Consider the following 247,653-nt stretch of genomic DNA (forward strand, 5'->3'; position numbering starts at 1 on the left):
ACACGATCACAGGCACTGTCCCCTGCAGCCCTGTCCCGCCACAGGGACCGGCCCCCGCTGACCTGACCCGCTCACTGGGACAGGTCCCCGCCCTGATCCCCTGGCAGGGACTAGTCCCCGCAGCCCTGACCCGCTCACTGGGACAGGTCCCCGCAGCCCTGACCGGCTCACAGGGACTGGTCCCCGCAGCCCTGACCGGATCACAGGGACTGGTACCCGCAGCCCTCACCCGCTCACATGGACTGGCCCCCGCAGCCATGACCCGATCACAGGGACTGGCCCCCGCAGCCCTGACCCGCTTACAGGGACTGGCCCCCGCAGCCCTGTCCCGCTGACATTAACTGGCCCCCGCAGCCCTGTCCCGCCACAGGGACTGGCCCCCGCAGCCCTGACCCGCTCACAGGGACTGGCCCCCGCAGCCCTGACCCTCTGACAGCTATTTGCCACCGCTGCCCTGACCCACTCACCGGGACTGTCCCCCGCAACCCTGACCCGCTGACAGGGACTGTCCCCCGCAGCCCTGACCCGCTGACAGGGACTGTCCCCCGCAGCCCTGACCCGCTCACAGGGACTGGCCCCCGCAGCCCTGGCCCGCTCACAGGGACTGGCCCCCGCAGCCCTGGCCCGCTCACAGGGACTGGCCCCCGCAGCCCTGGCCCGCTCACAGGGACTGGCCCCCGCAGCCCTGGCCCGCTCACAGGGTCTGGCCCCCGCAGCCCTGGCCCGCTCACAGGGACTGGCCCCCGCAGCCCTGGCCCGCTCACATGGACTGGCCCCCGCAGCCCTGGCCCGCTCACATGGACTGGCCCCCGCAGCCATGACCCGATCACAGGGACTGGCCCCCGCAGCCCTGACCCGCTTACAGGGACTGGCCCCCGCAGCCCTGTCCCGCTCACAGGGACTGGTCCCCGCAGCCCTGACCCTCTGACAGGGACTGGTCCCCGCAGCCCTGACCCGCTCACAGGGACAGGTCCCCCCAGCCCTGTCCCGCTCACAGGGACTGGTCCCCGCAGCCCTGAATGGCTCACAGGGACTGGTCCCCGCAGCCCTGACCCGCTCACAGGGACTGGTCCCCGCAGCCCTGACCCGCTCACAGGGATTGGTTCCCGCAGCCCTGACCCGCTCACAGGGACTGGCCCCCGCAGCCCTGACCCCCTGACAGCTATTTGCCACCGCAGCCCTGACCCGCTAACAGGGACTGTCCCCCGCCGCCCTGACCCGCTCACAGGGACTGGCCCCCGCAGCCCTGACCCGCTAACAGGGACTGCCCCCCGCCGCCCTGACCCGCTCACAGGGACTGGCCCCCGCAGCCCTGACCCGCTAACAGGGACTGTCCCCCGCAGCCCTGACCCGCTCACAGCGACTGGCCCCCGCAGCCATGACCCGCTCCCAGGGACTGGCCCCCGCAGCCCTGACCCGCTCACAGGGACTGGTCTCCGCAGCCCTGACCCCCTGACAGGGACTGGTCCCCGCAGCCCTGACCCCCTGACAGGGACTGGTCCCCGCAGCCCTGACCCGCTCACAGGGACTGGTCCCCGCAGCCCTGACCCGCTCACAGGGACTTGTCCCCGCAGCCCTGACCGGCTCACAGTGACTGGTCCCAGCCGCCCTGACCCGCTCACAGGGACTGGCCCCCGGAGCCCTGACCCGCTCCCAGGGACTGGTCCCCGCAGCCCTGACCCGCTCACAGGGACTGGTCCCCGCAGCCCTGACCCCCTGACAGGGACTGGTCACCGCAGCCCTGACCCGCTCACAGGGACTGGTCCCCGCAGCCTTGACCGGCTCACAGGGACTGGACCCCGCAGCCCTGACCGGCTCACAGGGACTGGTCCCCGCAGACCTGACCGGCTCACAGGGACTGGTCCCCGCAGCCCTGACCCGCTCACAGGGACTGGTCCCCGCAGCCCTGACCCCCTGACAGGGACTGGTCCCCGCAGCCCTGACCCCCTGACAGCTATTTGCGACCGCAACCCTCACCCCCTCACAGGGACTGGCCCCCGCCGCCATGACACGATCACAGGCACTGTCCCCCGCAGCCCTGTTCCGCTGACATGGACTGGCCCCCGCAGCCCTGTCCCGCTCACAGGGACTGTCCCCCGCAGCCCTGACCCGCTCACAGGGACTGTCCCCCGCAGCCCAGACCCGCTCACAGGGACTGTCCCCCGCAGCCCTGACCCGCTCACAAGGACTGTCCCCCGCAGCCCTGACCCGCTCACAGGGACTGTCCCCCGCAGCCCTGACCGGCTCACAGGGACTGTCCCCCGCAGCCCTGACCCGCTCACAGGGACTGTCCCCCGCAGCCCTGACCCGCTCACAGGGACTGGCCCCCGCAGCCCTGACCCGCTCACAGTCACTGGCCCCCGCACAGGCACTGGCCCCCACAGGCCTGGCCCGCTCACAGGCACTGGCCCCCGCAGCCCTGACCCGCTCACAGGCACTGGCCCCCGCAGCCCTGACCAGCTCACAGGGACTGGCCCCCGCAGCCATGACCCGATCACAGGGAATGGCCCCCGCAGCCCTTACCCGCTCACAGGGACTGGTCCCCGCAGCCATGACCCGCTCACAGCGACAGGTCACCGCGGCCCTGTCCCGCTCACAGGGACTGGTCCCCGCGGCCCTGACTGGCTCACAGGGACTGGTCCCCGCAGCCCTGACCGGCTCACAGGGACTATTCCCCGCAGCCCTGACCGGCTCACAGGGACAGGTCTCCGCAGCCCTGACCCCCTGACAGGGACTGGTCCCCGCAGCCCTGACCCCCTGGCAGGGACTGGTCCCCGCAGCCCTGACCCGCTCACAGGGACTGGTCCCCGCCGCCCTGACCCGCTCACAGGGACTTGTCCCCGCAGCCCTGACCGGCTCACAGTGACTGGTCCCCGCCGCCCTGACCCGCTCACAGGGACTGGCCCCCGCAGCCCTGACCCGCTCCCAGGGACTGGTCCCCGCAGCCCTGACCCCCTGACAGGGACTGGTCATCGCAGCCCTGAGCCGCTCACAGGGACTGGTCCCCGCAGCCTTGACCGGCTCACAGGGACTGGACCCCGCAGCCCTGACCGGCTCACAGGGACTGGTCCCCGCAGCCCTGACCCGCTCACAGGCACTGGCCCCCGCAGCCCTGACCCGCTCACAGAGACTGGCCCCCGCAGCCCTGACCCGATCACAGGGACTGGCCCCCGCAGCCCTGACCCTCTGACCGCTATTTGCCACCGCAGCCCTGACCTGCTGACAGGGAGTGTCCCCCCCAGCCCTGACCCGCTGACAGGGACTGTCCCCCGCAGCCCTGACCCGCTCACTGGGACTGGCCCCCGCAGCCCTGACCCGCTCACAGGGACTGGTCCCCGCAGACCTGATCCCCTGGCAGGGACTGGTCCCCGCAGCCCTGACCCGCTCACTGGGACAGGTCCCCGCAGCCCTGACCGGCTCACAGGGACTGGTCCCCGCAGCCCTGACCGGCTCACAGGGACTGGTACCCGCAGCCCTGACCCGCTCACAGCGACTGGTCCCCGCAGCCCTGACCGGCTCACAGGGACTGGTCCCCGCAGCCCAGGCCGGCTCACAGGGACTTGTCCCCGCAGCCCTGACCCGCTCACAGGGATTGGTTCCCGCTGCCCTGACCCGCTCAAAGGGACTGGCCCCCGCAGCCCTGACCCCCTGAGAGCTATTCGCCACAGCAGCCCTGACCCGCTAACAGGGACTGTCCCCCGCAGCCCTGACCCGATCACAAGGACTGGCCCCCGCAGCCCTGACCCGCTTACAGGGACTGGTCCCCGCAGCCCTGACCCGCTCACAGGGACTGGTCCCCGCAGCCCTGACCCTCTGACAGGGACCGGTCCCCGCAGCCCTGACCCGCTCACAGGGACAGGTCCCCCCAGCCCTGTCCCGCTCACAGGGACTGGTCCCCACAGCCCTGACTGGCTCACAGGGACTGGTCCCCGCAGCCCTGACCGGCTAACAGGGACTGGTCCCCGCAGCCCTGACCGGCTCACAGGGAGAGGTCCCCCCAGCCCTGTCCCGCTCACAGGGACTGGTCCCCACAGCCCTGACCGGCTCACAGGGACTGGTCCCCGCAGCCCTGACCGGCTCACAGGGACTGGTCCCCGCAGCCCTGACCGGCTCACAGGGACTGGTCCCCGCAGCCCTGACCCGCTCACAGGGACTGGTCCCCGCAGCCCTGACCCGCTCACAGGGACTGGTCCCCGCAGCCCTGACCCGCTCACAGGGATTGGTTCCCGCAGCCCTGACCCGCTCACAGGGACTGGCCCCCGCAGCCCTGACCCCCTGACAGCTATTTGCCACCGCAGCCCTGACCCGCTAACAGGGACTGTCCCCCGCCGCCCTGACCCGCTCACAGGGACTGGCTCCCGCAGCCCTGACCCGCTAACAGGGACTGTCCCCCGCAGCCCTGACCCGCTCACAGCGACTGGCCCCCGCAGCCATGACCCGCTCACAGGGACTGGCCCCCGCAGCCCTGACCCGCTCACAGGGACTGGTCTACGCAGCCCTGACCCCCTGACAGGGACTGGTCCCCGCAGCCCTGACCCCCTGACAGGGACTGGTCCCCGCAGCCCTGACCCGCTCACAGGGACTGGTCCCCGCCGCCCTGACCCGCTCACAGGGACTTGTCCCCGCAGCCCTGACCGTCTCACAGTGACTGGTCCCCGCCGCCCTGACCCGCTCACAGGGACTGGCCCCCGCAGCCCTGACCCGCTCCCAGGGACTGGTCCCCGCAGCCCTGACCCCCTGACAGGGACTGGTCACCGCAGCCCTGACCCGCTCACAGGGACTGGTCCCCGCAGCCTTGACCGGCTCACAGGGACTGGACCCCGCAGCCCTGACCGGCTCACAGGGACTGGTCCCCGCAGCCCTGACCGGCTCACAGGGACTGGTCCCCGCAGCCCTGACCCGCTCACAGGGACTGGGCCATGCAGCCCTGACCCCCTGACAGGGACTGGTCCCCGCAGCCCTGACCCCCTGACAGCTATTTGCGACCGCAACCCTCACCCCCTCACAGGGACTGGCCCCCGCAGCCATGACACGATCACAGGCACTGTCCCCCGCAGCCCTGTCCCGCTGACATGGACTGGCCCCCGCAGCCCTGTCCCGCTCGCAGGGACTTTCCCCCGCAGCCCTGACCCGCTCACAGGGACTGTCCCCCGCAGCCCTGACCCGCTCACAGGGACTGTCCCCCGCAGCCCTGACCCGCTCACAGGGACTGTCCCCCGCAGCCCTGACCGGCTCACAGGGACTTTCCCCCGCAGCCCTGACCCACTCACAGGGACTGTCCCCCGCAGCCAAGACCCGCTCACAGGGACTGGCCCCCGCAGCCCTGACCCGCTCACAGCGACTGGCCCCCGCAGCCCTGACCCGCTCCCAGGGACAGGTCCCCGCAGCCCTGACCCCCTGACAGGGACTGGTCACCGCAGCCCTGACCCGCTCCCAGGGACTGGTCCCCGCAGCCCTGACCCCCTGACAGGGACTGGTCACCGCAGCCCTGACCCCCTGACAGGGACTGGTCACCGCAGCCCTGACCCGCTCCCAGGGACTGGTCCCCGCAGCCCTGACCCCCTGACAGGGACTGGCCCCCGCAGCCCTGACCCGCTCACAGGGACTGGCCCCCGCAGCCCTGACCCGATCACAGGGACTGGCCCCCGCAGCCCTGACCCTCTGACCGCTATTTGCCACCGCAGCCCTGACCTGCTGACAGGGAGTGTCCCCCCCAGCCATGACCCGCTGACAGGGACTGTCCCCCGCAGCCCTGACCCGCTCACTGGGACTGGCCCCCGCAGCCCTGACCCGCTCACAGGGACTGGTCCCCGCAGACCTGATCCCCTGGCAGGGACTGGTCCCCGCAGCCCTGACCCGCTCACTGGGACAGGTCCCCGCAGCCCTGACCGGCTCACAGGGACTGGTCCCCGCAGCCCTGACCGGCTCACAGGGACTGGTACCCGCAGCCCTGACCCGCTCACAGCGACTGGTCCCCGCAGCCCTGACCGGCTCACAGGGACTGGGCCCCGCAGCCCAGGCCGGCTCACAGGGACTTGTCCCCGCAGCCCTGACCCGCTCACAGGGATTGGTTCCCGCTGCCCTGACCCGCTCAAAGGGACTGGCCCCCGCAGCCCTGACCCCCTGAGAGCTATTCGCCACAGCAGCCCTGACCCGCTAACAGGGACTGTCCCCCGCAGCCCTGACCCAATCACAAGGACTGGCCCCCGCAGCCCTGACCCGCTTACAGGGACTGGTCCCCGCAGCCCTGACCCGCTCACAGGGACTGGTCCCCGCAGCCCTGACCGGCTCACAGGGACTGGTACCCGCAGCCCTGACCCGCTCACAGGGACTGGTCCCCGCAGCCCTGACCGGCTCACAGGGACTTGTCCCCGCAGCCCATGCCGGCTCACAGGGACTTGTCCCCGCAGCCCTGACCCGCTCACAGGGATTGGTTCCCGCTGCCCTGACCCGCTCACAGGGACTGGCCCCCGCAGCCCTGACCCCCTGAGAGCTATTCGCCACCGCAGCCCTGACCCGCTAACAGGGACTGTCCCCCGCAGCCCTGACCCGCTCACAGGGACTGGCCCCCGCACCCCTGACCCGCTCACAGGGACTTGCCCCCGCAGCCCTGACCTGCTCACAGGGACTGGTCCCCGCAGCCCTGACCCGCTCACAGGGACTGGCCCCCGCAGCCCTGACCGGCTCACAGGGACTGTCCCCCGCAGATCTGACCTGCTCACAGTGCCTGGTCCCCGCAGCCCTGGCCGGCTCACAGGGACTGGTCCCCGCAGCCCTGACCCGCTCACAGGGACTGGTCCCCGCAGCCCTGACCCCCTGACAGGGACTGGCCCCCGCAGCCCTGACCCGCTCACAGGGACTGGTCTCCGCAGCCCTGACCCCCTGACAGGGACTGGTCCCCGCAGCCCTGACCCGCTCACAGGGACTGGTCCCCGCAGCCCTGACCCGCTCACAGGGACTTCTCCCCGCAGCCCTGACCGGCTCACAGTGACTTGTCACCGCCGCCCTGACCCGCTCACAGGGACTGGTCCCCGCAGCCCTGACCCGCTCACAGGGACTGGCCCCCGCAGCCCTGACCCCCTGACAGCTATTTGCCACCGCAGCCCTCACCCGCTCACAGGGACTGGCCCCCGCAGCCCTGTCCCGCTGCCATGGACTGGCCCCCGCAGCCCTGTCCCGCCACTGGGACATACCCCCGCAGGCCTGACCCGCTCACAGGGACTGGCCCGCGCAGCCCTGACCCGCTCACAGGGACTGGTCCCCGCAGCCCTGAACCCCTGACAGGGACTGGTCCCCGCAGCCCTGACCCGCTCACAGGGACTGGTTCCCGCAGCCCTGACCCGCTCACAGGGAATGGTCCCCGCAGCCCATACCGGCTCACAGGGACTGGTCCCCGCAGCCCTGACCGGCTCACAGGGACTGGTCCCCGCAGCCCTGACCGGCTCACAGGGACTGGTCCCCGCAGCCCTGACCCGCTCACAGGGACTGGTCCCTGCAGCCCTGACCCGCTCACAGGGACTGGTCCCCGCAGCCCTGACCCGCTCCCAGCGACTGGCCCCCGCAGCCCTGACCCCCTGACAGCTATTTGCCACCGCAGCCATCACCCGCTCACAGGGACTGGCCCCCGCAGCCATGACACGATCACAGGCACTGTCCCCCGCAGCCCTGTCCCGCTGACATGGACTGGCCCCGGCAGCCCTGTCCCGCTCACAGGGACTTTCCCCCGCAGCCCTGTCCCGCTCACAGGGACTTTCCCCCGCAGCCCTGACCCGCTCACAGGGACTGTCCCCCGCAGCCCTGACCCGCTCACAGGGACTGTCCCCCGCAGCCCTGACCCGCTCACAGGGACTGTCCCCCGCAGCCCTGACCCGCTCACAGGGACTGTCCCCCGCAGCCCTGACCCGCTCACAGGGACTGTCCCCCGCAGCCCTGACCTGCTCACAGGGACTGTCCCCCGCAGCCCTGACCGGCTCACAGGGACTTTCCCCTGCAGCCCTGACCCACTCACAGGGACTGTCCCCCGCAGCCCTGACCCGCTCACAGGGACTGGCCCCCGCAGCCCTGACCCGCTCACAGTCACTGGCCCCCGCAGCCCTGGAGCGCGCACTGGCACTGGCCCCCGCAGGCCTGGCCCGCTCACAGGCACTGGCCCCCGCAGCCCTGACCCGCTCACAGGCACTGGCCCCCGCAGCCCTGACCAGCTCACAGGGACTGGCCCCCGCAGCCATGACCCGATCACAGGGACTGGCCCCCGCAGCCCTTACCCGCTCACTGGGACTGGCCCCCGCAGCCCTGACCCTCTGACAGGGACTGGTCCCCGCAGCCCTGACCCTCTGACAGGGACTGGTCCCCGCAGCCATGACCCGGTCACAGCGACAGGTCGCCGCAGCCCTGTCCCGCTCACAGGGACTGGTCCCCGCGGCCCTGACTGGCTCACAGGGACTGGTCCCCGCAGCCCTGACCGGCTCACAGGGACTATTCCCCGCAGCCCTGACCGGCTCACAGGGACAGGTCCCCGCAGCCCTGACCCGCTCACAGGGACTGGTCCCCGCAGCCCTGACCCGCTCACAGGCACTGGCCCCCGCAGCCCTGACCCGCTCACAGGGACTGGCCCTGGCAGCCCTGACCCGATCACAGGCACTGGCCCCCGCAGCCCTGACCCGCTCACAGGGACTGGCTCCCGCAGCCCTGACCCCCTGACAGCTATTTGCCACCGCAGCCATCACCCGCTCACAGGGACTGGCCCCCGCAGCCATGACACGATCACAGGCACTGTCCCCCGCAGCCCTGTCCCGCTGCCATGGACTGGCCCCCGCAGCCCTGTCCCGCCACTGGGACTGGCCCCCGCAGCCCTGACCCGCTCACAGGGACTGGCCCCCGCAGCCCTGACCCGCTCACAGGGACTGGTCTCCGCAGCCCTGACCCCCTGACAGGGACTGGTCCCCGCAGCCCTGACCCGCTCACAGGGACTTGTCCCCGCAGCCCTGACCGGCTCACAGTGACTGGTCCCCGCCGCCCTGACCCGCTCACAGGGACTGGTCCCCGCAGCCCTGACCCGCTCACAGGGACTGGCCCACGCAGCTCTGACCCCCTGACAGCTATTTGCCACCGCAGCCCTCACCCGCTCACAGGGACTGGCCCCCGCAGCCATGACACGATCACAGGCACTGTCCCCCGCAGCCCTGTCCCGCTGCCATGGACTGGCCCCCGCAGCCCTGTCCCGCCACTGGGACATACCCCCGCAGGCCTGACCCGCTCACAGGGACTGGCCCGCGCAGCCCTGCCCGCTCACAGGGACTGGCCCCGCAGCCCTGACCCTCTGACAGCTATTTCCCACCGCAGCCCTGACCCGCTCAAGGGACTGGCCCCCGCAGCCCTGACCCGCTCACAGGGACTGGCCCCCGCAGCCCTGACCCGCTCACAGGGACTGGCCCCCGCAGCCCTGACCCGCTCACAGGGACTGGTCCCCGCAGCCCTGAACCCCTGACAGGGACTGGTCCCCGCAGCCCTGACCCGCTCACAGGGACTGGTTCCCGCAGCCCTGACTTGCTCACAGGGACAGGTCCCCGCAGCCCATACCGGCTCACAGGGACTGGTCCCCGCAGCCCTGACCGGCTCACAGGGTCAGGTCCCCGCAGCCCTGACCCGCTCACAGGGACTGGTCCCCGCAGCCCTGACCCGCTCACAGGCACTGGCCCCCGCAGCCCTGACCCGCTCACAGGGACTGGCCCCCGCAGCCCTGACCCGATCACAGGGACTGGCCCCCGCAGCCCTGACCCTCTGACCGCTATTTGCCACCGCAGCCCTGACCTGCTGACAGGGAGTGTCCCCCCCAGATCTGACCCGCTGACAAGGACTGTCCCCCGCAGCCCTGACCCGCTCACAGGGACAGGCCCCCGCAGCCCTGACCCGCTCACAGGGACTGGTCCCCGCAGACCTGATCCCCTGGCAGGGACTGGTCCCAACAGCCCTGACCCGCTCACTGGGACAGGTCCCCGCAGCCCTGACCCGCTCACAGGGACTGGTACCCGCAGCCCTGACCCGCTCACAGGGACTGGTCCCCGCAGCCCTGACCGGCTCACAGGGACTGGTCCCCGCAGCCCTGACCGGCTCACAGGGACTGGTACCCGCAGCCCTGACCCGCTCACAGGGACTGGTCCCCGCAGCCCTGACCGGCTCACAGGGACTGGTCCCCGCAGCCCATGCCGGCTCACAGGGACTTGTCCCCGCAGCCCTGACCCGCTCACAGGGATTGGTTCCCGCTGCCCTGACCCGCTCACAGGGACTGGCCCCCGCAGCCCTTACCCCCTGAGAGCTATTCGCCACCGCAGCCCTGACCCGCTAACAGGGACTGTCCCCCGCAGCCCTGACCCGCTCCCAGGGACTGGCCCCCGCACCGCTGACCCGCTCACAGGGACTTGCCCCCGCAGCCCTGACCTGCTCACAGGGACTGGTCCCCGCAGCCCTGACCCGCTCACAGGGACTGGCCCCCGCAGCCCTGACCGGCTCACAGGGACTGTCCCCCGCAGATCTGACCTGCTCACAGTGCCTGGTCCCCGCAGCCCTGGCCGGCTCACAGGGACTGGTCCCCGCAGCCCTGACCCGCTCACAGGGACTGGTCCCCGCAGCCCTGACCCCCTGACAGGGACTGGCCCCCGCAGCCCTGACCCGCTCACAGGGACTGGTCTCCCCAGCCCTGACCCCCTGACAGGGACTGGTCCCCGCAGCACTGACCCGCTCACAGGGACTGGTCCCCGCAGCCCTGACCCACTCACAGGGACTTGTCCCCGCAGCCCTGACCGGCTCACAGTGACTGGTCACCGCCGCCCTGACCCGCTCACAGGGACTGGTCCCCGCAGCCCTGACCCGCTCACAGGGACTGGCTCCCGCAGCCCTGACCCCCTGACAGCTATTTGCCACCGCAGCCCTCACCCGCTCACAGGTACTGGCCCCCGCAGCCATGACACGATCACAGGCACTGTCCCCCGCAGCCCTGTCCCGCTGCCATGGACTGGCCCCCGCAGCCCTGTCCCGCCACTGGGACTGGCCCCCGCAGCCCTGACCCGCTCACAGGGACTGGCCCCCGCAGCCCTGACCCGCTCACAGGGACTGGTCTCCGCAGCCCTGACCCCCTGACAGGGACTGGTCCCCGCAGCCCTGACCCGCTCACAGGGACTGGTCCCCGCAGCCCTGACCCGCTCACAGGGACTTGTCCCCGCAGCCCTGACCGGCTCACAGTGACTGGTCCCCACCGCCCTGACCCGCTCACATAGACTGGTCCCCGCAGCCCTGACCCGCTCACAGGGACTGGCCCCCGCAGCCCTGACCCCCTGACAGCTATTTGCCACAGCAGCCCTCACCCGCTCACAGGGACTGGCCCCCGCAGCCATGACACGATCACAGGCACTGTCCCCCGCAGCCCTGTCCCGCTGCCATGGACTGGCCCCCGCAGCCCTGTCCCGCCACTGGGACATACCCCCGCAGGCCTGACCCGCTCACAGGGACTGGCCCGCGCAGCCCTGACCCGCTCACAGGGACTGGTCCCCGCAGCCCTGAACCCCTGACAGGGACTGGTCCCCGCAGCCCTGACCCGCTCACAGGGACTGGTTCCCGCAGCCCTGACCCGCTCACAGGGACTGGTCCCCGCAGCCCATACCGGCTCACAGGGACTGGTCCCCGCAGCCCTGACCGGCTCACAGGGACTGGTCCCCGCAGCCCTGACCGGCTCACAGGGACTGGTCCCCGCAGCCCTGACCCGCTCACAGGGACTGGTCCCTGCAGCCCTGACCCGCTCACAGGGACTGGTCCCCGCAGCCCTGACCCGCTCCCAGCGACTGGCCCCCGCAGCCCTGACCCCCTGACAGCTATTTGCCACCGCAGCCATCACCCGCTCACAGGGACTGGCCCCCGCAGCCATGACACGATCACAGGCACTGTCCCCCGCAGTCCTGTCCCGCTGACATGGACTGGCCCCGGCAGCCCTGTCCCGCCACAGGGAATGGCCCCCGCAGCCCTGACCCGATCACAGGGACTGTCCCCCGCAGCCCTGACCCGCTCACAGGGACTGGCCCCCGCAGCCCTGACCCGCTCACAGGGACTGGCCCCCGCAGCCCTGACCCGCTCACAGGGACTGGTCCCCACAGCCCTGACCCCCTGACAGGGACTGGTCCCCGCAGCCCTGCCCGCTCACAGGGACTGGCCCGCGCAGGCCTGCCCGCTCACAGGGACTGGCCCCGCAGCCCTGACCCTCTGACAGCTATTTGCCACCGCAGCCCTGACCCGCTCACTGGGACTGGCCCCCGCAGCCCTGACCCGCTCACAGGGACTGGCCCCCGCAGCCCTGACCCGCTCACAGGGACTGGCCCCCGCAGCCCTGACCCGCTCACAGGGACTGGTCCCCGCAGCCCTGACCCCCTGACAGGGACTGGTCCCCGCGGCCCTGACCCGCTCACAGGGACTGGTTCCCGCAGCCCTGACCCGCTCACAGGGACTGGTCCCCGCAGCCCTGACCGGCTCACAGGGATTGGTCCCCGCAGCCCTGACCGGCTCAAAGGGACTGGTCCCCGCAGCCCTGACCGGCTCACAGGGACTGGTCCCCGCAGCCCTGACCCGCAAACAGGGATTGGCCCTGCAGCCCTGACCCGCTCACAGGGCCTGGTCCCTGCAGCCCTGACCCACTCCCAGGGACTGGCCCCCGCAGCCCTGACCCCCTGACAGCTATTTGCCCCCGCAGCCCTGACCCGCTCACAGGGACTGGTCCCCGCAAGCCCTGACCCCCTGACAGGGACTGGTCCCCGCAGCCCTGACCCGCTCACAGGGACTGCTTCCCGCAGCCCTGACCCGCTCACAGGAACTGGTCCCCGCAGCCCTGACCGGCTCACAGGGACTGGTTCCCGCGGCCATGACACGATCACAGGCACTGTCCCCCGCAGCCCTGTCCCGCTGACATGGACTGGCCCCCGCAGCCCTGTCCCGCCACAGGGACTGGCCCCCGCAGCCCTGACCCGATCACAGGGACTGGCCCCCGCAGCCCTGACCCTCTGACCGCTATTTGCCACCGCAGCCCTGACCCGCTGACAGGGACTGTCCCCCCCAGCCCTGACCCGCTGACAGGGACTGTCCCCCGCAGCCCTGACCCGCTCACAGGGACTGGCCCCCGCAGCCCTGACCCGCTCACAGGGACAGGTCCCCGCAGCCCTGATCCCCTGGCAGGGTCTGGTCCCCGCAGCCCTGACCCGCTCACTGGGACAGGTCCCCGCAGCCCTGACCGGCTCACAGGGACTGGTCCCCGCAGCCCTGACCGGCTCACAGGGACTGGTACACGCAGCCCTGACCCGCTCACAGGGACTGGCCCCCGCTGCCCTGACCCGCTCCCAGGGACTGGCCCCCGCTGCCCTGACCCGCTCACAGGGACTGGCCCCCGCAGCCATGACACGATCACAGGCACTGTCCCCCTCAGCCCTGTCCCGCTGACATGGACTGGCCCCCGCAGCCCTGTCCCGCTCACAGGGACTGGACCCCGCAGCCCTGACCCTCTGACAGCTATTTGCCACCGCTGCCCTGACCCACTCACCGGGACTGTCCCCCGCAACCCTGACCCGCTGACAGGGACTGTCCCCCGCAGCCCTGACCCGCTGACAGGGACTGGCCCCCGCAGCCCTGACCGGCTCACAGGGACTGGCCCCCGCAGCCCTGACCGGCTCACAGGGACTGGCCCCCGCAGCCCTGACCCGCTCACAGGGACTGGTCCCCGCAGCCCTGACCCCCTGGCAGGGACTTGTCCCCGCTGCCCTGACCCGCTCACAGGGACTGGTCCCCGCAGCCCTGACCCGCTCACAGGGACTGGCCCCCGCAGCCCTGACCGGCTCACAGGGACTGGTCCCCGCAGCCCTGACCGGCTCACAGGGTCTGGTCCCCGCAGCCCTGACCGGCTCACAGGGACTGGTCCCCTCAGCCCTGACCCGCTCACAGCGACTGGTCCCCGCAGCCCTGACCCGCTCACAGGGACTGGCCCCCGCAGCCCTGACCCCCTGACAGCTATTTGCCACCACAGCCCTCACCCGCTGACATGGACTGGCCCCCGCAGCCCTGTCCCGCCACAGGGACTGGCCCCCGCAGCCCTGGCCCGCTCACAGGGACTGGCCCCCGCAGCCCTGGCCCGCAACCAGGGACTGGCCCCCGCAGCCCTGGCCCGCAACCAGGGACTGGCCCCCGCAGCCCTCACCCGCTCACAGGGACTGGCCCCCGCAGCCATGACACGATCACAGGGACTGGCCCCCGCAGCCCTGACCCTCTGACCGCTATTTGCCACCGCAGCCCTGACCCGCTGACAGGGACTGTCCCCCCCAGCCCTGACCCGCTGACAGGGACTGTCCCCCGCAGCCCTGACCCGCTCACAGGGACTGGCCCCCGCAGCCCTGACCCGCTCACAGGGACAGGTCCCCGCAGCCCTGATCCCCTGGCAGGGTCTGGTCCCCGCAGCCCTGACCCGCTCACTGGGACAGGTCCCCGCAGCCCTGACCGGCTCACAGGGACTGGTCCCCGCAGCCCTGACCGGCTCACAGGGACTGGTACACGCAGCCCTGACCCGCTCACAGGGACTGGCCCCCGCTGCCCTGACCCGCTCCCAGGGACTGGCCCCCGCTGCCCTGACCCGCTCACAGGGACTGGCCCCCGCAGCCATGACATGATCACAGGCACTGTCCCCCTCAGCCCTGTCCCGCTGACATGGACTGGCCCCCGCAGCCCTGTCCCGCCACAGGGACTGGCCCCCGCAGCCCTGACCCGCTCACAGGGACTGGCCCCCGCAGCCCTGACCCTCTGACAGCTATTTGCCACCGCTGCCCTGACCCACTCACCGGGACTGTCCCCCGCAACCCTGACCCGCTGACAGGGACTGTCCCCCGCAGCCCTGACCCGCTCACAGGGACTGGCCCCCGCAGCCCTGACCGGCTCACAGGGACTGGCCCCCGCAGCCCTGACCCGCTCACAGGGACTGGTCCCCGCAGCCCTGACCCCCTGGCAGGGACTTGTCCCCGCTGCCCTGACCCGCTCACAGGGACTGGTCCCCGCAGCCCTGACCGGCTCACAGGGACTGGTCCCCGCAGCCCTGACCGGCTCACAGGGACTGGTCCCCGCAGCCCTGACCGGCTCACAGGGACTGGTCCCCGCAGCCCTGACCCGCTCACAGCGACTGGTCCCCGCAGCCCTGACCCGCTCACAGGGACTGGCCCCCGCAGCCCTGACCCCCTGACAGCTATTTGCCACCACAGCCCTCACCCGCTGACATGGACTGGCCCCCGCAGCCCTGTCCCGCCACAGGGACTGGCCCCCGCAGCCCTGGCCCGCTCACAGGGACTGGCCCCCGCAGCCCTGGCCCGCAACCAGGGACTGGCCCCCCGCAGCCCTGGCCCGCAACCAGGGACTGGCCCCCGCAGCCCTCACCCGCTCACAGGGACTGGCCCCCGCAGCCATGACACGATCACAGGCACTGTCCCCTGCAGCCCTGTCCCACCACAGGGACCGGCCCCCGCAGACCTGACCCGCTCACAGGGACTGGCCCGCGCAGCCCTGCCCGCTCACAGGGACTGGCCCCCGCAGCCCTGACCCGCTCACAGGTATCTTCCCCCGCTGCCCTGTCCCGCTGACAGCTTTTTGCCCCCGCAGCCCTCACCCGCTCACAGGGAATGGCCCCCACAGCCCCGTCCCGCTCACTGGGACTGGCCCCCGCAGCCCTGACCCGCTCACAGGGACTGGCCCCCGCAGCCCTGACCCGCTCACAGGGACTTGCCCCCGCAGCCCTGACCCGCTCACAGGGACTGGTCCCCGCAGCCCATACCGGCTCACAGGGACTGGTCCCCGCAGCCCTGACCGGCTCACAGGGACTGGTCCCCGCATCCCTGACCGGCTCACAGGGACTGGTCCCCGCAGCCCTGACCCGCTCACAGGGACTGGTCCCTGCAGCCCTGACCCGCTCACAGGGACTGGTCCCCGCAGCCCTGACCCGCTCCCAGCGACTGGCCCCCGCAGCCCTGACCCCCTGACAGCTATTTGCCACCGCAGCCATCACCCGCTCACAGGGACTGGCCCCCGCAGCCATAACACGATCACAGGCACTGTCCCCCGCAGTCCTGTCCCGCTGACATGGACTGGCCCCGGCAGCCCTGTCCCGCCACAGGGAATGGCCCCCGCAGCCCTGACCCGATCACAGGGACTGTCCCCCGCAGCCCTGACCCGCTCACAGGGACTGGCCCCCGCAGCCATGACCCGCTCACAGGGACTGGCCCCCGCAGCCCTGACCCGCTCACAGGGACTGGTCCCCACAGCCCTGACCCCCTGACAGGGACTGGTCCCCGCAGCCCTGCCCGCTCACAGGGACTGGCCCGCGCAGGCCTGCCCGCTCACAGGGACTGGCCCCGCAGCCCTGACCCTCTGACAGCTATTTGCCACCGCAGCCCTGACCCGCTCACTGGGACTGGCCCCCGCAGCCCTGACCCGCTCACAGGGACTGGCCCCCGCAGCCCTGACCCGCTCACAGGGACTGGCCCCCGCAGCCCTGACCCGCTCACAGGGACTGGTCCCCGCAGCCCTGACCCCCTGACAGGGACTGGTCCCCGCGGCCCTGACCCGCTCACAGGGACTGGTTCCCGCAGCCCTGACCCGCTCACAGGGACTGGTCCCCGCAGCCCTGACCTGTTCACAGGGACTGGTCCCCGCAGCCCTGACCGGCTCAAAGGGACTGGTCCCCGCAGCCCTGACCGGCTCACAGGGACTGGTCCCCGCAGCCCTGACCCGCAAACAGGGATTGGCCCTGCAGCCCTGACCCGCTCACAGGGCCTGGTCCCTGCAGCCCTGACCCACTCCCAGGGACTGGCCCCCGCAGCCCTGACCCCCTGACAGCTATTTGCCCCCGCAGCCCTGACCCGCTCACAGGGACTGGTCCCCGCAAGCCCTGACCCCCTGACAGGGACTGGTCCCCGCAGCCCTGACCCGCTCACAGGGACTGCTTCCCGCAGCCCTGACCCGCTCACAGGAACTGGTCCCCGCAGCCCTGACCGGCTCACAGGGACTGGTTCCCGCGGCCATGACACGATCACAGGCACTGTCCCCCGCAGCCCTGTCCCGCTGACATGGACTGGCCCCCGCAGCCCTGACCCGATCACAGGGACTGGCCCCCGCAGCCCTGACCCTCTGACCGCTATTTGCCACCGCAGCCCTGACCCGCTGACAGGGACTGTCCCCCCCAGCCCTGACCCGCTGACAGGGACTGTCCCCCGCAGCCCTGACCCGCTCACAGGGACTGGCCCCCGCAGCCCTGACCCGCTCACAGGGACAGGTCCCCGCAGCCCTGATCCCCTGGCAGGGTCTGGTCCCCGCAGCCCTGACCCGCTCACTGGGACAGGTCCCCGCAGCCCTGACCGGCTCACAGAGACTGGTCCCCGCTGCCCTGACCGGCTCACAGGGACTGGTACACGCAGCCCTGACCCGCTCACAGGGACTGGCCCCCGCTGCCCTGACCCGCTCCCAGGGACTGGCCCCCGCTGCCCTGACCCGCTCACAGGGACTGGCCCCCGCAGCCATGACACGATCACAGGCACTGTCCCCCTCAGCCCTGTCCCGCTGACATGGACTGGCCCCCGCAGCCCTGTCCCGCTCACAGGGACTGGACCCCGCAGCCCTGACCCTCTGACAGCTATTTGCCACCGCTGCCCTGACCCACTCACCGGGACTGTCCCCCGCAACCCTGACCCGCTGACAGGGACTGTCCCCCGCAGCCCTGACCCGCTGACAGGGACTGGCCCCCGCAGCCCTGACCGGCTCACAGGGACTGGCCCCCGCAGCCCTGACCGGCTCACAGGGACTGGCCCCCGCAGCCCTGACCCGCTCACAGGGACTGGTCCCCGCAGCCCTGACCCCCTGGCAGGGACTTGTCCCCGCTGCCCTGACCCGCTCACAGGGACTGGTCCCCGCAGCCCTGACCCGCTCACAGGGACTGGCCCCCGCAGCCCTGACCGGCTCACAGGGACTGGTCCCCGCAGCCCTGACCGGCTCACAGGGTCTGGTCCCCGCAGCCCTGACCGGCTCACAGGGACTGGTCCCCTCAGCCCTGACCCGCTCACAGCGACTGGTCCCCGCAGCCCTGACCCGCTCACAGGGACTGGCCCCCGCAGCCCTGACCCCCTGACAGCTATTTGCCACCACAGCCCTCACCCGCTGACATGGACTGGCCCCCGCAGCCCTGTCCCGCCACAGGGACTGGCCCCCGCAGCCCTGGCCCGCTCACAGGGACTGGCCCCCGCAGCCCTGGCCCGCAACCAGGGACTGGCCCCCGCAGCCCTGGCCCGCAACCAGGGACTGGCCCCCGCAGCCCTCACCCGCTCACAGGGACTGGCCCCCGCAGCCATGACACGATCACAGGGACTGGCCCCCGCAGCCCTGACCCTCTGACCGCTATTTGCCACCGCAGCCCTGACCCGCTGACAGGGACTGTCCCCCCCAGCCCTGACCCGCTGACAGGGACTGTCCCCCGCAGCCCTGACCCGCTCACAGGGACTGGCCCCCGCAGCCCTGACCCGCTCACAGGGACAGGTCCCCGCAGCCCTGATCCCCTGGCAGGGTCTGGTCCCCGCAGCCCTGACCCGCTCACTGGGACAGGTCCCCGCAGCCCTGACCGGCTCACAGGGACTGGTCCCCGCAGCCCTGACCGGCTCACAGGGACTGGTACACGCAGCCCTGACCCGCTCACAGGGACTGGCCCCCGCTGCCCTGACCCGCTCCCAGGGACTGGCCCCCGCTGCCCTGACCCGCTCACAGGGACTGGCCCCCGCAGCCATGACATGATCACAGGCACTGTCCCCCTCAGCCCTGTCCCGCTGACATGGACTGGCCCCCGCAGCCCTGTCCCGCCACAGGGACTGGCCCCCGCAGCCCTGACCCGCTCACAGGGACTGGCCCCCGCAGCCCTGACCCTCTGACAGCTATTTGCCACCGCTGCCCTGACCCACTCACCGGGACTGTCCCCCGCAACCCTGACCCGCTGACAGGGACTGTCCCCCGCAGCCCTGACCCGCTCACAGGGACTGGCCCCCGCAGCCCTGACCGGCTCACAGGGACTGGCCCCCGCAGCCCTGACCCGCTCACAGGGACTGGTCCCCGCAGCCCTGACCCCCTGGCAGGGACTTGTCCCCGCTGCCCTGACCCGCTCACAGGGACTGGTCCCCGCAGCCCTGACCGGCTCACAGGGACTGGTCCCCGCAGCCCTGACCGGCTCACAGGGACTGGTCCCCGCAGCCCTGACCGGCTCACAGGGACTGGTCCCCGCAGCCCTGACCCGCTCACAGCGACTGGTCCCCGCAGCCCTGACCCGCTCACAGGGACTGGCCCCCGCAGCCCTGACCCCCTGACAGCTATTTGCCACCACAGCCCTCACCCGCTGACATGGACTGGCCCCCGCAGCCCTGTCCCGCCACAGGGACTGGCCCCCGCAGCCCTGGCCCGCTCACAGGGACTGGCCCCCGCAGCCCTGGCCCGCAACCAGGGACTGGCCCCCCGCAGCCCTGGCCCGCAACCAGGGACTGGCCCCCGCAGCCCTCACCCGCTCACAGGGACTGGCCCCCGCAGCCATGACACGATCACAGGCACTGTCCCCTGCAGCCCTGTCCCACCACAGGGACCGGCCCCCGCAGACCTGACCCGCTCACAGGGACTGGCCCGCGCAGCCCTGCCCGCTCACAGGGACTGGCCCCCGCAGCCCTGACCCGCTCACAGGTATCTTCCCCCGCTGCCCTGTCCCGCTGACAGCTTTTTGCCCCCGCAGCCCTCACCCGCTCACAGGGAATGGCCCCCACAGCCCCGTCCCGCTCACTGGGACTGGCCCCCGCAGCCCTGACCCGCTCACAGGGACTGGCCCCCGCAGCCCTGACCCGCTCACAGGGACTTGCCCCCGCAGCCCTGACCCGCTCACAGGGACTGGTCCCCGCAGCCCATACCGGCTCACAGGGACTGGTCCCCGCAGCCCTGACCGGCTCACAGGGACTGGTCCCCGCATCCCTGACCGGCTCACAGGGACTGGTCCCCGCAGCCCTGACCCGCTCACAGGGACTGGTCCCTGCAGCCCTGACCCGCTCACAGGGACTGGTCCCCGCAGCCCTGACCCGCTCCCAGCGACTGGCCCCCGCAGCCCTGACCCCCTGACAGCTATTTGCCACCGCAGCCATCACCCGCTCACAGGGACTGGCCCCCGCAGCCATGACACGATCACAGGCACTGTCCCCCGCAGTCCTGTCCCGCTGACATGGACTGGCCCCGGCAGCCCTGTCCCGCCACAGGGAATGGCCCCCGCAGCCCTGACCCGATCACAGGGACTGTCCCCCGCAGCCCTGACCCGCTCACAGGGACTGGCCCCCGCAGCCATGACCCGCTCACAGGGACTGGCCCCCGCAGCCCTGACCCGCTCACAGGGACTGGTCCCCACAGCCCTGACCCCCTGACAGGGACTGGTCCCCGCAGCCCTGCCCGCTCACAGGGACTGGCCCGCGCAGGCCTGCCCGCTCACAGGGACTGGCCCCGCAGCCCTGACCCTCTGACAGCTATTTGCCACCGCAGCCCTGACCCGCTCACTGGGACTGGCCCCCGCAGCCCTGACCCGCTCACAGGGACTGGCCCCCGCAGCCCTGACCCGCTCACAGGGACTGGCCCCCGCAGCCCTGACCCGCTCACAGGGACTGGTCCCCGCAGCCCTGACCCCCTGACAGGGACTGGTCCCCGCGGCCCTGACCCGCTCACAGGGACTGGTTCCCGCAGCCCTGACCCGCTCACAGGGACTGGTCCCCGCAGCCCTGACCTGTTCACAGGGACTGGTCCCCGCAGCCCTGACCGGCTCAAAGGGACTGGTCCCCGCAGCCCTGACCGGCTCACAGGGACTGGTCCCCGCAGCCCTGACCCGCAAACAGGGATTGGCCCTGCAGCCCTGACCCGCTCACAGGGCCTGGTCCCTGCAGCCCTGACCCACTCCCAGGGACTGGCCCCCGCAGCCCTGACCCCCTGACAGCTATTTGCCCCCGCAGCCCTGACCCGCTCACAGGGACTGGTCCCCGCAAGCCCTGACCCCCTGACAGGGACTGGTCCCCGCAGCCCTGACCCGCTCACAGGGACTGCTTCCCGCAGCCCTGACCCGCTCACAGGAACTGGTCCCCGCAGCCCTGACCGGCTCACAGGGACTGGTTCCCGCGGCCATGACACGATCACAGGCACTGTCCCCCGCAGCCCTGTCCCGCTGACATGGACTGGCCCCCGCAGCCCTGACCCGATCACAGGGACTGGCCCCCGCAGCCCTGACCCTCTGACCGCTATTTGCCACCGCAGCCCTGACCCGCTGACAGGGACTGTCCCCCCCAGCCCTGACCCGCTGACAGGGACTGTCCCCCGCAGCCCTGACCCGCTCACAGGGACTGGCCCCCGCAGCCCTGACCCGCTCACAGGGACAGGTCCCCGCAGCCCTGATCCCCTGGCAGGGTCTGGTCCCCGCAGCCCTGACCCGCTCACTGGGACAGGTCCCCGCAGCCCTGACCGGCTCACAGAGACTGGTCCCCGCTGCCCTGACCGGCTCACAGGGACTGGTACACGCAGCCCTGACCCGCTCACAGGGACTGGCCCCCGCTGCCCTGACCCGCTCCCAGGGACTGGCCCCCGCTGCCCTGACCCGCTCACAGGGACTGGCCCCCGCAGCCATGACACGATCACAGGCACTGTCCCCCTCAGCCCTGTCCCGCTGACATGGACTGGCCCCCGCAGCCCTGTCCCGCTCACAGGGACTGGACCCCGCAGCCCTGACCCTCTGACAGCTATATGCCACCGCTGCCCTGACCCACTCACCGGGACTGTCCCCCGCAACCCTGACCCGCTGACAGGGACTGTCCCCCGCAGCCCTGACCCGCTCACAGGGACTGGCCCCCGCAGCCCTGACCGGCTCACAGGGACTGGCCCCCGCAGCCCTGACCGGCTCACAGGGACTGGCCCCCGCAGCCCTGACCCGCTCACAGGGACTGGTCCCCGCAGCCCTGACCCCCTGGCAGGGACTTGTCCCCGCTGCCCTGACCCGCTCACAGGGACTGGTCCCCGCAGCCCTGACCCGCTCACAGGGACTGGTCCCCGCAGCCCTGACCGGCTCACAGGGACTGGTCCCCGCAGCCCTGACCGGCTCACAGGGTCTGGTCCCCGCAGCCCTGACCGGCTCACAGGGACTGGTCCCCGCAGCCCTGACCCGCTCACAGCGACTGGTCCCCGCAGCCCTGACCCGCTCACAGGGACTGGCCCCCGCAGCCCTGACCCCCTGACAGCTATTTGCCACCACAGCCCTCACCCGCTGACATGGACTGGCCCCCGCAGCCCTGTCCCGCCACAGGGACTGGCCCCCGCAGCCCTGGCCCGCTCACAGGGACTGGCCCCCGCAGCCCTGGCCCGCAACCAGGGACTGGCCCCCGCAGCCCTGGCCCGCAACCAGGGACTGGCCCCCGCAGCCCTCACCCGCTCACAGGGACTGGCCCCCGCAGCCATGACACGATCACAGGGACTGGCCCCCGCAGCCCTGACCCTCTGACCGCTATTTGCCACCGCAGCCCTGACCCGCTGACAGGGACTGTCCCCCCCAGCCCTGACCCGCTGACAGGGACTGTCCCCCGCAGCCCTGACCCGCTCACAGGGACTGGCCCCCGCAGCCCTGACCCGCTCACAGGGACAGGTCCCCGCAGCCCTGATCCCCTGGCAGGGTCTGGTCCCCGCAGCCCTGACCCGCTCACTGGGACAGGTCCCCGCAGCCCTGACCGGCTCACAGGGACTGGTCCCCGCAGCCCTGACCGGCTCACAGGGACTGGTACACGCAGCCCTGACCCGCTCACAGGGACTGGCCCCCGCTGCCCTGACCCGCTCCCAGGGACTGGCCCCCGCTGCCCTGACCCGCTCACAGGGACTGGCCCCCGCAGCCATGACACGATCACAGGCACTGTCCCCCTCAGCCCTGTCCCGCTGACATGGACTGGCCCCCGCAGCCCTGTCCCGCCACAGGGACTGGCCCCCGCAGCCCTGACCCGCTCACAGGGACTGGCCCCCGCAGCCCTGACCCTCTGACAGCTATTTGCCACCGCTGCCCTGACCCACTCACCGGGACTGTCCCCCGCAACCCTGACCCGCTGACAGGGACTGTCCCCCGCAGCCCTGACCCGCTCACAGGGACTGGCCCCCGCAGCCCTGACCGGCTCACAGGGACTGGCCCCCGCAGCCCTGACCCGCTCACAGGGACTGGTCCCCGCAGCCCTGACCCCCTGGCAGGGACTTGTCCCCGCTGCCCTGACCCGCTCACAGGGACTGGTCCCCGCAGCCCTGACCGGCTCACAGGGACTGGTCCCCGCAGCCCTGACCGGCTCACAGGGACTGGTCCCCGCAGCCCTGGCCGGCTCACAGGGACTGGTCCCCGCAGCCCTGACCCGCTCACAGCGACTGGTCCCCGCAGCCCTGACCCGCTCACAGGGACTGGCCCCCGCAGCCCTGACCCCCTGACAGCTATTTGCCACCACAGCCCTCACCCGCTGACATGGACTGGCCCCCGCAGCCCTGTCCCGCCACAGGGACTGGCCCCCGCAGCCCTGGCCCGCTCACAGGGACTGGCCCCCGCAGCCCTGGCCCGCAACCAGGGACTGGCCCCCCGCAGCCCTGGCCCGCAACCAGGGACTGGCCCCCGCAGCCCTCACCCGCTCACAGGGACTGGCCCCCGCAGCCATGACACGATCACAGGCACTGTCCCCTGCAGCCCTGTCCCACCACAGGGACCGGCCCCCGCAGACCTGACCCGCTCACAGGGACTGGCCCGCGCAGCCCTGCCCGCTCACAGGGACTGGCCCCCGCAGCCCTGACCCGCTCACAGGTATCTTCCCCCGCTGCCCTGTCCCGCTGACAGCTTTTTGCCCCCGCAGCCCTCACCCGCTCACAGGGAATGGCCCCCACAGCCCCGTCCCGCTGACAGCTATTTGCCACCGCAGCCCTGACCCGCTCACTGGGACTGGCCCCCGCAGCCCTGACCCGCTCACAGGGACTGGCCCCCGCAGCCCTGACCCGCTCACAGGGACTTGCCCCCGCAGCCCTGACCCGCTCACAGGGACTGGTCCCCGCAGCCCTGACCCCCTGACAGGGACTGGTCCCCGCGGCCCTGACCCGCTCACAGGGACTGTTTCCCGCAGCCCTGACCCGCTCACAGGGACTGGTCCCCGCAGCCCTGACCGGCTCACAGGGACTGGTCCCCGCAGCCCTGACCGGCTCACAGGGACTGGTCCCCGCAGCCCTGACCGGCTCACAGGGACTGGTCCCCGCAGCCCTGACCCGCTCACAGGGACTGGTCCCTGCAGCCCTGACCCGCTCACAGGGCCTGGTCCCCGCAGCCCTGACCCGCTCCCAGGGACTGGCCCCCGCAGCCCTGACCCCCTGACAGCTATTTGCCCCCGCAGCCCTGACCCGCTCACAGGGACTGGTCCCCGCAAGCCCTGACCCCCTGACAGGGACTGGTCCCCGCAGCCCTAACCCGCTCACAGGGACTGCTTCCCGCAGCCCTGACCCGCTCACAGGAACTGGTCCCCGCAGCCCTGACCGGCTCACAGGGACTGGTTCCCGCGGCCATGACACGATCACAGGGACTGGTCCCCGCAGCCCTGACCCCCTGGCAGGGACTGGTCCCCGCTGCCCTGACCCGCTCACAGGGACTGGCCCCCGCAGCCCTGACCCGCTCACAGGGACTGGTCCCCGCAGCCCTGACCCCCTGGCAGGGACTGGTCCCCGCTGCCCTGACCCGCTCACAGGGACTGGTCCCCGCAGCCCTGACCCGCTCACAGGGACTGGTCCCCGCAGCCCTGACCGGCTCACAGGGACTGGTCCCCGCAGCCCTGACCGGCTCACAGGGACTGGTCCCCGCAGCCCTGACCGGCTCACAGGAACTGGTCCCCGCAGCCCTGACCCGCTCACAGCGACTGGTCCCCGCAGCCCTGACCCGCTCACAGGGACTGGCCCCCGCAGCCCTGACCCCCTGACAGCTATTTGCCACCACAGCCCTCACCCGCTGACATGGACTGGCCCCCGCAGCCCTGTCCCGCCACAGGGACTGGCCCCCGCAGCCCTGGCCCGCTCACAGGGACTGGCCCCCGCAGCCCTGGCCCGCTACCAGGGACTCGCCCCCGCAGCCCTGACCCGCTCACAGGGACTGGCCCCCGCAGCCCTCACCCGCTCACAGGGACTGGCCCCCGCAGCCATGACACGATCACAGGCACTGTCCCCTGCAGCCCTGTCCCGCCACAGGGACCGGCCCCCGCAGACCTGACCCGCTCACAGGGACTGGCCCGCGCAGCCCTGCCCGCTCACAAGTACTGGCCCCCGCAGCCCTGACCCGCTTACAGGTATCTTCCCCCGCTGCCCTGTCCCGCTGACAGCTTTTTGCCCCCGCAGCCCTCACCCGCTCACAGGGAATGGCCCCCACAGCCCTGTCCCGCTGACAGCTATTTGCCCCCGCAGCCCTCACCCGCTCACAGGTACTGGCCCCCGCAGCCCTGACCCGCTCACAGGGACTGGCCCCCGCAGCCCTGGTCCGCTCACAGGGACTGGCCCCCGCAGCGCTGGCCCGCTCACAGGGACTGGCCCCCGCAGCCCTGGCCCGCTCACAGAGACAGGCCCCCGCAGCCCTGGCCCGCTCACAGGGACTGGCCCCCGCAGCCCTGGCCCGCTCACAGGGACTGGCCCCCGCAGCCCTGGCCCGCTCACAGGGACTGGCCCCCGCAGCCATGACCCGATCACAGGGACTGGCCCCCGCAGCCCTGACCCGCTTACAGGGACTGGCCCCCGCAACCCTGACCCGCTCACAGGGACTGGCCCCCGCAGCCCTGTCCCGCTCACAGGGACTGGTCCCCGCAGCCCTGACCCTCTGACAGGGACTGGTCCCCGCAGCCCTGACCCGCTCACAGGGACAGGTCCCCCCAGCCCTGTCCCGATCACAGGGACTGGTCCCCGCAGCCCTGACCGGCTCAAAGGGACTGGCCCCCGCAGCCCTCACCGGCTCACAGGGACTGGTCCCCGCAGCCCAGGCCGGCTCACAGGGACTTGTCCCCGCAGCCCTGACCCGCTCACAGGGAATGGTTCCCGCAGCCCTGACCCGCTCACGGGGACTGGCCCCCGCAGCCCTGACCCCCTGAGAGCTATTCGCCACCGCAGCCCTGACCCGCTAACAGGGACTGTCCCCCGCAGCCCTGACCCGCTCACAGGGACTGGCCCCCGCAGCCCTGACCCGCTCACAGGGACTTGCACCCGCAGCCCTGACCTGCTCACAGGGACTGGTCCCCGCAGCCCTGACCCCCTGACAGCTATTTGCGACCGCAGCCCTCACCCCCTCACAGGGACTCGCCCCCGCAGCCATGACACGATCACAGGCACTGTACCCCGCAGCCCTGTCCCGCTGACATGGACTGGCCCCCGCAGCCCTGTCCCGCCACAGGGACTGGCCCCCGCAGCCCTGACCCGATCACAGGGACTGGCCCCCGCAGCCCTGACCCTCTGACCGCGATTTGCCACCGCAGCCCTGACCCGCTGACAGGGACTGGCCCCGCCAGCCCTGACCCGCTCACAGGGACTGCCCCCCGCAGCCCTGACCCGCTCACAGGGACTGGTCCCCGCAGCCCTGATCCCCTGGCAGGGACTGGTCCCCGCAGCCCTGACCCGCTCACAGGGACAGGTCCCCGCAGCCCTGACCGGCTCACAAGGACTGGTCCCCGCAGCCCTGACCGGCTCACAGGGACTGGTACCCGCAGCCCTGACCCGCTCACAGGGACTGGCCCCCGCTGCCCTGACCCCCTGACAGCTATTTGCCACCGCAGCCCTCACCCGCTCACACGGACTGGCCCCCGCAGCCATGACACGATCACAGGCACTGTCCCCCGCAGCCCTGTCCCGCTGACATGGACTGGCCCCCGCAGCCCTGTCCCGCCACAGGGACTGGCCCCCGCAGCCCTGACCCGCTCATGGGACTGGCCCCCGCAGCCCTGACCCTCTGACAGCTATTTGCCACCGCTGCCCTGACCCACTCACCGGGACTGTCCCCCGCAACCCTGACCCGCTGACAGGGACTGTCCCCAGCAGCCCTGACCCGCCACAGGGACTGGCCCCCGCAGCCCTGACCCGCTCACAGGGACTGGCCCCCGCGGCCCTGACCCGCTCACAGGGACTGGTCCCCGCAGCCCTGACCCCCTGGCAGGGACTGGTCCCCGCTGCCCTGACCGGCTCACAGGGACTGGTCCCCGCAGCCCTGACCCGCTCACAGGGACTGGTCCCCTCAGCCCTGACCGGCACACAGGGACTGGTCCCCGCAGCCCTGACCGGCTCACAGGGACTGGTCCCCGCAGCCCTGACCCTCTCACAGGGACTGGTCCCCGCAGCCCTGACCCGCTCACAGCGACTGGTCCCCGCAGCCCTGACCCGCTCACAGGGACTGGCCCCCGCAGCCCTGACCCCCTGACAGCTATTTGCCACCGCAGCCCTCACCCGCTGACATGGACTGGCCCCCGCAGCCCTGTCCCGCCACAGGGACTGGCCCCCGCAGCCCTGGCCCGCTCACAGGGACTGGCCCCCGCAGCCCTGGCCCGCTCACAGGGACTGGCCCCCGCAGCCCTGACCCGATCAGAGGGACTGGCCCCCGCAGCCCTCACCCGCTCACAGGGACTGGCCCCCGCAGCCCTGGCCCGCTCACAGGGACTGGCCCCCGCAGCCCTGGCCCGCTCACAAGGACTGGCCCCCGCAGCCCTGGCCCGCTCACAGGTACTGGCCCCCGCAGCCGTGGCCCGCTCACAGGGACTGGCCCCCGCAGCAATGACCCGATCACAGGGACTGGCCCCCGCAGCCCTGACCCGCTTACAGGGACTGGCCCCCGCAGCCCTGACCCGCTCACAGGGACTGGCCCCCGCAGCCCTGACCCGCTCACAGGGACTGGCCCCCGCAGCCCTGACCCGCTCACAGGGACTGGTCCCCGCAGCCCTGACCCTCTGACTGGTCCCCGCAGCCCTGACCCGCTCACAGGGACAGGTCCCCCCAGCCCTGTCCCGCTCACAGGCACTGGTCCCCGCAGCCCTGACCGGCTCACAGGGACTGGTCCCCGCAGCCCTGACCGGCTCACAGGGCCTGGCCCCCGCAGCCCTGGCCCGCTCACAGGGACTGGCCCCCGCAGCCCTGGCCCGCTCACAGGGACTGGCCCCCGCAGCCATGACCCGATCACAGGGACTGGCCCCCGCAGCCCTGACCCGCTCACAGGGACTGCCCCCCGCAGCCCTGACCCGCTCACAGGGACTGGTCCCCGCAGCCCTGACCGGCTCACAGGGACTGGTCCCCGCAGCCCAGGCCGGCTCACAGGGGCTTGTCCCCGCAGCCCTGACCCGCTCACAGGGATTGGTCCCCGCAGCCCTGACCGGCTCACAGGGACTGGTCCCCGCAGCCCTGACCCGCTCACAGGGATTGGTTCCCGCAGCCCTGACCCGCTCACAGGGACTGGCCCCCGCAGCCCTGACCCCCTGAGAGCTATTCGCCACCGCAGCCCTGACCCGCTAACAGGGACTGTCCCCCGCAGCCCTGACCCCCTGAGAGCTATTCGCCACCGCAGCCCTGACCCGCTAACAGGGACTGTCCCCCGCAGCACTGACCCGCTCACAGGGACTGGACCCCGCAGCCCTGACCCGCTCACAGGGACTTGCCCCCGCAGCCCTGACCTGCTCACAGGGACTGGTCCCCGCAGCCCTGACCCCCTGACAGGGACTGGTCCCCGCAGCCCTTACCCGCTCACTGGGACTGGTCCCCGCAGCCCTGACCGGCTCACAGGGACTGTCCCCCGCAGCCCTGACCGGCTCACAGTGACTGGTCCCCGCAGCCCTGGCCGGCTCACAGGGACTGGTCCCCGCAGCCCTGACCCGCTCACAGCGACTGGACCCGCAGCCCTGACCCCCTGACAGGGACTGGTCCCCGCAGCCCTGACCCCCTGACAGCTATATGCGACCGCAGCCCTCACCCCCTCACAGGGACTCGCCCCCGCAGCCATGACACGATCACAGGCACTGTCCCCCGCAGCCCTGTCCCGCTCACAGGCACTGGTCCCCCGCAGCCCTGACCCTCTGACCGCTATTTGCCACCGCAGCCCTGACCCGCTGACAGGGACTGTCCCCCCCAGCCCTGACCCGCTCACAGGGACTGGCCCCCGCAGCCCTGACCCGCTCACAGGGACTGGCCCCCGCAGCCCTGGCCCGCTCACAGGGACTGGTCCCCGCAGCCATGACACGATCACAGGCACTGTCCCCCGCAGCCCTGTCCCGCTGACATGGACTGGCCCCCGCAGCCCTGTCCCGCCACAGGGACTGGCCCCCGCAGCCCTGACCCGCTCACAGGGACTGGCCCCCGCAGCCCTGACCCTCTGACAGCTATTTGCCACCGCTGCCCTGACCCCCTCACCGGGACTGTCCCCCGCAACCATGACCCGCTGACAGGGACTGTCCCCCGCAGCCCTGATCCGCTCACAGGGACTGGCCCCCGCAGCCCTGATCCGCTCACAGGGACTGGCCCCCGCAGCCCTGACCCGCTCACAGGGACTGGTCCCCGCAGCCCTGACCCCCTGGCAGGGACTGGTCCCCGCAGCCCTGACCCGCTCACAGGGACTGGTCCCCGCAGCCCTGTCCGGCTCACAGGGACTGGTCCCCGCAGCCCTGACCTGCTCACAGGGACTGGTCCCCGCAGCCCTGACCGGCTCACAGGTACTGGCCCCCGCAGCCCTGACCCGCTCACAGGTACTGGCCCCCGCAGCCCTGACCCGCTCACAGGGACTGGCCCCCGCAGCCCTGGCCCGCTCACAGGGACTGGCCCCCGCAGCCATGACCCGATCACAGGGACTGGCCCCCGCAGCCCTGACCCGCTTACAGGGACTGGCCTTCCGCAGCCCTGACCCGCTCACAGGGACTGGCCCCCGCAGCCCTGACCCGCTCACAGGGACTGGTCCCCGCAGCCCTGACCCTCTGACAGGGACTGGTCCCCGCAGCCCTGACCCGCTCACAGGGACAGGTCCCCCAGCCCTGTCCCGCTCACAGGGACTGGTCCCCGCAGCCCTGACCGGCTCACAGGGACTGGTCCCCGCAGCCCTGACCGGCTCACAGGGACTGGTCCCCGCAGCCCAGGCCGGCTCACAGGGACTTGTCCCCGCAGCCCTGACCCGCTCACAGGGATTGGTTCCCACAGCCCTGACCCGCTCACAGGGACTGGCCCCCGCAGCCCTGACCCCCTGAGAGCTATTCGTCACCGCAGCCCTGACCCGCTAACAGGGACTGTCCCCCGCAGCCCTGACCCGCTCACAGGGACTGGCCCCCGCAGCCCTGACCCGCTCACTGGGACTGGTCCAAGCAGCCCTGACCGGCTCACAGGGACTGTCCCCCGCTGCCCTGACCGGCTCACAGTGACTGGTCCCCGCAGCCCTGACCCGCTCACAGGGACTGGCCCCCGCAGCCCTGATCCGCTCACAGGGACTGGTCCCCGCAGCCCTGACCCCCTGGCAGGGACTGGTCCCCGCTGCCCTGACCCGCTCACAGGGACTGGTCCCCGCAGCCCTGACCCGCTCACAGGGACTTGCCCCCGCAGCCCTGACCTGCTCACAGGGACTGGTCCCCGCAGCCCTGACCCCCTGACAGGGACTGGTCCCCGCAGCCCTGACCCGCTCACTGGGACTGGTCCCCGCAGCCCTGACCGGCTCACAGGGACTGTCCCCCGCAGCCCTGACCGGCTCACAGTGACTGGTCCCCGCAGCCCTGGCCGGCTCACAGGGACTGGTCCCCGCAGCCCTGACCCGCTCACAGGGACTGGACCCGCAGCCCTGACCCCCTGACAGGGACTGGTCCCCGCAGCCCTGACCCCCTGACAGCTATATGCGACCGCAGCCCTCACCCCCTCACAGGGACTCGCCCCCGCAGCCATGACACGATCACAGTCACTGTCCCCCGCAGCCCTGTCCCGCTCACAGGCACTGGTCCCCCGCAGCCCTGACCCTCTGACCGCTATTTGCCACCGCAGCCCTGACCCGCTGACAGGGACTGTCCCCCCCAGCCCTGACCCGCTCACAGGGACTGGCCCCCGCAGCCCTGACCCGCTCACAGGGACTGGTCCCCGCAGCCATGACACGATCACAGGCACTGTCCCCCGCAGCCCAGTCCCGCTGACATGGACTGGCCCCCGCAGCCCTGTCCCGCCACAGGGACTGGCCCCCGCAGCCCTGACCCGCTCACAGGGACTGGCCCCCGCAGCCCTGACCCTCTGACAGCTATTTGCCACCGCTGCCCAAACCCCCTCACCGGGACTGTCCCCCGCAACCATGACCCGCTGACAGGGACTGTCCCCCGCAGCCCTGATCCGCTCACAGGGACTGGCCCCCGCAACCCTGATCCGCTCACAAGGACTGGCCCCCGCAGCCCTGACCCGCTCACAGGGACTGGTCCCCGCAGCCCTGACCCCCTGGCAGGGACTGGTCCCCGCAGCCCTGACCCGCTCACAGGGACTGGTCCCCGCAGCCCTGTCCGGCTCACAGGGACTGGTCCCCGCAGCCCTGACCGGCTCACAGGGTCTGGTCCCCGCAGCCCTGACCGGCTCACAGGGACTGGTCCCCGCAGCCCTGACCCGCTCACAGGTACTGGCCCCCGCAGCCCTGACCCGCTCACAGGGACTGGCCCCCGCAGCCCTGGCCCGCTCACAGGGACTGGTCCCCGCAGCCATGACACGATCACAGGCACTGTCCCCCGCAGCCCAGTCCCGCTGACATGGACTGGCCCCCGCAGCCCTGTCCCGCCACAGGGACTGGCCCCCGCAGCCCTGACCCGCTCACAGGGACTGGCCCCCGCAGCCCTGACCCTCTGACAGCTATTTGCCACCGCTGCCCTGACCCCCTCACCGGGACTGTCCCCCGCAACCATGACCCGCTGACAGGGACTGTCCCCCGCAGCCCTGATCCGCTCACAGGGACTGGCCCCCGCAACCCTGATCCGCTCACAAGGACTGGCCCCCGCAGCCCTGGCCCGCTCACAGGGACTGGTCCCCGCAGCCCTGACCCCCTGGCAGGGACTGGTCCCCGCAGCCCTGACCCGCTCACAGGGACTGGTCCCCGCAGCCCTGTCCGGCTCACAGGGACTGGTCCCCGCAGCCCTGACCGGCTCACAGGGTCTGGTCCCCGCAGCCCTGACCGGCTCACAGGGACTGGTCCCCGCAGCCCAGACCCGCTCACAGGTACTGGCCCCCGCAGCCCTGAACCGCTCACAGGGACTGGCCCCCGCAGCCCTGGCCCGCTCACAGGGACTGGCCCCCGCAGCCCTGACCCGCTTACAGGGACTGGCCTTCCGCAGCCCTGACCCGCTCACAGGGACTGGCCCCCGCAGCCCTGACCCGCTCACAGGGACTGGTCCCCGCAGCCCTGACCCTCTGACAGGGACTGGTCCCCGCAGCCCTGACCCGCTCACAGGGACAGGTCCCCCCAGCCCTGTCCCGCTCACAGGGACTGGTCCCCGCAGCCCTGACCGGCTCACAGGGACAGGTCCCCGCAGCCCTGACCGGCTCACAGGGACTGGTCCCCGCAGCCCAGGCCGGCCCACAGGGACTTGTCCCCGCAGCCCTGACCCGCTCACAGGGATTGGTTCCCGCAGCCCTGACCCGCTCACAGGGACTGGTCCCCGCAGCCCTGACCCGCTCACTGGGACTGGTCCCCGCAGCCCTGACCGGCTCACAGGGACTGTCCCCCGCAGCCCTGACCGGCTCACAGTGACTGGTCCCCGCAGCCCTGACCCGCTCACAGGGACTGGCCCCCGCAGCCCTGTCCCGCTCACAGGGACTGGCCCCCGCAGCCCTGACCCGCTCACAGGGACTGGTCCCCGCAGCCCTGACCCCCTGGCAGGGACTGGTCCCCGCTGCCCTGACCCGCTCACAGGGACTGGTCCCCGCAGCCCTGACCCGCTCACAGGGACTTGCCCCCGCAGCCCTGACCCGCTCACAGGGACTGGCCCCCGCAGCCCTGATCCGCTCACAGGGACTGGCCCCCGCAGCCCTGATCCGCTCACAGGGACTGGTCCCCACAGCCCTGACCCCCTGGCAGGGACTGGTCCCCGCAGCCCTGACCCGCTCACAGGGACTGGTCCCCGCAACCCTGTCCGGCTCACAGGGACTGGTCCCCGCAGCCCTGACCGGCTCACAGGGACTGGTCCCCGCAGCCCTGACCGGCTCACAGGGACTGGTCCCCGCAGCCCTGACCCGCTCACAGGTACTGGCCCCCGCAGCCCTGACCCGCTCACAGGGACTAGCCCCCGCAGCCCTGGCCCGCTCACAGGGACTGGCCCCCGCAGCCATGACCCGATCACAGGGACTGGCCCCCGCAGCCCTGACCCGCTTACAGGGACTGGCCTTCCGCAGCCCTGACCCGCTCACAGGGACTGGCCCCCGCAGCCCTGACCCGCTCACAGGCACTGTCCCCCGCAGCCCTGTCCCGCCAAAGGGACTGGTCCCCGCAGCCCTGACCCGCTCACAGGCACTGGCCCCCGCAGCCCTGACCCTCTGACCGCTATTTGCCACCGCAGCCCTGACCCGCTGACAGGGACTGTCCCCCGCAGCCCTGACCCGCTTACAGGGACTGGCCTTCCGCAGCCCTGACCCGCTCACAGGGACTGGCCCCCGCAGCCCTGACCCGCTCACAGGGACTGGTCCCCGCAGCCCTGACCCTCTGACAGGGACTGGTCCCCGCAGCCCTGACCCGCTCACAGGGACAGGTCCCCCCAGCCCTGTCCCGCTCACAGGGTCTGGTCCCCGCAGCCCTGACCGGCTCACAGGGACTGGTCCCCGCAGCCCTGACCGGCTCACAGGGACTGGTCCCCGCAGCCCAGGCCGGCTCACAGGGACTTGTCCCCGCAGCCCTGACCCGCTCACAGGGATTGGTTCCCGCAGCCCTGACCCGCTCACAGGGACTGGCCCCCGCAGCCCTGACCCCCTGAGAGCTATTCGTCACCGCAGCCCTGACCCGCTAAGAGGGACTGTCCCCCGCAGCCCTGACCCGCTCACAGGGACTGGCCCCCGCAGCCCTGACCCGCTCACAGGGACTTGCCCCCGCAGCCCTGACCTGCTCACAGGGACTGGTCCCCGCAGCCCTGACCCGCTCACTGGGACTGGTCCCCGCAGCCCTGACCGGCTCACAGGGACTGGACCCCGCAGCCCTGACCGGCTCACAGTGACTGGTCCCCGCAGCCCTGACCCGCTCACAGGGACTGTCCCCCGCAGCCCTGACCCGCTCACAGGGACTGGTCCCCGCAGCCCTGACCCCCTGGCAGGGACTGGTCCCCGCTGCCCTGACCCGCTCACAGGGACTGGTCACCGCAGCCCTGACCCACTCACAGGGACTGGTCCCCGCAGCCCTGACCGGCTCACAGGGACTGGTCCCCGCAGCCCTGACCGGCTCACAGGGACTGGTCCCCGCAGCCCTGACCGGCTCACAGGGACTGGTCCCCGCAGCCCTGACCCGCTCACAGGGACTGGTCCCCGCAGCCCTGACCCGCTCACAGCGACTGGTCCCCGCAGCCCTGACCCGCTCACAGGGACTGGCCCCCGCAGCCCTGACCCCCTGACAGCTATTTGCCACCGCAGCCCTCACCCGCTGACATGGACTGGCCCCCGCAGCCCTGTCCCGCTCACAGGGACTGGCCCTCGCAGCCCTGGCCCGCTCACATGGACTGGCCCCCGCAGCCCTGGCCCGCTCCCAGCGACTGGCCCCCGCATCCCTGACCCGCTCACAGGGACTGGCCCCCGCAGCCCTCACCCGCTCACAGGGACTGGCCCCCGCAGCCATGACACGATCACAGGCACTGACCCCTGCAGCCCTGTCCCGCCACATTGACCGGCCCCTGCAGACCTGACCCGCTCACAGGGACTGGCCCGCGCAGCCCTGCCCGCTCACAGGGACTGGCCCCCGCAGCCCTGACCAGCTCACAGGTATCTTCCCCCGCTGCCCTGTCCCGCTGACAGCTTTTTGCCACCGCAGCCGTCACCCGCTCACAGGGAATGGCCCCCGCAGCCCCGTCCCACTGACAGCTATTTGCCACTGCAGCCCTGACCCGCTCACAGGTACTGTCCCCCGCAGCCCTGACCGGCTCACAGTGACTGGTCCCCGCAGCCCTGGCCGGCTCACAGGGACTGGTCCCCGCAGCCCTGACCCGCTCACAGGGACTGGTCCCCGCAGCCCTGACCCCCTGACAGGGACTGGTCCCCACAGCCCTGACCCCCTGACAGCTATTTGCGACCGCAGCCCTCACCCCCTCACAGGGACTCGCCCCCGCAGCCATGACACGATCACAGGCACTGTCCCCCGCAGCCCTGTCCCGCCAAAGGGACTGGCCCCCGCAGCCCTGACCCGCTCACAGGCACTGGCCCCCGCAGCCCTGACCCTCTGACCGCTATTTGCCACCGCAGCCCTGACCCGCTGACAGGGACTGCCCCCCCCAGCCCTGTCCCGCCACAGGGACTGTCCCCCGCAGCCCTGGCCCGCTCACAGGCACTGGCCCGCGCAGCCCTGCCCGCTCACAGGGACAGGACCCCGCAGCCCTGACCCGGTCACAGGAATCTTCCCCCGCTGCCCTGTCCCGCTGACAGCTATTTGCCACCGCAGCCCTCACCCGCTCACAGGGAATGGCCCCCGCAGCCCCGTCCCGCTGACAGCTATTTGCCACCGCAGCCCTCACCCGCTCACAGGGACTGGCCCCCGCAGCCATGACACGATCACAGGGACTGGTCCCCGCAGCCCTGACCGGCTCACAGGGACTGGTCCCCTCAGCCCTGACCCGCTCACAGGGACTGGTCCCCGCAGCCCTGACCCGCTCACAGGGACTGGTCCCCGCAGCACTGACCCGCTCACAGGGACTGGTCCCCGCAGCCCTGACCCGCTCACAGGGACTTGCCCCCGCAGCCCTGACCCCCTGACAGTTATTTGCCACCGCAGCCCTCACCCGCTCACAGGGACTGGCCCCCGCAGCCATGACACGATCACAGGGACTGGCCCCCGCAGCCCTGTCCCGCTGACATGGACTGGCCCCCGCAGCCCTGACCCTCTGACAGCTATTTGCCACCGCAGCCCTGACCCGCTAACATGGACTGTCCCCCGCAGCCCTGACCCGCTCACAGGGACTGGCCCCCGCAGCCCTGACCCGCTCACAGGGTCTGGCCCCCGCAGCCCTGACCCGCTCACAGTGACTGGCCCCCGCAGCCATGACACGATCACAGGCACTGTCCCCTGCAGCCCTGTCCCGCTGACCTGGACTGGCCCCCGCAGCCCTGTCCCGACACAGGGACTGGCCCCCGCAGCCCTGGCCCGCTCACAGGCACTGGCCCGCGCAGCCCTGCCCGCTCACAGGGACAGGCCCCCGCAGCCCTGACCCGGTCACAGGTATCTTCCCCCGCTGCCCTGTCCCGCTGACAGCTATTTGCCACCGCAGCCCTCACCCGCTCACAGGGAATGGCCCCCGCAGCCCAGTCCCGCTGACAGCTATTTGCCACCGCAGCCCTCACCCGCTCACAGGGACTGGCCCCCGCAGCCATGACACGATCACAGGGACTGGTCCCCGCAGCCCTGCCCGGCTCACAGGGACTGGTCCCCGCAGCCCTGACCAGCTCACAGGGACTGGTCCCCGCAGCCCTGACCCGCTCACAGGGACTGGTCCCCGCAGCACTGACCCGCTCACAGGGACTGGTCCCCGCAGCCCTGACCCGCTCACAGGGACTTGCCCCCGCAGCCCTGACCCCCTGACAGTTATTTGCCACCGCAGCCCTCACCCGCTCACAGGGACTGGCCCCCGCAGCCATGACACGATCACAGGCACTGTCCCCCGCAGCCCTGTCCCGCTGACATGGACTGGCCCCCGCAGCCCTGACCCTCTGACAGCTATTTGTCACCGCAGCCCTGACCCGCTAACATGGACTGTCCCCCGCAGCCCTGACCCGCTCACAGGGACTGGCCCCCGCAGCCCTGACCCCCTGACAGCTATTTGCGACCGCAGCCCTCCCCCCCTCACAGGGACGCGCCCCCGCAGCCATGACACGATCACAGGCACTGTCCCCCGCAGCCCTGTCCCGCCAAAGGGACTGGCCCCCCAGCCCTGACCCGCTCACAGGCACTGGCCCCCGCAGCCCTGACCCTCTGACCGCTATTTGCCACCGCAGCCCTGACCCGCTGACAGGGACTGTCCCCCGCAGCCCTGACCCGCTTACAGGGACTGGCCTTCCGCAGCCCTGACCCGCTCACAGGGACTGGCCCCCGCAGCCCTGACCGCTCACAGGGACTGGTCCCCGCAGCCCTGACCCTCTGACAGGGACTGGTCCCCGCAGCCCTGTCCCGCTCACAGGGACAGGTCCCCCCAGCCCTGTCCCGCTCACAGGGACTGGTCCCCACAGCCCTGACCGGCTCACAGGGACTGGTCCCCGCAGCCCTGACCGGCTCACAGGGACTGGTCCCCGCAGCCCAGGCCGGCTCACAGGGACTTGTCCCCGCAGCCCTGACCCGCTCACAGGGATTGGTTCCTGCAGCCCTGACCCGCTGACAGGGACTGGCCCCCGCAGCCCTGACCCCCTGAGAGCTATTCGTCACCGCAGCCCTGACCCGCTAACAGGGACTGTCCCCCGCAGCCCTGACCCGCTCACAGGGACTGGCCCCCGCAGCCCTGACCCGCTCACAGGGACTTGCCCCCGCAGCCCTGACCTGCTCACAGGGACTGGTCCCCGCAGCCCTGACCCGCTCACTGGGACTGGTCCCCGCAGCCCTGACCGGCTCACAGGGACTGTCCCCCGCAGTCCTGACCGGCTCACAGTGACTGGTCCCCGCAGCCCTGACCCGCTCACAGGGACTGGCCCCCGCAGCCCTGACCCGCTCACAGGGACTGGTCCCCGCAGCCCTGACCCCCTGGCAGGGACTGGTCCCCGCTGCCCTGACCCGCTCACAGGGACTGGTCCCCGCAGCCCTGACCCAGTCACAGGGACTGGTCCCCGCAGCCCTGACCGGCTCACAGGGACTGGTCCCCGCAGCCCTGACCGGCTCACAGGGACTGGTCCCCGCAGCCCTGACCCGCTCACAGGGACTGGTCCCCGCAGCCCTGACCCGCTCACAGCGACTGGTCCCCGCAGCCCTGACCCGCTCACAGGGACTGGCCCCCGCAGCCCTGACCCCCTGACAGCTATTTGCCACCGCAGCCCTCACCCGCTGACATGGACTGGCCCCCGCAGCCCTGTCCCGCCTCAGGGACTGGCCCCCGCAGCCCTGGCCCGCTCACAGGGACTGGCCCCCGCAGCCCTGGCCCGCTCCCAGGGACTGGCCCCCGCATCCCTGACCCGCTCACAGGGACTGGCCCCCGCAGCCCTCACCCGCTCACAGGGACTGGCCCCCGCAGCCATGACACGATCACAGGCACTGACCCCTGCAGCCCTGTCCCGCCACAGGGACCGGCCCCCGCAGACCTGACCCGCTCACAGGGACTGGTCCGCGCAGCCCTGCCCGCTCACAGGGACTGGCCCCCGCAGCCCTGACCCGCTCACAGGTATCTTCCCCCGCTGCCCTGTCCCGCTGACAGCTTTTTGCCACCGCAGCCCTCACCCGCTCACAGGGAATGGCCCCCGCAGCCCCGTCCCACTGACAGCTATTTGCCACCGGAGCCCTGACCCGCTCACAGGTACTGTCCCCCGCAGCCCTGACCGGCTCACAGTGACTGGTCCCCGCAGCCCTGACCCGCTCACAGGGACTGGTCCCCGCAGCCCTCACCCCCTGACAGGGACTGGTCCCCGCAGCCCTGACCCCCTGACAGCTATTTGCGACCGCAGCCCTCACCCCCTCACAGGTACTCGCCCCCGCAGCCATGACACGATCACAGGCACTGTCCCCCGCAGCCCTGTCCCGCCAAAGGGACTGGCCCCCGCAGCCCTGACCCGCTCACAGGCACTGGCCCCCGCAGCCCTGACCCTCTGACCGCTATTTGCCACCGCAGCCCTGACCCGCTGACAGGGACTGTCCCCCCTAGCCCTGACCCGCTCACAGGGACTGGCCCCCGCAACCCTGACCCGCTCACAGGGACTGGCCCCCGGAGCCCTGGCCCGCTCACAGGGACTGGTCCCCGCAGCCCTGACCCCCTGGCAGGGACTGGTCCCCGCAGCCCTGACCCGCTCACAGGGACTGGTCCCCGCAGCCCTGACCGGCTCACAGGGACTGGTCCCCGCAGCCCTGACCGGCTCACAGGGACTGGTCCCCGCAGCCCTGACCCGCTCACAGGGACTGGTCCCTGCAGCCCTGACCCGCTCACAGCGTTTGGTCCCCGCAGCCCTGACCCGCTCACAGGGACTGGCCCCCGCAGCCCTGACCCCCTGACAGCTATTTGCGAACGCAGCCCTCACCCCCTCACAGGGACTGGCCCCCGCAGCCATGACACGATCACAGGCACTGTCCCCCGCAGCCCTGTCCCGCTGACATGGACTGGCCCCCGCAGCCCTGTCCCGCCACAGGGACTGGCCCCCGCTGCCCAGTCCCGCTGACAGCTATTTGCCACCGCAGCCCTGACCCGCTCACAGGGACTGTCCCCCGCAGCCCTGACCCGCTCACGGGGACTGTCCCCCGCAGCCCTGACCCGCTCACAGGGTCTGTCCCCCGGAGCCCTGACCCGCTCACAGGGACTGGCCCCCGCAGCCCTGACCCGCTCACAGGGACTGGTCCCTGCTGCCCTGACCCCCTGACAGGGACTGGTCCCCGCAGCCCTGACCCGCTCACGGGGACTGGTCCCCGCAGCCCTGACCCGCTCACAGGGACTGTTCCCCGCAGCCCTAACCCGCTCACAGGGACTGGTCCCCGCAGCCCTGACCCGCTCACAGGGACTGGTCCCCGCAGCACTGACCCGCTCACAGGGACTGGTCCCCGCAGCCCTGACCCGCTCACAGGGACTTGCCCCCGCAGCCCTGACCCCCTGACAGTTATTTGCCACCGCAGCCCTCACCCGCTCACAGGGACTGGCCCCCGCAGCCATGACACGATCACAGGCACTGTCCCCCGCAGCCCTGTCCCGCTGACATGGACTGGCCCCCGCAGCCCTGACCCTCTGACAGCTATTTGCCACCGCAGCCCTGACCCGCTAACATGGACGGTCCCCCGCAGCCGTGACCCGCTCACAGGGACTGGCCCCCGCAGCCCTGACCCGCTCACAGGGTCTGGCCCCCGCAGCCCTGACCCGCTCACAGTGACTGGCCCCCGCAGCCCTCACCCGCTCACAGGGACTGGCCCCCGCAGCCATGACACGATCACAGGCACTGTCCCCTGCAGCCCTGTCCCGCTGACCTGGACTGGCCCCCGGAGCCCTGTCCCGCCACAGGGACTGGCCCCCGCAGCCCTGGCCCGCTCACAGGCACTGGCCCGCGCAGCCCTGCCCGCTCACAGGGACAGGCCCCCGCAGCCCTGACCCGGTCACAGGAATCTTCCCCCGCTGCCCTGTCCCACTGACAGCTATTTGCCACCGCAGCCCTCACCCGCTCACAGGGAATGGCCCCCGCAGCCCCGCCCCGCTGACAGCTATTTGCCACCGCAGCCCTCACCCGCTCACAGGGACTGGCCCCCGCAGCCATGACACGATCACAGGGACTGGTCCCCGCAGCCCTGCCCGGCTCACAGGGACTGGTCCCCGCAGCCCTGACCCGCTCACAGGGACTGGTCCCCGCAGCACTGACCCGCTCACAGGGACTGGTCCCCGCAGCCCTGACCCGCTCACAGGGACTGGTCCCCGCAGCCCTGACCCGCTCACAGGGACTGGTCCCCGCAGCACTGACCCGCTCACAGGGACTGGTCCCCGCAGCCCTGACCCGCTCACAGGGACTTGCCCCCGCAGCCCTGACCCCCTGACAGTTATTTGCCACCGCAGCCCTCACCCGCTCACAGGGACTGGCCCCCGCAGCCATGACACGATTACAGGCACTTTCCCCCGCAGCCCTGTCCCGCTGACATGGACTGGCCCCCGCAGCCCTGACCCGCTAACATGGACTGTCCCCTGCAGCCCTGACCCGCTCACAGGGATTGGCCCCCGCAGCCCTGACCCGCTCACAGGGTCTGGCCCCCGCAGCCCTGACCCGCTCACAGTGACTGGCCCCCGCAGCCCTCACCCGCTCACAGGGACTGGCCCCCGCAGCCATGACACGATCACAGGCACTGTCCCCTGCAGCCCTGTCCCGCTGACCTGGACTGGCCCCCGCAGCCCTGTCCCGCCACAGGGACTGGCCCCCGCAGCCCTGGCCCGCTCTCAGGCACTGGCCCGCGCAGCCCTGCCCGCTCACAGGGACAGGCCCCCGCAGCCCTGACCCGGTCACAGGTATCTTCCCCCGCTGCCCTGTCCCACTGACAGCTATTTGCCACCGCAGCCCTCACCCGCTCACAGGGAATGGCCCCCGCAGCCCCGTCCCGCTGACAGCTATTTGCCACCGCAGCCCTCACCCGCTCACAGGGACTGGCCCCCGCAGCCATGACACGATCACAGGGACTGGTCCCCGCAGCCCTGCCCGGCTCACAGGGACTGGTCCCCGCAGCCCTGACCCGCTCACAGGGACTGGTCCCCGCAGCCCTGACCCCCTGACAGGGACTGGTCCCCGCAGCCCTGACCCGCTCACAGGGACTGGTCCCCGCAGCCCTCACCCCCTCACAGGGACTGGCCCCCGCAGCCATGACACGATCACAGGCACTGTCCCCCGCAGCCCTGTCCCGCTGACATGGACTGGCCCCCGCAGCCCTGTCCCGCCACAGGGACTGACCCCCGCTGCCCAGTCCCACTGACAACTATTTGCCACCACAGCCCTGACCCGCTCACAGGTACTGTCCCCCGCAGCCCTGACCCGCTCACAGGGGCTGTCCCCCGCAGCCCTGACCCGCTCACAGGGACTGGCCCCCGCAGCCCTGACCCGCTCACAGGGACTGGTCCCCACAGCCCTGACCCCCTGAAAGCGACTGGGCCCCGCTGCCCTGACCCGCTCACAGGGACTGGTCCCCGCAGCCCTGACCCGCTCACAGGGACTGGTCCCCGCAGCCCTGACCCGCTCACAGGGACTGGTCCCCGCAGCCCTGACCCGCTCACAGGGACTGGTCCCCGCAGCCCTGACCCGCTCACAGGGACTTGCCCCCGCAGCCCTGACCCCCTGACAGTTATTTGCCACCGCAGCCCTCACCCGCTCACAGGGACTGGCCCCCGCAGCCATGACACGATCACAGGCACTGTCCCCCGCAGCCCTGTCCCGCTGACATGGACTGGCCCCCGCAGCCCCGTCCCACTGACAGCTATTTGCCACCGGAGCCCTGACCCGCTCACAGGTACTGTCCCCCGCAGCCCTGACCGGCTCACAGTGACTGGTCCCCGCAGCCCTGACCCGCTCACAGGGACTGGTCCCCGCAGCCCTCACCCCCTGACAGGGACTGGTCCCCGCAGCCCTGACCCCCTGACAGCTATTTGCGACCGCAGCCCTCACCCCCTCACAGGTACTCGCCCCCGCAGCCATGACACGATCACAGGCACTGTCCCCCGCAGCCCTGTCCCGCCAAAGGGACTGGCCCCCGCAGCCCTGACCCGCTCACAGGCACTGGCCCCCGCAGCCCTGACCCTCTGACCGCTATTTGCCACCGCAGCCCTGACCCGCTGACAGGGACTGTCCCCCCTAGCCCTGACCCGCTCACAGGGACTGGCCCCCGCAACCCTGACCCGCTCACAGGGACTGGCCCCCGGAGCCCTGGCCCGCTCACAGGGACTGGTCCCCGCAGCCCTGACCCCCTGGCAGGGACTGGTCCCCGCTGCCCTGACCCGCTCACAGGGACTGGTCCCCGCAGCCCTGACCGGCTCACAGGGACTGGTCCCCGCAGCCCTGACCGGCTCACAGGGACTGGTCCCCGCAGCCCTGACCCGCTCACAGGGACTGGTCCCTGCAGCCCTGACCCGCTCACAGCGTTTGGTCCCCGCAGCCCTGACCCGCTCACGGGGACTGTCCCCCGCAGCCCTGACCCGCTCACAGGGTCTGTCCCCCGGAGCCCTGACCCGCTCACAGGGACTGGCCCCCGCAGCCCTGACCCGCTCACAGGGACTGGTCCCTGCTGCCCTGACCCCCTGACAGGGACTGGTCCCCGCAGCCCTGACCCGCTCACGGGGACTGGTCCCCGCAGCCCTGACCCGCTCACAGGGACTGTTCCCCGCAGCCCTAACCCGCTCACAGGGACTGGTCCCCGCAGCCCTGACCCGCTCACAGGGACTGGTCCCCGCAGCACTGACCCGCTCACAGGGACTGGTCCCCGCAGCCCTGACCCGCTCACAGGGACTTGCCCCCGCAGCCCTGACCCCCTGACAGTTATTTGCCACCGCAGCCCTCACCCGCTCACAGGGACTGGCCCCCGCAGCCATGACACGATCACAGGCACTGTCCCCCGCAGCCCTGTCCCGCTGACATGGACTGGCCCCCGCAGCCCTGACCCTCTGACAGCTATTTGCCACCGCAGCCCTGACCCGCTAACATGGACGGTCCCCCGCAGCCGTGACCCGCTCACAGGGACTGGCCCCCGCAGCCCTGACCCGCTCACAGGGTCTGGCCCCCGCAGCCCTGACCCGCTCACAGTGACTGGCCCCCGCAGCCCTCACCCGCTCACAGGGACTGGCCCCCGCAGCCATGACACGATCACAGGCACTGTCCCCTGCAGCCCTGTCCCGCTGACCTGGACTGGCCCCCGGAGCCCTGTCCCGCCACAGGGACTGGCCCCCGCAGCCCTGGCCCGCTCACAGGCACTGGCCCGCGCAGCCCTGCCCGCTCACAGGGACAGGCCCCCGCAGCCCTGACCCGGTCACAGGAATCTTCCCCCGCTGCCCTGTCCCACTGACAGCTATTTGCCACCGCAGCCCTCACCCGCTCACAGGGAATGGCCCCCGCAGCCCCGCCCCGCTGACAGCTATTTGCCACCGCAGCCCTCACCCGCTCACAGGGACTGGCCCCCGCAGCCATGACACGATCACAGGGACTGGTCCCCGCAGCCCTGCCCGGCTCACAGGGACTGGTCCCCGCAGCCCTGACCCGCTCACAGGGACTGGTCCCCGCAGCACTGACCCGCTCACAGGGACTGGTCCCCGCAGCCCTGACCCGCTCACAGGGACTGGTCCCCGCAGCCCTGACCCGCTCACAGGGACTGGTCCCCGCAGCACTGACCCGCTCACAGGGACTGGTCCCCGCAGCCCTGACCCGCTCACAGGGACTTGCCCCCGCAGCCCTGACCCCCTGACAGTTATTTGCCACCGCAGCCCTCACCCGCTCACAGGGACTGGCCCCCGCAGCCATGACACGATTACAGGCACTTTCCCCCGCAGCCCTGTCCCGCTGACATGGACTGGCCCCCGCAGCCCTGACCCGCTAACATGGACTGTCCCCTGCAGCCCTGACCCGCTCACAGGGATTGGCCCCCGCAGCCCTGACCCGCTCACAGGGTCTGGCCCCCGCAGCCCTGACCCGCTCACAGTGACTGGCCCCCGCAGCCCTCACCCGCTCACAGGGACTGGCCCCCGCAGCCATGACACGATCACAGGCACTGTCCCCTGCAGCCCTGTCCCGCTGACCTGGACTGGCCCCCGCAGCCCTGTCCCGCCACAGGGACTGGCCCCCGCAGCCCTGGCCCGCTCTCAGGCACTGGCCCGCGCAGCCCTGCCCGCTCACAGGGACAGGCCCCCGCAGCCCTGACCCGGTCACAGGTATCTTCCCCCGCTGCCCTGTCCCACTGACAGCTATTTGCCACCGCAGCCCTCACCCGCTCACAGGGAATGGCCCCCGCAGCCCCGCCCCGCTGACAGCTATTTGCCACCGCAGCCCTCACCCGCTCACAGGGACTGGCCGCCGCAGCCATGACACGATCACAGGGACTGGTCCCCGCAGCCCTGCCCGGCTCACAGGGACTGGTCCCCGCAGCCCTGACCCGCTCACAGGGACTGGTCCCCGCAGCCCTGACCCCCTGACAGGGACTGGTCCCCGCAGCCCTGACCCGCTCACAGGGACTGGTCCCCGCAGCCCTCACCCCCTCACAGGGACTGGCCCCCGCAGCCATGACACGATCACAGGCACTGTCCCCCGCAGCCCTGTCCCGCTGACATGGACTGGCCCCCGCAGCCCTGTCCCGCCACAGGGACTGACCCCCGCTGCCCAGTCCCGCTGACAACTATTTGCCACCACAGCCCTGACCCGCTCACAGGGACTGTCCCCCGCAGCCCTGACCCGCTCACAGGGGCTGTCCCCCGCAGCCCTGACCCGCTCACAGGGACTGGCCCCCGCAGCCCTGACCCGCTCACAGGGACTGGTCCCCACAGCCCTGACCCCCTGAAAGCGACTGGGCCCCGCTGCCCTGACCCGCTCACAGGGACTGGTCCCCGCAGCCCTGACCCGCTCACAGGGACTGGTCCCCGCAGCCCTGACCCGCTCACAGGGACTGGTCCCCGCAGCCCTGACCCGCTCACAGGGACTGGTCCCCGCAGCCCTGACCCGCTCACAGGAACTGGTCCCCGCAGCACTGACCCGCTCACAGGGACTGGTCCCCGCAGCCCTGACCCGCTCACAGGGACTTGCCCCCGCAGCCCTGACCCCCTGACAGTTATTTGCCACCGCAGCCCTCACCCGCTCACAGGGACTGGCCCCCGCAGCCATGACACGATCACAGGCACTGTCCCCCGCAGCCCTGTCCCGCTGACATGGACTGGCCCCCGCAGCCCTGACCCCCTGACAGTTATTTGCCACCGCAGCCCTCACCCGCTCACAGGGACTGGCCCCTGCAGCCCTGGCCCGCTCACAGGGAGTGGCCCCCGCAGCCCTGGCCCGCTCACAGGGACTCGCCCCCGCAGCCCTGACCCGCTCACAGGGACTCGCCCCCGCAGCCCTCACCCGCTCACAGCGACTTGCCCCCGCAGCCATGACACGATCACAGGCACTGTCCCCTGCAGCCCTGTCCCGCTGACCTGGACTGGCCCCCGCAGCCCTGTCCCGCCACAGGGACTGGCCCCCGCAGCCCTGACCCGCTCACAGGGACTGGCCCGCGCAGCCCTGCCCGCTCACAGGGACTGGCCCCCGCAGCCCTGACCCGCTCACAGGTATCTTCCCCCGCTGCCCTGTCCCGCTGACAGCTATTTGCCACCGCAGTCCTCACCCGCTCACAGGGAATGGCCCCCGCAGCCGCGTCCCGCTGACAGGTATTTGCCACCGCAGCCCTGACCCGCTCAAAGGGACTGGCCCCCGCAGCCCTGACCCGCTCACAGGGACTGGCCCCCGCAGCCCTGGCCCGCTCACAGGGACTGGCCCCCGCAGCCCTGGCCCGCTCACAGGGACTGGCCCCCGCAGCCCTGCCCGCCACAGGGACTGGCCCCCGCTGCCCAGTCCCGCTGACAACTATTTGCCACCACAGCCCTGACCCGCTCACAGGGACTGTTCCCCGCAGCCCTGACCCGCTCACAGGGACTGTCCCCCGCAGCCCTGACCCGCTCACAGGGACTGGCCCCCGCAGCCCTGACCCGCTCACAGGGACTGGTCCCCACAGCCCTGACCCCCTGACAGCGACTGGGCCCCGCAGCCCTGACCCGCTCACAGGGACTGGTCCCCGCAGCCCTGACCCGCTCACAGGGACTGGTCCCCGCAGCCCTGACCCGCTCACAGGGTCTGGTCCCCGCAGCCCTGACCCGCTCACAGGGACTGGTCCCCACAGCCCTGACCCGCTCACAGGGACTTGCCCCCGCAGCCCTGACCCCCTGACAGTTATTTGCCACCGCAGCCCTCACCCGCTCACAGGGACTGGCCCCCGCAGCCATGACACGATCACAGGCACTGTCCCCCGCAGCCCTGTCCCGCTGACATGGACTGGCCCCTGCAGCCCTGACCCTCTGACAGCTATTTGCCACGGCAGCCCTGACCCGCTAACAGGGACTGGCCCCCGCAGCCCTGACCCGCTCACAGGGACTTGCCCGCGCAGCCCTAACCCGCTCACAGGGTCTGGCCCCCGCAGCCCTGGCCCGCTCACAGGGACTGGCCCCCGCAGCCCTGACCCGCTCACAGGGACTGGCCCCCGCAGCCCTGGCCCGCTCACAGGGACTGGCCCCCGCAGCCCTGGCCCGCTCACAGGGACTGGCCCCCGCAGCCCTGACCCGCTCACAGGGACTGGCCCCCGCAGCCCTGGCCCGCTCACAGGGACTGGCCCCCGCAGCCCTGGCCCGCTCACAGGGACTGGCCCCCGCAGCCCTGACCCGCTCACAGGGACTGGCCCGCGCAGCCCTGCCCGCTCACAGGGAGAGACCCCCGCAGCCCTGACCCGGTCACAGGTATCTTCCCCCGCTGCCCTGACCCGCTGACAGCTATTTGCCACCGCAGCCCTCACCCGCTCACAGGGAATGTCCCCCGCAGCCCCGTCCCGCTGACAGCTATTTGCCACCGCAGCCCTCACCCGCTCACAGGGACTGGCCCCCGCAGCCATGACACGATCACAGGGACTGGTCCCCGCAGTTCTGACCGGCTCACAGGGACTGGTACCCGCAGCCCTGACCCGCTCACAGGGACTGGTCCCCGCAGCCCTGACCCCCTGACAGGGACTGGTCCCCGCAGCCCTGACCCGCTCACAGGGACTGGTCCCCGCAGCCCTCACCCCCTCACAGGGACTGGCCCCCGCAGCCATGACACGATCACAGGCACTGTCCCCCGCAGCCCTGTCCCGCTGACATGGACTGGCCCCCGCAGCCCTGTCCCGCCACAGGGACTGGCCCCCGCTGCCCAGTCCCGCTGACAACTATTTGCCACCACAGCCCTGACCCGCTCACAGGGACTGTTCCCCGCAGCCCTGACCCGCTCACAGGGACTGTCCCCCGCAGCCCTGACCTGCTCACAGGGACTGGCCCCCGCAGCCCTGACCCGCTCACAGGGACTGGTCCCCGCAGCCCTGACCCGCTCACAGGGACTGTTCCCCGCAGCCCTTACCCGCTCACAGGGACTGGTCCCCGCAGCCCTGACCCGCTCACAGGGTCTGGTCCCCGCAGCACTGACCCGCTCACAGGGACTGGTCCCCGCAGCCCTGACCCGCTCACAGGGACTTGCCCCCGCAGCCCTGACCCCCTGACAGTTATTTGCCACCGCAGCCCTCACCCGCTCACAGGGACTGGCCCCCGCAGCCATGACACGATCACAGGCACTGTCCCCCGCAGCCCTGTCCCGCTGACATGGACTGGCCCCCGCAGCCCTGACCCTCTGACAGCTATTTGCCACCGCAGCCCTGACCCGCTAACATGGACTGTCCCCCGCAGCCCTGACCCGCTCACAGGGACTGGCCCCCGCAGCCCTGACCCGCTCACAGGGTCTGGCCCCCGCAGCCCTGACCCGCTCACAGTGACTGGCCCCCGCAGCCCTCACCCGCTCACAGGGACTGGCCCCCGCAGCCATGACACGATCACAGGCACTGTCCCCTGCAGCCCTGTCCCGCTGACCTGGACTGGCCCCCGGAGCCCTGTCCCGCCACAGGGACTGGCCCCCGCAGCCCTGGCCCGCTCACAGGCACTGGCCCGCGCAGCCCTGCCCGCTCACAGGGACAGGCCCCCGCAGCCCTGACCCGGTCACAGGAATCTTCCCCCGCTGCCCTGTCCCACTGACAGCTATTTGCCACCGCAGCCCTCACCCGCTCACAGGGAATGGCCCCCGCAGCCCCGTCCCGCTGACAGCTATTTGCCACCGCAGCCCTCACCCGCTCACAGGGACTGGCCCCCGCAGCCATGACCCGCTCACAGGGACTGGTCCCCGCAGCCCTCACCCGCTCACAGGGACTGGTCCCCGCAGCCCTGACCCGCTCACAGGAACTGGTCCCCGCAGCACTGACCCGCTCACAGGGACTGGTCCCCGCAGCCCTGACCCGCTCACAGGGACTTGCCCCCGCAGCCCTGACCCCCTGACAGTTATTTGCCACCGCAGCCCTCACCCGCTCACAGGGACTGGCCCCCGCAGCCATGACACGATCACAGGCACTGTCCCCCGCAGCCCTGTCCCGCTGACATGGACTGGCCCCCGCAGCCCTGACCCCCTGACAGTTATTTGCCACCGCAGCCCTCACCCGCTCACAGGGACTGGCCCCTGCAGCCCTGGCCCGCTCACAGGGAGTGGCCCCCGCAGCCCTGGCCCGCTCACAGGGACTCGCCCCCGCAGCCCTGACCCGCTCACAGGGACTGGCCCCCGCAGCCCTCACCCGCTCACAGGGACTTGCCCCCGCAGCCATGACACGATCACAGGCACTGTCCCCTGCAGCCCTGTCCCGCTGACCTGGACTGGCCCCCGCAGCCCTGTCCCGCCACAGGGACTGGCCCCCGCAGCCCTGACCCGCTCACAGGGACTGGCCCGCGCAGCCCTGCCCGCTCACAGGGACTGGCCCCCGCAGCCCTGACCCGCTCACAGGTATCTTCCCCCGCTGCCCTGTCCCGCTGACAGCTATTTGCCACCGCAGTCCTCACCCGCTCACAGGGAATGGCCCCCGCAGCCGCGTCCCGCTGACAGCTATTTGCCACCGCAGCCCTGACCCGCTCAAAGGGACTGGCCCCCGCAGCCCTGACCCGCTCACAGGGACTGGCCCCCGCAGCCCTGGCCCGCTCACAGGGACTGGCCCCCGCAGCCCTGGCCCGGTCACAGGGACTGGCCCCGCAGCCCTGGCCCGCTCACAGCGACTTGCCCCCGCAGCCCTGGCCCGCTCACAGGGACTGGCCCCCGCAGCCCAGGCCCGCTCACAGGGACTGGCCCCCGCAGCCCTGACCCCCTGACTGCTATTTGCCACTGCAGCCCTCACCCGCTCACAGGGACTGGCCCCCGCAGCCATGACACGATCACAGGCACTGTCCCCTGCAGCCCTGTCCCGCTGACCTGGACTGGCCCCCGCAGCCCTGTCCCGCCACAGGGACTGGCCCCCGCAGCCCTGGCCCGCTCACAGGCACTGGCCCGCGCAGCCCTGCCCGCTCACAGGGACTGGTCCCCGCAGCCCTGACCCGCTCACAGGGACTGGTCCCCGCAGCCCTGACCCCCTGACAGGGACTGGTCCCCGCAGCCCTGACCCGCTCACAGGGACTGGTCCCCGCAGCCCTCACCCCCTCACAGGGACTGGCCCCCGCAGCCATGACACGATCACAGGCACTGTCCCCCGCAGCCCTGTCCCGCTGACATGGACTGGCCCCCGCAGCCCTGCCCGCCACAGGGACTGGCCCCCGCTGCCCAGTCCCGCTGACAACTATTTGCCACCACAGCCCTGACCCGCTCACAGGGACTGTTCCCCGCAGCCCTGACCCGCTCACAGGGACTGTCCCCCGCAGCCCTGACCCGCTCACAGGGACTGGCCCCCGCAGCCCTGACCCGCTCACAGGGACTGGTCCCCACAGCCCTGACCCCCTGACAGCGACTGGTCCCCGCAGCCCTGACCCGCTCACAGGGACTGGTCCCCGCAGCCCTGACCCGCTCACAGGGACTGGTCCCCGCAGCCCTGACCCGCTCACAGGGACTGGTCCCCGCAGCCCTGACCCGCTCACAGGGACTGGTCCCCACAGCCCTGACCCGCTCACAGGGACTTGCCCCCGCAGCCCTGACCCCCTGACAGTTATTTGCCACCGCAGCCCTCACCCGCTCACAGGGACTGGCCCCCGCAGCCATGACACGATCTCAGGCACTGTCCCCCGCAGCCCTGTCCCGCTGACATGGACTGGCCCCCGCAGCCCTGACCCTCTGACAGCTATTTGCCACGGCAGCCCTGACCCGCTAACAGGGACTGGCCCCCGCAGCCCTGACCCGCTCACAGGGACTGGCCCGCGCAGCCCTGACCCGCTCACAGGGTCTGGCCCCCGCAGCCCTGGCCCGCTCACAGGGACTGGCCCCCGCAGCCCTGACCCGCTCACAGGGACTGGCCCCCGCAGCCCTGGCCCGCTCACAGGGACTGGCCCCCGCGGCCCTGGCCCGCTCACAGGGACTGGCCCCCGCAGCCCTGACCCGCTCACAGGGACTGGCCCCCGCAGCCCTGGCCCGCTCACAGGGACTGGCCCCCGCAGCCCTGGCCCGCTCACAGGGACTGGCCCCCGCAGCCCTGACCCGCTCACAGGGACTGGCCCGCGCAGCCCTGCCCGCTCACAGGGACAGGCCCCCGCAGCCCTGACCCGGTCACAGGTATCTTCCCCCGCTGCCCTGACCCGCTGACAGCTATTTGCCACCGCAGCCCTCACCCGCTCACAGGGAATGGCCCCCGCAGCCCTGTCCCGCTGACAGCTATTTGCCACCGCAGCCCTCACCCGCTCACAGGGACTGGCCCCCGCAGCCATGACACGATCACAGGGACTGGTCCCCGCAGTTCTGACCGGCTCACAGGGACTGGTCCCCGCAGCCCTGACCCGCTCACAGGGACTGGTCCCGCAGCCCTGACCCCATGACAGGGACTGGTCCCCGCAGCCCTGACCCGCTCACAGGGACTGGTCCCCGCAGCCCTCACCCCCTCACAGGGACTGGCCCCCGCAGCCATGACACGATCACAGGCACTGTCCCCCGCAGCCCTGTCCCGCTGACATGGACTGGCCCCCGCAGCCCTGTCCCGCCACAGGGACTGGCCCCCGCTGCCCAGTCCCGCTGACAACTATTTGCCACCACAGCCCTGACCCGCTCACAGGGACTGTTCCCCGCAGCCCTGACCCGCTCACAGGGACTGTCCCCCGCAGCCCTGACCTGCTCACAGGGACTGGCCCCCGCAGCCCTGTCCCGCCACAGGGACTGGCCCCCGCTGCCCAGTCCCGCTGACAACTATTTGCCACCACAGCCCTGACCCGCTCACAGGGACTGTTCCCCGCAGCCCTGACCCGCTCACAGGGACTGTCCCCCGCAGCCCTGACCTGCTCACAGGGACTGGCCCCCGCAGCCCTGACCTGCTCACAGGGACTGGCCCCCGCAGCCCTGACCCGCTCACAGGGACTGGTCCCCACAGCCCTGACCCCCTGACAGCGACTGGGCCCCGCAGCCCTGACCCGCTCACAGGGACCGGTCCCCGCAGCCCTGACCCGCTCACAGGGACTGGTCCCCGCAGCCCTGACCCGCTCACAGGGACTGGTCCCCGCAGCCCTGACCCGCTCACAGGGACTGGTCCCCACAGCCCTGACCCGCTCACAGGGACTTGCCCCCGCAGCCCTGACCCCCTGACAGTTATTTGCCACCGCAGCCCTCACCCGCTCACAGGGACTGGCCCCCGCAGCCATGACACGATCACAGGCACTGTCCCCCGCAGCCCTGTCCCGCTGACATGGACTGGCCCCCGCAGCCCTGACCCTCTGACAGCTATTTGCCACGGCAGCACTGACCCGCTAACAGGGACTGGCCCCCGCAGCCCTGACCCGCTCACAGGGACTGGCCCGCGCAGCCCAGACCCGCTCACAGGGACTGGCCCCCGCAGCCCTGACCGGCTCACAGGGACTGGCCCCCGCAGCCCTGGCCCGCTCAGAGGGACTGGCCCCCGCAGCCCTGACCCGCTCACAGGGACTGGCCCCCGCAGCCCTGGCCCGCTCACAGGGACTGGCCCCCGCAGCCCTGACCCGCTCACAGGGACTGGCCCCCGCAGCCCTCACCCGCTCACAGGGACTTGCCCCCACAGCCATGACACGATCACAGGCACTGTCCCCTGCAGCCCTGTCCCGCTGACCTGGACTGGCCCCCGCAGCCCTGTCCCGCCACAGGGACTGGCCCCCGCAGCCCTGACGCGCTCACAGGGACTGGCCCGCGCAGCCCTGCCCGCTCACAGGGACTGGCCCCCGCAGCCCTGACCCGCTCACAGGTATCTTCCCCCGCTGCCCTGTCCCGCTGACAGCTATTTGCCACCGCAGTCCTCACCCGCTCACAGGGAATGGCCCCCGCACCCGCGTCCCGCTGACAGCTATTTGCCACAGCAGCCCTGACCCGCTCAAAGGGACTGGCCCCCGCAGCCCTGACCCGCTCACAGGGACTGGCCCCCGCAGCCCTGGCCCGCTCACAGGGACTGGCCCCCGCAGCCCTGGCCCGCTCACAGGGACTGGCCCCCGCAGCCCTGGCCCGCTCACAGGGACTGGCCCCCGCAGCCCAGGCCCGCTCACAGGTATCTTCCCCCGCTGCCCTGTCCCGCTGACAGCTATTTGCCACCGCAGTGCTCACCCGCTCACAGGGACTGGCCCCCGCAGCCATGACACGATCACAGGGACTGGTCCCGGCAGCCCTCACCGGCTCACAGGGACTGGTCCCCGCAGCCCTGGCCCGCTCACAGGGACTGGCCCGCGCAGCCCTGCCCGCTCACAGGGACTGGCCCCCGCAGCCCTGACCCGCTCACAGGTATCTTCCCCCGCTGCCCTGTCCCGCTGACAGCTATTTGCCACCGCAGTCCTCACCCGCTCACAGGGACTGGCCCCCGCAGCCGCGTCCCGCTGTCAGCTATTTGCCACCGCAGCCCTGACCCGCTCACAGGGACTGGCCCCCGCAGCCCTGGCCCGCTCACAGGGACTGGCCCCCGCAGCCCTGGCCCGCTCACAGGGACTTGCCCCCGCAGCCCTGGCCCGCTCACAGGGACTGGCCCCCGCAGCCCAGGCCCGCTCACAGGGACTGGCCCCCGCAGCCCTGACCCCCTGACTGCTATTTGCCACTGCAGCCCTCACCCGCTCACAGGGACTGGCCCCCGCAGCCATGACACGATCACAGGGACTGGTCCCGGCAGCCCTGACCCGCTCACAGGGACTGGTCCCCGCAGCCCTGGCCCGCTCACAGGGACTGGCCCCCGCAGCCCTGGCCCGCTCACAGGGACTGGCCCCCGCAGCCCTGGCCCGCTCACAGGGACTGGCCCCTGCAGCCCTGGCCCGCTCACAGGGACTGGCCCCCGCAGCCATGACCCGATCACAGGGACTGGCCCCCGCAGTCCTGACCCGCTTAGAGGGACTGGCCCCCGCAGCCCTGACCCACTCACAGGGACTTGCCCCCGCAGCCCTGACCCGCTCACAGGGACTGGTCGCCGCAGCCCTGACCGGCTCACAGGGACTTGTCCCCGCAGCCCTGACCCGCTCACAGGGACTGGTCCCTGCAGCCCTGACCCGCTCACAGCGACTGGCCCCCGCAGCCCTGACCCGCTCACAGGGACTGGCCCCCGCAGCCCTGACCCCCTGACTGCTATTTGCCACTGCAGCCCTCACCCGCTCACAGGGACAGGCCCCTGCAGCCATGACACGATCACAGGGACTGGTCCCGGCAGCCCTGACCGGCTCACAGGGACTGGTCCCCGCAGCCCTGACCCGCTCACAGGGACTGGTCCCCGCAGCCCTGATACCCTGACAGGGACTGGTCCCCGCAGACCTGACCCCCTGACAGCTATTTGCGACCGCAGCCCTCACCCCCTCAGAGGGACTGGCCCCCGCAGCCATGACACGATCACAGGCAATGTCCCCCGCAGCCCTGTCCCGCTGACATGGACTGGCCCCCGCAGCCCTGTCCCGCCACAGGGACTGGCCCCCGCTGCCCAGTCCCGCTGACAGCTATTTGCCACCGCAGCCCTGACCCGCTCACAGGGACTCTCCCCCGCAGCTTTGACTCGCTCACAGGAACTGTCCCCCGCAGCCCTGACCCGCTCACAGGGACTGGCCCCCGCAGCCCTGACCCGCTGACAGGGACTTGTCCCCGCAGCCCTGACCACCTGACAGGAACTGTTCCCCGCAGCCAGAACCCGCTCACAGGGACTGGTCCCCGCAGCCCTGACCCGCTCACAGGGACTGGTCCCCGCAGCCCTGACCCGCTCACAGGGAATGGTCCCCGCAGCCCTGACCCGCTCACAGGGACTGGTCCCCGCAGCCCTGACCCGCTCACAGGGACTGGTCCCCGCAGCACTGACCCGCTCACAGCGATTGGTCCCCGCAGCCCTGACCCGCTCACAGGGACTTGCCCCCGCAGCCCTGACCCCCTGACGGTTATTTGCCACCGCAGCCCTCACCCGCTCACAGGGACTGGCCCCCGCAGCCATGACATGATCACAGGCACTGTCCACCGCAGCCCTGTCCCGCTGAAATCGACATGGCCCCGCAGCCCTGACCCTCTGACAGCTATTTGCCACCGCAGCCCTGACCCGCTAACAGGGACTGTCCCCCGCAGCCCTGACCTGCTCACAGGGACTGGCCCCCGCAGCCCTGACCCGCTCACAGGGACCGGCCCCCGCAGCCCTGACCCACTCACAGGGACTGGTCCCCGCAGCACTGACCCCCTGGTAGGGACTGGTCCCCGCAGCCCTGACCCGCTCACAGGGACTGGTCCCCGCAGCCCTGACCCGCTCACAGGGACTGGTCCCCACAGCCCTGACCCGCTCACAGGGAATGGTCCCCGCAGCCCTGACCCGCTCACACGGACTGGCCCCTGCAGCCCTGACCCGCTCACAGGGACTGGTCCCCGCAGCCCTGACCCGCTCGCAGGGACTGGCCCCCGCAGCCCTGACCCGCTCACAGGGACTGGTCCCCGCAGCCCTGACCCGCTCGCAGGGACTGGTCCCCGCAGCCCTGACCCGCTCACAGGGACTGGTCCCCGCAGCCCTGACCCGCTCACAGGGACTGGTCCCCGCAGCCCTGACCCGCTCACAGGGACTGGTCCCCGCAGCCCTGACCCGCTCACAGGGACTGGTCCCCGCAGCCCTGACCCGCTCACAGGGACTGGTCCCCGCAGCCCTGACCCGCTCACAGGGACTGGTCCCCGCAGCCCTGACCCGCTCACAGGGACTTGCCCCTGCAGCCCTGACATGATCACAGGCACTGTCCACCGCAGCCCTGTCCCGCTGACATCGACTGGGCCCCGCAGCCCTGACCCTCTGACAGCTATTTGCCACCGCAGCCCTGACCCGCTAACAGGGACTGTCCCCCGCAGCCCTGACCTGCTCACAGGGACTGCCCCCGCAGCCCTGACCCGCTCACAGGGACCGGCCCCCGCAGCCCTGACCCACTCACCAATGACTGGTCCCCGCAGCACTGACCCCCTGGTAGGGACTGGTCCCCGCAGCCCTGACCCGCTCACAGGGACTGGTCCCCGCAGCCCTGACCCGCTCACAGGGACTGGTCCCCGCAGCCCTGACCCGCTCACAGGGACTGGTCCCCGCAGCCCTTACCCGCTCACAGGGACTGGTCCCCGCAGCCCTGACCCGCTCACAGGGACTGTCCCCCGCAGCCCTGTCCCGCTGCCATGGACTGGCCGCCGCAGCCCTGTCCCGCCACTGGGACTGGCCCCTGCAGCCCTGACCCGCTCACAGGGACTGGCCCGCGCAGCCCTGCCCGCTCACAGGGACTGGCCCCGCAGCCCTGACCCTCTGACAGCTATTTGCCACCGCAGCCCTGACCCGCTAACAGGGACTGTCCCCCGCAGCCCTGACCCGCTCACAGGGACTGGCCCCCGCAGCCCTGACCCGCTCACAGGGACTGGCCCCCGCAGCCCTGACCGGCTCACAGGGACTGGTCCCCGCAGCCCTGACACCCTGACAGGGACTGGTCCCCGCAGCCCTGACCTGCTCACAGGGACTGGTCCCCGCAGCCCTTACCCGCTCACAGGGACTGGTCCCCGCAGCCCTGACCCGCTCACAGGGACTGTCCCCCGCAGCCCTGACCCCCTGACAGCTATTTGCCACCGCAGCCCTCACCCGCTCACAGGGACTGGCCCCCGCAGCCATGACACGATCACAGGCACTGTCCCCCGCAGCCCTGTCCCGCTGCCATGGACTGGCCCCCGCAGCCCTGTCCCGCCACTGGGACTGGCCCCCGCAGCCCTGACCCGCTCACAGGAAATGGCCCGCGCAGCCCTGCCCGCTGATAGGGACTGGCCCCCGCAGCCCTGACCCGCTGACAGGGACTGGTCCCCGCAGCCCTGACCACCTGACAGGGACTGGGCCCCGCAGCCCTGACCCGCTAACAGGGACTGGTCCCCGCAGCCCTGACCCGCTCACAGGGACTGGTCCCCGCAGCCCTGACCCGCTCACAGGGACTGGCCCCCGCAGCCCTGACCCGCTCACAGGGACTGGTCCCCGCAGCCCTGACCCGCTCACAGGGACTGGCCCCCGCAGCCCTGACCCGCTCACAGGGACTGGTCCCCGCAGCCCTGACCCGCTCACAGGGACTGGTCCCCGCAGCCCTGACCCGCTCACAGGGACTGGTCCCCGCAGCCCTGACCCGCTCACAGGGACTGGTCCCCGCAGCCCTGACCCGCTCACAGGGACTGGTCCCCGCAGCCCTGACCCGCTCACAGGGACTTGCCCCTGCAGCCCTGACATGATCACAGGCACTGTCCACCGCAGCCCTGTCCCGCTGACATCGACTGGGCCCCGCAGCCCTGACCCTCTGACAGCTATTTGCCACCGCAGCCCTGACCCGCTAACAGGGACTGTCCCCCGCAGCCCTGACCTGCTCACAGGGACTGCCCCCGCAGCCCTGACCCGCTCACAGGGACCGGCCCCCGCAGCCCTGACCCACTCACCAGTGACTGGTCCCCGCAGCACTGACCCCCTGGTAGGGACTGGTCCCCGCAGCCCTGACCCGCTCACAGGGACTGGTCCCCGCAGCCCTGACCCGCTCACAGGGACTGGTCCCCGCAGCCCTGACCCGCTCACAGGGACTGGTCCCCGCAGCCCTTACCCGCTCACAGGGACTGGTCCCCGCAGCCCTTACCCGCTCACAGGGACTGGTCCCCGCAGCCCTGACCCGCTCACAGGGACTGTCCCCCGCAGCCCTGACCCCCTGACAGCTACTTACCACCGCAGCCCTCACCCACTCACAGGGACTGGCCCCCGCAGCCATGACACGTTCACAGGCACTGTCCCCCGCAGCCCTGTCCCGCTGCCATGGACTGTCCCCCGCAGCCCTGTCCCGCCACTGGGACTGGCCCCCGCAGCCCTGACCCGCTCACAGGTACTGGCCCGTGCAGCCATGCCCGCTGACAGGGACTGGCCCCCGCAGCCCTGACCCGCTCACAGGGACTGGTCCCCGCAGCCCTGACCACCTGACAGGGACTGGTCCCCGCAGCCCTGACCCGCTCAAAGGGACTGGTCCCCGCAGCCCTGACCCGCTCACAGGGACTGGTCCCCGCAGCCCTGACCCGCTCACAGGGACTGGTCCCCGCAGCCCTGACCCGCTCACAGTGACTGGTCCCCGCAGCACTGACCCGCTCACAGCGACTGGTCCCCGCAGCCCTGACCCGCTCACAGGGACTTGCCCCCTGACATGATCACAGGCACTGTCCACCGCAGCCCTGCCCCGCTGACATCGACTGGGCCCCGCAGCCCTGACCCTCTGACAGCTATTTGCCACCGCAGCCCTGACCCGCTAACAGGGACTGTTCCCCGCAGCCCTGACCTGCTCACAGGGACTGGCCCCCGCAGCCCTGACCCGCTCACAGGGACCGGCCCCCGCAGCCCTGACCCACTCACAGGGACTGGTCCCCGCAGCACTGACCCCCTGGTAGGGACTGGTCCCCGCAGCCCTGACCTGCTCACAGGGACTGGTCCCCGCAGCCCTGACCCGCTCACAGGGACTGGTCCCCGCAGCCCTGACCCGCTTACAGGGACTGGTCCCCGCAGCCCTTACCCGCTCACAGGGACTGGTCCCCGCAGCCCTGACCCGCTCACAGGGACTGTCCCCCACAGCCCTGTCCCGCTGCCATGGACTGGCCGCCGCAGCCCTGTCCCGCCACTGGGACTGGCCCCTGCAGCCCTGACCCGCTCACAGGGACTGGCCCGCGCAGCCCTGCCCGCTCACAGGGTCTGGCCCCGCAGCCCTGACCCTCTGACAGCTATTTGCCACCGCAGCCCTGACCCGCTAACAGGGACTGTCCCCCGCAGCCCTGACCCGCTCACAGGGACTGGCCCCCGCAGCCCTGACCGGCTCACAGGGACTGGTCCCCGCAGCCCTGACACCCTGACAGGGACTTGTCCCCGCAGCCCTGACCCGCTCACAGGGACTGGTCCCCGCAGCCCTGACCCGCTCACAGGGACTGGCCCGCGCACCCCTGCCCGCTCACAGGGACTGGCCCCGCAGCCCTGACCCTCTGACAGCTATTTGCCACCGCAGCCCTGACCCGCTCACAGGGACTGTCCCCCGCAGCCCTGACCCGCTCACAGGGACAGGCCCCCGCAGCCCTGACCCCCTGACAGCTACTTACCACCGCAGCCCTCACCCACTCACAGGGACTGGCCCCCGCAGCCATGACACGTTCACAGGCACTGTCCCCCGCAGCCCTGTCCCGCTGCCATGGACTGTCCCCCGCAGCCCTGTCCCGCCACTGGGACTGGCCCCCGCAGCCCTGACCCGCTCACAGGTACTGGCCCCCGCAGCCCTGACCCGCTCACAGGTACTGGCCCGCGCAGCCCTGACCCGCTGACAGGGACTGGTCCCCGCAGCCCTGACCACCTGACAGGGACTGGTCCCCGCAGCCCTGACCCGCTAACAGGGACTGGTCCCCGCAGCCCTGACCCGCTCACAGGGACTGGTCCCCGCAGCCCTGACCCGCTCACAGGGACTGGTCCCCGCAGCCCTGACCCGCTCACAGTGACTGGTCCCCGCAGCACTGACCCGCTCACAGCGACTGGTCCCCGCAGCCCTGACCCGCTCACAGGGACTTGCCCCCTGACATGATCACAGGCACTGTCCACCGCAGCCCTGCCCCGCTGACATCGACTGGGCCCCGCAGCCCTGACCCTCTGACAGCTATTTGCCACCGCAGCCCTGACCCGCTAACAGGGACTGTCCCCCGCAGCCCTGACCTGCTCACAGGGACTGGCCCCCGCAGGCCTGACCCGCTCACAGGGACCGGCCCCCGCAGCCCTGACCCATTCACAGGGACTGGTCCCCGCAGCACTGACCCCCTGGTAGGGACTGGTCCCCGCAGCCCTGACCTGCTCACAGGGACTGGTCCCCGCAGCCCTGACCCGCTCACAGGGACTGGTCCCCGCAGCCCTGACCCGCTCACAGGGACTGGTCCCCGCAGCCCTGACCCGCTCACAGGGACTGGTCCCCGCAGCCCTGACCCGCTCACAGGGACTGGTCCCCGCAGCCCTGACCCGCTCACAGTGACTGGTCCCCGCAGCACTGACCCGCTCACAGCGACTGGTCCCCGCAGCCCTGACCCGCTCACAGGGACTTGCCCCCTGACATGATCACAGGCACTGTCCACCGCAGCCCTGCCCCGCTGACATCGACTGGGCCCCGCAGCCCTGACCCTCTGACAGCTATTTGCCACCGCAGCCCTGACCCGCTAACAGGGACTGTCCCCCGCAGCCCTGACCTGCTCACAGGGACTGTCCCCCGCAGCCCTGACCCGCTGACAGCTATTTGCCACCGCAGCCCTCACCCGCTCACAGGGACTGGCCCCCGCAGCCATGACACGATCACAGGCACTGTCCCCCGCAGCCCTGTCCCGCTGCCATGGACTGGCCCCCGCAGCCCTGTCCCGCCACTGGGACTGGCCCCCGCAGCCCTGACCCGCTCACAGGAAATGGCCCGCGCAGCCCTGCCCGCTGACAGGGACTGGCCCCCGCAGCCCTGACCCGCTGACAGGGACTGGTCCCCGCAGCCCTGACCACCTGACATGGACTGGTCCCCGCAGCCCTGACCCGCTCACAGGGACTGGTCCCCGCAGCCCTGACCCGCTCACAGGGACTGGACCCCGCAGCCCTGACCCGCTCACAGGGACTGGTCCCCGCAGCCCTCACCCGCTCACAGGGACTGGCCCCCGCAGCCATGACATGATCACAGGCACTGTCCACCGCAGCCCTGACCCGCTCACAGGGACTGGTCCCCGCAGCACTGACCCCCTGGTAGGGACTGGTCCCCGCAGCCCTGACCCGCTCACAGGGACTGGTCCCCGCAGCCCTGACCCGCTCACAGGGACTGGTCCCCGCAGCCCTGACCCGCTCACAGGGTCTGTCCCCCGCCGCCCTGACCCGCTCACAGGGACTGTCCCCCGCAGCCCTGACCCGCTCACAGGCACTGGCCCCCGCAGCCCTGACCCGCTCACAGGGACTGGTCCCCGCAGCACTGACCCCCTGGTAGGGACTGGTCCCCGCAGCCCTGACCCGCTCACAGGGACTGGCCCCCGCAGCCATGACGTGATCACAGGCACTGTCCACCGCAGCCCTGACCTGCTCACAGGGACTGGTCCCCGCAGCACTGACCCCCTGGTAGGGACTGGTCCCCGCAGCCCTGACCCACTGACGGTTATTTGCCACCGCAGCCCTCACCCGCTCACAGGGACTGGCCCCCGCAGCCATGACATGATCACAGGCACTGTCCACCGCAGCCCTGACCCGCTCACAGGGACTGGTCCCCGCAGCACTGACCCCCTGGTAGGGACTGGTCCCCGCAGCCCTGACCCGCTCACAGGGACTGGTCCCCGCAGCCCTGACCCGCTCACAGGGACTGGTCCCCGCAGCCCTGACCCGCTCACAGGGACTGGTCCCCGCAGCCCTGACCCGCTCACAGGGACTGTTCCCCGCAGCCCTGACCCGCTCACAGGGACTGGCCCCCGCAGCCCTGACCCCCTGACAGCTATTTGCCACCGCAGCCCTCACCCGCTCACAGGGACTGTCCCCCGCAGCCCTGTCCCGCTGCCATGGACTGGCCGCCGCAGCCCTGTCCCGCCACAGGGACTGGCCCCTGCAGCCCTGACCCGCTCACAGGGACTGGCCCGCGCAGCCCTGCCCGCTCACAGGGACTGGCCCCGCAGCCCTGACCCTCTGACAGCTATTTGCCACCGCAGCCCTGACCCGCTAACAGGGACTGTCCCCCGCACCCCTGACCCGCTCACAGGGACTGGCCCCCGCAGCCCTGACCCGCTCACAGGGACTGGCCCCCGCAGCCCTGACCGGCTCACAGGGACTGGTCCCCGCAGCCCTGACACCCTGACAGGGACTTGTCCCCGCAGCCCTGACCCGCTCACAGGGACTGGTCCCCGCAGCCCTGACCCGCTCACAGGGACTGGCCCGCGCACCCCTGCCCGCTCACAGGGACTGGCCCCGCAGCCCTGACCCTCTGACAGCTATTTGCCACCGCAGCCCTGACCCGCTCACAGGGACTGTCCCCCGCAGCCCTGACCCGCTCACAGGGACTGGCCCCCGCAGCCCTGACCCCCTGACAGCTACTTACCACCGCAGCCCTCACCCACTCACAGGGACTGGCCCCCGCAGCCATGACACGTTCACAGGCACTGTCCCCCGCAGCCCTGTCCCGCTGCCATGGACTGTCCCCCGCAGCCCTGTCCCGCCACTGGGACTGGCCCCCGCAGCCCTGACCCGCTCACAGGTACTGGCCCGCGCAGCCCAGCCCGCTGACAGGGACTGGCCCCCGCAGCCCTGACCCGCTGACAGGGACTGGTCCCCGCAGCCCTGACCACCTGACAGGGACTGGTCCCCGCAGCCCTGACCCGCTAACAGGGACTGGTCCCCGCAGCCCTGACCCGCTCACAGGGACTGGTCCCCGCAGCCCTGTCCCGCTGACACCGATTTGCCACCTCGGCCCTGACCCCGCTCAGAGGGAATTTCCCCCGCAGCCCTGACCCGCTCACAGGGTCTGTCCCCCGCCGCCCTGACCCGCTCACAGGGACTGTCCCCCGCAGCCCTGACCCGCTCACAGGCACTGGCCCCCGCAGCCCTGACCCGCTCACAGGGACTGGTCCCCGCAGCACTGACCCCCTGGTAGGGACTGGTCCCCGCAGCCCTGACCCGCTCACAGGGACTGGCCCCCGCAGCCATGACGTGATCACAGGCACTGTCCACCGCAGCCCTGACCCGCTCACAGGGACTGGTCCCCGCAGCACTGACCCCCTGGTAGGGACTGGTCCCCGCAGCCCTGACCCACTGACGGTTATTTGCCACCGCAGCCCTCACCCGCTCACAGGGACTGGCCCCCGCAGCCATGACATGATCACAGGCACTGTCCACTGCAGCCCTGACCCGCTCACAGGGACTGGTCCCCGCAGCACTGACCCCCTGGTAGGGACTGGTCCCCGCAGCCCTGACCCGCTCACAGGGACTGGTCCCCGCAGCCCTGACCCGCTCACAGGGACTGGTCCCCGCAGCCCTGTCCCGCTGACACCGATTTGCCACCTCGGCCCTGACCCCGCTCAGAGGGAATTTCCCCCGCAGCCCTGACCCGCTCACAGGGTCTGTCCCCCGCCGCCCTGACCCGCTCACAGGGACTGTCCCCCGCAGCCCTGACCCGCTCACAGGCACTGGCCCCCGCAGCCCTGACCCGCTCACAGGGACTGGTCCCCGCAGCACTGACCCCCTGGTAGGGACTGGTCCCCGCAGCCCTGACCCGCTCACAGGGACTGGCCCCCGCAGCCATGACGTGATCACAGGCACTGTCCACCGCAGCCCTGACCCGCTCACAGGGACTGGTCCCCGCAGCACTGACCCCCTGGTAGGGACTGGTCCCCGCAGCCCTGACCCACTGACGGTTATTTGCCACCGCAGCCCTCACCCGCTCACAGGGACTGGCCCCCGCAGCCATGACATGATCACAGGCACTGTCCACTGCAGCCCTGACCCGCTCTCAGGGACTGGTCCCCGCAGCACTGACCCCCTGGTAGGGACTGGTCCCCGCAGCCCTGACCCGCTCACAGGGACTGGTCCCCGCAGCCCTGACCCGCTCACAGGGACTGGTCCCCGCAGCCCTGACCCGCTCACAGGGACTGGTCCCCGCAGCCCTGACCCGCTCACAGGGACTGTTCCCCGCAGCCCTGACACGCTCACAGGGACTGGTCCCTGCAGCCCTGACCCGCTCACAGGGACTGGCCCCCGCAGCCCTGACCCCCTGACAGCTATTTGCCACCGCAGCCCTCACCCGCTCACAGGGACTGTCCCCCGCAGCCCTGTCCCGCTGCCATGGACTGGCCGCCGCAGCCCTGTCCCGCCACTGGGACTGGCCCCTGCAGCCCTGACCCGCTCACAGGGACTGGCCCGCGCAGCCCTGCCCGCTCACAGGGACTGGCCCCGCAGCCCTGACCCTCTGACAGCTATTTGCCACCGCAGCCCTGACCCGCTAACAGGGACTGTCCCCCGCAGCCCTGACCCGCTCACAGGGACTGGCCCCCGCAGCCCTGACCCGCTCACAGGGACTGGCCCCCGCAGCCCTGACCGGCTCACAGTGACTGGTCCCCGCAGCCCTGACACCCTGACAGGGACTTGTTCCCGCAGCCCTGACCCGCTCACAGGGACTGGTCCCCGCAGCCCTGACCCGCTCACAGGGACTGGCCCGCGCACCCCTGCCCGCTCACAGGGACTGGCCCCGCAGCCCTGACCCTCTGACAGCTATTTGCCACCGCAGCCCTGACCCGCTAACAGGGACTGTCCCCCGCAGCCCTGACCCGCTCACAGGGACTGGCCCCCGCAGCCCTGACCCGCTCACAGGGACTGGCCCCCGCAGCCCTGACCGGCTCACAGGGACAGGTCCCCGCAGCCCTGACACCCTGACAGGGACTGGTCCCCGCAGCCCTGACCCGCTCACAGGGACTGGTCCCTGCAGCCCTGACCCGCTCACAGGGACTGTCCCCCGCAGCCCTGACCCCCTGACAGCTATTTGCCACCGCAGCCCTCACCCGCTCACAGGGACTGGCCCCCGCAGCCATGACACGATCACAGGCACTGTCCCCCGCAGCCCTGTGCCGCTGCCATGGACTGGCCCCCGCAGCCCTGTCCCGCCACTGGGACTGGCCCCCGCAGCCCTGACCCGCTCACAGGGACTGGCGCGCGCACCCCTGCCCGCTCACAGGGACTGGCCCCCGCAGCCCTGACCCGCTGACATGGACTCGTCCCCGCAGCCCTGACCACCTGACAGGGACTGGACCCCGCAGCCCTGACCCGCTCACAGGGACTGGTCCCCGCAGCCCTGACCCGCTCAGAGGGACTGGTCCCCGCAGCCCTGACCCGCTCACAGGGACTGGTCCCCGCAGCCCTGACCCGCTCACAGGGACTGGTCCCCGCATCCCTGACCCGCTCACAGGCACTGTTCCCCGCAGCACTGACCCGCTCACAGCGACTGGTCCCCGCAGCCCTGACCCGCTCACAGGGACTTGCCCCCGCAGCCCTGACCCCCTGACGGTTATTTGCCACCGCAGCCCTCACCCGCTCACAGGGACTTGCCCCCGCAGCCATGACATGATCACAGGCACTGTCCACCGCAGCCCTGTCCCGCTGACATGGACTGGGCCCCGCAGCCCTGACCCTCTGACAGCTATTTGCCACCGCAGCCCTGACCCGCTAACAGGGACTGTCCCCCGCAGCCCTGACCCGCTCACAGGGACTGGCCCCGCAGCCCTGACCCGCTCACAGGGACTGGCCCCCGCAGCCCTGACCCGCTCACAGGGACTGGTCCCCGCAGCACTGACCCCCTGGTTGGGACTGGTCCCCGCAGCCCTGACCCGCTCACAGGGACTGGTCCCCGCAGCCCTGACCCGCTCACAGGGACTGGTCCCCGCAGCCCTGACCCGCTCACAGGGACTGGTCCCCGCAGCCCTTACCCGCTCACAGGGACTGGTCCCCGCAACCCTGACCCGCTCACAGGGACTGGCCCCCGCAGCCCTGACCCCCTGACAGCTATTTGCCACCGCAGCCCTCACCCGCTCAAAGGGACTGTCCCCCGCAGCCCTGTCCCGCTGCCATGGACTGGCCCCCGCAGCCCTGTCCCGCCACTGGGACTGGCCCCCGCAGCCCTGACCCGCTCACAGGGACTTGCCCGCGCAGCCCTGCCCGCTCACAGGGACTGGCCCCGCAGCCCTGACCCTCTGACAGCTATTTGCCACCGCAGCCCTGACCCGCTAACAGGGACTGTCCCCCGCAGCCCTGACCCGCTCACAGGGACTGGCCCCCGCAGCCCTGACCCGCTCACAGGGACTGGCCCCCGCAGCCCTGACCGGCTGACAGGGACTGGTCCCCGCAGCCCTGACCCGCTCACAGGGACTGGCCCGCGCACCCCTGCCCACTCACATGGACTGGCCCCGCAGCCCTGACCCTCTGACAGCTATTTGCCACCGCAGCCCTGACCCGCTAACAGGGACTGTCCCCCGCAGCCCTGACCCGCTCACAGGGACTGTCCCCCGCAGCCCTGACCCGCTCACAGGGACTGTCCTCCGCAGCCCTGACCCGCTCACAGGGACTGGCCCCCGCAGCCCTGACCCGCTCACAGGGACTTGTCGCCGCAGCCCTGACCCCCTGACAGGGACTGGTCCCCGCAGCCCTGACCCGCTCACAGGGACTGGTCCCCGCAGCCCTGACCCGCTCACAGGGACTGGTCCCCGCAGCCCTGACCCGCTCACAGGGACTGGTCCCCGCAGCCCTGACCTGCTCACAGGGACTGGCCCCCGCAGCCCTGACCGTCTGACCGCTATTTGCCACCGCAGCCCTGACCCGCTCACAGGGACTGGCCCCCGCAGCCCTGACCCGCTCACAGGGACTGGTCCCCTCAGCCCTGACCCCCTGGCAGGGACTGCTCCCCGCAGCCCTGACCCGCTCACAGGGACTGGTCCCCGCAGCCCTGACCGGCTCACAGGGACTGGTCCCCGCAGCCCTGACCGGCTCACAGGGACTGGTCCCCGCAGCCCTGACCCGCTCACAGCGACTGGTCCCCGCAGCCCTGACCCGCTCACAGCGACTGGTCCCCGCAGCCCTGACCCGCTCACAGGGACTGGCCCCCGCAGCCCTGCCCCGCTCACAGGGACTGGCCCCCGCAGCCCTGACCCGCTCACAGGGACTGGCCCCCGCAGCCATGACACGATCACAGGCACTGTTCCCCACAGCCCTGTCCCGCTGACATGGACTGGCCCCCGCAGCCCTGGCCCGCTCCCAGGGACTGGCCCCCGCAGCCCTGGCCCGCTCCCAGGGACTGGCCCCCGCAGCCCTGTCCCGCCACAGGGACCGGTCCCCGCAGCCCTGACCCGCTCACAGGGACTGGCCCGCGCAGCCCAGCCCGCTCACAGGGACTGGCCCCCGCGGCCCTGACCCGCTCACAGGTATCTTCCCCCGCTGCCCTGTCCCGCTGACAGCTATTTGCCACCGCAGCCCTCACCCGCTCACAGGGAATGGCCCCCGCAGCCCCGTCCCGCTGACAGGGACTGTCCCCCGCAGCCCTGACCCGCTCACAGTGACTGGCCCCCGCAGCCCTGACCCGCTCAAATGGACTGGCCCCCGCAGCCCTACCCGCTCACAGGGACTGGTCCCCGCAGCCCTGACCCCCTGACAGGCACTGGTGCCCGCAGCCCTGACCCGCTCACAGGGACTTGTCCCCGCAGCCCTGACTCGCTCACAGGGACTGGTCCCCGCAGCCCTGACCCGCTCACAGGGACTGGTCCCCGCAGCCCTGTCCCGCTGACATGGACTGGCCCCCGCTGCCCTGTCCCGCCACTGGGTCTGGCCCCCGCAGCCCTGACCCGCTCACAGGGACTGGCCCGCGCAGCCCTGCCCGCTCACAGGGACTGGCCCCGCAGCCCTGACCCTCTGACAGATATTTGCCACCGCAGCCGTGACCCGCTAACAGGGACTGTCCCCCGCAGCCCTGACCCGCTCACAGGGACTGGCCCCCGCAGCCCTGACCCGCTCACAGGGACTGGCCCCCGCAGCCCTGACCCGCTCACAGGGACTGGTCCCCGCAGCCCTGACCCCCTGACAGGGACTGTCCCCGCATCCCTGACCCGCTCACAGGGACTGGTCCCCGCAGCCCTGACCCGCTCACAGGGACTGGTCCCCGCAGCCCTGACCGGCTCACTGGGACTGGTCCCCGCATCCCTGACCGGCTCACAGGGACTGGCCCCCGCAGCCCTGACCCGCTCACAGGGACTGGTCCCCGCTGCCCTGACCCGCTCACAGCGACTGGTCCCCGCAGCCCTGACCCGCTCACAGGGACTGGCCCCCGCAGCCCTTCCCCGCTCACAGGGACTGGTCCCCGCAGCCCTGACCCGCTCACAGGGACTGGCCCCCGCAGCCATGACACGATCACAGGCACTGTCCCCCACAGCCCTGTCCCGCTGACATGGACTGGCCCCCGCAGCCCTGTCCCGCCACAGGGATTGGCCCCCGCAGCCCTGGCCCGCTCACAGGGACTGGCCCCCGCAGCCCTGGCCCGCTCCCAGGGACTGGCCCCCGCAGCCCTGTCCCGCCACAGGGACTGGTCCCCGCAGCCCTGACCCGCTCACAGGGACTGGCCCGCGCAGCCTTGCCCGCTCACAGGGACTGGCACCCGCAGCCCTGACCCGCTCACAGGTATCTTCCCCCTCTGCCCCGTCCCGCTGACAGCTATTTGCCACCGCAGCCCTGACCCGCTCACAGGGACTGGCCCCCGCAGCCCTGACCCGCTCACAGGGACTGGCCCCCGCAGCCCTTGCCCGCTCACAGGGACTGGCCCCCGCAGCCCTGGCCCACTCACAGGGACTTGTCCCCGCAGCCCTGACTCGCTCACAGGGACTGGTCCCCGCAGCCCTGACCCGCTCACAGGGACTGGTCCCCGCAGCCCTGTCCCGCTGACATGGACTGGCCCCCGCTGCCCTGTCCCGCCACTGGGTCAGGCCCCCGCAGCCCTGACCCGCTCACAGGGACTGGCCCGCGCAGCCCTGCCCGCTCACAGGGACTGGCCCCGCAGCCCTGACCCTCTGACAGCTATTTGCCACCGCAGCCGTGACCCGCTAACAGGGACTGTCCCCCGCAGCCCTGACCCGCTCACAGGGACTGGCCCCCGCAGCCCTGACCCGCTCACAGGGACTGGCCCCTGCAGCCCTGACCCGCTCACAGGGACTGGTCCCCGCAGCCCTGACCCCCTGACAGGGACTGGTCCCCGCTCACAGGGACTGGTCCCCGCAGCCCTGACCCGCTCACAGGGACTGGTCCCCGCAGCCCAGACCGGCTCACTGGGACTGGTCCCCGCATCCCTGACCGACTCACAGGGACTGGTCCCCGCAGCCCTGACCGGCTCACAGGGACTGGTCCCCGCAGCCCTGACCCGCTCACAGGGACTGGTACCCGCAGCCCTGACCCGCTCACAGGGACTGGCCCCCGCAGCCCTGACCCCCTGACAGCTATTTGCCACCGCAGCCCTCACCCGCTCACGGGGACTGGCCCCCGCAGCCATGACACGATCACAGGCACTGTCCCCCGCAGCCCTGTCCCGCTGACATGGACTGGCCCCCGCAGCTCTGTCCCGCCACAGGGACTGGCCCCCGCAGCCCTGTCCCGCCACAGGGACTGGCCCCCGCAGCCCTGAGCCGCTCACAGGGACTGGCCCCCGCAGCCCTGACCCTCTCACAGGGACTGGCCCCCGCAGCCCTGACCCGCTGACAGGGACTGTCCCCCGCAGCCCTGACCCGCTCACAGGGACTGTCCCCCCCAGCCCTGACCCGCTCACAGGGACTGGTCCCCGCAACCCTGACCCGCTCACAGGGACTGGTCCCCGCAGCCCTGTCCCGCTCACGGGGACGGGCCCCCGCAGCCCTGTCCCGCTCACGGGGACGGGCCCCCGCAGCCCTGTCCCGCTCACGGGGACGGGCCCCCGCAGCCCTGTCCCGCTCACGGGGACGGGCCCCCGCAGCCCTGTCCCGCTCACGGGGACGGGCCCCCGCAGCCCTGTCCCGCTCCCAGGGACTGGCCCCCGCAGCCCTGACCCCCTGACAGCTATTTGCCACCGCAGCCCTCACCCGCTCACAGGGTCTGGCCCCCGTAGCCATGACACGATCACAGGCACTGTCCCCTGCGGCCCTGTCGCCCTGACCTGGACTGGCCCCCGCAGCCCTGTCCCGCCACAGGGACTGGCCCCCGCAGCCCTGACCCGCTCACAGGGACTGGCCCGCGCAGCCCTGCCCGCTCACAGGGACTGGCCCCCGCAGCCCTGACCCACTCACAGGTATCTTCCCCTGCTGCCCAGTCCCGCTGACAGCTATTTGCCACCGCAGCCCTCACCCGCTCACAGGGAATGGCCCCCGCAGCCCCGTCCCGCTGACAGCTATTTGCCACCGCCGCCCTCACCCGCTCACAGGGACTGGCCCCCGCAGCCCTCGCCCGCTCACAGGTACTGTCCCCCGCAGCCCTGTCCCGCTGACAGCTATTTGCCACCGCAGCCCTCACCCGCTCACTGGGAATGGCCCCCGCAGCCCCGTCCCGCTGACAGCTCTTTGCCACCGCAGCCCTTGCCCGCTCACAGGGACTGGCCCCCGCAGCCCTGTCCCGCTGACATGGACTGGCCCCCGCAGCCTTGTCACGCTGACATGGACTGGCCCCCGCAGCCCTGGCCCGCTCACAGGGACTGGCCCCCGCAGCCCTGGCCCGCTCACAGGGACTGGCCCCCGCAGCCCTGGCCCGCTCACAGGGACTGGCCCCCGCGGCCCTGGCCCACTCACAGGGACTGGCCCCCGCGGCCCTGGCCCCCTGACAGCTATTTGCCACCGCAGCCCTCACCCGCTCACAGAGAATGGCCCCCGCAGCCCCGTCCCGCTGACAGCTATTTGCCCCCGCAGCCCTCGCCCGCTCACAGGGAATGGCCCCCGCAGCCCCGTCCTGCTGACAGCTATTTGCCACGGCAGCCCTCGCCCGCTCACAGGGACTGGCCCCCGCAGCCCTCGCCCGCTCACAGGGACTGGCCCCCGCAGCCCTGTCCCGCTGACATGGACTGGCCCCCGCAGCCCTGTCCCGCTGACAGGGACTGGCCCCCGCAGCCCTGGCCCCCTGACAGATATTTGCCACCGCAGCCCTCACCCGCTCACAGGGAATGGCCCCCACATCCCCGTCCCGCTGACAGCTATTTGCCACGGCAGCCCTCGCCCGCTCACAGGGACTGGCCCCCGCAGCCCCGTCCCGCTGACAGCTATTTGCCACCGCAGCCCTCGCCCGCTCACAGGGACTGGCCCCCGCAGCCCTTTCCCGTTCACAGGGACTTGCCCCCTGCAGCCCTGACGTGCTCTCAGCGACTTTGCCCCCGCAGCCCTGACTTGCTCACAGGGACTTTGCCCCCTGCAGCCCTGACGTGCTCACAGCGACTTTGCCCCCTGCAGCCCTGACGTGCTCACAGCGACTTTGCCCCCGCAGCCCTGAGATGCTCACAGGGACTGGCCCCCGCACTCCTGACCCACTAACAGCGACTTGCCCCCGCTGTCTCGACCCGCTCACAGCGACTTGCCTCCTCTGTCCTGACCTGGTCACAGCGACTGGCTCCTGCAGTCCTGACCCACTCTCTACCACCCCACCCTCCTCCTCCTCCCCACCCACCCTCCTCCTTCTCCCCCCCGACACTCTTCCTCCATCCCCCCCTACACTCCTCTTCCTTACCCCCCCAACACCCCCTTCCTTCCACCCCCGCACCCTTCTCCTCCTTCCACCCCCCCACTCTCCTCCTCCTTCTACCCCCCCACTCTCCTCCTCCTTCCACCCCCCCACTCTCCTCCTCCTTCCACCCCCCACCCTCTTTCTCCTTCCACCCCCTATCCTCCCCCTCCTTCCACCCCCCCGCCCTCCTCTTCCTTCCACCCCCCAACCTCCTCTTCCTTTCCCCACCACCCTCCTCCACAACCTCCTTTGCCCCCACCCTCCCCCCACCCCCCTCGTTTCTCCCCCCAACCCCCCTCGTTTCTCCCCCCAACCCCCCTCGTTTCTCCCCCCAACCCTCCTCCTTTCTCCCCCCAAACCCCCTCCTTTCCCCCCCAACCCCCCTTTCCCCGACCACCCTCCTCCTTCCCCCCACCCTCCTCCTCCTTCCACCCCCTACCCTCATCCTCCTTCCACCCCCTACCCTCCTCCTCCTTCCACCCCCTACCCCCCTCCTCCTTCCACCCCCTACCCCACTCCTCCTTCCACCCCCTACCCTCCTCCTTCTCCTCCCCACCCTCCTCCTCCTCCCCACCCTCCTCCTCCCCACCCTCCTCCTCCTCCTTTCCTCCAACCCTCCTCCTTCCCCCCACCACCCTCCTCATTCCCCCCCCACCCTCCTCCTCCTCCTTTCCCCCCAACCCTCCTCCTTCCCCCTACCACCCTCCTCCTTCCACCTCCTACCCTCCTCCTCATTCCCCCCCCACCCTCCTTCTCCCCCAACCCTCCTCTTGCTCCTCCTTTGTTATCACGGAGTAGGAGGAGGGTGGGGTGGAAGGAGGAGGAGTGGGCTGGGTGGCAATGGAGGAGTTGAGGAGGAGGAGGAGGAGGAGAGATCAGGGGAACTGCAGACGCTGGACAATCCACGTGAACAAACTGTGGAGCTGGATGAACAGAGCAGGCCAAGCAGCATCTCAGGAGCAAAAAGCTGACGTTTCGGGCCCAGACCCTTCATCGGAGATGGGGATGGGGAGAGGGAACTGGAATAAATAGGGAGAGAGGGAGAGGCGGACCGAAGGAGGAGAGAAAACAAGATGGGTAGAGAGGAGAGTATAGGTGAGGTCGGGAGAGGATAGGTCAGTCCAGGGAAGATGGATAGGTCAAGGAGGCAGGATGAGGTCGAGGTAGGAAATGGAGGTGTGGCTTGAGGTGGGACAGAGGGATGGGTGAGAGGAAGAAGAGATGCAGTGGGGGGAGGGGACGAGCTGAGCTGGTTTTGGGATGCAGTGTGGGGAGGGGATGAGCTGAGCTGGTTTTGGGATCCAGTGGGGGAAGGGGAGATTTTGAAGCTTGTTTTCTCTCCATCTTGGGTCCGCCTCCCCCTCTCGCCCTATTTATTCCAGTTCCCCCACCCCATCCCCGTCTGTGATACAGGGTCTGGGCCCGAAACGTCAGCTTTTCTGCTCCTGAGATGCTGCTTGGCCTGTTGTGTTCATCCAGCTCCACACTTTGTTAAGATAATAAAATGAGAGGCTGGATGAACACAGCAGGCCAAGCAGCATCTCAGGAGCACAAAAGCTGACGTTTCGGGCCTAGACCCTTCATCAGAGAGGGGGATGGGGGGAGAGAACTGGAATAAATAGGGAGAGAGGGGGAGGCGGACCGAAGATGGAGAGTAAAGAAGATAGGTGGAGAGAGTGTAGGTGGGGAGGTAGGGAGGGGACAGGTCAGTCCAGGGAAGACGGACAGGTCAAGGAGGTGGGATGAGGTTAGTAGGTAGCTGGGGGTGCGGCTTGGGGTGGGAGGAAGGGATGGGTGAGAGGAAGAACCGGTTAGGGAGGCAGAGACAGGTTGGACTGGTTTTGGGATGCAGTGGGTGGGGGGGAAGAGTTGGGCTGGTTGTGTGGTGCAGTGGGGGGAGGGGATGAACTGGGCTGGTTTAGGGATGCAGTAGGGGAAGGGGAGATTTTGAAACTGGTGAAGTCCACATTGATACCATATGGCTGCAGGGTTCCCAGGCGGAATATGAGTTGCTGTTCCTGCAACCTTCGGGTGGCATCATTGTGGCAGTGCAGGAGGCCCATGATGGACATGTCATCAAGAGAATGGGAGGGGGAGTGGAAATGGTTTGCGACTGGGAGGTGCAGTTGTTTGTTGCGAACTGAGCGGAGGTGTTCTGCAAAGCGGTCCCCAAGCCTCCGCTTGGTTTCCCCAATGTAGAGGAAGCCGCACCGGGTACAGTGGATGCAGTATACCACATTGGCAGATGTGCAGGTGAACCTATATCACAAACCATATCACAAACAGCAGAAATCACATCGATGCGGAACACCACTCGTCACTGAACTGCAGCCAGAAAAACAGCTTTCCACCACTGAGACGGCAAGAACTGCAGATGCTGGAATCAGAGTTAACCAAGTGTGGAGCTGGAGGAACGCAGCAGGTCAGGCAGCATCAGAGGAACAGGAAAGCTGACATTGTTGATGCTGCCTGGCCTGCTGTGTTCCTCCAGCCCTATACTGTGTTCTCTTTGTTCGCCTTCCACCGCTACCGTCTGCCTTATATGGGCAGGCCAAGTCACCACGGATCTCATGGATCTTAATCTTCTGGATGAGCATACCATGAGGGACCTTATTGAAAACGTTCGTAAAATCCATGTATATGTTATCAACTGTTCTACCCGAATTGATCACCCTTGTCACCTCCTTGAAAACTTCAACTGACTTGGTAAGACATAACCTGCCTCGCATAATACCATGCTGGCTGTCCCTTATTAGCCCATACTTTTGAGACATGAGACACTCACCAGTCTGTAGTTTCCTGGAAAGTCCCTGTTTTCCTGCTTGAACAGAGGAATGACTTTATCCACTCACCAGTCTCCGCAACCCCTCCAGTGCCTGGCAAGGATATCAGATCCTGTTGAAAGTGGTGTGTTGATGCATTTGTGTCATGATTGTGTTTTGTTTCAGCCCTAACATTGAAAGCAGTGTAAGAATGTCTTTGTGCAGCAGGCGAGGTGTGATGAGACTGAGCCTTCATACAATTGCAAGATGTTGAAAATTTGCCATTATTTATGAAAACAGTGATAAATTTCCATGATCAACATTTCTGTTACACTGCAATGATTATCCCGTGGCATGTAAAATGAGAAAGATACGATAAAATGAGACTGGGTCATATGCAGGGAGAATGTTTGCCTTTCATGTCTATCGAAGGAGTGAAATATTTCCATGAATCTAAAAGTCACTTTTCCGTTCATTGAAGGACACAATCATCGCCTTGGAAGCTTCATCACGATACTACTTTGCATTTCTGAAGAGGGAAGAAGAAATCAACATGCAAATTCAATTCCATGGTTTTGGAAGTCCCATTGAGAACACGATTCATTTGCGCCGGCATAATGCTCTGACCGAGAAAGAATTGAAGGTGAGTTTGTAGTTTAGAAGATCGCAGCAATTTATGCATCAACTTCTTCATCGATAATGTTCCATTGCTTTCAAACTGCATTTTCCACTCTGCGAGATAATAACTGTTAGAACAAGCAACAGGATCGGTAGATGGTCTATGGGGGATGCAATGTTACAAAACCCAATCCATTCAACAACATATTTCAGATATGTCAACAAATTAAATATTCCAGCACAGGATAAAACAAGGAAGATGAGAGTGAGGAGGCAATAGCTCTGATGACAAAAGAACAGAAATTTACCTTTATCCATTCGAGCAAAAAAGCAGGCACGCAAATAAATAATCATCTAACAATGCACATGTGCAACGGAGACTACAGGGGGACTAAAAATGCCGAATTGTTGTCATGCGTATTGCTGAAAGGATGATTGAAACAGAATCTGTGGTAAATTTGAAGAAATACAGATGATGCATCTCAGGATGTTGGAGGAAGAACATTTATGGACTGAGGCAAATTGTATTTCCCTTTTCAGGAGTTATTAGGTTCATAATGAATTGAAACACTTCCTTCTGTGCTGAAAGCTTTAGTTTAGTTGCAGCTGGATGACAATTTCTGTTCCTGGTAGTATTTAGCAAACTGTTAAAAGTGAATGTCACTGCACAGAATTCCAAACATGACTCCAATCAGTAGAGAAAATATCCAAGGGGTGTGATGAGTTGTATCCTCTCATGTTGAACAGCGCAGCTTCAGATACAATGGAGGCACTGATGATAATGTTCCAAGAATCCTTAGATTGTGGAAAATTCTCAGAGGATTGAAAGATGGTGAACATAACACCATTATTACAAAGATACTTTGACAAAATAGTAAGCAAGTATTGCCAATTTAGGTCAACCTGGGTAGATGTTCATGCCGGCAATGAAAGATGAAATAACAGGGTACTGAGTGTGCTATAACATCCGACAGAGTGAACATCCTTTCATAACGGGGAAATAATACTTGACAAACTTGCTACAGTGCTTTGAGAAGGAAACAAACATTACTGATGAAGGACCACCAGTTGATGTCGTACATTGAGATTTCAACAAAGCATTTGATAAGGTACAGCTCGTAAGGTGTCTCGAAGGAAAAGAGCCCGTGTGTTCAAGGGTAGTATGTTCGGATGGACAGAGGACTGCATCGTTAATAGAAGTAGAGTTGTAGCAGCAAGATGGTAACTTAAAAGTCATGTACGGCCACAGAGCGAATGCTGCGGAGGCCGTACACCTCATGTTGACTGGGTTGATTTCGGAAATGGCGTAGGGGATTGCTATGCTTAGGAAAGTTGGGCAGGCAGGGACTACGTTCATTGGCGTTTATAAGATTGAAAACAATCTTATTTTTTCAACATGTAAGATTCTTAAGAGGCTTGATAGTGTATATCCGTAGAGATTACTCCCATTTGTGAAAGATTTTATGACCAGAGGCCACATTTTCAAATTGGTTGCCCATTAATTCAGGGAAGAATTACTTCTTTCAGGTTGTAGCAATTTATTGAACACTTTAGCCAAGAAGGTTTTAGAGGTAATGCCATTAATCATATGCTAGGCTGTAACGGCCAGGTTAATTTTTAAATCAAGAAACAATGATAATGAGAAAAGGGTCTCGGCCTGAAACGTCAGCTTTTGTGCTCCTGAGATGCTGCTTGGCCTGCTGTGTTCATCCAGCTTCACACTTTGTTATCTTGGATTCTCCAGCATCTGCAGTTCCCATTATCAGTGATAATGAGAAAAGGGTAGTCTTTACAGTGGAAGATACTTCAAGGATCCCCTTATTACTAAAGAAAACAGGGAGGAATTAAACACATCACTACCACACCATCAGTACCATGAGAGAAGTAGCAGTCGACAATCTCATGGAGTGAAAGCAGATTAGACTCTTTGCCGTGATGGTTTACTTTCTAATATTCTAAACAATGAGCTTCAGAGTCGGTGTATGCATTGATTGTAATTTCCCAAAAAGGTTTAGATTCCAGAGAAGCATCTGAGGGCTGGAAAACTGCCGATGTGACATCCCTGTTTAAAAAGGAGAGAGGCAAAAAGAAGATAACTACAACCGAACCAGCCTAACATCTATTGTTGGTAATATGTGGCAATCAACTATGAAGAAAATAGTAGCAGAACATTTGGAAAATCAGAATCTAATCAAACAGAATCACCATAGCCTGATGAAAGAGAAATTATGTCTGGCTAATTTGTTTGGGTTTTTGGAGGAAGTTTTGGGAGGAGAATTAATAGAGGAAAACCAGTAAATGTGTTGTGTTTGGACTTGGAGAAAGCATTGAGAATGTACTCAAAAGTAATAAGCTAAGAGCTGAGGTTTTGAAGGTAGTATATTGCTATGGATCAGTATGCTCTGCACGTTCTGGAAGGAGACATGACATCTCGAGTGAAATGCACCAAGTGAATATATATTTTGGGGAACTTGGTGGCAATGCGGTAAGTCAGTGCAGAGGGTAAGAGGTGCCATTTGCTTGCTTTTTTTGCCTGATAGTTGGTAAGCATTTTTTTTGAGACAGGGTGAATTGAAGCCAGAATCAGGGACCGAGAGGGTGAACCAGTTTCATTGGTTGGTGATCGCTCCTGGTTTAAGAATCTATTATCGGTAGCTTTCAGATTGAAAGTAAATCGGAGAAATATTTCCAGGCTACAAACTAAAAGACCAGAATGTTTTCAAATCAAATTAAGATCGAAGTAATTGAAATGGAGATGCCAGGCCAGATGATGATTTGTACCTACATGACGGGCGAGTGGTCAGGCCCCATACTCCAGCTTAGGGTTGATGAACTGGAATGTCAGTTTTTACCAATCAACAAATCATGTGGGGGACAGTTACTGGGGAATGCTGTGCTTCAGGAGGCAGTCACACACCTTAGATTAACTCGCTGAAACTTGGTCAGTGGCCAATGACAAAGAACAGGGCAGGTGGAAGGATTCAGGATGTAGTGCAGAAGGAACCTTGGCCTTTGATCTTATCTAACAGGTTTGAGATTCTTTCTTCGTGTGTGGATGAGAGTGCAGGGTACAGGGAAGATGAGTAAACTGACTGTAGCACTGTGGTACAGGGGGACATTGAAGCGGGAATAAAAAGTGAAATCTAGTTATAATCAGAGGTAGTATAGTTAGGGGAATGAACACTGTTCGTTGTGACCAGGATCGAGAGTCTCGAAAGCAGTGTTGCCTGCCTGGTGCCCAGGTTCAGGATATTCCATCTCGGCTACAAAGGAACTTGAAGTGGGAGGAGTAGAAATCCAGCTATCATGGTCCACACAGGTACCATTGATATGGAAGAAAGAGGAAAGAGGTTCTCCTGAGGGATTATGAGCACCGAGGTGTTGAGGTGAGAAAGCAGAACCAGAATGGTAATAATCTCTGGATTATTATCTGAGCAATTTGGCACGGTGTGAACATAATTATAGATGTACATTGTTCAAATGGTGGCATGGCAGAAATGTGTTTGAATTCATGGGACATTGGCATCGGTATGGGGAAGGAGGGAGTTGTTCTGGTGTTCTCGGCTCGACGAGAATCATATTGGGATAAGTCTCCTGGCAAAATACAGACCTAGGCCTGGGGCTAGGGCGTTAAAATAAAAAGTGTGGAGTGGGTGAGCTCAGTTGCATGGAAAATTGTGGAAAAAGTTAGAAGCTGGTAAGTGCTCAGCAAAGTTTCCAGAGCAAGTAATAGGACAAAAAGTATGGAAATGGTCAGGAGTCTCACTTCAGCTGCAGCAGATAAGAAGGGTGGCTGTAAATGCCAGACTGAAGATCTTGTATTGAATTGCAGGGAGTGTATGAAACAAAGTGAATGAGTTTGTGGTGCAGATTGAAATTGACAGATACATCACTCTGGGTATCACAGAGAGGTGGTTGTTAGGGGATAAGTGTTGGGAACGAAATAGCCAATGATTCATGTCCGATAGAAAGAACAGGCAAATGGACAGAGATAACAAAGTGTGGAGCTGGATGAGCACAGCAGGCCAAGCAGCATCTCAGGAGCGTAAAAGCTGACGTTTTGTGCCGAGACCCTTCTACTTCTGTGTGTTCATCCTGCTGTGTTCATCCAGATCCACACTTTGTTATCTTGGATTCTGAAGCATCTGCAGTTCCTATTATCTCCGATACAAATGGACAGAGATGCCAGGGTTGGCTTGTCAGTAAGAAATGAGGTCGCGCTGAAGGAACCACAGCTCTTGTGCTTGTTTATTAATGACTTGGAGGAAAGAGGTGCATGTGCTGTGGCGAAATTTGTTGATGACTGAAAAAATATTTAGAAAGACAAGGCATGGCCCAGAAACAGAGATTTACCAGGATGTTACTTGGATCAGCATGTATTAGCTATAAGCAGGGTTTGGTGGAAATGCTGTGTCATGATACATGTAATGAGATCAACCATGATCTCACCGAATGATGGAGGAATATTCAATGGGCCAAATGACTTTTTTTGTGAGTCTTCTTGTTTGACAATGCATTCATGAAGGTGTTTTTTTTTCTCTCTTGGATAAGATGTGAAAATGAAATGTATACGAGATAATGGGAACTGCAGATGCTGGAGAATCCAAGACAACAAAATGTGAGGCTGGATGAACACAGCAGGCCAAGCAGCATCTCAGGAGCACAAAAGTGCTCCTGAGATGCTGCTTGGCCTGCTGTGTTCATCCAGCCTCACATTTTGTTGTCATGAAATGTATACACTTCCTTTTCATCTGGGAATAAATAATTGTTCTGAACGATTTCCATTGACTAATAGCAATCTGACAAGCTTCGCAATGTAAAGAGATTTTTAGCTTCTTTTTAATTGTAAAGGTATTCTTTGGAATTAATTTGGCATATATTATTTGCATCTCAGGAAGTATGTTCATCACTGCATCTCAAAAAGTGCTCTGTTGTATGACAGCAGCTTTTTAAAGCTCACTTCAATGGTTGTGATTTTGAGTTGCCATAACACACATTAAATTACACTGTTGGCCAATCTGTCCATGATTATTTCATTATGTTATGCTTCAAACAGACAAGGAAATATTGGTGATGCAATGAAGTGGTTGACTCTCAAATATAATTGCTGTTATAGTTTCCACTTGGAAGAAAGATTCACATCAAATTGACTGGTCAAGGAAATGGGACACTGACTGTGAGTACTTTGAATGTTCGAGTTATTCCTAAAATGAAAGTTATGACCTTGATGATTTCTCTTTCATGCAGATATGAAGAGACTCTTTTAAAATATCCTCTCGGTTAGTGGTTCAGGCATAAAAGTGCAATATGTATATTTATGTATATACATGTACATGCGTCATCTGAAAAGATAATGAGGAAAAATCACTTGTGACAAGGTGAGAATGAGTTATCCAGATAGTAAGAACTGCCAATGTTGGTGTCTGAGATAACACATTGTGGAGCTGGAGGAACACAGCAGGGCAGGCAGCATCAGAGGCTCAAGAAAGTTGGGGTTTTGGGTCAGGACCCTTCCTGAGAAATGGAGGGTGGAAGGGAGCTCAGAAACAAATAGTGTGGAGGGGGAGGAGGTGGTAGGGAAGGTAGGTGGGATGGTGATAAGTGAGTACTATCCAGATTGGAACAGATTTTCCCCAGGGGGTATTGAGTACGAATTCCAAATCACTCTCAAAATCTTAGTGACTGTTAACATTGATGTTTTTTGTCTGTGTGTTTCAGTAATTGCATGACAGTTGAATGGTTCGTTGAGAGTGAGGAACCTATGGACTCTCACACACCAAGATGGAATTTAGTTTGAAGAGTGACTTCAAAATAGTTGCTTGCTTTTAAAATCTTGACCGTTTTTGCTGTCCAGTTGAATGAATTTAGCTTCATACTGCTTCAATAGGAATTAGTGTTTAATAGGAACATATTTGTGAAACTTACAGTTCCGTAAGTTTTAGCATAAACTGGTGCAGCCTTTCGGTGCTTGCAAAAAGGCTCACCTCTCCATTAATACCGAAGGAAAATTGGAGTTTAAAAGTAAGTTCACCCGCTGTCAGGGAATGAAATGTTAATGTTGACTCGAACATAATTTTTAAAAAAGTCATATCTTTGTGTAACACTGAACTCAAATTAAAATTTGGATATGCTAGTTTTACAGATGGTTGGATATTGAATTCATTTTAAATGAGGGTGAAGATCACTTTAAATCCAGCATATTTGTGAAGAAAAGAAATAGCATGTCAAATAAAATTAACTGCATGACTCTTCATAGCCCTATCTGTAGAATTTCATTCTGAACTGTGAGACAGTTGTGACCCCATACTACCTCAGTGCTCATGGCAAGAGTAAGACTCCTGTTTGACGTGCTGTGCACTGCATGGAATGGCGGCAACATCAGATTCATTGATGCTTGAGAATCAAAAGAATATGACGATAAGATTTAAAATCAAAATCTCATTGAACACTTCAAGGAATGTATTACAGGAAGAGGGGGAAAGCATGTATGACTAATAGAAGGTGGTGGCGCAGATCACATAGACCTGTGTGCTAAAACTTATCACAAATTTCACATTGAATGGAACAGTTTAAACAGGCTGGAGGAAGCAGACATGCCAGCCCAAACTTTTTCAATTTGAGCATTCTGTTCATAAACATCAGCAAAATTGTTGGAAACATGTTTATTCTTTCTCTTTTATTGCACAGAACCATACGATTGGACTGTTTTGATGAGAAATTTAAAGATTACGTGTCCCATCCGTTTGACTCACCGTTTGGTACCACAGGTTGGTACGATCTTCGTTCGAGAAGGAAAGGGGATGTTCCAGATACAGAAAATCGTCAAACCATTTACTACAAAGTCCGTTTCTGATTAGTATTAATTAATGCAGTTAACATTTTTAGCTCGACATGATTGCACAATCGAGTCAATAAGAAAATTCCATCTGATATTCCACATAAATTTTAAGTGGATATTAAAGCAGCTCATTTCTTTTTCATGCCGTCTGCTGCTTTGAAGAATGGTTGTCTTATTGTCGAAATGTTTAGCTTTGACTCCATGGCTTCTTCCATTAGCTCACATTGAAACACATGTTTCTTCAGCCAAAAATGCACGTTTACCCGGTGTTGACTAACCTTCCCCTGAAATCCCCTGCGGTCGCTCCCCTGAAAAACAACTATACCGTTTTGGATACTGTTCCGGGGGACGACTTACCAGGGGTATGCAGTAGGGTGCAGGTCTCTGGCACAGAGTCTGTCCCTCTTGCACAGAAGGGAAGCGGGGATAGGAAGAGAGTGATAGTCATTGGGGACTCAATAGTGAGAGGGACTGATAGAAGATTTGCCGGGAACGAAAGAGACTCACGATTGGTGTGTTGCCTACCAGGTGCCAGGGTCTCTGATGTCTCGGATCGTCTCTTTCGGGTCACGAGGGGAGAGGGTGACCAGCCCCAAGTCGTGGTCCACATAGGCACCAACGGCATATGTAGAAAGAGGGATAGGGATGTCAGGCAGGATTTGAGGGAGCTAGGGTGGAAGCCGAGAGCTAGAACAAACAGAGTGGTCATCTCTGGTTTGTCACCCGTACCACATGATAACGAGGCAAAGAACAGGGAGAGATTTCAGCTGAAGACGTGGCTGCAGGGATGGTGCAGGTGGGAGGGCTTCAGGTACATGGATAATTGGGGCTCATTCTGGGGAAGGTGGTACCTGTACAAACAGGACGGTCTCCACTTGAATGAGAGGGGCACGAATATCCTGGGTGGGAAATTGGCTAGTGCCATTCGGGTGGATTTAAACGAGCTCAGAAGGGGGATGGGAAACTGAGGTGTAGTCCTCGTACACAGGAGGATGAGCGTAGGGAGGACATGGTCAGGACCTCACTGTCACAGAAGTGTGCTGGCAGACAGCAAGCTGGATTGAAGTTTGACGACTTTAATGCCGGGAGTATCCGGAATAATGTAGGTGAGCTTGCAGCTTGGATAGGTACCTGGGACTTCGATGTTGTGGCCATTTCGGAGGCATGGATAGAGCAGGGTCAGGAATGGATGTTGCAGGTTCTCGGGTTTAGATCTTTCATTAAGGTCTGGGAAGGTGGAAAAAGAGGGGGAGGTGTGGCTTTGTTGGTCAAGGACAGCATAACGGCGGCTGAAAGAACCTTTGAGGACTCATCCACTGAGGTGGTATGGGCTGAGGTTGCCAAGGAAGGTTTGTTGACTGAGTCAGTGTGGGTGTAAGTTCGGAACAGCAAGGCAGCAGTCACTTCACTGGGGGTTTTCTACAGACCCCAAATAGCAGTTGGGAGATCGAAGAACTCATTGGCCGGCAGATTGTTGAAAAGTGCAAACGTATCAGGGTTGTTGTTATGGGTGACTTCAACTTTCCCAATATAGATTGAAACTTCCTGAGTGCAGATGGTTTGGATGGAGCCGTTTTTGTCAGGTGTGTTCAGGAGGGTTTCCTGACTCAGTATGTGGACAGGCCAATGAAGCGGGAGGCCATTTTGGATTTGGTGCTCGGCGATGAGCCAGGACAGGTGTCAGATCTTGTGGTGGGAGAAGACTTTGGCGACAGTGACCGCAAGAGCCTCCCATTTACCATAGCCATGGAAAGGGAAAGGAGCAGTTACCAGGGGAAGATATTTCACTGGGGTCAACGAAACTATGATGCTATCAGACAGGAGTTGGGAAGTACAGATTGGGAGCAATTGTTCCACAGAAAGGGCGCAGCAGACATGTGGAGGCTGTTCAAGGAGCAGTTGTTGCGAGTGATGTATAAATTTGTTCCTCTGAGACCGGTAAGAAGGGGTAAGATTAAGGAGCCTTGGATGACGGGTACAGAGGTGCTTCTTGTCAAAAAGAAAAGGCAGCGTACGTAAGGTGGAGGAAGTGAGGGTCTGGCACAGCTTTAGAGTATTACAGGCCTGCTCGGAAGGAGCTCAAAAGATATTGCCTGTGCAATTGTTACCTGTTACAACCTTTGCGTCCACGCTTGCTCATTCAATGGTGTCAAGATGCCAGCAGTGCATGTACCTTCTCCATCCCCCAATGCCGTCAGCTCACACAAGACATAGTCCTTACTTAAAATCTTCTGATCAACCAAAGTTCATTGTAATGGACATTTTAGTTATCTGTCATGAAACGAAAACTGATTCTGACTGGCATGACCTGCAGTACAAATGAATATAATCTGCGAAATGAGATTTCTTATGGGCTTGCAGCCGCGACAAATAATTGCTTTTCAAAGACGTTGCATACATACATTTTTTTCTCCTATCACCTTAGATTATTTTTTTGTTTATGCATGTTGTGTGGGTTTCCAGTCAGGCCCATAAACACAGGTTGATGCCGTCACTGTTACAACACGGTATTGAAGGAGAATTTGTGATCTTTGGTGTTTCATTCCAGTGTCTGAAGGAGTGCACCATCACGCCACTTCAGAGCACTACTGGCGACGAATTGTTGCAAGTTTTCAAGTGTTACCGATTGTCACATAAAATATGGCCTTTTTGTTGTTGCACTATTCATCTTACCTGCACCATATCTCGTGTTTAGGCTTGGAAACTATTTCAAGTTTTTTGATTTACTTGTTCAAAATCATTTATGATTGTTGTCATGATATCTACAATATGTTATTTTGATTGGACATAGAGGATTGGATCTGTCTTAATGGAAATAATGTATGCGCTTATAAAAGCCCTTCTGGGCAAGGTAGTTGCTCAGTGGTTAGAGCTGCTCATGCACTGGGGAGCCAATTGAGATTCCAGTCTTGGGTAAATATCTGTGTGGAATTGACACGTCCTCCCCGCGTCTGCGAGGGGTTTCTGCCAGGTGCTGCAGTTTCCTCCCATTGTTCAAAGATGTGCAGGTCCTTATATGTGATTTGTGAAGCATTTCTTAAATGTTTCAATCCTGCCAGCATCCAGTGCCTTGGACAAAATAACTGGAGATGAATAAAAGATACTGTGCCTTTTGTCACCATTTCCTGCTGGATTTTCATCAATCCTGCTTTATATCGGTGACAACTTCCATGACCTTTTTTGATGCTATGTCTGAATTGACAGTCTAGTTCCAAATATTTGTTGTGCAGTATTTCAAGGTCTCTGTTACAGCATACCCATGAATGTCCACTTCAAAAGATACTTCCATATCATAGAATCCCTACGGTGTGGAAACAAGCCCCTTTTGACCCAAGAGGTCCACAGCCACCTTCCAAAGAGCATCTCACCCTGACTCATCCCCCAACCCTTTCCTCAGTAACCCTACATTTCCCATGACTAACACACCTAATCTACACATCCCTAAACACAATGGGCAAGTTTGGCATGGCCCAGACACCTAGCCTGCACATCTTTGGACTGTGGGAGGAAACCAGAGCACCCAGCAGGAACCCGTGCAGGCTTGGGCAGAATGTACAAACTCCGCATAGAAAATCGTCCAACGGTGGGATCGAACCTGGGTCCCTGGCGCTGTGAGTCAGCAGTGCTAACCACTGAGCCACCGTGCTGCCCTTGGAGTTAGACAGAGCTTGCTTGTTCCTGGGTGGCCTCAAACTGCCAACCTCCACTTCGTGGCAAAAGTGCTGACCAACTGCACTCATCTTCACTGGTTTTTGCTTTTTATCATTGAATTCAATCCTTCAAACTCTATGATAAATATTTAAATTTCCATTGATATGTGAGGGTTGTTTTTAGTACGCAGTATTGGTTTATTATGTTTCATTGGTACATAATGAATATTGTATGTGTATGCAAATGGGCAAGTTGGTAATGATGCAGTCCACAGACCTGGAGGATAATAACACTGTCCTTCAATCGCCCACGATGCCCTCTGCAAATTGGTAGAAAACAAAAATTTCTATAAAATTCATCTCTCCTCCCGTCAGTCGATCAAAATTAATTCAGGATTTTGTACAGGCCAATAACCGTAAGATTACACGAGCCTAAACAAAATTACTGGCTCATATTAGTTCAGTAAAGTGAAAGGGCAACAATAGAGGTAGTAGGAACTGCAGATGCTGGAGAATCTGAGATAAGAAGGTGTAAAGCTGGATGAACACAGCAGGCCAAGCAGTATCATTCGGCTCTACACCTTGTTATCTCAGATTCTCCAGCGCCAATTTTCTGAAGCAGGGTCTCGTCCCGAAACATCAGCTTTCTTGCTTCTCTGATGCTGCTTGACCTGCTGTGTTCATCCAGCTCTCCACCTTGGGCAACAATAGAGTATGCTTTAAGTCACTAGGTATGTTACGTGGGTTTGTCTTCCTTAGGGTGGAGTTAGTGGAACCGAAAAAGATGTCTCCCTCACAGCGTTTGTGACAAAAGAATTGCATCGTTCCTTGGCGGCCTTTCAACAGAAGAATATTCAGAGATTTCACGAGTGGTAAGAATGTAACTTCTTTTACTTCTCTTTTTCTCACTTTTTCCAACAATTGGAAAATAGATTTTAGAAATAACATTGAGCTGATGAAGTGTGAAAAGAAGAATAATTCCAAGCAGTGGTGGGAGTTGGTCAGTGAGGTGGGAGGAGTGGATAGGTGGGAGAGAAGGCGGACAGGTCATGGAGGCGGGGATGAGGGGAGGAACTAGTCTTGGGATGAGGTTGGCGGGTGGGGAGATTTTGAGGGTGGCCAAGTCCACATTGAGGCTGTTGAGTTGGAAGCTCCCGAGGCGGAATATGAGGTGCTGCTCCTCCAGTTTCTGGGTGGTTTGGTTGTGACACTGGAAGAGGCCCAGGATGGACATGTCATTCAGGGAGTGGGAGGGGGAGTTGAAGTGATGCAATGATTTGGACATGAAAATAGAAGGTGTGGTTAGTAAGTTTCCCAATGATTGAAGGTGTAGTAGCCAGCCAAGAAGGTCACCTCAGAATACAATGGGACATTGACAAGGGCCAATAAACTGAGGAATGGCAGGTGGTGTTGAGGTTAGACAAATGTGAGGTGCTACATTTTGGAAAGGCAAATCAGGGCAGCACGCTGGAGTGCAGTTTCGTAGTTCCATCAAAGTACAGCCACCGGTAGAAAGGATATGAAGGAGACATTTGGTGTGCTCGCCTTTATCGGTCAGTGCATTGAGTATAGGAGTTGGGAGATCACTTAGCAGCCATGTAGGACGTTGGTTCGGCTGCTTTTGGAATACTGCAATCGATTTTGGTCTCCTTGCGAGAGGAAGGATGTCGGCGCAACATTGAGGGCCGAAGGGCCTGTTCTGCGCTGTATTGTTGTATGTTGTAAACTTGAAAGGGTTCAGAGAAGCTCTAAAAGGATGTTACCAGCATCGGAGGTTGGAGGTATACCGTGGGATTGAACAGGCAGCTATTTCTTGGAACTTTGGAGTTCAGGGCTGACCATATAGAAGTTTATACAATTACGAGGGACGTGGATAGAGCGAACAGCCAAGATCTTTTCCCCGGATTGCTGGAAGCCAAAACTGGAGGGAATAGGTTAAAAATGAGAGAGGGAAGATTTAAAATGGACCGGATTTTTTTCATAGTGGTGCATGTATGGAGTGAGCTGCCAGAGGAAGTGATGGAGGCTTGTACATTTAAAAGGCATGTGGATGGGTATATGAATAGGCTGGGTTGAGAGGAATATGGGCCAAATGCTGGCAAATGGGACTAAATTAATTTAGGATATCTGGTCAACATAGACAAATTGGGCCAAAGGATCTGTTTCCCGACTGTACATCTCTGTGATTCTAAGTGTCTTTTTTCTTAACCACGTGGCCCATAATTAGAAAAACGTGAATCAGGATTTGGGAATGTGACAATTCTAATTGGATCTGTTTGATGAAATTAACTCTGTAGGTAATGGTGGTTAATTTATGATTCGTCAAATTTGAGTTTATTGCAGCGTCCTATCGAATAGAGGAGACACATGTAATCAAAATTGAAAATCAAAACTTGGTAAAATTTTGCATTGGAAATACATGACCAACCATTGGAGGAGATTCATGACCATTGCATTCAAGTGAGAACAACAAATGTGATTCAGTGACTCAGTGAAACGGGATGCAGTGACTCAGTGAAATTGGATGCAGTGACTGAGTGAAATAGGATGCAGTGACTGAGTGAAGTGGGATGCAGTGACTGAGGGTAATGGGATGCAGTGACTGAGGGTAATGGGATGCAGTGACTGAGGACAATGGGATGCAGTGACTGAGGGTGATGTGATGCAGTGACTGAGTGAAATGGGATGCAGTGACTGAGGGAAATGGGATGCAGTGACTGGGAAATGGGATGCAGTGATTGATGGAAATGGGACGCAGTGACTGAGGGTAATGGGATGCAGTGACTGAGGGAAATGGGATGCAGTGACTGAGGGAAATGGGATGCAGTGACTGAGAGAAATGAGATGCCGAGACTGAGTGAACTGGGATGCAGTGACTGATGGAAATGGTATGCAGTGTCTGTTGGAAATGGGATCCTGCGACTGAAGGTAATGGGATGCAGTGACTGAGGGTAATGGGATGCAGTGACTGAGGGTAATGGGATGCAGTGACTGAGTGAAATGGGATGCAGTGACTGAGGGTAATGGGATGCAGTGACTGAGTGAAATGGGATGCAGTGACTGAGGGGAATCGGATGCAGTGAATGAGGACAATGGGATGCAGTGACTGAGGACAATCGGATGCAGTGACTGAGGGCAATGGGATGCAGTGACTGAGTGAAATGGGATTGCCGTGACTGTGGAAAGGAGATGCAGTGACTGAGGAAATGGGACACAGTGACAGATGGAAATGGGATGCCCTGACTGAGTGTAAAGTGAAGCATTGAGTGAAACGGGATGCAGTGGCTGTGTGAAATGGGATGCACTGGCTGTGTGAACTGGGATGCAGTGGCTGTGTGAACTGGGATGCAGTGACTGTGTGAAAGGAGATGCAGTGTCTGTTTGAAATGGGATGCTGTGACTCAAGTGAATGGGATGCCGTGACTGTGGGGAATGGGATGCAGTGACTGAGATAAATGGGATGCAGTGACTGAGATAAATGGGATGCAGTGACTGATGGAAATGGGATGCAGTGAATGTGGGAAATGGGATTCAGTGACTGTGGGGAATGGGATGCAGTGTCTGTTTGAAATGGGATGCAGTAATTGGTGGAAATGGGATGCAGTGACTGAGGGAAATGGGATGCAGTGACTGTGTCAAATGGATGCAGTGACTGAGTGTAATGGGATGCAGTGACTGATCAAAATGGGATGCAGTGACTGACAGTAATTGGATGGAGTGACGGACGGTAATGGGATGCAGTGACTGAGGGAAACGGGACGCGGTGTCAGAGTGAAATAGGATGCAGTCAATGAGTGAAATGGCCTGCAGTGATTGAGTGAAGTGGGATGCAGTGACTGAGTTAAATGTGATGCAGAGGCTGAATGAAATGGGATGCAGTGACTGCTTGAAATGGGATGCAGTGACTGCTTGAAATGGGATGCAGTGACTGAGTGAAATGGGCTGCTGTGACTGAGTGAAATGGGCTGCTGTGACTGAGCGTAATGGGATCCAGTGACTGAGGGAAATGAGATGCAGTGTCTGTTTGAAATGGGATCCTGCGACTGAAGTTAATGGGATGCAGTGACTGAGTGAAATGGGATGCAGTGACTGTGTCAAATGGATGCAGTGACTGAGTGTAATGGGATGCAGTGACTGATCAAAATGGGATGCAGTGACTGACAGTAATTGGATGGAGTGACGGACGGTAATGGGATGCAGTGACTGAGGGAAACGGGACGCGGTGTCAGAGTGAAATAGGATGCAGTCAATGAGTGAAATGGCCTGCAGTGATTGAGTGAAGTGGGATGCAGTGACTGAGTTAAATGTGATGCAGAGGCTGAATGAAATGGGATGCAGTGACTGCTTGAAATGGGATGCAGTGACTGCTTGAAATGGGATGCAGTGACTGAGTGAAATGGGCTGCTGTGACTGAGTGAAATGGGCTGCTGTGACTGAGCGTAATGGGATCCAGTGACTGAGGGAAATGAGATGCAGTGTCTGTTTGAAATGGGATCCTGCGACTGAAGTTAATGGGATGCAGTGACTGAGTGAAATGGGATGCAGTGACTGAGTGAAATGGGATGCAGTGACTGAGTGAAGTGGGATGCAGTGACTGAGGGTAATGGGATGCAGTGACTGAGGACATTGGGATGCATTGACTGAGGGTAATGTGATGCAGTGACTGAGTGAAATGGGATGCAGTGACTGAGTGAAGTGGGATGCAGTGACTGAGGGTCATGGGATGCAGTGACTGAGGGTAATGTGATGCAGTGACTGAGGGAAATGGAATTCAGTGACTGAGATAAATGGGATGCAGTAATTGGTGGAAATGGGATGCAGTGACTGAGGGAAATGGGATGCAGTGACTGTGTCAAATGGATGCAGTGACTGAGTGTAATGGGATGCAGTGACTGATCAAAATGGGATGCAGTGACTGACAGTAATTGGATGGAGTGACGGACGGTAATGGGATGCAGTGACTGAGGGAAACGGGACGCGGTGTCAGAGTGAAATAGGATGCAGTCAATGAGTGAAATGGCCTGCAGTGATTGAGTGAAGTGGGATGCAGTGACTGAGTTAAATGTGATGCAGAGGCTGAATGAAATGGGATGCAGTGACTGCTTGAAATGGGATGCAGTGACTGCTTGAAATGGGATGCAGTGACTGAGTGAAATGGGCTGCTGTGACTGAGTGAAATGGGCTGCTGTGACTGAGCGTAATGGGATCCAGTGACTGAGGGAAATGAGATGCAGTGTCTGTTTGAAATGGGATCCTGCGACTGAAGTTAATGGGATGCAGTGACTGAGTGAAATGGGATGCAGTGACTGAGTGAAATGGGATGCAGTGACTGAGTGAAGTGGGATGCAGTGACTGAGGGTAATGGGATGCAGTGACTGAGGACAATGGGATGCATTGACTGAGGGTAATGTGATGCAGTGACTGAGTGAAATGGGATGCAGTGACTGAGTGAAGTGGGATGCAGTGACTGAGGGTAATGGGATGCAGTGACTGAGGGTAATGTGATGCAGTGACTGAGGGAAATGGGATGCAGTGACTGTGGGGAATGGGATGCAGTGACTGTGGGGAATGGGATGCAGTGATTGAGATAAATGGGATGCAGTGACTGATGGAAATGGGATTCAGTGACTGTGGGGAATGGGACGCAGTGACTGATGGAAATGGAATTCAGTGACTGAGATAAATGGGATGCAGTGAATGAGGGAACTGGGATTCAGTGACTGAGATGAATGGGACGCAGTGACTGATGGAAATGGGATGCAGTGACTGAGGGTAATGGGTTGCAGTCACTGAGTGAAATGGGATGCTGTGACACTGTGGAATGGGATGCAGTGACTCAGTGGAATGTGAAGCATTGACTGAGGGAAAGGAGATGCAGTGAATGTGGGAAATAGGATGCTCTGTCTGAGGGTAATGTGATGCAGTGACTGAGGTTAACGCGATGCAGTGACTGTGGTTAATGGGATGCAATGACTGAGGGAAATGGGATGCAGTGACTGATGGAAATCAGATGCACTGTCTGAGGGAAATGGGATGCAGTGTCTGAGGAAAATGGGATGCTGTGACTGAGCGTACTGGGATGCAGTGACTGAGGGTAATGGGATGTAGTGACTGATGGTAATGGGATGCAGTGACTGAGGTGAAATGGGCTGCAGACACTGAGTGAAATGACATGCAGTGATTGAGGAACGGAGATGCAGTGACTGTGGGAAATGGGATGCAGTGACTGATGGAAATGGGATGCAGTGACTGAGGACCATTGGATGCAGTGACTGAGTGAACTGTGATTCAGTCACTGAGTGAACTATGATTCAGTCACTGAGTGAACTGTGATGCAGTGGCTGAGTGGAATGGGATGCAGTGACTGGGAAATGGGATGCAGTGATTGATGGAAATGGGATGCAGTGACTGAGGGAAATGGGATGCAGTGACTGAGGGAAATGGGATGCAGTGACTGAGGGAAATGGGATGCAGTGACTGAGAGAAATGAGATGCCGAGACTGAGTGAACTGGGATGCAGTGACTGATGGAAATGGTATGCAGTGTCTGTTGGAAATGGGATCCTGCGACTGAAGGTAATGGGATGCAGTGACTGAGGGTAATGGGATGCAGTGACTGATGGTAATGGGATGCAGTGACTGAGGTGAAATGGGCTGCAGACACTGAGTGAAATGACATGCAGTGATTGAGGAACGGAGATGCAGTGACTGTGGGAAATGGGATGCAGTGACTGATGGAAATGGGATGCAGTGACTGAGGACCATTGGATGCAGTGACTGAGTGAACTATGATTCAGTCTCTGAGTGAACTATGATTCAGTCACTGAGTGAACTGTGATGCAGTGGCTGAGTGGAATGGGATGCAGTGACTGGGAAATGGGATGCAGTGATTGATGGAAATGGGACGCAGTGACTGAGGGAAATGGGATGCAGTGACTGAGGGAAATGGGATGCAGTGACTGAGGGAAATGGGATGCAGTGACTGAGAGAAATGAGATGCCGAGACTGAGTGAACTGGGATGCAGTGACTGATGGAAATGGTATGCAGTGTCTGTTGGAAATGGGATCCTGCGACTGAAGGTAATGGGATGCAGTGACTGAGGGTAATGGGATGCAGTGACTGAGTGAAATGGGATGCAGTGACTGAGGGTAATGGGATGCAGTGACTGAGTGAAATGGGATGCAGTGACTGAGGGGAATCGGATGCAGTGAATGAGGACAATGGGATGCAGTGACTGAGGACAATCGGATGCAGTGACTGAGGGCAATGGGATGCAGTGACTGAGTGAAATGGGATTGCCGTGACTGTGGAAAGGAGATGCAGTGACTGAGGAAATGGGACGCAGTGACAGATGGAAATGGGATGCCCTGACTGAGTGTAAAGTGAAGCATTGAGTGAAACGGGATGCAGTGGCTGTGTGAAATGGGATGCACTGGCTGTGTGAACTGGGATGCAGTGGCTGTGTGAACTGGGATGCAGTGACTGTGTGAAAGGAGATGCAGTGTCTGTTTGAAATGGGATGCTGTGACTCAAGTGAATGGGATGCCGTGACTGTGGGGAATGGGATGCAGTGACTGAGATAAATGGGATGCAGTGACTGAGATAAATGGGATGCAGTGACTGATGGAAATGGGATGCAGTGAATGTGGGAAATGGGATTCAGTGACTGTGGGGAATGGGATGCAGTATCTGAGGGAAATGGGATGCAGTAATTGGTGGAAATGGGATGCAGTGACTGAGGGAAATGGGATGCAGTGACTGTGTCAAATGGATGCAGTGACTGAGTGTAATGGGATGCAGTGACTGATCAAAATGGGATGCAGTGACTGACAGTAATTGGATGGAGTGACGGACGGTAATGGGATGCAGTGACTGAGGGAAACGGGACGCGGTGTCAGAGTGAAATAGGATGCAGTCAATGAGTGAAATGGCCTGCAGTGATTGAGTGAAGTGGGATGCAGTGACTGAGTTAAATGTGATGCAGAGGCTGAATGAAATGGGATGCAGTGACTGCTTGAAATGGGATGCAGTGACTGCTTGAAATGGGATGCAGTGACTGAGTGAAATGGGCTGCTGTGACTGAGTGAAATGGGCTGCTGTGACTGAGCGTAATGGGATCCAGTGACTGAGGGAAATGAGATGCAGTGTCTGTTTGAAATGGGATCCTGCGACTGAAGTTAATGGGATGCAGTGACTGAGTGAAATGGGATGCAGTGACTGAGTGAAATGGGATGCAGTGACTGAGTGAAGTGGGATGCAGTGACTGAGGGTAATGGGATGCAGTGACTGACAGTAATTGGATGGAGTGACGGACGGTAATGGGATGCAGTGACTGAGGGAAACGGGACGCGGTGTCAGAGTGAAATAGGATGCAGTCAATGAGTGAAATGGCCTGCAGTGATTGAGTGAAGTGGGATGCAGTGACTGAGTTAAATGTGATGCAGAGGCTGAATGAAATGGGATGCAGTGACTGCTTGAAATGGGATGCAGTGACTGCTTGAAATGGGATGCAGTGACTGAGTGAAATGGGCTGCTGTGACTGAGTGAAATGGGCTGCTGTGACTGAGCGTAATGGGATCCAGTGACTGAGGGAAATGAGATGCAGTGTCTGTTTGAAATGGGATCCTGCGACTGAAGTTAATGGGATGCAGTGACTGAGTGAAATGGGATGCAGTGACTGAGTGAAATGGGATGCAGTGACTGAGTGAAGTGGGATGCAGTGACTGAGGGTAATGGGATGCAGTGACTGATGGAAATGGTATGCAGTGTCTGTTGGAAATGGGATCCTGCGACTGAAGGTAATGGGATGCAGTGACTGAGGGTAATGGGATGCAGTGACTGAGGGTAATGGGATGCAGTGACTGAGTGAAATGGGATGCAGTGACTGAGGGTAATGGGATGCAGTGACTGAGTGAAATGGGATGCAGTGACTGAGGGGAATCGGATGCAGTGAATGAGGACAATGGGATGCAGTGACTGAGGACAATCGGATGCAGTGACTGAGGGCAATGGGATGCAGTGACTGAGTGAAATGGGATTGCCGTGACTGTGGAAAGGAGATGCAGTGACTGAGGAAATGGGACGCAGTGACAGATGGAAATGGGATGCCCTGACTGAGTGTAAAGTGAAGCATTGAGTGAAACGGGATGCAGTGGCTGTGTGAAATGGGATGCACTGGCTGTGTGAACTGGGATGCAGTGGCTGTGTGAACTGGGATGCAGTGACTGTGTGAAAGGAGATGCAGTGTCTGTTTGAAATGGGATGCTGTGACTCAAGTGAATGGGATGCCGTGACTGTGGGGAATGGGATGCAGTGACTGAGATAAATGGGATGCAGTGACTGAGATAAATGGGATGCAGTGACTGATGGAAATGGGATGCAGTGAATGTGGGAAATGGGATTCAGTGACTGTGGGGAATGGGATGCAGTGTCTGAGGGAAATGGGATGCAGTAATTGGTGGAAATGGGATGCAGTGACTGAGGGAAATGGGATGCAGTGACTGTGTCAAATGGATGCAGTGACTGAGTGTAATGGGATGCAGTGACTGATCAAAATGGGATGCAGTGACTGACAGTAATTGGATGGAGTGACGGACGGTAATGGGATGCAGTGACTGAGGGAAACGGGACGCGGTGTCAGAGTGAAATAGGATGCAGTCAATGAGTGAAATGGCCTGCAGTGATTGAGTGAAGTGGGATGCAGTGACTGAGTTAAATGTGATGCAGAGGCTGAATGAAATGGGATGCAGTGACTGCTTGAAATGGGATGCAGTGACTGCTTGAAATGGGATGCAGTGACTGAGTGAAATGGGCTGCTGTGACTGAGTGAAATGGGCTGCTGTGACTGAGCGTAATGGGATCCAGTGACTGAGGGAAATGAGATGCAGTGTCTGTTTGAAATGGGATCCTGCGACTGAAGTTAATGGGATGCAGTGACTGAGTGAAATGGGATGCAGTGACTGTGTCAAATGGATGCAGTGACTGAGTGTAATGGGATGCAGTGACTGATCAAAATGGGATGCAGTGACTGACAGTAATTGGATGGAGTGACGGACGGTAATGGGATGCAGTGACTGAGGGAAACGGGACGCGGTGTCAGAGTGAAATAGGATGCAGTCAATGAGTGAAATGGCCTGCAGTGATTGAGTGAAGTGGGATGCAGTGACTGAGTTAAATGTGATGCAGAGGCTGAATGAAATGGGATGCAGTGACTGCTTGAAATGGGATGCAGTGACTGCTTGAAATGGGATGCAGTGACTGAGTGAAATGGGCTGCTGTGACTGAGTGAAATGGGCTGCTGTGACTGAGCGTAATGGGATCCAGTGACTGAGGGAAATGAGATGCAGTGTCTGTTTGAAATGGGATCCTGCGACTGAAGTTAATGGGATGCAGTGACTGAGTGAAATGGGATGCAGTGACTGAGTGAAATGGGATGCAGTGACTGAGTGAAGTGGGATGCAGTGACTGAGGGTAATGGGATGCAGTGACTGAGGACAATGGGATGCATTGACTGAGGGTAATGTGATGCAGTGACTGAGTGAAATGGGATGCAGTGACTGAGTGAAGTGGGATGCAGTGACTGAGGGTCATGGGATGCAGTGACTGAGGGTAATGTGATGCAGTGACTGAGGGAAATGGAATTCAGTGACTGAGATAAATGGGATGCAGTAATTGGTGGAAATGGGATGCAGTGACTGAGGGAAATGGGATGCAGTGACTGTGTCAAATGGATGCAGTGACTGAGTGTAATGGGATGCAGTGACTGATCAAAATGGGATGCAGTGACTGACAGTAATTGGATGGAGTGACGGACGGTAATGGGATGCAGTGACTGAGGGAAACGGGACGCGGTGTCAGAGTGAAATAGGATGCAGTCAATGAGTGAAATGGCCTGCAGTGATTGAGTGAAGTGGGATGCAGTGACTGAGTTAAATGTGATGCAGAGGCTGAATGAAATGGGATGCAGTGACTGCTTGAAATGGGATGCAGTGACTGCTTGAAATGGGATGCAGTGACTGAGTGAAATGGGCTGCTGTGACTGAGTGAAATGGGCTGCTGTGACTGAGCGTAATGGGATCCAGTGACTGAGGGAAATGAGATGCAGTGTCTGTTTGAAATGGGATCCTGCGACTGAAGTTAATGGGATGCAGTGACTGAGTGAAATGGGATGCAGTGACTGAGTGAAATGGGATGCAGTGACTGAGTGAAGTGGGATGCAGTGACTGAGGGTAATGGGATGCAGTGACTGAGGACAATGGGATGCATTGACTGAGGGTAATGTGATGCAGTGACTGAGTGAAATGGGATGCAGTGACTGAGTGAAGTGGGATGCAGTGACTGAGGGTAATGGGATGCAGTGACTGAGGGTAATGTGATGCAGTGACTGAGGGAAATGGGATGCAGTGACTGTGGGGAATGGGATGCAGTGACTGTGGGGAATGGGATGCAGTGATTGAGATAAATGGGATGCAGTGACTGATGGAAATGGGATTCAGTGACTGTGGGGAATGGGACGCAGTGACTGATGGAAATGGAATTCAGTGACTGAGATAAATGGGATGCAGTGAATGAGGGAACTGGGATTCAGTGACTGAGATGAATGGGACGCAGTGACTGATGGAAATGGGATGCAGTGACTGAGGGTAATGGGTTGCAGTCACTGAGTGAAATGGGATGCTGTGACACTGTGGAATGGGATGCAGTGACTCAGTGGAATGTGAAGCATTGACTGAGGGAAAGGAGATGCAGTGAATGTGGGAAATAGGATGCTCTGTCTGAGGGTAATGTGATGCAGTGACTGAGGTTAACGCGATGCAGTGACTGTGGTTAATGGGATGCAATGACTGAGGGAAATGGGATGCAGTGACTGATGGAAATCAGATGCACTGTCTGAGGGAAATGGGATGCAGTGTCTGAGGAAAATGGGATGCTGTGACTGAGCGTACTGGGATGCAGTGACTGAGGGTAATGGGATGTAGTGACTGATGGTAATGGGATGCAGTGACTGAGGTGAAATGGGCTGCAGACACTGAGTGAAATGACATGCAGTGATTGAGGAACGGAGATGCAGTGACTGTGGGAAATGGGATGCAGTGACTGATGGAAATGGGATGCAGTGACTGAGGACCATTGGATGCAGTGACTGAGTGAACTGTGATTCAGTCACTGAGTGAACTATGATTCAGTCACTGAGTGAACTGTGATGCAGTGGCTGAGTGGAATGGGATGCAGTGACTGGGAAATGGGATGCAGTGATTGATGGAAATGGGATGCAGTGACTGAGGGAAATGGGATGCAGTGACTGAGGGAAATGGGATGCAGTGACTGAGGGAAATGGGATGCAGTGACTGAGAGAAATGAGATGCCGAGACTGAGTGAACTGGGATGCAGTGACTGATGGAAATGGTATGCAGTGTCTGTTAGAAATGGGATCCTGCGACTGAAGGTAATGGGATGCAGTGACTGAGGGTAATGGGATGCAGTGACTGATGGTAATGGGATGCAGTGACTGAGGTGAAATGGGCTGCAGACACTGAGTGAAATGACATGCAGTGATTGAGGAACGGAGATGCAGTGACTGTGGGAAATGGGATGCAGTGACTGATGGAAATGGGATGCAGTGACTGAGGACCATTGGATGCAGTGACTGAGTGAACTATGATTCAGTCTCTGAGTGAACTATGATTCAGTCACTGAGTGAACTGTGATGCAGTGGCTGAGTGGAATGGGATGCAGTGACTGGGAAATGGGATGCAGTGATTGATGGAAATGGGACGCAGTGACTGAGGGAAATGGGATGCAGTGACTGAGGGAAATGGGATGCAGTGACTGAGGGAAATGGGATGCAGTGACTGAGAGAAATGAGATGCCGAGACTGAGTGAACTGGGATGCAGTGACTGATGGAAATGGTATGCAGTGTCTGTTGGAAATGGGATCCTGCGACTGAAGGTAATGGGATGCAGTGACTGAGGGTAATGGGATGCAGTGACTGAGGGTAATGGGATGCAGTGACTGAGTGAAATGGGATGCAGTGACTGAGGGTAATGGGATGCAGTGACTGAGTGAAATGGGATGCAGTGACTGAGGGGAATCGGATGCAGTGAATGAGGACAATGGGATGCAGTGACTGAGGACAATCGGATGCAGTGACTGAGGGCAATGGGATGCAGTGACTGAGTGAAATGGGATTGCCGTGACTGTGGAAAGGAGATGCAGTGACTGAGGAAATGGGACGCAGTGACAGATGGAAATGGGATGCCCTGACTGAGTGTAAAGTGAAGCATTGAGTGAAACGGGATGCAGTGGCTGTGTGAAATGGGATGCACTGGCTGTGTGAACTGGGATGCAGTGGCTGTGTGAACTGGGATGCAGTGACTGTGTGAAAGGAGATGCAGTGTCTGTTTGAAATGGGATGCTGTGACTCAAGTGAATGGGATGCCGTGACTGTGGGGAATGGGATGCAGTGACTGAGATAAATGGGATGCAGTGACTGAGATAAATGGGATGCAGTGACTGATGGAAATGGGATGCAGTGAATGTGGGAAATGGGATTCAGTGACTGTGGGGAATGGGATGCAGTGTCTGAGGGAAATGGGATGCAGTAATTGGTGGAAATGGGATGCAGTGACTGAGGGAAATGGGATGCAGTGACTGTGTCAAATGGATGCAGTGACTGAGTGTAATGGGATGCAGTGACTGATCAAAATGGGATGCAGTGACTGACAGTAATTGGATGGAGTGACGGACGGTAATGGGATGCAGTGACTGAGGGAAACGGGACGCGGTGTCAGAGTGAAATAGGATGCAGTCAATGAGTGAAATGGCCTGCAGTGATTGAGTGAAGTGGGATGCAGTGACTGAGTTAAATGTGATGCAGAGGCTGAATGAAATGGGATGCAGTGACTGCTTGAAATGGGATGCAGTGACTGCTTGAAATGGGATGCAGTGACTGCTTGAAATGGGATGCAGTGACTGAGTGAAATGGGCTGCTGTGACTGAGTGAAATGGGCTGCTGTGACTGAGCGTAATGGGATCCAGTGACTGAGGGAAATGAGATGCAGTGTCTGTTTGAAATGGGATCCTGCGACTGAAGTTAATGGGATGCAGTGACTGAGTGAAATGGGATGCAGTGACTGTGTCAAATGGATGCAGTGACTGAGTGTAATGGGATGCAGTGACTGATCAAAATGGGATGCAGTGACTGACAGTAATTGGATGGAGTGACGGACGGTAATGGGATGCAGTGACTGAGGGAAACGGGACGCGGTGTCAGAGTGAAATAGGATGCAGTCAATGAGTGAAATGGCCTGCAGTGATTGAGTGAAGTGGGATGCAGTGACTGAGTTAAATGTGATGCAGAGGCTGAATGAAATGGGATGCAGTGACTGCTTGAAATGGGATGCAGTGACTGCTTGAAATGGGATGCAGTGACTGAGTGAAATGGGCTGCTGTGACTGAGTGAAATGGGCTGCTGTGACTGAGCGTAATGGGATCCAGTGACTGAGGGAAATGAGATGCAGTGTCTGTTTGAAATGGGATCCTGCGACTGAAGTTAATGGGATGCAGTGACTGAGTGAAATGGGATGCAGTGACTGAGTGAAATGGGATGCAGTGACTGAGTGAAGTGGGATGCAGTGACTGAGGGTAATGGGATGCAGTGACTGAGGACAATGGGATGCATTGACTGAGGGTAATGTGATGCAGTGACTGAGTGAAATGGGATGCAGTGACTGAGTGAAGTGGGATGCAGTGACTGAGGGTCATGGGATGCAGTGACTGAGGGTAATGTGATGCAGTGACTGAGGGAAATGGAATTCAGTGACTGAGATAAATGGGATGCAGTAATTGGTGGAAATGGGATGCAGTGACTGAGGGAAATGGGATGCAGTGACTGTGTCAAATGGATGCAGTGACTGAGTGTAATGGGATGCAGTGACTGATCAAAATGGGATGCAGTGACTGACAGTAATTGGATGGAGTGACGGACGGTAATGGGATGCAGTGACTGAGGGAAACGGGACGCGGTGTCAGAGTGAAATAGGATGCAGTCAATGAGTGAAATGGCCTGCAGTGATTGAGTGAAGTGGGATGCAGTGACTGAGTTAAATGTGATGCAGAGGCTGAATGAAATGGGATGCAGTGACTGCTTGAAATGGGATGCAGTGACTGCTTGAAATGGGATGCAGTGACTGAGTGAAATGGGCTGCTGTGACTGAGTGAAATGGGCTGCTGTGACTGAGCGTAATGGGATCCAGTGACTGAGGGAAATGAGATGCAGTGTCTGTTTGAAATGGGATCCTGCGACTGAAGTTAATGGGATGCAGTGACTGAGTGAAATGGGATGCAGTGACTGAGTGAAATGGGATGCAGTGACTGAGTGAAGTGGGATGCAGTGACTGAGGGTAATGGGATGCAGTGACTGAGGACAATGGGATGCATTGACTGAGGGTAATGTGATGCAGTGACTGAGTGAAATGGGATGCAGTGACTGAGTGAAGTGGGATGCAGTGACTGAGGGTAATGGGATGCAGTGACTGAGGGTAATGGGATGCAGTGACTGAGGGTAATGGGATGCAGTGACTGAGGGAAATGGGATGCAGTGACTGTGGGGAATGGGATGCAGTGACTGTGGGGAATGGGATGCAGTGATTGAGATAAATGGGATGCAGTGACTGATGGAAATGGGATTCAGTGACTGTGGGGAATGGGACGCAGTGACTGATGGAAATGGAATTCAGTGACTGAGATAAATGGGATGCAGTGAATGAGGGAACTGGGATTCAGTGACTGAGATGAATGGGACGCAGTGACTGATGGAAATGGGATGCAGTGACTGAGGGTAATGGGTTGCAGTCACTGAGTGAAATGGGATGCTGTGACACTGTGGAATGGGATGCAGTGACTCAGTGGAATGTGAAGCATTGACTGAGGGAAAGGAGATGCAGTGAATGTGGGAAATAGGATGCTCTGTCTGAGGGTAATGTGATGCAGTGACTGAGGTTAACGCGATGCAGTGACTGTGGTTAATGGGATGCAATGACTGAGGGAAATGGGATGCAGTGACTGATGGAAATCAGATGCACTGTCTGAGGGAAATGGGATGCAGTGTCTGAGGAAAATGGGATGCTGTGACTGAGCGTACTGGGATGCAGTGACTGAGGGTAATGGGATGTAGTGACTGATGGTAATGGGATGCAGTGACTGAGGTGAAATGGGCTGCAGACACTGAGTGAAATGACATGCAGTGATTGAGGAACGGAGATGCAGTGACTGTGGGAAATGGGATGCAGTGACTGATGGAAATGGGATGCAGTGACTGAGGACCATTGGATGCAGTGACTGAGTGAACTGTGATTCAGTCACTGAGTGAACTATGATTCAGTCACTGAGTGAACTGTGATGCAGTGGCTGAGTGGAATGGGATGCAGTGACTGGGAAATGGGATGCAGTGATTGATGGAAATGGGATGCAGTGACTGAGGGAAATGGGATGCAGTGACTGAGGGAAATGGGATGCAGTGACTGAGAGAAATGAGATGCCGAGACTGAGTGAACTGGGATGCAGTGACTGATGGAAATGGTATGCAGTGTCTGTTGGAAATGGGATCCTGCGACTGAAGGTAACGGGATGCAGTGACTGAGGGTAATGGGATGCAGTGACTGATGGTAATGGGATGCAGTGACTGAGGTGAAATGGGCTGCAGACACTGAGTGAAATGACATGCAGTGATTGAGGAACGGAGATGCAGTGACTGTGGGAAATGGGATGCAGTGACTGATGGAAATGGGATGCAGTGACTGAGGACCATTGGATGCAGTGACTGAGTGAACTATGATTCAGTCTCTGAGTGAACTATGATTCAGTCACTGAGTGAACTGTGATGCAGTGGCTGAGTGGAATGGGATGCAGTGACTGGGAAATGGGATGCAGTGATTGATGGAAATGGGACGCAGTGACTGAGGGAAATGGGATGCAGTGACTGAGGGAAATGGGATGCAGTGACTGAGGGAAATGGGATGCAGTGACTGAGAGAAATGAGATGCCGAGACTGAGTGAACTGGGATGCAGTGACTGATGGAAATGGTATGCAGTGTCTGTTGGAAATGGGATCCTGCGACTGAAGGTAATGGGATGCAGTGACTGAGGGTAATGGGATGCAGTGACTGAGGGTAATGGGATGCAGTGACTGAGTGAAATGGGATGCAGTGACTGAGGGTAATGGGATGCAGTGACTGAGTGAAATGGGATGCAGTGACTGAGGGGAATCGGATGCAGTGAATGAGGACAATGGGATGCAGTGACTGAGGACAATCGGATGCAGTGACTGAGGGCAATGGGATGCAGTGACTGAGTGAAATGGGATTGCCGTGACTGTGGAAAGGAGATGCAGTGACTGAGGAAATGGGACGCAGTGACAGATGGAAATGGGATGCCCTGACTGAGTGTAAAGTGAAGCATTGAGTGAAACGGGATGCAGTGGCTGTGTGAAATGGGATGCACTGGCTGTGTGAACTGGGATGCAGTGGCTGTGTGAACTGGGATGCAGTGACTGTGTGAAAGGAGATGCAGTGTCTGTTTGAAATGGGATGCTGTGACTCAAGTGAATGGGATGCCGTGACTGTGGGGAATGGGATGCAGTGACTGAGATAAATGGGATGCAGTGACTGAGATAAATGGGATGCAGTGACTGATGGAAATGGGATGCAGTGAATGTGGGAAATGGGATTCAGTGACTGTGGGGAATGGGATGCAGTGTCTGAGGGAAATGGGATGCAGTAATTGGTGGAAATGGGATGCAGTGACTGAGGGAAATGGGATGCAGTGACTGTGTCAAATGGATGCAGTGACTGAGTGTAATGGGATGCAGTGACTGATCAAAATGGGATGCAGTGACTGACAGTAATTGGATGGAGTGACGGACGGTAATGGGATGCAGTGACTGAGGGAAACGGGACGCGGTGTCAGAGTGAAATAGGATGCAGTCAATGAGTGAAATGGCCTGCAGTGATTGAGTGAAGTGGGATGCAGTGACTGAGTTAAATGTGATGCAGAGGCTGAATGAAATGGGATGCAGTGACTGCTTGAAATGGGATGCAGTGACTGCTTGAAATGGGATGCAGTGACTGAGTGAAATGGGCTGCTGTGACTGAGTGAAATGGGCTGCTGTGACTGAGCGTAATGGGATCCAGTGACTGAGGGAAATGAGATGCAGTGTCTGTTTGAAATGGGATCCTGCGACTGAAGTTAATGGGATGCAGTGACTGAGTGAAATGGGATGCAGTGACTGAGTGAAATGGGATGCAGTGACTGAGTGAAGTGGGATGCAGTGACTGAGGGTAATGGGATGCAGTGACTGAGGACAATGGGATGCATTGACTGAGGGTAATGTGATGCAGTGACTGAGTGAAATGGGATGCAGTGACTGAGTGAAGTGGGATGCAGTGACTGAGGGTCATGGGATGCAGTGACTGAGGGTAATGTGATGCAGTGACTGAGGGAAATGGAATTCAGTGACTGAGATAAATGGGATGCAGTAATTGGTGGAAATGGGATGCAGTGACTGAGGGAAATGGGATGCAGTGACTGTGTCAAATGGATGCAGTGACTGAGTGTAATGGGATGCAGTGACTGATCAAAATGGGATGCAGTGACTGACAGTAATTGGATGGAGTGACGGACGGTAATGGGATGCAGTGACTGAGGGAAACGGGACGCGGTGTCAGAGTGAAATAGGATGCAGTCAATGAGTGAAATGGCCTGCAGTGATTGAGTGAAGTGGGATGCAGTGACTGAGTTAAATGTGATGCAGAGGCTGAATGAAATGGGATGCAGTGACTGCTTGAAATGGGATGCAGTGACTGCTTGAAATGGGATGCAGTGACTGAGTGAAATGGGCTGCTGTGACTGAGTGAAATGGGCTGCTGTGACTGAGCGTAATGGGATCCAGTGACTGAGGGAAATGAGATGCAGTGTCTGTTTGAAATGGGATCCTGCGACTGAAGTTAATGGGATGCAGTGACTGAGTGAAATGGGATGCAGTGACTGAGTGAAATGGGATGCAGTGACTGAGTGAAGTGGGATGCAGTGACTGAGGGTAATGGGATGCAGTGACTGAGGACAATGGGATGCATTGACTGAGGGTAATGTGATGCAGTGACTGAGTGAAATGGGATGCAGTGACTGAGTGAAGTGGGATGTAGTGACTGAGGGTAATGGGATGCAGTGACTGAGGGTAATGTGATGCAGTGACTGAGGGAAATGGGATGCAGTGACTGTGGGGAATGTGATGCAGTGACTGTGGGGAATGGGATGCAGTGATTGAGATAAATGGGATGCAGTGACTGATGGAAATGGGATTCAGTGACTGTGGGGAATGGGACGCAGTGACTGATGGAAATGGAATTCAGTGACTGAGATAAATGGGATGCAGTGAATGAGGGAACTGGGATTCAGTGACTGAGATGAATGGGACGCAGTGACTGATGGAAATGGGATGCAGTGACTGAGGGTAATGGGTTGCAGTCACTGAGTGAAATGGGATGCTGTGACACTGTGGAATGGGATGCAGTGACTCAGTGGAATGTGAAGCATTGACTGAGGGAAAGGAGATGCAGTGAATGTGGGAAATAGGATGCTCTGTCTGAGGGTAATGTGATGCAGTGACTGAGGTTAACGCGATGCAGTGACTGTGGTTAATGGGATGCAATGACTGAGGGAAATGGGATGCAGTGACTGATGGAAATCAGATGCACTGTCTGAGGGAAATGGGATGCAGTGTCTGAGGAAAATGGGATGCTGTGACTGAGCGTACTGGGATGCAGTGACTGAGGGTAATGGGATGTAGTGACTGATGGTAATGGGATGCAGTGACTGAGGTGAAATGGGCTGCAGACACTGAGTGAAATGACATGCAGTGATTGAGGAACGGAGATGCAGTGACTGTGGGAAATGGGATGCAGTGACTGATGGAAATGGGATGCAGTGACTGAGGACCATTGGATGCAGTGACTGAGTGAACTGTGATTCAGTCACTGAGTGAACTATGATTCAGTCACTGAGTGAACTGTGATGCAGTGGCTGAGTGGAATGGGATGCAGTGACTGGGAAATGGGATGCAGTGATTGATGGAAATGGGATGCAGTGACTGAGGGAAATGGGATGCAGTGACTGAGGGAAATGGGATGCAGTGACTGAGGGAAATGGGATGCAGTGACTGAGAGAAATGAGATGCCGAGACTGAGTGAACTGGGATGCAGTGACTGATGGAAATGGTATGCAGTGTCTGTTGGAAATGGGATCCTGCGACTGAAGGTAATGGGATGCAGTGACTGAGGGTAATGGGATGCAGTGACTGATGGTAATGGGATGCAGTGACTGAGGTGAAATGGGCTGCAGACACTGAGTGAAATGACATGCAGTGATTGAGGAACGGAGATGCAGTGACTGTGGGAAATGGGATGCAGTGACTGATGGAAATGGGATGCAGTGACTGAGGACCATTGGATGCAGTGACTGAGTGAACTATGATTCAGTCTCTGAGTGAACTATGATTCAGTCACTGAGTGAACTGTGATGCAGTGGCTGAGTGGAATGGGATGCAGTGACTGGGAAATGGGATGCAGTGATTGATGGAAATGGGACGCAGTGACTGAGGGAAATGGGATGCAGTGACTGAGGGAAATGGGATGCAGTGACTGAGGGAAATGGGATGCAGTGACTGAGAGAAATGAGATGCCGAGACTGAGTGAACTGGGATGCAGTGACTGATGGAAATGGTATGCAGTGTCTGTTGGAAATGGGATCCTGCGACTGAAGGTAATGGGATGCAGTGACTGAGGGTAATGGGATGCAGTGACTGAGGGTAATGGGATGCAGTGACTGAGTGAAATGGGATGCAGTGACTGAGGGTAATGGGATGCAGTGACTGAGTGAAATGGGATGCAGTGACTGAGGGGAATCGGATGCAGTGAATGAGGACAATGGGATGCAGTGACTGAGGACAATCGGATGCAGTGACTGAGGGCAATGGGATGCAGTGACTGAGTGAAATGGGATTGCCGTGACTGTGGAAAGGAGATGCAGTGACTGAGGAAATGGGACGCAGTGACAGATGGAAATGGGATGCCCTGACTGAGTGTAAAGTGAAGCATTGAGTGAAACGGGATGCAGTGGCTGTGTGAAATGGGATGCACTGGCTGTGTGAACTGGGATGCAGTGGCTGTGTGAACTGGGATGCAGTGACTGTGTGAAAGGAGATGCAGTGTCTGTTTGAAATGGGATGCTGTGACTCAAGTGAATGGGATGCCGTGACTGTGGGGAATGGGATGCAGTGACTGAGATAAATGGGATGCAGTGACTGAGATAAATGGGATGCAGTGACTGATGGAAATGGGATGCAGTGAATGTGGGAAATGGGATTCAGTGACTGTGGGGAATGGGATGCAGTGTCTGAGGGAAATGGGATGCAGTAATTGGTGGAAATGGGATGCAGTGACTGAGGGAAATGGGATGCAGTGACTGTGTCAAATGGATGCAGTGACTGAGTGTAATGGGATGCAGTGACTGATCAAAATGGGATGCAGTGACTGACAGTAATTGGATGGAGTGACGGACGGTAATGGGATGCAGTGACTGAGGGAAACGGGACGCGGTGTCAGAGTGAAATAGGATGCAGTCAATGAGTGAAATGGCCTGCAGTGATTGAGTGAAGTGGGATGCAGTGACTGAGTTAAATGTGATGCAGAGGCTGAATGAAATGGGATGCAGTGACTGCTTGAAATGGGATGCAGTGACTGCTTGAAATGGGATGCAGTGACTGAGTGAAATGGGCTGCTGTGACTGAGTGAAATGGGCTGCTGTGACTGAGCGTAATGGGATCCAGTGACTGAGGGAAATGAGATGCAGTGTCTGTTTGAAATGGGATCCTGCGACTGAAGTTAATGGGATGCAGTGACTGAGTGAAATGGGATGCAGTGACTGAGTGAAGTGGGATGCAGTGACTGAGGGTAATGGGATGCAGTGACTGAGGACAATGGGATGCATTGACTGAGGGTAATGTGATGCAGTGACTGAGTGAAATGGGATGCAGTGACTGAGTGAAGTGGGATGCAGTGACTGAGGGTAATGGGATGCAGTGACTGAGGGTAATGTGATGCAGTGACTGAGGGAAATGGGATGCAGTGACTGTGGGGAATGGGATGCAGTGACTGTGGGGAATGGGATGCAGTGATTGAGATAAATGGGATGCAGTGACTGATGGAAATGGGATTCAGTGACTGTGGGGAATGGGAAGCAGTGTCTGAGGGAAATGGAATTCAGTGACTGAGATAAATGGGATGCAGTGAATGAGGGAACTGGGATTCAGTGACTGAGATGAATGGGACGCAGTGACTGATGGAAATGGGATGCAGTGACTGAGGGTAATGGGTTGCAGTCACTGAGTGAAATGGGATGCTGTGACACTGTGGAATGGGATGCAGTGACTCAGTGGAATGTGAAGCATTGACTGAGGGAAAGGAGATGCAGTGAATGTGGGAAATAGGATGCTCTGTCTGAGGGTAATGTGATGCAGTGACTGAGGTTAACGCGATGCAGTGACTGTGGTTAATGGGATGCAATGACTGAGGGAAATGGGATGCAGTGACTGATGGAAATCAGATGCACTGTCTGAGGGAAATGGGATGCAGTGTCTGAGGAAAATGGGATGCTGTGACTGAGCGTACTGGGATGCAGTGACTGAGGGTAATGGGATGTAGTGACTGATGGTAATGGGATGCAGTGACTGAGGTGAAATGGGCTGCAGACACTGAGTGAAATGACATGCAGTGATTGAGGAACGGAGATGCAGTGACTGTGGGAAATGGGATGCAGTGACTGATGGAAATGGGATGCAGTGACTGAGGACCATTGGATGCAGTGACTGAGTGAACTGTGATTCAGTCACTGAGTGAACTATGATTCAGTCACTGAGTGAACTGTGATGCAGTGGCTGAGTGGAATGGGATGCAGTGACTGGGAAATGGGATGCAGTGATTGATGGAAATGGGACGCAGTGACTGAGGGAAATGGGATGCAGTGACTGAGGGAAATGGGATGCAGTGACTGAGGGAAATGGGATGCAGTGACTGAGAGAAATGAGATGCCGAGACTGAGTGAACTGGGATGCAGTGACTGATGGAAATGGTATGCAGTGTCTGTTGGAAATGGGATCCTGCGACTGAAGGTAATGGGATGCAGTGACTGAGGGTAATGGGATGCAGTGACTGAGGGTAATGGGATGCAGTGACTGAGTGAAATGGGATGCAGTGACTGAGGGTAATGGGATGCAGTGACTGAGTGAAATGGGATGCAGTGACTGAGGGGAATCGGATGCAGTGAATGAGGACAATGGGATGCAGTGACTGAGGACAATCGGATGCAGTGACTGAGGGCAATGGGATGCAGTGACTGAGTGAAATGGGATTGCCGTGACTGTGGAAAGGAGATGCAGTGACTGAGGAAATGGGACGCAGTGACAGATGGAAATGGGATGCCCTGACTGAGTGTAAAGTGAAGCATTGAGTGAAACGGGATGCAGTGGCTGTGTGAAATGGGATGCACTGGCTGTGTGAACTGGGATGCAGTGGCTGTGTGAACTGGGATGCAGTGACTGTGTGAAAGGAGATGCAGTGTCTGTTTGAAATGGGATGCTGTGACTCAAGTGAATGGGATGCCGTGACTGTGGGGAATGGGATGCAGTGACTGAGATAAATGGGATGCAGTGACTGAGATAAATGGGATGCAGTGACTGATGGAAATGGGATGCAGTGAATGTGGGAAATGGGATTCAGTGACTGTGGGGAATGGGATGCAGTGTCTGTTTGAAATGGGATGCAGTAATTGGTGGAAATGGGATGCAGTGACTGAGGGAAATGGGATGCAGTGACTGTGTCAAATGGATGCAGTGACTGAGTGTAATGGGATGCAGTGACTGATCAAAATGGGATGCAGTGACTGACAGTAATTGGATGGAGTGACGGACGGTAATGGGATGCAGTGACTGAGGGAAACGGGACGCGGTGTCAGAGTGAAATAGGATGCAGTCAATGAGTGAAATGGCCTGCAGTGATTGAGTGAAGTGGGATGCAGTGACTGAGTTAAATGTGATGCAGAGGCTGAATGAAATGGGATGCAGTGACTGCTTGAAATGGGATGCAGTGACTGCTTGAAATGGGATGCAGTGACTGAGTGAAATGGGCTGCTGTGACTGAGTGAAATGGGCTGCTGTGACTGAGCGTAATGGGATCCAGTGACTGAGGGAAATGAGATGCAGTGTCTGTTTGAAATGGGATCCTGCGACTGAAGTTAATGGGATGCAGTGACTGAGTGAAATGGGATGCAGTGACTGAGTGAAGTGGGATGCAGTGACTGAGGGTAATGGGATGCAGTGACTGAGGACAATGGGATGCATTGACTGAGGGTAATGTGATGCAGTGACTGAGTGAAATGGGATGCAGTGACTGAGTGAAGTGGGATGCAGTGACTGAGGGTAATGGGATGCAGTGACTGAGGGTAATGTGATGCAGTGACTGAGGGAAATGGGATGCAGTGACTGTGGGGAATGGGATGCAGTGACTGCTTGAAATGGGATGCAGTGATTGAGATAAATGGGATGCAGTGACTGATGGAAATGGGATTCAGTGACTGTGGGGAATGGGAAGCAGTGTCTGAGGGAAATGGAATTCAGTGACTGAGATAAATGGGATGCAGTGAATGAGGGAACTGGGATTCAGTGACTGAGATGAATGGGACGCAGTGACTGATGGAAATGGGATGCAGTGACTGAGGGTAATGGGTTGCAGTCACTGAGTGAAATGGGATGCTGTGACACTGTGGAATGGGATGCAGTGACTCAGTGGAATGTGAAGCATTGACTGAGGGAAAGGAGATGCAGTGAATGTGGGAAATAGGATGCTCTGTCTGAGGGTAATGTGATGCAGTGACTGAGGTTAACGCGATGCAGTGACTGTGGTTAATGGGATGCAATGACTGAGGGAAATGGGATGCAGTGACTGATGGAAATCAGATGCACTGTCTGAGGGAAATGGGATGCAGTGTCTGAGGAAAATGGGATGCTGTGACTGAGCGTACTGGGATGCAGTGACTGAGGGTAATGGGATGTAGTGACTGATGGTAATGGGATGCAGTGACTGAGGTGAAATGGGCTGCAGACACTGAGTGAAATGACATGCAGTGATTGAGGAACGGAGATGCAGTGACTGTGGGAAATGGGATGCAGTGACTGATGGAAATGGGATGCAGTGACTGAGGACCATTGGATGCAGTGACTGAGTGAACTGTGATTCAGTCACTGAGTGAACTATGATTCAGTCACTGAGTGAACTGTGATGCAGTGGCTGAGTGGAATGGGATGCAGTGACTGGGAAATGGGATGCAGTGATTGATGGAAATGGGACGCAGTGACTGAGGGAAATGGGATGCAGTGACTGAGGGAAATGGGATGCAGTGACTGAGGGAAATGGGATGCAGTGACTGAGAGAAATGAGATGCCGAGACTGAGTGAACTGGGATGCAGTGACTGATGGAAATGGTATGCAGTGTCTGTTGGAAATGGGATGCAGTGACTGGGAAATGGGATGCAGTGATTGATGGAAATGGGACGCAGTGACTGAGGGAAATGGGATGCAGTGACTGAGGGAAATGGGATGCAGTGACTGAGGGAAATGGGATGCAGTGACTGAGGGAAATGAGATGCCGAGACTGAGAGAAATGAGATGCCAAGACTGAGTGAACTGGGATGCAGTGACTGATGGAAATGGTATGCAGTGTCTGTTGGAAATGGGATCCTGCGACTGAAGGTAATGGGATGCAGTGACTGAGTGAACTGTGATGCAGTGGCTGAGTGGAATGGGATGCAGTGACTGAGTGAAATGGGATGCAGTGACTGAGTGAAATGGGATGCAGTGACTGAGGGGAATCGGATGCAGTGAATGAGGACAATGGGATGCAGTGACTGAGGACAATCGGATGCAGTGACTGAGGGCAATGGGATGCAGTGACTGAGTGAAATGGGATTGCCGTGACTGTGGAAAGGAGATGCAGTGACTGAGGAAATGGGACGCAGTGACAGATGGAAATGGGATGCCCTGACTGAGTGTAAAGTGAAGCATTGAGTGAAACGGGATGCAGTGGCTGTGTGAAATGGGATGCACTGGCTGTGTGAACTGGGATGCAGTGGCTGTGTGAACTGGGATGCAGTGGCTGTGTGAACTGGGATGCAGTGGCTGTGTGAACTGGGATGCAGTGGCTGTGTGAACTGGGATGCAGTGACTGTGTGAACTGGGATGCAGTGACTGTGTGAATAGGGATGCAGTGACTGAGTGAAATGACATGCAGTGACTGTGGGACATGGGATGCATTGACTAAGGGACATGGGATGCAGTGACTGAGGGAAATGGGATGCAGTGACTGAGTGAAATGGGATGCAGTGACTGAGGGACGTGGGATGCAGTGAATGAGGGACATGGGATGCACTGACTGAGGGAAATGGGATGCAGTGACTGAGCGTAATGGGATGCAGTGACTGAGGGACGTGGGATGCAGTGAATGAGGGACGTGAGATGCAGTGACTGAGGGACATGGGATGCAGTGACTGAGGGAAATGTGATGCAGTGACTGAGGGAAATGAGATGCCGAGACTGAGTGAACTGGGATGCACTGAGTGAAGGAAATGGTCTGCAGTTTCTGTTGGAAATGGGATCCTGCGACTGAAGGTAATGGGATGCAGTGACTGAGGGTAATGGGATGCAGTGACTGAGTGAAGTGGGATGCAGTGACTGAGTGAAATGGGATGCAGTAACTGAGGGTAATGGGATGCAGTGACTGAGTGAAATGAGATGCTGTGACTGAGGGAAAAGGGATTCAGTATTTTTGGGAAGTAGGATGCAATCACTGAGTGAAATGCGATGCAGAGACTGAGGGAAAGGAGATGCTGTGACTGTGGGAAATGGGATGCAGTGAGTGTGGGAAATTGAAAGCAGCGTCTGTGAGATACGGAGAACAGTGAGTGATGAAAATGGGATGCAGTGACTGTGGTGAAGGAGATGCAGTGACTGAGTGAAATGGGATGCAGTGACTGACTGAAATGGGATGCAGTGACTACGTGAAATGGGATGCAGTGACTGATGGAAATTGGATGCAGTGACAGAGTGACATGAGCTGCAGTGTCTGAAGGAAATGTGATGCAGTGACTGAGGGAAATGGGATGCAGTGACTGAGGGAAATGGGATGCAGTGAGTGTGGGAAATTGAATTCATCGTCTGTTGGGTACGGGAAACAGTGACTGATGGAAATGTGATGCAGTGACTGCTTGAAATGGGATGCATCAGTGAGTGCAATGGGATGCAGTGACTGGGTGAAATGGGATGCAGTGACTGATAGAAATTGGATGCAGTGACAGAGTGACATGAGCTGCAGTGTCTGAAGGAAATGTGATGCAGTGACTGAGGGAAATGGGATGCAGTGACTGACGGAAATGGGATGCAGTGACTGAGAGACATGGGATGCAGTGACACACGGACATGGGATGCAATGACGCACGGACATGGGATTCAGTGACTGAGGGAATTGGGATGCAGTGACTGAGGGAAATGGGATGCACTGACTGAGTGAAATGTGATTCAGTCACTGAGTGAAATGGGATGCAGTGACTGAGGGACATGGGAAGCAGTGACTGAGGGAAATGGGATGCAATCACTGAGTGAAATGCGATGCAGAGACTGAGGGAAAGGAGCTGCTGCCACGATGGGAAATGGGATGCAGTGAGTGTGGGAAATTGAATGCAGCGTCTGTGAGATACTGGGAACAGTGAGAGATGAAAATGGGATGCAGTGACTATGGTGAAGGAGATGCAGTGACTGAGTGAAATGTGATGCAGTGACTGAGTGAAATGGGATGCAGTGACTGAGTGAAATGGGATGCAGTGACTGAGGGAAATGGGTTGCAGTGACTGTGTGAAATGACATGCAGTGACTAAGTGAAATGGTAAGCACTGACTGAGTGAAATGCGATGCAGTGACTGAGTGAAATGAGATGCCTTGTTTGATGGAAATATGATGCAGTAACTGACGGAAATGAGATGCATTGACTGAGTGAAATGCGATGCACTGACTGATGGAAATTGGATGCAGTGACAGAGCGACATGAGCTGCAGTGACGAAGTGAAATGAGAAGCATAGAATGCACTGTCTGTGAGATACGAAATCAATGACTGATGGAAATGGGATGCACTGACTGTGGTGAAGGGGATGCAGCGACTGAGTGAAATGGGATGCAGTGACTGTGTGAAATGGGATGCAGTGACTGCGTGAAATGGGATGCAGTGACAGAGTGAACTCTGATGCAGTGACAGAGTGAAAGTGGATGCAGTGACAGAGTGAAATGGGATGCAGTGACTGAGTGAAATGGGATGCAGTGACTGAGTGAAAAGGGATGCAGTGACAGAGTGAAATGGGATGCAGTGACAGAGTGAAATGGGATGCAGTGACTGAGGGAAAAGGGATGCAGTGACTGCGTGAAATGCGACGCAGTGACTCAGTGAAACGTGATTCCGTCACTGAGTGAAATGTGATTCCGTCACTGAGTGAAATATGATGCACTCACTGAGTGTACTGTGATTCAGTCACTGAGTGAACTGTGATGCAGTCACTGAGTGAAATAGGATGAAGTGGCTGAGTGAAATGGGATGCAGTGACTGAGTGAAATGAGATGCAGTGACTGAGTGAAATGAGATGCAGTGACTGAGTGAAATGGGAAGCAGTGACTGAGGGACATGGGATGCAGTGACTGAGGGACATGGGATGCAGTGACACACGGACATGGGATGCAGTGACACACGGACATGGGATGCAGTGACTGAGGGAAATGGGATGCAGTGACTGAGGGAAATGGGATGCAATCACTGAGTGAATTGCGATGCAGAGACTGAGGGAAAGGAGATGCTGTGACGATGGGAAATGGGATGCAGTGAGTGTGGGAAATTGAATGCAGCGTCTGTGAGATAAGGGAAACAGTGACTGATGGAAACGGGATGCAGTGACTATGGTGAAGGAGATGCAGTGATTGAGTGAAATGGGATGCAGTGACTGAGTAAAATACGATTCAGTGACTGCGTGAAATGGGATGCAGTGACTGTGGTGAAGGAGATGCAGTGACTGAAGGAAATGGGATACAGTGACTGAGTGAAATGGGATGCAGTGATTGAGTGAAATGGGATGCAGTGACTGAGTGAAATGGGATGCAGTGACTGAGGGACATAGGAAGCAGTGACTGAGGGACATGGGATGCAGTGACTGACGGAAATGGGATGCAGTGACTGAGGGACATGGGACGCAGTGACTGAGTGAAATGAGATGCACTGTCTGATGGAAATGCGATGCAGTGACAGAGTGACATGAGCTGCAGTGACAGAGGTACTGGGAAGGAGTTTCTGAGTTAATAGGGAATCAGTGCCCGAGCGGGCATGGGGTGCAGTGACTGAGGGAAATGGGATACAGTGCCTGACCGAAAAGGGACGCAGTGACTGAGTGACATGGGATGCAGTGACTGAGTGACATGGGATGCAGTGACTGAGGGACATGGGATGCAGTGACGCACGGACATGGGATGCAGTGACACACGGACATGGGATGCAGTGACACACGGACATGGGATGCAGTGACTGAGGGAATTGGGATGCAGTGACTGCGTGAAATGCGATGCAGTCACTGAGTGCAATGTGATGCAGTGACTGAGTGAAATGTGATGCAGTGACTGCTTGAAATGGGATGCATCAGTGAGTGCAATGGGATGCAGTGACTGGGTGAAATGGGATGCAGTGACTGATGGAAATTGGATGCAGTGACTGAGGGAAATGGGATGCAGTGACTGAGGGAAATGGGATGCAGTCAGTGTGGGAAATTGAATTCATCGTCTGTGAGATACGGGAAACACTGACTGATGGAAATGTGATGCAGTGACTGCTTGAAATGGGATGCATCAGTGAGTGCAATGGGATGCAGTGACTGATGGAAATGTGATGCAGTGACTGCTTGAAATGGGATGCATCAGTGAGTGCAATGGGATGCAGTGACTGAGGGAAATGGCAGGCAGTGACTGACGGAAATGGGATGCAGTGACTGAGGGAAATGGGATGCAGTGACTGAGGGAAATGGGATGCAATCACTGAGTGAATTGCGATGCAGAGACTGAGGGAAAGGAGATGCTGTGACGATGGGAAATGGGATGCAGTGAGTGTGGGAAATTGAATGCAGCGTCTGTGAGATCAGGGAAACAGTGACTGATGGAAACGGGATGCAGTGACTTTGGTGAAGGAGATGCAGTGATTGAGTGAAATGGGATGCAGTGACTGAGTAAAATACGATTCAGTGACTGCGTGAAATGGGATGCAGTGACTGTGGTGAAGGAGAGGCAGTGACTGAAGGAAATGGGATACAGTGACTGAGTGAAATGGGATGCAGTGACTGAGTGAAATGGGATGCAGTGACTGAGGGACATGGGAAGCAGTGACTGAGGGACATGGGATGCAGTGACTGAGGGAAATGGGATGCCGTGACTGAGGGAAATGGGATGCGGTGACTGAGCGAAATGAGATGCACTGTCTGATGGAAATGCGATGCAGTGACAGAGTGACATGAGCTGCAGTGACAGAGGTACTGGGAAGGAGTGACTGAGTTAATAGGGAATCAGTGCCCGAGCGGGCTTTGGGTGCAGTGACTGAGGGAAATGGGATACAGTGCCTGACCGAAAAGGGCCGCACTGACTGAGTGAAATGGGATGCAGTGACTGAGGGACATGAGATGCCGTGACTGAAGGACATGAGATGCAGTGACTGAGAGACATGGGATGCATTGACACACGGACATGGGATGCAGTGACGCACGGACATGGGATTCAGTGACTGAGGGAATTGGGATGCAGTGACTGAGGGAAATGGGATGCACTGACTGAGTGAAATGTGATTCAGTCACTGAGTGAAATGGGATGCAGTGACTGAGGGACATGGGAAGCAGTGACTGAGGGAAATGGGATGCAATCACTGAGTGAAATGCGATGCAGAGACTGAGGGAAAGGAGATGCTGCCACGATGGGAAATGGGATGCAGTGAGTGTGGGAAATTGAATGCAGCGTCTGTGAGATACTGGGAACAGTGAGAGATGAAAATGGGATGCAGTGACTATGGTGAAGGAGATGCAGTGACTGAGTGAAATGGGATGCAGTGATTGAGTGAAATGGGATGCGGTGACTGAGGGACATGGGAAGCAGTGACTGAGGGACATGGGAAGCAGTGACTGAGGGACATGGGATGCCGTGACTGAGGGAAATGGGATGCAGTGACACACGGACATGGGATGCAGTGACACACGGACATGGGATGCAGTGACGCACGGACATGGGATTCAGTGACTGAGGGAATTGGGATGTAGTGACTGAGGGAAATGGGATGCACTGACTGAGGGACATGGGATGCAGTGACTGAGGGAAATGGGATGCACTGACTGAGTGAAATGTGATTCAGTCACTGAGTGAAATGGGATGCAGTGACTGAGGGACATGGGACGCAGTGACTGAGTGAAATGAGATGCACTGTCTGATGGAAATGCGATGCAGTGACAGAGTGACATGAGCTGCAGTGACAGAGGTACTGGGAAGGAGTTTCTGAGTTAATAGGGAATCAGTGCCCGAGCGGGCATGGGGTGCAGTGACTGAGGGAAATGGGATACAGTGCCTGACCGAAAAGGGACGCAGTGACTGAGTGACATGGGATGCAGTGACTGAGGGACATGGGATGCAGTGACTGAGGGACATGGCATGCAGTGACTGAGGGACATGGGATGCAGTGACACACGGACATGGGATGCAGTGACACACGGACATGGGATGCAGTGACTGATGGAATTGGGATGCAGTGACTGAGTGAAATGGGATGCAGTGACTGAGTGAAATGCGATGCAGTTACTGAGTGCAATGTAATGCAGTGACTGAGTGAAATGTGATGCAGTCACTGAGGGACATGGGATGCAGTGACTGTGGGACATGGGATGCAGTGACACATGGACATGGGATGCAGTGACACATGGACATGGGATGCAGTGACTGAGGAAATTGGGATGCATTGACTGCGTGAAATGCGATGCAGTCACTGAGTGCAATGTGATGCAGTGACTGAGTGAAATGGGATGCATCAGTGAGTGCAATCGGATGCAGTGACTGGGTGAAATGGGATGCATCAGTGAGTGCAATCGGATGCAGTGACTGGGTGATATGGGATGCAGTGACTGCGTGAAATGGGATGCGGTGACTGAGGGACATGGGAAGCAGTGACTGAGGGACATGGGAAGCAGTGACTGAGGGACATGGGATGCCGTGACTGAGGGAAATGGGATGCAGTGACACACGGACATGGGATGCAGTGACACACGGACATGGGATGCAGTGACGCACGGACATGGGATTCAGTGACTGAGGGAATTGGGATGTAGTGACTGAGGGAAATGGGATGCACTGACTGAGGGACATGGGATGCAGTGACTGAGGGAAATGGGATGCACTGACTGAGTGAAATGTGATTCAGTCACTGAGTGAAATGGGATGCAGTGACTGAGGGACATGGGACGCAGTGACTGAGTGAAATGAGATGCACTGTCTGATGGAAATGCGATGCAGTGACAGAGTGACATGAGCTGCAGTGACAGAGGTACTGGGAAGGAGTTTCTGAGTTAATAGGGAATCAGTGCCCGAGCGGGCATGGGGTGCAGTGACTGAGGGAAATGGGATACAGTGCCTGACCGAAAAGGGACGCAGTGACTGAGTGACATGGGATGCAGTGACTGAGGGACATGGGATGCAGTGACTGAGGGACATGGCATGCAGTGACTGAGGGACATGGGATGCAGTGACACACGGACATGGGATGCAGTGACACACGGACATGGGATGCAGTGACTGATGGAATTGGGATGCAGTGACTGAGTGAAATGGGATGCAGTGACTGAGTGAAATGCGATGCAGTTACTGAGTGCAATGTAATGCAGTGACTGAGTGAAATGTGATGCAGTCACTGAGGGACATGGGATGCAGTGACTGTGGGACATGGGATGCAGTGACACATGGACATGGGATGCAGTGACACATGGACATGGGATGCAGTGACTGAGGAAATTGGGATGCATTGACTGCGTGAAATGCGATGCAGTCACTGAGTGCAATGTGATGCAGTGACTGAGTGAAATGGGATGCATCAGTGAGTGCAATCGGATGCAGTGACTGGGTGAAATGGGATGCATCAGTGAGTGCAATCGGATGCAGTGACTGGGTGATATGGGATGCAGTGACTGCGTGAAATGCGATGCAGTCACTGAGTGCAATGTGATGCAGTGACTGAGTGAAATGGGATGCATCAGTGAGTGCAATCGGATGCAGTGACTGGGTGAAATGGGATGCAGTGACTGATGGAAATTGGATGCAGTGACAGAGTGACATGAGCTGCAGTGTCTGAAGGAAATTGATGCAGTGACTGAGGGAAATGGGATGCAGTGACTGAGGGACATGGGATGCAGTGACTGAGGGACGTGAGATGCAGTGACTGAGAGACATGGGATGCAGTGACACACGGACATGGGATGCAGTGACACACGGACATGGGATGCAATGACTGATGGAATTGGGATGCAGTGACTGCGTGAAATGGGATGCAGTGACTGAGTGAAATGTGATGCAGTGACTGAGTGCAATGTGATGCAGTGACTGAGTGCAATGTGATGCAGTGACTGAGTGTAATGTGATGCAGTGACTGAGTGAAATGTGATGCAGTCACTGAGGGACATGGGATGCAGTGACTGAGGGACATGGGATGCACTGACACACGGACATGGGATGCAGTGACACATGGACATGGGATGCAGTGACTGAGGGAATTGGGATGCAGTGACTGCGTGAAATGCGATGCAGTCACTGAGTGCAATGTGATGCAGTGACTGAGTGAAATGGGATGCATCAGTGAGTGCAATCGGATGCAGTGACTGGGTGAAATGGGATGCAGTGACTGATGGAAATTGGATGCAGTGACAGAGTGACATGAGCTGCAGTGTCTGAAGGAAATGTGATGCAGTGACTGAGGGAAATGGGATGCAGTGACTGAGGGACATGGGATGCAGTGACTGAGGGACATGAGATGCAGTGACTGAGAGACATGGGATGCAGTGACACACGGACATGGGATGCAATGACTGATGGAATTGGGATGCAGTGACTGCGTGAAATGGGATGCAGTGACTGAGTGAAATGCGATGCAGTCACTGAGTGCAATGTGATGCAGTGACTGAGTGCAATGTGATGCAGTGACTGAGTGCAATGTGATGCAGTGACTGAGTGAAATGTGATGCAGTGACTGAGGGACATGGGATGCAGTGACTGAGGGACATGGGATGCAGTGACACACGGACATGGGATGCAGTGACACACGGACATGGGATGCAGTGACTGAGGGAATTGGGATGCAGTGACTGCGTGAAATGCGATGCAGTCACTGAGTGCAATGTGATGCAGTGACTGAGTGAAATGTGATGCAGTGACTGTGTGAAATGGGATGCAGTGGCTGAGTGAAATGGGATGCAGTGGCTGAGTGAAATGGGATGCAGTGGCTGAGTGAAATGGGATGCATTGACTGATGGAAATGAGATGCAGTAACTGAGGGAAATGGAATGCTGTGACTGAGGGTAATGGGATGCACCGTCTCAGTTCAATGAGATTCACTGTCTCAGTTAAATGGGATGAAGTGACTGAGTTAAATGCGATGCTCTGACTGAGGGAAATGGGATGCTGTGACTGATGGAAAGGAGACGCAGTGACTGTGGGAAATGGGTTGCAGTGACTGTGGGAAATGGGTTGCAGTGACTGTGGGAAATGGGAGGCAGTGATTGAGTGAAATGGGATGCAGTCACTGAGTGAAATGTGATGCAGTCACTGAGTGAAATGGGATGCTGTGACTCAGGGTAATGTGATGCAGTGACTGAGTGAAATGGGAAGCAGTGACTGAGTGAAATGGGATGCAGTGACTGAGTGAAATGGGATGCAGTGACTGAGTGAATGGGATGCAGTGACTGATGGTAATGGGATGCAGTGACTGAGGGAAATGGGATGTCGCGACTGATAGAAATGGGATGCAGTGACTGAGGGAAATGGTACGCACTGAGTGAGTGAAATGGGACGGAGTGACTGCATGAATTGGGAGGCAGTGACTGAGTGAAATGGGGTGCTGAGACTGAGTGAAATGTGATGCAGTTTCTGTCGGAAATGTGACGCAGATACTGAGGGAAATAGGATGCAGTGTCTGAGGAAAAGGAGATGCAGTGACTGTGTGAAATGGGTGCAGTCACTGTGCGAAATGGGTGCAGTCACTGTGTGAAATGGGTGCAGTCACTGTGTGAAATGGGATGCAGTGACTGAGTGAAATGGGATGCAGTGACGGATGGTAATGGGATGCAGTGACTGACAGAAATGTGATGCAGTGACTGACAGAAATGTGATGCAGTGACAGTGGGGAAATGCTATGCAGTGACTGAGGGAAATGAGATGCAGTGACTGACTGAAATGGTAGGGAGTGACTGACTGAAATGGTCGGGAGTGACTGACTGAAATGGTAGGGAGTGACTGACTGAAATGGTAGGGAGTGACTGACTGAAATGCGAGGGAGTGACTGAGTGAAATGCGAGGGAGTGACTGAGTGAAGTCGGAGGAAGTGACTAGGTGAAATGGGATGCAGTCCCTGAGTGAAATGGGATGCAGTCCCTGAGTGAAATGGGATGCTGTGACTGATGGAAATGGGATGCTGTGACTGAGGGTAATGTGATGCAGTGACTGAGGTTCATGGGAAGCAGTGACTGAGGGTCATGTGATGCAGTGAGTGAGGGCCATGGGAAGCGGTGACTGAGGGAAATGGTATGCAGTGACTGTGGGGAATAGGGTGCGGTGACTAAGGGAAATGGATGCACTGTCTCAGTTGAATAGGATTCACTGTCTCAGTTAAATAGGATGTAGTGACTGAGTCAAATGGGATGCAGTGACTGCGTGAAATGGGACGCAGTGACTGAGAGAAATGGGACGCAGTGACTGAGGGAAATAGGATGCAGTGACTGACTGAAATGGGAGGTAGTGACTGAGTGAAATGGGATGCAGTGACCGAGTAAAATAGGATGCAGTGACTGACTGAAATTGGAGGTAGTGACTGACTGAAATGGGACAGAGTGACTGAGTGAATTGGGAGGCAGTGACTGAGTGAAGTGGGTGGCTGTGACTGCGTGAAGTGGGAGGCTGTGACTGAGTGAAAAGTGATGCAGTGACTGAGTGAAATGCGATGCAGTGACTGAGTGAAATGGGATGCAGTGACTGATGGTAATGGGATGCAGTGACTGAGTGAAATGGGATGCAGTGACTGAGGGAAATGGTATTAGGTGACTGAGGGAAATGGTATACGGTGACTGAGGGAAATGGGATGCGATGACTGAGGGAAATGGAATGCGGTGACTGTGGGGAATGGGGGGCGGTGACTGACGGAAACGGATGCACTGTCTCAGCTGAATCGTATTCACTGTCTCGGTTAAATGGGATGCAGTGACTGAAGGAAAGGAGATTCAGTGAATATGGCAAATGGGATGCAGTGACTGAGGGAAATGGGTTGCAGTGACTGACTAAAATGGGAGTGACTGAGTGAAATGGGAGGCAGTGACTGAGTGAAATGGGAGGCCGTGACTGAGTGAAATGGGAGGCCGTGACTGAGTGAAATGGGAGGCCGTGACTGAGTGAAATGGGAGGCTGTGACTGAGTGAAGTGGGAGGCAGTGACTGAGTTAAATGCGATGCAGTTAATGGCGGAAGGAGATGCAGTGACTATGGGAAATGGGATGCAGTGACTGAGGGTAATGGGATGCAGTGACTGAGTGAAATGGGGTGCTGTGACTGAGGGAAAGGAGATGCAGTGAATGTGGGAAATGGGATGCCGTGACTTAGGGAAATGGGATGCAGTGACTGACTGAAATGGGAGGGAGTGACTGAACGAAGTGGGAGGCATTGACTGACTGAAAAGGGAGGCAGTGACTGACTGAAATGGGAGGCAGTGACTGACTGAAATGGGAGGCAGTGACTGAGTGAAATGGGAGGCAGTGACTGAGTGAAATGGGATGCAGTGACTGAGGGAAAGGAGATGCAGTGAATGTGGGAAATGGGATGCCGTGACTTACGGAAATGGGATGCAGTGACTTAGGGAAATGGGATGCAGTGACTTACGGAAATGGGATGCAGTGACTTAGGGAAATGGGATGCAGTGACTTACTGAAATGGGAGGGAGTGACTGAACGAAGTGGGAGGCATTGACTGACTGAAATGGGAGGCAGTGACTGAGTGAAATGGGAGGCAGTGACTGAGTGAAATGGGAGGCAGTGACTGAGTGAAATGGGATGCAGTGACTGAGTGAAATGGGATGCTGTGACTGAGTGTAATGGGATGCAGTGACTGAGTGTAATGGGATGCAGTGACCGAGTGAAATGGGATGCAGTCACTGAGAGAAATGGGCTGCTGTGACTGATGGAAATTGGATGCTGTGACTGAGGGTAATGTGATGCAGTGATTGAGGGTAATGGGATGCAGTGACTGAGTGAAATGGGATGCAGTGACTGAGTGAAATGGGATGTAGTGACTGAGTGAAATAGGATGTAGTGACTGAGTGAAATGGGAAGCTGTGACTGAGGGTCATGGGAAGCTGTGACTGAGGGTCATGGGAAGCAGTGATTGAGGGTCATAGGATGCAGTGAGTGAGGGTCATGGGATGCAGTGACTGAAGGAAATGCGGTGACTGAGTGAAATGGGATGCGGTGACTGAGGAAATGGAATGCGGTGTCTGTGGGGAATAGGGTGCGGTGACTGAGGGAAATGGATGCACTGTCTCAGTTGAAGAGGATTCAATGTCTCCTTTAAATAGGATGCTGTGACTGAGTCAAATGGGATGCCGTGACTGAGTGAAATGGGATGCAATGGCTGAGTGAAAAGAGATGCATTGGCTGAGTGAAATGGGATGCAGTGGCTGAGTGAAATGGGATGCAGTGGCTGAGTGAAATGTGATTTCTGTGACCGAGGCTAATGGGATGCAGTGAATGTGGGAAATGGGATGCAGTGACTGAGGGAAATGGGATGCAGTGACTGACTGAAATGGGAGGGAGTGACTGAACGAAGTGGGAGGCATTGACTGACTGAAAGGGGAGGCAGTGACTGACTGAAATGGGAGGCAGTGACTGACTGAAATGGGAGGCAATGACTGAGTGAAATGGGAGGCAGTGACTGAGTGAAATGGGATGCAGTGACTGAGGGAAAGGAGATGCAGTGAATGTGGGAAATGGGATGCCGTGACTTACGGAAATGGGATGCAGTGACTTAGGGAAATGGGATGCAGTGACTTACGGAAATGGGATGCAGTGACTTAGGGAAATGGGATGCAGTGACTTACTGAAATGGGAGGGAGTGACTGAACGAAGTGGGAGGCATTGACTGACTGAAATGGGAGGCAGTGACTGAGTGAAATGGGAGGCAGTGACTGAGTGAAATGGGATGCAGTGACTGAGTGAAATGGGATGCAGTGACTGAGTGAAATGGGATGCTGTGACTGAGTGTAATGGGATGCAGTGACTGAGTGTAATGGGATGCAGTGACCGAGTGAAATGGGATGCAGTCACTGAGAGAAATGGGCTGCTGTGACTGATGGAAATTGGATGCTGTGACTGAGGGTAATGTGATGCAGTGATTGAGGGTAATGGGATGCAGTGACTGAGTGAAATGGGATGCAGTGACTGAGTGAAATGGGATGTAGTGACTGAGTGAAATAGGATGTAGTGACTGAGTGAAATGGGAAGCTGTGACTGAGGGTCATGGGAAGCTGTGACTGAGGGTCATGGGAAGCAGTGATTGAGGGTCATAGGATGCAGTGAGTGAGGGTCATGGGATGCAGTGACTGAAGGAAATGCGATGCGGTGACTGAGTGAAATGGGATGCGGTGACTGAGGAAATGGAATGCGGTGTCTGTAGGGAATAGGGTGCGGTGACTGAGGGAAATGGATGCACTGTCTCAGTTGAAGAGGATTCAATGTCTCCTTTAAATAGGATGCTGTGACTGAGTCAAATGGGATGCCGTGACTGAGTGAAATGGGATGCAATGGCTGAGTGAAAAGAGATGCATTGGCTGAGTGAAATGGGATGCAGTGGCTGAGTGAAATGGGATGCAGTGGCTGAGTGAAATGTGATTTCTGTGACTGAGGCTAATGGGATGCAGTGAATGTGGGAAATGGGATGCAGTGACTGAGGAAAATGGGAAGCAGAGGCTGAGTGAAATGTGATTTCTGTGACTGAGGCTAATGGGATGCAGTGAATGTGGGAAATGGGATGCAGTGACTGAGGGAAATGGGAAGCAGTGACTAACTGAAATGAGAGGGAGTGACTGAAATGGGAGGGAGTGACTGACTGAAATGGGAGGGAGTGACTGACTGAAATGGGAGGGAGTGACTGACTGAAATGGGAGTCAGTGACTGAGTGAAGTGGGAGTCAGTGACTGAGTGAAGTGGGAGTCAGTGACTGAGTGGAACGGGATGCAGTGACTGTGTGGAACGGGATGCAGTGACTGAGTGAAACGGGATGCAGTGACTGAGTGAAACGGGATGCAGTGACTGAGGGTAATCTGATGCAGTGACTGAGGGTAATCTGATGCAGTGACTGAGGGTAATGGGATGCAGTGACTGAGTGACGTAGGAGGCAGTGACTGAGTGAAATGGGATGCAGTGACTGAGTGAAATGGGAAGCTGTGACTGATGGAAATTGGATGCTGTGAGTGAGGGTCATGGGATGCGGTGACTGATGGAAATGGGATGCGGTGTCTGAGTGAAATGGGATGCGGTGACTGAGGGGAATGGATGCACTGTGTCAGCTGAATAGGATTCACTGTCTCCGTTAAATAGGATGTAGTGACTGAGTCAAATGGAATGCCGTGGCTGAATGAAATGGGATGCAGTGGCTGAGTGAAATGGGATGCAGTGGCTGAGTGAAATGGGATGCAGTGACAGAGGGAAATGGGATGCCGTGACTGAGTGAAATTGAATGCAGTGACTGAGGGTCATGGGATGCAGTGAGTGAGGGTAATGGCACGCACTGACTGAGTGAACTGGGACGCAGTGACTGAGGGAAATGGGGTGCAGTGACTGAGTGTAATGGGATGCAGTGACTGAGTGACGTAGGAGGCAGTGACTGAGTAAAATGGGATGCAGTGACTGAGTGAAATGGGATGCAGTGACTGATAGAAAGGGGATGCAGTGACTGAGGGTAATGGGATGCAGTGACTGAGGGTAATGGGATGAAGTGACTGAGGGCAATGGGATGCAGTGAGTGAGGGTCATGGGAAGCGGTGACTGAGGGAAATGGTATGCGGTGACTGTGGGGAATAGGGTGCAGTGAATAAGGGAAATGGATGCACTGTCTCAGTTAAATGGGATGCAGTGACTGAGTGAAATGGGATGCTCTGACTGAGTGAAATGGGATGCTCTGACTGAGTGAAATGGAATGTAGTGACTGCGTGAAATGGGATGCCGTGACTGCGTGAAATAGGTTGCAGTCACTGCGTGAAATAGGATGCAGTGACTGAGTGAAATGGGATGCAGTGACTGAGTGAAATGAAATGCAGTGACTGAGGGAAAGGAGATGCAGTGACTGTGTGAAATGCGATGCAGTGACTGTGTGAAATGCGATGCAGTGACTGTGTGAAATGCGATGCAGTGACTGAGTGAAATGCGATGCAGTGACTGATGGAAACGGGATGCCTTGACTGTGTGAAATGTTATGCAGTGACTGTGGGAAAGGAGATGTAGTAACTTGGGGAATGGAGATGCAGTGACTGTTGGAAATGGGATGCAGTGATTGAGTGAAATGGGATTCAGTGACTGATGGAAATTGAGTGCAGTAACTGATGGAAATTGAATGCAGTGACTGCGTGAAATGGGATGCAGTGACTGCGTGAAATGGGATGCAGTGACTGCGGGAAATGGGATGCAGTGACTGAATGAAATGGGATGCAGTGAATGAGTGAAGTGAGATGCAGTGACTCATGGAAATTGAATGCAGTGACAGAGTGAAATGAGCTGCAGTGACTGTGTCAAGTGCGATGCAGTGTGTCATGGAAATGGGATGCAGTGAATGAGTGAAGTGAGATGCAGTGACTCATGGAAATTGGATGCAGTGACTGTGTGAAATTGGATGCAGTGACTGTGTGAAATTGGATGCAGTGAGTGAGGGAAATGGGATGCGGTGACAGAGTGAAATGGGATGCAGTGACAGATTGGAATGCGATGCAATCACTAAGTGTAATGCCATGCAGTGACTGAGTGGAATGCGTTGCAGTGTCTGAGTGAAATGCGATGCAGTGTCTGAGTGAAATGCGATGCAGTGTCTGAGTGAAATGCGATGCAGTGACTGTGTGAAATGCGATGCAGTGACTGTGTGAAATGCGATGCAGTGTCTGAGTGAAATGCGATGCAGTGACTGTGTGAAATGCGATGCAGTGACTGTGAAATGCGATGCAGTGACTGATGGAAATGGGATGCCGTGACTGTGTGAAATGTTATGCAGTGACTGTGGGAAAGGAGATGCAGTAACTCGGGGAATGGAGATGCAGTGACTGTTGGAAATGGGATGCAGTGACTGAGTGAAATGGGATTCAGTGACTGAGTGAAAAGGGAGGCAGTGACTGATGGAAATGGGATGCAGTGACTGAGTGAAATGGGATGCAGTGACTGATGGAAATTGAATGCAGTAACTGATGGAAATTGAATGCAGTGACTGAGTGAAATGGGATGCAGTGACTGAGTGAAATGGGATGCAGTGACTGAGTGAAATGGGATTCACTGACTGAGGGAAATGGGATTCACTGACTGAGGGAAATGGGATGCAGTGACTCTGGAAATGGGATGCAGTACCTGACGGATATTGGATGCAGCGTCCGTGAGAAATGGGATGCAGTGACTGAGTGAAATGGGATGCAGTGACTCGGGGAAAGGAGATGCAGAGACTGTTGGAAATGGGATGGAGTGACTGAGGTAAATGTAATGCAGTGACTGAGTGAAATTCGACGCAGTGACTGAGGGAAGTGGGATGCAGTGACTGACTGAAATGGGATGCAGTGACTGAGCGAAATGGGATGCAGTGACCAATGGAGTTGGAGTGCAGTGACCACATCAGATTTGATACTGGGTCATGAGCCCGGCCAGGTGTTAGATTTCGAAGTTGGTGATCACCTTGGTGATAGCGATCAGAATTCTGTTATGTTTACTTTAGTGATGGAAAGGGATAGGTGTACACCACTGGGCAAGAGTTATATCTGGGTGAAAAGCAATTACGATGAGATTTGGCAAGATTTAGAGAGCATAGGATGGGGAAGGAAACTGCAGGGGATGGGCACAGTAGAAATGTGGAGCTTATTCAATGAAAAGCTCCTGTGCTTTCTAGATAAGTATGTACCTGTCAGGCAGGGAGGAAGCTGTAGAGCACGGAAGCCATGGTTTACGAAGGAAGTGGAATCTCTGGTCAAGAGGAAGCAGAAGGCTTCTGTTACTATAAGATGTGAATGCTCAGTTGGGGTGGTTGAAGGTTACAAGGTAGCCAGGAAAGACCGAAAGAGAGATCTCAGAAGAGCCAGGAGGAGACATGAGAAGTTGTTGGCGGACAGGATCAGGGTAAACCGTAAACTTTTCTGTCGGTATTTAAGGAATACAAGAATGACAAAAGTAAGATTAGGCCCAATTAAGGATAGTAGTGGTAAGTTGTGTGTGGAGTCAGATGAGATAGGGGAAGCGCTAAATGAATATTTTTCAACAGTATTCACTCTAGAAAACGACAATGTTGTCGAGGAGAATGCAGAGATACAGGCTACTGGACTAGGTGGGATTGAGGTTCACAAGGAAGAGGTATTTGAAATCCTACAGAGGGTGAAGATAGCTATGACCCCTGGGCCGGATGGGATTTATCCTCGGATCCTCGGGGAATCCGGGGAGGAGATTGCCGAGCCTTTGGCATTGATCTTTAACTCATCATTGTCTGCAGGAATAGTGCCAGATGACTGGAGGATAGCAATTGTGGTTCTCCTGTTCAAGAAGGGGAGTAGAGACAACCCTGGTAATTATCGGCCAGTGAGCCTTACCTCAGTTGTTGGTAAAGTGTTGGAAAAGGTTCTAAGGGATAGGATTTACAATCATCTAGAAAAGAATAAATTGATTAGGGATAGTCAGCACAGTTTTGTGAAGGGTAGGTCGTGCCTCACAAACCTTATTGAGTTCTTTGAGAAGGTGATCAAACAGGTAGATGAGAGTAAACTGGTTGATGTGGAGTATATGGATTTCAGCAAGGCATTCGATAAGGTTCCCCATAACAGACTATTGTACAAAATGCAGAGGAATGGAATTGTGGGAGATACAGCAGCTTGGATCAGAAATTGGCCTGCTGAAAGAAGACAGAGGGTGGTAGTTGATGGGAAACGTTCATCCTGGAGACCAGTTACTGGTGTTGTACCGCAAGGGTCGGTGTTGGGTCCACTGCTGTTTGTCATTTTTATAAATGACCTGGATGAGGGCGTAGAAGGATGAGTTAGTAAATTTGCAGACGACACTAAGATAGGTGGAGTTGTGGATAGTGACAAAGGATTGGTTGCAGAGAGACATAGATAAGCTGCAGAGCTGGGCTGAGAGGTGGCAAATGGAGTTTAATGCAGACAAGTGTGAGGTGATGCACTTCGGCAGGAGTAACCAGAAGGCAAAGTACAGGGCTAATGGTAAGATTCTTAGTAGTATAGATGAGCAGAGAGATCTCGGTGTCCATGAACACAGATCCTTGAAAGTTGCCACCCAGGTTGACAGGGCTGTTAAGAAGGCCTACAGTGTTTTAGCTTTGATTAATAGAGGGATCGAGTTCTGGAACCGAGAGGTTATGGTGAAGCTGTACAAAACTCTGGTGCGGCCGCACTTGGAGTATTGTATACAGTTCTGGTCACCGCATTATAAGAAGGATGTGGAAGCTTTGGAAAGGGTGCAGAGGAGATTTACGAGGATGTTGCCTGGTATGGAGGGAAGGTCTTACGAGGAAAGGCTGAGGGACTTGAGGGTGTTTTCATTAGAGAGAAGAAGGTTGAGAGGTGACTTAATTGAAACATATAAAATAATCAGAGGGTGAGATAGGGTGGATAGGAAGAGCCTTTTTCTTAGGGTGGTGACAGTGAGCATGAGGGGTCATGGCTTTAAATTGAGGGGTGAAAGATACAGGACAGATGTCAGAGGTAGTTTCTTTACTCAGAGAGTAGTAAGGGATTGGAACGCTTTGCCTGCAATGGTAGTAGATTCACCAACTTTCGGTACATTTAAGTGGTCATTGGACAAGCATATGGACGTACATGGAACAGTGCAGGTTAGATGGGCTTGAGTTCGGCATGACAGGTCGGCACAAGATCGAGGGCCGAAGGGCCTGTACTGTGCTGTAATGTTCTATGTTCTATGTTCTATGGCTAGCTCTCCCTGTGCTCCGTGTGATTTAACTTCCCTACTGGACCTCTGTGAGGAACCTTCTTGAACGCCTTACTGAAGCCCATATACGTCCATGTTTCTGCCTTCATCAATGCTCTTCATTACTACTTTAAAAAACTCATTCAAATTACATGAGTTATGATTTCCTGTGCACGTGTCCTTGGATCCCATGGACTGTTTCCTGTTCTAACAGTCTTCAAATGGGGGATCTTGTCAAAAGCTTTGCTGAAGCCCAAGTAGACTGTATCAAATGCATTGCCCTCATCCACACACCTAGTTAGCTCTTCAGTCATAGATTCATAGAGTCATACAGCACAGAATCAGGACCTTCAGCCCCAATCATCTGTACTGACCAGGTGTCCCAAACTTAACCGGTCTCATTTGCCTGCGTTTGGTATCCATCTAAACCTTTCCTCATTGTGTACCTGTCCAAATGTCTTTTAAATACAGTAATATTATCTGCCTCTACCACGTCTGTTGGCAGCTCATTGCATTCACGCACCACCCTCTGTGTGGGACAAGTTGCCTCTCGGGTCACTTTTAAATCTTTCCCCTTTCACATTTGAACCTCCTCCCTTCTAGCTTTGGACTCCCCGACCTTGGTTATTCCCCTTATCAATGCCCATCATGATTTTTTACACCTCTGGAAAGTCACCCCTTCGTCTCCGATACACCAGGGAAAAAGTCCGAGCCTATCCACCACTCCTCGTAAACCCTCCAGTCCCGGCAATGACCTTTTGTAATTATTTTTGCACTCTGTATAGTTTAACAGCATTCTTCCTACGGCAGGGTAACCAGAATTCACTGAAGTATTATGACATAGAACATTACAGCGCAGTACAGGCCCTTCAGCCCTCGATGTTGCGCCGACCTGTGAATCCAACCTGAAGCCCATCTAACCGACACTATTCCATTACCATCCATATATTTAGCAATGTTCATTTAAATGCCCTTAAACTTGGCAATCTACTCCTGTTGCAGGCAGGGCATTCCGCACCCATACTACTCTCTGAATAAAGAAACTCCCTCTGACATGTGTCCCATATCTATCTCACCTCAATTTAAACCTTTCTCCACTCGTGCTCGCCATCACCATCGAGGAAAAAGGCTGTCGCTGTCCACCCTATCTAATCCTCTGATTATCTTGTATGTCTCCATTCAATTGCCTCTTCACCTTCTTTTGACAAAAACAGCCTCAAGTCTCGAAGCTTTTCCTCATAAGACCTTCCTTCCACACCAGACAAGATCCTAAGAAACCCCCTCCAAATCCTTCGATAATGTGGCGATCAGAACTGTACGCAATACTCCAAGCGCGGCTGCACCAGTGTTTTGTACAGCTGCAACATGACCTCATGGCTCCGAAACTCAATCTCTGTACCAATAAAACCTAACACGTCGTACGCCTTTTGAACAAGCCTATCAATCTGCGTGGCAATTTTCAGGGATCTACACACATGGACACCGAGATCTCTCTGCTCATCCACACCACCAAGATTCTGGGCAGCACGGTGGCTCAGTGGTTCGCATTGCAGCCTCGGGCAATCGTCTGTGCGAAGTTTGCACGTTCTCCCCGTGTCTGCTTGCATTTCCTCCGGGTCCTCCGGTAAAGGCGGATAAGGGAGAGGAGGGGAATATGTGTCTGGTGGCGGCATCCTGCTGGTGGTGGTGGAAATGGTGCCTGATGTTTGTATGGATGTGGGCATGTGGGTTGATAGGTAAGGTCAAGTGGAAGCTTATTGTTGTCTTGGGAGGGAAGAGAAAAGGTGAGGGCAAAAGTGCGGGAGCTGGGTTGGACACAGTTGAGGGCCTTGTTGACCGCGGAGCCGGGGAATCCTCAGTTGAGGAAGAAGGTGGACATTTTGGAGGCTCCCTTGTTGATGTTGGCCTCATGAGAACATATTCGATGGAGATGGAGGAAGTGAGAGAAGAGGTTGGAGTCTTTACAGAAAGTGGGGTGTGAGGATATATAGACCAGGTAGCTGTGAGAGTCAGAGAGTTTGTAATGGATATTAGTGCGAAGCCTACCCCCAGGAATGGAAGCAGAAATGTTGAGGAAGGGAAGGGTGGAGTCAGAGATAGAGCAGGTGAAAGTGAGGGCAGGATGGAAATTGGAGGCGTAGTTGATGAAGTTTTCCAATTTCAGACAAGAGAGAGAAGCAGTCGGATGATATCATTGATGTATCGGAGAAAGTGTTGTGGGTGGGAATGTTCCACGTACCCCGTGAAGAGACAGGTATAACTCGGGCCCATGCAGGTGCCCGGAGCTGCTCCTCTTACCCGAAGAAAATGAGAGGAGTTAAAAAAGAAGTTGTTGAGGGTGAGGATGAGGTTGACCAAGTGGAGGAGGGTGGTGGTGGGAGGGGAATGTTCAGCTCTTTGCTCCAGGAAGAAGAGGACAGCCCGAAGAACCTCCCGGTGGGGAATGGATGTGTAAAGGAATTACACGTTCATGGTAAAGAGGACGCAGCTGGAACCGGCAAACTGATGTTTTTAAACCTGCATAAGATGTCAGAGTATTTCTGGATGTACGTGGGCAGGGCTTGGACCAGGGGACAGAAGATTGAGTCAAGGTCGGAAGAGATGAGTTCTGTGGGGCAGGAACAGGCTGAAACAATGGATCTGCCAGGACACTCTCATTTGTGGATTTTTAGGGGGCGTAGGAGCAACCTGTGGGGAGCTGTGGCCTTTCAGCTTGGAAACAGAGGGGGAAGATCACCGGATAGACCAAGATCAGTTACTGTAGTAGATACAATGGCCCGGTGCGGTCATGGTCCAGGAGAAGTTGGAGGAAGTATCTGAGAGCTGGCGCTCAGCCTCTGCAAGGTAGACTTCAGCTCACCAGACCACAGCAGCAGCACCTTATCGGCAGGCTTAATAACAAAGTCAGGGTGAGATATGAGTGCGTGGAGGGCAGTCAGTTGGGCAGGACGTAGGTTGGGTTTGGTGCGGGGAACAGAGAAATTGAGGTGATATCACATCGACAGTTCTCAATGAACAGATTGAGTGCACCTGCATCCCCACCTTAACAATTCTGCACTGAGGGGTGCCATTAACTGTATATTTTTCCATTATAGTTGATTTCCCAAAGTGGAGCATCTCACATTTAATGGATTAAAATCCACTTGCCGTTTCTGCAACTGATCTGTATCCTTTTATGACGTCTACACTCATCACGATTCTACCAATCATTCTATTGTCTGCAAACTTGCTAACCCATCCATCTATATTTTCACCTCAGTCATTTTGTATAGACCACAAACGGCAGAGGTCCCAGCACAGATCCCTGCGGAACACCAATCCTCCTGGATCTACAGCCTGAAAAGCACCTTTCCACCACTTGCCTCTGTCTTCTCTGGGCAAGCCAGTTGTGAATCCAAGCATCCAAGCCACCATGGACTCGGTGCATCTTAATTTTCTGGATGATCCGACCATGAGGCACCTTGTTGAAAGTATTGCTGAAATCCATGAAAACAATATCCACTGCTCTACCTTCATTGATCACATTCGTCACCTCCTCAAAAAATTCAGTCAAGTTCGTAAGACGTGACCTGCCCTGCACAAAGCCATGCTGACTGTCCCTAATTAGGCCATGCTGTTCCAAATACAGATAAATACAATCCCTAAGAATTCTCTCCAATAGCTTCCCAATGAACGATGAGAAACTCGCTAGTCGAGTTTCCTGGATTGACCCTATTTCCCTTCTTGAACAGAAGAAGAACATTTAGCAACTTGCTAATCCTCCAGTACCCCTCCAGTGGCTACCAAGGATACAAAGATCTTGCTGAATGCCCCGACAATCTCCTCTCTCACCTCGCTCAGAAACCTTGAGTAGATACCACTGGGTCCTGAGGACTTATCCACCTTAATGCTCTTTCTTGATTTCAAAATGCTGTTATCATTTTCGCATGCTCCACACAAATCCCACTATCCTCCATACCCTTCGCCTGAGTGAATAGTGATGCACAGTACTCATTTAGGATCTTGCCCACATCCTCTGCTTCCAAACACAAGTTCCCTCCTTTATCCTGAATGGTCGTACCTTCTTGCTATTTATCCCCTTGTTTTAGATGTATGCACAGAATGCCTTGGGATTTCCTTCAACCCTCCTTGCCAAGGTCATTTCATAGCCTTTCTTTTTCTGCTTTCTTTATGTCGGCCCTGTTCGATTTTAGCTTCGTAAACCTGACATATTTTTGTTTTTCCCTTTTGACGAACTTCACAACCTCCCCAATTATCCAAGGGTCTTTTACCTTGCCATCCTTGTCCTTCCTCCTTCCTGATCCTAAACTCATAAGCAGGCCTTTAAACAATTCCCATATGGCAAATGTGACAGCTCCTCCCAATTAACACACCCCAGCTCCTACCTAAAATTGATATAATTTACTCTTCCCCCAAGGTCCTGACTTATCCTTCTTCATAGCAATCTTAAAATTGAAGGAGTTGTGATCACTATTTCCAAAATGCTTTCCCACCCTTCTCACCAGTTACCTGACCAGGACAAAGTCCAGTATGGCCCATCTTCTATCCACACACTGTGTCAAGAAACTCTCTTGGATAGTCTTAACAAATTCAGCCTCATTTAAACTCTTGTTGTAAGGGAGTCCCAGTCAATACCGGGGAGGTTAAATTCACTGACTGTGACAACTCTGAGTTATTGCATCGTTTCAAAAGCTGCCTACATATTTGTTCCTCAGTGTGTCAGTGGCAACAGGGGAGCAGGCTATTAGTTTAATCTGATCAGAGTGATTGTGTCTATCTTATTTTTCAATGCTACCTCTGTTGCCTCAGTGGGCAAGCCCTCCAGAATGTCCTTTCGAGGTGCAGATGTAACATTTCCCACAGGTTAGGAGTGCACCTCCTCCTTTTATCTTCCCCTCTATCTTGTCTGAAGCAATGAAACCCTGGAACATTGAGCAGCCAGTCCTGTCTCTGTCTCAACCAAGCCTCTGTAATGGCCTCAACATCAGAGTCCCATGTACTGATCCAGGCTCTAAGCTCATCTGCCTTACCTGTAATACTCCTGGCAGTGAAATAAACATATTTCAGCTTGTTCGTGCCATCATGTTCATGTACCTGTCTCTGACTGCCATTCTTTTCTGATTTATTGGTCCCAGCATGTACCTGCCATCAATTCATCTACTTGCTGACCTGCTGCTCTGGTTCCCAGCTGCCTGCCAGTCTTTAAATCCTCCCAAGTAGCACTAGCAAACCTCCCTGTGAGGGTATTTGTTCCCGTTCAGTTTAGGTGCAACCCATCCCTCTTAGACAGGTCACCCCTTGCCCAAGAAGCGGTCGCAATTATCCATGAACCTGAAAGCCTGCCCCCAGTACCAGCTCCTTAACCAATGCATTCATCTCTCACCTATCTTTCTCTGACTTAACTCACTAACATGTGGCACTCGTGGCAACCCATAAATTATTACCCTCTAGGTCCTGCCTTTCAGCCTCTTTGCTAACTCCTTGTACACAGTCTGGAGGATCACATCCCTCTTTCTACCTACGTCATTGGTACCAATGTGCAGAATGGCCTCTGGCTGCTCACCCTCCCCGTTAAGAATTTGTTGCAACCACTCAGAGATTTCCTTGACCTTGGCACCAGGGAGGCAACACACAGCCCTGGTATCTCAAATGTGGCTACAGAAACTATGCCCCCAACGAATGAGTCTCCAACCACGATCACTCACTTGGATTTACCTGACCCTGTCCCACAGCAGGGCGGTTTGTACAACGGACCTGGCTACTGCTGATTATATAACCGTTCCAGTTTGGTTTTAGATCAGTGTTAACCTTGATGAAGTGGATAGCCAAGCACCTCAGTGGTCTACAGTACAGGAGAAATAAATTCTGAAGCTCACGGATTCTGTGACAGTCAAAGACAAGCACTGAATTGTTCTAACCTCATTTCCAACACCTGGCCCATAGCCTTGCATGGCTTGGATAACACTTGCACATTTAAAAAAAATGTAAGGATGATGGTAAGGACATGGAATTTTGTGATATGGTCATATTCTCTCTTGTTGGAGCTGATTGCTGCTTAGCACTTGTATGGTGCAAATGTTACTTATCCTTTGTCAGGCCAAGCCTGATAATTGTCCAAGTCTCACTGTATTTTCTCATCATTGACTTCACTGTTGGAAAAGTCATGAATTCTGCTGGACACCTGGACAATATTCAATGAACATTCATGTCTCCACTTTGGTTCAAGTGAAGACATGACTTCAACCAGTGCAGGTATCCAGTGAATGCCACTGACTCAACTTCCTATAACTCTGCTGAACACCACATTCAATCAGAAGTTGCCTTGGTGGAAATGACAGATTGCAGTTTCCTTCCTTTTCAAGCTCAGGATCTCTGATCATATTTGTGGTAAATCCTGAATGAGGTTGCGAGAAGTGTGGCATGACGAAAAGTGAACTGAGCCTCAGTGTGCAACTATTTGACAGCACTGTCATCCAGATGTTGCATTACTTTGCTGATGATTGAGAATACATTGAGGTCAGAATTGGTCAGGACAATTTGTCTGCCGATTGCGTGATAGGTCATCTTTCTCTGAAATGTGAGTGTTGCAAGTGTTTAAAAATGTACTGGAAAACATTTACTGTTGGTGTGGTGACGTTGGGGCACATTGTTCCAATACAGTTTGTGGGATGCTGCCAGGTGCCATGGCATTTACAGTATCCAGAACATTCAGTCTTGTCATTGCGTGAAATAATTTGAATTGCGTGTAAGTTGAGATCTGTGATGCCTCCTCAGGATGAGCGCAAGAAGATCATCCAGACTGATGCTATGAATCGTTTCATCTGCTCCTTCACCTTTTGCTCATAACATCTTGTAGTAACTCCATGTAGCCTGATGAGAAACTAAAGCTCATCTTGATTCATTTGCATTCGAAGGTGCCTATTTTTCCCAAACAAAAGGACCCATCACTGAGCGGGAAGTATGGAGAATGTTATAGACATCAGTGGTGAGATAATGCTGGATCTTGACCAGCAAAACCATTGTTGTGTTGTTGAAATGCAAACAAAAATCTATATGATGTAAACTTTATTCTCAGCTAATCCCTTTCTCAAATGACAGATTGTGATGTTGGTAACTGGAAAGCCTCCATTGTTGGAGGACGAGAAGCCGTATCTAATTGAAGCAGCACGGGCTTTTGCGATGACTGTGGAAACCACTGCTTATGCCTTGCTTCAAGCATTGTCAAGGAATGATTTTGACTATGCAACACCGATTGTGAGGTGGCTAACGATGCAACAGAACTATGGTGGTGGATTTCACTCGACGCAGGTAAATGCTTGAGATCACAACAACAGGCATTCAGATATTTCCATTGATCATGTTACTAACTGGTGGTTGTTGCTGTTTGCAATCAAACTGGACACTGCATTTTCATCTGCAGGTTTGGTGCATTGGCACAAATTCCAGTTCTTGAATGGTGTTAATCCTTGGTTAAATTCTTACATGCACTTTGCCTGTGCATCAGTTTTCCTTCAGGCATTGTCCTTGAAAACTATCTCTTTCTGCAAACCTTCACTTACTTGTCATAGGATCATTGAGGGACAGCATAATAGAGTGCCGTGGCAATGGAACAGACCCTTCAGCAAATTGTATGTGCCCTCACAAGATGCAAGTCCCTTACTATTCTAATCACATTTCCCAGCACTCGACCCAGAGCCTTGTATGCCTTGGTATCGCAAATGACCAATCAAAAACTTGTTAAGTGTTATCATGGTTTCTGCCTCTACCACCCACACAGTCGGTGCGTTCCACATTCTCACCACAGTTTGGGTGCAAAAACAAGTCAGTTTCCTCGAGAGATAGTAGGAACTTGCCAATTCTGGAGAATCTGAGAGAACAAGGAGTAGAACTGGATGAACACAGCGGGCCGAGCAGCATCAGAGAAGCAAGAAAGCTGACGTTTCGGGTCGACACCCTTCTTCAAATATGGTTGGGGGAGAAGGGGATTCTGAAAAAAATAGGGAGAAGTGGGGAGGCAGATAGAAGATTGGTAAAGGAGAAGTTAGGTGAACTGTCCTGTGCTGTCCACTCACTGTCCCCTGCTCCAGAATCATAGAATAAGAGAATACTTCAGAATTAGACCATCAGGCCATGAGACATAGGAGTGGAGGTAAGGCCATTCGGCCCATCAAGTCCACTCCGCCATTTAAATCATGGCTGATGGGCATTTCAACACCACTTCCCTGCACTCTCCGCGTAGCCCTTGATTCCTTTTGAGATCAAGAATTTGTCGATCTCTGCCTTGAAGGCGTCCAACATCCCGGCCTCCACTGCACTCTGCGGCAATGAATTCCACAAGCCCACCACTTTCTGCCTGAAGAAATGTCGTCTGATTTCAGTTTTAAATTGACCCCCTCGAATTTTAAGTCCGTGCCCACGGGTCCTCGTCTCCCCTCCTAACGGAAACAACCTCCTAGCGTCCACCTCTTCTAAACCATACATTATCTTGGAAGTTTTTATTAGTTCTCCCCTCAACCTTCAAAACTGTAGTGAGTACAATCCCAGGATCCTTAGCCATTCATCATAGGTTAAGCCTACCATTCCAGGGATCATCCGTGTGAATTGGACAAGCACTTCATTCCATTGTGTCTGTAACCACTGAAGCCACACTAAGTTCACATTCGGCTCATGTTTTAGCAATAGGCCCGTTGCCTTGAATGTTATTTCATTTTAAGTGCTGTACCAACCCTTTTTCTTTAATGTGAAAAGATTATCCACCACCTCAACTAAAGTCCCAGACAATGAATTCCAAACACCCAGCACCTTCTGGGTGTCTTTTCTTTCCTGAAATTCCTTCCCCCTGGCCCCCCGACCTCCCACCCCATGAATGGTCGTTCTGCTTCCCTCGCCTAGACCCATCAGAATGCAGACCATTTTTTCAGGACCTTCTTCAACCTTCTCTCTTCGGAAGAAAACAAGCCAACCTTATCCAGATAAAACAGTGATGCTGCCTGGCCTGCAGTGTTCCTCCAGCTCCACGCTGTGTTATCTCAGACTCCAGCATTGACAGTTCTTGTGATCTCAAACTTATCCAGACTCTCCATCGAGTTAAAATGCTTCACCCCCTCAGAACATCCTGATGAATGTCCTCCACACATGCTCAAATGCAATCACCTCTTTTCGATAATGAAGAGACCATTAGAACATAGAACATTACAGCGCAGTACAGGCCGTTCGGCCCTCGATGTTGTGCCGACCCGTCATACCGATCTGAAGCCCATCTGACCTACACTATTCCATGTACGTCCATATGCTTATCCAATGACGACTTAAATGTACCGAAAGTTGGCGAATCTACTACCGTTGCAGGCAAAGCGTTCCATTCCCTGACTACTCTCTGAGTAAAGAAACCACCTCTGACATCTGTCCTATGTCTTTCACCCCTCAATTTAAAGCTATTCTTTCACCCTTCAATTTAAAGCGAGAGCAGAACTGCACTCAGTCCTTCAGCTGGGGCCTAACCAAACTCCTGCACAGCTCTTCAGCCATTTGCTTTCCTAACTGTCCCTTTAAGCTGCCATGCCATGTTCAGCAATCTGTGCACAAGCACCCCAAGATAACACCATTGCTCTGACCTTCCTGGTGTCCTGGCATCCATTGAAAGATTCCTTGCCATGTTAGTTCTTCCAAATTGCATTACCATACACTTATCAGTGTTAACACTCCATCTACCACTGACCTGCCCATTTGACCAATGTATAACTTTGGATTGAACTTGCTGTATTTTCCTGGACCCCACGAGCTTTTACCTTCTTTGCCAGGCTCCCATGTGAGACCCTGTCCAAGTCTTTGCTGAAATCTGTTTTCACTGCATCAATTCCCATCTACACACTCCGTCACCTCTTTGAAAGGATCATCTAGGTTTGTGAGGCATGACCTCCCTCTGACAAAGCTATGCTGACCGTTGCTGATCAAACCCCGCTTCTTTCCAAGGAAATTAAGCCTGCCGTTCAGAATATTCTCCAATATTTTCCTATCTACTGATGTGATACTCTCCAGACTGTAATACTCTGCTTTATGTTTGTCATGCATTTTGATAAGCGGAACTATGTTACTTGTTCTCCAGGTAATTCTTCTGATTTTAAATTCACCGGATCACCTTACATGTCCCCAGTCTCTGTTAATTCTGCTCAGGAATTGTGTGCCGTAATGCTCCTTCTCACATGTAAAAGGTGATGTGAATTTCTTGTTTAACACCTGACAATTGCTGTCCAGTTCAAACCATACATTTGCCTCTTCATCCCTCATGAGACCTGGTTTTCCCTGGATTTTCTCTTTCGCTCTGAGACACTTGTAGAAGATTTTGAGATTCTCCCTGATCCTAATCCTGGTCACCAGCGTTCTGTTGCCCTCTATTTGTTCTCTTAATTGCTATGACAAGATCCCCCTGCACACCATACATCATCATCATGGTGGTTTCTCGCGGATGACAGTCTCCCACTCTCAGGCTGAATCTCCGGGTGGCTGTCCAGACCGATGCAGCTACCGTAGGCTCTGTTGCACTTGGGGCAGAAGGCGGTCTTGGGAAGGGGTGAGGGGGTTGTTGATGTAGCTGCATGGCTTCCGCTGCTTCCAAATCAAGCCTCGAGGTGTTGATGCCTTCCCAGGTGCTCCTCAGGCGTCGGACCGTCTTCGGCCGGTGATTCTCGGTGTCTGCAGGAATGTTGCACTTCACCGTTGAGGCCTTGAGTTTATCACTGAGTGCTTCCTCTGCACATCTGGGTCTCGCCTGCTGTTTTGAAGCTGGGATTAGAACATGCGGGGAGTCTCGTGTCAGTCATACAGATGAAGTGTCCAGCCCATTGTGGCTGATCGAGGATGGTCAGTGCCTCAGTGCTGGGGATGTTGGCCTGGTTGACATTAGTGTGTCTACAGGGACTCTGTTGATTTATTCCCTTGATAACTGTTATACACCTCCCTTTTCCTTCTTATCTGATCCAAGAACAAAGAAAATTACAGCCCAGGAACAGGCCCTTCGACCCTCGAATCCTACGCCAATCGAGATCCTCTGTCTAAACCTGTCGTCTATTCTGTCAGGGTCTTTGCTCCCTGCCCATCCATGTACCTGTCCAGGTACATCTCAAAAGACCCTATCGTGTCTGCGTCTTCAAGCTCTGCTGGCAACGCATTCCAGGCACCCACCACCCTCTTCCTCAGGAACTTCCCTTGCATATCTCCTTGAAACTTTCCTCCTCTCGGTTTGAACTCATGACCCCTTGTAATTGAGTCAATAACTCTGGGGGAAAAAGCTTCTTGCTATCCACCTTGTCTGTATCCCTCATGATTTTGTAGCCCTCAATCAGGTTCCCCCCTCAATCTCCGTCTTTCTCATGAAAATAATCCGAATCTACTCAACCTCTCTTCATAGCTAGCACCCTCCATACCAGGCAACATCCTGGTTAACCTCCTCTGTACCCTCTCCAAAGCATCCACATTCTTTTGGTAATGAGGCGGCCAGAACTGGACGGAGTACTCCAAGTGTGGCCGAACCAAAGTCTTATACAACTGCAAAATGACCTGCCAACACTTGTACTCGATACCCCGTCCGATGAAGGAAAGCACACCATATGCCTTCTTAACCACTCTGTTGACCTGCATTGCCAACTTCATGGAACAATGGACCTGAACACCCAGATCTCCCTGAACATAAATTTTCAGGGAGAGGGGGAAGGCAGATTGAAGATGGACAGAGGGGAAGATAGGTGCAGAGGAGACAGACGAGCAATAAGGAAGGAGAGGAGCAAATATGAAGGAAGGCTAGCTAGTCATATTAGAAATCACAGTGAAAGCTTCTTTCAATACATAAGAAACAAACATGAGGCAAAAGTAGACACTGGGCCGCTCCAAATTGATGCTGGAAGGCTAGTGATGGGAGATAAGGAAGTAGCTGAAGGACTTAATAAGTACTTTGTGTCAGTCTTCACAGTGGAAGACATGAGTAGTATGCCAACAATTAGGGAGAGTCAGGGGGCAAAGTTGAGTATGGTAGGCATTAGAAAAGAGCAAGTGCTGGAAAAGCTAAAAAGTCTAAAAATTGCTAAATCTCCTGGCCCCGATGGGCTACATTGTAGAGTTCTGAGGAAGGTGGCTGAGGAAATAGCAGAGGCTTTGGATGTGATCTTTCAAAAGTCCCAGATGATTAGAAAATTGCTGTTGTAACCCCCTTGTTTAAGAAAGGATCAAGGCAAAAGATGGAAAATTACAGGCCAATTAACCTGACCTCGGTAGTTGATAAAATTCTTGAATCATTGTCAAGGATGAGATTTTGAAATTCCTGGAAGTGCAGGGTCAGATTAGAACAAGTCAGCATGGATTTAGTAAGGGGAGGTCGTGCCTGCCAAACCTGTTAGAATTCTTTGAAGAGGTAACAAGTATGTTAGACCGGGGAAACCCAGTAAATGTTGTCTATCTAGACTTCCAAAAGGCCTTTCATAAGTGTCTCACAGGAGGCTGCTGAGCAAGGTGAGGGCCCATGGTGTTTGAGATGAGCTACTGGCTTGGATTGAGGATTGGCTGTCTGATAGAAGGCAGAGAGTTGGGATAAAAGGCTGTTTTTCGGAATGGCAACCAGTGACGATTGGTGTCGCAGGTTTCGGTGTCGGGGCCGCAGCTGTTCACCTTACGTATTGATGATCTGGATGAAGGGACTGGGGTCATTCTGGCGAAGTTTTCCGATGATACGAAGATAGGTGGACAGGCAGGTAGTACTGAGGAGGTGGAGGGGCGGCAGAAAGAGTTAGACAGTTTAGGAGAGTGGTCCAGGAAATGACTGATGAAATTCAATGTGAGTAAATGTGGGGTTTTGCACTTTGGTAAGAAGAATACAGGCATGGACTATTTTCTAAATGGTGAGAAAATTCGTAAAGCTCAAGTACAAAGGAATCTAGAAGTGTTGGTCCAGGATTCTCTAAAGGTTAACTTGCAGGTAGAGTCCGTAATTAAGAAAGTGAATGTAATGTTGTCCTTTATCGCAAGAGGGTTGGAATATAAAAGCAGCGATGTGCTTCTGAGGCTTTATAAAGCTCTAGTTAAGCTCCATTTAGAATACCGTGTCCAATTTTGAGCCCCACAGCTCAGAAAGGACATACTAGCCCTGGAGCGTGTCCAGCGGAGATTCACACGGAATATCCCTGAAGTGGTAGGTTTGACATACGATGAACGGCTAAGGATCCTGGGATTGTACTCATCAGAGTTTAGAAGGTTGAGGGGAGATCTAATAGAAACTTACAACATAATGTCTGCCTTGGAAGGGGTGGACGCTAGGAAGTTGTTTCCGTGAGGCCGAGAGACGAGGACCCATGGGCACAGCCTTAAAATTAGAGGGGGTAAATTTCAAATGGAAATGAGATGACATTTGTAAAGCCAGAGAGTGGCGGGCTTGTGGAAATCATTGCCACGGAGTGCAGTCGGGGCCAGGACGTTGGATGCCTTCAAGGCAGAGATTGACAAATTCTTGATCTCACGAGGAATCAAGGGCAACGGGGAGAGTTCAGGGAAGTGGAGTTGAAATGCCCCTGAGCCATGATTTAAATGGTGGAGTGGACTTGATGGGCCGAATGGCCCTACTTCCACTCCGATGTCTTCTGGTCTTAAGTAAAAGGGGCGGACATGAAGCCAGTAGAGGTGAGTGTGGGTGTGGAGGTAGGGAGGGGATAGGTCAGTCTGGGGAGGACGGACAGGTCAAGGGGGCGGGAAGAGGTTAGTCGGTAGGGAATGGGGGTTTGGCTTGAGCTGGGAGGAAGGGAATCGGTAAGAGGAAGAACAGATTAGGGGACGAGCTGGGCTGGTTTTGGGATGCAGTGGTGGAAGGGGAGATTTTGGAGCTTGTGAAATCCACGTTGATACCATTGGTCTGCAGAGCTCCCAAGGCTCAGTTAAGGAAGGACAATAAACACTGGTCAGTCAGTCATACATCCAGCAAAAAAAGTTTATTTTTTTCAAAAAATAGGATGCATCTGTTAATCAAGTGGCAAAGCATTATCGAGTTTTGAGAAGATTTGTAGCTCAGGGTTGAGGTTCTGGATGTAAGATTGCTCACTGAGCTGGAAGGTTAGTTTGCAGACGTTTCGGCACCATTCCAGGTAAAATCATCAGTGAGCATCCGGAGTTAGGTCCCGCCTTCTCTTTAAGTGTTCCGGTTTCCTTGGGTTGGTGATGTCATTTCCGGTTCCTTTTCTCAGAGGATGGGAGATGGATTTGGCGCCAACGTGTTCTCCCGAGTGTAGTCTGTGTGTGGCATGAACTGCCAGAGGAGTGACAGAGGCTGTTATACTCACAGTATTTAGAAGTCACCTGCAGGGACACATGAATAGGAAGGGGCTGGAGGGATATGGGCTACAGGCTGGCAAACAGAACTAGTCAGTTACGGTATCTGGTCGGCCTGGAGGAGTTGGACTGAAGAGTCTGTTTCCCTGCTGTACAACTCGACGACTCTGTCTCTCTCTCTCCCATTTTCTCCAAACCCACCCCCCGCCACACACACACAATCTCTGTCTCTCCATCTCTCTGTGTGTGCCTCACTCTATGTCTCTGTCTCTCTCTGTCGTCTTGTCTCTGCCACCTCGCTGTGCACTTCTGTCTCTCTCCTCTCTCCGCTTTCACTCTGTCTCTTTGGTCTCTGTGTGCGCCCCTCTCTATCTCTCGTCTTGTATCTGGCTCCGTCTGTGTGTGCTCCTGCCGTTCTCTCTCCCCTGTCTCCTTGTCTCTCCGTCTCTCCCTGTGAACCTCTCTCTGTCCCCTCTCCCCCGCCCCTCTGTCTCTCTCTTCCTCTCTATCCGAGCCTCTCCACCCGCTCAGCAGGGAGCGTTGTGAGTTTTTTGAACGAAGTTTAAAAATCTCTATTTAAACCCAACCCATCCGCAATCAGACTGCATTTCTAATCCCCTCTCTCTCTCACTCACACACACACACACACACACACACAGAGAGTCTGTCTCTTTCTCCCTCTCAGTCAATCCCCTTCCTCTCCTGTTCCGACTCACGCCTTCCCCCCCCCTCCCTCGGCGACGAGTCCGCTGTCTGGATCCCTTTTCCCGGGAGGGTTCTGAGGACCCAGCTGTTCGGCAACGGGGATCATCGCACCACGCTCCCGTACCCCTACAACCTCCTGTTCTCCAGCGGCCTCCAGCATGACCACCGGGCTGGGAGCAGGCATCCGGGCTGCTGGAGCGCTCGCTGCTCAGTGGCTCGGCCCTGTGCCGGGAGCGGGGATCCGAGGGGGGAGAAGGCCTCTTCGCCCGGCGCCTGAGCACAGCTGCCTGGCACTGAGCCCGCGCTCCCCGAGCACCCGGCCGCAGGTCCGCGACGCCTTCCGTAGCTGAGCAGCCGACAACTATCTCCTACTGCAAGGTAAGCTGGGGGTGGTGGTTTGGGGTGAAGGGAGGGTTGGGGACATGAGCACGGTCCCTGTTTCACATCCTGCGCCGCTCCTATCCCAAAGCGAGGGGTTGGGAATGGATGTTTTGGGGGTGAGAATTCCCCTCCCCGGGTGAGGGGAAGGCTGGGGACATTGGGAGGGTGTCTATTATCCAGCCTTGCGCGGGTTTCCAGAGCCGACCAGCCTGCAGCTCTCGTACTACATGGTAAAGGGAAGGAGGCGGATGGGATGGGGTCGGGGTTGGAGGATTGCCGTCCTGGAAGTGATTGGACATGGGGAGAGTCACTATTGTACAGCCCAGTGACTGAGTGGCCTACAGCTACTGCAAAAGTGTCGGATTAGGAGAGGGGTGTTGTAGGGAGGTTTGGGGTCACGGGCAGCGCCGCTTTCTGCAGCCGAACAGCCATCGCCACAAGATTGGATGGGAGGGGGTGTTTTAGGAGCGAAGGGATGCCACCTCCCCCTGCCGCTGTGGGAAGTAGGATCTTTATCGCACAGCCCTCCGTAGTCGAATAGCACCCCGGCGACAAGGTGAGAAGACAGGAGGGGCTCCCGGGGATGAGGGAAGGACACAACCACTGTCAGTATAAGGTTAGGGGGTGATCATACCCCTTCCTGGGGCTGAGGGGAGCTCCTGATGCCCTGCGCCAAGCGAACAGCCAAGATGGAGCCGCAGCTCTCCGACCTCAAGGGGACCCTGTCTCAGAGGCTGGAGCATTTCTAGCTGGAGCTCTGAGGGAAAGGGTCATCGCACCCAAAACGCTACCTCGGGACTTTTTCTTCACAGATGCTGAGCATTTCCAGCAACTTGTGTTTGCATTTCCACCCGGAGGTGGGTTTGTGGAGAGACACCATGGGACGGGAATGGGTGTGGGGTTTGATGGGGCAGTCACAGAGACTGTCGAGAGAGAGAGAGGCAACCCCTGCGTCAGGGTTTGGAAAATCTCCGGCATTTCTTCATTTCTCTCTCAGCCGAAGGCGCTGCGTGCTTTGGTTTCCTTTGCTCTTGTACTCTCTCCCCCTGTGAATAAAGCCAGAGTGAGTTTGTGGGCGGAGAGAGAGAGAGAAGGGACAGAAAGATGGAAATAAGGGAACATGACAAGGGAGTGAAATTAGAGCCAGCAGAGGTGAGAGAGGGGGAGAGAATCAGAGGGAGGGAGGAAGAGCAAGAAAACACAAACAAAGGAGAATGGGGGGTAACAAGGTGTTGATGTGGATGAACACAGCAGGACAAGCAGCATCAGAGGCTCAGGGAAGCTGATGTCAGAGATGATGGGAACTGCAGATGCTGGAGAATCCAAGATAATAAAATGTGAGGCTGGATGAACACAGCAGACCAAGCAGCATCTCAGGAGCACAAAAGCTGACGTTTCGGGCCTAGACCCTTCATCAGAGAGGGGGACGGGGTGAGGGTTCTGGAATAAATAGGGAGAGAGGGGGAGGCGGACCGAAGATGGAGAGAAAAGAAGATAGGTGGAGAGAGTATAGGTTGGGAGGTAGGGAGGGGATAGGTCAGTCCCGGGAAGACGGACAGGTCAAGGAGGTGGGATAAGGTTAGTAGATAGATGGGGGTGCGGCTTGGGGTGGGAGGAAGGGATGGGTGAGAGGAAGAACAGGTTCGGGAGGCAGAGACAGGTTGGACTGGTTTTGGGATGCAGTGGGTGGAGGGGAAGAGCTGGGCTGGTTGTGTGGTGCAGTGGGGGGAGGGGAAGAACTGGGCTGGTTTAGGGATGCGGTGGGGGAAGGGGAGATTTTGAAACTGGTGAAGTCCGCATTGATACCATTAGGCTGCAGGGTTCCCAGGCGGAATATGAGTTGCTGTTCCTGCAACCTTCGGGTGGCTGGTATCATTGTGGCACTGCAGGAGGCCCATGATGGACATGTCATCTAAAGAATGGGAGGGGGAGTGGAAATGGTTTGCGACTGGGAGGTGCAGTTGTTTGTTGCGAACTGAGCGGAGGTGTTCTGCAAAGCGGTCCCCAAGCCTCCGCTTGGTTTCCCCAATGTAGAGGAAGCCACACCGGGTACAGTGGATGCAGTATACCACATTGGCAGATGTGCAGGTGAACCTCTGCTTAATGTGGAATGTCATCTTGGGGCCTGGGATAGGGGTGAGGGAGGTGGTGTGGGGGCAAGTGTAGCATTTCCTGCGGTTGCAGGGGAAGGTGCCGGGTGTGGTGGGGTTGGAGGGCAGTGTGGAGCGAACAAGGGAGTCATGGAGAGAGTGGTCTCTCCGGAAGGCAGACAGGGGTGGGGATGGAAAAATGTCTTGGGTGGCGGGGTCGGATTGTAGATGGCGGAAGTGTTGGAGGATGATGCGTTGTATCCGGAGGTTGGTGGGGTGGTGTGTGAGAACGAGGGGTATCCTCTTTGGGCGGTTGTGGCGGGGGCGGGGTGTGAGGGATGTGTTGCGGGAAATACGGGAGACGCGGTCACGGGCGTTCTCGATCACTGTGGGGGGAAAGTTGCGCTCCTTGAAGAACTTGGACATCTGGGATGTGCGGGAGTGGAATGTCTTATTGTGGGAGCAGATGCGGCGGAGGCGGAGGAATTGGGAATATGGGATGGAATTTTTGCAGGAGGGTGGGTGGGAGGAGGTGTATTCTAGGTAGCTGTGGGAGTCGGTGGGCTTGAAATGGACATCAGTTACAAGCTGGTTGCCTGAGATGGAGACTGAGAGGTCCAGGAAGGTGAGGGATGTGCTGGAGATGGCCCAGGTGAACTGAAGGTTGGGGTGGAAGGTGTTGGTGAAGTGGATGAACTGTTCGAGCTCCTCTGGGGAGCAAGAGGCGGCGCCGATACAGTCATCAGTGTACCGGAGGAAGAGGTGGGGTTTGGGTCCTGTGTAGGTGCGGAAGAGGGACTGTTCCACGTAACCTACAAAGAGGCAGGCATAGCTGGGGCCCATGCGGTTGCCCATGGCCACCCCCTTAGTCTGTAGGAAGTGGGAGGAGTCAAAAGAGAAGTTGTTGAGGGTGAGGACGAGTTCGGCTAGGCCGATGAGGGTGTCGGGGGATGGGGACTGGTCGGGCCTGCGGGACAGGAAGAAGCGGAGGGCCTGGAGGCCATCTGCATGCAGAATGCAGGTGTATAGGGACTGGACGTCCATGGTGAAGATGAGGTGTTGGGGGCCAGGGAATTTGACATCCTGGAGGAGGTGGAGGGCGTGGGTGGTGTCACGGACGTAGGTAGGGAGTTCCTGGACCAAAGGGGAGAAAATGGAGTCCAGATAGGTGGAGATGAGTTCGGTGGGGCAGGAACAGGCTGAGACGATGGGTCGACCAGGGCAGGCAGGTTTGTGGATTTTGGGAAGGAGATAGAAACGGGCCATGCGGGGTTGGGGAACAATGAGGTTGGAGGCTGTGGGTGGGAGGTCCCCAGAGGTGATGAGGTCATGAATGGTATTGGAGATGATGGTTTGGTGCTCGGGTGTGGGGTCATGAGCGAGGGGGCAGTAGGAGGTGGTGTCGGAGCGTTGGCGTCCGGCCTCGTCGATGTAGAGGTCAGTGCACCATACTACCACTACGCCACCGTTGTCTGCGGGTTTGATGGTGAGGTTGGGGTTGGAGCGGAGGGCTGCCCGTTCTTCAGGGGAGATGTTGGAGTGGGTGAGAGGGGTGAAGAGATTGAGGCGGTTAATGTCTCGACGGCAGTTGGAGATGAAGAGGTCGAGGGAGGTTAGGAGGCCTGGGGGTGGTGTCCAGGAGGAGGACTTGTGTTGGAAGAGGGTGAAGGCGTCAGTGGAGGGAGTTTTAGGCTCCCGGTTGAAGAAGTAGGCGTGGATGCGAAGATGGCGGAAAAACTGCTCTATGTCCAATCGTGACTGGTATTGGTTGATTTGTGGTTGTACGGGGACAAAGGTGAGCCCCCTACTGAGGACTGACCGTTCGTCCTCAGTCAGTGGGAGGTCTGGGGAGACGGTGAACATGTGGCAGGGCTCAGTGTGGCTGTCTCCTCTGGGGTTGCTGGCTGTGGAGGCTGTGGGCGGAGCGATGAGGTCGTCGGCCGTGGGCGGGGTTCCGTCGGCCGTGGGCGGGGTTCCGTCGGCGGTTGGTGTATCGGGGGAGGCGGCAGCAGCTGCGGTGAGGGTGGTGTGTGAGGTGTTGTACCTGGAAGTGGAGGTGGTGAGTGCAGCAGCGGTTCCGGAAGTGGTGTCGCCGGCGGAGGCGGATGTGACGTCATCGGTGGGGTCTCCGGCCGTGTCTTCATGGTCAATGGCGGCGGGGCAGGTACAGACTCGGGATTTGGGAGGCGCAGGAATCCTCTTGTGGGTGGCAGGGGCCCGTGAGTTGGTTGTACTTACGATTTTTGGTGTCCAGTAAAGCTGAGTGGAACTGGGTGTTCAGTCTGTGGAACCTGCGGCGGATAAAAAACAGCAGGGGTCCTTTGCAGGTCTGGGAGAGGAGGCTCTGAGCTGGGGCAGGCTGGATTGCAGTGTGTGGAGGTGCCGGCGCATGGCTGCGAGTGTCTGTTTCAGGAGTCGCAGGGAGAAACGCTTATCTAGGGTCTGAATATTCTGGGTGTCGAGGTGATGTCAGCGTGTCTGCTGTGTTCATTTCCCTTCCTCCTTACGCCCCCACCTCGTCCTGCTCCTTCCCCCCCGCCTCGTCCTGCTCCCTTCCCCCCCCCCCCGTCCTGCTCCCTCCCCCCCCCTCGTCCTGCTCCCTTCTCCCCCCCTCGTCCTGCTCCCTTCTCCCCCCCTCGTGCGGCGCCCTTCTCCCCCCCTCGTGCGGCGCCCTTCTCCCCCCCTCGTGCCGCGCCCTTCTCCCCCCCTCGTCCCGCGCCCTTCTCCCCCCCTCGTCCCGCGCCCTTCTCCCCCCCTGTATTGATCTCATCTTTGACTCAATACAAAAAACCAAAAAAATGAAACCCAATGAGATGAATTTTGGATCAGTAATTATACATGGCATAATTGGACAAAAAATGCACTGTTGTTAAAATAATTAGCAATTCAACCAGAAAGGCCACTAATGTGAATCATTTGAAATTACTTAATTGTATAGTTTTAGTATTTGACCACAAGATGGAGAATTCTGTTCAGGTGATGTTGTAGCTAGAAGATAGAAAGATGATAGAAATGTTTGGAGAGATATCGGCCAAGCACAGGCAGGTGGAACTAGTTGAGTTTGGGATTGTGATCAGCATAGACTGGTTGGACCAAAGGATCTTTTTTCATGCTGTATGACTCTATGAAACTCAAGCTTAATTGTTCGAAACTCACATTCAGACATATCTAACCTTTATCATAATCTTACAGAAAGATAGCGACTTTATCCCTCAGAATTGCAGACTCTTTAATTTTACATCCTCAAAGACATTTAGCAGCGATAGCATGGATTATAGAGTGAGTTGAGTAGATTGGTTCATTATTAATTCTTAACTGAATTTGATTTATTTTACATTTTTAGACAACATCAGGTGAAGATGTGCGTGATTTTAGCAAGGTGCTGAAAAATAAGTTCAGATCAAAGAAATACTTTGCCAAACATCCTCGCTTGGGTTATTTACCAGTACAAACAGTTCTAGAAGGCGAGAACCTTGAGACGTAAGTTTATTGATGTGCGATTTACTAATGTATCAATGCCCATTTGGGAGTTGACAAATATTGCAGCATTATTCATTCTGCAGCTTTGCAGGAGAGTGAGGTTGTCCATTTGCGCATATGTCAGAAGTACACAATACAAAAACAAGGGGGGCTTAACTGATATCATTGGTCCTCTCGCCTTCAAAACAGTGTAGTTCCTCAGAGAGTACATTTGCTGAGGACTTGTTGATACTGTCACTAACGTGCAACCTTCCTTGATATCTTTCTCTGTCCTCCAGTTCTGTCTTTAAAAACTACAATCAATTACTCTCTCCTGAAAAGAACCTTTGGCTGAACATAGAACAAAGAACAGTACAGGCCCTTCGGCCCACGATGTTGTGCCGTCCTATTATCCCATTAAGATCAAACTACCCTGCATACCCTTCATTTTACTGTCCTTCATGTGCCTATCCAAGAGTCGCTTAAAAGCCTCTAAATGTATCTGACTCCATTACCACTGCCAGCAGCGCATTCCACACACCCGCCACTCTCTGTGTAAAGAACTTAGGTCTGACATCTCCCCTGTTCCTTCCTCCAGTCACCTTAAAATTTCTCCCCCTCGTGATAGTCATTTCTGCTCTGGGAAAAAATCTCTGCCTATCCACTCCAGCTATGCCTCTCATCATCTTGTATACCTCTATCAAGTCACCTCTCATTCTTCTTTGCTCCAATGAAAAAAGTCCTCGCCCCCTCAACCCTTCCTCATAAGACCTGCCGTCCATTCCATGCAGCATCCTGCTAAATCTCCTCTGCACCCTCTCTAAAGCTTCCACATCCTCCCTGTAATGAAGCGACCAGAACTGAAGGCAATATTCCAAGCGCTGCTCCATCCCCATGAACGAATGCTGGATTCCAAATCTCTTTCCTCTTGATGCTTTAAATTCATTGCTGTCTTTCGTGTAATTTCATACTTGAATTCACCGGATCAACTTGCCCCTGCATTTCTGAGACGCTCACAGGGACCGGCCCCCGCAGCCCTCTCCCACTCACGGCGATTTGCCTCCGCAGCCCTCTCCCGCTGGCGGCAACCGGCCCCCGCAGCCCTGTCCCGCTCACTGCGATTTGCCCCCTGCAGCCCTGTCCTGCTCACGGGGACGGGCCCCCTGCAGCCCTATCCCGCTCAGGGGGACCGGCCCCCGCAGTACAGTCCTGCTCACGGGGACCTGCCCCCGCAGCACTGGCCCGCTCACGGCGATTTGCCCCCGCAGTCCTGACCCGCTCACGGCGATTTTCCCCCGCAGTCCTGACCCGCCCCCGCAGCCCTGTCCCCCTCAGAGGGACGGCCCCCCGCGGCCCTGTCCCGCCCACGGGCCCCGGCCCCCCGCAGCCCTGTCCCGCCCACGGGCCCCGGCCCCCCGCAGCCCTGTCCCGCCCACGGGCCCCGGCCCCCCGCAGCCCTGTCCCGCCCACGGGCCCCGGCCCCCCGGTCGGCATGGAGTAGTTGGACTGAAGGGTCTGTTTCACTGCTGTACAACTCTACGACTCTGCCTCTTTCTCTCTCTCTCCCATTTTCTCCAAACCCACCCCCTGCCCCACACACACAATCTCTGTCCCTCCATCTCTCTGTGTGTGCCTCACTCTATGTCTCTGTATCTCTCTCTCTGTCGTCTTGTCTCTGCCACTTCGCTGTGCACTTCTCTGTCTCTTTGGTCTGTGTGTGTGTGCGCCCCTCTGTCTCTCCTCTTGTCTCTGCCTCCCTCTGTGTGTGCTTCTGCCGTTCTCTCTCCCCTGTCTCTCCGTCTCTCCCTGTGACCTCTCTCTGCCCCCTCTCCCCCGCCCCCCTATCTTTCCCTGTGTCTCTCTTCCTCTCTGTCCGAGCCTCTCCACTCGCTCAGCAGGCAGCGTTCTGGGTTTCGTTCGAACAAAGTTTAAAAATCTCAGTTTAAACCCAACCCATCCACAATCAGACTGCATTTCTAATCCCCTCTCTCTCTCACACACACTCTGTCTCTTTCTCCCTCGCAGTCAATCCCCTTCCTCTCCTGTTCCTACTCACGCCTTTTTCCCCCTCTCCCTCGGCGACGAGTCCGCTGTCTGGATCCCTTTTCCCGGGAGGGGCTGAGGACCCAGGGTTTCGGCAGCGGGGATCATCGCACCACGCTCCTGGACCCCTACAACCCCCTGTTCTCCAGCGGCCTCCAGCATGACCACCGGGCTAGGAGCAGGCATCCGGGCTGCTGGAGCGCTCGCTGCTCATTGGCTCGGCCCTGCGCCGCCTTTGCCAGGAGCGGGGATCTGAGGTGGGAGAAGGCCTCTTTGCCCGGCTCCTGGGCACAGCTACCTGCCTGAACAGCTGCCTGGCACCGAGCCTGCGCTCCCCGAGTACCTGGCCGCGTTACGCGACGCCTTCCGTGGCTGAGCAGCCGACAACAATCTCCGACTGCAAGGTCACAGCGGGGTTTGGGGTGAAGGGAGGACTGGGGACATGAGCACGATCCCTGTTTCACACCCTGCGCCGCTCCTATCACAAAGCGAGGGGTTGGGAATGTATGTTTTGGGGGTGAGAATACCCCTCCCCGGGTGAGGGGAAGGCTGGGGACATTGGGAGGGTGTCTATTATACAGCCCTGCGCGGGTTTCCGTAGCAGAACTGCCTACAGCTCTCCGACTACAAGGTAAAGGGAAGGAGCGGGATGGGATGGGGTAGGCGTTGGAGGAGAGCCGTCCTGGAAGCGAGGGGACATGGGGAGAGTCACTATCGCACAGCCCTGTGACTGAGTGGCCTACAGCTACTGCAAAAGGGTCGTGGTGGGGGTTGGGTTCGGAGAGGGGTGTTGTCGGGAGGTTTGGGGTCATGGGCAGCGCTGCTTTCTGCAGCCGAACAGCCACTGCCACAAGATGAGATGGGAGGAGGTTGAGGAGTGAAGGGATGCCCCCTTCCCCCGCGGCTGTGGGAAGTGGGCTCTTTATCGCACCGCCCTCCGTAGCCAAATAGCACTCCGACGACCAGGTGAGAAGGCAAGAGGGGCTCCCGGGGATGAGGGAAGAACACAACCACTGTCAGTATAAGGTTAGGGGGTGAACATATCCCTTCCTGGGGCTGAGGGGAGCTCTTGATGCCCTGCGCCAAGCGAACAGCCGAGATCGACCCGCAGCTCTCCGACTACAAGGGGACCCTGTCCCAGAGGCTGGAGCATTTCTAGCCGGAGCTCGGAGAGAAAGGGTCATCGCACCCAAAATGCTACCTCGGTACTTTTTCTTCACAGATGCTGAGCATTTCCAGCAACTTGTGTTTGCATTTCTACCCGGAGGTGGGTTTGTGGAGAGTCACCATGGGACGCGAATGGGTGTGGGGTTGGGTGAGGCAGTGACAGAGACTGTCGAGAGAGAGGGAGAGAGGCAACTCCTGTGTCACGGTTTGGAAAATCTCTGGCAGTTCTTAATTTCCCTCTCAGCCGAAGGCGCTGTGTGCTTTGGTTTCCTTTCCTCTTGTACTCTCTCCCCCTGTTCATAAAGCCAGAGTGAGAGAGAGTGAATTTGTGGTGGGAGAGAGAAAAGGAACAGAAAGATGGAAATAAAGGAGCATGACAAGGGAGTGAAATTAGGGCCAGCAGAGGTGAGAGAGGGGGTGAGAATCAGAGGGAGGGAGGAAGAGCAAGAAAACACAAACGAAGGAGAATGGGAGGTAACGAGGTGTTCGTGAGCATGAACACAGCAGGACATGCAGCATCAGAGGCCAGGGAAGCTGATGTCAGGATGTCTGCTGTGTTCAACTCCTCCCCCCCCACTCCCCGCTCCTCCTCCTCCTTCCCCACCGTCCTCCTTCTCCTTCCCCTTCCCCACCGTCCTCCTTCTCCTTCCCCTTCCCGACCGTCGTCCTTCTCCTTCCCCTTCCCCACCGTCCTACTTCTCCTTCTTCCCCCGTCGTCCTCCTCCTTCCCCCCCCGCCACCGTCGTCCTCCTCCTTCTCCCTCCCCCACCGTCGTCCTCCTCCTTCCCCCCCCCACCGTCGTCCTCCTCCTTCCCCCCCCCCGCCACCGTCGTCCTCCTCCTTCCCCCCTCCACCGTCGTCCTTCTCCTTCCCCCCCCCTCCCCGGTCCTCCTCCTCCTCCCCCCACCCCCCGGTCCTCCTCCTCCTCCTCCCCCCCCCTCCCCGGTCCTCCTCCTCCTCCTTCCCCCCCGACCCCGGCCCTCCTCCTCCTCCTTCCCCCCCCCGCCCGGCCGCCGCCCTCCTTCTCTCTCCTCCCCCGTCCTCCTTCTCCTTCCCCCACCCCCCCACCCCGTCCTCCTGCTCCTTGCCCCGTCCATTCATCCATCCATTCCTCCCTCCCTCCCTCCCTCCCTCCAGCGATCCATTCCTCCTTCCCTCCAGTCAGTCAAAACAACAAAGCAAATTTCAGCACACGAACAGGCCCTTTTGCCCTCCAAGCCTGCGCCGATCAAGATCCTCTGTCTAACCTCTCACCTGTTTGCTCACGTTCTGTGTCCATTTGCTCCCTGCCCGTCCGTGTACCTGTCCAAATATATCTTAAAAGATGCTAATGTGTCTGCGTCGCCCACCTCCACTGGCAATGCGTTCCAGGTGCCCACCAACCTCTCTGTAAAGAACTTTCCATGCATATCTCCCCTAAATTTTCCTCCTCTCACTTTAAACTCATGACCCCTAGTAATTGAGTCCTCCACTCTGGGTGGCAAAAGCTTTTTGCTCTTCACCCTGTCTATACCCTCATGATTTTGTCGACCTCAATCAGGTCCCCCCCAATCTCCATCTTTCTCATGAAAATAATCCTAATCTACTCAACCTCTCTTTGTAGCTAGCACCCTCCTTACCAGGCAACATCCTGGTGAACCTCCTCTGTACCCTGTCCAAAGCGTTCACGTCCTTTTGGTAATGGACACAGTACTGTAAATGTGGCCGAACCAAAGTCCGATACAACTGCAACATGACCTGCCAACTCTTGTACTCAATACCCCGTCCAATGCCATATGCCGCCTTGACCACGCTATTGACCTGTATTGTCACCTTCAGGGAACAATGGACCTGAACGCCCAGATCTCTCTGTTCATCAATTTTCCCCATTTACTGTATAGTTTGTCCTTGAATGTGATCTTCCAAAATGCATCACCTCGCGTTTGCCTGGATTGAACTCCATCTGCCATTTATCTTCCCAACTCTCCAGTCTATCTATGTTCTGCTGTAACCTCTGATCGTCCTCTTCACTATCGGCTTCTCCATTCCTCCCTTATAAGGTGATGAGTCAAGACTTAGGAGGCATAGAATGGGTTAGCAAAATGCAGGGGATGGGGACAATTGAATTGTGGAGCTGGTTTAAGGAACAGATATTGCGTGTTCTTGATAGGCACGTCCCTGTCAGGCAGGGAGGAAGCGATAAGCTAAGGGAACTGTGGTTAACTAAAAAAAACTTGTATCTCTAGTTAAGCAGAAGAGGGAGGCTGATGTGATGATGAGACCAGATGGTTCAGATGAGGTGATGGAGAGCTACAGATTAGCTGGGAAGGATTTAAAGAGAGAGTTAAGAAGAGCAAGGAGGGTGCATGAGCAGACATTGGCAGGTAAATAAAGGAGAACCCGAAAGCTTTCGATAGGTATGTGAGGAATAAGAGGATGTCTGGGGTAGGCATAGGGCCAGTCCAAGACAGAAGTGGGAAGTTGTGTGTGGACGCTGTGGAGATTGGAGAGGTGCTAAATGAATATTTCTCATCTGTTTTCACTGAGGGACAGGAGAATATTGTAGAGGAGGTGACTGAGTTAGAGGCACTAGAATTGAAAGGGTTAAGGTTAGTAAGGAGGAAGTGTTATCAATTCGACAAGGTGTGAAGGTAGATAAAACCCCTGGGCCTGATGGGATTTTTCCGAGGATTGCCTGGGAAGCGAGGGAGGAGGTGGTGGAGCCTTTGGCCTTGATCTTGGAGTCCTCATTGTCTACAGGTTTCGTACCAGAGGAGTGGAGGATTGCAAATGTTGTGCCCTTGTTCAAGAGGGGTAGTAGGAATGACCCAGGCAATTATAGACCTGTGAGCCTTGGGTGTGTTGGAGGAAAAATTTTGGAAAGGATTATAAGAGATAGGATTTATAATCATCTAGCAAGTAACAATGTGATTGGAGATAGTCAACATGGATACGTCAAGGGCAGGTCGTGTCTCAGAAACTTCATTGAATTTTTTGAGAAGGTGACCAAACATGTGGATGACGGTCGGGCAGTTGGCGTGGTGTACATGGACTTCAGTAAAGCCTTTGATAAGTTTCCCCGTGGTAGGCTATTGGAGAAAATACAGAGGCACAGGATTGAGGGAGATTTAGCCATTTGGATTAGAAACTGGCTTTCGGTAAGAAGGCAACGAGTGCTGGTTGATGGAGAATATTCAGCCTGGAGTCTGATTACTAGTGGTGTGTCTCAAGGATTTGTTGTGAGACCACTGCTGTTTGTCATTTGTGTAAATGACTTGGACGCAGGCATTGGTGGATGGGTTAGTAAGTTTGCATATGACACTAAAGTTGGTGGAGTGGTGGACATTGTGGAAGAATGTTGCATGTTGTAGGGAGAATTGGATAAACTGCAGAATTGTCCCTAAAGTTGGCAAATGGAGATTAATACGGATAAATGTGAGGTGATTCACTTTGGGAGGACTAATAGGAAGGCAGAACACCGAGTCAAGGGAAAGATTCTTGACAGTGTAGGTGAGCAGAGGGATCTTGGTGTCCATGTGCATAGATTCCTGAAAATTGCTACCCAGGTAGATGGTGCTGTTCAGGAGTCTGATGGTGTGTTAGGTTGCAATGGTAGAAGGATTGAGTTCCGGAGACGTGATGTCATGCTGCAACTTACAAACACTAGTGCGGCCTCGGAATCGTTGGAACAGGTGCAGAGGAGGTTTACCAGGATGTTGCCTGGTCTGGAGCGAAGGTCTTGTGAAGAAAGGCTGAGGATCTTGGGTCTGTTCTCATTGGAGAGAAGGAGGCTAAGAGGGAGTTTAATAGAGATAATATAAGATGATCAGTGGTTTAGATACGGTGGACAGTGAGAGTCTTCTTCCGAGGATGATGACTTCAGCTTGTACAAGGGGGTGCAGCTACACATTGAGGGGTGATGGTTTTAAGACAGATGTCAGAGGCAGGTTCTTTACTAAGAGAGTGTTAAGGGCGTGGAATGCTCTGCCTGCCAATGTTGTTAACTCAGCCACATGAGGGGCATTTAAACAGCCCTTGGATAAGCATATGGTTGACGATGGGGTAGTGCAGGGGAATGGGCTTAGATTAGTTCACAGCTCGGCGCAACGTGGAGGGCCGAAGGGCCTGTTCTGCGCTGTGTTGTTATATGTTCTATTACAGTTCACAGATTACTCTACCACACATTTTAGTGTTAAGTGTGAAGAGGATAATGAACGTCTGCAGAAGGACACAGAAAGTGTAAGTGAATGGACAAGGGTCTAGCAGATGGAGTGCAATGATGGAAAATGTGAGGCTATCCATTTTGGTGGCAATTCGGGCAAAATGGAGTATTACTTAAATGGTGAAAAATTGTAGCATGCTGCTATGCAGAGGGAGCTGGGCAGCCTTGTGTATGAAGCACAAAACGTTTGCAGACGCAGCTGGTAATTGAGGCAACAAATGGAATAGTGTCCTTTATTGCTCGAGTGATGCAGTTTAAAAATCGGGAGGGGATGCTCCAGTTGTATAGGGTGCTGGTGAGGCTTGATGTAGAGTAGTTTGTACCGTTTTAGTCTCCTCACTGGAGAAAGGATGTACTGGCACTGGAGGGGGTGCAAAGGAGCTTCACAAGATTGATTCTAGAATTGAAAATGTTGCTGTATGGGGAGAGTTTGAGGAGACTACGATTGCACTCACTGAAACTTCGAAGAATGAGGGATGTTCTAATAGCAACTTTTAAAATTACGAAAGAAATACACAGGAAAGGAGCACTGAAGTTGGTTCCACTGATGGGTGAAAGTACAACTCCGGGGCACAGCCTCAAAATAAGGGTGAACAGATTGAAGACTGAGTTGAGGATGAGCTTCTTCATCCAAAGGGTTGTGAATCTGTGGAATTCTCTGCCCAGTGAAACAGTTGAGGTTCCCTGGTTGAATGTTTTAAAGGCCAAGACAGATAGATCTTTGAACAGGAAAGGAATTGAGGATTTTGGTGAATGAGAGGGTAAGTGGAGCTGAGTCCGCAAAAAGATCAGTGATGACCTTATTGAATGGCGGAGCGAGCTGGAAGAGACAGATGACCTACTCCTGCTTTATTTCTTATGTCCATATGTCCTTAGATTGCCATCCTTGTCATTCCTCCTTCCCTGGAATAGGCCAGATCTGAACGCTGATCACTAGGTCTTTAAATAACTCCCACGTATCAAATGTCGACATGTAAAATAAAAGCTCCTCCCAATTAATACTGCTCTGCTCCTACCTGATACTCCTTCCCCCAATTTAGTAGCTTCCCCCAAGGTCCTGATAATTCATAGCTATCTTAAAATGTAAGAAGAGGCGATCACCTCGTTTGAAGAAGCTCCTGGTTCAGTGTTTTTCCCCATGTGGGAGTCAGCTACAGGTTTTCTTGTTCCAAGATTGGGGAGGAAATGGCCGAGTGGTATTATTACTGGACTGTTAATTCAGAGACTTAGATCACATTCTGGGGACCTGTGTTCAAATCCCAGCACAGCAGGTGGTGGAATTTGAATTGAATATAAAAGAAAATCATGAATGTAGAATCTCATGATGACCATGAATCCATTGCCAAATGTCAGAAAAACCCACCTGGTTCACTGATGTCCTTTAGAAAAGGAAACTGCCATCCTTACATGGTCTGGCCTACATGTGACTGCAGACCCACAGCCATATGATTGACTCTGAACTGACCCCTGGGCAATTAGGGATGGACAACAAACACTGCGTAGCTAGTGATGTCCTCCTCCCGTTAACAAATAAATACAATTGGATTCTACGTCTTCCGATCGAAGATCGTTTCTTGTTCTCACAGTAATTTCATCGCTGACAGTCAGTTTCCCTCCTGCCTGTCTTTTTGGAATGTCATGTCGCCCTGCACATTTACCTCCAGTGTTGATCTCCTTATAACCATGTCTTTGTAATAGCTCTCAAATCATGCCCGCCAACCTGTATGTGTGCTATTAATTTGTTGATTTTGTTCTGAATACAATGAGCATGTAAGCAAAGAGCCACTAATTTAGCTCTATAACTTTATTTCACCTCTTGACAGTATTTACAGCTGTTTTCTGTTTGTACATGCCGTCTTTTCCAATCCCACACTGAGTATTGTTATCTCAATAGTTCTTGAATGTCAGATCGTGTGTATTCCTGGGCGACTCTGCTCGTGTGGTCTATGGAGTTGTGGAGGTCACAGTTCTAGGACAGCCATTTCATAGGCCTATGCTGCAGGTTAGAAGAAAAGACAATCTCTTGCTCTGAGCTCTGCAAACCAGGGCAATGTCAAAAAGGAAACAAGGTCAAAAGAATTTCAACAAGAATCTCAAAATTAACTGCTGAATTCATATAAGCATTCCGGGGATCGCCCAACTTAGTGGCCACAACATCCCACTTTCTATTCTTCACAAACAATCCAAAGGCTGAACTATCCGTATCCCTCTTAACGGTTATGTTTTTTGAGCTAATTTCTTGTTTCTAACTTGTGTGTATTTGTGGTGCCTTCTGACTTCTTGCATTTAGCAATTGATAAACTCACTCTCTCACTAATTTAGTAAAACCTGGTTTTATAGAATCCCTGATGTGGAAACAGGCCATTCAGTTCAACAAGTCCGCAGCAACCTTGCAAAGAGCATCCCACCCAGACCCATCCCCATTCCCTACTCTATCCCTGTCAGCCTGCATTTCCCATGGCTAATATACCTAACCTACACGTATGTGGGCACTGTGGGTAATTCAGCATTCCCAATCCACCTAACCTGCACATCTCTGGACTGGTCAAAACAATGATTCAATATGAATTAGTTATAATGCAGCTGTTAACAGCAATCCTCCGTCCCTGTGTTGGAGCGAGATTTAACATTCAAGATCCAAAATGATACACTTGAACAAGGTAGTTCAAAACAGCCAGCTCTCTGATTGAGGTTGTTGACTTGCTCGCCGAGCTGGCTTGTTTTCATTGAGACGTTTCGTCACCATGATGTGTGACATCATCAGTAAAGCCTCCAGCGAAACAATGTTACTCTACTCTGTCTGGAATTTATACTGTCCGGTCTGTTACCATGAGTACTGTCATTTCGGGTTTTGATCTGTATGCTTTTGTATGTGGGGGTCCAATTGTATCTGTTTGTTGGCTGCATTATGGGTGGAGGATCACGCCTCTCATACGAAACTGGGACAAGGTAACCATAGTAGCCCAAGCCAAGCATAGACCCGCAGAGGGATTCTCGAGGCATGGTTCTCCACCCATTCTCCAATCTCACATTCTTGGTCTCTTCAGTTTGAATATGATCACTCAACCATAGCCTTTATGACAAACAACGTAGTCTTAGTTCCCATAATCTTCAAACAGGACTGTCCCGACAGATCCACTTGTTCTCATGATTTCGTCTTCTGTTGGAGGGATTCTGAAATGTCTGCATTCTTCCTCAACTGAGTATTCCTTGCGTTTGTGGTTGACAGAGCTCTCAGCTGTGTCCAACCCATCTCCTACACTTTGGCCTCACCCCTGATGATGTGCACTGGTCCTCAAAGCCCAACCCATCAATATCCACATCTAGAAGAACATCAGCCACGATTTCCAACAAGATTCCACCACCAGGCAAATATTCCCCTCCCCTCTCTTGTCAGCCTTCCGCAGAGACCATTCCGTCAGGACACCTCAGTCCACTCTTTATCCATTCGCAACACCTCCCCATTACCCGACAGCACTTTCCATGCCACCACAGAAGGCATAATATCTGTCCATTTACTTCCTCCCGCTTCACTATCCAAGGCTTCCAGGAGAAGCAGCGATTTACCCACACTTCACTCAATCTAGTCTACTGTATTCACTGCTCACAATATGGTCTCCCTCTGCATCGGGGAGACGAAACACAGACTGACCAACCACTTGGCAGAACACCTATATTCTGTCCATAAAAATGGCCCCAGGTTTCCAATTGCCTGTCACTTGAGCACTCCATCATGATCCCTGGCCAAAATCTCTGTCTCAGGCTTGCTGCAGTGCTCCAGTGAGTGCAAGCTAGAAGGAAAAAATCTCATGTTTGCGTTGCAGAACACCTCCGCTCGGTTTGCAATAAAGAACAGCACCTCCCAGTCGCGAACCATTTTAACTCCCCCTCCCATTCCTCAGACGACCTGTCCATCGTGGGCCTCCTGCAGTGCCACAATGGTGCCACCCAAAGAGTGCAGGAACAGCAACTCATATTCCGCTTGGGAACCCTGCAGCCCAATCGTATCGATGTGAAGTTCCCAAGCTTCAAAATCTCCCCTCCCCGACTGCATCCCAAAACGAGCCCAACTCATCCCCTCCCCCCACTGCATCCCAAAACCAGCCCAGCTTGTCCCGCCTCCCTAACCTGTTCTTCCTCTCACCTATCTCCTCCTCCCACCTCAAGCCGCACTTCCATTTCCTCCTGACTAACCTCATCCCGTTTGCTTGACCTGTCCGTCCTCCCTGGACTGACCTATCCTCTCCTGACCTTCCCACCGATACTCTCCTCTCCACCTATCTTCTTTTGTCTCCATCTTCGGTCCGCTTCCCCGTCTCTCTCCCTATTTATTTCGGAGCCCTCTCCCCAACACCCTCTCTGATGAACGGTCTAGGCCCGAAACGTCAGCTTTTGTGCTCCTGAGATGCTGCTTGGCCTGCTGTGTTCATCCAGCTTCACACTTTGTTATCTTGGATTCTCCAGCATCTGCAGTTCCCATTATCTCTGGATAAAGGAGAAGATAGGTGGAGAGGAGACAGACAGGTTAAAGAGGCGGTGGATGGAGCCAGTCAAGATGAGTGTACGTGGGGAGTTAGGGAGGGGATCGGTCAGTCCAGGGAGGACAAACAGGCTAAGGGGGTGGGATGAGGCTGGTAGGTTGGAGATGGGGGTAGGGCTTGAGGTGGGAGAGTGGATAGGTGGGAGGAAGTACAGGTTAGGGAGGTGAGGATGAGCTGGGCTGGTTTTGGGATGTAGGTGGGGAGGGGAAATTTTGAAGCTTGTGAAATCCACACTGATACCATTAGGCTGCAGGGTTCCCAAGCAAAATAAGTGGTACTGTTCCTGCAACCTTTGGGTGCCATCGTTGTGGCACTGCAGGAGGCCCAGGATGGACAGTCCATCTGAGGATTGGGAGGGGTAGTTAAAATGGTTGGCGACTGGGACGTGCAGTTGTTTAGTGTGAACCAAGCCTCCGCTTGGTTTCCCTGACGTAGAGGAGGACCACACAGGTAGTGGGAACTGCCGATGCTGGGGAGTCTGAGATAACAAAGTGTAGAGCTGGATGAATCAAGGGCTATGGGGAGAGTACAGGGAAGTGGAGTTGAAATGCCCATCAGCCATGATTCAGATGCCAGAGTGGACTTGATGGGCCAAATGGCCTTACTTCCACTCCTCTGTCTTATGGTCTTATGAACACAACAAGCCAAGCAGCATCATCCAGCTCTAAGATAATAAAATGTGAGGCTGGATTAACACAGCAGGCCAAGCAGCATCTCAGGCTCCTGAGATGCTGCTTGGCCTGCTGTGTTCATCCAGCCTCACATTTTATTATCTTGGAATTCTCCAGCATCTGCAGTTCCCATTATCTCTCATCATCCAGCTCTACACCTGTTATCTCAGATTCTTTTGTGTCCAATTCCTGACAAAAGATCTGGACCAAAAACGTCAGCTTTCCTACTCCTCTGATGCTGCTCAGCCTGCTGTGCTCATTCAGCTCGACACCTTGTTATCATAGAGACAGCACATGTTAGGTGTCTTTGCTACATCAAGTTTTCTGAGTGTCATAACCTATATGACAATGTGTATCAGCTCTGAACTTATTTGTATGTTGAAGCCATTCATGTAATTTGCATGTGAATAAATTTACATTTGGACTCTGGTGAAATACAAAGAAACCTAGACTTGTTTGAAAATTAAATCGACTTAATTAATTCAGTCATATAATTGGCATAAAAATATAAGAAATTAATCCTACTCAAAATCTTGGAGATGTGTTTGTTTGGCATTAGGGTATTGAAGGTGGAGATGTGGTCAATAAGTAGGAGCTTGATGTAGATGCCCTTGTTATCTGGACGTTCCAGAGATGTGTGTAAAGCCAAAGAGAGGACATCGACGATGGATCTGCTGCATCAGTAGGTGAATTGCAGTGGATCAAGGTAATGTGGGAGGGTGGAGTTGATGTGACCCATGACCAACCTCTCAAAGCACTTCATAGTGATGAAAATGGATGTAAGAGCCACTGGGCAGCAGTCATTTGAGGCTTCTGGAAAAATTTGCTGACGTTCAGTGCGGGGATCTTAAAGCTTTAGCATGAACATCAGAAAATTGGAGAAGCCTCGAGCATATGAGCCCAGGTAGCTGAGGGTAGGGAGGGCGGGAATTCCAGAAATCAAAGAGGGCAAGACACAGAGAGAGAGAGAGAGAGAGAGACGGAGATCATAGTGAAGAAATGATTAGCCTGGTAGGCAGTGGAAAATACATGATTTTCCATGGAACATGCAGACATCTTCGAAAAACAGGACATTGAGTTTTCAAAGTTTTGAAAATTAGTGTTATAGTTGATTTAGAGTGAATCAAATTGCTGTTCACACCATTGCCATCACCTTGCCCTTGTCAAGACAGACATGGATAAAGTTCTCAAAGCTGATAGAAAATTGAAAGCACTGGCATCCTGTGACGATGGTACGTTTCCTTCCTTTAAAAATAATGCTTGCAGCTTAATTGGCATAATAAAGAGCACAGGGGCTCTGTTTGACGCTGCCGCCTCACGGCACCAGCAACTTGGGTTCAGTTCCACCCTTTGACTATCTGTGTGGAGTTTGCACATTCTTCATGTGTCCGCATGGGTTTTCTCTGGGTGCTCCAGTTTCCTCCCACAGTCAAAAGACGTGCAAGGTCGGTGGATTGGCCATGCTAAATTTCCCAAGGTGTTCAGTGATGTGTAGGTTAGGTGAGTTATGGGTGGATGGGTCTTGGTGGGATGCTTTGAGGGGCAGTGTGGTTGTGTTGGACTGACGGACCTGTTTCCACACTGTAAGGATTCTCTGATTCATGATTCTATGATTTTACTGAGCACAAAGGTACAATATTAGCCCGTCATATTTGTCTCACCTCTTGACACATTGACAAGAAAGCTTTAATTTCAGTTTCTGTGCATTTTCAATGTGTCTGCTGTCTCTAACAAGGCTTGACTGTATCTCCTTCTCGAATGCACATCTCCTGTCCCCTAACAAGTAGAGGTGTCACTTGCTTTTCATTCAGTACCATCAGTAAAACAATAGCCTCCATATTATAAGATAATAAAATGTGAGGCTGGATGAACACAGCAGGCCAAGCAGCATCTCAGGAGCACAAAAGCTGACGTTTCGGGCCTAGACCTTTCATGAAGGGTCTAGGCCCGAAACGTCAGCTTTTGTGCTCCTGAGATGCTGCTTGGCCTGCTGTGTTCATCCAGCCTCACATTTTATTATCTTGGAATTCTCCAGCATCTGCAGTTCCCATTATCTCTGATACTATTTTAGCCTCCATATTCTATCCAGCGGCTTCTATTAACACTCTCACACTGTTCTTTTTTACCTCCAGGTATTGACCACTCATCATTTCTTATTCCTCTCCTCATCTCATCTCTCTCACATACGCTCTCTCGATCTCTCCTCTCCCTATTCTCCCCCAACACTTCACTCAGGCACAAACAGAAGTTCACAGTCACACTATGTTGCACATGCATATCCTATCCCTCATGCACAAACATACTATCCACACACACTGACCACGGACAGACACACGCGGGCAGACACACACGGACAGACACACACACACAGAGTCACGTTCTCACACATTCATACTCCATACTGTCATACAATCATGCATGGTCTTGCACACATTCCGTGGCACACTTGCATGCCCTGTTCGCAGGATCTTTTGCCAATGTTCATACACTCAACTACACACAGACACACACACACAAAACTCTCCCTCACACACTTGGGGTTACAAATTCACTTGCTCTCAAGCTCACTCGCTCTCACAGACACTCTCACTGCCTCATGCATGCTGTTACACTCGCTTTTGTGCTGACTCTCGTTTACACGCTCTTGAGCACAGTCACTGGCGCACACATTCTGTCCTGCGCACACTCACACTTTCGTGCACTGTCTTTGCACTCTTGAACACAATCATATGTTCACCTCTCTCTTGCACACAGTCAATTTGATTAGAGTATTCATTGTTACATATGCCTAGGTACAGTGAAAAGTTCTGTGATGCATGCAGTATAGACAGATCATACCATACAAGGTGCATTAGTGAAATGGAACATAATGACAGCAACAGAGAAGATGCACAGAGAGCAAGATCAAAATTAGATTTAAAATTTTAAGAGTTCTATTCAGATGTCCAATAACAGTGGTGAAGAAGCTTTTCTGGGATCTGTTCACACATGAATACAAAGTTTTTGACACCTTCCCTTCAGAAAAGGGTAGAAGAGAGTGTAATTGGCGGGTGAGAAAGACCTTTGATTATTTCAGTTGCTTTCCCGAGGCAGCAGGAAGTATAGGTGGAATGAATGAGTGGAAGGCTGATTTGCATGATGCACTGTGCTGTGTTCATGACTCTGGAGTCTGTTGTTTTCTTAGGAAGAACAGTTGCCAAACCATGCTATGATATGCATCCAGATAGGATGCTTTCTCTGGTACATCAATGAAAGTTGCCCTTTATATTTGAATTGCCTTAGCCTCCTGGGAAGTAGAGACATTGGTGTGCTTTTTTGCCCATTGCGACGATCTGGGTAGACCAGATTTTTCACAGTCATTGATGTGACTCCATTATGGTGTGTTAACCAGATCAACAATGTCATTAAAAATATCCTGAAGGAGGAGGACTGTAAGACGCAGCTCGATGTACACTTTGGTAAGATGAGTGATTAGGTCTTGCATCAAGTGTTCCGAGAGCTAGGCAGTGGATTAAATAGCAGAACCTCTAAAGTTGCAATCTCTGGATTATTCCTGGTGCCACATGCTGAGAAGGCAAGAAAAAGGGGAAGAAAACAGATGAATGCTTGGCTCAAGTGTTTGTGTTTGGGGAGGGATTTAGACACATGGATCTGAAGGACAATTTGTGGGGATGGTATATCCTCTGCAAGTTGGCTGGTCTGCAGCTGAAGCAGAAAGGAACCAAAATCCTTGCACAAGGGTTTGCTAATGTGGTGAGGAATTTAAGCTGTCGGCCTCCAAGCAGTGGGCAATTGAAGAGCAGGTAATTCACTGAGGGGTGAGAAAATAATAATATAAAGATTATATTCGGGGATTTCAACTGCACAACATTAATTGAGATAACATAAAAGTTTGACTTGGGAAATAATTCTTTAAATACATTTGAGAGATTATTTAACATCACCATGTAGACGAGCTTGTAAGGGACGGTGCAATGCTGGACCTACTTCTGGGACACAAAGGCAGTGTTCAAGGTGACAGTGGCTAAGTGCTTTAGTGATAGTGACCATGACAACAGAATTTTCAACGTGGGAGAGGAGATCTGTTTAAAAAAAAATGTTTTTGGTTTGGGGTAAGGCATATTTGACTGAAACAAGGCAGGATCTGGGTGTAATATTTTGGGAAGTTGGTTGAGGGCGAATCTACAGCAGAAAAGGAACTGGGAGAGTAAAGGCCAGCTATGTTCCGTTTTGGGTGAAATTTATGATCAACAAGCCTGGAGAACCCTGGATCTTGAGGAATGTTCAGGACATGTTTATGACAAGTGCAAAGGGAGCAAATGAATGGATGACTAGTGACGTATAAAAATGAAGTGTGAAGAAACGGTGGTGGCCAAGATTGGAAAGAATATCAAGATATTCTGCAGGCATATCAAGCAGGAGAATAACCAGGGAAAGAGTAGGGCCAATTAGAAACCGGGGTGTACGAAGGGTGATGGGGCAATCTGTGTTCAGAACTGAAGAGCATCGATACAGTCGACAAGTACCTCCCATCTGTCCTCCCTTCAAGGAGGAGCATTGATGTCTATAAAGCAGGAAGATGCAGGGTGAAATTGAAATTATTGGCTGGTTTAAAAGTGAACAAATCCCCACGCCCATATGAGTTGTTTCCAAGACTGCTGTGGGAGAAGAGAAAGAAAATCTCTTCAGAGATAGTAGGAACTGCAGATGCTGGATAATCTGAAGAAACAAGGTGTAGAGCTGGATGAGTGCAGCAGGCCAAGCAGCATTAGAGGAACAGGACGGCTGATGTTTGGAATCTGGACCCTTCTTCAGAAATGGGGCAGGGGAAGGGATTCTGAAATAAATATGGAGAGAGGGGGAGGCGGATTGAAGATGGATAGCTGAGAAGATAGTTCGAGAGGAGACAGACAGTTCGAAGCGGCGAGGATGAAACCAGTGAAGATGAGTGCTGGTGGGGGGTTAGAACATAGAACGATACAGCGCAGAACAGGCCCTTCGGGCTTTGTTGTTGCACAGACCAGTGAACTAATATAAGCCCACCCCGCGACACCAGCCCATCAGCACTCATCTGCTTACCCAAGGACTGTTTAAATGCCCCGAATGTGGCTGAGTGAACCACATTGGCCAGCAGGGCGATCCACGCCCTTACCACTCTCTGAGTAAAGAACCTGCCTCTGACATCTGTCTCAAATCTATTATCCCTGAATGTGAAGCTGTGCCCCTTTGTACAAGCTGAAGTCATCATTCTCGGAAAAAGACTCCCACTGCCCACCCGATCTAATCCACTGATCATCTTGTATGTCTCTATTAAATCCCCTCTTAACCTTCTTCTCTCCAATGAGAACAGACCCAAGTCCCTCAGCCTTTCTTCATAAGACCTTCACTCCAGACCAGGCAACATCCTGGTAAATCTCCTCTGAACCTTTTCCAATGCTTCCACATCCTTCCTGTAATGGGGCGACCTGAACTGCACGCAGTATTTCAAGTAAGGCCGCACTAGCTACATCTTTTAATATACTAGCACAGAGTACATCAGGTCCCAGATACCTATCGACCTTTAACCCCATTAGTTTCCCGAGCACCTTTTCTCTGGTGATATTTCTTGTCTGCTTTTTGCTCTTTGTTCACTAAATATTTTTGAGATGGTATTTGTGCCTTTTGCTGTGAAGACTGACATAAAGTATTTATTTGTCTCATTTGCCATTTCCTGATTCCCCATTATTATTTTTGCAGCCTCCATTCTTTAAGGGATCTGCGTTCACTTTGACCTCTTCCTTCCTTTTCATTTGTTTAAATAAGCTCTTATTGTCGGTTTCTTTTCTATTTCTCGGCTTTGAAATCTTTCCTTATTTCTGGTTTCCCACTAACCTTGGGCACTGACTGTTGAATTGGCAGAACATTGGAGAGAATGCTGAGGATATGGAAGTTTTGGTCTGGTGAATAGTACTCGACATGGTGCTGTTGCCCCCACTCCTGCTCAGGTGTCTCCCAGTTGAAATGCCAAATGGGACCCTGCCCATGCTCTTCACAGCTGCCCTGCAGCATTAAATGGCTGGAGGCAGGACATGGGGCGCCCTCTTGGATGGAAGTTCTACCTTGTAGAACTCCTGGCCACTTAGAGCCCAGAAGAGTCTGAAGTTGCTGATGGCTGGATGGCAGGTCCCGGACTAGAGGTGCGGAGTGGTCGAGGGTTGTTCGGGGTTGTTGAAACGTTGGATGAGAGTTTAAGGGCGTGAAGTGCCTTGGATCAGGCCAAGGGGCCTGTGGATGAGGATCCCCTACCAACTCAGTTTTTCGAGGCTGGATTGTGCATGTAAAGCTGACTGCCTTCCTGATTGACATCTATCTCCTTACGCAATAGAGGGGATCCCTTAAATTGCCATCAATTAGTCTCAGGAGGTCAAAGGATAGGCAGGCTGCTTGACAGTTCCCCAGAACTTCCACACATGTACACACAGTGCCCTCCAGATTTTATGTGTTTCTTCCCACCTTCGTATCTGTGGGATGGGGCTTTATAATGTAGCTCATGCAGTGCTAAAACAAAGAAGTTATCCTGAACCTTGGAATAGGACTGGAATGATGCACCCAAATCTGGTGACTAAACTTCAAGAGTAATAATTTTGGTAATATTGAGTAATAATGATGAAATTTACCCAACCTGTTTTAGGATTGTGACATTTTATCAACAAATTTAGCTAACGCTATTTTCATTGGAGTACAGGGGATTAATAAGTAGTTAATGGAGACATAAAGGATTATGATTGGTTGGGATAAGATAAACGTGGAGAGGCTGTGTTCCCATGGCTGGTGGATGATGTTACAAGGAGAAGGGAATGCATTCATGTTTTGGGGAAAAGATGTAGGGCGATGTCGAGGGGAATTTTTTTCAAGCAGTGAAGGTTCATGGGCCAGGATCTCTCTGCCTGTGAAAGGGTTAGAAGCCGAGAAAATCAACGATTTCACTCAGATGAATGCATATCTCTGGGAGCTTCATTCCTCATATTGCCATTAGATTTTATTTATGGAGGTTCTGTTGTATTTGGAGTGGTTCGATTGGCATTCCATGTTTTGACCATGTTTGCCAGATTTTGTTGGCATCATGTGAACTAAAATTGAATTGATACTTGTTTAACTACTAATTGTTTTTGGTAGACGCTGTAGAACATACCATGTGTATGACAAAAGAGCAAAATTATAAGAGAAATCTAGTTCAAAACCGAGGTAACAGAGCGCCTTTTTAAAATGAACAAGAATGTGTGATTAACACACTTCATAGCTGCAACCTAGTGTGATTTAAATGAATGCTGATTACCAGCAGTGAAATAGGGGTTGTAAGATCCACTATTTGAAACGAGTAAAGAGCCAATTAGTTTGTACTTTGGATTTGGATGTAGTGAGAATGCACGTCGGTTGAAAGAGATGGATGTTTTAGTTTAAATTGTACTGAGTCCTGCTTCATAAATATAAAGGAGGGCTTCATAACATACAAAGCTACTGTTCCTCCACCATTGTTCTGCAGAAATTACTGAACCAAACGACAGAATATGACCAGCATCATAAGACCATAAGACATAGGAGTGGAAGTGAGGCCATTCGGCCCATCAAGTCCACTCTGCAATTTAAATCATGGCTGATGGGCATTTCAACACCACTTCCCTGCACTCTCCCCCTCGCCCTTGATTCCTTTTGGGATCAAGAATTTGTCGATCTCTGCCTGGAAGGCATCCAACGTCCTGGCCTCCACTGCAATCTGCGGCAATGAATTCACAAGCCCACCACTCTGGCTGAAGACGTGTCGTCTCATTTCAGTTTTAAATTTACCCCCTCTAATTTTAAGGCTGTGCCCACGGGTCCTAGTCTCCCCGCCTAACGGAAACAACTTCCTAGTGTCCACCCCTTCTAAACCATACATTATCACTGACGGTTCCCGAGTTAGATTTGACATCGTGCATTTGAGAAGGAAATGGCCTGTTTCCTTCATTCCAGAGTACTTTTGTGAATCATTGTATTTATTTCTAGGCCAAATACAGGAATTAATTTTATTTGATAGCTCAATAAGTTAAAACTGTAATCAAAGTTAGTTTTCTTCCTCCTTTGTAGTGGATCTGTTGGAGTTGCACACAGCGCAACGCGTCTTTGATCAACACAAATTGACACAAACCGAGCAACTTCTGAATGTGACTGAAGTAATCAACTGTTTAACGTCCATTTATGATGTTTTGGAACAAAACCACAAGGACTTGGTCAATGTGCCACTCTGTGTCGACATGTGTCTGAACTGGCTGCTGAACGTATTTGATACGTATGTATGATTTACACTTTAATGTAGTATGTTTAGATTCTCCTAAGGTGCATTTAAACTGCATCCGACGGATTAGATTTTGATATGTATATGATCCGTTCAGTGAATATGAAGATTGTCGACTGATTAAAATCAATCCTGGTATTGTTGACATAAGGTTTCAGTATGTTCTAATTTCATTTCACTTAAACAGATAAAGTAGTTGAAAGTTTTAGCGATTTTTGTTTTAAATCGTAAAATTGAAACTGATATACTTTGGAATCCATTTGGTCAGATCTGTACAGGATCATGTAGACATCTCGACACTCTGATTGTAATGCTCTTCACGGTGACAAATGTTAGTGCTGGAGAAAGACGTGTATAAAGTACACAATATGAACATCATCCAGTTAATGTCAAGGAATAAACGGCCAGATGTAGAATAAATTTTTATGTGACCCTCAATCTCGTAGAGTCATACAGCATAGAAACACCGTGTCTATGCCTCCCAACATACACCAAGCTGCACTAATCTCATTTATCTGCACTTGTTCCACAGCCTACTTGACCGAGCATTTTAAATGCTCATCCCAGATGCTTTTTAAATGTTGAGAATACCTGCCTCAACTACCCTCTCAGGCAGCGTGCTCCATACGTCTACCACTTTTTAGATGAAAAAGCTTTTCCTCAGACTTCCTCCAAAGCATTTAATCCTCACCGTAAACTTGTGCCATCTGGTCTTAGACACATGTGCCATGGAGAAAGGATTCTCACAATGTATTCTGCCCGTGCCTGTCATAATTTTCTTTGCCTCAATCAGATCCCAACCCCAACCTCAGCCTCCTCTGCTCCAAGGAAAACAAACCCAGCATACCAGTCTATCTCATAACTGAGACTTTTTAACCTAGCCAGTATCTTGAAGAGCATTAACTGTGCCATTGTGGTATTTTCCAGACTAATTGTCGTTCAGCTTATCTCAGTCAGATTGTTTAGTAAACTCCATTTAGGAATAATGTTATGCACTTCACTTGGAAATGTATTAGGACTGTGACAGTATATTGGGGAATCCTTGCAAGCGGAGAGAATTTTATTTTCTTTCAGTCCAGGCTGGATACAATTCTAGGACTTGGCAATGGACGTCCAGGGTTAAACTTTCGGTGTCCTCCTATCCACCCCAATCACCTTGAATTTACCATTAATATAAAATTGAGCTTTGTCTGCATGAGATGTGTTCCAATATTAAATTGTTATTGCGACTGTCAATTTTGACATTCTTCATTAGGTGCGTACCCTTCATATTGATAGCAGCTCAAGCTGCTTCAGGATGTCAAAACCAAAATGTTGCCTTTTCCAGGGAAATTGTAGATATTGAGCTGAAATTCTCGCTAGGGAGCACTGAACGACATGCACTATTTCCCAGTACCACCTCATTAGTACTTATTCCCTTTTTCTACCTGCCAGACAGAAACTGGATGCTCCGAATTAACGACATGAAATTCTGAGTGGGTGTGTGGTGCTTCCACATTGCTCGATGCTCCTCTGCACCTCCAACTTGGGCACTAGTCCGCAGCATCTGCAGCCACACCCATCAGGATCACCCCATGTCCACAGTTTTGACATGTGACATGTTCCAGCCTCAGAACATCATGGCACATCACAGATCTGCTTTCAGTACTCTTCTGTACTTCATTGCTGCATTCTGGATTGCAGCAGCCCCCCTCATTGCAGTGCTACTGCCAGGGCACTTTTGGATGCAGGGACAGGCACCCATTCATGTATTGGGCCATGTTACACATCAGGACACCTTGCTTGAGCTCTCAACTCTCATTGTGTCCCTGCATGAATGCTAACAGCTCCTCTGCCTTGTCTTCATTTGCCTTGTCTTCTTAAGGTTTGCCCCTCCGCCACATCTAACAGACTCATAACGCTACTATGTTGATTAACTTTTTAGCATCGAGACCAAGCCAGACAGCTTGTCATGCTTGTTAGCAGTCATCAATCAAAGGAGTGGATGTGTTGCCGTTCAGCACCGTGATATGTTGATCTCACACCTGCAGTCTGTGCCAGCTGCAGAAGCACAGAAGGCATTGCATTGTCTCCAACCACGTGGTCATGCTTCAGGTTCCGAGGGGAATGGTCTCCAGTCAAGCGAGGCACTTTCAGGCAGCAGATCTAGGTAACTCCAGGGCATTGTCTGATATCACTCGAGGGGCTTGGATGCAATTAGTTGGCTGCTCAGAATGACCATGGTCAGGACACTGTCGTCATAGGTTGTGAGAAGTCAAACATTAGACACCTCACTACCTGTGTTAGCTCTTTCTGCCCTACTGTGGGCTGTTTTTCCTGGAATGAAACAAAGGGAGGAATTGAGTGAGATGAAATGAGCTGGTGCATTTGTTAGTGCTCATGTATGTTTGGGAAGGGAGGTGAGGTCTCCTGGGTGAGAGCAAGAGGCACAGAGAACATACAGGAATAATAGCCTTGGGGCCTCAAGTAGACGAGAGCAAGCGAAGACAGACATTGAATGCTTTGGTGAGAATGGTATTACATGAGCTGTGCTGAAGGGTGGTGCAGAATTAGAGAGAGTGTGAATGTGAGGTAGCACAGACCAATGAGGATCCTCTTCCATTGGAGCAGAGGTCACTGATCCTGCAGCACTGCTGTATGGTTCTTTTGGTGGTTGAGACTGCATTGACACTGGACAGCCTCAGATGAGTCTGGCTGAATATTGTGTTGTGGCCTCCTGTGCTTGTGCTTGGGAAAGAGGACAGTCCTCCACTGCACCAATCCATCCACCAGGACCTCCAGGTCTCTAACTGTAAATAAGGTGCTAATTTCCCCTTTCCTGCCCTGTCTGGGACAATTGCTATGAACTGTACAAGGCAGTTCTGGATTCTGGGTATTTTACTGGTTCACAATAGCCTTTAAACATGGCACTAGTGCCAGTAATACCGGGATGTTTCAGTGGTGGCAAACACGTGCAGTTACGATGAGTGTAGAACTAACTAGCGTCGGCTGAGGGAGGCACTATAGGAGCATTGTTGCTAGTTATTGAATATGTTTGCAACAACAGAGTGGGAAAATTTGTTAGGTCTTTTGGAGAGATACTGTCCTTGCAGTGCAATAAAAATAACACTGAACTAACATTCCAGTGTTTTCGACCTTCAGATTTCAGAACAGATTTAGACCATTCAGCCCATTGAGTGGGATCTGTCATTCTCAACCTCCTGTGTCCTCACTAAGCAAGAACATATCTATCTATGCCTGAAATCAACTCTGACTTGGCCTCCACAGCTTTCTGCATCAATGAGTTCCACAGATTCACAACTTTCTGACTGAAGAAATTCCTCCTCACCTCCATCCTGAAAGGTGGTCCCTTTGACTCTGAGGCTGTGCCCTCAGGTCCTGGTCTCTCCTACTCGTGGAAACATCATCTCCATGTCCACTCTATCCAGTCCTGACTGACCTTCAGTGTGACCCCCTTCGTCCTTCTAAACTCCATCGAGTACAGACCCAGAGTTCTCAGCCACTCCTCACGTGACAGTGCCTTCATCCCCAGGATTATGTTTGAGAACCTCCTCTAGACCCTGACAAAGGCCAGCACATCCATCTTTAGATAGATGGCCAAAAACTGCTCTTAATATTCCAAATGCAAGATAACCAGAGCCTTACACAGCCTCAGCAATACATCTCTGCTCTTATATTTTTGCCGTCTTGAAATGAATGCTGATATTGCATTTGCCTTCCCAACTGCCAACTGAACCTGCATGTTAAAAGAATCCTGAACTGGGGCATCTTTGTGGTTCAGATTTCTGAAGCCTTTCCCCATTTAGAAAATAGTCTATGCCTGTACTTGCCCATCTCTACAGACTCTCTGTGACCTCCCCACTTCCTCAACACTACTTGCCTCTCCACCTATCGAAATGTCATCTGCAGACTTAGCAACAACGCCCTGTGGACAACAATACCATCAGTTCCTTTGTCGAGATTGCTAATGTATAACGTGAATGGCTGTAGTCTGATCTCTGATGAGTGCGGAACTCCTGTAGTTGCTGGCTGCCATCCTGAAAAAGACCCTTTTATTGCCACTCTCTGCATTCTGCCAGTTAGCCGATCCTCTGTCCATGCCAGTACCTACTCCCGAACACCATAAGCTCATTTTTTATTTTGAAGGCTCCTGTGTGTCACCTTGTCAAAGGCTTTCTGGAATTCCAAATAGATAAAGTTCAATGGCTCTCTTTGGTTTTGACTCACTGGTTACATTCCCAAAGAAACTAACAGAGACCTTCCCTTGACAAAGTTGTGTTTTCTCAGCCCAATTTACCATGTATTTCCAAGTATTGCCATGTACTTCCAAGCATTGTCTGGTCTCATCCTTAATAATAGACTCTGAAATCTGACCCAATGACCAGCGCCAGGCTAACAGGTCTGTAATTTCTCATCTTTTGCCTCCCTCCATTTTAAACAGGGGTGTTATATTTGCCATTTTGCACTCCTTTGGGACCCACCCTGACTCCAGTAATTCCTGAAAGATCACCAATGGTCTTCTCACTTATCTCCTTCAGAACTCTGGGGGACAGTCCATCTGGTCCATGTAATTTACCATCTTCTCTGAATTATAGAATTCCTACAGAGCGGAAAGAGGCCATTGGGTCTGCACCACCTCCGCAAAGAACATCCCACCAAGACCCAGCCCTGTACTCTTTCCCGGCAAGCTCACATTTGCCACGGCTGATCCACCTTGCCTGCACATCTTTGGACTGTGGATGGAAATCAGAGCACCTGGCGGAGACACATGCAGACATGGAGAGAATGTACAAATTCCACACAGACCCTTCAGCTTCCCCTGTACCTTCTCCTTAGTGATGGCCACTGCACTCACTTCTGCTTCAGACTCCCTTAAAGCTCTACTACTGGTGCCTTCCAACCTCAAGACTGATGCAAAATACTTGTTCAGTTCCTCTGCCATTTCTTTGTTCCCCAACACTACTTATTTGGCCCCTCTTGAAATTTTCTTTGCATTTTCAGGGGTGTTTACAATAACAATATCTACTTTATAGTGTTGACAAATGGATTGTTTAGATCATCACAGAAACAATAAGCAAAATTCGTCAGTATTCTCATTTAACAATTATATATATTAATATCACAGTCAATGCATTTCCATCAGGTAAGCGCGTAGCTGGAACTTTCTAACCCGGCAGTTTTCACTTTTCTGTTCTTAACAAGAATACCTATTTATTACAACAGCATAGATTCTAGCTACAGACAGATGTTTACAAACATCTGTATGAATTAAAACTGTAAACCCCCTGTCAACTCATCTTCCTGCAGACAAACATAGAGTGGAGATGGATAAACCATGGATATTATAGGTGGAAAAAAATGCGAATTAAGTCCTAACTAAGTGGTCCCGGTTCACAGGATTTGCCAAGATGATCTTGAGAATGAAAAACAAATGAATAAATATCGCAGAGTGACTTATTATCTATTAAAGCATGTGTTGATGATATGGCATTGCTGTGATCATAAAATAGAACATTGTCCAATTTCCTGTGAGCATTACCGTAGTTTTCATTTGTATTCTCCATGTCGGGAACATATTTATTTGGTACTTTACTGACTAAGTGACGCTCGCTCATCTACAGTGTTCGGTTGCAAACAGCCAATATTTTATTATTCTAATTGAGTAACCATGGTTTGGAATTTTGTCATGGAAATGTATTTCACTTATGTTACTCTGCGTAATTGTAGCCAATCCTCCATTGGCAAAGAAACACACAACTACAGCAGTTAATAAAAGAAAGAACTGCATTTATGTAGCACATTTTATGGTCTCAGGCATAAAAAGTACTTTATAGGCAGCTAAACTACCTTTGAAATGTCGTCACTGATGTAGCATAAGAAAACCTGTTGTATTTAAAATAGTCAGAAGTAAAGAAATATGAAATGAAGTAATAATAAAAATAGTGAAAAAATATGAAATTATAAATGTGAAGAAATATAAAATCTCCAGTCCCTTGCGAGTGGAGACATAGAATCAGGAGATGTAGAGTCAGTATGGAGCCTACCAGGGAGGAGGCCATTCTGGATCTGGTGTTGTGCAACCAACCGGATTTGATCAGGGACCTCGAAGTAAAGGAGCCATGAGGAGGTAGTGACCATAATACAATAATTTTTGATCTGCAATTTGAGAGGGAGAAGGGAGAATTGGAAGTGTCAGTATTGTAGGAACGAGGGAGCTATGAGGGAGGAGCTGGCTAAAGTTCAATGGTTCAATACCCTCGCCGGGATGGCAGTGAAACAACAATGGCAGGTATTTCTGGATATAATGCAAAAGATGCAGGATCAGTTCATTCCAAGGAGGAAAAAAGATCCTAAGGGGAGGCAGGGATGGCCGTGGCTGACGAGAGAAGTTAAGGACTCTATAAAGATAAAAGAGAAGTAGTATAACCGAGCGAAGATTAGCGGGAAGCCGGAGGACTGGGAAGCTTTTCAAGAGCAACAGAAGATAACTAAAAAGGCAATACGCAGAGAATAAAATGAGGTACGAAGGAAAACTGGCGAAAAATATAAAGGAGGATAGTCAAAGTTTTTTTTAGGTGTGTGGAAAAAAAATGGTTAAGACTAAAATTGAGCCCTTGAAGACAGAAACGAGTGAATTTATTTAATGGGAACAAGGAAATGGCAGAAGAGTTGAATAGGTACTTTGGATCTGTCTTCACTAGGCAAGACACAAGCAATCTCCCAGATGTAATCGTGGCTGAAGGACCTAGGGTAATGGATGAACTGAAGGATATTTATATTAGGCAAGAAATGGTGTTGGATAGACTGTTGGGTCTGAAGGCTGATACGTCCTGATGGTCTGCATCCCAGGGTACTTAAGGAGGTGGCTCTAGAAATTGTGAACACATTGGTAATCATTTTCCAATGTTCTCTAGATTCAGGATCAGTTCCTGCGGATTGGAGGGTGGCTAATGTTGTCCCACTTTTCAAGAAAGGAGGGAGAGAGAAAATGGAAATTATCGACCGGTTAGCCAGACGTCAGTGGTGGGAAAGAATTATAAAATTAAATTGCGATTCATTTGGACAGCAGCAACAGGATAGGTCAGAGTCAGCATGGATTTACGAAGGGGAAATTGTGCTTGACTTATCTTCTGGAATTTTTTGGGAACGTAACTATGAAAATGGACGAGGGAAAACTCGTGGATGTAGTCTACCTGGACTTTCAGAAAGCCTTTGATAAAGTCCCACTTAGGAGATTAGTGAGCAAAATTCGGGCACATGGTATTGTGGGCAAAATACTGACTTTGGTTGTAAACTGGCTGTCTGACAGGAAGCAAAGACTAGTGATAAACGGGTCCCTTTCAGAATGGCAGGTGGTGACCAGTGGGGTACCACAAGGTTCGGTGCTGGGACAGCAGCTGTTTACAATATACATTAATGATATAGATGAAGGCATGAAAAGTAATGTTAGCAAATTTGCCAATGACACATAGCTGGGTGGCAGTGTGAAATATGAGGAGGATGTTATGAGAATACAGGGTGACTTCGACAGGCTAGGTGAGTGGACGGATGCATGACAGATGCTGTTTAATGTGGATAAATGTGTGGTTATCCACTTTGGTGACAAGAACAAGAAGGCAGATTACTATCGAAATGGAGTCAAGTTAGGTCAAGGGGAAGTACAACGAGATGCAGGTGTTCTTGTACATCAGTCAATGAACGCAAGCATGCAGGTACAGCAGGCAGTGAAGAAAGCCAATGGCATGCTGGCCTTCAAGAGGAATTGAGTATCGGAGCAAAGAGGTCCATCTGCAGCTGTACCGGGACATGGCTTAGAAGGATGAGAAGGGGTCTGATTGAGACGTATAAGATTATGAAAGGATTAGACACTCTGGAGGCAGGAACCATGTTTCTGCTGATGATTGAGTCCAGAACCAGAGGACACAGTATAAAAATAAGGGATAGGGCATTTAGAACAGAGTTGAGGAAAAACTTCTTCACCCAGAGAGTGGTGGATATATGGAATGCTCTGCCCCAGAAGGCAGTGGAGGGCAAGTCTCTGGACACTTTCAAGAAGAGATAGGTACAGCTTTTAAAGATAGTGGAATCAAGTATTATGGAGATAAGGCAGGGACAGGATACTGATTGTGGATGATCAGCCATGATTATAATGAATGGTGGTGCTGGCTCGAAGGGCCGAATGGCCTTATCCTGCCCCTGTTGTCTATTGTAAAAGTTAATTGTATAAGAATGATTAAGACGGTCCCTTTATGTATGGTGTTGGCAGCTTGTTCAGATAGGGAAAACAACATGGCTGATCTTGATTCCGCTCCTATTTGTTACACAGAAGCCTCTTCGAGCAATAATTCTTGAATGTTGATGGGACGTTGAAACACAGGTAGATTATCGTGATCACTTGTTGAAAATGGATAGCAGCTAGTAGTTCTCTTTCCACTCAACTAGTGACCAGTCGGCAATGGTCAAACAGTGCATAACCCAGAGATCACAAGCTCCCCTGAGACATGATGTCAGTTGAGTCTCATGAATAACTACCTGCAGATGGACTATCTGTAGATTAAACATGGTATTAAATCTCACATATACTGCTCTCAACCATTTTAATCAAAGTGTTTATCACTCGTTGCATCGAAACAGATCACACAAACTGAAATGGCATATGCACAAATACCAACATACAAGTTCTATATAGTGGCATTTTGTTTAAAGTTGTATTTATTAAATGAAAGGGTGGAGTATAATCTTCACAAATCATATTAAGATGCTGTAGAAATCTATGGAAGTGAGAAATTTGTTTTTTGATTCAATACATGTCTGACAAATGACAATTCAAAGAGATCTTTGTTTCAGCTCGAGTGGGTCGCGGAGTCGTCCTCATTCGGGGCATTTAAGTGACTATTAGACAGGCATATGGATGGTAGTTTAAGATAGGGGTGGAGGTTAGATAGACCTGAGGTTTAGGGTAAAAGTTCGGCAGAACATTGTGGGCTGAAGGGCCTGTACTGTTCGATGTTCTATGTATGTTATGCTGTATTCAAATAAGTAAAGTCAGTCATGACATTCTGCAACTTCCTTTTCCAGGGGTATGAGTGGAAGAATCAGAGTGCTTTCTTTGAAAATTGGCTTGACGTGACTCTTCAAGGATCATCTAGAGGAAAAATACAAGTGTCAGTACTAAATCTATCATTGCTGATACACATGTAAACTGTAGATTTAACTGTATGTAAACTTTGTTTAACAAACTAGCACACTCAATAAACTGACAAAAATTATACACCAGATGTTTACTGTATTCTCATAATCTCTGTGATGTCTGGTGAGGGTGCAAGTGAGAAGGCTCCCTGCCAGTAAGTTTTAGTTAAGGCAAAGTTGCTTCATTACTGAAGGTATTTATACTGTAAATGAAGGAGAACAGTGATGCATATATCCTGTGCATTATGTTCCGATTATTGAGTGTGTGTTTTTTTGTGCGTGTGCACCTATTGATCAACTGGAATTTTTGATTACTCAGCACATTCCTGGTACCACGGGTGCTGTTTAACAAAAGGTTTGCTGTATTAGTATATTTCTGTAATTAGTCATTACCACTATGAATGTTAAGTCATAACTTGGTCTGTGCAGAATCTGCACAGTGCATTCCTGCAAGATAAATGATGCGCTACATATGTATGATGCTATTGTTTCTCAAAGACACTAACCTTAGCAGCTGTTTTTGTTCCCAATCATGTTTTCATCATTAGAATACTGGGAAAAATATTCAGAACTGTGGTATGACTCAAGTGCTCAGTTGCAGCAGTGGTAACACTTAGTGTGAGGTTATGTTTTTGCCCATTTGTTGTGCTGTTTGTCAACAATGTATCTCACAAACTAATGGGCATATTTCATTGAAAGCTGGTACGTATGGGTATGGTCAAAGGAAGAACTGATTAGTTTTTGACAGATCCAGATTTATTTCTCTATTTTTTTAAAGCATCAGTTAAAATCGGTCGGATAGGCAAATGATCATCTTTCTGGAATATTGTTGATTGATTTAGAATGTTGTGGATTGTGTCAGCCCTGACAGTAGAATTTGTCCCAACTATCAAAATATGAGCAGATCTTTGAGAGCAGATTATCAAATTGGCCTGAAGCTTTCTCAGTGAGATGGAAGCTTTTAATAAAAAGGATTTATTTTGTTAGCCTTGCTTTTACAAAGAATCAGTCAAGTGGAGAAATGCCTCCAAGAAAAGCTGTGTAATTATAGACTCATGGATGTTTGTTGCACAGGAGGAGGCCGTGTGGTCTGTAGTTCCTGCACTACTCAACAAAGATCTGTCTACATTGAACTCACATGGCATTGATTTCCTTTTTGACTGTTTGGCCCATAGCCCTGGAGCCTACGGCAACACAAGTGAACATCTAAATACTGCTTAAATATTCAGACACTTTCTGAATCAGTCACACTTTCAGTCAGTGAACTCAGGACTCCCACCACACTGGGGTAAATAGGTTCTCCTCAACTCCCCTCCCCTGTCTACGAATGGAAAAAGCAACTTCCAGTTATCCTTTCTATGCCCTTCAAAATCTTAAACACCTTTACCAGGTCCCCTTGTCTGCTCCACTCTTGGCATCGGTCAGTTGGGCAGGTCAGTGGCAAATTGATATAGCCTGAAGAAGGAATAAGATAAGAGAGTACTTCATGTGGCAAAGCCTGTCATGCCCGATGGAGGACAGCAACGGCCGTCAGCAGTGAAGTCCACTGGCAAGGATGGGCGGGCCTGAGCCCAGCACAGGGGAATACGAGCCGTCACTGTGGAGCCCTCGTTCAGTGTGTCTGCAAACTCGTGGCTTCAGAAAGGACTGTAATGTTTGACTTTTTAAACTTTTGTTTTTATTTTTCTACTGTTATATTAAGAAGACTGTCGTGCTGAACTTGTTAACTTATTCATTTATTTTTCTAACATAGAACATGGAACGGTACAGCACAGTACAGGCCCTTCGGCCCACGATGTTGTACCGAACTTTTACCGTCATCCTAAGGTCTATCTAACCTCCACTCCTACCTTATACTGTCATTCATGTGCTTGACTAATAGCCGATTAAATGCCCCTAATGAGGCTGACTCCACTACCCTCTCCAGCATTGCATTCCACTCCCCTACGACTCTGAGTAAAGAAGGATGGATAAATTTTCTACATCTGCATCTAAAATTTCGTACCGAGGTACTTTGTACCTGAGATGGCACCGTCTGAGGTGACATTGTACTCTTGTACCCTGTATTGAATACATGTGATAATAAAACCTAAATCTAAATCTAATGCATAGCAGGACACTGGGAAGCTTAGAGGAGAAAAGGGATCCTGGGGTACTTGTTCATAAATTCCTGAAGGAGTCAGGTCAGGCTAATAAGGGTTGTTACAAAGACATATAGGACATCTCCCTTTATCAGTCGTGGCATAGATTGTAAGAGTGGGGAGGTCACTTTGGAGCTGTTTAAAAGTTTGGTTAGGCCACAGCTGGAGTCACGTGTGGAGTTTTGGTCACCACCCATTAGGAAGGATGTGATTGTACTGGAGGGAATGAAAAGGATGTTGCATGTGTTGGAGCATTTTAGCTGTGAAGAAAGGCTGGAAAAATTCAGATTATTTTCTGTGAAGCAGAGAACGTTTGGCGGGGTGAGTGGAGGTCCTGATAGAGGCATAGAAGATTATGAGAGGTATAGATAGGTTGAGTAGAAAGCATTGTTCCCCTTAGTTAAAGCATCAATAACAACAGGGCACAATTTTAAAGAGAAAGACGGGAAATTTAGAGGAGCTTTGCGGAAAATCATTTTCATCCAGAGTGTGGTAAAGGTCTGGAATGCATTGCCTGGGAGGGAAGTTGAAACAGGAAACCGTACAACCTTTGAAAAGTACTTGGATGAGCACTTGTAATGTCATAATATTTTTGAGAATGGTCTAGTGTGTAAAAATGTCGCAGTGTATTTTTAGAGGTACAGCCTTAGTGGGCTGTAGGACCTCTTCTGTACTCTATGATTCCATGAGAACCCCCAGCCCAGGCAGCATCTTGGTTTTTTCAGTAATCTCCAGGATCACACCCTTCATAGTGTGATCCCTTGCCTTGTTAGCCCTCCCGAGTTCGTTAGCTCACACTTTTCCTGGTTGAGTTCCAATTGCTGTGTCCCGCTGACCAGTCTGTTGATCTCCTCCTGAAGTTTATTCTTCCTGTCTGTCAACCAATTTGCCAATTTGCCAATTTGCCTTTGATTCCATGGCTGTTATTTACATGACCATTCCACCGATATCCTCCTCACTGAATTAGTGATTTGCTAGTGACACGGTCATACAAATTGTGTTTAAGCCCAAATGAAGAATATACATGACAAACTTCAAGGGTCCTTGTGGCAAGCCCTGCACAACCCCACTGAAAGCAAACATCCTGTCAAATAGACATCCCTCTACCATCAATCACCCTGTGCTCTCTGCCTCAGCCAGTTTTGGCTCCAGTGTGCCTCTTTGCCTTTGATCCCGTTGACTGTTGCTTTCTTGATCAGTCTGCCAAGGGGGACTTTACTAAGTCAACATCAAATGCAGAAGTTCATCAATCTTCCAACATCTCCTCAAATTTGGATCAAATTTCTGAAATGTGACCTCATCTTAACAAATCCATACTGACTATCCCTGATTAATTCATGCAAGTACATTCTACCCCTAAGAATGCCTCTTTGTAGCTTCTCCAGTGCTGAGATTATTCTGACTGGTCTTTAATTTCCTGGTCTGTTTCTTTGTCCGTTTGATAATAGTGGGACAATGTTAATAGTCCTTCATGACTTCACGTGTGATTGACAAGGGTTTGAAAATTGCTGCCAGGGGCCCAGATATCTCCTCCCTCACTTCCCTCGCTAACTGGTATACGTTTCAGTTCGGCCTGCAGATGTATCCACTTTTAAAGTTGCTAAACCAGCTGCATCTCCCTATGTCTTAACCTCTGATGTTCCGAGGTCCTCTGCCCTGATATCTATACTTGCAGTGTCCTTCTCCGTTGTAAAGATTGACGCAAAATATTCATTGAGGACAGTGCCCATGTTTTCCAGGTCCACACAAAGATTACCTCTGTGAAATGAATGAGGAGATATCAGAGAGTTTTGAGATTTACAATCAAGAAAGAAATTGACAAAATGACTTCCTTGGAGAATCATACAACATACATTGTCCATTGTTGTAAACAAACAGAAGTTTTTGTTTCCACAGTTGTTTGCAAATAGCCAATCAAGATCATAAAATAATCTTTTAACATAATTTACAAAACAAGGCAATTGAGGAAGATGTATTGGATGTATTGAACTCTCAACTACCTCCCTTAAGTTGAGGAATATCAATATTTTTCTTCTGGATAACTTTGGCAGATCTCTTCACACAAGTCGCTGAACCCACAGATTTATGTGACCAACGAAGCCTGAGTCTTTTGCTTTACGATGCAGTCCAGATCCCTTGGCAGCTGGGTGAGGTAGCTTCATTTGGAGGCTGCAACATTGAACCAAGTATCCGCAGTTGCTTCCAACATGTAAGTGTGCTCTGCACCAATTCATAAGGTCAAGCGGGTCCACTTGCCAGTATGATTTTTGTGCTCATTTTTGGTTTGAATTGGTTCCAGAGGCCAACATGTACCACCACTAATCCAAGGCTATCATGTTGATAAGTAGTCAATGTTTTTATTAGATTAATGACAAAAAACAATGTCAGAAACCCCAGTGATAGTGTATGAGATACCATATCACTGAGGATAGCGGACGTAAGCTTGACATAATTAATCATGCAGCTGATCTTTTATTTCCCTCCAGGGCCAGAACAAACCAGAGATTGATGTTGAACGCTTTGTCGAGTGGATGAGATTGGAGCCTCAGTCCATGGTGTGGCTGCCTGTTCGACACCGTGTGGCAGCTGCTGAAACTGCAAAACATCAGGCTAAGTGTAACATCTGCAAAGAGTACCCAATCGTAGGTTTCAGGTGAGATGTGCAAACCAGCAGAAAGTTAGTGGGAATTAGTTTTTAAAGAAAGCTTTAACTTTAGATGTTCTATTGGAAACTCTGTCAGTAAATGATAACTGAAATCGTCAAAAATCCCAACAAATTTATGGACCAGAGAAGTAATTAGGATAAATTAAGTATCAACTTCTTTACCTTAATTTTTGTGAGAGGTGAATGCTGCATGTTTATGGTATTTTGTTCACAGTTGCATTGATCACAGACACTGTGGCTCAGAACGGATTGTAACTCGACTTGCGGTTGCTTCTGTAATTTGCAATTATTGGGAATTTACAGAAAGGCCTTTTTATTAGTCCTGTAATCAGTGTGTGTGCATCCTATGAAAGTGATTGCTGTGGTGTTGCTAAATGATCGATAAAACTTCTTGTCCATAATTAGTAAATTAAAATGCATATTTGGACAGGATTTCTAAGGGGTAATTGAACCTTTTTGGTTAACTATTCTCCTACATTTCTACGATTGACCATCTTGGAAAAGGTGCATGTTACTGCCATTGATCTGACCAAACAACTCCCTGTCTAAGAAGTGAGACCCCAACTGTGGATGAAACTATGACTGCCGTAACTAAGTAAAGAGCAACAGCGACCCGGAGTCAATTGAATTCCATCTGAAGCTTGAGGAATGGTGGCCTAACTCTGAAGGCCAAGATCTGTTAGCTTTTCATGGACTATGAGGAACAGGGCAGGATTTCACAGAATCTTTAAGATGCCATATCTTGTACAAAACTGAAGGAGAAATGTCAGATTGCTCAAAGAACCATGGGATCACCAGCCTTTCCATTGCTGGGAAGATTCTGGCAAGGTTACTTCTGAATAGGTTTATGCCACCATGGCAGATGAAAACCTTCCATGTGAAGGGAACTTTGTGAAAATGTTGGAGACAGAGCAGGACCAAATTACAGGAATGATTCCAGGGATGAGATATTTCATTATGAAAATTGACTGGGGGAGTTGTGACAGTTTTCCCCGACTTTCCTAGCATTTGTTTCTCCCCAAACAATTTACCGTTTCTTCAAAATAAAAAGAAATATGTAATTTAACTACTTAACTTGCATTCCTTCAAAGGTTGAAAATATCTAAACAAAAATGAACATTTCTCTTACTTCTTGTTCTTTCTTTATAGGTACCGCAGTCTCAAGCACTTCAATTCTGACATCTGCCAAAGCTGTTTCTTTTCGGGGCGCACATCAAAGGGACACAAGTTACATTGCCCCATGGTGGAGTACTGCACTCCGGTGAGTAATATATTATTCCACTTGATAGAATTGTTCCAATCAGTGGAAACTTAGGGATTTAACCATTTAAATACAATCTTCCCTCAAAGTTGAAGTAGTTTGCTAAAATGATAAAAGGCCAACAGCTTAAATCAGGCTTCAATACCAGAAATGCAATATTGTGCAGAAGCTCTTTGAGGTCAAGTTGAGGCTCAAGGAAGAATGTGTCATCACGCCCACCCTTTTCTCCAGCTTTGTCACCGCCATTCTTAATCTCGTGAAGAACAAGCTTCCCAGTGGCCTGGACAGGATTGATGGAAAACCTTTTAACCTCAACCAGTTGAAATCGAAGAAGAAAATGACACTGACCTCGCATATGGAACTTCAGTATGTGGTTCACAATGTCATTTCCGCTCTCAGAAGTCTTCAAATCTCCCTTAAGGCCTTTGCAGAAGTATACTGAAGAATTAGCCTCAACCTTAAATTTGCCACCCAGGTTGATCGGGTTGTTAAGAAGGCATACGGTGTGTTAGCTTTTATTCGTAGAGGGATTGAGTTTCAGAGCCATGAGGGCATGTTGCAGCTGTACAAAACTCTGGTGCAGCTGCACTTGGAGTATTACCTACAGTTCTGGTCACCGCATCACAGGAAGGATGTGGAAGCATTGGAAAAGGTGCAGAGGAGATTTATCATGATGTTGCCTGGTATGGAGGGAAGGCGTTTTGAGGAAAGGCTGAGGGACTTGAGGCTGTTTTCGTTAGAGAGAAGAAAATTAAGAGGCGACTTAATGGAACCGTACAAGATGATCAGAGCATTAGATAGGGTGGACAGTGAGAATCTTTTGGCTCGGATGGCCATGTTTGACACGGGCTGGACATAGCTTCAAATTGAGGGGTGATAGATATAGGACAGTGGTCAGAGGTAGGTTCTTTACTCAGAGAGTAGTAAGGGCGTGGAATGCCCTGCCTGCAACAGTAGTAGACTTGCCAACTTTTAGGGCATTTAAATGGTTGTTGGATAAACATATTGATGATAATGGAATAGTGTAGGTTTGTTGGACTTCAGGTTGGTTTCACAACATCAAGGCCGAAAGGGCCTGTACTGCGCTGTTATGTTCTGTGTTCGAACCTCAAGATGACTCAAATCCTTTACCAATCTGTCATGTTGTGATCCATCTTTTCATCAAAATTAATAGAGAAATCCTCCCAAATGTAGAACATTTCCCTTAGATGGGACGCTCTCTCTCTTTTAAGGCTGACATCGATACAGAGATTCTAACATTACGTCCAATCTGCGAGTGGCACCTTTGGACTCCTAAGGATGAGAATGCTCAATTGTGACATCTGTGCTGATCGCAAGATCCTTGAGTTCAAGGCATGCATCGTTCAGCCTCTTCTATATGACTGTGAAACCTGGATAACATAGAGCTGCCACTTCAAGACCCGTTCAGCACAGTTTTATCATGGATTCTCCACATCAGCGAGGAGGAAAAACCTCCCAGCATCAGCATTGACGCCATGATGATTTGAAACAAACCTCATTGGGATTGCCATGTACTTGGGATGCCTAAGTTATGACTACCAAAGTAAATTTTTGCCAACTCAAGGAAGGCATCTGAACAAGAAGAAGTCAAAGGAAGCATTTAAAAGACCTTGAAATGTTCCTTCAAGAAGTAGTACTTGGAGGTCAAAGTATGGATATCCCCATTCAGAAGAAACCAACTTGGGGGAATCTCCTGTATGAAGGCACATAATTCTTCATGAACACCAGACAAGAAGTTGAAGTGTGGGAAAGGAACTGGAGAAAGGAATGCCAATGTTCTCAAGGCCGAGACCACTTCCACCACTCCGAAAGACCTCCTAAACGTGTGGTCAGATATGTGGCTCCAGTTCAGGCTAATCAACCCGCACAGAGCTCAGGACCTGTGATATGGAATTTCCTAGCTGGGCAATCATACTTATCAGCCAGTGATGGTTCTTAATATTGTGCAGACTATGATTTGATCACAACTGAGTACTGTGTGTAGCTTTGAGCATTGCTATAGAAAGACCAGGTTTTATAGATTAATCAGAATGGTGCTACATGAGAAACTGGACTTAAGAAGAGATAGGTGATACTTAATTGTTATTTGTTTCTGGGCCACTGGCATCACTAACTGGGCCAGCATTTACTTCCCATCCTTAGTTACCCTTGTCATTGTTGAATCATTGTAGTCCATGTGCTGTAGGTAGACTCAGTCAGTCAGGGGCGAATTTCCAGGACTTTGACCCAGTGATAGTGAAAGAACAGCAATATATTTCCAAGTTGAGATGGTGAGTGGCTTAGACAGGGTGTTGTAGGTGGTGCTGTTCTCATATATCTGTTACCCTTGCCCTTGTAGCTGAAATTTGTCATAGGTTTGGAAAGTCCTATCTCAGGATCTTTTGCAGATTTCTCAGTGCATCTCATAGATGGTACACACTGCTGCTTTTGAGCACTGGAGGGAGTAGGTTGCTTTTTCCTGGATGGTGTTGAACTTGTTGAGTGCTTTTGCATCTGCACCCATCTAGGCAAGTGGGGAGTATTCCACCATTCTTCTGACTTGTTCCTGTAGCTGGTAGACAGGCCTGGGGAATCAGGAGGTGAGTTACTTGATGCAGTAATCCGAACTTTGGGCCTGCTCTTGTAGCCACTGCATTTAAATAGGAAGTCCAGTTGAATTTCTGTTCACTGGTAAAACCTGGGATTTTGATAGCGGACAATTCAGTGATGGTTACACCATTGAATGTCGAGGGACAATTTATGGATTTTCTCTTACTGGAGATGGTCATTACCTAGTATTTGTAAAGTATAAATGCGACTTGCCACTTAGCAGCCCAAGCCTAGACATCGTTCTGGCCTTGTTGCATTTGGACATGGACAGGTTCACTATCTGAGGAGTGGTGAATAATGCTGAATATTCTGCTATCTCTGGTGAACATCCCCACTTCTGAGCTTATGATGGAGAGAAGGTCATTGATAAGGCAGCTGAAGATGGTTAGGCTTAGGACTGTACTCTCAGGACCTCCTGCAGGTGACCTCCAACAACCAAAATGCCTCCCTTTAGGAGAGGCGATGACCTAATGGTATTATGACTGGACTAATAATCCAAACACTCAGGTAATGTGCTGAGGACTTGGTTCAAATTCCACGATGGCACATAATGGAATTTGAATTCAATGAAAATCTGGAATTAAGAGTCTAATGATGACCGTAAATCCATTGTCAATTGTTGGAAAAACCCATCTGATTCACTGATGTTCTTTAGGGAAGGAAACTGCGTCGCCTGGTGTGGCCTACATGGAACTCCAGATATCAGTTATGCAATTTGAGATGGGCAATAAAAGCTGGTCTAACCCGCAATGCCCTCTTTCCCATGAAAGAATGGAAAAAATATCGTCCTCTGTGCAGATATTATTCGAACCAGTGGTGAGTTTCTGCTGGATTCCCATCAGCTCCAGTTTTGGTAGCGCTCCTTGATGCCACACTCGGTCAAATGTAGCCATCCTTAGCTCACCTCCGGAATTCAACTCTTTCGACCATGTTTGAACAAAAGCTGTAATGAAGTCAGGAACTGATGAGGTGGCAGAATTGAGGATCTTGTACAGGGATCCGAGGGATGTGGCATATTGAGATTTCCAGAAAGAATTTGACCAGTTGCTGCATAAAAATGTGAACCAGAACGTTAGATCCAAGGGGATGAAGGGTAGAATATTGGTTTGAATAAAGGCCTGGCTAACTGACAGAAAGCTGAGTGTCAGGATAAATGAGTCTTTGCCTGGATGGTGAATTGTCACTAGTGGGGTGCTGCGGGTTCAGTTCTCTGACCTCAACTATTTGTAACCTATACAAATGATATGTAAGCAGAGACAAAATGTAACATAACAGAATGCATGGATGATTCTGAAATAGGTGGGACAACAGCCTGTGATGTGAAATAGAACATACAGAGCGGAACATTGACAGGCGAGGAGAATGGACCAGAATCTGGCAGGTGGTTTATGTGGATAAGCACAAGGCTTGCCTGTTTTGCCCAGGGGAAAAAAGGGCGAATTATTATTTAAATGGAAGGAAGATTCAAAGTCTGTTATCTGGCTGCCTTTGTGCATGAATAGCCGAAAGTGGGTATGCAGGTATAGCATAGCATAAGAAAGGCAGATGGAACTCTGGCATTTGTCACAAAAGGACTGGATCATTAAAGTAACAAAGTGTTTTTCCTCATACATTGGGTGTTGGTGAGACCAGAGTGTTGTGTCCAGTTTAGATCCCCTCACTGAGGATGGATACGTTTGTACTGGAGGCAGTTCGGAGGAGGTTTAACTGATTGATTCCAGGGATGAAAGGGCTGTCATATGAGAAGTGGCTGAGTAGCTTGCGCTTGTACTTGCTGGCGTTCGAAAGAGTGGTTCTGATTGAGGTATATAAAATAGTAAAGGGGATTGAAAAGATGGGCATTGAGCACATGTTCTGCATTGTGGAACAGTCTCAAACAAGAAGCTGTGGCTGTTGAGTGAGAGATGGAATGTTCAAAATGGAGATGAGGAGAGGGTTGTGAATCTGTGGAATTCATTGCCTCTGAATGCAATGGAGGCAGCACCAATCGACCGATCCAGGAAAGAAATAAATATGTTTCTGATGAAAAATAGGGATCAAGGGCCATGGGGAGCTGGCAGGAGAGTGGAGTTGAGATCAGGAAAAGATCAGCAACCACGACTAACAAGATAAGTCAGGGACAGGATGAAAGCAAAAGAAAAAGGATAAAATGTGGTGTAGGTGAGTGGGAAGCCAGAGGATTGGGAAGCCTTTCGAAAACTAGCAGAGGACAACTAAAAAGGCAATAAGGGGGAAGATGATGAAATATGAGGGCAATATTAATGAGGGTAATATTAAAAAAAAATTGCAGGAGTTTTTTTTCAGCTATAAAGGTAAGAGAGAGGCAAGAGTACAAATAAAGAGAAGAAAGAAAATTACAGCACAGGAACAGGCCCTTCGGCCCTCCAAGCCTGCGCCGATCGAGATCCTCTGTCTAACCTGTCACCTATTTTCTAAGGGTCTGTGTCCATTTGCTCCCTGCCCATCCATGTACCTGTCCATAAGACCTTAAGACAGAGGAGTGGAAGTAAGGCCATTCGGCCCATCCGGTCCACTCCACCATTTAAATCATGCCTGATGGGCATTTCAACACCACTTCGCTGCACTCTCCCTATAGCCCTTGATTCCTTTTGAGATCAAGAATTTGTTGATCTCTGCCTTGAAGGCATCTCACGTCCCGGCCTCCACTGCACTCTGCGGCAATGAATTCCACAAGCCCACCACTCTCTGGCTGAAGAAATGTCGTCTCATTTCAGTTTTAAATTTACCCCCTCTAATTTTAAGGCTGTGCCCACGTGTCCTAGTCTCCCCGCCTAACGGAAACAACTTCCGAGCGTCCACCCCTTCTAAACCATACATTATCTTGTAAGTTTCTATTAGATCGCCCCTCAACCTTCTGAACTCTAATGAGGACAATCCCAGGATCCTTAGCCGTTCATCATACATTAAACCTAGCATTCCAGGGATCATCCGTGTGAACCTCCGCTGGACACGCTCCAGGGCTAGTATGTCCTTCCTGAGGTGTTGTGCTCAAAATTGGACACAGTTTTCTAAATGGGGCCTAACTAGAGCCTTATAAAGCCTCAGAAGCACATGGCTGCTTTTATATTCCAACTCTCTTGAGATAAACGCCAACATTACATTCGCTTTCTTAATTACGGACTCGACCTTCAAGTTAACTTGTAGAGAATCCTGGACCAACACTCCCAGATCCCTTTGCACTTCTGATTTGCAAATTTTCTCACCATTTAGAAAATAGTCCATGCCTGTATTCTTTTTACCAAAGTGCAAAACCTCACATTTACTCACATTGAATTTCATCAGCCATTTCGTGGACCACTCTCCTAAACTGTCTACATCTTTCTGCAGCTTCCCCACCTCCTCGGTAGGACCTGTCTGTCCACCTATCTTCGTATCTTCGGCAAACTTCGCCAGAATGCCCCCAGTCCCTTCATCCAGATCAGTAACATATAAGGCGAACAGCTGTGGCCCCAAAACTGAACCCTGCGGGATAGCACTCGTCACCGGTTGCCATTCCGAAAAAGAGCCTTTTATCCCAACTCTCTGCCTTTTGTCAGACAGCCAATCCTCAATCCAACCCAGTACCTCACCTCGAACACCATGGGCCCTCACCTTGCTCAGCAGCCTCCCGTGAGGCACTGTATCAAAGGCCTTTTGGAAGTCTAGATGGACAACATTTACTGAGTTTCCCTGGTCTAACATACTTGTCACCTCTTCAAAGAATTCGAATAGGCATGACCTCCCCTGACTAAATCCATGCTGACTTGTTTTAATCTGACCCTGCACTTCCAGGAATTTAGAAATCTCATCCTTGACAATGGATTCTAGAATTTTACCAACAACCGAGATTAGGCTAATCGGCCTGTAATTTTCCATCTTTTGCCTTGATCCTTTCTTAAACAAGGGAGTTACAACAGAAATTTTCCAATCATCTGGGACTTTCCCTGACTCCAGTGACTTTTGAAAGATCACGACCAAAGCCTCTGCGATTTCCTCAGCCACCTCCCACCGAACTCTAGGATGTAGCCCATCGGGGCCAGGAGATTTATCAGTTTTTAGACCCTTGAGCTCTTCTAGCACTTGCTCTTTTGTAATGCCTACTGTACTCAACTCTGCCCCCGGCTCTCCCTAATTGTTGGCATACTACTCATGTCTTCCATTGTGAAGACTGACGCAAAGTACTTATTAAGGTCTTCAGCTATTTCCTTTTCTCCCATCAATAGCCTTCCAGAATCAATCTGGAGCAGCCCAATATCATCTTTTGCCTCTCGTTTGCTTCTTACGTATTGAAAAAAGCTTTGACTGTCATTTCTAATATTACTAGCTTGCCTACCTTCATATATGATCTTCTGCTTCCTGATTGCTCTCTTTGTGATCCTCTGTCTGTTTTTGTGGCCTTCCCAATCTTCTGATTTCCCAGTGCTCTTGGCCATTTTATAGGCTGTCTCTTTTTCTTTGATATGTTTCCTGACTTCCTTTGTCAGATGTCCAATAGCAGCGGTGAAGAAGCTGCTGTTGGGGAAATAGAGGCATTGGTGTGCTGTTTTCACTCATTGCAACGATCTGGGTGGACCAGGAGAGATCGTTGGTGATCGTCACTCTCAACTATCTCCACCTCAGCAACATCTCTCACACTGTCTGATGCAGGCACTCACACGCTCACATTCTGTCGCCCATTCTGTCTGTCTGACTGTCTCTCTCTCTCCCTCATCGCCCATCTCTCTCTCTGTCCCTGTCTCCCTCCACCCCCCCCCCCCCCCGACCAACCTCTCTGTCTTTGTCTCTCTCTCTCTCTCTCTCTCTCACACCAACTCATTGCTCAGTATTCCATGGTATCTCAATTGTTGGAAGAATTAACTTGCACTGAGCATGGATTTTCTCCCAATATAGTTATGACAAAGCAGAACCAATTCTGCCTTGAAGAAGAAAGGCAGGAGCCATAATAACTTGTGATTGTTTAGCTGAAGGAACCGTGCTGTGATATGCATCCAGATAGGATGCTTTCTGTGGTACATCAGTGAAAGTTGTCCTTGTGGACGCACAGAATTACCTTAGCCTCCTGGGAAGTAGAGACAATGGTGTGCTTTTTTGCCCATTGCAACAATCTGGGCGGACCGGTGAACAAATCTAAGCCCATCCCCCTACATGATCCCATTATCATCCATATCCAAGGACTGTTTAAATGCCCCTAATGTGGCTGAGCTAACTACATTGGCAGGCAGGGGGTTCCACGTCCTTACCACTCTGAGTAAAGAACCTGCCTCTGACATCTATCTCAAATCTATCACCCCTCAATGTTTAGCTGTGCCCCCTCATACAAGCTGACATCATCATCCTCGGATAAAGACCCTCACTGTCCACCCTATCTAATCCACTGATCATCTTGTATGTCTCTATTCAATCCCCTCTGAACCATCTTCTCTCCAACGAGAACAGACCCAAGTCCCTCAGCCTTTCTTCAGAAGTCCTTCACTCCAGACCAGGCAACATCCTGGTAAATCTCCTCTGCACCTTTCCAATGTTTCCACATCCTTCCTGGAATGGGGTGACCAGAACTGTACACAGTATTCCAAGTGAGACCGCACTAGCTTTTTGGACAGATGCAGCATGACATCACGGCTCTGGAACTCAATCCCTCGACCAATAAAACCTAATACATCGTAAGCCGCCTTAACAGCACGATCAAACTGGGTGGCAATTTTCAGGGATCTACGTACATGAACACCAAGATCCCTCTGCACAGCAACACTACCAAGAATCTTTCCATTGACCCAATATTCTGCCTTCCTATTATTCCTCCCAAAGTGAATCACCTCACATTTATCCACATTGTACTCCATTTGCCACCTTTCAGCCCAATTCTGCAGTTCATCCAAGTTTCCATGCAACCTGCAACATTCTTCCACATTGTCCACCACTCCACCGACTTTAGTGTCATCTGCAAACTTAGTAACCCATCTACCAATGCCTCCGTCCAAGTCATTTGTGAAAATGACAAACAGCAGTGGTCCCAAAACAGATCCTTGAGACACACCACTAGTAATCAGACTCCAGGCTGAATATTTTCCATCAACCACGACTGGTTGCCTTCTTACTGAAAGCCAGTTTCTAATCCAACCTGCTAAATCTCCCTCAATCCCATGTCTCCATGTTTTCTCCAGTAGCCTACCATGTAGAACCTTATCAAAGGCTTTACTGAAGTCCATGTCCACCACGTCAACTGCCCGACCCTCATCCACATGCTTCGTCAGCTTCTAAAATGACTCAGTGAGGTTTGTGAGACATGACTTGCCCTTGACAAATCCATGTTGACTATCTCCAATCAAATTGGTGCTTGCTCGATGATTATAATACCTATCTCTTATAACCCTTTCCAAAACATTTCCGACAACAGATGTAATGCTCAATGGTTTATAATTACCTGGGTCATCTCTACTGCCCTTCTTGAACAAAGGCACAACATTTGCAACCTTCCATTCCTCTGGTACTAAACCTGTAGACAATGAGGACTCAAAGATGAAGGCCAAAGGCTCCACCACCTCCTCCGTAGCCTCCCAGAGAATATCAAAGTTTCGAAGGAACTGATGCGTTGGATCCGGAGGTTGGTGGGGTGGTACGTGAGGACGAGGAAGACTTTGTTTTGGTTGTTGTTGTGGGGTGGGGTGAGACGGATTTGTTGCAGGAAATGCTGGAGACACGGTCGAGGGCGTTATCAACCACTGAGCGGGGGAAGTTGTGGTCCTTGAAAAATGAGGACATCTGAGATATACGAGAGTAGAATACCTCATCCTGGGAGCGGATGCAGAGTCAAAGGAATGGGGAAAGTGGATGAATTGTTGCGGGAATTTGGTGGGAGTTGGTGGACTTGAAATGGATATTTGTTTCTTGGTGGTTGGAAATAGAGAGGTCCAGGAAGGAGAGAGAGGTATCAGAGATTGTCCAGGTGAACTTAAAGTTCGGGAGGAAGGTGTTGCTGAAGTGGATGTTAGAGCCCCTTGTGGGAGCACGAGGCAGTGCCGATACAGTCATCAATGTAACGGAGGAAGACGTGGGGTTGAGGGCCAGTGTAGGTACGGAAGAGGGAGCGTTCCATGTAACCTACAAAGCGGCAGGCATAGCTTGGGCCCAGGTGGGTACACTGGCCACCCGCTTTGTCTGTAGGAAGTGGGAGGAATTGAAAGAGAAATTGTTGAGGGTTGTTCAAGAACCACAACATCCCCCTCCTCAATAGTCAAAAACGCCCTCAACCGTGTCACCCGCATTTCCCACAACTCATCCCTCATACCCGCTCCCCATAATAACTACCAAAACAGTGTCCTCCTCACCCTCACCTACCACCACACCAACCTCCGGATTCCATGCATCGTCCGCTCACACTTCTGCCATCTGCAATCCGACCCCACACCAAAGACATTTTTCCCTCCACACTTAGGTGACTCCCTTATCCGCTCCACACTCGCCTCCAGCACCCCCTACACCCAGCACTTTTCCCTATATATCCACAAATATTGTCATCATAATGTTTAAAATTCACTTGTCCCAATACCTCCCCCCTCACCCCCATCCCAGACCCCAGGAAGAATTTCCACATCAAACAGATGTTTACCTGCACATCTGCTAATGTGGTATACTGTATCCGCTGATCCCTTTGTGGCCCCCTCTACATCGGGAAAACCAAATGGAGGTTTGGGGACTGCTTTGCAAATCACCTATGCTCAATGCACTAAAGAACTGCACCTCCCAGTCGTGAACTGTTTTGACTCTCCCAATCCTCAGATAGGATGTCCATCCTGGGCCTCCTGCAGTGCCACAACGATGCCACCTGAAGGTTGCAGGAGCAGCACCTCGTATTGCGCTTGGGAACCCTGCGTCTCCGTGGAATCAATGTCGACTTCACAAGCTTTGAAATCTCCCCTCCCCCTCCCGCATCCCAAAACCAGCCCACCCTGCCACCTCAAGCCCCACCCCCATCTCCTACTTCCTAACCTCTTCCCGCCCCGGAGACCTGTTCGTCCTCCCCGGACTGACCTCTCCCCTCCCTACCTCCCCACCTACACTCACCTCTGCTGGCTCCATCCCCACCTCTTTAACTTGTCTGTCTCCTCTCCACCTATCTTCTCCTCTATCTATCTTCGATCCACCTCCCTCCTCTCCCTATTTATTTCAGAACCCTCTCCCCTCCCCCTTTTCTGATGAAAGGTCTCGGTCCAACATGTCAGCCTTTGTGCACCTAAGATGCTGCTTGGCCTGCTGTGTTCATCCAGCTGCACACTTTGTTGTGTCTATATCTCTTAAGAACCTCATTAAGTGAGTTCTAGAGAGAACTATGCAGGGTAGACTTTGGGTTTATCATTCTAACTTGCCAGCCCTGAAAGATGAAAGTTGGTTTATGTTGGATGTTTGTTTCATAGCTACGAAAGAGATCCTGAAAGGATTGTTCGTATCTTTTGTTGAGAATTTTACCCATTTAGTCACTCGAATCCTTCTCCTTTTTTAAAGTTTCCTTGGGAGTCATAAATTTCAAATATCTGCAGAATTTTATTCGGCTTGGCATTGGCTCTCCGTGATTCCCTGTTAATGGCTCCGCGACCTGCTAGCTAATTAGAGAATTTATCATTGATGTGCCTGTCATAAAATCTTTAGTCTTATACTTTCTATTCCCAATTTCAGGAGAAAGTCCAGAGAGACCTTTTAGAGGAAAGGGGTTTAGAAAGAACACTTAAGTTCTATAGATCAAAGTCATGAATAGTTGATAAATTATTTGCGCTTCATATTTCCAGAACCTACCCCGGAAGAGAGAGCCCAGAGAATTGCCAAAGCTGTCCGCAAACAGTCAATAGAAGTGAAAGAAACTTGGGAGCAATTGAAAACCCATGCGAGCAACTGGCAGAAACAGGTGGAAAAGGTGTTGGAGAAACTTCAAGAACTGCAGAAAGCTCTGGATGATCTTGAGGCTCATGTGATAACAGCTGAAGGGGTCCGCACTGATTGACAACCTGTGGGTGAACTGCTTATTGACTCATTGCAGGATCACATTGATAAAACCACAGTAAGTGCAATTACATTACACTTCACTTATGAACAGATGTAACCACAATGTTGTATCGAGACGATCAGTAATATGAGTAGTGAAGTAATATTGATTGAATGGTTGTTAACTTAATTTGCAAATTAAAACTTAGTTGAGCATGCCTTCTGATGATATCACATCGGTAATATTAGTATAATTGAGGATTCTATTAGTCAGTGACATCAGCTGAGTTATCTGCTTGTTGCCATGTTATCAGGATTAAAGGTAAAGCCTTACCACGCCATTTGGCCACTCCTTAGAGAGACACAACTGGTTATGATTTAACCTGAAGATCACCATGCCTCAGGCAAGTAGAGCGGTTGAGGCGAAGACCCTTTGTGGTAAGGTCACTGGTGTGGCAATTGAGCCCTCTCTGCAGGGCATCACTCTGCATCACAAACCAACCGTTCAGCCAACTGAATTTGAATAGAGTTTAGGATTGGAGAGCAATCCATGCAATTCTATTTTTTTGAATGAATGTTTCTCACTGGGACTATCTCACTGGCAAACTTTTTAAAAGCCAGCTCAGCCATACAGGCGAGATCAGTTCCTGATCTCAGCTGAATTTTTTGACCTGGGGTGGGTCAGCGTTAGGAGTTCAGTGATTGGAATGAATTCTCATGAAGTTAGCGAGAGGGATGCTACACGTGAATAAATCGATGTTTTGAAAAGCGGATGAGATATGAGCAATAGTTTAATTGATGTGGACGACCAGCCACAATCATCATCAACGGTGGAGCAGGCTTGAGCGGCCATGCAACATTGTGCTGCTGCTATTTGACTTGTTCTGTGGAAAGGAAGGAAAATGGTCAAAGTGTCAAAAATGCTGAAGACCGCATCATTCTACAACCTCAAAATTTGATTGTGTTCAGCATATTATCACTACTGGTACCCCTAAATCCTGGTCTATCATCTCAGCAGCTCGACTCTGCCCAAAAGCTGGTTACTTGTGACATTTTTGAAGCATCTTCCCAAGTCTGAAACTCATTTTTGCTTTTGTAGAATCAGAGTTGGCGTGTGGAAGGAGGTCTCCTGGCATATCATAGCTCTTTGAAATAACTCCCCAATTCGTCCCCCTCTGCTTGGCAATGACTTCAACCACTTATGTAATCTCTTTATTGGAGAGAAACTTTGAAGACATCTGAAAGGAGTATTAACGATCCCAGAATACAACTGAGCCTTATTAAGTTGTTAGTTCTGATGATCAAGAGCTTGATCAAAGAGGATTCTTTTAAAAAGTGCCTTAAAAGAGGAAATGTACAGAGGCTAAGAGGTGTCGGAAGTTAGTGAGTTTTGCGAAGATTTGTTGCTCAGGTTGAGGTTCTGGATGTGAGTTTGCTCGCTGAAGGTGTAGGAAGTCTCTTCTTGGGTTTGAAGCCTACACAATTAAATGTTTGGCAACCAGTAGTGGGCCGTTTGAAATCAAGAGTGGGCAAGAGGACATAATTAGACGAGTGCAGATATCCTGAATTATGGTTGGACTGGTGGAGATTACGAAAATAGCGATTGGCAGAGCCAAGGAACGATTTGGAAACAAAAATGAGAATTTAATAAAATTACTGTTAATACTATCAGTCAGGTAGAAAGTACAGAGAATAGGATTTGGTTCAAGATGAGACTCGGGCAGTGGAGATTTAGACGACATCAAGCTTTCAATGGGCAAATGTGGGACTCAAACAGGCAATGCATTGGAGTTGTCAGGTCCAGAAGTGAAGTAGTTCCAGATGAAGGTTTCACTGCTAATGAGTCAAGACAAGAGACAGGTAGGCAGTATTAAAAAGATGTAAAGAGACAGCTTTAGGGATTGCATGAATGTGTGGTCGGACGTTCATCGTGGGATAAACAAGATGCCAAGGTTGTGCTGAGACAAGTGTAACATAACATTGTTGCCAAGGAGGAGTAATGCAGTCCGTAGGAAGTGAATAGAGATTGGTGTGGGGACCACAAACAGTGGTCTTCCCACTTTTAAATTGTTATCTCTACGTAGTTGCGCAACTTTATGTTCTGTTCAAAAGGCTTTACTGACAAGAAAGCAGAAGTTAGCCATTTGTTTACTTGTCAATATATCTTGATTTTTCCACCATCTTCTCCAATTATGAACACAACATGTGCAGTGTACTAAGTGAACCATTCAAACCTTCAAAGGAAATGTTAAAATTGTGGAATATAAAGTTAAATTTATTTTATTGAAAATTTAAATAAATTACATGAAGGTTTGACCAAGACTGAAAGGAATTAGATGGAACACCAGATGAATAAAACAAGCAGTAGTAAGGTGGTATTAGCTGGATGTTCCTGAAGAAAGAGAACACAGCCAACCTTTCTTCCATCAGGGGGATTAATTGTGAGGTGTCAAACACAGTCGATTAAATCATTCGTTCTGTCTTTACTGCCAGACTGTACAATGAACATAGAACATAGAACAGTACAGCACAGCACAGCACAGGCCCTTCAGCCCACAATGTTGTGCCGACCATTGATCCTCATGTATGCACCCTCACATTTCTGTGACCATATGCATGTCCAGCAGTCTCTTAAATGACCCCAATGACCTTGCTTCCACAACTGCTGCTGGCAACGCATTCCATGCTCTCACAACTCTCTGTGTAAAGAACCCGCCTCTGACATCCCGTCTATACTTTCCACCAACCAGCTTAAAACTATGACCCCTCGTGCTAGCCATTTCTGCCCTGGGAAATAGTCTCTGGCTATCAACTCTATCTATGCCTCTCATTATCTTGTATACCTCAATTAGGTCCCCTCTCCTCCTCCTTTTCTCCAATGAAAAGAGACCGAGCTCAGTCAACCTCTCTTCATAAGATAAGCCCTCCAGTCCAGCCAGGACCCTGGTAAACCTCCTCGGAACCCTCTCCAAAGCATCCACATCTTTCCTATAATAGGGCGACCAGAACTGGATGCACTATTCCAAGTGCGGTCTAACCAAAGTTTTACAGAGCTGCAACAAGATCTCACGACTCTTAAACTCAATCCCCCTGTTAATGAAAGCCAAAACACCATATGCTTTCTTAACAACCCTGTCCACTTGGGCGGCCGTTTTAAGGGATCTCTGTATCTGCACACCAAGATCCCTCTGTTCCTCCACTCTGCCAAGAATCCTATCCTTAATCCTGTACTCAGCTTTCAAATTCAACCTTCCAAAATGCATCACCTCGCATTTATCCAGGTTGAACTCCATCTGCCACCTCTCAGCCCATCTCTGCATCCTGTCAATGTCCCGCTGCAGCCTACAACAGCCCTCAATACTGTCAACGACACCTCCGACCTTTGTGTCGTCTGCAAACTTGCTGACCCATCCTTCAATCCCCTCATCCAAGTCATTAATAAAAATTACAAACAGTAGAGGCCCAAGGACAGAGCCCTGTGGAACCCCACTCACGACTGACTTCCAGGCAGAATATTTTCCTTCTACTACCACTCGCTGTCTTCTGTTGGCCAGCCAATTCTGTATCCCAGCAGCTAAGTTCCCTTGTATCCCATTCCTCCTGACCTTCTGAATGAGCCTACCATGGGGAATACTATGGTTGTAATATTTCCTTTTTTAAAGGCTCAAGGTTAGACATACTTCTCATTTTATAAATTTTAAGAAGTTGGCTTATTGTCAAGTCATGGTAGGATTGAAAACATATCCTACAACTGTGTGAAGTCAGAAGTCACATGACACCAGCTTATAGTCCAACAGGTTCATTTCAATTCACACAAGCTATTGGAGTTCAGCCCCTTCATCAGGTGCAGTTCGTGAGGTGACCACACAGACACACAGCTTATAAGCAGAGAGATCAAAAGATCATAGAATTGGCCTGAGTGGAGTGTCAGATAATAACTCTTTCCAGGCGACCAAGAGTGTTAAAGGCAAGGAGAGTGTTTATAAAGTCAATGTCAGTGCTGTGTTGTCATGATAATCAGGCAGCGCAACAGGAATGTACAAGGTGACATCTCAGGTCAGACTCTGACTTGTAGTTTAGAGGCTTGTGTTCAGAATCTGTCGTAGAGTTTTAAACTTTATTTCAAAAGCAAGAATTTATAAGATACCACACTGACTGTAACTGCAAGTTGTGTGCTTCTTCAACAAAATATCTGCAAATAAACAAACGTCCTGGATGAAGACTTATTATCTGACACTCCACTCACACCAGTTGTATGATCTTTTGATCTCTCTGCTTATAAATTGTGTGTCTGTGTGTTTTCCTCTCTGACCGCATGTGATGAAGGGACTGCACTTCAAATCTTGTGTGATTTCAAATAAACCTGTCAGATTATAACCTGATGCCATGTGGCTTCTGACTTTGTCTATCCTAGTCCAACACCAGCACCTCCACATTATAAGTGTTTGGAACCAAGTCAGTGCAACAGGTACATGTCAAACATTTGACTTCGGAAGGATGCCTAGTGCCGACAAATTCATTAATAACAAAGGATTTCTCCATTGTGCCATCTATCGTAACATGCTGCGTCTCACAGTCATAATGAAAGGATGCCCACTTTAATTTAGCACGGCCAAGAATAGTTATGGACATTTTTAGCATGGGAGGAGGCCATTCAACCTATTTTATCTGTACCAGCTCTCTCCCAGAGCAACAAAATTAATCCTTTTCTCGAACTCATTCCACATATTTCACAGAATTGAAATATATAGGTACATAGTTAAGAGATTTTAACATCAAGTGAGCAGTTCTTGCACTTCACCTTGTCACTAAAAATGGAAAACGTGACTTCGAAAGAGTGGGTCTTTATTTTGTTCTGTTGTGATGATGAAGAAGATGCAAGTCCAAGTGCTGGAACTGGCCTCTTGAACTTTTCAACGTGTATAAAATGAATTCTGTGCGCATCGACTAAAAACAGTTTTATGGAAGGAAAAGGTACCAAAGAAGATTTGGTGTATTGTACTTGATGCTATTATACTCCAACCTGTGAAAACAGAACTCTACGACTGTGAGTGTTGAGATCTGAGAGGTTGCTATCTTGTTTGAATTTACATTGCTAAGTCTAGGCCTATTTTCCCAACAGCAAAATTGGTAATCCAGAAAGAAATGGATATTTGTCGCATTTGTTAGCTCTAAGTGTCTGGTCAAAGTTAGAGTACAGTTTCCTCATATACAGGTGCTTAACCTGCTTTTACAGTTTGAACATTTGTTGTGCCAATGAAAATTGTTTGAATGGTTTCACCTCCAGTTTTCTTCTTTATACATATTTAGTATTTTTCCATGGTAAGGACTGTCTGCAAAATCTGACATTGGGTTTTGAAAGACATCAGCCTTTATTTTGGAGAGATAATGGTAACTGCAGATGCTGGAGAATGCGAGATAACAATATGTCGAGCTGGATGAACACAGCAGGCCAAGCAGCATCTTAGGAGCACAAAATCTCACGTTTCGGGCCTCGACCCTTCATCAGAGAGGCTGAAGGGCCTAGACCCGAAACATCAGCTTTTGTGCTCCAGGGATGCTGCTTGGACTGCTGTGTTCATCCAGCTCCACACTTTGTTGTCTTAGATAGACTGGGCTTGTTTTTGCTGAGGTTGAGAAGAGTAAGGAGGTGATTTCCTTGAAGTATATATGATTCCGAATGGTCTTCATGAGGAATATGTAGAAAGATTTTTCCTATACTTTGGCGAGCGCTGAACTCGGGACACTTATGCAAAATTTGGACTTGCCACTTCAGGACAGATGAGCAGAGCATTTTTTCTCTGATAGTTGTATGACATTGGAACTAGCTGCCTCATAAGATGACAGAGTTGGGGTCATTGAATATTTTAAGGTGGACTTAGATTCTTGTAAGGCAGGGAAAAGGTCTTTGTTAATTGGAGTCATACCAAGCACAAAGGAAAACGTTTGTGATTGTTAGACATAGTCATTTCACCTCCAGAACATCTCTTTCAGCGTTCGTCAGGGCAGCATCCAAGGCCCAAACATCTGTGCTGCTTCAGCTTCTCTCTATAAAGTCAGAAGTGGGGATGTTCACTGATGACTCCACAATGTTCAGTACCATTACCATCTCCTTAGATAATAAAGCAGTCCATGTTTAAATGCAGCAAGACCAGTATATTATCCAGGCTTAGGCTGATAAGTGCTCGGTAATATTTGCACCACACAAGTGCCAAGCAATGGCCATCTCCAACAAGGGAGAATTTAGCCATCATCTCTTGATATTTATTGCTGTTACCATCGCTGCATCCCCCACTGTCAACATCAGAGGTGTTACTATTAACCAGAAACTGAACAAGATCGGCTACATAAATACTATGGATTCAAGAACAGGCCACCCCGTTGTAGAACATAGAACATAGAACATAGAACAGTACAGCACAGAACAGGCCCTTCAGCCCACAATGTTGTGCCGACCATTGATCCTCATGTATGCACCCTCAAATTTCTGTGACCATATACATGTCCAGCAGTCTCTTAAATGACCCCAATGACCTTGCTTCCACAACTGCTGCTGGCAACGCATTCCATGCTCTCACAACTCTCTGCGTAAAGAACCTGCCTCTGACATCCCCTCTATACTTTCCACCAACCAGCTTAAAACTATGACCCCTCGTGCTAGCCATTTCTGCCCTGGGAAATAGTCTCTGGCTATCAACTCTATCTATGCCTCTCATTATCTTGTATACCTCAATTAGGTCCCCTCTCCTCCTCCTTTTCTCCAATGAAAAGAGACCGAGCTCAGTCAACCTCTCTTCATAAGATAAGCCCTCCAGTCCAGGCAGCATCCTGGTAAACCTCCTCTGAACCCTCTCCAAAGCATCCACATCTTTCCTATAATAGGGCGCCCAGAACTGGACGCAGTATTCCAAGTGCGGTCTAACCAAAGTTTTATAGAGCTGCAACAAGATCTCACGACTCTTAAACTCAATCCCCCTGTTAATGAAAGCCAAAACACCATATGCTTTCTTAACAACCCTGTCCACTTGGGTGGCCATTTTAAGGGATCTATGTATCTGCACACCAAGATCCCTCTGTTCCTCCACGCTGTCAAGAATCCTATCCTTAATCCTGTACTCAGCTTTCAAATTCAACCTTCCAAAATGCATCACCTCGCATTTATCCAGGTTGAACTCCATCTGCCACCTCTCAGCCCATCTCTGCATCCTGTCAATGTCCCGCTGCAGCCTACAACAGCCCTCTACACTGTCAACGACACCTCCGACCTTTGTGTCGTCTGCAAACTTGCTGACCCATCCTTCAATTCCCTCGTCCAAGTCACTAATAAAAATTACAAACAGTAGAGGCCCAAGGACAGAGCCCTGTGGAACTCCACTCACCACTGACTTCCAGGCAGAATATTTTCCTTCTACTACCACTCGCTGTCTTCTGTTGGCCAGCCAATTCTGTATCCCAGCAGCTAAGTTCCCCTGTATCCCATTCCTCCTGACCTTCTGAATGAGCCTACCATGGGGAACCTTATCAAATGCCTTACTGAAGTCCATATACACCACATCCACAGCTCGACCCTCATCAACCTTTCTAGTCACATCCTCAAAAAACTCGATAAGGTTTGTAAGGCATGACCTACCCCTCACAAAGCCGTGTTGACTGTATTTGATCAAGCCATGCTCTTCCAGATGGTCATAAATCTTATCCCTCAGAATCCTTTCTAACACCTTGCAGACGACAGACGTGAGACTTACCGGTCTATAATTGCCGGGGATTTCCCTATTTCCTTTCTTGAAGAGAGGAATTACATTTGCCTCTCTCCAGTCCTCAGGTACGACTCCAGTGGAGAGCGAGGATGCAAAGATCTTCGCAAGTGGCGAAGCAATTGCATTTCTCGCTTCCCAAAGCAGCCGAGGACAAATCTGATCCGGGCCTGGCGACTTGTCAATCTTAATGTTTGACAAAATTTTCAGCACATCAGCTTCGTCTATCTCTATCCATTCCAGCATGCACACCTGCTCTTCAAAGGTTTCATTCACTACAAAGTTCGTTTCTTTCGTAAAGACAGAAGCAAAAAACTCATTTAGGGCTTCCCCTACCTCCTCAGGCTCCACACACAAGTTCCCTATGCTATCCCTGATCGGCCCTACTCTTTCTTTGATCATTCTCTTATTCCTCACGTAAGTGTAAAATGCCTTTGTGTTTTCCCGGATTCCTTCTGCCAAGCCTTTCTCGTGCCTCCTCCTGGCTCTCCTCAGACCATTTTTGAGCTCCTTCCTTGCCTGCATGTAATCCTCTCTAGCTGAACTTGACCTCCACCTTATGTAAGCTACCTTCTTCCTTTTCACTAGAAGCTCCACCGCTCTCGTCATCCAAGGTTCCTTAATCTTACCCCTTCTTGCCTGTCTCAGAGGGACATATTTACTCATCACTCCCAACAACTGTTCCTTAAACCATCTCCACATGTCTATAGTTCCCTTACCATGGAACAACTGCTCCCAGTCCATGCTTCCTAACTCATGTCTAATCACATCATAGTTTCCTCTTCCCCAATTAAATATCCTCCCATTTTGCCTAATCCTCTCCTTCTCCATAGCTATGTAGAACGTGAGGCAGTTATGGTCACTATCACCAAAATGCTCTCCCACCACAAGATCTGATACCTGCCCCGGCTCGTTTCCGAGCACCAAGTCTAGAATGGCCTCTCCCCTCGTCGGCCTGTCAACGTACTGCGGTAGGAAACCCTCCTGAACACACCTTACAAAAACAACTCCATTCAAATCTTCTGCTCGAAGGAGGTTCCAATCAATATTAGGAAAGTTAAAGTCACCCATTACAACAACCCTACTGCGTGCGCACTTTTCCAAAATCTGTCGACCTATGCTTTCTTCAATCTCCCTGCTGCTATTGGGGGGCCTGTAGTAAACCCCTAACGAGGTGACTACTCCCTTGCTGTTCCTAATTTCCACCCATACTGACTCAGTAGGCAGATCTTCCTCGACAAAGGAAGCTTCTGTAGCTGTGATACCCTCTCTGATTAGTAGTGCTACACCCCCTCCTCTTTTTCCCCCCTCCCTATTCTTTTTAAATGTTCTGAACCCTGGAAGATCCAGCAACCATTCCTGCCCATGAGAAACCCATGTCTCTGTTATGGCCACAACATCATAGCACCAGGTACTGATCCATGCTCTAAGTTCATCACTTTTATTCCTGATACTCCTTGCATTAAAGCAAACACACTTTAACCGATCCCTTGGTTCCTTCCCAGGAAAATCCTTCCCACTAGCTGGTCTACCTCCTGTTACTGCCTCACCTGCATCAACGCTCACCTCTGGTATACAGCTCAGGTTTAAACCCTCTCGAACTACTCGAGCAAACCTTCCACCCAGGACATTGGTCCCCTTCCAGTTCAGATGCAACCCGTCCTTCTTGTACAGGTCCCACCTTCCCCAGAAGGCATCCCAATTATCAACATATCTGAAGCCCTCCCTCCTACACCAGCTGCGTAGCCACGTGTTCAGCTGCGCCCGCTCCCTGTTCCTCACCTCGCTATCTCGTGGCACCGGTAGTAAACCAGAGAACGCTACTCTGTTCGTCCTGCTCTGCAGCTTCCATCCTAACTCCCTGAAATCACTTTTTATATCCTCAAACCTATTTCTGGCTATATCATTTGTGCCAATATGTGACACGATTTCTGGCTGTTCACCCTCCCGTTTTAGAACCTTATACACCCGATCGGAGACGTCCCGGACCCTGGCACCAGGGAGGCAACATACCTTCCGGGAATCCCGATCTTGCCCACAAAATCTCCTGTCGATTCCCCTAACTATCGAGTCCCCTACCACGAGTACTTTTCTATTCTGCCCCCTTCCCTTCTTTGTCACAGTGTCAGGCTCAGTGCCAGAGAACTGACTACTATGGCTTTCCTCTGGTAGGTCATCCCCCCCAGCAGTATCCAAAATGGTATACTTATTGCTGAGGGGAATGCCCACAGGGGATCTCTGCACTGTCTGTCTGTCCCCTTTCCTCCCCCTAACTGTAACCCATCTATCCTCGTCCTGAGCCTTAGGAGTGACCAACTCCCGGTAACTCCTCTCAATTACCCCCTCTGCCTCCCGAATGATCCGTAGTTCATCCAGCTCCAGCTCCATTTCCCTAACACGCCTTGCTGATATATATGGTCACTGCTTTCCTTCCCGGCTGCCCCTCTGGTCCTCGTCACTTCCTCTGCTGCTCCCGCTCCTTCTCTGAAAGAGGAAAAACACCGCTGCCCGCTACCGGTAAGTAATTTTAAAAATAAACTGCTTTACCTTAGCTGCAGTCTTCCGGGTCCGTCTTGCCTCCGCTGCTGCTCGCACTCTGTGTGCAGATGATTTTCGTCACTCCATTTTTACCAAGATTTAACTGGAAATTTGGGATTTGTCATATTTCTGAAGAGTCGAACAGCAGCATGCTTTTCTTTTCGTTAATTCTTTGTAATTTCTTGCAATTAAAACTTCTGTTGCCAGAAAAAGAAATGATGTGGCTGAGCGACTTTTTTCGAATGTCTTGTGAGAAGTGCCATTCAGAGGTGGTCACATTGTTACCTTCTGATCAGTCTGGATCAGTCGGGCTGGATATGAGATGAGGCTGGGGGTGGGAAGATTTTGAAGCAGGTACTTGAGAGAAAGCAGCCTCTCCCTACAGTCAAACCCTTTAACCCTGGCAATGTTCTTGTAAATCTTTTCTGAACCCTTTCAAATTTCACGACAACTTTCCGAGAGCAAGGAAACCTGAATTGAATGCAGTATTCCAAAAATGGCCTAACCAATGTCCTTTGTAGCTGCAACATGACTTCCCAACTTCTATATTTAGTGCTGTGACCAAGAAAAGCAAGCATATTAAACACCTTCTTCTCTACCTGCAACTCCACTTTCAAGGAACTCTGAACCTGCTCCCCAAGTTTGTTTGGCGACACTGCTGAGGACCTCACCATTAAGTGTATAAGTTCTGCCCTGATTTTCCCAACCAAAACCTAAAACCATTTCTGCATTAAACCTAATTGTCTGCTATTTGCTTGGTGGTATATATAAAAAGGGAAGAGTTTATGCTTGTTCAGGCAACGCATACCCGACATCCAGAGGTTGATTTCCTAATGGCTTGAATTGGAACTGGTTAACAGATTGAGTTTTGGGATGCCTCAGGATGTCTTTATGTGTGATGTGCATCAGGCAGGTGTCAAATTGTAATTTCAAATGCAGTTCTGCATACAGATAGCATAAAGTAAGGAAGAAGAACAGGACTTAGTAGTATTATCCTTCAAAGCCTTTTTGAGTTGTTTTGTCCTGTTTTAGAACATAGAACATAGAACATAGAACAATACAGCGCAGAACAGGCCCTTCGGCCCTCGATGCTGTGCCGACCTGTGAACTAATCTAAGCCCCTGCCCCTACACTATCCCATCATTATCCATATGCATATCCAAGGACTGTTTAAATGCCCCTACTGTGGCTGAGTTAATTACATTGGCAGCAAGGGTGTTCCATGCCCTTACCACTCTCTGAGTAAAGAACTTGCCTCTGACACCTGTCTTAAATCTATCACCCCTCAATTTGTAGCTATGCCCCCTTGTACACAGCGTAGACACATTGTAGCCCATTCATCAGGAAGATCCACTGTGAAGCAAGTAACAGGTCTCCAGGCAAAAAAAAACACATAATCCTACATGGTGTGTTCTACACAACCCTAGCAGGCAAAGGGGGAATGTGATAGATCCTAAAATGTGGGATTATGGCAGTTGTCTTGCAAGGAGGAAGCTAAGGACATTGAGCAGAAAGGCCATCCCCTTCTGCATGATACAGCAGAGCAGCAAGAAATGCAATCCAGTCCCAACAAATGTGAATGGGGTACAAGGATTACCCATTTATGATAAGATATGGTGGTGCTCAAAGGCATGCAGTCTGTTTCTGTTCTTAGAGGCAAATGTAGTTTCCATGTATTTGTTTTTTTTTGTTTACTTTTGCTGCTGTTGAAGGCTTTCCTGTACGGGATGTCCCACATTGAACTGTAGGAGGATGCTGGAATCCATAGGGCTTTGGGGAAAGGGTAGCATTGAATCAGGCAGGTTTGTAAGGTGGGATGTGACTTAGGACAGGCAAGTTATGTAGGTTGGTGCTTACACAGCGATAGATGTACAAACCTGAACCTGCATGAGCAAATAAGTGTCAGCTATGCTGCTGTTGTGTTCTGAGCCAGCAGTCATGTGTGGTTACTGTATCAGCGCGTGCACAATGAAGGGCAAGTCAAGACTGTCAACAACTGACCAGTGCACAGCTAAAATTCAAAGATGGTGCCAGTTCGAGGGATCCCAAGAAATCCCAACAGTGCTAAGTACTTACACCTACATCGAGTAGGAGAATGTGACGAGTGGCATGCGATGGAGACGTGGTACATATCAGAAGGGCTCAAATCTTTTGTCTTCAATGAGGCAAGTTGAGATGATAACTCAAAAAAAACCTGCTAGGCCTCACAGACTGTCTGTGAAACTCACCAAAAATTGCAACAGATTTCTAGTAAGATTCAGCCCACAGGGAATTGGGTTAGAGGCAAGTTTCAACCCCGGTCTGTGTACGCTAGTGGGTTGAGGTACACATATGTTTCAGCATCGGTTCAAGCACCCATGTGCTGTGAAAGTCACCATCAAAGAATTAACCAGTCATCACCTTTTGTTGCAAGTAAAAGGTTTTCACTCTGAGTGGCGGAAGGAAGTTAGCAAGCCAATCAAAGAAAATGGACAAGAGAATTTTGACTAACCTGCGAGGACAAGAATCCCAAAATGAGCTTTTAATGATCTACTCTCCACAAATAACTCAGAGACTGATATGTATCAGTTTTAACTTTTATCTTTTTTGGACACACCACATTTCTAGCCTAATGTATACGTGGAGTATTGTTATTTATTCCTGCATTTAGTAACGAGCAAACTTTTTCATTAAACCAAAAAAGCATGGTTAAATTGGCTCCTTTTAAAGCACAAATTAAGTTGGGTCAGGGCAAAAGGTATCAATAAGGGAGGGGTTCCTTTCTAATAACTTTGCTGTGACCAACCTATATGAGCAGCTGAATAAAGAAAAGAAGTCCAGCACTTCTTTCCTCATCCAGAAGCTTGATAATTTGGGGAATCTTATCTAGAAGTGTATTAAATTAAGAAGCCTTTCTCAGGGACTGGTCATTACAGGTCTTCCCAAACTGACAGCAGAGATTATTGGATAAGAAATCAATTCTGTAGTTCATATTCCAGGAGTTTGCAATTGGACTGCTGATAAATATTGTATTTTTGGCCTTGTTAATTTTAAGGGAGAGATGTTGCATTGATACTAAATCTATTCTGTATCAATAACAGTCTGATTCTCCACATAATGTCCCCCAAACTGTGCATTTATTTTAACTCATTCACAGGATGAGGGCAGCATATTGGTCATTCCTAATTGCCCAGAGGGCAGTTAAGAGTCAACCACATTGCTGTGGGTTTGGAGTCACCAATTATGGATGGCAGTTTCCTTCCTGAAAGGACATTAGTGAACTAAATGGGTTTTTCCCCCACAATCAATGACGGATTCATAGTCATCATTAAATTCCTAATTCCAGATTTCTTTTAAAAATTGAATTCAAATTCCACCAATTTCCGGGTCCCCAGAACAATACCTGGATTAATATCCTAGTGATAATACCACTAGGCCATCCCATTGTATTTTATTAAGTTCATTCCATTAAAGCAATATCTTTGTTTGCACATTCCATTACCAATGATAGGTAAAGAGCACAACTACTGACAGCATCCACTGGTACTGGGAGACATGCAATTTTAAAGTCCGAAAAGGAATATGCACGGAATGACAAGTCAATGGCAGTTTGACATTGACAGTTACAAAATACAGGGGTAGCCTGTAAATTTAAACAGCTGTAGGCAGTGACTTTTACAGCACTAGTTACATGAGAAAATTGATTTATTTTTGTCAATATTGAATTTTTAACCAGTAATATTTCTGCTTTTAAAATTGGCATGCAAGGAGTTAACACCCAAGGCCACAAAGCTTTTGTCAGGCAAAAATTTAAACAGACAGTTGTCACAGATTGTTCTGCTCACAATGTAAATTTATTTCAACTCATGCAATGGAATCAGGTGTGTTAATTGGTTAAGGCTAACTGTCATTTGTAATCCTAAACACCTTGTGGTAATGCTGAAGATAATTTCACTGCTGGAGAAGACCACCATCATAATATATGGTCATTTAATCTGATTCAATCAAGTCCTGATTTACCAGAAGCCGAGGGAGAAATCTGCAGCATTATGAAGCAAAGCCATTTCACTAACAGAGACAGCAGGAACTACAGATGCTGAAGAATCTGAGATAACAAGGTGTAGAGCTAGACGAACACAGCAGGCCAAGCAGCACCAGAGGGGCAGGAAGGCCGACGCCCCGGGCCTGGACCCCCCCCCGACCCCTTTCTGAAGAAGGGTCTATGCCCGAAACGCCAGCCTCCCCGCCCCTCCGACGCTGCCCGGCCCGCTGTGTCCATCCAGCTCCACACCCCGTCATCCCATTTCACTAACAACCTGCTCTACTATCCCACTTCACCAACAAGCTGCTCCAATACCATCTCATCAATATCCTGCTCAAATCAAATATCATTTCACCAATAACCTGCTTCAAATACAATTTGTTGACAAACTACTCCAATACCATCTCACTAGCAGCCTGCTCCCATACCATCTCATCAAAAACTTGTTCTCATAACATCTCACCAACAAATTGCCCCAAATAATCTCTCCAATAACCTGCTCTATTACCATCTTACCAACTACCTGCTCCAGTATCCTCTTAGCAACAAATTTCTCCAGTACATCTCACCAACAACCTGTGCCAATACTATCTCACTAATAAGTATTCTAGAGCAGTGATCTGGACTCTCCAATCAGGGAGACATTATCACTTCAAAATTCCCCTCAAACTCACCATTACTGCAAACTGTAGCAGATTCCAAGTAATACCACAATACCTTCTTGGGGAAAAAACATGCTCTCAATAAATTCAACATTCACAGCATGCCTGAAAGCTTGAGAACAAAACAATCACACAGCGTGTGCGAGAGATAATGGGAACTGCAGATGCTGGAGAATCCAAGATAACAAAGTGTGGAGCTGGATGAACACAGCAGGCCAAGCAGCATCCCAGGAGCACAAAAGCCGACGCCCCGGGCCCAGGCCCCCCACCAGAAAAGGGGGACGGGGAGAGGACTCCGAAACAAATAGGGAGAGAGGGGGAGGCGGCCCCTTGACCTGTCCGTCTTCCCTGGACTGACCTATCCCCTCACTAGTTTTGTTACTTACTTCTACATTTATTAAATCCACTTTTTTTTAAAGCATTCTTTCACAGGATGAGAGCACTGCTGGCAAGGCTAACATTCATTTCCCATCCAGGAATGGCTTGGTGGGCCATTTTGGAAGTCAATAGAGAGTCAGCCATATCCCAGTGAATTTGAAGTCATATACCAGAATTGCTGAGGAAGGCAGATTCCCTTCCCTGAAGAATAGTTTAGTGAATTCAGTTTTCTGTTACAACAATTTATGATAGTTTCATCATCACTGTTACTTTTAACTCGAGATCTTTATTAATTGAATGTCATTTTCAGCAGATGCTTTTGTATTTTGTATTTAATATTAGGATGTTAGTTTTAATTTAATTTCTTCTTTACATTTAATCATTAATTTCAGGATATTTCTCAGATTTTATACGCTTCCTCTCCATTAGGTTTTTAAAGAAGAAATTGCCCCAGTCAAACAAGAAGTCAAAATATTAAATGATCTGGCCAGTCAGTTATCTCCACTTGATGTCTCTTTCTCTCCAAAGATTTCTCACCAGCTTGATGACTTAAATATGAGGTTGAAATTTATACAAGTAACAGTGAAAACATTTTCTAAACTCGCCAATCTGTTGTAGAAAGCATGTACAAATAATTTGGCTTCAAATATATGAGCAAGATAAAGAACCCTTTCAATTTAAGCAAGCAATTAATATTTTATTATCATGGTTCATGAAGTTATTTAGTTTTATAATATTTCTTTTCCAAAAATACAATGTTCTGGTCTGTAGTCTGCACTTTAGAATGTAATCGCAAAACAAAATCCAAATAGTGAGAGATGTGAGCATCCGAACTACAGTCTGAAATGGTTCAGGACTGGAACAATTTGAATATATTCATGATGAAGCTGCAGGTCGCAGATATTTTTCCCGATCCATCTAAAAGAATTTGGAATTGGACCATTGTGCTCACTGCTGTACACTTCAGTATTATGTATTGTTTCATATTTTAAGTCCCTGAGAAAGACAAACTTTAATGAATTACAACAAAGATATACTTGATACATTGAAGGAAAGAATGACATAAAATTGTGTGAACTGAATGTATTTCTTTCAACTGAGCAGATTTTGATTGATGTCAGCAAAGTAGTACATGAAAATATTCTTTATCCCATAAAGCCTCATGAAATGTTTTATTGAGCAAATTATTTCAGTCTTGTTCTGTGTCAGTAGCTTGCTTGGCCATTTAGCACAATAAAACTCCTTATCAGTTCTAGAAAGCAGACAAAAACATAAGAAATAGCACCAGGATCTGGATGTTCTACCTCTCGACCCTGCCTCACCGTCCGATAAGAACATGGCTGACCTGCCCAGGACTCAACTCCTCAACTTCTCTATTTCAAAAATCTTATCGACCACCTTGTTTAAATACTTTCAGTGATGTCCCTTTCACAATTCTCTTGTATTCTAAACAATCGCTACCTGCTGAGAGAAGAAATTCCTTTGCATCTCCGGTTTCAATAAATGTTCCCTTCTTCTGTAACTATGTTGCTGAGTTTGAGATTTCCACACTAATGGAAACATTGTCTTCACATCTAGCCTGTCAAGCCCCCTCAAAATTTTGTGTTTCAGTAAGATCACCCCTCATTCTTCTAAACTTGAATGAATAAAGACCTCCTGTGTAACCATTCTTGATAAATCATGATCCGATGAATCAGCCCAGTGAATCTCTTTTGAACTGCTTCCCATGGCTGTGTATCCTTTCTTGTATTTCTCCAAGTGTGACCTCCTCGATAGCCTGATCAGTTGCAAAAAAACTTGCCCATTTTTGAACTAAAACCTCCTTCCAATAAAGGCCAAAATTCCATTTGCCTTCTTAATTACTTGCATCACCATCGTCATGGCTCACATCAACTCCAACCTACCAAAGTGCTTTGATCCTTTGCAATTCACCTACCACTGCAACAGGTCTCCAGCTGATACCGTCTCCCTGGCCTGACAGTCATCCCTGGAATGTCTGGATAACAAGGATACCTACATCAGGCTGTTACTTATTGATCAGAGCACCACCTTCCACACTGTAATTCCAAACAATCTCCTCTCTAAACTCTGAGACCTACGCCTCAGCATCCCTCTCTGTAACAGGATTCTCGACTTCCTGACCCAGAGACCACAATCAGTAAGGATAGATGACAACACTTCCTCCACCGTAAGCCTCAACACCGGTGCCCAGCAGAGCTGCCCCTACTCTATACTCCTTATGGAATCATGACTGTGTGGCCCCAACTCCGTTTACAAGTTTGCTGATGATGCTTCCATTGTAGGTCGGACCTCAAACAACAATAAGTCAGATTACAGGAAAAACAATTGAGTGCTTGCTGGCATGATGGAAAGATAACAATCTGTCCATCAACATTGCAGAATGAAGGAGCTGGATATTGATTTCAGGAAGCTTCTGTCTGCAGCAATGGTGCTGAGGTGGAGATGGTTGATAGTGTGAAGCTCCTGGGAATGTTGCTCACCAACAATGTGTCCTGGTCTACCCATGTCAACATGATGGTCAAGGAGGCTAAGGAAATTCAGCATGTCCATGAGGACCCTACCTAATTTTGTAGATGCATCCTATCTGGATGCATCTCTGTGTGGTATGGCAGTTGCTGTTCCCAAGACTGCAAGAAGCTAAAGAGAATCATGAGCACAGCCCAATCCATCACGCAAACTAGCCTTCCATCCATTGACTCCATCTACACTTCCCACTGCCTTGGGAAAGCAACCAACATAATCAAAATACCCCCTCACTCTGGTTATACTTTCTTCCATCCTCTTCTGTCGGGCAGAGGATATTAGTTTGAATAAGCGTACAAATAGATTTAAGAACAGCCTCTTTCCTGTTGTGACTATTGAACGGACCTCTCAAATGTTAATTCTGATCTCTCTCTCTCAGCATCTTCTCTGTGGCTGTAAACACTGTATTCTGCACTTTGTACGGTATGATTTGCCTCTCCAGCATGCAAATCAACACTTTTCACAGTATCTCAGTACATGTGACAGCGATAAAGCAATCAGTCACCTGCATGCTGTTATGTGTTTCATGGACGAGAGCATCCAAGTCCCCTACCCTGCATTTTTTTAGAGTCCCCCTCTATTTAAGTAAGAGTCTATCTTTTGATTCTTCCTACCAAAGTGTACTTTCCTACAGAAAACTCTCTCTGCCAACTTTTTTCCGACTTGCTTGACCTGTCTATCCCCTTGCAGATTCTTTATGTCCTCATGACAACATTCCCTTACTCTATTTTTGTAACATCAGCAAATTTGGATGGATTTATGCCTTGTCCCCTCCTCTAAGTTATGAACGTAGATAGTAAATAATTGTCGTCTTGGGACTGATCCCTGTAGCACTCCACTAGTTATGGCTTTCCGGCCTGATAAAGATGGTTAGAAAATAACTGGCTGAACCACTGAAATGAAAAATGTGAAAAATATGCACTTTCATTGTTTGTGAAATACTTAAATCAGATTGTATATAATAAAATATAAATATTACAGTAGTTCTTGATGAATTCAGTTTATCATTGAGCTTTATGAAAATTCTGAATATAGTTCATGATTTATGATAGCATCAGTTTTCATGCATCTTTATCTGAGAATTCAGCAGAACACCTCCGCTCAGTTCGCAACAAACAACTGCACCTCCCAGTCGCAAACCATTTCCACTCCCCCTCCCATTCTCTAGATGACATGTCCATCATGGGCCTCCTGCAGTGCCACATTGATGCCACCCGAAGGTTGCAGGAACAGCAACTCATATTCCGCCTGGGAACCCTGCAGCCTAATGGTATCAATGTGGACTTCACCAGTTTCAAAATCTCCCCTTCCCCTACTGCATCCCTAAACCAGCCCAGTTCGTCCCCTCCCCCCACTGCACCACACAACCAGCCCAGCTCTTCCCCCCCACCCACTGCATCCCAAAACCAGTCCAACCTGTCTCTGCCTCCCTAACCTGTTCTTCCTCTCACCCATCCCTTCCTCCCACGCCAAGCCGCACCCCCATCTACCTACTAACCTCATCCCACCTCCTTGACCTGTCCGTCTTCCCTGGACTGACCTATCCCCTCCCTACCTCCCCACCTATACTCTCTCCACCTATCTTCTTTACTCTCCATCTTTGGTCCGCCTCCCCCTCTCTCCCTATTTATTCCAGTTCCCTCTCCCCATCCCCCTCTCTGTTGAAGGGTCTAGGCCCGAAACGTCAGCTTTTGTGCTCCTGAGATGCTGCTTGGCCTGCTGTGTTCATCCAGCCTCACATTTTATTATCTTGGAACCCTCCAGCATCTGCAGTTCCCATTATCTCTGAGAATTCAGATTTGTTTTGTCAAAAATTGTGCTGTGCCACACATGATATTTGCTAAATCTGTCCGGTCCCAGCAGTTCAACTTGTTCAGTTTTGAGATAACTTTTGTAAGGACCCCACAGTTGAGCGACCTTGCGTTGATAGCGCACTACACACTTCTTGCATTGAAACAAATGCACCTCAGACCACCTGTCCGTCTGCATTCATCATCTGCTCTGTGTCTACTCTTCCTCTTAGTCACACTGACTTCGTTATCTAGTTCCTTACAGGCTGCAGTTATTATCTTGTTACTGCCCACTAACCTGTGCATTTGGTTCCCATCCCCCTGCCACATTAGTTTAAATCCTCCCCAACAGCATTAGCAAAAGCAGCCCCGAGGACATTGGCTCCCGGTGTAGACGGTCCAATTTGTAATAGTCCCGCCTCCCCCAGAACCGGTCCCAATGTCCCAAAAATCTGAACCCCTCCCTCCTGCACCATCTCTCAAGCCACTCACTTGTCCTGCCTATTTCTTCATTTCTACTCTGACTAGCATGTGGCACTGGTAGCAATCCTGAGATTACTACCTCCTGAGGTCCTACCTTTTAACTTGGCTCCTAACTCCCTAAATTCTGCATGTAGAACCTCATTGTGTGTTTTTTTTAACCCATGTCATTGATGCCTATATGCACCATTACAGCTGGTTGTTCACCCTCCCCCTTTGGAATGTCCTGCAGTCGATCTGACACATCTCTGACCGGTGGACCTGGGAGGCAACATAGCATGTTTTTGACCATAGAACCGCCTATCTCCTCCCCTTACAATAGAATCCCCTGTGGCTATAGCCCTTCCACTCTTTTTCCTGTCCTTCCTGTTTTGGAGGGAGATGACCACAGGGGACACCACTGCCTTCCTGCTTTTTTTTCTGCCTTTTGGTCACCCATTCCCTTTCTCCCTCAGCTATCCTCATTAGCGATATGACCAATTTGCTGAATGTGCTATCGTGGATGCTCCAAAGTGAGTCCATCCACAGCTCCAGAGCCATCATGTGGTCTAACGAGAGCTGCAGCTAGACACACTTCCTGCCCGTGAAGGAGTCACGGACATCAGCCACGTCCTTGAGCTCCCACATTGAGCAAGAGCAGCATAACACAGGTCTGGGATCTCCTGCCATTTTTCGTCTTCAGCTCTACTTAGTGCTGCTATAATATCAAATATTAGATTAACGAAATGAATAAAATTGTACCATGTACACAGATCCTTGAAAGTTGCCAACCAGGTTGAGAGCGCTGTTAAGAAGGCATACAGTGTTTTAGCTTTTAATAATAGAGGGATCGAGTTCCGGAACCAAGAGGTTATGGTGAAGCGGTACAAAGCTCTGGCGCGGCTGCACTTGGAGAATTGTGTACAGTTCTGGTCACTGCATTATCAGAAGGACGTGGAAGCTTTGGAAAGGGTGCAGAGGAGATTTACTAGGATGTTGCCTGGTATGGAGGGAAGATCTTAGGAAAGGCTGAGGGACTTGAGGCTGTTTTCATTAGATAGAAGAAGGCTGAGAGGTGACTTAATTGAAGCATATAAAATAATCAGAGGGTTAGATAGGGTGGTGACGGCAAGCACGATGGGGCATAGTTTTAAATTGAGGGGTGAAAGATACAGGCCAGATGTCAGAGGTAGTTCCTCTACTCAGAGAGTAGTAAGGGAATGGAACGCTTTGTCTGCAACGGTAGTAGATTTGCCAACTTCAGGTACATTGAAGTCGTCATTGGATAAGCATATGGACGTACATGGAATAGTGTTGGTTAGATGGGCTTGAGATCGGTATGATAGGTCGACACAACATCGAGGGCCAAAGGGCCTGTACTGTGCTGTAATGTTCTCTGTTCTGTGTTCTATTTATTGTTGAATAGCAGCAGGAGGTGAGGAGGCAGAGACTGCATCCCTGAGGTCACGGAGGGAAGGAAAAGAGGCTGTTACTTAGAGATTGAGAAGCAGGAGAGGGCACAACCCAAAGGTTTGGGAGTGGAGAGAGGCTGCAAGTTAGAGGTCAAGGTGAGGAGAGGCATCAGTTGATGTAGTACATTAAATGTAATACAGAAAATTGTGAAGTGGTTAAGTTCGGTCGGAAAAACAGTACATAAAATGGAAGGAACCATTCTGAATGGGTGCAGAAACCTTCCATGCTGAGGGAACTTTGTGAAAATGTTGGAGACAGAGCAGGACCAAATTACAATAATGATTGCAGTGATGTGATATCTCATGAAAATTGATTAGAGGAATTGGGACAGCTTTCCTCGAAGATGCTAAGACTTAGAAGAGATTATGTTGAATCTTGCAAAATCATTTGAGGTCTGGTCAGAGCAGACGACGGGAAGACTTTCCTACCTTGTGACAGAATTGAGAATTGGATGCAGAGGTTTGCAGTGATTGACAAAAGAAGTAACTGCCCTGTAAGAAATAGCTTTATCACAGTCTATAGAATGCATTACCTGGAGGAGGCAGTTTCAGCAAAAGATGCAAGAGAGCATTAGTTGATTAATGAAAGAAAAATAATGTGCAGGGTAAGGAAAAGGCACAAATTTGTGATATGTATTTGGAGAGCTAGTTCAAACATGATGGACCAAATGGCTTCCTTTTACCGTGATTTGGACTGAAAATTTGTTTAAAGTAAAGTGTAATTGGCTCTGGGGCACGGCGGAAAAGGGTAAGGTAAACAGGACGTGAGTGATCGGAGACTTGATCGTTCGAGGGACAGATAGATGAGTTTGTAGCCACAATCAGGAATCCAAACACAGAACTTGCATGAAAGAACAAAGAAGAGGAATAGATTCAGTTGCCCCCAGTGAAGACTGTGACCACACCTTCACCCGCTGTGGGAGAATCTGCCTGATATGAACGAAGCAACCACCAACAGGTCCGCAACCAATGAGCACAACTTTCCTCGAGTGTTCATCCAGTGAGAAGCACCAAGAGGAAGGCAGCCTTTTTCCTACATTTTGTAAGCTTGACCATTTTGGAAGAGAGCCCCCCCTTCTCTGACATTCTGTTCTATAAAGATCAAATGTATTCATTCCTGATGTTGCATGAGGCCAGAGAACTTCTACAATTCTACCACACTGTTGCTTCCAAACCTGTTTCTTTACTTACCATCTCCTCAATGTTTCATATTCTCAATCTGCCCTCTGCCTGTCTTTGTTCAGAACGTTGTTCAGAAAAGTAATTCCTTTCATCCCTTTAACTTCCAAATTATGTTTGTTCCTCATGGAAACTGGTATTCTGCTTCACTTTATCTATTGCCTCGAAAATTCTGGACTAATGTGTAATTGACAGTGAGTTTCAGTGCTATTTATAATAGGATTAACTGAACTTAACCACTTCAGGGCATAATTTAATATTGCCTTGCACATCTCCAAAAAATTTTAAGAGCCTGCTGTTTGTACTTTTATGTTGGTTTTCATGGCTATTTAGTTTCTGCTCATACATTAATGAGTGCCCTAACTGCTTGCTGAGTCTTCGAGTTTGCCTTAATGACAGGAATCCTGAAAGCAATATCCTCTGTTTTGCACCATCTCATCATATTGATGAACTGCATTCTGTATCCAATTCTATCCATTCATCTGTTGATAATTTCACACTACATTGATCAAGTCCTTCCATTTCATTATAACATGTTCCATTCTTGCAAGGGATGTGGCTATCACCGGTGAAGGTATCATTTGTTGTCCTTCACTAATTGCTGTTGAACTGAGTGGATGGCTGGGAGGGTGGTTCAGAGCTACCTACATTGCTGTGGCTCTGCAGCCACATGTAGATCAGATGGGGTAAGGATGATCAAATTCTCCCCAAAAAGACATGAGTGGATCAGATGGATTTTTACCAACAATTGTTGATAGTTTCATGATAGCGTTACTGGAAATAACTTTTAGTTCTGGGTATTTTTTTAATGAATTGTAAATTTGACCAGCTGCAGTGTTTGAACATGAACCTACATTCTCCAGAGCATCAGCCTGGGTCTCTGGATTTTTAGTTCACTGTATTTGCCACTTGCCCACTGTCTCTCAGCCATTATTACAGTTTATTTCTTTGCTATTTTTTTCTCTTTCCCTGGAGAACTTCCCTTCTGCTGTCTGAGCTGAAAATGTGTATTGTTGCCTTTACAGCTTCACATGTTAGAATTGCTGCTCGTCAGATTTACCTTTTCCAGGAAGATTCTGGCAAGGTTACTTCTAAATAGGTTTATGCCACCATGGCAGATGAAAACCTCCAATACTATGGGAATGTTGTGAATATGTTGGATGCAGAGCAGAAGCAATTTACAATAATTCCAGGGATGTGATATCCCATGATGAAAATTGACTAGGGGAGTTGAGACAGTTTTCCTTGACTTTCCTAGCATTTGTTTCCTCCCAAACATTTTTCAGTTTCTTCAAAATAAAAAAATACATAATTAAACTACTAAACTTATAAAAGTAAGCGATGAGTGCAACTGGATAAAAGTAAAAGCAAAATGCAGATGAGCCTCTGAATTATTTGTGAGGAGCAAGTGCAAAGATGTAGCAGCTGTGATTGGATTGGGCCAGTAGCGTTGACCTTGATAGTTGAGCTGACAGTTTTGATGTTGATTTTGTAATCAAAATTCCTTTGTGATTACTTTTGAACTCACTGACAGCATGTGGAGGAAGAAGGGGTGATTCTATGTTTTTTCTGGTAGGATAGGGCTGTTAAAAATCGCTATTCTCAAAGCTGTGTCCCTCAGCACTCTGGGCCATATACCAGGACATTTTCTGCTAATAGTGACAGGCTCATTGTTGCATTCACTTTTTAACCTCTTTTTCATACATTTCTGGAGGCTAACACAGATATGCCTGAAAAAGGTGGCTGTTTGCTGACAGGGGTGCAGTCAGCCCCTCGGTCTGTCTTTTTAGGAGGTCTGTCCCTGTTTGAAATTTCTGTGATTCTTTACAGCATTACGTGGGCTTCTTGTAGGATCTTTTCAGTGAGTTCACATTTACAGTTTATACTTTCTGTAGCAGTCCTGTTTTTCTTTCAAAAGTGAGTAATTTTGAAATGCGAAGTGAAAAGAGGCCTGTTTGTATTTTGAAGCTCTGATCCACTGTCATAACACTGGTTTTGTTTTAAACATTCATTGAAAGTTTTATAATTCTGATCAGGTCAGGTATGAGTTGGTTGTGACATATATCTAACTAGAAGTTTGATATTTGACTATCGAAAATGTAAATTATTTTTATTCCTGTAATTGTATAAAGGGAATTAATTTCCAATGTTTAGGTACAAGGTATTGAGGAGTTAAGGGGACATTAGGAGAGAGTAAATATGTTATATCGTCTGTCATAGTGAGATTTGAAGCCAAGTCCCAAGGACATTAGCTTGTGGGTCTGGATTAATAGTCCGATGATATCACTACTCCACCCCCACCTGTAGAATTTTGTGTCTCTTGTTTGTCCACGATAGTTGTCCACCCTTAAAAATAAAATGATTTGACAACTTGAAGAGAAAATTATCTTTGCAGTATTGTATTCTCAGCTGATTCCTTTGAAGGATTCTTTCTGATATGTTTTGACAGCCTTTCTAATAACAAACGGTATTGGAGTTAATAAAACTGCCAAGGAATGAATGGGTCTTTATGCTATATTTATGGTCGAGTGGTCAAGCCACTACCAAACTGCTAGAATTTTAATCTGGGCCGGCCTAGAGCAGCTAATCATTTTTGATGAAAATTACACGCATAACCCCTGTAGGACAGAAGCAAAACAAACATGAAGCCTAAAGTGACTCTTTATAATGTTCCCTTCAGGGCTATTAAAACTATCCTGTACTTCTAATGAGGAAATATAATTTTTAAAATTAATTTATTTTCATACAAGTCATTCTGTATCCTCAGCACATAATGAGCTTGGCTTATGACAGTCAGCCAACCAACCGCCAACTTAGACGCTCTTAATCATCATTGTGGCCCCCTTTTTGAACTTGACCAGTGACACACAACTAAGATTAACAGCATGTACCTCTGCATCCTTTGCTTTGATTAGTAATGACATTGAGCTTACCAGCTTGGAGGTTCTGAGTCTCTGCTCATTATCAAGGAGCTTAGTTAGGTGCCGCTGAGTCAATTTTTGCATCACTATATTTATGTTATTTCAGCTTCTTGATGGTGTCGACGTCAGTAACTCTTGGAAGCCAATATTATCAGTACTTTTTCTAAATGGGCCTTGTGTTGCTGGCTAGGTGACTGTTTATTGCTCATGCCAAATTGCTTAGAAGGCAGTTAAGCGTAAACTATGATGCATGGCCGAGACTGAAGGGTTTGTTCTGTACCATATGATTCTGTGATTTTATGAATGCGAAGACTGGAATCACGTGTATCCTAGGCCAGGTTTCCTTCTGTGTCGGGCATTAGTGAACCAAATGGCAATTGAGAATGGTTTAATGGACACGTTCTGGCTAACTTTTTTATTGCTGACTTCCATTGAATTCAGGCTTCGGAAAGAATGCCAAGAGTAGGTACGTCAGCATTGCAGCATTCCCTCAACATTGCCATCATTTTGTGCTCAAGTCCTGGTTTGGAGCTTCAACCTAAAATTTCTAACTGGGTAGAGGGTGGAAAGAAGAGGATGACTGTGTCAGTGGAACAAAAATGACAGACACGGAGTTTTTTTTTCCTTAAATCATTCATGGAGTGTGTCCATTGTCCAATTCTAATTGCCTTTGAGAAGGTGAGAATAAGTCACTGCAGTCCATGTGATATGGGTATATCCCAATATGAATAGTATAGTATTTATGATTATTTGGAAAAGCACAGTTTGATTAGAACTAGCATGGCTTTCAGAGGGGTAGGTCAGGCCTCACAAGCCTTATTGAATTCTTTGAGGATGTGACAAAATACATCGATGAAGGTAGACCATGGATGTGGTGTCTATGGATTTTAGCAAGACATTTGATAAGCTTCAACATGGTAGGCTCAATCAGAAAGTAAGGAGGCATGAGATTCAGGGAAATTTGCCTGTCTGGATACATAGCTGGCTGCCCAATAGAAGACAGGTTGGTAGTAGATGGAAAGTATTCAGCTTGGAACTCGGTGACTCGTGGTGTTCCGCAGGGATCTGTTCTGGGACGCCTGCTGATTGTGATCTTTATAAACGATTTGGAAGAGGAAGTGGGAGGGTGGGTTACTAAGTTTGCCAATGACACAAAGGTTGTTGGAGTTGTGGATAGTGTGGAGGGCTGTTGCAGGTTGCAACAGGATGCAGAGCTGGGCAAAGAACTGGCAGATGGAATTCAAACCAGAAAAGTGTGAACTGATTTATTTTGTAAGTTCAAATTCAATGTAGATTACAGGGTTAATGGAAGTATGGAGAAACAGAGGGATCTTGGGGTCCATATCCAAAGCTCCCACCAAGTTGCTACCCAAGTTGAGAGGGTTTTTAAGAAGGCATATGGTGTGTTGGCTTTCATTGACAGGAGAATTGATTTTAAGAGCCATTAGGTTATGCTGCAGCTCTCTGAAATTCTGGTTACTCCACACTTGTATTTTTATGTTCAGCTTTTGTCGCCTCATTATAGGAGAGATGTGGAAGCTTTAGAGAGGGTGTAGAGGAGATTTAGCAAGATGCTCAAAATTATCGGAAGTCTGTCGAGAAGCTGGGCATGTCATGCTTCCGCACTGTTTGCGAGTTTGCAGCATTCATATGATGAATGTACTTGTTCAGAACTGAGGAAAGGTCACTGAAATGGTAACTCTGATTTTCCTTCACAGATGCTGCCAGGCCTGCTGAGCTTTTCCAGCAACTTCTGCTTTTATTTCTGATTTACAGCATCCGCTGTCCTCTTGGGTTTTCACTCAGAATTTTTAATTTGTCGCAGTGGAAGGGATCAAAAATTTTGTTTTTAAGAGGGACCTGAAATAATTCCGCAGAGCTGGTATCCTGTCACCAAGTCACCTTTTATTTACAAACTGAGAGTCCTTGACACTCAACCGACTCTTTCAGAGTGAGCAGGATGTCCGACACTCCAGTTCTTATCAATCAGCCAGGGCTTCCTGACTGGACCAGATTAAGCCCCATTCAGGAAACTCACTCTGTGCTGTCCATCTGGCTGACCTCATTACATTCAATATATTCCTCCCCTTCTGAGTTCAAGGACACAGGCTGGTTCTTTTTCTTTTGTGGTTTCTGGATGTTCTAGCGTCGGGTCAGGTTCCTCTAATCCTGTCTCGGATACGGGCAGAGTGTAATGTGCAGTAGCCTGCCTCTTGCACCGAGAGTATTTCGCAAGAAATCAGTTTTATTCTGCAAGCGGAAAAGGCGTCGAGGCAGTGACCATCTCAGATTCCGAGAATCTTGACGGAGAAGTCGAACACACATGTTCCCAAACTATTGGAAAGGCTGTCGAGGAGCTGGGCACGTTGTGCCCCTGCACTGTTTGCGAGTTTGCAGCAGTCTTGGTGACATTCTCGTTCAGGGCTGTTGCATCTACTTGATCTTTATATGTCATTCGACCTGACCTCACATTGACCATGCCCGTTACTCATGCAGGTACATTCCTCTGGTTCCTACACCAAACATTATCCCCTGAAATAAACTCTCTCACTCAGCAGTCTCATGTCTGGCACTGGCTTTCCTGATGCCGTATCAACCTAGTTTGGTTAGCATGTAAAACAATACTTTTCACTGTGTCTGTCTACATGTGACGGTAATATGTCAAATCAAATCTCATTTATTACCTTCCCATGTATACAAAGGTGCATGCAGTGTGATATGTTAACCTTTGGAGTTTCACCAATAGCATTAATTCTCATTTCTGTTGCCTTTGAGCTTTTTTAATCAGCTTGCATTCCAATTGATATTTCACAGATTGTAGAGTTGTGGGTTATTTGTGTTGTGGACTCTTGCACATTGAAACTATGAATTTTGACTCTTTACTTTCATAACACGCTACTAATTATTTGCAACTAATCACAAATTCCTTTTAGTTTGTTGTTTGATTACGAAATATACATGGTGAAAGGATTTAGCGGAACTTTGTATGAAACCTGAACAGTAAATGAAGCTGTACAAAGCTTGATTTAGTCAAGACAAGAACTTTGGAACTTTGTATCCATGTTGTATGCAACAATGTACTTTATAAAGTAGGCCAGCAATATTCTGCTAAAGGTTTACTGCCTTTCTTTTAAGATTTGTTGGTGTTTGATACTGATTGCCTATTTGATATTAGTTGGAATGCTCTTTCACTAAAAGCTGTCCAGAATATTTTGATGCACTCCTGTGAACAATAAAGAAAGGCTTTGTGAAAAACTTAAAGACAGTGCATCCCTTCCACTCGTTTTAACAGGTTCAGCTAGGATCCAGCTGTGCTTAGTTTCAATTTGGCTTTGGATCCAATCTAATAATACTGTAAAGGAATATAAGAACCAAGGGCAGGAGAAGACTGTGCAGCCCACTGTGCCTGCTTCCTCATTCACTACAATTGTGGCTCATCTTGGGCTTCAAATTTGCTTTCCTGCTTGCTCCCTGAGTCCCTCGATTCCCTGAGAGAATGAAGGTAAATTTTGTTCTTAAGTACATTCAGTGAAAACACTTGATATATATTTGATTTTATCATTATGAGCCTGTTTTGAGCAGCATTTTCTTGGGACGTAAATTTTTTTTGGATTTGTCACAATCTATATTGGAAGAGCCTACTAGAGATTGAACCCCACTATTCCATAAATAATTGTAAATATGACGAGTGTAACCTCAAGGATTGTTAATGTCTGACTGTTACCGTTATTGAGGATAAAAGAAATTTTCTCCAGGCTTCATCAATTAATGGGGGAAAAAGTACATTTATTATTTTAAATGTATTCTTTAACAAGTGACAAAGTGGATTATTAATGATGAACATGTAAACTTAAACCATTCTACATTCAGGTGCAGACATGCATACACTTGTCACCAATAAGGTGGCAGGATAGTCAAGATGAACAGTTATTCTGCAGTATCGTGGGTGGGAGATATCAGTAAAAAGAACAAACCCTGCAGAACAAGACTCTCAGCCAAAAGCGGGGTAAATGAGGTGACTTTCTCACAGTTCCTCTGCTTTTTGACAATGGTGTCGTGTCACCGATCACCACATTGATCCTCAATTTGACAGTTGATCAATTGAACCTATGTCTGGGCTTGGATCAGAAAAAGGCCTGATTCCACACTGTAGGCATTCTAACACAAGTTTGATTTGTGTATGCTGAAAAGATTTTGGGCCAGAAAGTCCTCAGCAAAGACATTTTGGTTGAGAGTTATGTGCTGTGTTGAATTAATGTAGCGACTGCCACCCACTGTTGTAGAGTATAGCTGAAAAACAGATGAGTATGGAGGAACTGATGGGTACATCTCCAGCAAGGTAACAGCCTTTCAGGAAAATTGCGCAAGTAACTAGTAAAATTTGAGTGAGATTTTTTGGTAAATTATTCTTTAACTGAAGTGCGGAAAAATGTGAGCTCAGCGATTTTTTTTTGGTGATCAACTTCGACTCCATTATCCTGCATCACAATCAAATTCTAATATTTCTGAACTGAAGAATCATAGAATTTTACAGTATAGAAGGTGGCCATTTGGCCCACTCTGTCTGTACTGGCTCCTGAAAGAGCTACCCAGCTGTGTCTCTGTAGGCCTCTAAATTCAGCACTTTCAAATATATATCTCAGGAAGGGTCACCGGACCTTAGATGTTAATTCCAATTTCTCTTCACAGATGCTGTCAGGCCTGTTGATCTTTTCCAGCAACTTCTGTTTTTGTCAAGTAAAGAGATTTAGATTCTCCCTTACTGGAGATTGTCATTGCCTGACACTTTTTTGTAATGCATAATTCGTACCACTTGTCAGCCCTAGCCTAAACTTTGCCCAGGCCTTGCTGCATATGGACATGGACTGCAGTAATCAGTGCCTATACCCACTTCTGACTTTGTGAAGGAGTTACGTTCATTGATAAAGCAGCTGAAGCTGGTCAGACTGAGGAACTTTGCAGCGATGACCTGGTACTGAGCTGATGGATCTCCGGCAACCACAACCAATCCTGCCTTTTGCTGTCTATATCTCCAACTAGTCGGCCATTTCCCACCTGATTCCCAATTGACTTCAGTTTTCGGAAGGCTTTTTGATGTCAAGGTGAGTTACTTTTCTGTCACCTTTGGAAAACTATTCTTTTGTCTCTGTTTGGACCGAGATTGTATTAAAGTTAGAAGCTACGTTGGCCCTGATGGAACCCAAAATGAGCAACAGCAAGCCGGTTATTGTCCAGTTTCGGGTCCAGTTCTGAGGAACAGTCACTGGACCCGAAATGTTAGCTCTGATTAATTTCAGTCACACACAGTTAGAGAAACTACGCTATTCCAATCATAACATTAATTTATATAACCAAGCGCAACCTTGACTCGTACAATGAGTTAAAATTCTAGACTCGACCTCCAGTTACCCAGGTCATTCAGTACTTATCTCAGTCTTTTGATTGTGAACACTTTGTGGAGCTGTTTTATTAATTGTGTGGTGCTGTCATATGAACGGGAGCTGCCAGAGTTCGGCTTATAATTAGCTCTATGCAGTTGATTTCAGTCAAGTTTTCATTATGTTCAAGGAGATACAGTGAGTTGACTGACTTTTATTAAGAGCTGTGCAATTTTTACAGCCGTGTGTGTTTCTGCTGAAAGCAATATCTTTTGATTAATTGTATTGCGTGTGTCAAAAATGTGACAAGATTTAGTTCAGCACACAGTGTGATTCTGAGTTGAGTGGCTTAAAAAACTATTTACAGATTTGTGACCAACATGCTTAGTGAATTCTTTGTCCAGGGAAAGCTTTATGAATCTCAGTATTCGTAACATAATCTCAACTATGTAATTTATACCCATATTCCTGGGTTATGCTCTATCTTTCATTCAAATTACTTTATAATCCATTACATGGATAATTCAAGATAACAAAGTGTGAAGCTGGATGAGCACAGCAGGCCAAGCAGCATCTCAGGAGCACAAAAGCTGACGTTTCGGGCCTAGACCCTTCATCAGAGAGGGGGATGGGGAGAGGGTTCTGAAATAAATAGGGAGAGAAGGGGAGGCGGATCGAAGATGGAGAGAAAAGATGATAGGTGGAGAGGAGAGTATAGGTGGGGAGGTAGTAGGTGGGTAGGTCAGTCCAGAGAAGACGGAGAGGTCGAGAAGGCGGGATGAGGTAGTAGGTAGGAAATGGAGGTGCTGCTTGACCTGGGAGGAAGGGATAGGTGAGAGGAAGAACGGGTTAGGGAAGCGGAGACAAGTTGGGCTGGTTTTGGGATGCACTGTGGAGAGGGGAAGAACTGTGCTGGTTTTGGGATGCATTGGGAGAAGGGGAGATTTTGAAGCTTGTGAAGTCCACATTGATACCATTGGGCTGCAGGGTTTCCAAGCAGAATATGAGTTGCTGTTCTTGCAACCTTCAGGTGGCATCATTGTGGCACTGCAGGAGGCCCATGATGGACATGTCATCTAAAGAATGGGAGGGGGAGTGGAAATGGTTTGCAACTGGGAGGTGCAGTTGTTTATTGCGAACCAAGCAGAGGTGTTCTGCAAAGCGGTCCCGAAGCTTCCGGTTGGTTCCCCAATGTAGAGGAAGCCACACTGGGTACAATGGATACAGTATACCACATCGGCAGATGTGCAGGTGAACCTCTGCTTAATATGGAAGGTCATCTTGGGGCCTGGGATGCGGGTGAGGGAGGAGATATGGGGGCAAGTGTAGCTCTTCCTGCGGTTGCAGAGGAAGGTGCCGGGTGTGGTGGGGTTGGAGGGGAGTGTGGAGCGAACAAGGGAGTCATGGAGAGAGTGGTCTCTCCAGAAGGCAGACAAGGGTGGGGATGGAAAAATGGCTTGGGTGGTGGGGTTGGATTGTAGATGGCGGAAGTGTCGGAGGATGATGCGTTGTATCCGGAGGTTGGTGGGGTGGTGTGTGAGAACGAGGGGGATCCTCTTGTGGCGGTTGTGGTGGGGGCGTGGTGTGAGGGATGTGTTGCGGAAAACGCAGGCGACGCGGTCAAGGGCGTTCTCGACCACTGCGGGGGGAACGTTGCGGTCCTTGGGGAACGTGCACATCTGGGGTATGCGGGAGTGGAATGCCTCATCCTGGGAGCAGATGCGGCGGAGGCGGAGGAATTGGGAATAGGGGATGGAATTTTTGCAGGAGGGTGGGTGGGAGGAGGTGTATTCTAGGTAGCTGTGGGAGTCGGTGGGCTTGAAATGGACATCAGTTTCTAGCTGGTTACCTGAGATGGAGACTGAGAGGTCCAGGAAGGTGAGGGATGTGTTGGAGATGGCCCAGGTGAACTTGAGGTTGGGGTGGAAGGTGTTGGTGAAGTGGATGAACTGTTCGAGCTGCCCTGAGGAGCAAGTGGCGGTGCCGATACAGTCATCAATGTAACAGAGAAAGAGGTGGGGTTTGGGGTCTGTGTAGGTGCGGACGAGGGACTGTTCCATGTCACCTACAAAGAGGCAGCCATAGCTTGGGCCCAGGCAGGTACCCATGGCCACCTCCTTTGTCTGTAGGAAGTGGGAGGAATCGAAAGAGAAGTTGTTGAGGGTGAGGACAAGTTTGGCTAGGCGGATGAGGCTGTCGGTGGAGGGGGACTGGTCGGGCCTGCGGGACAGGAAGAAGCGGAGGGCTTTGAGGCCATCTGCATGCGGAATACAGGTGTATAGGGACTGGACGTCCATGGTGAAAATGAGGTGTTGGGGGCCAGGGGATTGGAAGTCCTGGAGGAGGTGGAGGGCGTGGGTGGTGTCATAGACGTAGGTGGGGAGTTCCTGGACCAAGGGGGAGAAAATGGAGTCCAGATAGGTGTAGATGAGTTTGGTGGGGCAACAACGGGCTGAGACAATGGGTCGACCCAGGCAGGCAGGCTTGTGGATTTTGGGCAGGGCAGGCAGGTTTTTAACACAGCACAGGAGATTTGTTGAAACAGTATCTAATGGTAATTAGATTAAATCCTTTTCTTTATTCACTGCTCACTTCGGGAGTCATTCTGAGCTATTTCCCAGAAATGGCCATGTTAGGCAATCGAATTTGAATTTCTCAGCCAATATCTTTAACCAAAGTTATTGATGTTATGAACTACCTATTATGCTCATGAATTGGTTATTGTCTCATAGAGGCCTCTAGCTCAGGAAAGGAACCTTTGGCACTGTGCCTGTGAAAAACAGCCACCGAACTATTCTAATCCCATTTTACGGCATTTGTACCATTTGCCTTGTATGCCTTGGCGTAGCAAGTATCCACCTTTATTTCGTAAATCTTACGAGGGTTTCTGCCTCAGCCACCCTTACTGGCAGTGATCCCTGCACCCTCTTGGTAAAAACATTTTTCCTTTCATCCCTTATGAATCTCTTGCCCCTTACCTTAAATCTACGTGACCAGTCATTGATCCCTGCACCAAAGCGAAAAGTTTCTTTCTGTTTATGTCTCTCATAATTTTATACATTTCAATCATATTCTCCCTTCATCTGTTCTGTTCTATGGAAAACAACTTTAGACTGTTCAATCTTTCTTCATTTCAAAAACTCTTCACCTTGGACAGCATCCTGATAAATCTCCCCTGCACCTTCTCCAGTGCAGTGACATCCCCCCAACCCTTCACTGTGGATTCCAGACCTGTGCCCATTACGCTAGCTGTGTCCTAAACAATGTTTTGCAGAGTTCCAGCATAACCACCCTACTCTTAAACTCAATGCCTTAGTTAGTAAAGGTAAGTGTCCCTTATGCCTTCTTCATTACTTTATCTACCCGACCTGATACCTTAAGGGACTGGTGTACATGTATATTAAAATCCCTGGGATCCTCAGTGCTTCCACCTTTCATCATATATTCCTATGCCTTATTTGTCCTGCTGAAGTGCATTCTCTCACGTGTATCCAGATTGAATTCCATTTGCTGCTGATTAGCCTATCTATATTCCCCTGTTATCTAAAGCTAACCTCCTCATGAATGACTACTCCACCAATTTTTGCACCATCTGCAAACTAACTGATCTGTCTTGCTGTATAGATATCTAAATTGTTTATAAATAACACAAACAGCAAAAAGTCCAACATTGATCCCTGCACTGAACACAGAATTCCAATCACCAAAACACCAAGCAATCATCATCCTCTGTTCTTTGCCATTCGACCAATTCCGGATCCGAGTAGCCAAATTTCCTCAGACCCCTTGGGCTATTCACTATTAGTCTTCCATTTGGGACATTGACAAAAGCCTTGCTAAAGCCCAAGTAGATTATTTCAAATGTAATCCCCTCTTGTACACACCTGGTTACTTCTTCAAAAAATGCAATCAAGTTATTCAGACATGGCCTCCCCTCAATAAAACCATGACTGCCCTGCCTTTCCAAGTGTGGATTAATTCTGTCCCACAGAATTGCTTCCAGTAGTTTCCTCACCTGAGGTGAGACTTACTTTTGTGTATCTTTATTTCAACATACAATTTTTATTCACTTTTGCGATATGGACATCCCTGCCTGTCTTGAGTTGCCCTTGAGAAAGTGGTGGTGAGTTGCTTTCTTAACCCGCTGCATGCCATGTGATATAGCTACTCTCGCAATGACATTAGGGAGGGAATTCCAGGATTTTGACTTGTTTTAAGCATTTATATGTACTTTATCATGAAATGCTGACAAGGTCAACAAGGAAATATAAGGATTCAAAAAGATTTATGGTCCTCATGAAGAAATGGTTAGGACTGGTAGACAGACCCTCAATAATTTGCCCAGAACTGCGTGCTGTGTGTTTGTTTGTCGGCCTTTTTCTAAAGCAGTTGATTCAAACAGTCTGATTGTAAAATTCTTTTCCGTACAAATGTTTGCTTTAAAATAAATAGAAGTAAAGAGAAGAATCCGTCTAGAATTAGATTTGATTTGTGTGTGGCTTTGAGAGTGATCTTGTCGTGAGTATGCTGTGAGATTACCCCAGAGACTCTGATATGCTAAAGTAATAGACTTTTGGAGACTGGCAACAACTGTTCTGCTTCTGTGCCACCACAAAAAATCAAATCTGTCTTGTTTAGAAATACTTGGAGGCGTCCTGTTGCTGTGCATCTGATTTGAAAACTGAAACATGCAAAAACATACTCTTAGCATTACCCTGAAAGATTCAACATAAAGTAATTTAACAGATTTCTTCTATTGTCTAGAATATCTTCTGAAATATTTGGTTTGTAAATGGGTAAGTCACAAAATTGTATCAGTGATGATGGGAACTGCAGATGCTGCAGAATCAGAGACAACCAAGTGTGGAGCTGGATGGACACCGAAGGCCAAGCAGCATTTTGACATTTTGACACATCCAGCATTGCTCAAGTGATTACCCACTGCAGTTTAGACACAACTTTATGAGCAGGCTTGTCATGAAAGACCAATTTAATCATCTAATAAGCAGTATGTTCTGGCTGAAATACTAAAATGATGAAAATCTTTGCAATTAGACAACTGTTTCACATTTTGCATTATGCATAGAAACGGACAAACAAGACGGTTGTGTTCTGAGGAGGGGTCACCCGACCCAAAACGTGAACTCTGATTTTTGTTCACAGATGCTGCCAGACCTGCTGAGCTTGTCCAGCAACTTCTGTTTTTGGTGTCATCTGATTTTCTTATTTTGTTTTGTCATGTTGATTCTTTGGAGCACATGTTTTTGAAGTTGAGCCTTCCTTCAGAAACGTCTCATTTGTTTTCACCAGCCATTTGCTGTGTTTGCCAGCAGTAAAGCCAAAATTTCTTTAATTTATTTCTTGTGAAGCATGCCTTCAACAACCTGAGTTTACCTTAGGGGTGTGCTGCACTTTTCCTCCAGGCTTGGCATTTTTCCCTGTATCCGAGTGCAGTTATCAAGTGCATTCCCATGAGAGCAGTTTAATCATGGCTTTTCTTATTTTGAATTTGCTGTTGTTTTGGGTGTATAGTTTGGCAGTCTGTCATTTGGTTGTTGTTCTGCTTTGGTTGGAAGGTTAAACTGATTACCTATAGCTGCTGTATTTGAGTTAGTATTTCTTTACCATTGAATCCATTGTACTTCTGAAATTTGACACAAATAGAATATAATTTCACTTTGTGACTTTGCTGTTAACACAGTACATGGAGGAAAGTATTGGCCAGACAATGCTGAGAGGATGTAGAGAATCTACAAACAATTGTCATAAGGGTTACGAATGTGATAACTCTAGCTGGCGTATGCCAGTTGAATTTCTTGTGTTAAATTGCTAGATTATGTTTTGGGGATATAATTCTGAAAATAATATCTTGCTGTATGGAAAAGAATATCCTTGAACACTGGTAGGTCAGTTGGAAGGCCAAGAAACACTGGGATTCCTGAAAGTAGAAGGAGAGAGAAAAATCAAAGCATTAATGAACCTGGCCCGAAGTCCATAATTGCCAGTGATACATCAGAGAATTTGTTGGTTACCTGGCTGCTGATGCACTAAAGCAGTAACACACAATAATGACGTAATAAAAAAACATTCAAAAATGAGACAGCATTGAAATACATTGAAATGAGACAGCATTTAATCTGCTCCCATTGTGATGAAAGTGTCTCGTCGATTTGTAACAAAATAGTTCCAGGTTGAATTAATAATCAGGGGCTACATTGTATCAACTCAACGTAAGAGTAGTTTGTCTGTGGGACCTTGGGATAGTAACGATAAAGATCACTCTTGTCTATGGTTCCTGATTTCTACTGGTATGTGCTGTGGCAATCTATCAGTTCAGAGATGAAAAGTGCAGAGCAAGGGAAGGAGATGCAGAAAGTAGTTCGTTCTTTCAATAAAATACTTTCCATTTCGCTTTGTTGAGAATGCAGTCTTCACTTTTGCAAGTGGCTTTAATAGCGTGTATTTCAGGTGTTGAGGGAGCCAAGGGATTTTATTTGTGATGTGCTGGTAATTGTTACGAGGAAATTATATTCTGGGAATATCTTGGTAATACAAATTGGAAACAGGTTAACTTTCAAATAAAGATCCAAAAAGATCCTCTGGTTGCTGGCTTGTTTCTGACTCAAAGGACATGTCTTTAAGGGCGGCATGGTGGTGCAGTGGTTAGCACCGCTGCCTCTTGGCACCAGGGACCCGGGTTTGATTCCAGACTTGGGTGACGGTCTGTGTGGAGTTTGCAAGTTCTCCCTGTGTCTGTGTGAGTTTTCTCCGGGTGCTCGGTTTACTCCAACTGTCCAAAGATGTGCGGGTTAGGTGGACTGGCCATGCTAAATTGCCCATCGTGTCCAGGGATGTGTAGATTAGGTGTGTTATAGGGGGATGGGTCTGGGTGGGATGTTCCAAGGATCCAACTGAACATTTTGGACCGAAGGGCCTGTCTCCACATTGTAAGGATTCTAAAACTTAAAGTTCATTACACTTAACCAAGGTCGGAGTAAAATACTGGAAATGATTGTGAGGAGTGAGGGTCGAACAGCTAATCTAATTAACATTGGCCAACATGTAGGTTTGGAAGGGGCAGTCTGGCTGACGAACCACTTTGAACTTTTAGAGGAAATCATGTTCCAGGTAGACTGTGGGAATTCCAAGATGCAGAAATAGGAGAAGGTCATTTGGATCTATGAGTCTGCTTCGCAATTCATTTAGATCATTACCTGATTTGACATATATCTAGACTTTAAAAAAGAAACTTCAGCAAAGTTCCATGTAACAGAGCTATTGAAGCTCATTGTGGGAGAATTAAAACAAAACACAGGAATGGATTAAAACTGGCTGAAGCGGTGAGTTTTCAGTTGAGAAGTGGTATCAAGATTGAGACTGGTAAGAGTACTTGCTGTGGCGTCCGAGGATCATGTTAGGATCTTGCCTATTTGTAGTTACCACCAACAACATGGACTCAGGGGTTTAATGAACTGGCCAAATTTTCTAACAGTGACAAACTGGTGGAGGGAAGGGTTTGACTAAATCTGAGATCAGATTTTTGAAAAATATGTCTACCACTTCAATGCACCACCTTTCTCCCTGACCAACATCTCTGTCTCCGGCTTGCTGCAGTGTCCTAGTGAAGCCCAGTGCAAGCTGGAGGAACAACACCTCATTTTGTGCTTGGGGACCCTCCAGCCCTCCGGACTCAATATTGAGTTGAATAATTTTTGGGCCGAAACTCTCCCATGTCCCAGCCTCCCCCACCCCACACACCAGGCCTTGTTACCACGTAGCCTCCCCCGACACACCCGCTATTGTTGATGACTAACAGTCCCCATTAACAACTATTCACCCTCCCAGCCTGATCATTAGCAAATCCTAAATCTGTCCAACTGTCTTTCTCTTTGGGCTCCACCCTGTTGATTGCTCCTGACCCCACCCACCTCCCCATTTTCTACCTATACAAACTGACGTTTTCCCAGCCACCATTCAGTTTTTCAAAACTAAAGTGCATGTTTAGGCCTGTACATTGGCATGTAAGTGAACCTGCTTCCATTTTCTCAGCTAATTCCATTTAGGAATCTATTTACATTGGGAGTTGGCCATAAGTTTTCAACTCGGAAATGTTTTTAGATTGCCCAGGGCAATTAATGTGCAGTTCATTGCAAAGTCAGAGAGTATTGAATTCAATGGATGGAGAGGAAGAGGCTTTCGTATGGAGGGATGATTATACAGTCAAAAGTATCTCATCAAAACAGGTTGGATTTGATGAAGGAACCCCGCCCACGGCCGACGCCAACGTAACCCCGCCCACGGCCGACGCCGATGGAACCCCGCCCACGGTTGACGACCTCATCGCTCTGCCCACAACCTCCACAGCCAGCAACCCCAGAGGAGACAGCCACACTGAACCCTGCCGCATCTTCACCATCCCCCCAGACCTCCCACTGACTGAGGACGAATGGTCAGTCCTTAATAAGGGCCTCACCTTTGTCCCCCTACAACCACACATCAACGAATACCAGTCACGATTGGACATAGAGCAGTTTTTCCGCCGTCTTCGCCTCCATGCCTACTTGTTCAACCGGGAACCTAACCCTCCCTCCACTGACCCCTTCACCCGCTTCCAACACAAGTCCTCCTCCTGGACACCACCCCCAGGCCTCCTACCCTCCCTCGACCTCTTCATCTCTAACTGCCGTCGAGACATTAACCGCCTCAACCTCTCCACCCCTCTCACCCACTCCAACCTCTCCCCTGCAGAACGGGCAGCCCTCCGCTCCAACCCCAACCCCACGATCAAACCTGCAGACAAGGGTGGCGCAACGGTAGTATGGCGCACTGACCTCTACATCGCCGAGGCCAGACGCCAACTCTCCGACACCACCTCCTACCGCCCCTCGATCATGACCCCACACCCGAGCACCAAACCATCATCTCCAACACCATTCATGACCTCATGACCTCATCACCTCAGGGGACCTCCCACCCATAGCCTCCAACCTCATTGTTCCCCAACCCTGCACGGCCCGTTTCTATCTCCTTCCCAAAATCCACAAACCTGCCTGCCCTGGTCGACCCATCGTCTCAGCCTGCTCCTGCCCCACCGAACTCATTTCCACCTATCTGGACTCCATTTTCTCCCCTTTGGTCCAGGAACTCCCTACCTACGTCCGTGACACCACCCACGCCCTCCACCTCCTCCAGGACTTCCAATTCCCTGGCCCCCAACACCTCATATTCACCATGCATGTCCAGTCCCTATACACCTGCATTCCGCATGCAGATGGCCTCCAGGCCCTCCGCTTCTTCCTGTCCCGCAGGCCCGACCAGTCCCCCTCCACCGACACCCTCATCGGCCTAGCCGAACTCGTCCTCACCCTCAACAACTTCTCTTTTGACTCCTCCCACTTCCTACAGACTAAGGGGGTGGCCATGGGCACCCGCATGGGCCTCAGCTATGCCTGCCTCTTTGTAGGTTACGTGGACCAGTCCCTCTTCCGCACCTACACAGGCCCCAAATCCCACCTCTTCCTCCGGTACATTGATGACTGTATCGGCGCCGCCTCTTGCTCCCCAGAGGAGCTCGAACAGTTTATCCACTTCACCAACACCTTCCACCCCAACCTTCAGTTCACCTGGGCCATCTCCAGCACATCCCTCACCTTCCTGGATCTCTCAGTCTCCATCTCAGGCAACCAGCTTGTAACTGATGTCCATTTCAAGCCCACTGACTCCCACAGCTACCTAGAATACACCTCCTCCCACCCACCCTCCTGCAAAAATTCCATCCCCTATTCCCAATTCCTCCGCCTCCACCGCATCTGCTCCCACGATGAGGCATTCCACTCCTGCACATCCTAGATGTCCAAGTTCTTCAAGGACCGCAGCTTTCCCCCCACAGTGATCGAGAACGCCCTTGACCGCGTTTCCCGTATTTCCCGCAACACATCCCTCACACCCTGCCTCCGCCACAACCGCCCAAAGAGGATCCCCCTCGTTCTCACACACCACCCCACCAACCTCCGGATACAACGCATCATCCTCCGACACTTGCGCCATCTACAATCCGACCCCACCACCCAAGACATTTTTCCATCCCCACCCCTGTCTGCTTTCCGGAGAGACCACTCTCTCCGTGACTCCCTTGTTCGCTCCACACTCCCCTCCAACCCCACCACACCCAGCACCTTCCCCTGCAACTGCACGAAATGCTACACTTGCCCCCACACCCCCTCCCTCACCCCTATCCCAGGCCCCATGATGACATTCCACATGAAACAGAGGTTCGCCTGCACATCTGCCAATGTGGTATACTGCATCCACTGTACCCGGTGTGGCTACCTCTACATTGGGGAAACCAAGCGGAGGCTTGGAGACCGCTTTGCAGAACACGTCCGCTCAGTTCGCAACGAACAACTGCACCTCCCAGTTGCAAACCATTTCCACTCCCCCTCCCATTCTCTTGATGACATGTCCATCATGGGCCTCCTGCAGTGCCACAATGATGCCACCCGAAGGTTGCAGGAACAGCAACTCATATTCCGCCTGGGAACCCTGCAGCCTAATGGTATCAATGTGGACTTCACAAGCTTCAAAATCTCCCCTTCCCCCACCGCATCCCTAAACCAGCCCAGTTCTTCCCCTCCCCCCACTGCACCACACAACCAGCCCAGCTCTTCCGCTCCACCCACTGCATCCCAAAACCAGTCCAACCTGTCTCTGCCTCCCTAACCTGTTCTTCCTCTCACCCATCCCTTCCACCCACCCCAAACCGCACCCCCATCTACCTACTAACCTCATCCCACCTCCTTGACCTGTCCATCTTCCCTGGACTGACCTATCCCCTCCCCACCTCCCCACCTATACTCTCTCCACCTATCTTCTTTTCTCTCCATCTTCGGTCCGCCTCCCCCTCTCTCCCTATTTATTCCAGTTCCCTCACCCCCATCCCCCTCTCTGATGAAGGGTCTAGGCCCGAAACGTCAGCTTTTGTGCTCCTGAGATGCTGCTTGGCCTGCTGTGTTCATCCAGCCTCACATTTTATTATCTTGGATTCTCCAGCATCTGCAGTTCCTATTATCTCTGAAAGTACAAAATCCCGCTGTTTTTGTTCTCAATTCATGGTTTAATTTTGCAATCAGTGTCGTAAGCAGCAGATTAGTTCAGTCCTTGTGAAATTGAAGGCAATGCAACACTTTAATTGGTCACTTTTTAACATGGTCGGTTCTCAGACTGAGGAAATGGTGAATGTTGTTGATCTTTAATGCAATATAATGGAGGAGAGAAAAATCTGGACTACAGAGCCCACAGGAAGAAAATTATAATCTGTCAGTGCTGCCTCCATTAGAACAATGCCAAGTTAATCCCCATCCCCATATCGAACAATAGAAGTTTCCTGCATATCAGAACATACCCATTGAGTGGGGAACTGATGAATAATGCAGGAGCACCATCGGATTGAAATACTTTTATTCTCAGGATTTCAGAACGTGCTGGGATTTTTATTGCAAGCAATACTTGTGATGGAATATTCTTTTAATGTCAAAGTGCTGCAACAGTTTGGAAGAACCAATATTAAATGGATATTATTGCAGATAATATATGTGAATGAAATAAAATTGTTTGCTTAAGGTATTTTGTAATTCTAATTGAATGTCGCATTTTTGCATCTCAGTTGTCTTCTGTTTCTTATTTTTACAGAGCAGGTATTGTCCTGGTCACTTGTAATGCTGCCAATTCAAGATTAACTACATGGATGGTCTCTATCGGTTGCTTAATCACCAATGTCAGTTTGCAATCCTGAATCCAATATTGTCACTTCATCTTTCAGTTCTGTTGATAAGCAAAGTTTGAGATCAACAGCTTTCAGTTTACTATCTGGAAGTCAATCAGTGCAGATTTTGATGGTAAACCAGCGTTCTGTATGTAAAACTGCCTTGTTTAATTAGATTAGTTAGTTGAGATTCATTTTCGTGAAATGAATCCTAACTAAGCTTCATCTCTTCCTCATTCTGAACACATGCTATGTCATGCAATGGCTATTCAATTTTGCATTGGTGCCGGTTCAAACCATGTGTATTCCAACTACGGATTGATACAGATGAAATAGTACCATTTCCTTGTTAGTACCATTCTCGCCGTACAGTGTTTTGGCATTTCATTACGTTTCTGTGTACAGTTCTGAACCAGCCCCCTTGCCCCTGAGCTTGCCAAATGTCTCAATGTTGTCATGACATTGTCAAAGAATTCATTTCTTGGTAGATTCAGAGATAAATTAATGTAACCTAGTATGTGTTAATGCCTCTGCTGTAATCGGGCGAAATACTCAGGCCATTGTCTTAATTTTTCTCTCTTGTATTTATGTTGACCATGCCATTTGCTCCACTTACTGGGATTGGACTTGTTACAGAAGTGCTGAACGTCAACTTGCCAAATACAATTGGCTAAACAGTATGAGGCCAATCAGTCTCTTGAAACACTTTTGCTGTGCAATCAACATTCCAACATTATTTGACAATGAAAAATTACATACGTGCTTCAGAAGATTAGATTTGAAACAGAGATTTGTGAATATGAATGGAGCTATATATGTCTCCATCTCGGGCACCAACCTCAAGTCCACCTGGACTATCTCCAACACCTCCCTCACCTTCCTGGACCCCTCTATCTCCATCTCGGGCAACCACCTCGAAACTGATATCCATTTCAAGCCCACCGACTCCCACAGCGACCTAGGATACACCTCCTCCCACCCACCTTCCTGCAAAAATTACATCCCCTATTCCCAATTCCTTTGCCTTCGCCACATCTGCTCCCAGGACGAGGCATTCCATTCCCGTACACCTCGGATGTCCTCATTTTTCAAGGACCGCAACTCCCCCCAACCCATCCCACACCCCCGCAACCCCTCGCAGTGGTCAAGAACGCCCTCGACCGTGTCTCTCTCATTTCCTGTGACTCAACTCTCACACCCCGTCCCCGCAATAACCACCAAAAGAGAACCCCCTCATCCTCACATACCACCCTCCCAACCTCTGCCTACAATGTATCATCCTCTGACATTTCCACCATCTGCAATCTGACCTCACCACCAAAGACATTTTTCCTCCGACCATTGTCTACTTTCTGGAGAGACCACTCTCTCCATGACTCCCATGTCCGCTCCACACTCCCTTCCAACCCCACCACGCCCGGCATTTTCCCTGCAACCACAGGAAGTGCAACATGTGCCCCCACACCTCCTCCCTCACCCCCATCCAGGACCCAAGAAGACTTTCCACATCAAGCAGATGTTCAACTGCATATCTACCAATGTGGTATACTGCATCCGCTGGACCCATTGTGGACTCCTCAACATCGGGGAAACCAAGGAGAGACTTAGGTGTTCTGCAAAGCAGTCCCTATGCTCGGTTCACAACAAACAACTGCGCCTCCGAGTCGTGAACAATTTCAACTTCCCCTCCTATTCCTTAGACGACATGTCCATCCTGGGCCCCCTGCAGTGCCACAACAATGCCACCCGAAGGTTGCAGGAACAGCAACTCATATTCTGCTTGGGAACCCTGCAGCCCAAAGGTATCAATGCGGATTTCACAAGCTTCAAAATCTCCCTCCCCCTACTGCATCCCAAAACAAGCCCAACTCGTCCCCGCCTCCCTCACCTGTTCTTCCTCTCACCTACCCCTTCCTCCCACCTCAAGCCACACCCCCATTTCCTACCTACTAACCACACCTCTTGACCTGTCTGTCTTCCCCGGACTGACCTATCCCCTCCCTCCCTCGCCAACCTAACCTATCCCCTCCCTCCCTCCCCAACCTAACCTATCCCCTCCCTCCCTCCCCAACCTAACCTATCCCTTCCCTCCCTCCCCAACCTAACCTATCCCTTCCCTCCCTCCCCAACCTAACCTATCCCTTCCCTCCCCGCCCCCCCCTCCCCTCCCCCCCCTCCCTCTCCCCCTCCCCCCCCTCCCTCTCCCCCTCCTCCCCTCCCTCTCCCCCTCCCCCCCTCCCCCCCCTCCCTCCCCCCCCACCTCCCCCTCCCCACCCCCCCTCCCCCCTCCCTCCCCCCCCTCCCTCCCTCCCTCCCCCCCCCCTCCCTCCCTCCCCCCCCCACCTCCCCCCCCCTCCCTCCCTCCCCCCACCTCCCCCTCCCTCCCTCCCCCCTCCCCCTCCCTCCCTCCCCCTCCCCCTCCCTCCCTCCCCCTCCCCCTCCCTCCCTCCCTCCCCCCACCTCCCCCCTCCCCTCCCCCCACCTCCCCCTCCCTCCCTCCCCCCACCTCCCCCTCCCTCCCTCCCTCCCCTCCCCCCCCTTCCCCCCCTCCCTCCACTCCCCCTCCCTCCCTCCCTCCCCTCCCCCTCCCTCCCCCCCTTCCCCCCCTCCCCTCCCCCCACCTCCCCCTCCCTCCCTCCCTCCCCCCACCTCCCTCCCTCCCCCCCCACCTCCCCCTCCCTCCCCCCACCTCCCCCTCCTCCCTCCCTCCCCCACCTCCCCCTCCCTCCCTCTCTCCCCCCACCTCCCCCCACCTCCCCCCCTCCCCCCACCTCCCCCTCCCCCTCCCTCCCTCCCCCCTCCCCCCTCCCTCCCTCCCCCTCCCCCTCCCTCCCTCCCTCCCCCCACCTCCCCCTCCCTCCCCCCACCTCCCCCTCCCTCCCCCCACCTCCCCCTCCCTCCCTCCCCCCACCTCCCCCTCCCTCCCTCCCTCCCCTCCCCCCCCTTCCCCCCCTCCCTCCACGTCCCCCTCCCTCCCTCCCTCCCCTCCCCCTCCCTCCCCCCCTCCCCCCCTCCCTCCCCCCACCTCCCCCTCCCTCCCCCCTCCCCCCACCCCCTCCCCCCCCACCCTCCCCCCCTCCCCCCACCACCCCTCCCCCTCCCTCCCACCCCTCCCCCCCACCCCCCTCCCTCCCCTCCCCCCACCCCCCCACCTCCCCCCCTCCCCCACCCTCCCCCTCCCCTCCCCCTCCCCCCCCCTCCCCCCTCCCCCTCCCTCCCTCCCACCCCCCTCCCCCTCCCTCCCCTCCCTCCCCTCCACCCCCCCTCCCTCCCTCCCCTCCCCCCCACCCCCTCCCCCTCCCCCCCCCACCTCCCCCTCCCCCACCCTCCCCCCCCTCCCCTCCCCCCACCTCCCCCCCCCCTCCCCTCCCCCCACCTCCCCCTCCCTCCCCCCCCACCCCCCCTCCCTCCCTCCCTCCCCCCCTACCTCCCCCCTCCTCCCCCTCCCCCCCCTCCCCTCCCTCCCCCCCCTCTCCCCCCCACCTCCCCCCTCCCTCCCCTCCCCCCCACCTCCCCCTCCCTCCCCCCCACCCCCCACACCTCCCCCCTCCCCCCACCCTCCCCCCTCCCTCCCCCCTCCCCCCTCCCTCCCCCCCACCCCTCCCCCCCCTCCCCCTCCCACCCTCCCCCCTCCCCCTCCCCCCCTCCCTCCCTCCCACCCCTCCCCCCCTCCCCCTCCTCCCCTCTCCCCCTCCCCCTCCACCCCACCCCCCCCTCCCTCCCACCTCCCCCCACCCTCCCCCCTCCCCTCCCTCCCCCCCACCTCCCCCTCCCTCCCTCCCCCCACCTCCCATCCCACCCTCCCCCCACCTCCCCCTCCCTCCCACCCTCCCCCCCCCCGTTCCCCCCTCCCTCCCCCCCTCCCCCCCCATTCCTCCCCCCCATTCCTCCCCCCCATTCCTCCCCCCCATTCCTCCCCCCCATTCCTCCCCCCATTCCTCCCCCCCATTCCTCCCCCCATCCCCCCCCATTCCTCCCCCCATTCCTCCCCCCTTCCCTCCCCCCCTTCCCTCCCCCCCCCTTCCCCCTCCCTCCCCCCCGCCTTCCCTCCCTCCCCCCCTCCCTCCCTCCCTCCCTACCCCCCTCCCCCTCCCCCCCACCTCCCCCCCTCCCCCCCCCCCACCACCTCCCCCTCCCTCCCCCACCACCCTCCCCCTCCCTCCCCCCCCACCTCCCCCTCCCTCCCTCCCCCCCCCACCTCCCCCTCCCTCCCTCCCCCCCCCACCTCCCCCTCCCTCCCTCCCCCCCCACCTCCCCCTCCCCCCCCACCTCCCCCTCCCTCCCTCACCCCCACCTCCCCCTCCCCCCCCACCTCACCCTTCCCCCCCACCTCCCCCTCCCTCCCTCCCTCCCCCCCCACCTCCCCCTCCCTCCCTCCCCCCACCTCCCCCTCCCTCCCTCCCCCCACCTCCCCTTCCCTCCTCCCCCCACCTCCCCCTCCCTCCCTCCCTCCCCCCACCTCCCCCCACCTCCCCCCCTCCCCCCACCTCCCCCCCTCCCCCCACCTCCCCCCCTCCCCCCACCTCCCCCTCCCTCCCTCCCCCCCCTCCCCCCCCTACCTCCCCTCCCTCCCCCCCTCCCTCCCTCCCCCCTCCCTCCCCCCCTCCCCCCCCTCCCCCCCTTCCCCCCCTCCCTCCCCCCGTTCCCCCCTCCCCCCCCCCCTCCCCCCATTCCTCCCCCCCATTCCTCCCCCCCATTCCTCCCCCCCCATTCCTCCCCCCCATTCCTCCCCCCCATTCCTCCCCCCCATTCCTCCCCCCCATTCCTCCCCCCCATTCCTCCCCCCCATTCCTCCCCCCATTCCTCCCCCCCTTCCCTCCCCCCTTCCCTCCCCCCCCCCTTCCCCCCTCCCTCCCCCCCCCGCCTTCCCTCCCTCCCCCCCTCCCTCCCTCCCTCCCTACCCCCCCTCCCCCCTCCCCCCCACCTCCCCCCCTCCCCCTCCCCCACCACCTCCCCCTCCCTCCCCCCACCACCTCCCCCTCCCTCCCCCCCCACCTCCCCCTCCCTCCCTCCCCCCCCCACCTCCCCCTCCCTCCCTCCCCCCCCCACCTCCCCCTCCCTCCCTCCCCCCCACCTCCCCCTCCCCCCCCACCTCCCCCCTCCCTCCCTCCCCCCTCCCTCCCTCCCCCCCACCTCCCCCTCCCCCCCCACCTCACCCTTCCCCCCCACCTCCCCCCTCCCTCCCTCCCTCCCCCCCCACCTCCCCCTCCCTCCCTCCCCCCTCCCTCCCCCTCCCTCCCTCCCCCCTCCCTCCCCCCCCCTTCCTCCCCCCCTTTCCTCCCCCCCCTTCCTCCCCCCCTTCCTCCCCCCCTTCCTCCCCCCCTTCCTCCCCCCCTTCCTCCCCCCCTTCCTCCCCCCTCCTCCCCCCCCTTCCTCCCCCCTCCCTCCCCCCCCACCTCCCCCCCCCTCCCCCCTCCCCTCCTCCCCCCCACCTCCCCCTCCCTCCCTCCCCCCCACCTCCCCCTCCCCCCCACCTCCCCCTCCCTCCCCTCCCCCCCCCACCTCCCCCCTCCCTCCCTCCCCCCCCACCTCCCCCTCCCTCCCTCCCCCCCCTCCCCCTCCCTCCCCCCTCCCTCCCCCCCTCCCTCCCCCCTCCCTCCCCCCCCTTCCTCCCCCCCCTTCCTCCCCCCCTCCCTCCCCCTCCCCCCCTCCCTCCCCCCCCTTCTCCCTCCCCCCCCTCCCTCCCCCCCTTCCTCCCTCCCTCCCCCCACCTCCCCCTCCCTCCCTCCCTCCCCCACCTCCCCCTCCCTCCCTCCCTCCCCCCACCTCCCCCACCCTCCCTCCCTCCCCCCACCTCCCCCCACCTCCCCCCCCTCCCCCACCTCCCCCTCCCTCCCTCCCCCCCTCCGCCCCTCCCTCCCTCCCCTCCCCTCCCCCCCCTACCTCCCTCCCCCCCTCCCCCCCCTTCCCCCCCTTCCCCCCCTCCCTCCCCCCTTCCCCCCCTCCCTCCCCCCCCGCCTTCCCTCCCTCCCCCTCCTCCCTCCCCCCCCACCTCCCTCCCCCCCCACCTCCCCCCTCCCCCTCCCCCCCCACCTCCCCCTCCCTCCCTCCCCCCCACCTCCCCCCCCCCCCACCTCCCCCCCCTCCCTCCTCCCCCCACCCTCCCCCCTCCCTCCCCTCCCCCCCCCCCACCTCCCCCTCCCTCCCTCCCCCCCCCACCTCCCCCTCCC

General features: G+C 54.2%; 1 protein-coding gene and 1 long non-coding RNA gene across 6 annotated transcripts; both read left to right on the forward strand.

The window, feature by feature from the left end:
• Nucleotides 1-86,002: 86,002 nt before the first annotated feature.
• LOC132208053 (uncharacterized) lies at nucleotides 86,003-137,242 on the forward strand. Of its 2 annotated transcripts, XR_009444167.1 has the most exons (4): nucleotides 86,003-86,159; nucleotides 133,010-133,079; nucleotides 135,535-135,910; nucleotides 137,013-137,242. It is a non-coding gene; the product is annotated as an uncharacterized LOC132208053 (long non-coding RNA). The 2 variants fall into 2 exon arrangements; XR_009444166.1 differs by lacking the exon at nucleotides 137,013-137,242 and having other exon boundaries at nucleotides 135,535-136,026.
• Nucleotides 137,243-148,941: 11,699 nt separating this feature from the next.
• On the forward strand, nucleotides 148,942-242,816 carry LOC132208052 (uncharacterized). 4 transcript variants are annotated; one of them, XR_009444165.1, is made up of 9 exons: nucleotides 149,356-149,558; nucleotides 150,738-150,874; nucleotides 171,580-171,781; nucleotides 180,866-180,951; nucleotides 185,604-185,770; nucleotides 186,932-187,043; nucleotides 198,434-198,702; nucleotides 229,252-229,446; nucleotides 241,411-242,816. XR_009444165.1 is itself a non-coding variant. In XM_059643795.1 (4 exons), the coding sequence occupies exons 1-3, from the start codon at nucleotides 149,112-149,114 to the stop codon at nucleotides 171,617-171,619; spliced, it is 624 nt and encodes a 207-aa protein (XP_059499778.1). In that variant the 5' UTR covers nucleotides 148,942-149,111; the 3' UTR covers nucleotides 171,620-171,781; nucleotides 180,866-181,041. The 4 variants fall into 4 exon arrangements, 3 of the variants coding, with proteins under 3 accessions (XP_059499778.1, XP_059499781.1, XP_059499780.1); XM_059643795.1 differs by lacking the exons at nucleotides 185,604-185,770; nucleotides 186,932-187,043; nucleotides 198,434-198,702; nucleotides 229,252-229,446; nucleotides 241,411-242,816 and having other exon boundaries at nucleotides 148,942-149,558; nucleotides 180,866-181,041; XM_059643798.1 differs by lacking the exons at nucleotides 180,866-180,951; nucleotides 185,604-185,770; nucleotides 186,932-187,043; ... (1 more) ...; nucleotides 229,252-229,446; nucleotides 241,411-242,816 and adding an exon at nucleotides 177,095-177,260 and having other exon boundaries at nucleotides 148,942-149,558.
• Nucleotides 242,817-247,653: the final 4,837 nt, after the last annotated feature.

This window comes from Stegostoma tigrinum, unplaced genomic scaffold (genome assembly GCF_030684315.1).
Source record: "Stegostoma tigrinum isolate sSteTig4 unplaced genomic scaffold, sSteTig4.hap1 scaffold_273, whole genome shotgun sequence".
In the NCBI taxonomy this organism is placed as follows: Eukaryota; Metazoa; Chordata; class Chondrichthyes; order Orectolobiformes; family Stegostomatidae; genus Stegostoma; species Stegostoma tigrinum.

Excerpts from the sequence above, each read along its gene's own strand:
- LOC132208052 (XM_059643795.1), top strand. The coding sequence starts at position 149,112 with ATGCGAAGATGGCGGAAAAACTGCTCTATGTCCAATCGTGACTGGTAT. Across the intron at positions 149,559-150,737 it reads GGTCAATGGCGGCGGGGCAG|ACAACATCAGGTGAAGATGT; the intron begins GTACAGACTCGG and ends TTACATTTTTAG. Across the intron at positions 150,875-171,579 it reads GAAGGCGAGAACCTTGAGAC|TGGATCTGTTGGAGTTGCAC; the intron begins GTAAGTTTATTG and ends CCTCCTTTGTAG.